The sequence below is a fragment of the Melopsittacus undulatus genome, chromosome 14, assembly GCF_012275295.1.
Source record: "Melopsittacus undulatus isolate bMelUnd1 chromosome 14, bMelUnd1.mat.Z, whole genome shotgun sequence".
NCBI lineage: Eukaryota > Metazoa > Chordata > Aves > Psittaciformes > Psittaculidae > Melopsittacus > Melopsittacus undulatus.
In genome coordinates, this window is record NC_047540.1 from 1977976 (window position 1) to 2256323 (window position 278348).

The 278348-nt window shown below is 51.0% G+C and overlaps 14 protein-coding genes and 1 long non-coding RNA gene across 35 annotated transcripts in view; 4 read left to right on the top strand and 11 right to left on the bottom strand.

Annotated features, from left to right (window-relative positions):
- Nucleotides 1–41182: 41182 nt before the first annotated feature.
- LOC117436991 (oxysterol-binding protein 2-like) lies at nucleotides 41183–43400 on the bottom strand. Its single transcript, XM_034069307.1, has 2 exons — nucleotides 43093–43400; nucleotides 41183–42673 (listed from the first exon to the last, which is right to left on the bottom strand). The coding sequence occupies exons 1-2, from the start codon at nucleotides 43191–43193 to the stop codon at nucleotides 42478–42480; spliced, it is 297 nt and encodes a 98-aa protein (XP_033925198.1). The 5' UTR covers nucleotides 43194–43400; the 3' UTR covers nucleotides 41183–42477.
- A 10584-nt stretch (nucleotides 43401–53984) lies between these two features.
- On the bottom strand, nucleotides 53985–54915 carry TRNP1 (TMF1 regulated nuclear protein 1). The gene is made up of 2 exons (XM_034069404.1): nucleotides 54818–54915; nucleotides 53985–54372 (listed from the first exon to the last, which is right to left on the bottom strand). The coding sequence occupies exons 1-2, from the start codon at nucleotides 54913–54915 to the stop codon at nucleotides 53985–53987; spliced, it is 486 nt and encodes a 161-aa protein (XP_033925295.1).
- Nucleotides 54916–60458: 5543 nt separating this feature from the next.
- Nucleotides 60459–67988, top strand: KDF1 (keratinocyte differentiation factor 1). Its single transcript, XM_034069170.1, has 4 exons — nucleotides 60459–60729; nucleotides 62709–63822; nucleotides 65076–65150; nucleotides 65805–67988. Exons 2-4 carry the CDS (start codon nucleotides 62727–62729, stop codon nucleotides 65885–65887), a joined length of 1254 nt encoding a protein of 417 aa, XP_033925061.1. The 5' UTR covers nucleotides 60459–60729; nucleotides 62709–62726; the 3' UTR covers nucleotides 65888–67988.
- Nucleotides 67989–71921: 3933 nt separating this feature from the next.
- Nucleotides 71922–80703, bottom strand: NUDC (nuclear distribution C, dynein complex regulator). 2 transcript variants are annotated; one of them, XM_005142705.4, is made up of 9 exons: nucleotides 80553–80703; nucleotides 79024–79101; nucleotides 76999–77199; nucleotides 76539–76622; nucleotides 76272–76385; nucleotides 75631–75825; nucleotides 74989–75072; nucleotides 74460–74578; nucleotides 71922–72759 (listed from the first exon to the last, which is right to left on the bottom strand). In XM_005142705.4, the coding sequence occupies exons 1-9, from the start codon at nucleotides 80646–80648 to the stop codon at nucleotides 72708–72710; spliced, it is 1023 nt and encodes a 340-aa protein (XP_005142762.1). In that variant the 5' UTR covers nucleotides 80649–80703; the 3' UTR covers nucleotides 71922–72707. The 2 variants fall into 2 exon arrangements, with proteins under 2 accessions (XP_005142762.1, XP_030899216.1); XM_031043356.2 differs by having other exon boundaries at nucleotides 76539–76625.
- A 182-nt stretch (nucleotides 80704–80885) lies between these two features.
- Nucleotides 80886–84312, top strand: NR0B2 (nuclear receptor subfamily 0 group B member 2). Of its 6 annotated transcripts, none has more exons than XM_031043359.2 (3): nucleotides 80886–81141; nucleotides 82236–82804; nucleotides 83231–84312. In XM_031043359.2, the coding sequence occupies exons 2-3, from the start codon at nucleotides 82279–82281 to the stop codon at nucleotides 83500–83502; spliced, it is 798 nt and encodes a 265-aa protein (XP_030899219.2). In that variant the 5' UTR covers nucleotides 80886–81141; nucleotides 82236–82278; the 3' UTR covers nucleotides 83503–84312. The 6 variants fall into 6 exon arrangements, with proteins under 6 accessions (XP_030899219.2, XP_030899220.2, XP_030899224.2 ...); XM_031043360.2 differs by having other exon boundaries at nucleotides 82239–82804; XM_031043364.2 differs by having other exon boundaries at nucleotides 80886–80962.
- Nucleotides 84313–85237: 925 nt separating this feature from the next.
- GPATCH3 (G-patch domain containing 3) lies at nucleotides 85238–89778 on the top strand. Its single transcript, XM_005142704.3, has 7 exons — nucleotides 85238–85588; nucleotides 85858–86273; nucleotides 87569–87743; nucleotides 88114–88173; nucleotides 88455–88576; nucleotides 88749–88876; nucleotides 89433–89778. Exons 1-7 carry the CDS (start codon nucleotides 85249–85251, stop codon nucleotides 89650–89652), a joined length of 1461 nt encoding a protein of 486 aa, XP_005142761.3. The 5' UTR covers nucleotides 85238–85248; the 3' UTR covers nucleotides 89653–89778.
- A 781-nt stretch (nucleotides 89779–90559) lies between these two features.
- On the top strand, nucleotides 90560–95772 carry GPN2 (GPN-loop GTPase 2). Of its 2 annotated transcripts, none has more exons than XM_031043357.2 (6): nucleotides 90560–90641; nucleotides 91254–91686; nucleotides 93466–93622; nucleotides 93785–93945; nucleotides 94538–94668; nucleotides 95129–95772. In XM_031043357.2, the coding sequence occupies exons 2-6, from the start codon at nucleotides 91270–91272 to the stop codon at nucleotides 95199–95201; spliced, it is 939 nt and encodes a 312-aa protein (XP_030899217.1). In that variant the 5' UTR covers nucleotides 90560–90641; nucleotides 91254–91269; the 3' UTR covers nucleotides 95202–95772. The 2 variants fall into 2 exon arrangements, with proteins under 2 accessions (XP_030899217.1, XP_005142760.1); XM_005142703.3 differs by having other exon boundaries at nucleotides 90569–90641; nucleotides 91247–91686.
- Nucleotides 95773–100446: 4674 nt separating this feature from the next.
- SFN (stratifin) lies at nucleotides 100447–101364 on the bottom strand. Its single transcript, XM_034069174.1, has one exon. It carries the CDS (start codon nucleotides 101244–101246, stop codon nucleotides 100506–100508), a length of 741 nt encoding a protein of 246 aa, XP_033925065.1. The 5' UTR covers nucleotides 101247–101364; the 3' UTR covers nucleotides 100447–100505.
- A 2586-nt stretch (nucleotides 101365–103950) lies between these two features.
- ZDHHC18 (zinc finger DHHC-type palmitoyltransferase 18) lies at nucleotides 103951–117307 on the bottom strand. 2 transcript variants are annotated; one of them, XM_034069171.1, is made up of 10 exons: nucleotides 117054–117307; nucleotides 114477–114637; nucleotides 112669–112818; nucleotides 111247–111384; nucleotides 110712–110760; nucleotides 110156–110258; nucleotides 108641–108750; nucleotides 107331–107430; nucleotides 105396–105485; nucleotides 103951–104634 (listed from the first exon to the last, which is right to left on the bottom strand). In XM_034069171.1, exons 1-9 carry the CDS (start codon nucleotides 117299–117301, stop codon nucleotides 105444–105446), a joined length of 1101 nt encoding a protein of 366 aa, XP_033925062.1. In that variant the 5' UTR covers nucleotides 117302–117307; the 3' UTR covers nucleotides 103951–104634; nucleotides 105396–105443. The 2 variants fall into 2 exon arrangements, with proteins under 2 accessions (XP_033925062.1, XP_033925063.1); XM_034069172.1 differs by lacking the exons at nucleotides 103951–104634; nucleotides 105396–105485 and having other exon boundaries at nucleotides 106398–107430.
- Nucleotides 117308–117697: 390 nt separating this feature from the next.
- On the bottom strand, nucleotides 117698–124763 carry PIGV (phosphatidylinositol glycan anchor biosynthesis class V). Of its 4 annotated transcripts, none has more exons than XM_034069168.1 (4): nucleotides 123647–123969; nucleotides 121771–121928; nucleotides 119005–120156; nucleotides 117698–118280 (listed from the first exon to the last, which is right to left on the bottom strand). In XM_034069168.1, exons 2-4 carry the CDS (start codon nucleotides 121855–121857, stop codon nucleotides 117990–117992), a joined length of 1530 nt encoding a protein of 509 aa, XP_033925059.1. In that variant the 5' UTR covers nucleotides 121858–121928; nucleotides 123647–123969; the 3' UTR covers nucleotides 117698–117989. The 4 variants fall into 4 exon arrangements, with proteins under 4 accessions (XP_033925059.1, XP_033925060.1, XP_033925058.1 ...); XM_034069169.1 differs by lacking the exon at nucleotides 123647–123969 and adding an exon at nucleotides 123519–123619; XM_034069167.1 differs by lacking the exon at nucleotides 123647–123969 and adding an exon at nucleotides 122974–123500.
- Nucleotides 124764–126938: 2175 nt separating this feature from the next.
- Nucleotides 126939–186248, bottom strand: ARID1A (AT-rich interaction domain 1A). 4 transcript variants are annotated; one of them, XM_034069164.1, is made up of 23 exons: nucleotides 186151–186248; nucleotides 185605–185745; nucleotides 183677–183914; nucleotides 162182–162394; nucleotides 161034–161495; nucleotides 159992–160105; nucleotides 154485–154619; nucleotides 144965–145205; nucleotides 144527–144616; nucleotides 143685–143852; nucleotides 142774–143089; nucleotides 141357–141502; nucleotides 141160–141269; nucleotides 138925–139134; nucleotides 138228–138435; nucleotides 134860–134992; nucleotides 134330–134502; nucleotides 134011–134161; nucleotides 133722–133853; nucleotides 133515–133611; nucleotides 130858–131731; nucleotides 130443–130573; nucleotides 126939–129942 (listed from the first exon to the last, which is right to left on the bottom strand). In XM_034069164.1, the coding sequence occupies exons 3-23, from the start codon at nucleotides 183818–183820 to the stop codon at nucleotides 128218–128220; spliced, it is 5973 nt and encodes a 1990-aa protein (XP_033925055.1). In that variant the 5' UTR covers nucleotides 183821–183914; nucleotides 185605–185745; nucleotides 186151–186248; the 3' UTR covers nucleotides 126939–128217. The 4 variants fall into 4 exon arrangements, with proteins under 4 accessions (XP_033925055.1, XP_033925053.1, XP_033925052.1 ...); XM_034069162.1 differs by lacking the exons at nucleotides 185605–185745; nucleotides 186151–186248 and having other exon boundaries at nucleotides 138925–139131; nucleotides 183677–184828; XM_034069161.1 differs by lacking the exons at nucleotides 185605–185745; nucleotides 186151–186248 and having other exon boundaries at nucleotides 183677–184828.
- Nucleotides 186249–204901: 18653 nt separating this feature from the next.
- LOC115945438 (uncharacterized) lies at nucleotides 204902–211548 on the bottom strand. Of its 6 annotated transcripts, none has more exons than XR_004550255.1 (4): nucleotides 209221–211548; nucleotides 209038–209128; nucleotides 208359–208482; nucleotides 204902–207547 (listed from the first exon to the last, which is right to left on the bottom strand). It is a non-coding gene; the product is annotated as an uncharacterized lncRNA (long non-coding RNA). The 6 variants fall into 6 exon arrangements; XR_004550252.1 differs by having other exon boundaries at nucleotides 209038–211116; nucleotides 211478–211545; XR_004550256.1 differs by having other exon boundaries at nucleotides 209038–210458; nucleotides 210582–211545.
- Nucleotides 211549–217893: 6345 nt separating this feature from the next.
- Nucleotides 217894–228590, bottom strand: RPS6KA1 (ribosomal protein S6 kinase A1). Its single transcript, XM_031043367.2, has 20 exons — nucleotides 228479–228590; nucleotides 227397–227478; nucleotides 227062–227142; nucleotides 226213–226292; nucleotides 225544–225650; nucleotides 224959–224996; nucleotides 224688–224830; nucleotides 224129–224199; nucleotides 223791–223879; nucleotides 223514–223578; nucleotides 222453–222555; nucleotides 222062–222189; nucleotides 221486–221611; nucleotides 220957–221046; nucleotides 220560–220718; nucleotides 220187–220348; nucleotides 219526–219602; nucleotides 219291–219408; nucleotides 218745–218882; nucleotides 217894–218304 (listed from the first exon to the last, which is right to left on the bottom strand). Exons 2-20 carry the CDS (start codon nucleotides 227425–227427, stop codon nucleotides 218182–218184), a joined length of 1929 nt encoding a protein of 642 aa, XP_030899227.2. The 5' UTR covers nucleotides 227428–227478; nucleotides 228479–228590; the 3' UTR covers nucleotides 217894–218181.
- Nucleotides 228591–268816: 40226 nt separating this feature from the next.
- On the bottom strand, nucleotides 268817–272141 carry HMGN2 (high mobility group nucleosomal binding domain 2). Its single transcript, XM_034069176.1, has 6 exons — nucleotides 271980–272141; nucleotides 271285–271329; nucleotides 270901–270930; nucleotides 270534–270584; nucleotides 270099–270194; nucleotides 268817–269702 (listed from the first exon to the last, which is right to left on the bottom strand). Exons 1-6 carry the CDS (start codon nucleotides 271992–271994, stop codon nucleotides 269667–269669), a joined length of 273 nt encoding a protein of 90 aa, XP_033925067.1. The 5' UTR covers nucleotides 271995–272141; the 3' UTR covers nucleotides 268817–269666.
- A 1968-nt stretch (nucleotides 272142–274109) lies between these two features.
- The window catches only part of DHDDS (dehydrodolichyl diphosphate synthase subunit), an 11881-nt gene continuing 7642 nt past the window's right edge, over nucleotides 274110–278348 (bottom strand). For both annotated transcript variants that reach the window (XM_031043372.2, XM_031043373.2), the window contains exon 9: nucleotides 274110–275562. In XM_031043372.2, coding sequence (XP_030899232.1) covers nucleotides 275326–275562 — 237 coding nt within the window. In that variant the 3' untranslated portion in view covers nucleotides 274110–275325. The remainder of the gene's footprint in view (nucleotides 275563–278348) is intronic.

Here is a 278348-nt window from a genome sequence, read left to right on the forward strand (position 1 = left end):
GGGGCATCCAAAACCTTGGAGCAGCTCTTCAGAGATGTATGTTTCCCAAGTTCTGGATGTCCCAGCTTGACCTCTCAACCATGCAGTTTAGATGGAGCAGAGTTCTCCTCCTGCCATGGCAGCAAAGCAAGAGGCTGACTTCAACCCTTCCAAAGAACATCAGTGGCCCCAAGAGAGCCCAATCCTGCCCTCAGTGAGCAGAGAAGGTGGGAAAGGCAGAGCAGCCACCCTGTCCTCATCGTGGGAGAGGACTTCTTGCCTTGATGCTGCTCTTCAGTGGAATCATCAGTTCCATTGGTTCTTTGATTCCTGCAGTTGGGAAATTTGGATCAGCTCCAATGAGAAATAAGTGGATTTTTCACACTGATAAGAACTGGGAATCACCATTTCCTCATGGAAATATAACTAAGCAAAGATGGTAGAATTAAACTCACTGAGCACTACTGAAGCACAGAGGCTGTCATACAGCAGAGCCCTGCTATGGCCTTAAAGGACTGAGTTAGAAGGGTTATTTTAATGCCCAGGAAGAACAGAACACATTTCTGAGCAAGTGCCACAAACTCCTTGGAGTTAGTTATGATTTTAAAAAGAAAAAGTGAATTAAAGGGTATATAATCTCATTTGAACAGTAGTGTTATTAATAAACCAGAGGGAGATACAGCAGGAGCCTGCGCTATCGTTGTGTTCTCACCTTTCACAAACATGCTTGAGGCAGAGATGATAATCTCACAGGAACACTTCTGCTTCCTGCACCAATCTGACACTTCAAGGCAGATGTGGAGAGATGTTGTTTGTGCTGTGCTGAAAGCATCAACGGAGGTTTTGTCATTTCACTATAGAAAAGTGGAAGCATCTCATGATGGGCTGGTGTGTAGGAGCAGTGACATTTCTGTGCTGATATTCATCATGAGCTTCTCGGGCACACGACGCATCTCTCTTTGTCCCAGTGCCCTATTTCAGAGCAGACTCCACACATCTCTTCTGGTTATTTATAACAGAGCAAACCAGCTGCTTTTCAACTGCAGTTTCATAGGGATGTGAATCCTGCTTTGTATTGATACATTTCAGAAACCTAACCAGGACACCCTGGGGTCCGGCAGCTCCAGAGGAATAAAACACACCCAAAACTGGGAGGGGAAAAGCAAAAAAAAACATGAATTCCAACATTTTTCAGGCTGAAATTCAAAGAAAATCTTGATTCAGAGCAAAACAAAATAGTGTTTATCTGCTGGGGAAAATTCCCAGTGTTTTCCACCAACTCAAGTAACATTACTAACAGAGAGGGCCTCTTCTCACAGTGACTGTGGCATTCGTGGAAATGCCAGTGATGCTCATAGGAAACTGGACATGACTTTTTGGTTTGAATAGGATGTTTGGGGCTGGACTCCTACAGCTGCTGAGCTGTGGAGTGCCTTTGTCCTGCTGTGGGTGTGCAGAGCCAGGGGGTGGAAGACTGTCTCAGTCCTCTCTGCTTTGTGAGGAATAATGGAATAGTTCTAGGTCCATGGAGAGTGAGAGCATCTTTGTCAGGCTGGGGGTTATGGTCCTTTCCATAGGGGCAGGGGTCTTGCTCCTGTGTGTGGCTGTTGGTCCATAGTGGTTCTCCAAGAGAAAGGTGCCCAGAGAGATCTCCTGATCCTCCTGTGGGAGACATCCATGTCCTAGATGAGCCTCAGCCCCAGGGTCTCAGTGGGAAGTGAACCAACCCTCCCAATGCCCAAGGACCTGACTTTGTTACAAAGGCCCATAACAAAAGCAGGAATTTTGTGTCAGCTAAAACAAAGTGTTCCTGGTAATCCCAAACATAATAATTTGATGGGGAGAAAGGGAGGAAATAAAAGTGGCTCGATCTGAACTGATTATAAAATCATTTTCTGGTTCAATGATTTCATTGAAAAATTCAGTTGTTCTTGCAGCAAAAATCATTATCTAGGTTTCTCAGAGCCACAAACGGATAAAAACATGGGATGGACCCATCCTGACCAAGTGCTGGCACAAGCTGAAAGGGAGACCAGAGCTGCCCTGGGGTCCTCTTCAGCTCCCGATGTGGTCACCCTCAGGGCTCAGCCCATTCCTAAGGCCTTTGACACTGCAGGGATTTAATGCAGGACTCCCATAGGTATGTCTGCCCATGTCCTGCTCCAGGACCATGCTTGCTGCCTGTGCTGGAATCTGGACATGCAGCTACAACAGAGCAAAGAGGAGGCAGCGAGGATGCTCTCAGGGTGTGTTAAGTGCAGATGTGACACCCATAACACACTCTTACACCAGTGCATGCCTGGTTGCTAGCACAGAACCAGCCTCCTTCAGCAGCAGTTTTGTTTTCTCTCAGGGTTTGGCTTTCTCACCGTGCAGCATCCCAACCACCATGAGTCAGTTGGGTTGGACCTCCACAGCCCTGTGCATGCAATGAGGAAGCACTTGTAGAGCCACAGTCCAACACAGGCAGCACCACAGAGCTAACCCCGTCTGTCACAGCCCTGGGGACTGTGTAGGGCAATGAGGAGCCATGGCCTGCTCTGCTCCACTGCTGATGGACTTGCCACTGCTCTCAAGAGCTCAGGCTGTGCCTGCCTCACTCCAATAGGCATGAGAGCAGTTACACCAGAAACCTGGGAAATGAAGGCTGGTGGGTCCCTGGATGGATCTGATCCAACCTCCTCATGTCAAAGCTGGGGCAGGTTGCTCCAGTCACTTTGAACATCTCCATGGATGGAGGCGGCAGCACCTATGGGCACCTACACTAGTGCTTGACCAATCTTAAAACAATCTGTAACCATGGGGCAGGTAAACAGAGGGCCAGGGAGGACGGACCTGCTCTCCTCATGCACAAGTGATGCACCTCCCCATGGGACCCCAACTCATTTCTGCTTCCCCACCAGGACCCTCAGCCTCCAGACCACCATCACCTACGGCATGGCCAAAACCTGGGCAGCACTGGCTGCTGTCCCCAGTGCAAAGGCTGAACAGAGGGAGTTTAAGGACAAAAGGATCACCTCCCTGTGGGGGTCTGATGAGGCCAGCTGGTGCATCTGTCTTCCTCCTGAGCTGGAATTAGAGCTGGGTGGAAAGTGCACAGCCTTTCCCATGAAAGCTTCAGAGGACTTGCACACCTTTCACTTCATCACCATTCCATGTGCCCTCACAGGAAAGAGCTTGGCAGGTAAATAACAAGAATGAGATGAATACCAAATGTCACACTTCTCTGGCCATCCCCTCTTCCAGACCCAGACAGAAGGAGAAGCCCTCCCAGCAGCACTGGGGCTGAGACGTGAGCTTTGCTTTTTTGGGGTCAGTTTGGTTTTCAAGAAGCCGTTTTGTGTCAAAACAAAGTTTTAGGTGAAAACGTTTTGCTGAGCGCAGGGGACAGCCAAGCACAGAGCCTGCGGGTTCCCTTCTGCACCTCTGAGTCATTGCAAGAGCAGAGGGTCTCTATTTTTAGCCTCTGCACACACTCGCTGATACCAGAGCCAGAGCCAGGCTGCTCTTCAGCACCACGTTACCATTGTCTACAGGCAGCAGCAGACTTGGTCCTTGGCCTTGGGCTCACAAAGTGGCACCTTTGTGGAGAGGAGCAGCAGGAGGAGGGGATGGAGATGTGACCCTCCTGTCCAGCCTGGGAGCACACACAGCAGTATGGCTGTGCAAAGGAGCCATCCATCCCTGTGCTGGAGCAGGAGGGTGGATGGGCCTGGAGGACCAGCTCTGCATGGGGATTAGCTGTGATGTTCACTCCATCATTTTTCCCTGGAAATGTAAGAGTTTGGGGTTATCCTGTTCTTTATGTAGAGAAAGTTTAGGGTTTGATTCAGCAAGTGTAACACCCAAACCTGACAGCTTGAGAGCCATCTGGACCTGAGCTTGGTGCTGCTATGCTTCCTGGGAGCAAAATGCCTCATAAGCCTCTCCTGCATGGGCTGGGCTCACTGGTGGGGCTGCATGGGCTGAGCTCACTGGTGGGGCTGCAGTTGGGCTCAGTTTTTGCTTGCCTTAGTTTTGAAGAATCAGCTTTGAAATGTAGAATAAACTCTCCCCAGTTTTGTTCCAGGAGCTGAACAGAAGCAGGTGATGGTGTTGAAGTGACTCCATTGGGACAGACAATGGAGTGTCCTGCCTTGGGCCAGACGTGGATTTGCAAGACCAAAAGAGTGGCCTTTTTTGAGCATATGAGTTATTTCTGGGTGGAAAAAAAAGGCTTTCTCGGTAAAGCTGTTGGGCATGCCCACAGATGTCAAACAAGCAAGAGAGAGACTTCCACAACCCACAAGGGTACTTCTCTATGGGGAAACATGACGCCACGTAGCTGCATGCCTGTGGGCTGCATGATGTGTGGGTTAGCACAGGGAGGAAGGCGGCAGGTATGTGGTCAACCCAAATGGTTAGAGGAGAGATGTTGAAATAGCTTACTGATGAAGAGGCCTGAGGTGAGACATACAGCTCCTGCTGCAGGATGAGCTCAGCTGCAGTCTGCCTGAGAGATGCATGTCTCAGTTATTATATGAAAGACACTGCACACATATCAGCTCCGCAGTGGCCAGGTTGGACACAAGGGCTTGGAGCAGCTGCTCCAGTGGAAGGGGTCCCTGCCCATGGCAGGGGTTGGAACTGGATGAGCTTTAAGGTCCCTTCCAACCCAAACCATTCCATGATTCTATGATTCTAAACTTGTCCTGTAGATTGATGAGTACTGCACACCTGTATATGTCTATGTCCCATGCTCACACACCTTTGCCTTCTCTTTCTCCTGTGTCAGGTCTGTGGTGTCTCACACAGAAACCATTGGAAACTGACTTTTCCTTTTGGGCAGCAAGCAGTGCTTTACTGCCTTCTGAAGGCTGGGGAGAGAGCAGGCGGATAAATCCTGTTTGTAAGCTCTGTGTACACACGGGTGTCCTTTGTTCACTCCATCCTTGTTGGAAGAGCATGCCTGCCGTTCACAGCACTCAGCGGTCGTTACACCACTTGGATCCTGCTTCATTTGTGAATGTATGAACAAAACTCTTTAACAATAATAAGCTTTAAATAACGAGTGGCAACTGGTGAATGGAGCCTCCATCTGTTCTCACCCGCAATGTGCAAAGTCTACCAAAGTCAATGGACTTCTCTCTGCTGAATTCAATGGGCCCTTTGCCAAAAGCTGTGTGAATAAAATAGCACTTGTGCATGTATTTATGAATGGTGAGGAGGGGGATATGTGCAGATCCAGCATTCACTAAGTGCCCACAGAACAGCTCCTAACACAGTTTCTTAGCAAATCACAGCAATTGCCTGCCTGGAAACTTCTTGTTGCAGGAAGAGAAGCTCCATAGCCCTGGGACGACACCTCTACTGCGGCAGAAGAGGGTCACGTATAGCAATGGCATTGCAAAGGACACAGCTTCCCTGGTGTAGAAGTGGATTTTGAAGACTTCAGCACTGTACCTATGACTAATCTCATTTGCCCTGGGATTTCTTTACTGCAGACAATTGCTGCTGCCACAGTGCTCATCTAGTTATAAAATATCCAGTGGTGGTGTGGCTCCTACAGAGGAAAATGAGGTCTGGGGAAGAATTCAGGGTAAGTGTGTGTAATGCACATCATAGCTCTGAAGTCATCAGTTTCTCATAAGGGGCCCTAGAGCTGGTGTAAAGACATGCAGGGATTCAGCACATAGTGAGCCCAATTAGGGATGACTTTAACGTCCCTCTAGAAGGGCATGCGTCCTCCCTGATACCCACCTGGACATGCTGAGTTGCTACAGCCAATTGGAGAGAAATAGCAAGGGAGTTAATCTGGATTTGTTCTGATATAACCGTCTAGTATTTGTCCTCAGGTTATGTTCTGGCACTTTGGATAAAAGATAACCCCACTGCAGTACTTCCCACCTGAGCACGAGCAACCCTCCTTTTTGCTCCAGGAACTGGAGAAAGCAAAACAGGAGACAGAGAAGGAGGAAGGTCAAGTGTCCTGGAGCAAGTGCACAGATGTCCTGATGGCAACACAGGAGCTGGTTGGGGACAAGGGCCCTTGTAACACATTGTCCGAAGGTGTCTGACTCCCGTCCTCTTCACAGAAGCCATCAGTGTGAAACAGCTTTTCCATTTGCTTGCAGTCCTGCTCCCTTCTGCCCTTTGCACTTGTCCCAGAGGCTGAATGACAAAGAGAAAATTCTCCTTTACATCTGCTGCTCTTCAGGTATTTGTGATCGTCTCAGCATCCCATTCCAAGGCATTCGTGGTGAGAATGGACATACCCAAAAGGAGCCTAAGGGCTCATGGGTTTGCATGCTGTGCCTTCAACCTGACCCCTCACAGTGGTCAGCACTTGGTCCCCCTGTGATGGGCCTCCCCATTCTTTGGTCAGTTGGCTACCCAGTTCCTCCTGGAAAGAAGGGTGTAATCCATACAGCAAGAAAGGGAGGGGAAAAAGGTTCCTTTAAGTTACAAAATCTGGTTGAAAGCCACAAGAATGGAGCAGGATATGAAGAGGTTTTTTAACATCACCTTAGCATTTCAGTTGATTCCTGTGGCAAGCACCAGTGAGGTACACTCACTGTCTCAGCTCTTCTCCCCACAGCTTCTCGGAGCGATGCAGATGTGGTTACTATGGGATTTGATTTCTTATTCATTTGCTGCCTTGTGCCTTGTGGTTTTCCAACACCTTGGGAAGAAAGCCCTCGAGTTGGTGCCCTGGAAATGGAGCCTAACCATGTGCTGCTGACATGTGCTGGAGCAGGGATGGATGCAGGATGGCTGTGGGATGCCCCATGGCACCTTGAGCCTCATTTCTTTTTCTCTGGCCCTTGGTTGTCTCATCAAATGCAAACATCTTAATGAGCTGAGCTATTCAGTGGATTTCCCCTATTATCCTGGCTAAGCTATTTGCTCTCCTGGCAAGCTGGCGAGCATTCCAGGTCATCTGAGAATGCTTTGTAAACTTTTGCACATCATTAGATCTAAGTAGGACGGTTATAAAGCAATGGCAGGGAGTTAAAAGGCAATTTACCTTTTATGAGAAGCGCAGGTACCCTGGTGATAAGCTCATCTCCAATGGAGGATGGGTGAAGCAGTGAGCCAAGAAGTCTCACATCAGGAGAAATCACAGGGGTTTTTTCCTCCCCGGGGGAATTTTGCTGTTTTCCTGCTTTCGGGTGATATCATATACCTTAATAACACCCCACAGTGTCATTGGAGCTGACACACTGCAAACCCTCACCTAAAGGTCAATTGCTCTGTGTTGCAGAGCAGAGCTTTGCTACTGACACCAGAGTCCCTGTTTCGAGGCAGTGTGGTTCAGGGTCAGCTCTCTGGCAGATGGCATCTGTTTGCTGCTGCCTTTTCTCCCTTTCACTCAGGTTACCCCTTTGTGTGCAGCACCAATGCAGCAGTAATGGTGGGGAGCACGGAGTGGGGAAGGCAAGCTGCCCACTGTCCTGGGGCTCCATGCAGGCTCAGTGCCATGGGGTTAGCTGTGTAAATCAGACCTCCCTTCAGAGTGAGGAATGAAGGTTTTCATGGTGTTAGAGCTAAGGAGCCTGCTCATCGCAGTTCATCCATCGCAGAGAGCAACACAGCTCTTCTCCCTTCCCATGTTTGGATGTGCTGAATCTGTGCCCTCACCAGAGCATCTTATGGTGCATTAAGCTTGTCCACAGGACAAGTGATTTTTCTAGTGCTGACAATGATTTTGTACCTAGCTGACATGTTCAGTGCTGTGTTAATCCCAAACAGAGGAAACTAACCACTGAAAAGGGGGAAGAAGACAGCCACAGCTTTTATGTTCAGCCACCTTTTGCAGTGCCTGAAGGAATATGGTCTGAGGGTTTTCTGGCTCCATTTGCATAGAAGCAGCCTTCTTCCTTGTGCTACAGGCTTAAAATTGTTCGGATTGAGGTTTGCCTTTTTCCTTCTATTGAGCTGTATGAGATCACTAATGATATATAAGTACTGGAGATCCCTGTGCCTGCAGCAAGCACTCCAGAAGGCTTCCGAAGGCAGCAGGCTCTAGTATTCCTGGCTGCTGCTACAGACTTAATGTGGATTAAAACCAGAGTGAACAATGAGCTGCTGTTGATCATCAAAAACCTCTTCACTATTACAGTGCTTGAGTAAACACTGCCAAGGAGCAGCCCATGACACTGCAAGCTTGCCCAGGCCAATTGATGCTCATGGGCATGGTGCAGGACTCCTTGCAGGGCAGATACCAGTCCCATCAGACAGGCTGGATCTATCCTGTTGTTCTGGAGGCCCAGTTTAACAACAAGGTTGTGGAAAGGTCTGGGCCACTTGATCTCATGCCAGTGGTTTGGGAATAATTCATTCATACAGGCCTGAAAAGGTTGTGGATGTGGGTATCTTTGGCACTGGCAGATGTCAAGGGTAGCATTGCTGTTGATGGAAAGCTGGAGATGAGCTGCTTGAAAAGAACAAGCAGAGCTGAAAACCTCCACCAGCAAAGGTACGAATGTGGCTTATTAAGAAGCTGGAGCAGAGCAGATGGTTCAACTGGCAGGACAGTGTTTTACTAAAGCTTGGCTTTTGGGGCAGGTTTTGGCAGGGAGGCTGAGCCAGGATCCTGTTCACAGCCTGCGTCCTGGTTAGTTTTTAATGTCCTTGTGGCAGAGCAGGAGAATGTGCTGGGCATAGACTTGGCAAGGGGCCTGTGCCTCCAGTTTTGGCAGCGTGGCTGAGTCCAGATAGCATCAATAAAGGCTGCAGATGTCCAGGAGGCAGCAGGGTCCAGCTGGCTGCGTTCGTTCATCCTTAATTTGGGCTATTCACAAAATCTGCTCCTTAAATGCTCATTCTGGGGTGCTGCTGTGCGAGGCTGGGAGGCAATGCTGGCTGTCCAATGATCCCAGTCCTCTCCTTGATAGATCCTATGCACTTTCTTCCCATGCCTTGCAGATTACACTCCAGCTCTGATTCCCACCTCTCTCTCAGCCCAGCTGCACATCATCACCCATTCACCCACCATCCAGACCCTTACAGAAGGTAAGTCCTGCATGAGCAGGAGCCTGGCTGGTCATGGCCTTATGCTTCGTCCTCAACCCGCACCTACTGCCTGATGGGGAAGTCAGAATGAGGTGGATCACTTTTACCTTTCTCTCCAGTGCTTATAAAAGGAGTTGGGGATGACAAGCTCCTATAGGATTTCTTGCCTTTTAGCCTTCAGTTTTGAACTCTGGTGTAGTATTTCCCCTTCATATTCCAGTTTGCTTTGGGGTGAGCTGGTCACGTTGCCTGGGGCAGGCAGATCTCTTTCACATCAGCAAAATGCCTTGGAAAACAGCAAGGTCTAGAAGAGCCCTTTATTTCTATGAACCCCTAAGAGTAACAACACTCATGGGTGGGAAATGCCTAGAGATGCTCTCTGTTCTCTTTGGGACATTTATGGAAGAAGCAAACAGGTTAAGCTCTGCTGATCCATGGAGTTAGAGAAGCAAAGCCCTCCTGCTTGTCTATAATACATTGCTGGTGTCCCAGTTCCATAAACATCCTTTCACCAGGGCCTAAATCGGTCTGTCACATGTCACTGCTCCATCTCCTCTTATAGCCCCATGGAAAATAGGAGTGATACAGACCACAGAAACTGGGTCTAGTCACCCTGCCAAGGGGAATCTTGGACAAGGCTGTTGCTGGCAGCCAGTGAGTGGGGAAGAAGCACCATGGCACAGAGTGGATGAAAAAGGGATGTATCACCTTGAGTCTGAGCCTTCTTCCACCTATTAATCCCAGCTAGTCACTATCTGTGGAAGTGTTTAAATGTCTTCTAAGCGAGGAAAACAGAACAAAACCCATCCTTCCTGCTGGGTTTTGCTTCCAAAGGAATAAACCTCACATTCAGCCTAGGCTGATTTTAAGGTCCTTTCCAAACTAAACATCCCATGATCCACAGTTTCTGCAGCCTGTGCCTAGGGCACGCACTGGGAGTGAGAGAAGAGCCAAGCTTCCAACTCCACTCAAAGACAATGCTTGAACCTCTGCTCCCCATACCCACCTCTGACAAGGCTCTGTCAAGCCAGGCACTTGCCCTGACACCAGCTGCTTCTTGGGAACACGCTTGGCCAATGTGTGGCTTGCACTTGATTTCCCTGGGTAGCAAACAATCCAGCTCCTGACAGCATGTTTGCTGGAAGAGAGTCCAGCAGTTCTGCAGAAAGAGCTTTGGCACCTTCCCAGCGAAGGAGCAGGAGTGTATTGGGTAGCTCATCCGAGCAGTCAGCCTGAGGAACACGGCACCAGCACAAAACACTTGTGTTTGGTGCATCGGGGCAATAGATGCACATGGGAAACATTAGGGAGAAGGGGGAAAAGAGCTGCTCAGTTCACTCCGGGGAAAAGGGGATCCTATTGTGAATGCTCCTGGCCAGGATGCTCAGGCTGAAAGAGGGACTTAGTGTAGGTTAACCCCTAGTTAGCCTCCCAGGGAGAAGCAGGGGGATGCACTAAGGGTCCTGCTCCAAACTTCCTAAAGCTCCTGGTTTGCAAGAGGCCCTGCGGAGCTCAGCCCAGCCTGGACACAGCATCAGGAAAGGTTTCCTTGGGAAGAGAGACACTTTTGCCTTAGGAAGGGGCATGTTCCCAAGGGCAGAGCTCACCCTGGGGCTGTTCTGTGCAGGGGGGAGGTGGGAATGTCCCATTTGTGCAGCTCAGTCCTCTTGGCAGCCCAAGAGGCCTCAGCTCTGCAGTGGGATGGGAAATAACCTTCAGATGACCTTGTTGGAGACTGTAGTGTCATTGCCATCAGCAATAAGGAAGAACAGTGAAACCAGAGCTCCTTCCTGGGTCCCACTGCCCTGTACTTGCCCCATGGGTACAAAAACTCTCTTTCCACCTTCTTAGCAGTGAAAACATGGTGGGGATTTTAGGAAACAAAGCAGGAAAATCCCACTGACACTGAGGAGAGCTTCAAACAATAGCAGGGATTTCCAGGGACATGTGCAGCCTTGCCAGTGACTTTTCATGCTGCAGATGTCCTGACCTCATCCCTTCCCCATGTGAAACGTGCTGCAGCAGAGCCAAGGGATGCTGTTTGCCCCCACCAGTCTGAGGTGAGGAGCAGTGATGGGAAGCAGTTTGCTACCCCAAGCCTGGTTTAGGGGACAGCCTGTGCTCCTGCTCTCTGCTCTGCACAAGTCCCAGGCTGCCTCCCCTGGCACACACTGCCCCAGCCATGGAGAATGAGGGGATGCCAGAGGGCTGGGAGGCCTCTGTGCCCATCAATAGTATCCCCAGGTCTCAGCATGGTTGCAGGTGCCTGGCATGATTTTGGGTCAAGCCAAGAGCTTTCCAAAACAATTCCTGAAGTAAGCTTAAGGTTAGCGTGGATTGGATATTATTGCCCTGTGCACTTGGCTGCATCCATCCTGGTTTGGAGGAGAAGAGCATTGAATAGATTGCTCTGTGTCAGCGGCCTCAGGGCCAGGAAACAGTGCCAGGCATGTTTAAACTGCTAGCACAGATACAAGCACTCCGGCTGCTGCTACATCTCTGAGCATCTCCTCCCGGGCAGAGAAGCATCCTCTGGGTTATGAGTGGGGTGAGGGAGGGTCAGGGCTCGCAGCGAGGCCCTTCTCTGTGGAGCTGGGCACTTCTAAGGCTGTTTTGTGCCCGGTTCCTCATCACCTGCCAGCAGGAGCCCTGCAGCGTGCCAGGGTTACACAATCCTGTGCTCAAGGAGCAGGCAGGGACCTTTCCCACCCGCTCCGCGGACAAAGGGCTCAGCCAGTTCTTCGAATACCTGAATGCACAATTCCTTTCGTAACCGTCTCAGAAGTGCATCCCGGGTGCAAGGAGCAAACGTCCCCGGGGGCAGCGCAGGGAGCCAAGAGGGGCCGAAGGGAACAGGCTGGAACTGGAGCCTGGGATCAGTTTTCATCGCGTTGGGCTGTTTCTTTTCCCTCCCTGTTCCCTTTCATCCGATCCCAATGTGACCTTGAGGGTGTTGTGGGGGAGGGGGACGCAGCAAAATCAGTGCAGGGGGAAAAACACTGGATTTGGGTGTTTCAGCCGCTGTCCCAAGGGCAACCTGAGCCCGCAGTGATGCAGGGGAGAGCTTGGGGTGAGCCGATGCCCCCTGCCCGGGCTGCATTATACTGCAGACTCAGCAGAAACCCCACTGCCTGGGGAGTCCCATAGGGCTGCAGGCGAATTAACTCAGTGTTACCCTGAAACAGAATCGCTTGAGCATGACTCTGCAGGGCGAGAGGCAGGCAGGGGAGCCGGGGGGATTGTGTTGCATTAAGGCAAGATTGATCCTAGATAGCGCTGCGGGAAGGAGAAGGGCCCTGCCTTTGTCCTTGTTCCCATAGGAGCTCTGCACATGGCGTTTGTCCTCTTCTATAGGGAATGGCACATGAGTCACAGCTGGCAGGCACAGTCTGTCTCATCCTGTCATTCTGGGGGTAAATGGGGAAGGATCCCACTGAAACCAAGGCTGCTGGTGCTGGAGGGATGCTGGTGGTCCCACCCTACCACCATCCCGTCCTTGGGCAGTGATGGGTTCTATCAGCCCTGACCCAGCTGGTTTATGGCTACCTCTCCACAGCCCATCAGCTGGTGGGGGATCTAAACCCTATTCCCTGCCCCATCTCCTGCCTGCCTGTGCCTTGCCATAGAAATAACAGCAGAACAGAGGAAGAAAGTTGTTGACCTTGGCGCAGGGGCTGGGAATGCATTACGGGCACGCTGAGGATCATATCCAAGCGAGGAGAACCAGTTCCACTGCAGCAGTGTGAAGGGTGTGGATCAGAGGCTGGAAAACCCCAGACACAGGAAAATGAAGACACAAGGCTCCAAATATACTTCTAAACCCTGGTTGTGACTCAGAGGCATGGGAAGAATGAGCCTGGCAGAGGAGCAGCCCAGGGGAAAAGGAGCAACATGCAGGTGATCTTGAGCATCACCTCAGTTAGGGGCACCAAGTAGCAAACAGATGCTGGGCCCCATCAGCCAGGCTGGGACTGTGCCCTTCTCGGGTCACTCAACACTTCTTGGCTTGAAGCTGCATTGTCAGAGCAAGCCTTAACCCTGTCCTGACAGCAGCTGTGCTGTGCTCACAGAGGGTTCCTGGTCTGCTTGGCCTGGTTCCTCAATGGCTGGGCTGGGAAAGGGAACCCCGTTAGGATGGATTTCTCCATCCCACAACTCACAATTTCTTGGGTTTTGTTTTGCACTGAAATGCTCTTCTGAAACATTTCAGCTCCAAGAAATCAGGGTTTTCAGAACACGAAATGTCACAGAGGGATTGATGACACAGCAAAGGGCTTGGCAGGGCACCAACCTTTGCCACCAAACCAAACAGCCATCCTCAGCCTGTGTCCCTTCTTCCAGGACTGGATCAAAAGGGCACCAGGATAACCAAGCATTCAGCCTTCATCTTCCCCAGCAGCTGCATCAGGCTGTGCAGTGATTTGGAGGCTGAGGAGGCACCGGATCCCTTTTGGTCAAGCACGTCCCTGCAATCAAAGTTTATAGGGGCTTCTCAGTGTGATGGGTAGGAGAAATACAGAGACCAGGAAGCAACTGCCGAAACTGCCAGTGATTAAAATGCAATAAAATGTTTGCCTTGTGCTGCCGAGCAAGAAGTGTGGCATGTGTTTTGCTGAGGTAGCAAAGTGGTTGTGTTCACTGAATGAGCAGCTAATGAAAAGCATTTCAAGCAGGAAGCAACGCTGATGAAGATTATGAGCCTGCTTAGATCTGGGAGAGTTAAATGGCCTGGGCTGGATACTCCTGTTTTACACCTGATTTTGCATTGATCGGAGAGGGTTTACTCTGCTCTACACCAGTGTAGAAACAGTGGGAGCACACCCCTGTGCCAGAAGCTGCTGGGGAACATCCCACTCCCAGCAACAAACCCTTCCTGCAGCCCTGGAGATTACAGCTCCAGCAGGGAAACTAATCTGGCAGCATCCCCATGTGCTCAAGCCAGTACCATGGGAGCAGCCACAAAGAGGCAAGAGCTTCCCATCATGGATCATGCTAATTCCTCCTGGGCACCAGACTTGTGGGGAGCTGCAAATAGTGCTGGATGTGTGTTCAAGGCCAGAGATGGGCTCTCATTAATGGACATGTGTTTAGCACTTTGCTACTTTTCCCCCAGGACTATTCAGAAGCCAGCAGCGTAACAGAGAGCAGCATCTGCCCAGAGCCTGACCATGAGCATCATTCATAGCTTTATTCTTGGTGCTGGTAAAATTCACTGTCTTTCTCTTGGGAAAAGAGCACAGGCTGCTCTTCAAACATGGAACCAGACAACATCTTCATTGTGAAATCACCGCCTGCATTGCTGGATGCATGCACCACATCCTCCATGTGCAGCCAATGACATCTGACAGCTTCATTGTCACCTCATTAAGGAATTTCCTGCAGGGAAAATGAAGGAGACAGCAACTCCCTGCGTTTGGGCTGTTCTGTGTCCTCACAGCACAGTGTGGCTGTGCTGCTCCCACAGCCACCGCCTGGGGTTGGGTTGGGGTAGCCAGATGCTAGCAGAGCACATTGTGGATGCCTGTCCCATCCTCCTTGGAGGGACAGGGCTATAATACTTAAAGTACTCCCCAAACTCTTCCGTACTATGGCTGCAAGTCTCTTCTAGGCAGCATATTACCAAATCATATGTGTGTACAAACTTGTTTGGATAGATATTCCCTGCCTCATCTCTTCCCGCTCCCTTCAGGGCAGGAGATGCAACTCATCCTTGACAGCTGGTTCACACAGCAAACCCTAGTGTGCTGTTCAGCTTTGCTGAAGGTGGGCAAAGAGCCTTCTCAGGCTAAAAGCTGGCCAGGATCCACACATTGTAAAACCTCAGCTCAGCCAAAGCCCCTGAAGGGTTCCTGGTGAAACAAGAGCAGGCACGTCTGCTTAGCCTGACGCTAGGAGATCCTAACATCAAGAGCAGAGGAGCAAAGCACAGGTAATGGGTAGAACAGCGCATTGGTAGGTTACTGGCATTCAAAACTTGCAAAAGACACAGAAACTCAGTCCAAAACAACAGTTTGATTTCTTCAACAGCATTGCGCTAATGGTATGTTTAGGCTTATACCAGGCTGCCAACTAAAAACCATGTGTGCTTTCTGATCCATGCTTACATGCTAAGAAGGTCGCTACTAAGAATATTGCTCACCCAAGAGCCCCCTCCAACACTGCCAGGCCTGGAGAGCTGCAGCACTGCCCGTGCCAGATTCCACAGCTTGGCTGGGATCTGTTGCGGTCTGGTTGCACCCAGCATCCCATTAATGTTCATTGCCTGCCTAATGGCAATGGTTCTGGTTATCAGCCTGGATGCACCTGCATGTTCCAACACTGATGTGCTGGGTGGTTCTGTCAAACGGGTTAAACCAACCTCTGCTGCAGTTGGAAACCCAACTCGCCTGGCTCTAGCTGTGGAAACAGCTGGTCTGAGATGGTTGTCTCACATCCCTGCAGTCCTGAGGACAGCACCCTACTGGTGGCAATTGCCAGCTTATCCCAGATAACTTTTGGTGCAATCCTGGTGAGGCAGATGGGCACAGGAAATCCATTGGCTGCTTTGGGAGAGAAGTAACACATTCACACATTTGATGGAGTCATGGGGACCAGGCTGAGATGATGCCTTGTCTCAGGAAACACAGGAATTGCCTGAATTCTGGGAAGCAGTGACTGTCCCAGCAGTGGTGGTTGCAAGGGACCTCTGGAGATCTCTAGCCCGGCCTCTTGCTATCATTCTTGATAACTCCTGCTCTTCTTGGTCCCCGTTGTTCACCCATTTACCATTGCTTTCACATCATTTCCACAGGGGCCACTGGCACACAGACCTGCTCTATGAGTGCTCAAAGCTGGGAAATGCTTGGAGTCTGAGGACCCTTCCCATGCCAGCGGAGAGGGCAACTGCTCAGGTGGGGCAGGGTGGCCTCAGTACCTTGCTAGCTCCAGAGTCCAAGCTCTTGGCTGCCAGACAACCAGCAATGAATGCTGTCACCTACAGTGAAGTCCAAGATGTGGATAACTCGTCCTGTTCTCCATCACAATCTGTTTCCAATTTACTCTCTGGAGAACAGGTCTGGTAAATGATACCTGTAAACCACCCATTGGAGACCAAAGCTGTTCTTTGCATCCCTGACATTGCAGAGCAAAGGCTTGCAAAGCAAATCTGTTTTGAAGCCGATTTGCTGTTATCCCTGCACACTTCAACCATCACAACCTCTCCCCCCAGGGGCATGGGGCAGGTGGTCTTCATCACCTTGTGCTGATGATTATCTTAGGAGCACCAGCTGGTGAGAAGCAATTGTCTCTTCCACTATAAATAGGATCTGCTGCAAATCCAGGGGAAATGAAAAGAACAGAATTCCTCTGTTCTTCAGGCTGGTCAGAAGCAGGAATTCCTTGCTCCAGGAATAAGGAAACTGGTGAGGTTGGTGGCCCAGGTCAAAAAGGACAAGGGAGAACAGCTTTAACCTGCCAGAGGGGAAACTGAGGTAAGCTCTTAGGCAGACTTTCTTCCCTGTGAGGTTGGTGGTTGGAACTGGATGATTTTAAGGTCTTTCCAATCCAAACCATTCTGTGATTTTCCTACCCCTGGCTGGTTGTTCCTTCTGTCACTCGGTCCCACTCTGCTCTGTGGGCTCCCTTCTGATCCCACCATCACCCAGGGGGATAAAAATACCCCTTCCTAAGTGTTCTTCTCTATGTGACCATGTCAGCCACCCAAATTGCCACAGAGCTCCCCAGACAGCTCTATTGACACAACCGAAGGCGTGGGGGGCAGGAATTGCTTAAACTGGCTTTGCCACTAGAAAAATGCTGGTGGCACCACACCCGGGAGCTGCCTGGGAAAGAGGAGTTGGGAAGGTGGCAACTCCATCAGGTGCCTGGCAGGAGGCAGAGCCTGGGGTGAGAAATCACTGCCTTGTGGATCTCAGCACCAGGCAAGCTCCAACAGCGCTTCATTTGCATCCTCACAGCCAGGAGGTGGGAGCCAGGCTGGGAATACCATCAGTTTCCTCCATTGATTAGTTAGGAGGTGGGGAAAGGAAGGGATGAGGGGTATTTGAGGATACCTCCACACTCAGGGCTGCCTGATGGTCTGGTTTGTGCCTGGAGTGACAAGGACCAGAAGAGGGTCCATGCTAGGGGCCAGCATTGGATGGGATGTGCCCATCTCACAGAAGGATTGTCCCTGATACATTTCCTCATGTATTTATTCAGGAATCTTCTACCAAAGTGCTCTGGAGTGAGGCTCAGGTGCATAAACCCAACATTGCTCTATGCAAAATACACAATTGCCCCAAGTTTTGCCAAACTTTTGTTTTCCCTTGGGGAAATGCAGATCAATGCATCCTACCCGGGTTGCAGGGAATGTGCTGTGGCTGTAGGGTGCCTCATTATCTAGATCAGTGCCCTTCTCCTAAGGAAATCTATGTATCCCACCATCCTCCCCAGCCAGGACATTCCCACTTTGCACAGCAGTGGCATGCTTTCTTTCCAGTGGTTGGAGCTGTGTCCATCAGATTGTCCCTTGCAGATGCTTTTGGAGCTCTGTATATATCCTTCCAGTTAATTTACAAGGCATAGAACCAGCTTATTCCCTTCTTTAAACCAAAGGGACCAGGATAAGCAGTAAAAGTTTTATGCTGGCAGTGGGACTTACTGCAGGGCATTAAGCTTATCTTTCTGCTGACAGTGTTTCAGGCTTGAATATCCTGCTAAAACTTCTCACTTGCTTACACCTGACTTGTTTTGACTGTGATAGTTAACGATTTCAAAAGCTTCACTATCACCTCCTGTTCCCACCCATTTACCTTGCTCTAATAGCCCCAGGCACACCCAGCATCTGAAGCTCCAAAGCTTGGGAGCTGCCCAGTTTTGCCTACAATCCTTCATGAAAGGCTCCTCTGGTCCCATCCAACATAGACTTATCTTATGATCCATGTTCACATGTCCTGAAAGAGTTTAAGCGTTGGCCATGCCCATCTCTGATGCTACTGTATGCTGGGAAAGGCAAGAGATGTGTTCAAAGTTCTGCAGCCAAGGATGGGTTCAGGAGCGTACATAAAGCAAGCATGATTTTGGATCACACCGTGGGTCTTCATAGCTCCTCTTTCAGGATGCACAAACTACTTTCAGATGGTTATGGTCTAGAAGAAAGCTGAGACTTCAGCCCAGGACCCTGCAGGACCAGCACTATCCTGCTCAGCACTAGGGCTGGCATAAGCATGGATATAAAAGATGCTCCATTGCTTCCTGGGGTGAGGGGAATGATGTGATAAGGGTATCACAGATGTTCTGAAACGATTATCAGCTGGTCTCATTGGTATGAGGATACTGAAGGACATGACCTGCCCACCATGCTCAAAATGGGCTGAATACACAAGAGGAGTGCAGCAGAACCAGGGGGTACCAGGAATCAAAGTCATATATAATAAATGAGCAAAGTTCAGCAATGGAAAGTGGGACTCAGACACTGAGACCAAAAGTGAGGCACATTCTGTGTCATTATTATTATTTAATAATAAAGACCTTGGAAGACATTCACAAAGGCTGTGATAGACTCTGTTAACAGAGCTGTTAAAGCAAGAGCACGTGGTTAGTTGAGACATCAGGGAGATAAGGTGGAAAGATAATTACAAGGAAAAATGCTGTGCTGTCTGGGTGCTGGAGCAAGGCTGGATGCAAAGGAGCGTGTGTGGGCTCGCAGCCCCATGCTAACAGCGTACACAACCTTAGCTGTGCCCTCTTGTGCTGCCATGGTGCAGTACAGCTGGTGCAGGGAGCTACCCTGTCCCAGGGGTGCTTTGGGTGCTTGTCACCTCTGCTAGCACCTTTCATCGCTTCCTGCTCCCTTTTGGTGTCTTCTGTGTCCTGACCAGGGACCTCTGCATGGTTTTGCTTCCTGCTTCTGTGGTCTTTCTTATCCCTGTCTTTTCCACGTGCTCAGGACTAAATACAGTGTGCATGGTCATACTGTGTGAGAGCAGAAAGATCTGCAGGGTCCAGAGTCAGCCTCAGACATCCTTCAGCCCTGATCTTTGGGGACTCCTTGTCCTTTCCCTGCACCTTACTTGGATGCCCCCTGCCCCAGGGAGCATCTTTCCCCCTTCATCCCCAGTGCTGGTGTGTCCTTGTTCTATGGCAGGCAGAGCTGGTCCATGTGCAATGGTTGCAGACTCCCTAGATGTGGCCAAGCTCCAGGAGCTCTGCCAAGGTCTCTGTTGCAGATGATGTACTGATGGCAGAGATGTACCAATGCCTTCTCTTCTCACCCACAGTGCCCCTGGGTATGCATGAACAGAGCAGATTTGTGAGCATCCTGCTGTCCTAAGCAGAGGAGCATTGCAGCAGATGGGCCTGTTTGCCAGCTCCCCTGCTCATTCCCTGCAGGAATGGCAGTAAATGCATCTCATTTGTATTTTGTTGGCATCCTACAAGGCTGGCAGGGAACACGCTGTGCAGCAGCTGGAGCAAAGCGTTGTTTGATTTCCTATTGTTTCTCTTACGCTTTGTTTCTCACACTTTTGGGACAGGGACAACTGAGAAACAGGCAAACAGGGTCTTCAGGAGGTGAAGCATCATTTTAATGCCTTTGTAGAGAAGTGATACAGGGACATTTCCAGCTTCTTAGAAAGTGGAAGTTCATGTCACACACTGACAGCTGAACTGAAACAAGGGTTTCTGCATGCTCTGCCACGTCTCCTGTAGCTCTTGTGGTTGCTTTTTCCCCCCCTTCTATCGCTGACATCATTTTGCACATCTGAAAGGGCTAATTTGGAGCTGTTACCCCTGACGTATCACCCAGCTGCAGGACTGGGGAAGGGGGACAAGAAAGGAGGGGAGAACATTGAAAAGCCATCTGGAAACCATCAGATAAGCCTGCTCCTGACAGACCAAGTGTGGGCAGGAGAAGAAGAGCTAACTCCTAAGAGGTTCTGAGGTTCACAACTGAGTGATCTCCACTGCTCTGAGGCCTGGTGCAGTAACTAATGAAATAACATCTAAACAGTGAAAATGGATTTAACCTGAGTTCTTCTCTGGTTATGTGTTTGCCAGGTGATCTTGAAAATAGTTTTAGCCTGGAGCTTTAATGGCATCAGAAGGGAGTCAGGGTGGTTGCTGAATGCCTCATGATTTTGCAATATGTTTTGGCATAGAGCAGGTCATTAATAGGATTTAGATTCCCTTTTTAAGGTTTCCTGTTTTAAGAAGATCAACAGCTCTGGCCTCATGGTGGAGAAATGCAGCAAAGATACAAGGAACAGCAGAAATAGATAAATAAATATGTATATATGTATGCATATATATAAAACCTTTGCGTCTTTTCTCAGAGCCTCAAGGGCTTAGCTGTACCGATGCTCCTATCAGTGCTGTCACAAGCATTCAGAGTCTTGAGCACTCCTGGGCCATTTCTGTAGGCATTTTGATTGTTATGGAAATAGGGCAGTGATTCACCATTCTGGGCAGTAATAACACAGGTGCAGGGGAAGTGGATTTCATGCAAATACCTTGTTTCTTGTTTGTAGGAGCCTGAGTTTCATTCAGCTATGGGGAGAATTGTGTTTGCTGACCACCCAATGCCACTGCTTTAGGCACCTCCTAAAAAGAGGAACCAAATCTTGGTTGGAAAGTGTGATTTCCAAGGAAATTACTCTGTGGGGGAGCTGAAATGTGGTTTCAGTCTGAACAGGGCTGAAACTGAAACTTTTCCACATGACCATTGAATACTCCAGGTATTTCCATGGCTGCAAGTTGATGGGTGTCAGCATCACTAAGAGCAACACCTGCCTAAGCTCAGTTTCGCAGTACAGGAGGAATCCCAGTGTCCCCACTCAGAGGTGACCCAGCTGGCTGGTTGCAATGGGGCCAGGAGATGGGGCTTTGCACCGGAGCCAGTTTCTGCCCAGCAGACCTGCAGCCCCAGGTCTAGCTGTGAATGAAGCAGTTTTCCCCCCAAACGGAGCCATTTCCAAGGAGAAATGTGGAGCTTTGTGAAGCAGTATTTTACAGCTCGACCTAAACCAGAGCAAACAGCAGTTTCCTTTGCTGAGAGGCCATAAAACACAACATGGAGCAATGAGGAGCCAAGACCATCCATTGCCCCTGCCTGCATGTGGTTCATCAGCCACCGCTGCAGCCTGGCCAGTTAGTGCCACCATGGGCTCTACAACCAAACTGATGAAATATGCTCTGAAAAAGCATTACTATTTCTGCAGGATTCATTTGTGGTTTTGTACTTAGTGTTTTCTGCCTCATTTAGGAATAATCTCCTGTTTCTTGGCAGCTTTAACTGTTTTCCTCTGAAATATATTGTGTAATCAGCTTGGGTTGGTCAGTCGATTTTCTCTGCATTCTGTAAGGTTTAAAGATAAGAAGTCTTCTAAGAACTGTAGTTCCTTGGGAAAGACTGAATGATGTCTTTTAATAGGTAGTGCTATATTAAGACACGGACAACAAACACGTCTCACATCTTGCAGTGAATCTGTTGGGAATCTGTCTCATTGAGGTCATTTCTGACAGATCTCCATAGATATCCAGACCAGAAGACAGGACTCCAGTTGCTTGTGTGACTGCCTGAATACCAGCTCATGGATTCCCCCTTTTCCTGAGCCAAAGGCAATCCTTGCACACAGATATTCCCTGCTGGGAAATCTATCATATGTCAAAACCAAGTACTCCTGAGGTTGTTTATTTGTACTTTTAATTGCAATTTATTTCCACTTTGACCTTTCCCAGCCTTGGCTCCCAGGCAGGCCTCAGTCTCCCTCACTTTGCAGCACCCTCCATTCATCCTTCATAGATACATCATTAAACACACTGAGCATCTCCTTTGTCACCATGAGGTGGGTTTTCAACAACTTACTGCATTCTTTTGAAAGCCCTGTTACTGACTGGTGTTAATGCTGGTGTGTGACCTCCTCCACAGGCATCTCTGGGTATGTGACAGCCGGGCCTTGAGTTTCCCTGGTGTTTATAGCAGGGTAACACCTCTCTAATTGCCTCATGCCTCCCTGCTGAGCTCATGTGAAAGCTACAGCAGCGTTTGTTTCTCTCCCAGCCTTGAGAATCTTCCATAGCATCCCTAGGTTTATTAATAATAGCATCATCCTAGGAGAGCAGCCCCTTGGCTGAGGGTTATTGGACCTGTTTCACTTTGAAGTTTGGAAGCAATCAGTTCAACTTTGTTTTTCTCCATTGCAGTTTAACACCCTCCTGCTCTCAGGGCTGGTGCAGACACTTGGGTGTTATCACAGCTTGGTGGGAAAGGGTCTCCCACTATCTCTTCAGACATTAACCAAAGAGTTACTGAATTCCTTGGAGCTGTGTTAAGTCCAGCAGTCTGATAGTGACAACCTGATTGTTTCCATCCATAAAGGACCTGGCTTCAAATACACTTGCAATTCAGTGGCTTTGTCCTTATAACTGGTGTATCTTTACTTGTTCTGTAGCTCGCTGAATGCATTCTTAGAATGGATTTTATTCTCTGACCACACTATGCTTTCCCACACCCATAAGGTGTTACCAGTACCCAGACTGGAAGCCAGCAGTCAGCTGAGATTGTTTCTGATAAGTCAGGCATCCAAGGACTTTCCTTTCACACATGATTTTGTAGCCAGTGTTCCTGGGCTTGCACAAACCCTACTTGGCCATAATAAGGACTTAAACATTGGATTTTAGAATAGGCTTTGGTCACTCAAACTTTGCTGAAATTTAGTCAGATGTGATCCTGACTGGAGCCAGCTTTAATCTGGGGTAATGGCTGGATACGATGATCTTAAAGGTCTTTTCCAGCCTTGTTGATGCTATGCTTTTGTGGATCTCACTGACTTGCTTCTCAAGGCTAAAGGGAGAAGCAGAAGCGTGTGGGGTCACGAACAAGGTGTGTGCCATGCTCTTTGTCTCCAACCTGTGCTCTGTCAGGGGATGCAAAGACCAGGGAAGAGATTTACAGCTGAGTGGTAACAGGAAAGGGATTTGTAGGGAGCAGGGGACAGAGCAAGCCTTGTTGCAATGGTTAGGGTTGGAAGGCACCTCAAAGATCAAGTCCCTGCATTGAAGCCAGCCTATAGGGAGTTGGTTGCTGGGCCAGGTCATAGCAGGAGCATCCCTACAAGTCCCAGGCATTCTGCAGCCCACCAGCTATCTAACCCCCACCCTGGATTCCCATTCATCAGACAAACAGAGAGGCTTAACATAAATAACATCCTACCTCAGCAGCTACCCTGGCCAAAGGTGTGCCCAAGCCCAGACAAGAGGCAGCAGCACTCCTGGAGCCGTGCATCTCCCAGCAGCTCCTCTGTAGGCTGCTGAGGCACAAAAGCCCTGCACAAAGCTTTGACCTGAGCTGCCTCTGCCAAGGTGCAAAGTCCAACATCCTGTGTCCCTCTTTTCCTTTTGGAGCAATCTCCTACCAGGATGTGTCTGCTTTCTGCCCAGCCCCAGCACAGCACCCAAAGGCTCAGTTGCTGTTTCTCTCCAGATGACATGCTTTTGGGTGCAGGGAAGGTGCAATGTGCATGAACAGATGCGTTTGTGAACAAGGAAGAGAAAGGAGGGCAGGACATTAAACAGATCTGGTGCTCACTGTAGATACGCACGCTGGCTGGTGAGGCAACACCTCTCCACAAACACAGATAAGCTGCACTCACTATAGCCCAGGACACATTTTGTTACTGTTTGCCCTGGGATTAGTGGCTTGCCTGACCTTTCCCACTGAGCAGCACTGGGAAGGGGCTCTGGCACTAAAGCTGTTACTGGTGCCATCCACCTGCATGGGGCAGCGAATCGGGACTTGGGCATCCTGTGTCAGGCTGCAAATGTTGCTTTGCTTCCATGAGAAGACGTGACAGAGGCACTTAAGGTGCCTCATCCATGGTGCTGCAGGCTAGCAAACCCACAGACAGCTCATCAGACAGCCTATAAAATGCACATTATTGAGGTGATGGCTGTGATGTGCAGTTGGCAGTGGTCCTGCCCATTTGGTTGGGATAGGTATGCACAGCACATGGGCAGCAGCCTTCTGCAGGAATACGAGCTCATTCACAAAGTATTAATATGACCATTTTGAACTGAAATACCAGGCAGGTTTAGGATCCCTGATGTAACTCAAAGCACTGGAAATACCATCTTTAGACTAAAATATCTCGTAAACAGCATGTTCTGTTGTAGCTTAAGTTTGGCTGCTGAAGACAGCAGTAGGTTTTGCATCTGATCACATCCATTTGGACTCAGTTGTTACTCAGAACAACTGCCCCTGAACCTCTCTGCTCCTTAGCTGTACATCAAGTGTGGACAGCTCTTTAGATTATCACAAATAAATCTAGACCAGTACTGTGAACTTGTGCCAACTGGAGGTCAGACAGGCTGGCCAACACCGTCTCGTTTGGCCTTGCAAGCTGTGACTACATAGAGATTAAGAGAAAGCCGTGCCCATCCTGCAGACATCCCTGCTGACGTCAAGAACAAAAGGAGGTATGGATGCTCTGGCACAGCCTTTCCCTGTGCCACCAGCAGTGACTCTAACAGAAGTGGTCATGCTGCCACCGATGCCCGGTGCTCTGCCTACAGCGTGACATATGAAGTCATTTTGGTCCCTTGAGTCTTCTGACTCAGCCTGAGGGTGCAGGAGCACGCGCTAGAATTGATGATTCTGTGTTTCTCCCCATGATTTCATCACTTCAGGCATTTTGTGTCTATTTAAAGTTCTGGTTCCTGATTATTCAAGTAGTTTATTTTGAAAAGCAGAGTGTAATTTTACAAGGAACTCTGAACCAGCATCCTTCCAATGCAGAGGCACTTCCAAGTGAAGCAATATCCTTCCCAGTGTGACACTACCATCCTGGCTGTGTCACTGTGCTGTAGGTGTAGGCATTTCCTCCATGTAGTCAAAGCCTTGTGGTGCTTTCCGTGCTCACAGATGTTGGTAGGGGCTGGCATGGGAAAATACAGGGGGAATTTACAATCTGTGTCATGATCTCTGATTTTGACCCACTGAAGCTGCAACAGTCATTGCTGGTCTTGAAGACCCCATGGCCTAGCATAGCCATTTGGTATCACGGCTGGCTTTGCATCTCCAATGGAGCAGGCTCCTGTCTGTCTTGGTTTCCTCCACAAGGACATCTGTGTTTCCCAATGTTTGGGTTGGGCAATGATGTGAAGATTCTTTCTCCCTTGAGGGGGTCACAGTGAACAAGGCCCATTTCACAGGACCTGTCTTGTGAGGAGATCACCAGCTCCTTGTGCATTCATCAGCTCAAGGTCACTCCTCTGGATCACAGCCTTGTTGTGAGATGAAAATAATTAGAGCTTTATGAATTCGTTTGCTTGGCTGAGCTACAGAACTTGGGAAAATAATTCTGCCTTGAGTGAATATGAAAGAGAGCCAAAAATAAAGCAAAGGCAAAAAAAAAACCAAAAAACAAACAAAAACCCCAAAAAAGTAACAATTTAATTAAAAATAAGGCAAATCTTTATATTCTCTTGAGTTTTCCTATGGTTTTTTCAACCTAAACAGACTGATGAATCCACAGATATGTCCAGGCATGTGCTTAGTGTCCTCCATCCCTTCCATCAGCTGAAAGCCTGGCCTGGAGTTAGCAAGCCATGGAGACCTTAAGACAGGTTGCAGCATGGAGAGGAGGATGTGCTGAGCTGGTGGGGCTCTGTTGGGTGGGCAGGGACTGGATGTGAGCAGTGCCACATGCAGCAGGGAGCTGCAGAAGGGAGTGGAGCCCAGAGCTTGTGTTGTTGCAGGGGTTAAAAACCCTGAGTATGTTATTTCGAGACAAGTATTTCTCAATTTGGAATCACTGTCAAGTGCTTGACACAAAACTGAGGCTCTCGGGGGCAAAGGGAAAGAAATGGTTTATTTGACCCCAAAAAATATCATTAACTTTTTCTCTTTTTTTGTTGCTGTTTAGCTTTGAAAGGAAAAAAACCCAAACCCTCAAATGAGAAAGTGCTTTTGACAGGAGAGCTAAGGCAGATTCCTCTTCATTTTCCTCTTTGGATTTCATTCTTAAAAGCCTTTTTCCAGGCCTTTCTTCTCCAGGAATAAAGAATGGGACAAACTTGTATTATTGTTTTCCCATCACAAAGGAAGGACCTGCAGGACTCTTCAGTGCAGGAAGTGTGAGCCTGGGAAACCCTGGCGGTTGGTGGGATGATGCCATCACAATTTGTCTTGTCTAGGATTTAGTTACTTCCCAGGGGCCTGAAGTTGTGCTGAACTGAAGGCACCAAACTCATCAGCTCTGTTAGAAAGGGCACAATAGAAACGCTACTTGAACCTTTTATTAAGCTACTGAATTGATTTGCTGGGGAGGCTGAGGTAGACCCAGTCCTCCTCCAAGGCCATGAGCTCATACAGGGCTGCTCCTGCCTTGTTTCATGGCTCTGCCAAGTGTGCAGACATGAAGCATCTGCTTCTTTCAGTGGTTTGGTTTTTTTAATCAGGACCATTAATCTCTCTTTGACCAGAAACTTTCGAATCCCATTGCCAAATGATAGAGCCATTAATTCAAAGCTCTCTTTCTAGTTCACTGCTTTATTCTTAGAGGAAATGCTGTTATCCCATTGAACTGAGTTGTAGATGGTATGGGTGAAGTGCTACATCTGATCTTCATTACAGTGTGAGGGCAGAGACTTTATCAAGCACATCTTCTGCGCAGGACATCCATGCTCCCGCACTGGATAGAGGCCTAAGGTTCAGGAGCTGTGCCTTTGAACTGAGGGCTTTCACATTGTCCTCAGTGCTTGCTCCCAGTTTGCAGTGGCAACATCTGGATTTTCCTATAGCCAAACCCTGCCTGGTCCTTAGTGTGTGGCTGCAGATGTTTTACTGGGGGGGAACCGAGGACTTTGTGACTCATCCTCTGGCTCTTCAGGCTCCCTGCCTTGCCCTGAGGTTGGAGAGGAGATGCTCTCTTGTCCATGCGAGGCTGGCTCCAGATGGCAGAACAAAAGCTGCTTTTGGGTGGCATGGGATGCCATTGGCCATGCGATTAAGAAGGGCTGTGAATGGGAGTGTTTTGGCTTCTTAAGTCCCAGACATGTGAGGAGAGATGCTGGAACAGTACAGGCTGTCCCGCACACCAGAGGTAAAGCTTCACCAATGTCCTCTGTTGATATCAACGTCAGAGCCATGTGTGTGCAAATAAACATGTGGGATGACTGTGGGACAAGGCTGGCTGAGATAAACCAGTTCAAGTTGACCAAGCGTGGGAAAGGGCAGCCTGCTAGGAAGGAACTGTCAGTTCAAGAGATAAAAAAGCCCAGGTGACATGTCTGAGAGCATTTACTACCTGCTATGTGTGATGGTTTCCTTATTTCATGGCTCTTCTTGATCAGATAGTTCTTACAACTCCTGCTTGTGTGTGTACATTACTGGTGGAGACTGTCCCCATCACACAGAGCCCTATCCTGAAGAAACAGGCTCAGGCACAGGTTTTAGAGGCAAGAGAAGAAATATTATCCATGCTGGGGGAAAAACTCAACAGAATTCCAAGGACTTGCAGCGAGTTTTGCAGTTGATAAGCTGGTTCATCTCAAAGGCAAATCCCATGCTCCTGGGTCTGCCGGTTGCAATGGCATGCCTGTTTGGAGGCTGAAAACTGCAGCCTTTTGAGGACACAGTTTGTCTTTCAGAAAAGAATGAATCAGAAGGCATGAAATTTGTCAGGTTGTTTGTTTTCAGTGTGAGAGGAGCCACTTGTGGAGGTAGAAAGTACACCCAGGCTGGGAGCAGAGACACTGCAACTGCCTCTCCCCCACCCAGATGCACAACTTTCAACACATGAGGTGAATTGGCAATAAAGGAGAAAAGAGCACTCTTGGAAATAGAGTGAATCCCTTTAATGAATAAAAACCTTGTGCACGCGAAAGTGAAATGTCATTTAATGAGCCTGAGGCCCATTAAAGGAAGAAATCTGCTATTTACCTCTCTCTGTACTGTGAAATCTCTCTTAAACAAACACCTGCTATAGGCATAAAGCTGCTAAGTATTAAATTGGCTGCACATTAGACCCAAACTATTATCAGTTATCTAAGGAAAACATTGCCTCCTTTTCAAAGCTTTTTGATGGAGCTGGCTGTAGACAAGTACGTTATTGTTGGTTCTGTATCACCAGTTTTGCCCTGGGTGACTCAGACACTAACATCCACCTTTCCTATCTGGAAAGCTGAGATTTCCCCAAAGCAGCACAAAAAGGACCATTGCTGTGATTACCCCGATAGTGAGACCACCCATGTCATTGCCATCCCAAGGGATGAAGCCTTCCTGAGAAACCTGCTCAGAGGTCAGAGCTGGACCAAAAGGGAGTAAGTACAATAGGACTCAACCCATCTGTCTGACCACTGGAGTGGAGTAAGAAGATCTAGCTTGGACAGGAGTAGGATATGAGATGCAGTTCTTATATCCACATGCTCAGTGGAAGTGTGAGTGTGTTGAAGGCCACACTGGGTTGTGGACATCCATAGCTCTGTCCCTGGCTCTGCCATGAGGTCCTGAATAAATCACTTGTCTATGACAGGATGCACTGGTCTGATGGGCAGAGAGAGGCTGCCACAAAGCCCAGACGGTTATGAAATCAAATTCACATGCATATGCAGGGATTATCAGATTACAGGCAGAAAGGGGCAAGTTCATTTCTATAATATCAATACGGTTGAAATATTCAGAGAAAAGCAGCAAAACCATTTGGGATTCAGAAACCAAGATGAAAAGTGTTAATATTTTTAGCACGGCAGCCTCTGCTCCAGCGAGGTCGTGACACCAGCCCATTATCATTTGAAAAGTGTCCTCATGAAAGAGGACGAAGAACTCGTTTGAAGCAAGGAGGTGGAATGGGCTGAAAAGCACAAAACTACATTTCAAGACCAGAGCAGCATCTTCCAGGCACTGAGAACTGTGACACCCGATTTCCTTCCTGTGGCTGCCTCTGATCAGCTTTTTCATCTGCAGTTTCTGTTATTCAAATGGATAGAGGTTATTGCAAGAGATAGTGATGGGCCAGTGTATGGGAATGACCGCACTGGGTATTGACAGGTGACTGTACAAGCACATGTGAACTGCATAGGAATTAGTGACTGGAAGCCTGACGTGCTGCAGAGCCAGTGCTGGAGCGGTTCTGGAGGTCTCCAGTCCATGCAGGGAAGGTGAAGCAATGGGAAAAGCCTCTGTGGCCTTCCCAGCTATGGCCGAGACAGCGCTGCTTGGACATGGATGCACAGCTGTGATTTTCCCAGTGGGAAACAAGCAAATGAGCACAAATCTGAGTTGCTCTGGATTCAGGTTGGCTCCTACAGGACTCGGTTTGCTGGGTGCTCTTGAACACCTTGCGTGGGGAGGCTGTGCCAGTGCAGGATCCAGCTTTGCATATTTAGAGGAGACAGGGATGAGGATTTCATATCACAGGTGACCCTGTGGCACACAGCAGGGACTTAACTGCTGAGAAGGGTGAAGGTCTCTGTCCCTGCCCCTGAAGAGTAACACTAAGAGCTGCTTGCAAATTCTGGCAGTCTCCAAAAAGCCTTTCAAATGAGATGTCCAGAAATAAGGACTCTTTAAGCACCTAAAGGTGCTCAGATGCTGATGAATCCTGATGATTTCTATGTTCTCATTATTCACCGGCACTGTATTAATCTTTCAAGCAGAAAAGGAACTTCGGAAAGTGTCGCTGCTTCTGCTACTTCAAGCCAAGTAATTGTGTTTAATTAAACGGAGACCAACAAGGCTCTATTGTGCGACACTTGCAAAGCAGCCTGTGAATGGGAAATGTCAGAGATTAAACAAACCTCTTTGAAAGGCAGCGAAGGGGAGAGGTGCCTCTGTTTATAACATCAGAGCCAGGACTAAAATACAATCATTAGAGATAAAAAAACCAACCCGGGTCATATGGAAAAACAATATCCAAGCTGACAATCTTCCATGCAGGTAGGATTTGGAGTTCGCTCCTCATTGTGTTCCTGCACAGAGGGCTTTTTGTTAGCCTTTGTGCCAAGTCATTTTTCATTTACATGGAGATGTTTTAAACAAATGAACACAGATGTGTTTTGTGTCATTTTTGATATAAAGGTTGAAGGAAGCTGCAGGGAAGGAAAACTGCATTTAATGCATTTATAATGTTTGTTCACAAATAGATCTGTTTCTGGCCACTTTCTCTCGTATTCATGTGTGGTTGGCAGGCAGAGAGCACATAAGGTGATTTCCTCATTTAAAGCCCAGTTTAATTACTTTTGAAAGAACATAACAGTTGAAGTTAAGCTCTAAAATGTAAATATGTGGATTAATGTGGAAGGAGATGATGGGAGATTTTTCACTGGCTGGATTTCATCACACGGACCCAAATGATATTGTAATCTGAGATGCTCATTCAGACATAAGACACATATCATTAAAATGCACTTTAATTCTCCTCTTTGGCGCTTAGAGCTATTTTCCACCCCAAAAGGCTACAGTGTAGAATATACAAACAGACAGTTCCCTCCTCCCTCCCAATGGCTGGGTACATCAGGATGAAGGCAGCAGCATCACTCCATGGTTCAGCATGGTCCAGCCTAGGAGTGGGGGCCCTTGGCCACCCTTCAAAGCCCCCAGCTCATCCCCTCTCTTGGGCATGTCTGAGTGCATAGATATCCATCCAAGCCTGCCCAGGTGCCAAACATCTCAGTACCCAGCTCAGCCCTGAGTCTCATGAGCATCTTCCTCACCATTTTTCTCCCTTATTTCCCAGTCTGGAAGGTGGCTTCAGTTGGGTCAGGATGGAAAGAAAACAGCCAGAAAATGATGTGCTCCTCACCACACCACGCTCTGGGACACTGCAGTGGGTCCCCTACCTCTTCCAGACTGCTCCAAGAATGCAGCTGGGACTGAAAAGACTCTTCTCTCCTCACCAGGGGCTGTTCTCCTTGCTGCCTCTTAAAGCAAAGGCATTCAGTCATGCCAGGGCTTTGCATTGCAGGGCTCTGTTAGGGCTTTACCCTGCTGGAGAGACGTTTTCCATCGAGCTTGTTTTGAGCCAGGACTGATCTTCATCAGCACAGGAAGCAGTGGATGTCTTGGGGGAAGCTCCAAAGGTCAGGGTCTCATTAAGAAAATCAGCCTGAACTAAAATAAACCCGAACCAAAACCAGTGAGAGGAATCTCAGTTTGGGTTTGATAAAACCCCGGGTGGATCTTGCAGAAAACCTCAGCAGAAACGTTTGTTGGGAGCCTGGATAAATTGCTGCTGTGCATGTGGGAGCTGGCCCAGCTCCACGGCAAAGCCTAATAGACATGTTTCCTTCATTTATTCGCTTGAAGCGCCTCGGGGCTGTCCTGGAGGCAGAGGATGCATTGAGATAACATACAGCTTCATTAGTGCCTCTGCTCATTAACCCAGACCTGCCAGTGCTGTGGAGCCTCTAATCTGTGCCAGTGGTGCAAGGGGGTGCAGCAGACCCCAGCCCTTGCAGACATCCTGAGGACAGCCCCTGCCCCCCTCACCTCCTCTTACAGAGGCTTAGGGCTCTTCTCTGGTCCCCAGTGCGCTCAGGCTGTGCTTATCAAGGGGGAGATAGGGATGCTCGTGCTCCAGGTCAGAGGCTAATGAAGGGGGTTTGGTACTGAGACTGAGGAGGAAAAGCAAGAAGGCTGAGAATTCAACTGGGGACAGAAGTCAGGGGCTCTCTGGGTTTAGGAAACACAGCACCAGATGTCACTCAATCTGCACCCCCTGCCAGAAGAAACCAATCCTCTCCTCAGAGGTGTCTGTTTGCAGGGATTAAGTGGAGATCAGGCCGTCTGAGGACCTTACTCTGCTTCCTGAAGAGGTCCTGGTTATTTAAAGCAGCCTAATTTGCTGTCCTCATTACCAGGGCCTGGGTGACATTGCACAGAGCCCATGCTAAGTCCTTGCTCAGTGTGTCTGTCCTCTCTTGGGCTGACACATCCAGAGCTGGGACCAGAGCTCCCTGTGCCGGTGGCCATGGGAGAGAGGGGGTCCCTCTGTGCTGGCTGTTGAATCCCTTTCCCAGTTTCCGGAATACCATTTGCCTGTATCAGCCAGCACAAAACCTGCTCTCTCTCTGGCAGTCTCCCCTCTCCAGGTGTGCTCTTGTATCTGAGAACAGCAAAACGTTCTGGAGATACCTGCAAAGTGCAAGTAACCCCCTTTTGAGAGCCCTCTGCATCAGTCCCTCATCTCACTTCCTCATGGCCCAGGGTTTGTGAGCAAAGTGACTCAGTACTGACACCTTCTGCACTTGGGTGCAGGGACGGGTTCGTTCTTCCCAGGGCCAAGAAATTCAGAGTCGGATCCTGTTTATCAGGAGACTCTGATTGGATTCCCTTTATCCACCTCTGTGTTGTCCAGGCACAGAGTACGGATGTCCATGGGGAAGAAGGGCTCTGTCTTTTCTAATAGAGGCTGATGGGGTCGGGTACCAATTCGATGTTCAGCATGAATTTATCTTACATTGGATACTCCAGGGAAAACCATAAAAGAGATTACTTTGTACCCAGTTTATCTGCACTCTTTAAATAACCTGCTTCAGCCTGAGAAGGAGCTGGGTAAAGTGATGAAGTGCAGTCCCCCACTTCTCTGGGCACCCTGTGCCACCGCCTCAGCATCCTCGCAGGGAAGAACTTCCTTGTATCCAACTCGAACTTCCCCTGTTTCAGTTGGAACCCATCACCCCTTGTCCTATCACTACAGTCCCTGCTAATGCAGGGATTTGGCTGCAAGTAAGGGGGTTGGAACTAGATGATCTTGAGGTCCTTTCCAATCCTAACTATTCTATGAAATAGCAGGTGAAAGGCTGGTTCAGGGCTGGTCCCACTCACCGGTGGGAAGCAGAAATAGCTCCTGTGCTATCATTCCTCCAAGACTTTCCTTCGTTCCCCCGGGTGTAAATGATTAATGAAGGATATTGTGCAAAGCAGATGTACTGTTGCCACAGTAACTGAGACAAGTGGCGGGCAAGGTTTGTGCACATGGTGAATACTGAAGCAATGATCTTGGTGTGTCTTGTAGTTATTTTAGCCTTCATAAAATTCTGGTTAATTATTAACACCATAAGGTCCTAACTTGGGGGATTATTTGTAAGTGAGGGTCAGTTCATAATGAATCCCTTTCACTTTTCTCTCCCTGCAGGCCATCATGGTTTTACCTCCCTTAAATCTCCATTACTTCACTTTTGACCACAGTAACCTGTTACCATCTTTAATGTTTAAAAAGGATAATAATGCAGAAGAAAACGTGAGCCTGGGGGTGATTTGTGGTCACTCACCTGCAGCATCATCTCCTTGCTCTATTACCTGCTGTTTCCCTTCGGTTTCTGGGTCTCTCTTTGGCTGGCAGTGAGGAAGGGATCCCACCCCTGCCACTCTGTGTCTCAGGTGCCCAGCCTCTTGCACAGAGCAGCAGTGCCTGGTGTGCTGGTGGCACTGCCACCCTGGAGACCTGTCACTGCTCAGGGCCAGCTGCCACCACCTGCACCCCAGCAAAGGCTCTGGACCTGTCAGGGGACGGTGTCCCAGGATTTTGCTGTTTGCTCCCTGAACTGACCATGGATAGTGCTGGGAGAGAAGCAGAGGGATGGGATCGATTCGTGGGAACTCTTCTTTCCCATGGGATCACCAGGGATGGACACATCTCAATGCCAAAGTCACATCCCTGGAAAGTCATCAGAAGTTTCCTTCCCTCCCACACCTCCACCCTCAGCACTGATCCCCAAAGCTGATACATCACAGACCCCACTGGCCTTTTCCTGCCCCATCCCCTTCACATCATCCCTCTGTGCCCCCTCTCTCAGTGACCTGCTCCTCGGTAAGACCCCCAGTAGACCAGGTTAGATAGATGGGAAGGCCCCTGTGCCTCCTCTTCCTCCAGCATGGACCCTGCCTCTAGCTTTGCCCCACACCATACCCACTGATGGTCCTGTCAGCTCCTGCTTGTGAAGTTTGGGCCCGGTCTGAGGGTGCCTTCTGTTCTTTATGTGCTTAGAAATCACCAGCTGATGATGCTGTTCTCTGGAGCTGATGCTGTTCTCCAGAGCAGATGCTTGTCTCTGGAAGCAGTGCTCACACTGCTCTCCCAAACACATTAAGTGAAGGTTGAGAGCTAAAACTGAAGGGCATGTTGACTGGTCACAAATGGAGGGATCTGGGAGTCCTGCCAGCAGCAGAGGGGCTAATAGGATGGCTGGGCTTCTGCTGTGCACGGTGCTCAGGGAGAGACAGATGGTTTGGGAGCTCCGGGCTCCTGATTTATTCTGCTTACAAACCTCAGCACTATCCACCTTCCTCCCCTGGACATTGATGCTGGCCTGCAGGAGAGCCAGCAATGGGAGGGCTGGACCATGTGAGGCTAAGGTTGGGATGGAGGAAGCTCTATGGGACTAAAGGCAGCAGTGGCTCACACTGCACAGTGCTTGCCCTGTTTAAAACACTAGGAAAGCCCCACTGCATGGTGAACCAGTGAGGCTGCTGCGCACCCCAAGCCTGCTGCCTGGCACATGGGGAGATGAGCATGGCCCATTCCCACCTGAGAACTCACCCCAGTGCTTGCTTACGCTCATGGACCCGCTGAGCTGAGGATTGATGGCAGTGTGGTGAGCAGGGAGCTGCCCATGGGGTTAGATCCTGCAGGAACAATTCCAGGGGCTGCAGCACAGGGGCCGTAAGGACACTGGATCTGCTCACAAAGAGCAAGAGCCATACACATGGCCCCAGCTCCTCCAGGTGACAGTGGTCAGAAGGTGCAAGAGCCCTGTGGTAGCAGATGCAAGGCATTTCCTTCTGTGTTAAGCCTCAATCCAATCTCTGAAGATCAGCTTAAATGAGATTGACTTAAACCCTGACCACCCCTTCTGTATTTCTCATTGCTGTCTCTTATGACAACAGGGTATTCCTCATGTGCACAAACATTTTCACTTCCTTTTAGGACTCTCCCTAAATTCTTGTCCTTAAAATTCAAAAGGAGATGGAATTTTTAATGGCTTCCAGAAAACAGCAGAAGATCAGAATGAAGAACAGAACTTCTCAGGATGGGATCTTTCTTATGCTCAGGCACAGAAAATGCCTCTTTTGGGAGTGGTGTTAGAAAATGTAGTGCAAAAGGTCACTCAGAAAGACACAGACAAAGAAAACAGCAGAGGATTTACTTTAAACCCTCCACCACTTGTTCCTTATTCCTCCATGAAGGCATTGCCAAGCTGGGCTCAGCCACCAGTACATGATGTACAAATTGCCTCTGGCAGGCAGGTGGATCAGGGACATGCAGCAAGAAGAGCTGGTAACCCCCAACTGGCCTTCGCTTCTCCATCTGTGCCTGTATTTCCAGGCTATGAGAAGGATGCATGGACCTCATGGATCCATGGCTACTTACAGCTCTCCAGGTGTCCCTGCCTGTGGCAGGGTTGGAACTGGATGAGCTTTAAGGTCCCTTCCAACCCAAACCACTCGGTGATTCTATGATTCTGTGCTTACAGGCACCACTCTGCCCTGGTTGCTAACAGCTCAGAGAGGCAGGGAGCAGCTCCCATCTCTGCACATCACCCCCTAACAACATTTACATGAATAACTGCAAGAGCCCCATCTCCAACCAGCAGGCAAAGCCAAGAGCAAGCTGTCAGGATGCCTTTGACAAAGACTTTTTTGTCATGGAAAATGGGATTTCAGCAGAACAGCCTTTTCAGAACAAGCCTCTTTCCTAGAGCTGTGCGAGAAGGACTCTGCACAGTGATTCTGTGCTTTCAACCTCCAAAACACGGCAATTTGATTGCCTTTTCTTGTCTCTCACAGGGTTTCGGATGTTTCAGAAACTGTCCTGGTTTTTCTCATAAGAAAATGTGTTTCCAGGGTGCATTGAAGGTAAGAAACAGGAGGGAAGGAAGGTGAAAAGAATAAAGGAGGATTGGCGAAAGCAACCTTTAAAACTGGGATGCTTCCTGGAAAGGTGACACATTCAATTCAACATAAACGTGTTCACTTCAAGCTACCTGTGCCTCTAAGCAAGTAAAAGTCAGACAAAGCCCTTACCCCGATTAAATCATTAAAATGTGATAGACAGCCTTGTCTCCTAAACCGCTCAGTGCGAGCGGCTGTTTCAGTGAGAAAAGGCCGTTTTAAAGCAAGGAAAACCAGGAGTTTCCATCAAAAGCCCAAAGCAAAGGAATGCACCATAGGAGTGGAGGTTAAATGAGCTCTGAGATGCTCAGAGAAGTCATGGGGAAGCCACAAAGCCTCTGGCTACCACGTGCAGAGGTGGGAAGGGACTCTACCCCCTCAACCCCACTGAGATGCTCTTCAATTTACACAGCCTTAAAGCACTTCTAGGAGGAGCACGGGCTCTGCCCTGGGCCTGGAGCCTGCTCTCCTGGGTTATCTCACCTTGTAGAGACACCTTAGAAGTGGCCCTTGGATGCCAGCTGATCCCAGGCTGGAATTCCAGACCCTGTGGGCTGGGCTGAGGACTGACAGCACGCTGGAGCCCCATCTAGCTACTGGTGGCCTTTCACTGCTGCTCCTTTGGCTTCCCACTTGAGCCACACAGAGATAATCCCCCCTCCCGATGTGCTCCTCACCATTCCAGGAGAGGGGACAGGCAGGGAGGAACAAAGGAATGGGAAGCAGCTAAATAGCATCACGGAGGTGTTTTCTTTTGGGCCACATCAGCTGCAAGCTCAAAGCCCAGGGCAGGGCTGGAGACAGCTCCAACTGGGGTAGAAATGTGCTGCTTTGCTTCTCCATTGCTTGCTCCTATATCCCTGTTGCCTTCCTCATTAAGAAAGTGCCTGCATGAGAGCACAGCTTCTGGAAGACATTCTTTGGGTGATGCCAGCAGTCCTTGCAGTCACAAGTGTGTGTCCTGCTCAACCAAGGGCTTAGCCACGATCCCCTGTGGAACCAACAATAGGTGGGATAAGAGCAGGTCTTGCCATCAGCACCTTCATACACAGGGCTGGGAATACTTCCCTGTGCTGTTGCACGTTGCGTGGGTCTCAGATTGGCCCCAGGTTGCTGTTTCTGTTGTCAACATCTGGCCCCAGGTAACCACCTGAGTGAAAAGGAGCAGAATTTGTCCCTTAAGTCACAAGTTGCCAGGTCTGCATGTTCCATATGTCTTGGGTACTGTGCATCAGTGCTGGCTGAGAGCTGAGGGAGACACGGGAGGGATGGAGCTGGCTGGCACTGCACTCAAAGCAGTGTTATTAAATATTTGCCAAGACAATCGTTCCACTAGCTTAAGGGTTTTGCTCCTGATTTATACCATTAGGAGGGAGGAATTAGGAAGTTATCACTGCAATGAGGAAATGGTGTTATATTGGCTATGCCACCTCTTTGCCAAAGCTCTTGGACCTCAGAGCAATCCTTTGTACACACGTTCTGGCTAGACTAACAGCACCAGTTCAGCAAGGGAGCAACTTCCAGCTGCTGCCCTTAGCAAAGCAGAGCAATCAGTGCCCTTCTCTGTCCGAATAATACTGCAGCATTAAAGTGCTGGAGGATAACACAGCAACTCCGGGAATTAGAAGCAAGAAAGGGAGAAAAAGGATGAAGGAAGGAGTTGGGGAGTTATCAGTATCCCAGGAAAGGGCACAAAAGGCTCCAAGACTCCCATGAATCTGCTCTTGGCCTCTTTTCCTGGTGTGTCAGGGCTGGAATTCAAGGCATGTGGTATGTTAGCACTGCAGATACTGGAATGAAAACAGGAAATGTGGAGAGGCTGCAGGCACCCAGCACACTGGAGATAGCCCCAGAGCTCTGGGAGAGAAGGGAGAGGCATTTGTGCTGCAAAACATGCTCTTCCGAAGGGGTTTCTGTCTGCAGTGCGTGTCAGTGCAATGGTCCCCATCCCTGCCAGCCCCTCGGTGTGCAGGGAGATGCAGGGTTGGGTTTCCTCTGGGCTGGTCAGATCAGGAATACAGCCCCAGCCATGGCTGGTTGGAAAGGGGCAGGAAGCTTCTCCATCTCATCCAAACCTGGGGCTAGGAGATATTCTCAGCTTGGCAAGCATGGAAATGGTTGTGGAGCTCACAGTACATGTCCAAGGGCAGAGCCTGCACAGGGCTGGGCTCTTCCTTTCCCTCTGTGGATGGTGTTTCAGTCACTGCTGCCGCCAGGTATGGTTATGGGCTGTCAAATGTGCTCATCTGGAAGAACAACATGGGAGGAAAGATGTACAGGACTTAACAGCAATAGCTCAGCTCCTCAGACACTGATAGAAAGTACTTCACAAACCTCCTAGGTGGAACTATAGCACCAGACACCTCCCCTCCTGTGTCTCCAGCAGGAGCAAGTCCCCTTTCCACAGCACCAGAGTTGTGTCAGACCCAGTACCACACAGAGCATGTCCCATCCTGCCCATGCACAGTGCTGGTGAGAGATGGATTGGGCCAGTATCATGCAGCCCTCCACCCATCCATGGTCTGATGCTGAGGCCATGGGTTAGAAAAGAGGAAACAAACATGAAGAGTCCTGAGGTTTCAGGTTAGGCTCTAAGGATTTCAAAACGTCCTTGCTGGAGCCATCACAAGGCCATAGCTCATCCTTTGTCCATTTCCCATTCAAAGGTGTGTCAGTGTGACTACCGCAGGGCTGGCACAGCAGCCTGGCAGGGTGGCAATGCCATGAATCACTGCAAACCACTGCCCTTCATTTCACTTGCAGGTATGTGGAGGTACCTGCAGCATCCAGAGCCAGCTCCCCACGGCAGGCTCGAGGTGGGAGCTGCTTACCTATGTGAGGTGATGGTTTCCACAGAGGTCATGGTTTTAAATGATGGGACACCTTATCACTTGGTTACTGTCATTTTGCAGATGCCAGAGCTCTGGGTGAGCTGAGCAAGCTGCTCATGAGTGAAATAAGGTATTGAGACAGCCGTGCACATGGTTCCTTGGGCTCAGGAGACATGAAAGGTGAGCTGTGCAGGTGGAAGGTTGGAATGATGCGAATGCTGACCCAAGACATGGTGTCATGCAGAGGGTGTTGTTCTGTTAGTCCTGACAGCTTCATGTTCCCTTTGCCATGTCCCTGCCCATGGAACAGGATGATTTCCAACCCTAATCATTCTATGATCCTATGATTCTATGTCATGGCTAGTCCTCTCCCTGCCTTTCTTCTGCTGTAGCAAGCGCTGATGATGTATTCATGTGCATTCCATGCTTGTTCCTCTGCCTCCATCCTGTGTACTCTGCTCCACAAACAGTGCTGGGCTTTTGGCAAGGAGAGGAGAACCCTGCCAAAAAACTGAGGCCAAGTGGCAGGAATTGAGAAGCTGAGACATCTACCCAAGAAAACACAGGGAAAAGGCAAAACATGAGGCTCCAGAGCCAAAACTCAAGTGGGCGTTCCAAACATTCCTTGGATTGCTTAACCTCTAACACAGCTTCCTATTGCACAGGGCAGCAGGCGCTGGAGCCCTTTATTGCTTTCTCAACAGGGAAATTGTATGGAGATAAACTCAGCAGCATGCAGAGATCTCCAAGAATGCCAAGCAGTTCTTGACATCTGATTCAGGGTTCATGCATCTGGGTGAAAAGAGATAATAGAGAGCTACCTGTCTGCATCACTTCATGGCATTGAAGGCATTCTGAGTCAGGAGCTGCCAGGTGGGATGGAGGGACCTGCTGCTGTGCAAGCACTATGCCATGAGACTGTGGACAAATGGGTAGGGTAAGGAAGCACTCATTATGGTTAATGAAACGAAGGTACTGAATAACTATGTCTGTGTTGATTGACCAAGGAGTGAAAACTACAGCCCAGGTTCCAGCCTGGTGTGTGCTTCACCTGAGAGCAGTGCAGCTGATCCTGGAAGAAACTGGCTGTGTGCTTCAAATCGTTTTGACTCATAAATGTGAGTCCATAAAGGCTCTGCTGTCACTTCTGATGGACGTTTCTTGGGCTCCTGCAGGACACCCTCACCCCCAACATGCACATTTTGTCTCCAATCTGCTTTTTCTTTTCTCTGATCAAGTTTTTTGCTGTCAGCTTTTGGGCTCAGCTCCTCTCACCTGCCTGTTCCATCTGGGGTTTAGTCCTCCCATGCATCAACCTCCCAGAGCTCACCGGTGCCATCATTGGCATCAGCAGAGCAGGGATCACTGAAGGACTTGTCCTGGGATTTCTGCCTGCCCAGGGTCACTGTCCTCCTCCTCTGATGCTATGCGGAAGGCCAAGGATGCAGAAATCATTCCACGTTTGAAGCGTGTGGACCTCAGGAAGCAGCAGAACCACCACAAGAGGGAGGCAGTTCACCAAGCGGCTGCTGTGCACCCGTCCCTGCCCTGGCCCTGTAGGGATAACGGCTTCTCAGCATGGAGATGACGGATGTGTCTGGTTGTTGCACATGGGACTGTGCCACAGATCATCAGCATCAGGGACTACACAGTGATGGGGGAAGGTGGCTCATCCCAGTTAACTCTCATCACCTCCTGTATGGAGCCAGGCTGAGAACACTGGGGCTGTTCAGCCTGGAGAAGAGAAGCTGCGTGGAGACCTCAGAGCAGCTTCCAGTGTCTGAAGGGGGCTACAAGGATGCTGGAGAGGGGCTCTGCATCAGGGACTGTAGGGATAGGACAAGGGGTGATGGGTTCAAAGTGAAACAGGGGAAGTTCAGGTTAGATATAAGGAAGAAGCTCTTCCCTGTGAGTTCATGCTGAGCCTCACCCACTTTATGCGTGACTTCGTTGCGATCACATATTTATCACTGGCTGCTCCGGCTTCATGTCCTCCTGTGACGGGTTCTTGCTGATAGATCACAACGGTGTTTCTGAGCTCTGCCGACCAGCAGTACCTGCAGCACCGTGCTTAGATGCCCCTTGCAACCTAAACATGGTTAGATTCAGCCTACAGTAGGTTCTATAGAGAACCTATAGGTTGCCAGAGAAGAACCATGAGGACAAGAGGTGGGGCTGGACATTGAGGATGGCAGGCTTGAATCCCATTAGTGTCTGTGCTGCTTTTCCTTGGTGCTTTAAGATACTTTGCCCTGTCTGGACACTTCCTTCTTCTCCTGATGTTCACACTCCAGCACTATTTCTGTTCATCTGATGGGTGGAATTCAGGCCTCTTACGACAGGACAGTGCATGTTGCAATCTGCATTTCCAAAACCACCTGGAGACTGATGTTTGCCTGGAAATGGAAGCCCAGGAGTCTGAAGTGGAACATACACAAAGAAGTGTATATTGCTCCCCCCAGAAAACCCCTCCATCAACCAAAACACCTCAAAAAGACCACACACTAGCTGTATAACATGCACAGTTTATTAAACAGGTACACTAAAGCAAATGAGCTCACTGTCACAAATCAGGTATATATCTCAATGTGTATAGTAAATAAGTACAATAAAGCAAGTCAGAGATACATACATATAAGTAGAGGAAAACTAGCAATGTATCACATCATTACTGCATAGATAGAATAGAGATTAAGAAGAAATACATCACCAGTCACCACCGAATCATCATCCAGGCCCACACTTGAGCTGGGAAGCCCCATTGCAGCCAATGGCAGGAGTTTCAGTCTTGGATTTAGCTACAAGAGGCACTTGCATTTATACCCTTAGAAACACAACAGGCTTTGTGCCAGCTCTGTCCTTGTTTGCTCATGTGGACGTGCAGCTTCTCATGATCTCAGTGTTGCCCATGCCAAGAGCACTGGCCAGGTGCCCTGGTGCAGCCAAGTAGGAAGGTCATTAAATAGCTGCACCCCTGTTTTCCTGCCTCATTCCCGTAAACAGGCACCATGACCATACACATGCATACTCCACCACTGCAACAAAACCATACTGTGTTATGTGTCTCAGTCATGAGAGGAAATCAGCTCTCAGTCAGGTTCCCATCCATTACACATCCTCATCTTTGTTATCCTTTAAAAAAGCAAAGCAAGGACTGGGCAAGCCTCAATGAATATAAAGCAATGCTGTTATAATAGGAAAGCTGGTTAAGAGCCTTTCAACATCAGAGTCTATCTTCTCTGGACATTTCCATGTGTTAAAGGTTGAAAAATTCGGGAATTAAATAGAATTAAATCTGTAAATATGTAAATCTGTAAAATTAAGTCATGAAAAGCTTGGTCAGTTAAGAAAAGCAGGTGGAAAATGACATTACAAAACATTCAAAATCCAATAGTAACTAGTTTGCATTTTGCCATGCCTATGCATTGTGTGAGCTAAAGCCAATATTCATTCCCATTTATCAGTAATTACTAAATGCAGCTTCTCCAAAGGTAATGCTCACATCTGCAGTTGTAAAGAATGTTGTATTTTCTAAGCTGAAGACTTTTACTCCTTTTCCTGCATTTCACATCCTACATTTCCCAGCACACCTGATGTCCTCCCATTTCTATCTTGCAAGTAAGCAGTAGGAGATGGGTGAATTTCGTGTTTTGGCTATGCAATAAGAGACCATTTCAAACATTTGGATATCTCCATGATTTAAGGAATCAGTGGTTATGAGTGAAAACAGCCTTTGGAACAGAATCTTCACTTTGTCAATGAACAAATCACTTCATACATTGCTCAGCACAAGGATCTGCTCCTCTACGTGTCAGTCACAGTGACCTTTAACTCCATAAGTCTACTGATGAAGTCCTCCATGTCCTTTGCACTGTCTGACTTGAGGTAGTAAGTCACCTTTTCATTAGACAAATACAGGGTCTTCAAGTCGATTCTCTGTGCTGTGGCACTGCTGAGATTGATGCTGCCACGGATAATCTTGCCAATGTCATCTTTGTCCCTGCAGAGCAAAGGGGAGAGTGAAGAAGCTGCAGAAGCGAAGCCATTGCTGTCTGAAGGAGTGCAGGCTGTTTGTTGGGTGGGATTTTGAACACGTTCTTTGCTCTCCTGATGGCCACAGGGAGATGGGGAGGGTACATGGGGACATGAGTGTCCCATGGCCCCCAGCTTTCCACACCACATCCCTCCCTGCTCAGCTCCAACCCCACATCCATGCAAACAATGGGATCTGTGGGAAGCTTTGTCAGAGCTTCCCCATCTCCATCTCCCTCCTGGTGCCAAAAGCTATGGACAAAAACAAGCTGCAGATTCCTGTTAAAACCCCTCTTATCATCTGGCTGCTCCAGAACCTTTGCAACCACAAGACCCAAGTAACAAATAACGTTCCCTTTGGTGGGACCTGCCTGGCTGGTCACTTACCAGTAATAGTTAAGCCACGTGTCCTGAAATTCAAAACAGCGATTCTGGTACCAAAATATCCAATTTGTCCATTTCTTGAAGTGGAATATTTGCATGTCCATTGCAGCACAGGGGGAAATGAAAGCGAACTAAAGGGACAGCTCGAACCAAAAGTGAAAGCAGTATTTTCTTAAAGGGCCCTCCCTGGAGGGTGTGAGGTCTTGCATGTGTGAGGTGCTGAGTGATGGGTCTGAGTGCGATGCAGCCAGGACATGAGCATCACCGGGTACTCATGGAGCAGTGCTGAGCACGGCCATGGAGCCACAGGCTCTCCAGGGGATCCCTGGTGCTTGGGTTTGCTCACATCCCGATGCTCCCGAACCGAGTCCTTCGGGTTGGCGGACGGCGGCTACTGCAGCGCCCTCTTGTGGCGACGGCCAGGAAAGGCAGTCACCGCGGGGGAGCTGCCTTGGGACCTTCGGGAGGTAGCGCTGTCCTTGCCTTCCCCACTGCTCTGGCACCAGCCCTTCCTGACCCTCTCCTTCACCCCATCCCTTCCTCCCATTGCCCCATCCTCTCACCCTGTCCCTGTCCTCCTTCCATCGCCCTCACCCCAAAATTCTCCCCTGTGAGGGTGCTGAGGCACTGGCACAGGGTGCCCAGGGAAGCTGTGGCTGCCTCATCCCTGGCAGTGCTCAAGGACAGGTTGGACACAGGGGCTTGGAGCAGCTGCTCCAGTGGACGGCATCAGAGTGGAAGAGATGGTCCCACAAAGCATCTCTTGAGCTCACTTATTAAACAGTTTGACTTTCACTGTTCAGCACTGAATATCCCCAGTCCACGAGCTGGCCACACAGCCTCCCAGCACAGGTAGGGCCCGTGTGACAAACCAGCATTTCCTCAAGTCATCTTTATATTCTAATGATTATACTCCCCATAACCTTCCTCCAAGCCATGAAAGTTGCTGCTTGCTTGCTGCTTATTTCCATCAGCTGAAGGGTGTTGGGTCTGGCTGGTCCTCACTCCCTAGCCAGTATCCATAGGGATGCTCACTTTGCCAGGCTGGGTAATGCTGGTGAGCACCTGGCCAAGGCCCCCTTCACCTAATCACATCCCCCTGATGAAGGGGAGAGAAACAATTACCCTTATTTGTCTTGTCAGCACTTGGATGTGCTGTGGCTGATGGTAACCAGCAGCCGCTTTGCCTCAGGGCTGCCCCGAGTAATAATTTACATAGTGCAGCTAAATCTGAAAATCCCACTAACATCCTCGTCTAATGAAGCTCCAGGTACCTTCCTCAAAGCCGGGGGAAGGCTGTATCTAGGCAACACAGACGGCTGTCCCTCCTGGAGGAAGCACTTAGATGAACACCTCCAAATGCAAAGGATGCTGCTAATTAACCCTTGGGGCAGCGCTGAGCTCTCTGCTCCATAACAAGGTCTTTGCATCCTTTGCAGCCCATTGGAAGGATGTCGGAGCTCTGCCTCGTGCCTCCAGTTCCCCTCGCAGCCCCGGAGCAGGGCTGGCCAGCAGTGCAGCTTTACTCTTTGAATTGGTATTTGCTAACATGTGAAGGAGCTCAGCTCAGCCCTTGTCATTCCTCTCTGTACTGGCAGCTCCTGAAGAGTTCCAGCGTCTGCAGAGATTTCATGTCAAGTTGTTAAAGTGGCAACGGGAGCCGAATGGAAACATACAGGGTTTGGGTTTAGGGTTGAAGCCTGGAGAGGATCTGGAGATTGAAACCTGGAGGGTGCAGGAAGGACTCAGGATGGGGATCTCCAGGTTTCCAGAGGTCACAGAGTTAGTGTCTCCACAGTGGAAAAGCCGCCTCGATGCAGACATAAGGCACGTATGTCCCAAGGAAAGATTCAGTGTGTGAAGGTGAGATCTGCTCCTAGGAGCAATCTGCCATGGGAGACATTCCACTTCCCATGTCTCCAGCTTCTCTTGGCAAGTGCCCCTCGGAAACCTGACCACTGAAGTTCATTTGCAAGGTGATTTACAAAGGGCATCAGCAAACTCCTTGCGCAGCCCTGGGGGAAGGCACAAGCAGCGATTCACTTCCTTGCACCTGCAAATCATGTCCAGCATAGAGCAAACCTGCAGCCTGGCAGACCTGGATGCGATGCTGGCTTGGGGAGGGGCAGCCGGGGGCACCTGGACGTGATGGGAGCTGTTTGTAGCTCTCTCTTTAACTGGAGGTGAATTTCATCTCAGTAATGAGCCTGGCACATTCCAGCTCCTGATTAGATTTGCACAGTGATTAACCCAGCACACACTCACTTGGCAGCCTGCCCAGCCCATTCCAGTTGCAGTGGACTGAAACCGCTTCTGCTGCTACCCTCACACTGGGAAGCAAGGTTACCTGAAGGTCATCATAGCAGGGCTCCAACCTGCGCTGGGTCTCTGGTTCTGCTTGGGAAACGCCTGTCCAGCTCCTCCTGGTGGATCCCAACCAGCCCGAGAGGACTCTGTGGTTCAGATTGTGCCATTTCTGGTGCTCCATGGGACAGAAGCATCTTCCCGGAGACGTTTCCCAAAGCGATGGCTGGGTTTCATAGAATCATAGAATGGATTGGGCTGGAAGAGACCTTCAGAGGTCACATAGGACAAGCCCCTGCAGTGAGCAGAGACATCTCCAGCTAGATCAGATTGCTCAGAACCACATCCAGCCTGGCCCTGGGGCATCACCTCTCTGGGCAGCCTGTGCCAGTGTTTTACCACCCTCATTGTACTAAATTTCTTCCCCCTGAGAAACTAAGATGTAAATCCAGCCTTTAGTTGGTCTGAGCTATCCAGTGGTCTCCATGTGTCTCCTAAGGAGTTCCCATGTGCTCCCCATAGCCAGACAAGCCACTGATCAGTGCCCTCTCTGCAGTCCTACCACTGTCCCTCCTGGCTGGCAGGTCTGGCTCTGACACACCTCATCTGGGGACGTGGAACCATGCACAACATCAAGGGATTTCCTCTGTCACAATTCTATTTACCAGGAACTGGATATATCCATTATGGTTATTACCAGGACAGAGAGTGAAAAAGGCCATAAACATGCTCTCAGATCAATTGCAATAATCCATAGTTGGCTCAGGAGAGACACAGGGTGATGCCTACTCACTCCACCTCCCCCATGCATGGTTTATCATTTTCTTATGCTCACAAAAGACATTCTTTCCCTTCCTTCAGGGCCTGTCCAAAAGGGAAAAAAGACAGGATCAGGAGAACAGCACGTGTGGTTCACGTTTGCGATTTGCCACTGATGGGATATTATAATATGGCCCAGATGCCTGGAAAGATGTTTAATGTAAGCCAGAATGATTGGCAGCTCTCCATACAGGATCTGAAGGCTGTCCGATCTCAGGTTATTGAGTGTCCCACTTACTGACAAATATATACAGCAGCTAAGTAGGGCACAGATCTCCAATTCACCCTGCCTGAGCCCACATCATTCTCCTGGAGCTGCTTTTGGATGTGCTATGAATTACTGATGGCGTCAGCAGAGGATATTAGGGAGGCTCTGGCACAGGGTGCCCAGAGAATCTGTGGCTGCCCCATCCCTGGCAGTGCTCAAGGCCAGGTTGGACACAGGGGCTTGGAGCAGCTGCTCCAGTGGAAGGGGTCCCTGCCCATGGTAGGGGTTTGGAACTGGATGAACTTTAAGGTCCCTTCCAACACAAACCAGGCTGGATTCTATGATTCAAATACTGGTGCTTGAGGTTTGACCCCTTAAGACTGCTCAAGCAGTCTGAGAGTGTGTAATGCCATTACCACCCTGGAACCAGCCTCACCACCTCGAGCACACGGCTCCATCAGCACAGGACTGTAGTGGTCGAGTCCTACTCCTACATGAAGTGGGAGAAGCACTTCAAGAGCTCTGGAATCAAGGCATGTTCTTCAGTGGAAGAGAAGCCTGAGGCAGCATCTTTGCAGTAAGTCTCCTGGGTTTACAAGAAACACAATAGTGTCCTGTCCTTCGGATTCAATTTAATGGGCTCAGGCAGCATTAACTGGCATCTTGAGGATAAAGAACAGTTGTCAGCCCAGACTCAGGCTCTCACGTTGAGCAAGGATTATTTTATTATGATTAATATTCTTATTTCTTATTATTGCTAATTACTGGCTGAAGCCCAGTGCTGGGGAACCTACAGTAATGCCTCCATCAGTGCTCCAGATGATCCCACATACTGGGAAAGGCCTTGTCAGAGCTCATCAGGTTTTGCAGATGACTGGTTCCACAGCAGCCAGAGGTGAGTGGCAATAGGACAGACAGGCAGGGAAATCTTCTTGCAGACTAATCCCCCTCCATCATTCTGTTTGCATTCGTGACCTCTTTTATTCATGACTCTTGGATAGTAAAACACTTCCTCCCAAATAAACACTTGTGAAAAACAAACATGTCCTAATCACTCGTGCAAATATTCTCCTCTGAATATGTATGCAAACGTATTTACCCACACGAGCTTGTATCCCAAACGCTAGGAATATGTTCATGAGACAACACAGAAAGTGGAAAAACCTGAGAGTGTTTCATTGACTTAGTAAGGGAGCAGAAAGGGAGCTGTGCGTTTCCTCTGGCTGTGGCTAAGGCTGGGTTAACAAGTACCTGTTGAAAACACTCAATCCAATTCCAAATATTGCATCCTACAAATCTTAACTTCAATCTGACAAAGTGATCGTGCACCTCTGGAGTGAAATCTGTGCAGATTTTTACTTGGGAAAATAGGAGGATGATATGAATTATTCACAGTGAAATCATCTCAAATCCATTTTCAGGGCTAGAGGGAATAGTGCACCCATCCAAGCCATGAGCAGGCAGTTTCTCCAGGAGAATGATGTGGCAAATGGTGCCAAAGTCCTTACCAAAGTCCAGGTGGAAACCATCCACAGCCCTTCCCTCAGCCAGGGCTTCACTTTTGTGCAAGTCACCTTTGAAAACCTATTTGAGTGTCTTTCATTTTTCATTTGGAGATCATGGATGTGTTTGTCCAAACATCTGTGGGAGCTGGTTAACAGGATCAGGCTGGCATTAGACCAGTCCAGACGAGGGGAAGATAATCTTTTCCAGCCAAACAATAGCAATAAGATTAATGCATAAAGGCATAAATCCTCCTGTTCAACTCCATTAATCACCCAGATGTGCTACCTCCCCAAAGCCAGGCAGTTGCACTGTCAATACTGGCTTTTTCTCTGCTGAAAACACAGCCCCATAGGGTTAGCTGCAGAAAGCTGATCATCTCATGGAAGGGAATGGTTAAAGTTATTCAATTCCTGTCTCACTGAGGAAATGCAGGAGTTAGACACATCCAGATTCATTTGCAGTTACTGTTTGGGGCACAGTAACACATGAGATCCTAGGTGTGCCATCAAGCTAAGATAGAACAGAGAAGAGTTGAGCTCTGTGACTCTCTGGTTAAACAGTACTTGCCTGCTTCGTAAGTAAAGGTATTCTCCATAAGCTCCTGTCAGGTACTGAGTTAACATCTCTAACTTGAAATGTACAAGAATTGCATATGTTTTGGACCTTCATTTCTCTATGTAAAAAGCCAAAAGCTTCCAATGTTACTCTATGAAGAAAGACAAGAGACAGACGCAATGGAATCTTCTCTTTGGGACATCAGGGTTATCATTTTTCCAATGTGAACTTGGCAAAAAGAAGATAAACCCACAATTTGTGTTGCTGAGTCTGTATTTCATCTCATAGTGTCAGCCTATCACTTTCCCAGCTCAAGAACCAGGACGTGTTGACATTGCAGCCCCGACCACATGTGCAGCATCACAGGGAGAATTGCCTCTGAGTTCCTGGGGATCACTGAAGTGCTATACCCACACTGCAGCTTGCTCAGACCTTCCTGCCCACTTGAAATCGCGGGTTTGGGCTTTAAAAAGGAGGAAAGAGGCTGGAATGCTTTGATTTTTCTCCTCTAGACTACAAATCACATTGCGCACTAAGTAATTTTCGCAATAGATCAGACTGGGGGGTATTTTCCAAACCCTCTGACAAGACCGGCTTTAAAAAGCAAGCAAATGACGTCCCCACAGATTGACTGAGGATAAAGCATGCATGAGAATTCATTCACCACCCCCCGACGATAACACAGCGGTGATCAGAGCTCTCAGAGGCAGCCTTGGGCAAACGGTGACTCTTTAATGACGAGCATACATTTAATTTGATAGCTGGGAATAATTGAGTGTTCTGGGCTGCGCTCATTGCAGGGGTTTGAGCAAACATAATTGAAAGGGACATGTGTTCTTTCCTTCGTACTCTGCAGTTCCTGATCAACCTCCCGGCTGCAGCATCTGAACCTGGTGAAGGCTCTTGGGGAGGACAAACCCCGACCCAGCGGTGATGGGCTCAGCCTCAGCGGGAGCCCAAGGGGATGCGGAGCACAGCGCTCGGCAGCGGATGTGAAGGGGCACAGCGACATCCCGCGTCCTTTAGAGGGAAGAAAGGCTCCGAGTTCACGCTGAGCCTCACCCGCCTGCGGGAGGAGGTGTGGATTGATCCATCCCGGGTTATGCGTGACTTCGTTGCGATCACATATTTATCACTGTCTGCTCTGGCTTCATGTCCTGCTGTGACAGGTTCTTGCTGATAGATCACAACGGTGTTTCTGAGCTCTGCTGCCGACCAGCAGTACCTGCAGCACCGTGCTTAGATGCCCCTTGCAACCTAGACATGGTTAGATTCAGCCTGCAGTAGGTTCTATAGAGAACCTATAGCTCGCCAGAGAAGAACCATGAGGACAAGAGATGAGGCTGGACATTGAGGAAGGCAGGCTTGAATCCCATTAGTGTCTGTGCTGCTTTTCCTTAGTGCTTTAAGATACTTTGCCCTGTCTGGACACTTCCTTCTCCTCCTGATGTTCACACTCCAGCACTATTTCTGTTCATCTGAAGGGTGGAATTCAGGCCTTTTATGACAGGACAGTGCATGTTGCAATCTGCATTTCCAAAATTTGCTCACATCCCGATGCTCCCGAACCGAGTCCTTCAGGTTGGCGGACGGCGGCTCCTGCAGCGCCCTCTTGTGGCGCCGGCCGGGAAAGGCGGTCACCGCCGGGAGCTGCCTTAGGACCTTCGGGAGGTAGCGCTGTCCTTGCCATCCCCACTGCTCTGGCACCAGCTCTTTCTGACCCTCTCCTTCACCCCATCCCTTCCTCCCGTTGCCCCATCCTCTCACCCTGTCCCTGTCCTCCTTCCATCGCCCTCACCCCAAAATTCTTCCCTGTGAGGGTGCTGAGGCGCTGGCACAGGGTGCCCAGAGAAGCTGTGGCTGCCCCATCCCTGGCAGTGCTCAAGGCCAGGTTGGACACAGGGGCTTGGAGCAGCTGCTCCAGTTGAAGGGGTCCCTGCCCGTGGCTGGATGAGCTGGATCATTCTATGACCCCTGTCACCTCCCTCCATCACTCAGAGCATTTCAGCTCTTGGGAGTTTCTGCCCCTGCCTATCACTGCCTGTGCCCATGGCACACACCTCACACCAATAGGATTCATCTGGAATAGCCTGGAGGTATTAATGGTGGAAAGGAGAGAAGCTGGGCTTAGGTATTAACGTGCAACATCATTTTTCCCAGAAAGTCTGTAACAAAATAATCCCATAAACCCAACAAGTGTTAGTGCTATTTATGTAATGTCATTGCTGGCAGGAGGGCACAAATGCAAGTGGGTTTACGTAAAGCCCTGTGCTCCTGGGGCAGGGGATGCTCCCGAAGGCACCAAGGGATGAGGCTTCTGCTCTGCAACTTCCCTCTGAGTTTGTGCTGGAGATTGGGGGGGGGGGGGTTCTCCCCCAAATCCATGCTTGAAACAGGCCAAGGACCCTCCAGCAGGACTTTACTGCTGTCCCCATAGTGTGTGAGCAGCCTGGTGACAGCATTCACTGAAGCTTTCTGGGGGTGACAGGGCTCCTGTGCTGTGTGGGGCACAGGGGGGCCCACAGAACTAAAGCAGGATGCACAGCTGGTGTTGCAAAGGGCCCTGGCTGGTGACTGGACCAGCCTTATCCATCTGGTTTGAATCTGGAAGTGTGGGTACCAGAACTGCCACATCTGCATCCTGGGACACGGGGATGGGCTCACTGCATGTGGCAGAGCAGCTTTGGGAAGTGGGAGCATCTGGTAGGAGCTGCCACAGGAGTCACCAGGTGACAGGTTCCCTGCAGGGACATTGCCTAAAGCCACAGCGCGGGGGTTTGTGAGGATGCAGGAGGGGATGGATGGATGCTCACACCCAGCAGAGGCAGCCCCACAAGTGTGTTACCCTGGCCATGAGCAGTCACCGTGGCACAGGGCTCAGGGACCAGCTAAAGATCCTGTAGGAACACAAAGCGTGATGAGACTGAGATCAAAGTGTGGGGAGGAACCGTTGCATTGGATTATTCTGAATCATTTTGGTCTTACTGGTTTAATGGAGTTGATTATTACTTGTTTTAAGGTCTTTCTCTGCAGTTTCTGCTCTAATCAGGTCAAAAGCTGATTTGCAAATAATCACCAGGAAAGGAGGAGGGGGGAAATCGAGGGATTTAAACCCAAGCTGTGCATTTTATACTATTAATTGAAAGCCTGTGAGAGATAATGTGTCCCTTCTCCTGGCTGAGACCTGTAAGCTGCTATTAGCAGCAAACTCCCTTCCCGGCTTGGGAATCACTTCCTGGTTGGTATTATGGCTGTGCACACACGGGAAAAGCCCCAGCAGCCAGCAACTTAGTGAAAGTTAGGAGCATCAAGGAGATACAGGCTGTCCGAGGATCCATGAACTCCACGTCGGGTAGCACAAACCCAAAAGTAACTGTTTGAAAGCAGGGATTAATAAGTAAAGTCATGTTGGTAACTGAAATATTTCTCTGCCAGAGAGAGAAATGTGCAAGTTGGACTTTATTGTGAGCTCTGTGTGTGTCTGGCACACTGCTGCAGGCAGCTCCCAACACACTTACACATCCCTGGAAGAGGGAAGAGGTTGATAATCAGAGAAATCCACTCCGATATTAATTACATGATAATAGCAGGGCTTATTGGCTAAGCCCCATTCTAATCACCCTCTCTGTTGTATTTCAGGCAGCACCTAAGGACACTGCATGTAGTGAATAAAACGGATCTCAAAGCTGACTTCGGCACGGGCAGCACGGTGCAGGCACAGCAGCATCAGTGGGCACAAGAGGCGAGAAGCAAGGATTAACACAACAGACCTGCTGTCTCCCACCAAGGTAGTGGCAGAACATTCACGAGTCAGTGAAATCCCCCCAACCCCAGCCCGAATCCAGTGGGGTTTTCCATTATAAATAAATGGGGGGGGGGGGGGGGGGGGGGGGTGAGTTATGGTTTTCCAGCAGGAGGGAGGGATTCATGCAGCCCCCATGGAAAAGTCACTGCAGAAGCTCAGCGCAGCAAAGCGAGATCCCATTCTGGCGGCTCGGCTGAGGGATGCTGCTTGCCCTGGGATGGTGAACGCTGCAGCTGCGCCCGGTGAGGAGCAGGCTCATAGAGGCCTTTGCCAGCTGAATCACTGCAGTTCCCAGTCAGGAAGATGCTGTCAGGTCCGAGCCCTCCATCCTGAGGCCAGCTCAGGGCTGGTGGGACAGTGATGGCAACAGCAATGCCAGGACCCCACACAAGCCTTCTGACCGGAGGGGGATGCTTCATCCTGAGTCCACCTCGTTGTGCCTTCACACCCCTCTGGAGCCGACAGTGACAAGCTCCGCTGCAGACTGACATTGAGGGTGCCCAAGGACTCTTGCTGGAAGCATGGGGAGGGTTCAAGCATCACCGGCTGGATCAGTTGTCAAGGCAGTCCCAAAAGTCCAGCTTGATGGGAGGCAAACGGTGCCGGTGCCATCGTGAGGACCAGTCCCCTTCTGCTGTCTGCCTCCAGAAGGGTGCAGTCTGGAGCCAGAATCAGTGTCCAGGGACAGTGAAATTGGGGTGACTCCAAGCCTGCTTGATTCCCCCATGGAAGTCTGCACTGGGGCACATGAAAGCTGCACCCAAGTCCCAGCGTGAGGCACAGTCCCACCAGTGTCCTGCTTTCACAGCATCTTGAGGACCCCTCCGGGCAGCGGGGCTTGGACAGGGAAGGGGCCCTGCCCCATGGAGGCTGCCCTGAACCTGCTGCCTTCGGAAGGGAGGTGAGCCCAGGCTGGGCTGGGGGTGCTGACAGCAGATTCCCCTACAAACACCCCCAGACCTGGCAAGATCCTCCAGGGACCCCAGACCCTGCTGGGTCCCCCAACCTCAGTGTCCCCCACGATCTCCCAGTTCATTGCACACCCCTGGACCCCTGACCCTGCAGGACCCTTCAAGCACACCAAACCCCCAGGAACAACACCCTGCAGGTTCCTCAGGGCATCCCAAGGTCCCCAGATCCTGCTGGGTCCCCTGGAATGCCCCAGTCACATGGGGTCCCTTAAGGAACCCCACACCCCGCAGGGCCTCCCCCCATCAGACACCTCAGGACATTGCTGAGGTACTCAGACCCTGCTGAGACCCCCAAACCCATTGGATCCCAGCCCGTCAGATTTCCCAGACCCTGCTGGGTCCCCCCACCCCACAGGGTCCCCCAGGCCCCCCAAAACCCAGAGGTCCCCAACTCATCAGATTCCCCAAAACCCCCTAAAGGACCCCAGACCCTGCTGGGTCCCCCATACCCCTCCATCCTGCAGGATCCGCCTGGGACCCCCAAACCCGGTGGGTCCCAGCCCATCAGATTCCCCAGACCCCGCTGGGTTCCCACACCCCACGGGGTCCCCCACATCCTGTAGGGTCCCCCTGAGATCCCCCAAACCCAGAGGTCCCTGTGTCATCACACTCCCCAGAACCCTCTAAAGGAGCCCAGACCCCGCTGGGCTCCCCGTGGGACGCCCCAAACCCATCGCACTCCCTACACCCCTCTAAAGGACCCCCCCCTCCCCAGCATCCCTGTCCGTCAGGCGGGGCTGCGGGGCGCTGCGGGCAGGCGGCGGGCGGCAGCGGGCGGAGCGGCGGCCCCGCGGGAGCGCGCGGGGGCCCAGGGCACGCAGCTGCGGAGGGCACGGGCGGCCGCCAGGAGCGCACCGGGCCGGGGCCGGGGCCGGCGCCGGAGCCCCTTCTGCAGGCGCTGCGTGTGCGCAGCCAGCGCCAGCTGAGCCTGGGCCACACCGGCCCCGAGCCGGCCCAGAGCCTCGGCACGGGCGGCCAAGCGCAGCTCCGCGTGCCGCAGGGCGCAGTGCACCTGCAGCACCCGGCCCTCCAGCTCCGCCGCCGCCCGCCGCCGCCCCTCCGCCGCCACCAGCCGCCGCCGCGCCGCCGCCAGCTCCACCGACCCGGGGCTGCTGCTGCCGCCGCCGCCGCTGCTGCTGCCGGGGGTGGTGGTGGTGGTGATGCTGCTGCCGCCGGTACCGCCGCGGTCGGGGCGCTGCTCCCTGCCCGCAGTCGGACTCGCACCCGGACCCGGGCTCGGGCTCGGATCCGCCGCTGCCGCCGCCGCCATGGGAACGGGAACGGGAGCGGGGCAGCGCCGCGGTGATGATATATACCCGGGGGCGGCGCCGGCTACGGGCGGCTCAGCCCCAACGGGGCGGCTCCGGCACCGGCACGGGAAGGGGGGGACGACGGGGACACGACCCCGACCCGGTGCGGTTCGGTACAGGGGATGCTAGGGATCGGTATGGCCCGGCACGGCACCGGGCTGGGTATGGCTCCATACGGTACTGGCACCGTCCTCGGTACAGCTCGATACAACGGCAAGGTACTGGCACCATCACGGCCCGGGCTCTATACGGCTTAGTACAGAACTGGACCGCTCTCGGTACAGACTGGCACTGGCACGGCTCCGAGCTTCGTACGACCCAGTACAGCACCAGAACCAGCACCGTCATGGATTCGGGCTCGTTATGACTCAGTACAGCACCGGCCCTGAGCTCGGTATAGTCTGGTATGGCACAGCTCAGGTATTGACACCATCACAGCCCTAGGCTCAGTATAGCCTTGTATAGGACCATCCCGGTGGCACCGGGAAACTGCCCTCCCTTAGGGGCGTCACTGGGAAAGGTTGAGAGGGTTATTGGGGGGTCACTGGGAAAGGCAGGGCTGGGAAGGCTTAACCTGGAGAGGCTTAGTGGGAAAGGCTGGGAGAGGAAGGGATACTGGAGAGATTTACTAGGAAATGTTGGGAGAGAGGCTGAACTGGGGTTACTGGTTTCAAGTCTGCAGCCCCTGGGAGAAGCAGCTGAAGAAGCTCCTTGTGCTGGCTGGGGGACACTGGTGGCCCAGCAACCAGCATGGGGTAGGGAAAAGGGCAAGGGCAGCCCCTGTCCCATCCCCAGCTGTGGCTGGGATGTCCCAGTCCTTGGGGCTCAGGGGATGTGGCACCAGGACGTCCTTGGTTGCATGACTGTCACAGCAACACCGTCGCCGATGTCATTATCATTTAAGACAGTGTTAATAGAGCTGGGAGTGGGAGGGAGGTGGAGCAGGAGGGTGCTGCTGCCACCTTGCTCCCCCCAGGAGCCTGGTTTTCAGAGTTCCTCCTGTGGAGATGTCACGCTCAGTGGCTGCATATTCACATAGGTGCGTGGGGTAACGTCTGCTTGTACCCGCATCAGAGCAGCAGAGAGGATAAAAGAGATGATGGGAACCAGGTGCCGAAGTCTCATCCCACCCCCAGACAGAAGGAAAAGCAAAAACCCACCCCAGCCTAAAGCTGTTCCCGGCAGAGCCATGTCCAGGCCTGCGATGGATGAACACCCCCGTCCCACCGGGGCTGATGGCAGCTTTGTTTTCCTTACCTTATGAGGGAAAAAAAACCCATCCCTTGTGCTTTGTGTTGCATTCGTGCTCTTGCCAGCGCTGCCACACGTCTGCCAGACACCGGAGCAGCGTCAGAGGCTGCTGCGTCACCGCTCCGGCCCCCGCTGCCAGCTTGTCCTTTCCCTGCCTGTCCACCACCTCCCACCGCATCTCCCCTGCTCCACGGCCACCACTGTGCTCTCCAGGCTGCACTTCAGGCTGTAAGAAAGCTGAAGCCCAGGATGAACCGTCTTCATGTATCCAATGCAAATGCTGCTATAAAGTGAGGTTTGATGCTGCATCATCACAGGTTCAGGGTCAAAGCTCTGCTCTTGCTCCCCCTGCCTCCAACCCAACGAAGCTGTAGGGACAGACAGGTACTAAAGAGAACATTCTCCTCTCTGATTTTTTCCTCTGTTTCAGTGGAACCTGGACCCTCAAGAGTACCCCAAGGGAGGAAAGGGCTGGGGTCTGTATTGCAGTGAACTTCTCCCACTCCCCCAGAGCAAAATCTCAGACTCTCTGAGCTTGGAGGGACCTCGTCACCTTTCCAGCTCCTGTCGCTGGTTCAGAGTCAGAAAAGGAAATGGTGATAGGGAGCAGTTATGCCAGGGAATGAATCTCAGAGATCAGATGAGGCCAGATGGGCTGGGGATGCTGGGCAGGAAGGCTGGGGTGTTGCTAAGGCCCCCACAATGTCGCTGTCTCCAGGCTGTCAATAGCACATCCTGGTCCACAAACAGATAGAGGCCAGTAAAGGCAAATCATAGAGAAATGCAAGAAATGCCCGTGCCCTTCAGGGTAAGTCACAACCCAAGTCCCTGACACCCTCCCGTGCTGCTGGGGCCCTGCCTGAGCTGACGAGCTATTAATGATTTAGCAACGGAGTCTGAAATTAGCAGTGCTCAGAATAAACCTCTTTGATGCAAAAGCTCAGTTGAGAGCATTGTTCTCTCTCCCCTGGCAGCGACCCTGCGCACCCTGCAGCTGCATGTGGAGGCATCAACAACAGGGATGGGGCACCAAGCTGCACCCCACAGCCAGCACAGCACCAGTCCTCTGGGGTCCCTGATGAGGACTTGAAGCCCTGAGGAGACACAAATGAGTCCAGAGGAGGGGCTGCTGTGAGGGCTGGAGCAGCTCTGCTCTGGATCTGGGCTGAGAGAGCTGAGCTGGGGCAGCCTGGACAAGAGAAGGCTCCTGAAGGGGAGACCTGAGAGCAGCTCCAGTGCCTGAAGGGGCTGCAGGAAACCTGGAGAGGAGCTTGGGACAAGGGATGTAGGGACAGGCCAAGGGGAATGGCTTGAACCTGCCCGAGGGGAGACTGAGCTGAGCTCTTAGGCAGAAGCTCTTCCCTGTGAGGGTGCTGAGGCACTGGCACAGGGTGCCCAGAGAAGCTGTGGCTGCCCCATCCCTGGCAGTGTTCAAGGCCAGGTTGGACACAGGGGCTTGGAGCAGCTGCTCCAGTGGAAGGGGTCCCTGCCTGTGGCAGGGGTTGGAGCTGGAGGAGCTTCCAGGTCTCTTCCAACCTGAACCATTCTACAATTCCCACAGGGATGTGGAGCCAGCCCCTTGTCTGTGCTCTGCCCCACTAGGGCAGCCCTGCAGGAGGATGTAGTCGAGGGCCCTGCAATAGCCTCTGATCTTGAGCCTCTTTAAAACCCTGCATTGGGATCTGCTCCAGAAAAGCAAAACCTTATTATAGGAAGTAAATAATTAATGTTAGTGCCATCACTCCCAGTGTCTCTGCAAGCTTTCCCGCAGGTGTCCCAGTTCCCAGGCAGGGGGGATCCAGGCACTGCTCTCTTATCCTGGCCCAGTTTAAGGGAAGGAATCCTGCATCAGGTTTTCAGGTTTAAGCCCCAGGACTACTGAGTTGACCCAGCTCCATCCTGGTCCCAGCAATGCGCTCTGGACCACAGCGGCACCTCAGCTGGGAGGTGACACAGGAGCTGAAGGGCATTAAGCAGCATGGTGCTGGGCTCAGGGGGACACATTGTGCTGCCCAGCTCATCCTGGATATGCCAAGCTCCATGGGGCAGCACTGGGAAAGGTTTCATGGCCAGGATCTGTGCTCAAGGCACCTGGCAGAGGAGATGATGGATTTCCAAGCAGTGCTTTGAGTTGTACACAGATGAAAGCCTGGCTGGGGAAACGACACCGGCTGCATGTAAGTACAGTGTTCCTGTGCCAGAGGCTTAAGTACATAAATGTGATCTTCCTGCCCTTCAGAGAAGGAATGAGCTGCTTGGCACTGGCACCATCCTCAAACAGATTTCTCTCTCTCCTATTTCCTCTTGGAAACCAGCTGATGCTTCTGAGCCGAGTGCCTCTGCTCCGGCTGCATCCCCCGTGCTGAGCTGTGTTCTTCCAGGCTCCTTCCCTTCCTGCTTCCCCCCCTGGTTTCCTCCCTTTCCTCCAACCCTTCAGGGAAGGATCCGACCCCCCAAGAGTGAATCATCAGCTCTGTATTGAGAACCACTGAGTCACCAAGCGGCAGCAAACAGGATGGGCTGAGCTCCTGTGGAGCACTGGGCATCACTGCAGCTTGTGCTTCCCTTCTGCCACTGCTGTCCCCAGGGGAACTTCTCCCAGCAGGAAAAGGGATGGATGACGTTGCTTTGTGGGGTGCTGAGCATGGAGGATGAAATCATCCCAGATGAGGGATGCAGACCCCTCCCTGGCTATGGCCAGGCTGGAGAGCAGAGCCTGGGGGGGGGGGGGGAAGGAGGGGTGGCCAGAGGCTTTAGGGGTGTCAATGCACTTGAGCATGGCCTGGATGGAGGTTCATCTGGGATAGACATGCTCCAGAGAGAGGCACCCAGACCTGCAGGCAGCACCCACGGAGGCCCAGGTGAGATGCTCTCCATGGGGCAGAGGTCCCATGGGTACTAAGGGAGGGATGTGGCCACCCTATGCCTGTCACTGCATGTCCCTTGGCAGGGATGTGCTGCCTGGTGCAGGCAACACAGGGAGGGAGTTAAAATGACAAGGAACAATGCAGGGGATCCTGGGGATTGGGACCCTTGGGGACAGGGATTCTTTGGGACAAGACCCGTGGGGACAGGTGTTCTCTGGGACAGGATCCTTGGTGATGGTGACCCATTGGGACAGGAATCATTCACAGGGATCCTTGGGAATGAAGACCTTGGGGACAGGAAACCTTGGGGAAGGCGGTTCAAGGGATCCTGGGGGATGAGGACCCTTGGACATAGGGACCGTTTGGGACACGGACAATTGAGGATGAGGATCCTCGGGCAACAGAATGCTTTGAGACAGAGTCCATGGTGACAGGGCTCTGTGGGGACAGGGCTCTATGGGGACATGACCCCATGGGGACAGGGCTCTATGGGGACAGGGCTCCATGGGGACAGGCCTCCATGGGGACAGGGCTCCATGGGGACAGGGCTCTATGGGGGACAGGGCTCTGTGGGGACAGGGCTCTGTGGGGACAGGGCTCTATGGGAACAGGGCTCCATGGGAACAGGCCTCCATGGGGACAGGGCTCCATGGGGACAGGGCTCTATGGGGACAGGGCTCCATGGGGACAGGGCTCTGTGGGGACAGGGCTCTATGGGGACTGGGCTCTATGGGGACTGGACCCCGTGGGGACCTCGGTCCCGCCGGTTGAGCCCCGTGCAGCGCGGACCGGGGCAGCTTCGCCGTCCGCACTCTCCTGTCCCTCGCGGCGGCCCGTCGGGCCGGATCACGTGGCTCACCTGGCCCAGGTGAGGCGGGGCCGGTGCCGTTCGCTCGCTCGTAGGTAACGCCGGGACGGGGGGAGCCAGGCCCCGGCCCCGACCTCAACCCCGGCCCCGACCCCAACCCCGGCTCCGCCGCCGCTCCCCCTGCGGGGCTGCCCTCCCGGGGCCCGGGGGCAGCAGGACCGGCGGCCGGGAGGGACGGGCACCCCCGCGGCCTCCCCCCCCCCCTCGCCAGTACCGGCTTCGCCGTCTCCGTGCGCCCCGGGCCGGCGGAGGCCGGCGGCGGAGGGACAGCCCCCCCAGCGCTCCGCTGCTGTCCTTGTGCCCCCCGGCCCTCGCCGTGCGAGGCTGGTGTCGGTCGGAGCTCTGCCGGGGGGTGCTGGGTCTCTCTGGTCCCTCCTGGGCTCGGCTTGGCTTTGGAGAGCTGGTACCGGGATGGGAGGCACCCGCAGGCACCCGCTGTGCTCTGCTGCCAGCTTCTGCTCTCCCAGAACCCACCGTGTGCTCTGGGGTCCAGAGAGGGCAGAGCAGCCTCTGCTTGGGGCCCAGGCGGGGCTACCCCCCCTCCCGCAGCGCTCCGTTAGCGAGGAGGAAAGGGCAGCACCGAAGCGGAGCCCTCGTCAGCTGGAGCAGGGGTGCTTTGGGCTGGGGGTTTGGCGAGAGGCAGTTCCTTGTCTGCCCTGTTTGTATCCCGGACAGGCTCAGCTGAGAGGGTGCAGCAGCACAGGGAAGAAGCCAGATCCGTGTTCCTCTAGGCCAGGGTCTCTGTTGCTGCCTGGTGCCAGCAGCCAGGGGTCTGAGGGCTTTATGGGGTGGCTTTTAGCATCTGGCAGGGCTGTTCAGAAACCAGCTCTTGATGCTTCCTTCTATTTATGATAAGCTGTGTCTTGTATCCTGAATTCAGGTATCTCAGTTACTGCTCTTACTTCCCTGGTACCTAACAACAATGGCAGTGTGGTTATTGGCAAACCAATGTGACTTTGTTAAGTAGATTCACTGCTTAATTTAGCTTTTCCCAAACTCTCAAAGGAAACCCTGTGCTCTGAACAATGAAGATCTTAGACCCTGGCTAACTCATAGATGCACAAACTCTTCATGAGTCCCTCCTCGTTCTGAAGCAGATGCTCAAGTTCTTTAAGGGGATCTTCACTCTTCACACCCGGTACCTGCGTGAGACCAGAGAAAGCTCCCACCCATCTTGTGAGTATCAACTTGGCCGTGGATTTCAGTCAGAGCTTTTCTTTGGGGCTATGTTAAGCAGCTGGTCCAGGTTTCAGACCAGTCCCTTGCTGCTGGATCAAGGTCTTTTGTCTTGTCTGTGCTCCTGGGGAACTCCTCCAAGGTGTGAGCTGGTGGTCACAGCACCCTGAGCTGAGAAGGGAAGGGAATGGGGCCAGCTCAGTGCTCGGGGCCGGAGGCATCTCTGATGCCTGATGCCACCGGCAGTTTGTGCAATGTCAGGCAAGAGGTTTCATCTCTGTGCCTGCAGGTGTCTTTCTGCAGAGCTGAGATAATGCTCCTCCCTGTGTCAGAGATGCTCTGAAATGGCAGAATGTTATATATTGTTATATAAATGGTTGTTACTGTGCAGTGCATGCATTAAAATCTGATGAGGCCATGGTATTCAGAGCATTTTAAACTGCATTACAGCACTGATGAAGCTGAGGTAAAAGCCCTGTTCTTAAGTGAAAGCAATCAAAACTCTCCACTGAAGCTGAGTCAAGGGAGCTCTGCCTGCTCAGCACTGAAACTGGAGTGTCTGGGGCTTTTATATTTAACATATTGTCCAGGAACGTGCAGAAGGAGCTCCTGGGAAATGCACTGCTTATGGATTTTTGTAAGCTAATGGAGCCAAAGCATTCCTGGAAAGCAGTGGTGTGCTGTAACTGCCTGGCTTTCACTCCCTGCCTGCTTCTTTGTGTGGAAAACATGACTATTTGATGTTAAAAAGGGAAAAGCAGGCAGTGCTCTAACAGGATAGGATAGAGGTGTATATTTGTGCTTAAGGTGCCCTGTAGAAAGTGCGTAGCAGAACAGCAGGGAAAGTCCAAAACTGCTTAAGCTATGGCTGGGCTTTCACTGCTTATTAATGAGCCTAATTAGGATTTAAAAGGATCTCTTGGGGGTGAAAGCAGTGTTAGCCAAGAGGCTTAGAAACTGTGGGCAATTTAGGGCCCCACCACAGTCTGGGCTAAAAGCAGCAGCAGTAGGAGTTGTGGAGGGTGACAGCCTTGATGCAGCTTTCTTCTATCACCCAGTGCTGAGCTTCCTTCATAACAGGGAGATAAAAGGTGCCAAGCTCTGCTTGATGGATGTGTGGAGCTCAAGTGTGACAGTGTGTAAACACAGTTTACTCCTGTGTGCAGAGCTGGGGCTGTTGTGTTAGTCAGTGAGAACGGCTGAGCACATAGGCTGCTGGTAGGGTTTCTGTAGTAGGGCTTCATGAAGGTTTTGCTCCCGTGAGGCTTGATTTGAGAGTGACTTGATGACAAGATCTCTTTAATCCAGATGAAGACATCAGTTTTCATAGGAAAGCCTTTGGCATAACTTGGCCTTAGCATGACTAGCAAAAATCATTAGTGTTAGTAACGCTGCTGTTGCTAAACCCTCTAAAAAGCATTGAATAATCTGGAGTCTGAATTGGCAGCTTGCATAACAATTGATTGCTTGTCATCTCCTCCTGGGCACGGTCTGTTTTGAAATGGATAGGCACTGTCAGGGCCCAGCTTAATCCTAAAGAATGGGAGACAAAGGGAAGTTGTTTGAAAGAAGATACTTTCCCTTTGGAGCCTGTCAACTGGCTCCACCTATGGCTGTGATGCTCATTTATTGCTCTGGAGCTTGAGTCTTCCAGCTGCATGTAACCTCTTCTGAAGGATACAGGGATTTTGATGTCCTAAAAATAGTGCTTTTAAAACAGCTCTTTTGATTGAAGCATTTCCTGAAAGGAAGCAGCAAAGTTGAGTGGTTGGAGAGCCCTGAAACACAGGCTGGATCCCCTGCCCTATGCAACAAGTGGGAGCAGTGTGAATCCCAGTGCAAAATACTTCTGTGAATAATGGGAATATCAAATTGGGGAATCACTGAATTGAATATCGGGTTCTTCTCTGTTGATCAGCAGCTTGCTAAGGTGAAACTGGTAATGAATCCTTTGTTTGACTTGAGACCTTGTTGTGCAGGTGCCTGAGCAGTGAGCCATGCTGGGCCGGAAAACAGGACTCCCCCACGAGCTGAACAGCCACCGCCAGCTGAACCAGTCCTACCAGGAGGCTGTGCCCCTGCGGACCAGGGCATCCAAGGAGACAGATGTCAGTTTGGAGGTGTTCAGTGGCTCTACACCTGAAATCAAACAGGGCCGCAGCAGAGCCCAGCAGATGCGGGATAGGAAAGGTCGCAAAGCTGATCTCAAAGACTCCAATGGGAGAGAGGCAGAAACAATTACCTTTATTTCTGGTACAGCAGAGGCTCCCCCAAACCAGAGCTTTTGCTGTTCCTCTCTGTCTCAGGCCTGGAACACATACAAGGCTGTTTTCTGTTGTATAGTGACCTGTGGGGGGTGCTTTCAGGACTGCAGTGTCTGTGTCCCCTATCCAGGGCCCACTGAGACCTCCACTGATGATGGAAAGAATGGAGATTATAATGGGCGACTGCCAAACAGCCCTGCCAATGTCTCTCCCACTGAGAAAAATGGGAACCAGATCAAAAAGTCCAGCATGGGCAGCAGTTTCAGTTACCCAGATGTGAAACTGAAGGGCATTCCTGTCTATCAAAACAGGAGCCCCAGCCACCACCTGGAATCCGATTCATGCTGCAAAGAGCTGCTGCCAGAGAAGCCCTTCAGAAACAGCATAGAAAAGCCACCACTCCCCAGCAGCCACCGGAGTTCAGAGGAGTATTATTCCTTCCATGAGTCTGACCTGGACATCAGTGAGCTGAATGGCTCCATGTCCAGCAGGGAGATTGATGTCCTGATCTTCAAGAAGCTAACAGAGCTCTTCAGCGTCCACCAGATCGATGAGCTGGCCAAGTGCACATCAGACACTGTCTTCCTGGAGAAGACTAACAAGATCTCGGACCTCATCAATAGCATAACTCAGGACTACAACCTGGATGAGCAGGATGCTGAATGCAGGCTGGTCCGAGGCATCATTCGCATCAGCACCCGGAAAAGCAGAGTCCGGCCCCATATCTCTGTCCCAGCCAGCCAGAGCCATGAGGAGAAGTCCAGCAGAGGCAATGCACCAGACAGCGGGAATGAAACCATGCTAGAGTCCATGGTCACCAGCCAGGATGGTACGTGTGACTTCCCTGGTGCTACCACTTCAGAACAAGAGGGTTATTTTCATGGAATCACAGAGTAGTTTGGGCTGGAAGGGACCTTAAAGCTCCTCCAGCTCCAACCCCTGCCATGGGCAGGGACCCCTTCCACTGCAGCAGCTGCTCCAAGCCCCTGTGTCCAACCTGGCCTTGAACACTGCCAGGGATGGGGCAGCCACAGCTTCTCTGGGCACCCTGTGCCAGCGCCTCAGCACCCTCACAGGGAACAGCTTCTGCCTAAGAGCTCAGCTCAATCTTCCCTCGGGCAGGTTAAAGCCATTCCCCCTTCTCCTATCCTCACATTCCCTTGTAAGAAGTTCCTCTCCAGCTTTCTTGTTGGCCCCTTTAGATACTGGAAGGCTTTTCATTTTATCAAAGCCATGGAGATGTAACAATGGAGCAGAAATGAAAGCTGGTGTCTGTCTTCAGGCTGGGCTTTTTTTCCTGGGATGTGTGGATGGAGGTCATTATGTATTACTGGAGACCTCCTTTTCTCACCAGTCATTGTGTTGGGGCTTTCTAGATAGTATCTTTCACTGTCAAGGAAGTTTGTGCTGAGCAATAGAAGTTCTGCTGCTACTGCAATGATTCTGCTTTCCTCCTCACCTCTAAGCTGGGCAGAAAGACTGAGTCAAACTTAACTGGTATGACCAGATGAGCTGGCTTGTGCCTGAGGATGTCCAGTTACTCAGCTGCCTCTCTCCTGTGAGCTACCAGTGCTCTTTGCTAATGCCACCCTTAGACTATACTGTGACTGGGAGCCTCCTTGAAGCTGGGACTTCCTCCACACAGTGGGTGAGGAGCTGACAGTAAATGTCCCTGCAAAGAGGAGGGAAGGGCTGCTGCCACAGCCTAAGTGCTTCCTGGCTGTTTGAGGGATGCTTTCCTCCTGGTCTGGAGCACTGACCTCCAAACCAGCTTGTAAGAGTCTGTTGTAGAAAGACCTTGGGAAGCTCAGTGTGGGGGGTAAGGAGAGGTCCAGAAGCAACAGAGGAGGAAGCTGGGTGGTTTAGCACTAAGGCTGCTGTTGCTTCCTGGTATTTAAGAACTACAAAACTCAGATTACCAAGACAATGGTGGAAGCAATCTGAAGAATGGGACTCTACCTCTCCTATTACCTGAGGGTGGTGCCTTCCAGGCTGAGCCTTGTGTATTCCCTGACTGGGATCAGTCTTGAGTCACAGCTGCCCATCCTTTACTGTCTCAGCCCCTCTTGGTTTTCATTGCAGACCTGGACGTGCAGATATCAGAAGAAACATCGGCAGATGTGATAGCCAGGAATATGAGGCGACACAGCAGTGCAGGTAATGTACCTGGCCAGTGTCTTCACTGCAGAGGCATGACAGGAGTGAGGGGAATGCCCTGGACTTCCTGAGTTACACCATCCTTGCAGTTTTCACCCTCAGAGGCTGGGCTGACACCTGCCTCTTTAGGTTACCATAAGGGGAGTAGTTCTCTTGAGCTTTGGGCATGAAGGGAGCTCAGAAGACTGCCTGGGTCAGTGGGTGCCGGAAAAGGATGGAACCCAAGTATGGAGTGATCTCTGTCTAAGCACAATGCTTGGCCTGAGAGCTTTCTGTCCTGGAGTGTCTGTGGGGCTGTATTTGGGGTGTGACTGGCTAAGGTCACAGCTGGGTTACACTGGGAACAAAAGGAACTGTGCAAAAGGGAAGCAGGGCAGGGTGATGGGCTGTCCACTGAGCTCTGATCCTCCCAGCATAGATGCTCCACTCCAAAGAGCAGCCCAGGGCTAAAAGACAAGTTTTCTCCTGCATAATAACAGATTTGTCCTAGGAGATGGCTACAATACAGGCAGGGTTGCTCCCTGCCTGTGGGCTTTGTGTGGCTTTCTCCTCCCTCATGATACACAAAGCCTTTGTGGCAGATGCTTGCCTAACTGCCAGGCTGCTACAGTTCACACTGTCTAATGTCACCATCTCTTCTCTTTCCTCTCCAAGGCTCTCCAACAAGCAGAGATTCCTCTTTCCAAGACACAGAGACTGACTCATCCGGGGCACCTCTGCTTCAGGTGTATTGTTAAGGAAAAGGACCTGAGCAGCAGGCAGGCATTCCGAGGCTCTGCTGCTGTCAGTTTTCTCCTCTTTCAATATGGAGTGTGCTATGCCACTTACTTTTTTCCCCCAGTCCACCCTGATCCTTTGTTGAAGCCAAATTTCTCCTGCGCTCTAGATTTCACTGGATTTTAATGTTTTCATGGACAATATCAAGGAAGTGAACTGTGGAGCTAATGAACCTGGGAGGTGAAATGTGTGCCCAGGGAAGAGATGATGGACAAGGAAGTATCAAATAACTTGTGCCTTTGTGATTTCCATACTACATGTTTAGGTTCAACAACCTCTGTGACCCAGCCCTTTTCCTCTGCTTTTGAGGATCTGTTGCACAGTTCTTGCTTTCTGGCATTGCAGAACTCAGTTCGGGTAGGGAAGAACTGAATGGTGTCTCTGTGTTTGTGCTGATCCTGAGTTGAGGACCAAGCACTTCCTCTCCAGGGACCCAAATCTCTTTTTAAAGTAGCTGGGTGGGTCCCAAAACCATTTAAGTCCTTTATCCATGGTGCTTGCAGAAGCCAGATCTGCCTTTTTCTCCACTGACCCTTAGTGGTGTCATCTTCTGCTGCACTGTATGAGAAGGTTCAGGTAACGTGGTTCATTTAATCTTTGGCCTCTTGGCATGTCTCCTGAGATAGTGCTAGTCACATAGGGGTGGGATGCCTGCACAGGCATCTCCTTTCCCAAGGAGAGCACGGGGATCAGCTGTGCAGTCACTGCCAGGTGTGGGTTGACCTGTCAGCTCTTCCTCACTCATCTGCCCAGCCCCTTGCCTGGCATCACCCCGGCTGCTGGGCCAGCCTTGCACTTGGGATATGGCAGCAGAGGGAAAGCTGGTTCATTCTGAATGGGTTTTGTAAGTAAGAACTGGGCTGTTTGCCTACTCTTGATTTGAGAGGAAAGCATCCCCTCGGGGTCCCCAGGGGTCCTGAGGAACTGCCCTTCTGTGCCTTCTCCTTCCCTTTGCTCCGCTCCAGCTGGTCAGAAGCAGGAATTGGGGCATTGCCACCCCGAGGGCACAGTGCCAGCTGGCCTTAAGGGCTGCAGCATTGCAGCAGGAGGAAGCTCTATCTTGCTGCTGTTACCACTTGGATGTTTATCAGAAAGCAAACAAGGTGAAGCCATGGGACTTGTTTATGCGTTCAGGTGCCCTTGGATGTGAGCACTTCAGTTGCATTTACCAGCCATGGCATAAATGCACTCACTGGTTTCTGGGGGAGAGGGAAACCAAAATAGCCCCCGTGCTTTGGTGGGGACCATGGTTTTGTGCCTGAATTGAACTGAACTGTGCCTTTATTTCCTAGCCTGTGATTACTTTTCAAATGGTTGGCTAGGGAGGGAAAGGATTTAATTCCTCACATGAGCAGCCAGGCTTATTTAACCAGCCAAAGCCCTTTGAAATGGTTCAAGTGCCTGTCGGAGCCTGGTTTTGTGACCTGCTCGTTCCTGAGCATGCCTTCGTAAATCATGGACATGACCAAGCCCACACCTGGGGATGCTGACGGAGAGAGCTTTTGAAAATAAAGGGGAGAGACTGAGACTTGGATTTGCCTTCCCCTCCCTGTGAAGAACCCCACTGATGCAAGAAAGAGACTTGAAGCCAGGCCAGGACTCCCAGAGGAGCTGTGATTGGTCACCTCCTCCTTCCAAATGCTACTGATGGACCCCTTTGGCTTCCTGCTTCTGAATGGATTGGTACGTCTGTATTTTGGACCAGTTTACTTCAACCTGTGTGCTGAGGCATCAGCATGGGTCACGCTGACATGCAGCTCTGTGGTCTGCACTGAGCTTTGGAGGTGAGGGCTGAGGATGGACTTGCAAAGAGCTGCCAATCGCCATTACAGATGCAATAGCATGGTTTTAATGTTTAGTCTTTGTATGAAGAGTGAATGTGGATGGATTAAGCTTGCAAAAAAAAACCCCAAACTCCCAAAAAACCTCACTAAGAGGAAGACTCAACTGAATGGTCCCTGAAGCTGGTGCCCCTGTGGTGTCTTATGGGATTCTTTTGCACTCCTTGGCCTTAAATGTCTGATTTGGTCGTTTTTATAAAGCAGAATGATGTGCTCTTTACCTGTGCTGTGTCTCTTACATTCCTGCTGGCAGCAGGTTGCTGGGAGCCTGGGCCAGGCCAGGAGCATTGCACAGGGCATTGCTGATCCCTGCTCGCCCAGCAGCACATGGACAAAGGTATCTTTGTCCATTGGGCAGTGTGTGCCCAGGGGGTTGTTCAGAGGCTGAACATCATGGGCTGGTGCATGCAGGGAAGCTGGGGGCAAATAAAGGAGCCGCTGTTTGCACACAGGGAAACCTGGACGTTCCCTGAGTGGTGATGCTGGACCTGAGCTCAGTCATTCATAGAGGCTCTGGAGTGGCTGCTGGCCTGGATGGATTTGCTTGCAGGGGGGATGTTGGCTCCCTCTCTGCCTCTATGACCTGAAGGATCAGTTTTGCACTAATTTCACTGCAGGATCTCAGCAGAGCCCCATTCCCTGCCACTGACCTTCCTTCCCCCTCCCTGGGCAGAGGACACAGGGAGATGGTTGTGGTGGGTTTTTTTCCCCTTGGTGCATAGGACATCTCCAGGCAGAAGACTGTGGATAGGTTGAAGGATTGGCATTAACCCCTTCTTGTTTTCCTTAAATGTAGTTTGTTAAGGACTTCTTTGGTCCATGCAGTCAGGCAGAAGACTTGACCCCAAACTTGAGTCCTTCTGCACATGGTCCCCTGCCTGTTCTATCCCACTTCTCTTAAGCCTACCCACCCTTCAGCACCAGGCACAGCCCACTGCAGTTGTGTGAGATGTGTTTCCTGGAAGGATTTCAAAGCCACAACCAGGTAAATGCTGCTTTCTGTCTGGGAAGGGTCTCCAGAGGAGATGTGCCTGGAGCCCTTGCGCCAGCTGCTTGGGGGCCCTGGGACATGGAGCAAAGGCTGGCAGCAGCAGCTTGCTGGTCCACCTCCAGCAGCCTCTGTGGGGATGTGGCTGTGCCACGGCTGCCTCTGCTGTCCCCACCTGCTCCTAAACTTCCATGCTAGATCCCTGGACAAGCCTGGGCCCCACTTCCCTGCCCTTCCTCTCTAAACCCCTCCAGTGCTTTTCCTGGAAGCAGGATGTCTGCCCTCAGCAGTCACTGCAGTGACCAAAGTGACTGAGGAGCTGGAGCACACAGCATTGCTTCTGCTTCTCTTGAGCCCATCAAATCCTTGGGAAAAGGCTGTTTCTGAGGCATTTGAATCTCTGCTCTCAGCTCATCCCCTGCCCCAGACCACTGTTGTGGGATCACTGCAGTTCCTGGTAAGATCTGAAAGCTTTGTGTTTCAAACTATAATGCTGTGGCCAGCTCTCCTGCTTCTGAGTTCACTGTGTGGATCATGCTCACAGCCACACATGGAATGAACCCACAGCGGGTTGTGTTTGTGGTGACCAAGCTGCTGGGGCTGCTGCTGTGGTGGGGTTTGCTCTGTTGAGTGTTCTGCAGTGCCCTGGCAGGGGTTGGTTGCCCAGGTGGGGATCTTACAAACACAATCAGGCTATACCCAGTGTGTGCATGTAAACGTGTGCTTTCCACTCAGTACTTCCTTCTGGGAACCTGACTCAGCACCTCTCTTTTCCTGAAGACATTGCTTGAGTTTTATTGGGCTTGGTTTTGCCAGCAGACTCTCCAGAGCCTCAGTGTCCTCACCATGCCATGGGTGTGCTGCTCTTTAGTGCCTTCAGTAGGATCCAGTGTACTGCACAGCCCAAGGCACCCCCCTGCCAGGGTCAGTAACTGCTGGGAATGGTTCTTTGAGTGCTAAAGAAGCCAATCTGCCTCCCCTTTCACACCCTGAACTATTGATTTTAGTGTGTTTAGGAGTTAGAAAGTGGATGGATTGACACTGATTCTTCACAGCCGTGGCAGTAACAGAGGAGCTGTGGTTCCTCCTCAAAGTTAAGTAGTGATGTTCAATACCCACTGCCTCTGTTTCCCTCGTTGGGGTTTTGCTGTTTCATTGTTCCTTCCAAAGCAGTCTGATCTGCAGTGGGCATGAAGAGAAGCTAAGCCAAGAGCTGCTGGAGAGGAGAGCGAAAGGAAAGACTGGGGGAACCCTTTACCCTACAGCACATCCTCTGCAGAGCCTGCAGCCCTTCAAGGGACTGATTGCTCTTACGGGAGGTGCGAAGGAGCCAGGCGAGTGGAGGAGCTCTGGGATGTGCTCTGCTGCGTCTCCGGCGGGTGGCAGCACCCAAACGGCTTCTCCAGGTGACTTAACTTAGGTGTAGGAAGGCAAAGGGACCTTCCCTGCTGTGCTGGGCCTTGGGCAGGGGAGACGCGAGCAGAGATGAGGATGGATTTGCAGGGCTGGGTTTCCAGTGGGGCTCAGTGTTTCCCTGCTGTGGTCTCCAGTAACTCAGACCGAGATGGGGCTTGCTGTGCTTTAAGCCACTTCTGCAGCTTCTCAGACCAGAGCTGTCCTGCCTGGCATGATTATTCCAGGGAGTATTGTCCTTTGGAAGCAAAAGGGTGCTTTTGATTCCCCTTGGCCTGGGGAAGGTCAGTGGCAGCTGGATGTTTGCAGACCACAAGGCCATCAGGAGAAACACCTTCTGTTCCGCTGGCTGGAAGGGTTGAAGTCCAGGGATAGTGCTGGGATCAACCTGGGATCACAAACACAGCCCCGGGCATTCACCTGCAGCGGGTCCGGAGCCGCAGTGACAGCCCCGTCCTCCCAGGACTGTTTGCCTTTTCCCTTGGCTTGCCTGGAAGGCCAAATGGCATTCCTGTATCCCCAAAACCTCCCTCTCTGCTTCCTCTGGGGCTCCTGCCACTGCCTTCACTCTTGTCTGCTCTCAGGTGCTTCCCAGCCTGCCCCCTGCAAGTGCCACCAGCCTGAACAGGCAGACGTGGATTGTCACAGATGCCATTACCCTGACCACTGCTGAGCACACCATGAGCCATGACCCTGCAGGGGCTGAGGACCCGAGATTCTGGGGTTGATGACACGGAAGGAGATCCACAAGCAGCACAGGCACCACAAAGCCGTGGACCTGCCACCCACTGATTCATGTCAGTGAGCAGATCAGGTCAGGCTCTAGGTTTCTGGTGCTGGTTACAGGGCTGAGGTGGTGAAGAGGAAATAGCAAAGCTCAGGCTGGGCTCAGGGTGCTGCCATGAACTGTGCCAGTGTAGAACTGGCCCCGTTTGCAGTCCTGGATCCTGCTGCAGCAACAGAGCCCAGCCAGCTCCCCTTGATCTCCAGCTGTGCCAGGGAGCAGCAGCAGTGCTTTGACATAGCTGAGAACAGGGTGGAACTCCTCACACCCCTGCCAGCCCACCCATGCCCCAGTGCAGCCCAGACACTGCCAGGTACCCTCACCCCAGGCCAAAGCACATCCAAGGCACTGTTGTTTTATCATGGCCAAAGCAGATACAGCTTTAAGATGACCAGGCACAAGGATCCCAACACAGCCACTCCAACCTGGGTCCTTCCTAACCCCCAAGGTCACTGCTCCACTGGGTGGGTGCTGGCTTTTGATCTGAAGAGGCTATAAAACTGGGAGATTAAATGCAGACAATGTCCTATTGTGTAGAATAAAGCTCTAAACCTGAGCAGGCAGGTGCAGTGCCAGGCTGGACTTTGCCCAAGCCAGTTTTCCAGCTGTTCATGCCCACTTCCCCTGGCTAGAGGTGGAAAAGTTTCAGGGAGGCAGAGACCACAGGAGCAGGGATCTGGGGTAGCCTGCAAAGGACTTTCCTTGTTAGCTCATCATAAAGGAGACCTGGGGCAAGGGTGGCTTCCTCAGCAGTCATGTGCTGCTACGTGGAGAGTAGGGCTTGGAGCAATGGGCCTTGGTCAGCCTCGGGTTTAAGTGGAGCCTGGAGTTCATCAGCACTCAGGAATGAGACACGAGGCTCCAACTGTCTCTCCTTGGCCAGGCAGGCACCACAGTCGAGAGCAAGGAGCCTGGGGACATTGCCCCCTCCCTGCTCACACCCCTGCAGAAGAAACCACACGCTCTACTTGGAAATAAGCCATTTTTTTCCTTTATGTTGTACTGCAGTTGAACACAATATGAACATGCAGAGAAATGCCACTTGGCAGCAGGAGCTCAGGAAACAGCAGTGCCTGTCAGCAGTCAGCAGAGGAAGAGGCTGGAGACACAGTCTCAGCAAGAACAGCCCCCCATCCTCTCCCCTGCCCACAACCACAGGCTCTCCAGCCTTCCCTTACCATAAGGCAGCAGATCAACCCCTCCAGACTAGAAGCAGCAGCAAAGGGGGAGCAGTGTGTCCACTGCAATCACTGGTGGTTTTAGACTGGTGATTTCCCTCCCCAAGGAGGCAGAAGAATTATTTTACAAACTAAACTGACCTTTGTTTTCACAGAAGAGCAGGAAGCTGATGAGAAGGGAGTTAAGAACTCAGGAGTATCTACTGCCAAACTGCAATGGCAAAGAGTGCATGAGCAGCTCGGAAGAGCCAGGAGACAAAGCTAAGTGATACATCGAGGCTATTCCTAGAACCTCTCAAGTCTGGCTCCTGTTGCTCTAACTCCCTTTTTTCTCTATCCCTTTCTTCTCTCTTAACTGCCCTTTGGGAAGTGTCTCAGATGGTTTCGACTGGAGCTGCTGCAGCCTTGTGTTCTGCTCGACACAGGACAACTGAGGATGACTTTGTGAAGCTGCCTCCACTGCAAGCTCGGGTGGGGATGCTCAGGTGTCTACTCGCCCAAGGTAAGGGATGTCCAGCAATACATATCCTGCCCCATTCAATGGGCTGACTGAAAGAGGAGGGAGAAGGGGAGGGCTCAGTTGAATTTAGCTTTTGAAAAGTCCATTTCTGGATGCTGTTCCATGAACCTGCAAGGAAAACAAAGACAAGAGCATGAGTATGAGTCAGCAGGAGCCACAGAACAGCTTGGCTGCGGGGAGGGGAAAAGGCATCTCTGCTTCCTGCACTGTCAAGTTTGCTTTGTCCCCACACCCTGCAGGGCAGGGACTGTTCTGCTGAGCTCCTTGGGGGACAGTCCTACACTACAACCTTTTTCCTCGGGTCAGTGGTATCAGAAATCCTACCAGCCACGGAGGTCAGCAAGTCCAGACACAAGGAAACTATTAATTATCAAACACACCCTTTAGCTGTTACCTCTCAGACAGACACGTAGCAGGAATGAGAGATTGAAGGGCAGAGGGGAGATTGTGAGAGCAGATTATGATTTAAGATCAAACTTGTTAACTTAAGCATTCCTGGGGACACAGGGAACATCTCCAGTGCTGTGACAGTGAAAACTCATAAAGGACGTGACCAGAGAAACCTGGTTTCCAGCTAGTTGCAACCAGATTTCACATGTACTGCAATGCCAGCAGAGAGGAGTATTTGGACTGAGGTTGCCACATCAGAAGGTTCTGAGAACAATACACTGTGCCTCTGAGTGATCGAGAGTAACCAGTGCACGGAGAAGCTCCTGGCTTCCTCCTCTGCCCTGCAGTTCACCAAGGGACACAACACAGGACCAGATGGAGGATCCATGCACAAAGTAAGGGCAGGCCTCTGTTTTTCTCTGTGCTGTCATCTCATGGTTTCCCCTGAAACACCACCACAGCATTTCCACTTTCCACTTCCATGGAAACAGGTGCTGTGAGTACAGCATCCGTTTTTAGCAGCCAGATGGGCTTCACAGGCAGAGATTAGGACCCACCTGGGTGTCACTGAGTCTGCTTTGGCCTGAACAAAGTCTAAACGTCCTCTCTGTTCTTTGCCACCCAACCAGCCCAGCTCCAGAACACTGAACAAGTGACCTTGCCAGCGAGGCATCCTGCATGCGGACTTCCCAGCAGGACAGGGCTACCTCCCATTCCGCTAACTCAACACACAGGCACTAAGGAAGTGTGGCCTCTGCTCCAAAGCAGCTTCAGCCTATGCTGTACTCAGTGCACTGATCAGAGCGAAGCTTCTGCCACTACAGATAAGCTAAGGAAGAAGAGTCAGGCCTGTGACACTGAATCCTCCTTCCAACCCTAACATAAGGTGTGGGTTCGCACTTGCTGAAGAAGTTGCTTGACCCAGAATGGCCTCCACACCTCCCCACATGGCCTTGGGAGCTCCTTGAGGATCCTTCCTGCCAAGGTGCATTTATGCCAAACAGAGCAATAAAGACATAAAAGTGCTATTGGCTTGGAGACAGCATTCTGGTGGCAAGTCTGCAGGGAGGAGAGATTATCTGGGCTATGGAGAAGAGGGAGATTAGAAAACAATCAAGATCATGTTAAAGTTCAGTAGAGATGGGACCTCCAGTGCCAAACATGCTTTCTGGACTTGAAATCAGATCAGGATAATTCCAGAGCTACGCTATTCTCAGAATTTCCCGTTATGCTTTCTACCCCCATGGGCTTTTATACACCCTGGTGGCTGGCCAACAATTCAATGCCTACATAACTGCAGATGTGAACACAGGTAGGACTGAAGGCCAACCTGCTTTCTGCTCACATATTTGTGTCAAAGAGGAAGAGGAGAAGAGCTTGGGGAAGGGAAACCCCACAAATTAATGAGGTCTACTCACTTTTTCAAGATGTCTTGCTTCTTCTGTTCATCAGATGTGGGGAGGCCCATGGATTTCTGTCGCTGATCATACATCATTTTCTCCACCATACTGCGAGTTTCACTGTCCAGGTCTGATAACTACAAGCAAGGGCTTTGATTAAAAGTGGAATAACTTTTCTCAACCTAAACATACACCCTGCTTGCAGGGAACATGAATACACTGAGGTTACCAATACAGGTTGCCCAGAGAAGCTGTGGCTGCCCCATCCCTGGCAATGTTCAAAGCCCAACTGGACAGGGCTTGGAGCAACTTGCTTCAGTGGAAGGTGTCCCTGCCTGTGGCAGGGGGTTGGAACTCGATGATCTTAAGGTCCTTTCAAATCCTAATGATTCTACATACTAATGTTATGCTTTGATGTGTGCACAGGCTGCACAAATACTTATACAGACACTAATTTATAAACTCAGCTTCATTCACTTGGAGTTTTGGAAGCACTTAAGTTCATGTAAGAGAAGGCTCCATTCAGTAGAACAAAGGGAGTTCTTACCTTTGAGTTCTCTGGATTAATTTTCTTGGTGTTGATTTCTGGGTCTGTGGAGACGAGTTTGTTCCACCATTCCATCTTGTTGATCTGAAGGATGGAGTAGCAAAAGTATTTTATTTCTCCTGGGCTTGCTCTAGGAATTTTATGCCTCAGTCACAGGGAAAGTCTGAACATGGATAAAGGGTACAGCTTTCATTCTGAACCACTTTAGGCAGCCTGAATTTCCACAACTGGGAAACTTGAGAGCATGTCAGATGTCACCTTTGGCATGACATAAATGGGATTACAATCAAATTGCCTGGAGAGGCCCAGAAGGGACACAATAATAATAATGTCTGTTCTTGGGTTTTCATGTCACTAACAGATATCAAAACGTGGCATTATTCCATTAAGGCACAACTTTAAAATGACTGATCTCCTGCCAGCTGAGCAATGTGATATCCTGGACTAGCATGAAGTTAGGCTGAAGACAGGGGGAACCTGCAAAACCCCACTTCCAGCAGGAGCCCTGACCATGTAACCAAGATAAGCATGGTTCTTGTTTCAGCTGACAAAGCCCAGGGCTTTCACAGGTTTTGTCAGACTCTAATTTCACCATGGGAGAGGCAGACAAGTCTGAATCCTCCCCAGTTCACTCTGCTTTACCTTCTCCAGATGCACAGTGACTGTTTTGCCATCTTCAATGAGCCAGGAGCTCTCCTCCACCTTCACTTCATTGAAAAGCTCTCCATCAATGACAGGCGAATGGCCCTTCAGGCCAACTTTGAGGCGCCGTCTCTGGATATCCACCACCATGTCCTTCCCCTTCAGCCTGAAGTTCACCTTGAAAGGGATGGCCAGCTGGAATAGACAAAGAGCAAATTTCAGGAGCTCAGCAGTGAAGTCTCTCCTCACCCTCTCAGGCTCCTGTTCTAAGACTTTCTGCCTTGGTTTCACCCGAATAAGACACAACATGGAGTATTTTCCTTGGTGTACTGAGTGAGTGGGAGGTAAAAGAATGCAAGAGTAAGTTTGGCAGCAAAATGGCCAATAATTCAAAAGGACCATAAAAGTGAAGCAGATTTTAATGTCATGTTAAAACAAGACCATGGTTTGGTAAAGTTAACTACAGCTTCTGGGGAATCTGATCTCATTACCAAGCTCTCTCTATTGAAATGCTGCTAAGTACAACTAAGAGCATCCCACAGACAGCTGAGATCCAGGGTATTGACTCAACTGTTCTTATAGCACCTGCTCTTAGTCCCTGTCTCAGATTCCTCAGATCCTGGTCCTAAGGCAACACTTACATCGAGTTCTGAGAGAGTCTGTGTCCATCTGTAATTTGGAAGGTCAGCACCATTGCCAGAATTGGGTTTAAGTTTTCCTTTGTCCTTCTCATCTTCCTCTTCATCATCTGTTTCCTAAGCAACAATTTAAGGTGTAAAATGTGGAATTAAGTGTGTGATTCTTAAAGAATGCCAGACTGGGTACTCCCTCCCATGCAAAGAAGTTTCCAGGGTTGTCCAGAAACTCATTTCTCTCAGCCTAAAATAAAGCCCCTAAATGAGCTTTACCTGTTTGTTAGAATCTGGAGATTCACCTTTTTCCTCCGAGGGTTTCACTGGGACACTGTTAACCTGTCCTTGTGCCTCTTTCTTCTGCTTAAAAAGAGAACAAACACCCTCAGCCAGATGTTGGCACTTTGTGTTACTTGCTGATCTGACACTAGGTGGCCTCAACCTCTTCAGCTGAAACCACAGAGCAAGACTCAAGACCTGCACTGAAGAGATTTTAGCCCTTAGAACAGTGTTACAGGAAAGCAGTCCTGCCAAGGGTAAATTCCCTTGGTTCTCACAGCTTTGGATGACTGTAGCAGAGGTTGTTGCTACAATGCAACAGTTGAGCCCAGGCTGACAGCTGACACTGAAAAGGAACAAGCCTGAGCCATTTTAAGCCCTCACTGCTACCAGAACTACATGCAGGCCAGTGAAAATGACCCAGATGGTACCTGCAGGCATCAGACCTCGCTTTTACCTGGTTGATTTCCAGCTCCAGCCTTTCTGCTTCCTCATCTGTAAGTTCCTTAATTCTTGGCTCATTTGCTTCTTGCTTTTCCTTAGCAAGCTTTGCAGCTCGCTCTGCCTTTTCGCGCCGCTCTGCCTCCTGACGAGCCTTCTTCTCCTTCCGCTCCTTCTGAGCCAGTTTGTTGTGATGGTTGAAGGTGTCTGTGATCAGCTGAAAGACAGGAACAGCACCAAAGGGGGTTAAACCACTACTTTTTCAAACCCAAATGAAGCCAACTCGCTGTTTACTGAGAACATCTGTAAATGTTGTGGCTTTTCCCTTCCTTTTCACTCCAGTCTTTTGATTGAAAATCTAAAGTAGCAGAAAACTCAAGAGTATTTCAGTGTAGCCCTTCCTAGCTCTTCCTTACACAGGGATTCTTGTGGAGATAACAGATAAATAACAGTTCTCTATTCGTCCTGCCCTTTGTACAGTTCCAGGATGAGCAGATGCCTAACCCAGCCATTTGACAGCTACTCTATCTAGGACAGCACAGCTGGAAGAACAGAGACAGCAGATCCAAGGTTTTTTACCTACTTCTCACCTTTCCCATGACTGGGCTTTTCCAGATGGAGACTTGGTGCAATGTTTTAGAGGAGAAACATTTGAAAAGCTCAATAGTTTACACTCAGGGGCAAGTTCCTACATAAATCCAGTCCCAATTCTCATGTTGTTGTGACTATGAAAAGCTAGTCAATCATGTCAAGGTCTCTGATGCAAAGGGCTCTACTGTTCAGCAGGGAAGCAGAGTACATAGGCTGGAAGCCAGAGCAACTGCCCCATGGTTGATAACACCAGGGGCACTGTGCAAAGTAGCACGTATGAGAACTGAAGTTTGTTCCGGAAAACAATTTAGACAGAACCCAAGAAAAGAAACTAGAGAGATTTCTCAGCCCGGGGGGTCAGGTGCTGGTTTATATATACCCTAGAAACTCTCAGGAGGGTTCACTACTTTCCCAAATCAACTCAAAGCATTCACACCTTGGAGTTTTGTAACTAACATAAAGTATTTCTGCTTCAGAGGAGCAGTTTGTTCCACTCTTGGTGCAGTTACGGTGGTGTCAGATACTGCTTTGAGCACCTTTGCAGAAGACCATAGAGCATTTTAACAGACACCACCCAAGGACACGCTGTCCTTTTGCAGGCACAGACACAGATTTCTATGGAGCTGCCAACAACAGTAGCCAGGACCTCCAGAATCACCAGCCAGTGTCATCTCTGAAATGCTACTCTGGTTTCACTCCCTGGGAGCATGCCCAGGAATTCAGGGAAATTTGTTCTTTAGGCAAATTAAAATGACAGCAGGTTTCATCTTTCTTATTTTGAAACCATCCTCTTTTCCTTCCTTTTCCTGCTTTCATTTGTCCCTTTAGACACAGTAAGTTACACACTGTCTTAGCAACTAACATCTATCCTAACACCTTAAACACAGCAGCAGCACCCCATCTGCTGGAGTTCCAGCAGTCCAGGAAGAGGAACAACTGCTATATTGCTAAGTATAAGCAAGAAAGTTTGGCCAGTTCATGTTTGAATGCTCTGAATCTTATTTCCCTGCAGGGAAACAACTGAGTTTTTCAACTGTGGAGCTGGGTGAGGAGTTCAGGCTGCCAGTGCAGACCCCCCGGCTTGCTCTCCAGCTCCATACAAAGGTGCAGGTGCCTGTGCAGAGATGTGGACTTTGTGCTTTTTCTGAGATGAACAAACAAGGTAATGTGGGGTTATCAACACCACGGTGTGTGTCACCGTTAAGTCAGTGTGTCTGGCAGATATGCTTTCCAAACAAGCCTTTGGCCAGAGTGTGGCAAAAGAACCTGCCACACCACTGGTACCATTTGAGGGAGCAATCAGATAGAGGCAACTGGTTTTACCTTGCTTCAGCAATATGTTTCATCAGCATCCCAGTGTCCCCAGGCACACCAGAATGCTTTGGGCTGTTCAGGCAGGGAAACCTCAGTATGGCACAGAGGTGGCATAAAGGATTTGGGGTTTTTTTACCTTCTCTGCTACTCCATCTTCTCCCCCGGTGAAGAAATCCGTTTTACGCCTCAGGAAACTAAAGAACGTGTTCACAAGCTGGGAGAGGAAACAGGGACGGGGGGTGGGAAAAGGGGAGGAGACAAAGAAAGAGCAATGAGACCAGATCACACCAAGCCACCTCCTGTCCCTTGAGCAGCCTCTGCTCTTCATCCTCCCTATCCATGTACCAGGATCATACTTCAATCAGCCCCGTGGCCGTTTCCCAATCCAATAGCTTTTGTGGAAATCCAGCTCCGGGATTCCCAGTGTCCAGAAGATGAAATTGTGTGGTTGACATGAGGAAAGGGCAAGCAATCAGGTCACCTTGGAGACACAACTACTCCAACACCCCAAGCTATTATATGAGGCAGGAATTCAGGTGGGTATGTGTACGTATGTGCATCTGTACGTATATGTAGCCTGAAATACTCTCAGTTTTCTGCTACTTCAGATTTTCAGTCAAAAGACTGGACTGAAAAGGAAGGCACTGGAATGGGTTGCCCAGGAAGGTTGTGAATGCTCCATCCCTGGTGGTGTTCAAGGCCAGGTTGGACAGAGCCTTAGGTGCCATGGTTTAGTGTGAGGTGTCCCTGCCCATGGCAGGGGGGTTGGAACTGGATGAACTTAAGGTCTTTTCCAACCCTAAGTATTCTATGACTCTATATACACATGTACTGTACTTTGCTTCTTTGCACACTTATATCCTTAAATTGTGCAAACAATTTGTGCCCAAGACCTCTTTATTTTTATTTTGTGCCCAAGACCTCTTTATTTTTACAACTGTCTGGCTGCCAGATACCTCATGGACTTGGCAGTTTTGAACTGGCACCCCCAGACACCCCTATAGACATCCATACTCTTGATGGACTTGGCTTCTCTTTACTTCCCAAGAATTCCGTCCTCTCCATATTTCAACCAGAGGTTTCCCTGCAGCACAAGGATCTCTTCTAAGGAGCTGTGTCCCTAAACGATTCCCATGCATCCCAGACCTCCAGCAAAGCAGGCTCTGAGCACTGCAGGGGCACACTGGGAAGCGTGAGGTGCTTCCCCAGAGCCCTGGCCCCGAGGAGGGCACCACATTCCCGTTCAAGTGCGCTTCATGGTCGAGTCCAACCCCCCCCCAGCAGTTCTCGGGGGGGGGCTCTGGGCAAGGGGGGGGCGGCAGGAACCGAGCCTCCTCTGGGGTGTTTTGTTGCCCCCCTGCTTACACTGTAGCTCCGTTGGGGTGCGAGGGCTCAGGCTGAAGCTCCTCACCCCCACTTATTGATCCCGTTAATTAACGGCCGGTTTCTCCGCGCTCCCCGGGGCTGGCGCAGGCCTGGAGCCGCTCTCGTAGGAGGGAGAGAGAAGCACACGTGCCTCCTGTGCACCGCTTGCACCTGGGAAAACCGGGCCCTCCACCCTCCCTCCCGTTACCACTCCCCCCGGTCCTTCCCCCTCCCGGCCCCGTTCCCGTTGGGGACCACGGGGAAGCTCCCTCCGCTGCCCCCCGGTGCCGGCGGCGCTACCTCGCGCACGCCGCCGTGGTGCTGCTGTGCCATGGCGAGCAGCATGCCGTCAAAGCGGTCCTCCTGCTCCGCCGCATCCTCCGCGCTCAGCCCCATGCTGCCCGCCTCGGCCCCCTCACACCGGCAACCGGAACCGGAACCGGCGCCGACGGAAGAGCGAACGCAACAGCGCGGTTCCAACGGCCACCAATCACAGAGCGGCTTTCTGCTGATTGACAACAGCATCAGCCAATCAGAGGGAGGAAGGGTGGGACGAGAGGAGCAGGGTTGGTTGCTATAGCAACCGCCGGTCCAGGCCTTTCCAGAAAGCTCGGCGGAGGCCTCTGGGCCTGCATGGGGTCCCGTGAACCGGTTGGGCCTTGCAGAGCCCCCCCGGGGACACCGGCTCCATACCGTGGCCTCCATCACCGGTGAGCCTGGATCCGGCCTCGGTACCAGCGGGGGGGGCTGGAGAATAATCCTGGCACATGGATGGGGGGAAGAGCAGAGGTTGCTCAAGAGACAGGAGGTGGCTTGGAGTGGTCTGGCCCCATTGTTCTGTTTTCTTTCCTCCCCTTCTCCCCAGGAGAGAAGATGGAGTAGCAGGAAGGTAAAAACCCCAAATCCTCACGCTTTTATGTCCCCTAACTTATATGTCACCCATGTGTTGGTGTGCCCCCATTGTCATGGTTTAGTGGTGGTCCTGGGGTAGTGGCTGGACTTGAACGTCTTAAAGGTCTTTTCCAACCTCATTGGTTCTATGTCTGTGCCATACTGAGCCTTCCCTGCCCAAACCCAAAGCATTCTGGTGTGCACGGGGACTGGCAGCCCATAGTGCTGATGAAACACATGCTGAAGGTAAAATGAGTTGCCCCTATCAGATTGCTCCTTCAAACGGGGTATTTTTTGCCGTCCCTATGTGTGTGTGTGTGTGTTAGGATTGGGGGGGTGGCTTCCCCTGTGCCACAGGTATCCCTCCTCCTCTTCACCCCACCCCTGGAAACCCACAGTTAGAAGCTGCCACTTCCCCACAGCAATTCCTGCTGCTCAATGAATAAAACCACTTGGTAATTCCCAGTGAAAATCCGAGAATTTGCCCTTCTCCTGCCCTGTGCTTCCCCTGAGAGACCCGAGTGGATCCCTGTGCCTCACCTGGGGCTGCCCGCCACAGCCCATGGCTCTCTCTTCCTCCTAACACCAGAGTCTCCTCAGCAAGGTCAGGCAAACAGGCGCTGATAAAACAACTTCCAGGTTGCTCATTCCAAGGCCAGCGCACGCGGGTCATGGAAGGGAGGCCACAGATGAGTGTGTGTGACCCTGCCGGCAGCGCCACCGCCAACAGCGTGGGGCCTTGGTGCCATGGTACAGGCTGGGTTAATGACTTTGTTGATACTGTTTGGGGAATGGTGATAAGGTCGCCCAACCCTCTGGCCCCTTCCCTTGCTGCTTCATTGAGAAAACGGTCGTTGACACAGTGCAGAGAACTCCTTTGCCCCGGCCAATCGCCGGCGGGTGGTTGGGCTTTTATAATGACTGCTTAATCACAGCGCGGTCAAGGCTGTGGAGGGGTGTTTCACTCCTGGCCTGGCTTTATAAGAGCTGGTTTGAGCTGCTATGGGCTGGCAGAGCTGGGAGGACGGGGAGAGTCCAGCCTGCGGCGGAGGGTTCAGGAAGGATTTTATGTCTCTCTCCCATCTGCTGTAGCAGGAGCTGAGTTTTGCTGAGGATCCAGCCCCTTGGCTCGGCTATGACCAGCAGCATGGACACAGGCTGTGAGAGGTGCCAGTGCCACAGTGAGGACAAGCACACTGCCATCCTCTACACCCTCCTCAGCCAGAACCTCAGCCACAGCCCAGTGCAGCAGCGCTGCCTCTGCCACCAGCGCCGCACCGTCTGCCTCCGCACGCCCCACATCACCTGCCAGGCAGCCTCCAATGTGCTGGTAAAGACCATCAGCTTCATGAAAAACCTCCCTTCCTTCAACCTGCTGCCCCGAGAGGACCAGCTCCTGCTGCTGGACAGCTGCTGGGTCCCCCTTTTCCTCCTGGGGCTGGTCCAGGAGATGGTGACCTTTGAGGTGATGGAGACCCCAGCCCCCAGCATGCTCAAGAAGATCCTCCTCAATGGGCAAAGCAAGCGGCAGGAGCCTGAGTGGACGCAGCCCACGCTGGCGGCTGTGCAGCGGCTGCAGTGCTGCCTCAACACCTTCTGGAGCCTGGACCTGAGTCCCAAGGAGTATGCCTACCTGAAGGGAGCCATTCTCTTCAATCCTGGTGAGTGCTCAGTGCTCATGGCTCTGCCTGCTGGTGGGAGAGCTCACCTTGTTCCCATTGGCATCTCCACATGCGCCCTTGGCTTGGGGACCCTCAGAGCATCCTATTACCTCATTCTTAACACTGATTGCTACCAAAAATGCCAGGAAGCGGGGAAGAGGGATGCCAAGAGAGTTTTGCTAGCCCTGCATGCACCAAAGCACCTCTGGATTGATGTAGAGCAGTAGATTACCCAGTTAATTACTTTTACCTCCTTCAAATGGCAGCCCTAGAATAGCTACAACTCCATAGTGCTGCATACACCTCATTCGTATGGCCTTGGAAATCCCTTCTGAGAAATAGGCAAGGGGAAGAGTGGGATGTGGGCAAAAGCTGCGGTGCTTTTCCAGCCTCCTTCATCACCATCTTTTCCCCCTCCCTCGGCAGACGTCCCTGGGCTGAGGGCCTCCCTGTACATCGAGAGCCTCCAGCAGGAAGCCCAGCGAGCACTTCAGGAGGTGCTGCAGCCCCTGCACCCTGAGGACCAGGGCCGCTTCACCCACATTTTGCTGATCGCCTCCACCTTGAAATCCATCCCTCCTGCCCTCATCACGGATCTCTTCTTCCGACCCATCATCGGCAACGCAGACATCGTGGAGCTCCTTGCTGAAATGCTCTATGAGATAACAGGCAGGCAGCTGGCTCCTGCAGCGTGCTGAGGAGCCGCACAGCCCCCAGCCCCATGGCTGCTCCCCACACCTCGCCAGGCAAGGAAAGTGAATCTGGGAGCAGGGATTTAGCCTTGGACTCTGCAGGGATTGCATTAGGGATGAGGCAGGAGGATTCTGCCAGGCTGCAATAGAGCAGGCAGAGAAACTGCTTCAGTTCAGCTGATGTTTACAGCAGCTCCTGGTCTCCATTTCAGGCTCAGGCACCTGTGAACAGAGCATGGAGCCGGGCGGGTTAGAGCCCAGCCTGGTTTTTACTCAATGAATCCATGATCCCATTGAAATCAATGTGCATTTTGCTGTTAACTCTAGGCGATGAGGTTTGTCCTCAGCTAACAGCTTGATTCTGTGGTGTTGAGGCATGTCCTCAGCATCACTTCCTGATCACAAACGTGGTGGGATTGGGTCTGGGTGAAGTCTTGGTCTGTTTATTGTGCTTGAAATCTTAGAACTATTCATGAAAGATCTTCCTAAGGCACTAAAAGGTGAAAAACCAGTATTAGATCTTGCAGAGTGTGCAGATTTCCCTGTCTTATACTCTGTCCTTTCTCTTTAACACCATGAAATGCCACAGTGGGTTACTAAGAGCATTTGGGCCAGTGAGTAAACCCTGAGCTACAAACACCGTGGAGCTGAACTGAGCTGGTTTAGCAGTTGAACCAAAGATCCCTCGTTGGAGATAGAGCCTGGAAACCTCATTCCTCCTGCCTGCAGCTTCCACCACAAGTTCGGTGTCAGTATTTTATAAGAGTATGGAGTTTGTATATAAGTTGTAATAAATTATTTTTTTTATAAAATGTTTTATGTTTTGGAATGTGGTGGTGACTTGTTAGAGTTGGGGTTCCATTTCTGAGGGGGGCTAGAACGGCTGGTGTGGAAAGGATGCTCCAATGGAAAGGGATTTCCCATAGAAATCCATCTGCCTTGCCATGGGGAGGGAGCGCTGTGATGGGACACAAGGAGTTCACCGTTCTCCAGGTGCTGAGCCTCACCCACGGCTCCCGGCCCACTGGTGGTGTCAGAAGTGGATGCTCTGACTCACCTGGATGCACACGCAGCCGCCAGCAGGCTCCAACGCCAGCCCCGTGGCTGTGCCTGGCCTGGATGAGGGTTGGGTGAAGCCCCACGAAGCCTCCCCACGCCCCGGCCCCCTCCTGCCCATGGAAACACCTCGAGCCCTCTGGCCGGTGCCGCTCAGCAGTGACAGAGGCTTCCAAGGTGATCTCAGCCCCATGACAGCCGTTTTCCATGGGGCAGGGAGCGCGTGAGTCACCGGATGAGGCCCACGCCAGCCACGGGCAGCCCCACACCTGGTGACACGTGTGTGAGTCACGGCACGTGGGTACCAGAGCTACCCCGAACCAGGCCCCTGGTGCCTCCATCCTGCCCCCGGGGCAGGGATCGCTGTGCACTGTGCACTGCCCTGTGCTGTGACACCCACCCGTGTGTATGGGACACCCCTCCGTGGGGGGACACATGGCACTGGGGCTTCAGCAAGAGATCAAACCCCTTGTATGGGGCTACACCGCATGGCATGGGGGGCTTGGAGACCCCGGACCCTCACACCCCCATGGCTTGGGACCCCACTACGGCTTGGGACCCCCACTACGGCTCGGCCCCCCCATAGCTTGCGATCCCCCAGACCCCCCCTAACCCCTCCCGGCCACCAGGCGGCGCCCGCTCCCCTCCGCCCTTCATCAATGACGCCATCAGAGCGCGCCGTGCCGGCCGGGCAAGATGGCTGCGCTCGGCGGTGATGGCGGCGCCGCTCGGTACTGCCTGGTGAGCGGTGTCCCGGCCGCGCTCCGCTCCGCGCAGCTCCGCGCTTACTTCAGCCAGTTCATAGAGACCGAAGGCTTCCTCTGCTTCCACTACCGGCACCGGCCCGAGCGCCCCCCGGCTGGGGGCCGGGACGAGGCCGCGGCGCCGCGCACTTGCTGCTGCCTGGTGGCCGTGCAGCCCGGCCGCGTCCGCCGCTTCATCCGCATGTACTCGGGCAAGCGGTGGGTCGGGCCCGGCGGGGCCTCGCTGCCCGGCCGCTGCCTCGTCCGCAGGGTCCGCTTCAGCCCCGGCACAGGTACGAGCACCGGGGCGGAGGTCGGGTCGGGTCGGGTCGGGTCGGGTCGGGCCTCCCCTGTTGGAGCGGTCCGGAGGGGCCGTTGGGCTCCCTGCGTGGCCAGCCTGAGTGTTCAAACCCTTCACGGGGCTTCTCTAAGGCATTAAATCCTCTCTGAGGCAGAAAGAGGCGGTTCGGAGCCTGCTCACCCTCTCCTGCCTGGGAGGGACGCGATTCCCCCTCTGTGCTGCAGTGTGTGCCCTCACAAAGCCATTCCTCCCCTCCTGCAGGCACAGAGCCGTCTCCCTGCGGCGGGGACAGACCGGCTGCAGGTGACTCTATTGCAGAAGCAGACTTGAAGCGGCTGCCTGAGTTCAACCCTCCTTCCTTCATGCCTTACGGGAACGTGGGCACCCCCCTGAAGGTTTTCCTGGAGCTGATCCGGGCCTGCAGGCTGCCTCCCTGGACTATCAGGAAACTGCAGCTGAATTTCCCAAAGACTGGCTCATCCCATCGGTATGGGAATGTGCCTTTTGAATACCGGAACACTGAGACAGTTATAGAAGAAAGAGTTTACACTGCTACGGGGGATGAGATCACAGAGGATGAGGGGCCTGGGGCAACATCTGAGGTGATTCACCCAGCCCATGCTGAGGAAGATGAGGAGGGGCAGGAGAAGGAGGAAGAGGAATCGCACTCCGATGATGTAAGTGGATGTTTCTAGCCCCAGCCAGAGTTGTCCACTGCAGCTGCACAGCTGGGAGGGCCAGGACAGCTCTCAGAGCTCGCTTTTTATCTTTCAAGTGTATAAATTGCTTGTCTAAAAGCAGTGTTAATACAAGGTTGTTCACGTCTTGGTGCACTAAGCCCCTCAGCGCATGGACAGTATGGGCATTAACACCTCCAAAACTGCTTGTCCAAATCAAGCTGGTTGTAAGGGTTGAGCCCAAAGGGTTTGGTCAGTGCTGAACCCAAAGGGTTCAGTCCAGAGGAGGAGGCACAGGAGGAGGCTGGTGCTGTAGGAGTAGATCCCTGCCCTGCTGCATGGCAGATTGGCCCAGCTCTGCTGTTGCTTGTAAATGAGATTTGGGAAGCACATTTATGTGCTGGAAATGATGCATGGAGCTGTACAAATGGCTGACCTTGATTGCTCCTGCATTGAAGTTAGTCATCCTGAGGAAAATGGCTTTCAATGACAAAGACTCTTAGAAAACTGGGCTGGACAGGCTCTCCGGAGACTTTCTCCCTTCTCTCCACCTGACAGACGCCTGTCTAGCCTGTTCTCACAGCCCTCTGTCATTACAGAGCTAGCACAATCCTGAGGCAAGCCATTCCCGTTCTTTGCTACACCAGAATTAACTTAGATGCCGAATCTTTGCTGCAGTTTTATGCCATTAGGTTCTCGTAGCAACAGCAGACACAGAGAACGCTTTGTCCCTTCCTTTACAAACTCTGTATTCAGTGTTTGCCTCTCCGGACTAAACAGACTCCTGTAGCTGTTTGTGGATCACCAGCCATTCTTTTGGCTGTTCCTCAGCTGCTTAATGTCTTCATTAGAGGACTCTACCCAGAAGTGGGCAGGCAGCAGTAAAGCTGTCAGTCTGCTCTGTGTCCGTGCCAGTGAGCTGCTTCCCTGGAACCAACACAATCTCTTTAGGGATCAACATGAGTGGAATTAATTTGTTGCTAGTGCTGACTTTATGTCCAACACACCTGCTCCTTACATGGGCATCTTTGTGTTCCAGAGTGAGTACGCTGCTGAAAGCATGCTCTGAAGTGGGTGTGATGTGGTATTTTTCACCACTTCTCTCTGCTGACTCTGAAGATGGCATTAGTCAGGGGAATGAAGTCATCAGTGCTGGTCGTGTTAGTGCCTGAAAGCAGCAGGCTGAGACCAGCTCTGTCGACAAAGCTGTTTCATAGGGAAGGTGCTGTGAGGGTGAGGGAAACGGGGGAGGCCGAGCGCTGTCTGGCACTCACCTTTCTCCACCTCATTTGCAGGACAATGATACCTGTGAGGAATGGGAGCGCCACGAGGCTCTGTATGAGGATGTGACCAAGCAGGACCGTGTGGAGGAGAGGCTCTTTGAAGAGGAGATTGAGCTGAAGTGGGAGAAAGGTGGCTCTGGCCTTGTATTCTACACAGATGCTCAGTACTGGCAGGAGCAGAATGGAGGTAATGTTGGTGCTTGTGTCACTGAGCCACAAACTACCCACCACGAGCTGGGGGGGGCCAGGCCTGCAGGTAAATCAGGTGTGACCCCATAGGAACACTCCACATCAGCTGCAGATGTGGGCATCATGCCATTGCTTTTTAAACCTTCCCTCAATCACAAAACCTGCAGTGGTTCAATCCTTCAATCCAGTCACCAGAGACACCAGTGGTCGTGCTGACAGCCCCTTGTGTAAGCACTGTGGTGTGCAGAGTTTCTAATACCATTTCCTTCCCATTTTGTTAGAATAGGGATCTGGGCCACCATCAAACAGCTCTTCTGTGTCAGGCTTCCAGAGCTTCCCCCAAAACTGGTGTTTCCTTTCTCTTGCAGACTTTGATGAGCAGACTGCAGATGACTGGGATGTGGACATGAGCATCTACTATGACAAAGGTATTTTGAGCTGAACCCCCCCCTCCCCCTCAGGAAACCAGGGAGGTTGGGAAACTCTGACCCTGCAGAATTTCTGCAGTGAGGAATTCTTTGGCTTTGTCATCCTTTGGAAGCGTCCAAGCTGTCAGTGTACATCAAACAGCATTTCTTCTTGTCTGGCAGTGAGAGCTGCCAAAAAGAACAGGTTCTGCCTCCTTGTTGCGTGGTGCTCTGGGGGAAATGATGGTAGTGAACAGCTTTCCTAAGCTGTGCTGCTCTGACTCTTGCTTCTTTCTCCCTAGATGGAGGTGATAAGGATGCTCGGGACTCGGTCCAGATGCGTCTGGAACAGCGACTCCGGGACGGTTTGGAGGATGGGTCTGTTTCAAGGCAGCAGATTGGTGCCTTTGAGAGATACACCAAGGTGAGCCCTGGATACATGCTCAGGAGCTGATGGGGCAAGGCAGGAAGTGGCAGTGCTTGTGGGTTAGGGGGAGGAGAGGTCTTAGATGTGAGGAAAGGGCAGAGCGTTCTGCAGAAGATGGGGGGGGGGCTTTGTCCAGCAACTCTGTGATGGACTTTTTCCTTTCTCCCAGGGCTTTGGCAGGAAGGTGCTGGAGCAGCAGGGCTGGACGGAGGGGCTGGGACTGGGGAGCAGCAACTCTGGAATGACTGAAGCTCTGGACAATGAGGGTCAGAACCCCAGATGTAAGAGGGGGCTGGGGTAAGTACCCAACCATGCCCTGCTGGGTGGTGTTCAGAGCTTCTGCCTGAGCAGTCTGGGCTGACACAGCAGCTAACTGACTGCAGAAGGAACAGGGATCTGCCTTTGTGCAGCTGGTGGCAGGGGTCTGCCACAGCACCCCAGAGCCAAATATGCTGCTGTTCCTGATGGGTCCAGTGCTCCTTAGAGGAGCATGTGGTGTTAGAGTAGAACTGGAATCACTTGCAGGTTCATACAACACACAAACACAAAGGGAGAGCTGTGCTTGAGCACCGAGGGTTACCTCTGCTATGGTATTGTAGTAGGGAGAGCCCCAGCTACCTGGGCTGTAACCATGCACCTCAGCCCTGCCTTCTCAGGGGAAGGGGTTGGAGGCTTTGTGTGGTGCTGTGCTTCACTGTGAGAGCTGGCTCTTGTTCTACAGTAACCTCGCAGCCAGGAATAGGAAAAGAATCCTTATTACAAGGCTGCAGCAGGTGAAGGAAAGGAGCTGCAATCCACAGGGTGCCTGTCTGCCTCCGCAGTGTGGGACCAAACGTTTCCTGCTTCCTTCTAGGTACCATGGGGAGAAACTGTCAACTTTCATCAGGCTGAAAAAGCCCCGGCAGGACGCTCCCATCCTCATCTCAACCATCTACGATGACCCTGACCCACAGGACAGTGGTGACCAACTGCTCAGGCGCCAGCCACCCAGTGCCATGAAGTACAGGCAGAACATGGCATTTGTCCGGGCGTCCCATGGCGCTCTGCAGAGCTTCAGTGCCCAGTCACACTGAGCAGAGACTGTCACAGAGCCTTTGGGATGGTTCCACTCCTGCTGAGCACAGGCTGGCTCCTGGTCTCAGGTTTGGAGCAGGGCGTTTTTCTATTTATTTTTGGAATAAAAATATACTTGTAACAAATTGTGTTGGTGGGATCTTTTCCCGTAATATAACCATCCAGTGAGGGAAAATAGCACTGGTCCTGTCCAGTGGGACCTGGGAAGGATATTGCACTTCTGAATGATGGTTTAAAGTTGATACTAATGCCTGGATCAACCAAGCCTGTGTGCTAGGTGAGCCTTAACAACCCAGAACTCATAGTTCATGGCTGCCTGAGACCCAGGGAAGGACAAGTACAGACAGGGCCAGCCGTGGCACGGTAACTGTCCTGCTGAAAGCTTGCTGCTGGCTCGCAGCTTCGCGTTGCTTGGGTGTGGTGATCCCACACTCCCGGGAGAAACTCATGGGGATGAAAGACTTGTCCTGGCAGCCTCCAGAGGAATTCTGCAGGAGGCGTTTCCCTGCGGTCGGGCGTAGCGGGTGCTTCCTTCCACAGCTCCCTGAACGTGCTCTGCCCCGTTTGCCTGACGCAGGCACTCTTGGAGGCAGGAGGGGGATGGGAAGCCTTCATCCTAGTGACCCAGTACTGGAGGGTTGAATGGGGATTGGTGGGCACTCCCCTGGCAGGCTTCCCTTGACCTTCCTCAAGGCTCTCGCTGTGTCGGGTGGGATTCAGGGAGTGATTCCCCCTTCTCTTGGGGGCAGACGTGGGGGTTGGGTTGTGCTGGAGGTACCAGGGCCGGTGCCGGGACTCGAACCCGTGGCTGCCCCTCCTGATGCGGGTCCGGGGGTCGAGTCCCGGCGCTGGAGGAGCTACGCGTTCCTCCGGCCGCCAGGGGGCGCTGTGCCGGCCGCGGCCTTTCCTACCCCGGAACGCGGCGCTCGGGGCCCGCGGACACCCGGACCCAGTGTCCGGAGCACCGGCGGCCGGGAGCGGCCTACGGGTACTGGGGGGTACCGGGGGGTACCGAGGCCGTGGGCCCTGAATGGAGCTGGGCAGGGACTGGGGATGTGGAGGAGAACGGGGTTGTTGGGGAGAAGGGGGAGCCTGGGGGGGGGTTAAAGGGACACGGGGAGAAGAGGATGCGGAGCATGGGGCGAGGGGGAATGGCTTTAACCTGCACAGGGGAGACTGGGACGAGCTCTGGGGCGGAGGCTGTTCCCTGGGAAGGAGCATGCAGGAGAGGGGACGTGGTCTGCTATGGGGAGAGGGGGGTGTGGAGCCATGGAGGGGGGGACATGGGGACGTGGTGGGGTGAGGAGGGGAACCCGTGCCCCTGCCGCATCAGGAAGGACCCCATTGGGGTAAACCTCACCCCACAGGCACAGCCCCGTGGGTCTGGCTGGGGGGGTTGTGCTTGATTCCAGCCACAGCATCACCAGCTGGGGGGGACAGAGTAACGTCCACCTCAGTGTGGGGCTCAGCAGTGCAAGCAGGGGCACGATGGCACTTCCCCTTCCTTCCCACGTGCTCCCTGGGTGCGAATTCCAGCAGATCCCATTCCTATAAATGCAAATAAAATGGTAAACGTGGATTTTCCTTCTTCAGTCGACAGAAGGAGATGAGCCAACATGTCTGAGGGCAGCAAGGGGAGCTCGCTGGCCTTTGGCCAGGTGGTAATCGGGCCCCCAGGCTCTGGCAAGACAACGTACTGCCATGGCATGCAGGAGTTCATGGGCAGGCTTGGGCGCAAGGTGACCGTGGTGAACCTGGACCCTGCCAACGAGACGATGCCCTACCAGTGCTCCGTGGACATTGCCGAGCTCATCACCCTGCCCGACGTGATGGACAGCCTGAAGCTGGGGCCCAACGGGGGCTTGATCTACTGCATGGAGTACCTGGAGGCCAACTTCGATTGGCTGCAGGAGAAGCTGGCTGCATTCAAGGGTCACTACTACTTGTTTGACTGCCCGGGGCAGGTGGAGCTCTACACGCACCATGATGCCCTGAAGAACATCTTCGCACACTTGGTCAAGTGGAATTTCAGAGTAAGTTTGGGCTCCACAGGGCCCCTGAGCTTGTGCAAAGGGCTCAGAAGCTGAACACTTCATAGGAAGAGCTTTTGATTGTGGGGACAACTGTTTTCTTTACTGACCTGTTTGGCATCTCGAGTGAAATGGCTTTATCAGGGCAGGAGGGGGATTTCACCTCATTTTATGCTCAGAGGATTTGCAAAAGAGTGGCTTGTTCAGAGCATTTAATGATACAATCCCAGCCTGGTTTGTGTTGGAAGAGACCTTAAAGCTCCTCCAGCCCCAACCCCTGCCACAGGCAGGGACCCCTTCCACTGGAGCAGCTGCTCCAAGCCCCTGTGTCCAACCTGGCCTTGAGCACTGCCAGGGATGGGGCAGCCACAGCTTCTCTGGGCACCCTGTGCCAGCGCCTCAGCACCCTCACAGGGAAGAGCTTGTGCCTAAGAGCTCAGCTCAGTCTCCCCTCAGGCAGGTTCAAGCCATTCCCCTTGGCCTGTCCCTACAGACCCTTGTCCCAAGCCCCTCTATAGTAGGCTCCCTTTAGGTATTTGGAAGACTGTTACAAGGCCTCCCTGGAGCCTTCACTGCAAGACTGCAGTGGGATTATCATGAACAAAGGTGTGGGTTCCTTCCTCACACACTCACACTGTGCTCCAGGGTCCTCTCCGCAGACCTTGTGTGTTCTATCAGAGCGGGTGCTGTATTTCAGAGGTCCATGTGTGCACTGGGTGAGCAGGGATCCTTTTGCCTGCACTGTGAGCAGTGCAGGTGTCCTGTGCAGCCAAGCCCCAGTGCTCTGCACGTTGTCCTACGTGCTCTGGGCTTTCTTGCACAATGGAAGATGCAAATGAGGAAGCGCAGGTGAGAAGAGTCCCACAACCAAGTGAGCTTGCTTACGTTGCATTTGCTTTGCATTTGGGCCAGAGTGTGAATGTGCAAACCATGTGTGGTGTGAGCAAGAAAGGCAGGTTCATTTGCTTGAGAATGTCACTGGGAATCTGCCCATTAGAGATGATTTTTATTTAAATAAATGTACATGCAATTGGAGTTGCTAAAAAAAGAGAGTTGCAGGGCTGTGGTGATGCTGGCCCGGGTGCCTGTCAGCTTGAAACTGGCTCTTTTCTGCTGCAGAAGCATAGCTGTGACTCAGCCACACTCAACTACAGAGCCCTGGCTTTGAGTAACATTGTGTAACAGGCAGTAACTTAACAGAGATCTCAGACCACATTGTTACAGCTACACAAAACGCCAGGAATCAACCTGCTCATTAATGTAATTATTAATTATTATTACAAACCACAGGACAATTGGTTCTCCCAGCAGAACGTGGTGTGCTGCAGTCACTGCTCCTGAGCATTCCTGGGGGGAAGGTGGAAATCTGGAAGCACTCGTGGTGTTCAGGAGAGTTCAACCCAGCTCCCAGTACCCAAAACCCTGCCGAGTTCACAGGCTTGGAGACTTCAGCTGCAAAGGCAGAAAAGGGCAGCAGTTGCAGATTTTAAGTGTTTTCCAGTAGTGCTGGTGGGGCTCAGCACCCCTCTAACCATCCCTACACCCGTTCTGTGCAGTAGCACTCTGGGTTCTGAATCCCCAAGGTGGGATGGGAGTGTGGTGAGATAGACTCCTCTATATGAGTGCACTCGTATGTGAGGATGTTTTCTATTCAGGAGGTAGGTGGTAGCTTTCCCTGTATGGGTGTCTGTGTGGTTATAGTCAGGTCTTGAACAGGTTGTCCTATAGCCACTCCATCACGTATCTGATCTGGTGCTGTCCCTCTGTGCCTTTGCTGTCCAGTTGGCTGCAGTGCACTTGGTGGATTCTCACTACTGCACAGACCCTGGCAAGTTCATCTCTGTTCTCTGCACCTCACTGTCCACCATGCTGCACGTGGAACTGCCTCATGTCAACGTCCTCTCCAAGATGGACCTGATTGAGCAATATGGCAAACTGGGTAAGAGCCTGGGAGAGAGACACACATGGAATTAGGCTGTGACAGGTACAAATGAGGTGTTCAGGGATGTATCGCTGGGAGGCAGATGGGGAACTCCTGTAAATCTCACTGGGTTCTTCAATTTACAAGTTGCCTTCAGAGCTTCTTGGTGTTTCCCTGCAGCTTTCAACCTGGATTATTACACAGAGGTCCTGGACCTCTCTTACTTGGTTGACCATTTAGCTTCTGACCCCTTCTTCAGAAACTACCGCCGCCTCAATGAGAAGCTGGTGGAGGTGATTGAGGACTACAGCCTGGTGTCCTTCGTTCCACTCAACGTCCAGGTGAGGAGGCAGGAGTGGGGCAGAGAGAACAGGGAGCACTGGCTATTTGGCCAGCAGTTTGGTAGCAGCCAGGTTGTGTCTGCTTAGAGCCATGAGAGCTGAAAGAGACTTGGGGATGAAGGAGGAGCTGTGGAAAGACTTGGGGATGGAGGAGAGGAGTGAAACATTTGTGGGTGATCTGTGGCAGCCAAAGGAAAAGGCTGATGAGCTCAGGGCTCTGTGGACCTTGTGTGTGTCCTGGGGTCCGGCTGCATTCAGCTCTTCTGTGCCTGTAGTTCAAATCTGGACAAAGTATTAAAACATTAAATTAGGGAGCCTAAAATAATTAGAAGACTGGGAGGAATACATTTGGGAGGAAGGGCTGAAAATGTTCATCTGGTAGTTGCAGTGCTGTCAACAAGGGCAGATGGGCCGAGACAAGAGGTGATGAAAGGGAGGGAGAAAGTGGAGGGTGTCAGCCCATCATGTATTCGGGCTCCACAGTGGGTGTCCCTGTTTGTCCTGTGTCCCTTTGTTTGCACCCCTGGGGAAGGACTTGTCTTGCCTCAGGGGAAGGACCAGGTTCCCTGTGTGTCATCTCCCTCCCTTCCAGGACAAGCAAAGCATGCGGCAGGTGATGCAGGCTGTGGACAAAGCCAATGGCTATTCCTTTGGAGAGCAGGAGCACAGGAGCCTTGAAGCTCTCATGTCAGCAGCAGTGGGAGCTGATTTCCACTTCACTTCGTATCCTTCACCACTGACCCTGTTGAGTGGAGGTGGGACTGGCAGTTTGCAGGCCCTGGTCGTTCCCAGCATCTTCTGATGCTGTCTGGTGGTACACATGCAGCGAGTTGGTAGGGCTCAGCCCTGACCTTACAGTTGTCCAGGCCAAAGCCACCACAGTTGTTGCTAATTGATACTGTGAATGTGGGAAGACTTTTGACAACTTTCCTGTCTCACACCAACTTGGAGTGGTTCATTCCATCTCATCCAAACCATACAATTGATTCTCCTGTACTTGTCAGGTCTGGGATCAACCAGAGCCAGAAATAACTCAGTTGCTGTGTGTTGCTGCCAGTACTGCCGTCTTCCTGCCAGCCTTGAGGCTAATGTGGGGCTGTCCTCACTGAGAACATTAAGAGCTCCTTGCAGAAGGGAGTGTTTGAACCCAGCCCCTTGTTTTCCTTAATTACTGCCTTATCAGCACACTTGCAGTACAGGAGAGGTATGTGCAATCTCAGGACAAAGCTGTGGAAGAAGAAGTGATGGATCTGTAACACACCCACCCCTTCCACGGCTGCTCCCTGTTTTGACACCTCTCCTTTTCCTACCAGGAGCTTAAGTTATCTCCGGGCTGTGTGACTCAGATGAAGTGAAAGCTTTTCCAGGCAGAGGTCTGGCTGCTGGACTCCCTCTCTGTAAGGGTTTGACCTCTTGTGCTTCAGCACCACTGCACAGAGCAGTGTTTTTGCAGGAAGGTGATAGCCAAGTACATGGAAAGCCAAGTCTTTCCTTAGGAACATCGGAGATTTAGCCAGGTGGAGGCATGGGTAGCAGGAGAAGAGAAACAAGGTAAGGAGACTGACCTCTGCTGTGTCTTCTCCTACCCATTGTGACCAAGAGAGATCAAGAGGAAGAAAACTCAATTGGAGGTGTCACGTCTGCAATGAGACTTGAGGCAAAAGTCTGGGGTTTAGTGCACAGGAGGAGCATGTCCAGGCCTCATGCTCGGAGTAACCAGCCTGAGAAGCCTCCAACCTGTCCCAGGGAGGACAGAGAAATGGTTGTTACTCTTTTTTTTAAAGTAATGATGGACTCTTTCTTAATAAAACACTCATCTCGCTTTCATCTCTGCAGTTTGCTGAACCTGAATAAATAAAACCAAGAGTGCTCCAAAGCCCGAGGCTCAGAAGTGTCCCAGCAGCTGGGGTGTTGCATTCTTTGCAGCACAGCTCCCTGCTTGCCGTGGTGTGTTCCTCTCTCTGTTCTGGGATAGATCCTCAAGTGTTTGCTGGAGGGAGGGAGGGTGACTGTGGGCTGTGAAAGGAGGTCACTCATGTGCTCAGCCAAGGCGCTGATGGTGACACACAAACTGCAAGCTCGGCTCTTGGAGGCTTTCGATTAAGACAGACCCTGTGTGATTCAGCAGGAGCTTGGAGCACGTGCTTTGCATATAGGGCCTTTACCAGCAGCTGCCTTGCCAGCCCTCGGCCACCTTCTGTGCTTCCTTCCTCTGGTGCCTTCACATCCCAAATCCTGGCGCTTCATCTCCTTCCTATGTCATTCCTTCTTGCTGGGCTGCTGCAGCTCAGCCTCCTGTGCCACCCACTGCATCGACAGCAGCTCGGCTCCATCAGGGCAGTGAATTGCAAAGGTTGGGTGATGAAAAGTGAAGCGTCCACACTGGGCAATGCTCCCGGTGCCTCCCAGATGGGAGCGAGCGAGACTCCCGGCTCCCAGCTCATGTGCACACTCAGCATCACCTCTTGCCCAAGACCTTGCATAAAATAAGCCAGCTCTTCCTCGCAGGACAATTTGGTCCTTAGCAGGGTGGTTGCAGACTCAATCTGAATGTGAGCAGCGTCTGGCTTAGGGACTGCAGCCAGGCAGGGAATTAAACCCAGGTTTTGCTGCAGCCCACAGCTTTGGGGTCAGGATTTGGAGACAAGGAGGAGCTGAGGGAGGAGAAGGAGGGCAAAGACATTTGCTTGCATGTGCACACACAGAGTTCATAATGAAAGACTCCACTGACATTTCAAATATAGAAGTCTAATTCCTCTTGGCTGTCAGCACCTGAACTCTTTTCCCAAGAGCCCAGGGGCTTCCCTCGGTATTCCTGGTTGAAATCCAGCAGCTGCATTTCAGTGCTCTCTGGGGCTGAAGTCCTGGAAGCCAATCCAACCATAACCAGAGCTCAGATTCCACCCTTGCCTCAGCTTTGAGCCCTGTAAAGGGGTGAGAGATGCGATCACAAAAATGTGAGGTTTTACGGCTGCTTTTTCAGGGCTTTGTGGAGATTTGGTGGCTTCAAAGGGGATTCTCAGGTCAAGCTGGAGCTAAGCCAGAGCCATCAGAGCCTGTGTGGCTGTTTGGCTGCTTTATGTTAACAGCCAGGCAGCATCTGCAGCCCCAGCCTTGGAGAACATGGGAATCAGAGGTGGCAGAAACCTCTCAGCTCAGGGAACCTTTGCCGGGTCCAAGCCAAGAAATGCTGATGTCTTCAAGAGCCTGAGAAGTGCTGGGGCTCAGCACCAAGGGGCTCTGTGCAGCCTGGGGTTGGAAAGCAGGGGCTGAAGCAGGGCTGGGTCTCCATGGTCAGGGTGAAGCAGAAAAGGGATCTGCAGTGGGCAGGGATGGACGGAGATCCCGGGTGTAGGATCCTGCACCCACATCCCCACGCTGGGAAGGGAAGGGCCTCACTGAGGCTCCCAGGGCTGAGGGAGGTGACACTTTGGCTCCTGTCATTCCCGTTGAGCAATGAGCTGGGGCGAAGGGCCAGGATTAGTCACACTGAGGCACATCCCTGGGGGGGGAAGGCTTTCTGCAGAGCTGGTCCTACCTGTGCCAGCCCCTCCAAGCCCAGCACCAGGAGAGGCTGAGCCCACCCTGGCCACTTGTAGGACCTCCTGGGTGAGCCTGAAGCCCGAGGTCCCATTTGATCAGGATGGAGGGGTTTGGGCTTTGGTTGCAGCCATGGATATAGGGTTTTCCATGCCCCCATCACCTTCCAGCCCCAGTTCCTGCCTCGTGGCCAGGCCACCACGCTGGAGCCCTAGTTGTACATCCCAGAGCTGCGTCCTCCCATGGCAGCCACGAGATTCCTCTCCACAGCCCAAAGCACAACGTGTGGCTCAGGACAAGTGCAGGTGTAACTGTGGGTACCAGGATGGGTGCTTTCAGCAGCCTCCCAGTGTGGGTCAGGGCTCAGCCCCTTGCTGGGGGCTGTGGGATGGAGGAGATAGGCTCAAATCCAGAGGCTGAGCCCAGTGTGACCCCACACCCCAGCCCCAGGGAAGGTTGGGGCACTGCTGGCTCCATTACAGCTCTCAGGAGGCCAGCGCTGTCAGCACCCAGCACCGGCTCCCTTGGGTGCTGCCACACCAGGGCGGTGCTGGTGGTGCCTCAGCCTCAGCCAGGAGCCGGCCAGCCCTGGCCCTGGGGCACGAAGCCCTGTGGGGAGCTTGTGAGAGCCAGGGACAAGGGACAATCCCAGCCATGGTCCTGCAGCCCTGGATGTGCTCCCAGTGCCTGGCTGGGTGGGTGGCACAGTCCCATGTCCCTTGTCCCTTTGCTCCACTTGTGTTCAAGTCAATAAAACACACATAAGAGTTCTGCTGTGCACCCTTCCAGGGATGCTGGAAGCATCCTCCAATGATCCTCAGCCATGGGACAAGGATGGGGATCAGGGTCCCAACACCTGGCAGTGCTCAAGGCCAGGTTGGACACAGGGGCTTGGAGCAGCTGCTCCAGTGGAAGGGGTCCCTGCCCATGGAGCTGGAGGAGCTTTAAAGTCCCTTCCAACCCAAACCACGCTGTGGTTCTAGGATCCTACATGAGGACCCCGGGGAGCTCCCCGTGCTCTGCAGCAGCACAACCCCCTCACGGGACCTGCCTCGGGGCCCCGGGGCCTCCCTCCAGCCCCACAGAGCTGCAGGACCGGCTGCGGCCGGAGAGCATCGTCCCACAGCAACCGGGGCGCTGTTGAAATCGGCTCTGTCCGGGAGGCCGGGCGGGAGCTGCGCTGTCCCCCTGCCCCCGGGAGCCGCAGGGGGAGCGGGGCCAAGCGGCCCCCCCGTTCCCCGCTCCCTGGCTCCGTGTGTGTCCCCCTGCAGCTCCCCCCCTCCGGTTCAACCAGCCCGGGCTGCCCGTGTCCCCGGGCCGGGGGGTCAGGGGCAGCGGAGCCCTGGGCTCGTTCTTCACGTTGGTTTGGGTAATTACAGACTGGGGCTGGTTCCCAGGCTGGGAGCGCTCGGGGCCGGGCGGAGGCCAAGCGTCCCCCCCGACACCGCCGGGGGGCCCCCCAGACCCATCGGAACCTGCCAGGGCCAAAGCAATGCAGGGATGGAGATGATGGGGATGAGGACAGGACCAGGGCAGGGGGATGGAGGGGGAGGTTAATCCCTTTGGCTGGGCTCTGCTCCAGCTGATGACGAGTTCCCATCCAGGGCAAACAGGTTCTGGTTTGTGCAGCTCAACCTCCCACAGCAGCCAGTGCTTTCCCACGGCAGAGCCCTGGCGAAGCTCATCACACACCAGGCAGGGCCCTGCACCCGATGGGGCTTTGAGCTGGGTCCCTCCCTGCAACCCCTGCACCCATCAAGGTGTGTTGGGGGTGTCACTGGTTGTGCCTCAGCTTCCCCAAGGCCCAGCAGCTCCAGCACCCCAAGAGCTGGGGTTTGGCCTTGCTGCCATGTCCCTGCCATGTCCCCCACTGGGGACCCCGTTGAACCGGGGCGGCTCATCCTGAGTCACGGCACGTTTCCTCCCGGCATCCCGGCGTTTCCCATCAAAGGCCTGCTCCTGCCCAGCCCTGCTGCGCTTGATCTGATGAGCTCATAGCCCAGGGTGCTGAGCCTCTGTTGCACTGTAATTACTGCTCATGCCGGGACTCGCACCGGCGGCGGGGAGGGGGCAGGATTGCGCCCCATGAGCTGCACCCAGCGCCGTGGCCGGGCGCCAGCCCCACAAGTGCTGAGCTTTTCGCTCATCCCAGCGCGTCTGGGCCTTGGTGGGGACGTCCCCACCCCGGTGACACCCCAGGGCTGTCCCCACTGTGCTGCTTTTGGGGGTCCCTCCTCGGACAGAGCAAGGGGGGGGGGCTGGTGATGAGGTTTTTGGGGCACTGCGGGTGTCCAAGGGGTGGGACACCTCGTTGTGGGATGCACCCCATGGGGCTGCTGAAACCCTCACCCAGCCCCACCATGGAGCCCTTCCATGGGCTGTGGTAGTGCAGTCACCAAGGGATGGGGCTCACTGGGTACCCTGAGACCCCATCATGGGGCTGGGGGGGAACCGGGAGCAGCCGAACGGGACCTGACTGCTCCCTGGTGCTGGTGGGGCAGGAGGTGAAGCAGGAGCCGCCCGCACGCGTGCGCAGGGGAGAGACGAGGCAGACCAGAGGCAGGGGTGCAGGAGATGGTTTATTGGAGGCTTTGGCAATTCACATCACCCCCCCTCCGGGATGGGGGGGGCTGCCCGGACCCCCCCTCGGCCCCTCACCTCCTCCCATCACAGCTCCAGCCCTCCCAAAGAGGGGTTTGGAGCCAGCATAGACCAGGCTGCCCCCCCGCAGTGTTAAATAGTGGGAGGCTGGCAGGGGCTGGGATGGAGGAACCCCCTCTCCCTCCCTTCCCCCACCCCAGAGCAGAGGATGGGGGAGAGGGAAGAGGCGGGGGGCCCATGCCAAAGCCACCCCCCCCCCCCGGCATCCAAGCTGGGGGGAGCCGAGATCCTTCCCCCCCCCCAGAATAACCACAAAAATAACCAAAAACAAAGAAAACCACGAGGCGATGCCCAAGGGACTGGGGGGGGGGGAGGGGGGGGGCAGGTGGGGGCCAGTCCCCGGCTCCATGGGGGCTGGTTCAGTTCTTGGGCTCTTCACCAGCCTCGCCGCCGTCTTCTCCGGCGCACTCGGCTGTCCATAGCGTGAGGTTGTCCCTGAGCAGCTGCATGATGAGGGTGCTGTCCTTGTAGGAGTCTTCGCTGAGCGTGTGCAGGTCCCCCATGGCCTCGTCGAAGGTGGTCTTGGCCAGGGAGATGGCCTGCTCGGGGGCATTGGCGATCTCGTAGTGGAAGACGGAGAAGTTGAGGGCCAGCCCCAGGCGGATGGGGTTCGTGGGCTGCATCTCCTTTTTGCTGATGTCCATGGCCTCTTGGTAGGCTTCCTGGGCGTTGTCTATCGTCTTCTTGCGGTCGTCCCCGGTGGCCACCTCGGCCAGGTATCGGAAGTAGTCGCCCTTCATCTTCAGGTAGAAGACCTTGCTCTCGGGGTCGCTCGCCTTCTTGATGAGATACTTGTCCAGCAGGGCCAGCACGTTCTTGCAGACCCCGTTCAGCTCCCGCTCCACCTTCTCCCGGTACTCATTCACCAGCTGCGCTTTGTCGTCCCCCTCTTCGGTTTTGTGCTCGATGCTGGAGATGACCCTCCACGCCGAGCGCTGGCAGCCCACCACGTTCTTGTAGGCCACGGACAGGAGGTTGCGCTCCTCGTTGGACAGCTCGTCCCCGTGCTCCACCACCGCCTTCATGAAGTCTGCCATGTCCTCGTAGCGCTCAGCCTGCTCGGCCAGCTTGGCCTTCTGCACCTGGTGGTTTCTTGCCATGGCTGGGACGGGTGCGCAGCGCGGACGCTTGGGCAAGGAGCGGGGCCGGGAACCGACGGAGCCTCTGCCGAGCCCCGGCGCCGGGATTCGCTTTTGGCTGAGCCCCGGAGCCTCGAGCGAGAACGGGAGGAGCCAGCGGGGGGGGAAGGAGGGGCCGGGATCACCTCCTCCTCCTCCTCCTCCTCCTCCTCCTCGGCTTCCTCCCCGCAGAGCTCAGCCTTAAAAGGCGAATGGTGGTGACTCACCCTGGGGAAGGGGCGAGGGGACCGGCAACACCCTGCGCGCCCCATGGGTGCAGCGCCCATGGGTGCCCTGGGGGTCTCCCCTGCACCCAACACCCACCCCCCCCCCCCCGGGGCTGGGGGAGCACCCAACCTAGTGCCAGCACCCAACCCAGTGCCAGCACCCAACCCAGTGCCAGCACCCAACCCAGTGCTAGCACCCAACCCAGTGCTGCAAGCGCTCGGGAGGGGGACAGCGGGTGCGTGATCACTGCGGGGGTACACAGGGACGGGGTGGATTCGGTTCCTCCATCCACACCCAAGGAGAAGTGGGCCATGAGGTGTGCCAGGTCATGGAGGCGGCTTCCTCCTCTCCCCCCGCTGCCATCACTGCCGGTGATTAACTCTCTGGTAATTGCGAGGGCTGCACAGACAGCTCCGTATTCCCACAGGTGGGGAAACCGGGACACAAACCTCAGCAACGCACCCAAGGGACAGCCCCAAAGCAGTGGGGATCAGCCCGACCCCCCCAGAACACCCCATGGTGGGGTGAGCCCGGCTCCATCCTGCACCACGGAGCCCCTCAGCCCCACCGCCGCTCACCTGCACCCCAGGGCTGCATTCCCCACCCCAGCCTCTCCCCGAGGGCTGTTCCCGTGTCCCTGCTGTAAATGAGGGGTTTGGGTCGGGGGTTTTGGGTTCATTTGCCAGGGTTTTGGGCCCAGCTTGGCCTCGGGAAGCACCGCCCCGATTGGGATCCGCGCTGCGCTGCAGCTTCAGCCGCTCCTGTCCCGGCTTGTCGGCACTCGCCGGGCGCTGCCGGGGCTGTGGCCTTATCGCCGTGCGGGAGCCGTGCGGGAAGCGCGGGGTGGGGCGGGCGGCGGCAGCCCAAGGTTGGGGCCTTGGTTGGGTTTTGCCATCACCGTGACTCGGGGCTCTACAAACACCTCCCGGTGCCACCATGGACCGGCCTGCCCGGCCCCCGCAGGGGGGGTGATGGAGGATGCTGGTGATGGAGGATGCTGCGGGTGGAGGATGCTGCGGATGGAGGTGCGAGAAGAGCCAGAGATGTTTTCTAACCACACATGGCCCCTGGCCTCCTGTGAGCTCCCACTCCAAGGGGGATCTGCGGCTGCCCCCCCCCCCCCCCCGCAGCCAAGCCTTGGGGCACACGGTGGGGCTGGGGTGCCCCTGCCCATTGAGGGGCTCATGTGGAGCATCACGAGAGTGTCCAGCTCCTCCAGACCCCCACAGACCCTTTGTGAACCCCCCCCCGGCTCTGCACCATGTGCAGCACCTCACCGGCAATTACAGCTCCTTCCCCAGCTGAGCAGGATCCACCCTGGGAGCAGGTTACGCCCCAGAGCTGGGAAAAGGCGTTTGCCAAAGGAATGGGCACACAGGAGACCACTGCCCCTCTCCCCCCTGAGCAAACCCATCTGGTCCGGGTGGCAGAGGCACTGAGAGCTTCAACCAAGCACAACAGTGCCCACAAAGGGGCTGGGGGGCAGCTGGATGGACCCAGCCCTCTAAAACCCACCCTCTGCAGTAACACGAGGCAGGAGCCTCCATCTGAGCCCGCAGCTCCTTGAGCAGCGAAGCCAAACGTGGTCGGGGGCTGCAGTGCCCAGACCCGGCTCCAGAACCTGCCCCTGCCCCAGCCCGGCTGCCCTGGGGCTGTTGAATCCCGTGGTTGCTCTGCTCGAGAAGTCCCCATGGGGGAGACCCCCGGCGGGACCCCCCTGGATGGGGCATGCGATGGCTCAGGCTTGGCTCAGGCAGCCCCAGCCGAAGGGGCTGAGCCGCTGCCAGGTTTTGGCTGCAATGGGCTGAGAGGAGGCTGGAAGCTCAATTCTGCTCTACCGGTTTTGTGCAAGTCCCTGGGCGGGTGAAGGGAAGCGCCTGGGATCGCTGTGAGGCTGCAGCATCACCCCGTGGAGCAGCCGTGGTGAGCAGCAGCACCAGGAGATGCATCCCCATGCACTGAGGGGTACCCGGTGGAGCCCAGGCCAGCGCAGGCCCCTGATGATGCTGCCGCAGGCATGGGCTGGGTGCCTGAGGGGCTCCCCAATGGAGGCAGGAGGCAGAGGATGCTCAGAGCCCACCCGGGCACCTCCACCTCCAGTTGGCCGCGGGGTCACTGCCAGCTCCCAGTGCTTCATCGTGGGGTGCATTTTGCCAACGGGTGCTCCTTGCAGCCCCAGGCTCTGCTCCTTCCCCAGCCCAGCAGTGGGGCTCCTGCCCTCCCCCCTGCACAGCCCGAGACTTGCCCCCAGGCCATGCTTAGTGCCCCAGCTGAGCTCAGGGAGCTCCCAGCTCCCGGTGCTGGGGCTCAGGGGTGCCAGCACTTCGTGGCTCTGCTCAGCTCCCCACCCCATGCAGCAAGTCCAGGCAGGAGCTGCAGCCTCCGTTCCCTCTGCCCGCAGAGCAGCAGCGACACCAGCGTACAGGAAATAGGAGAAACCTTTATTTTGGTACAAAAATCAAAGGCAGAGATCGAGGGTGAATCCGACCGGGCTCTACACTGGGCTGGGGCAGCAGCTCCCAGCCTGGCCTGGGCTGCAGCCACCCAGCAAGGTGCTGCGGAGCCTGGATCCCTCCTCCTAGAGCCAGAGCCGTGCTCAGATGAGATGGGAAGGGGGAAGCAGCTGCCTGGGTAACCCTGGAGAGGGGAATCCTCCAGCCCAGGGACAGGGCTCGGAATGGGGCTGCTGGGGGGGAGGTGATGCCACTGGCTCGGCTGTAAACGCTCTGGCACGAAGCCTGCTCCGTTCAGGAGCCGCTGGGATGGTAACCGCTGCCTTCCAGCATCTACAGGAGGGGAGACACCGTCACTGGGGGTAAGCCGGTGGCCACAGGGAGCCGCTGGCCTCGGCTCTGAGGCAGAGTCCATCCGGCAGCAGGAGACAGCAGGAACCCGTTATTGCACTCGGCTGCTATGGCTTTGAGCTGCGGGCCCGCGGCACGGCCCTGGGGAAGCTTCATCCCCGTGGGCACGGCCCCGATCCCCCCTCGCTTGCGGCCGGAGGGGGGAAGGCGCAGCCCGGGCGAGCAGAGGCACTCGTGGTGGTCATGGCTGTAGGGTCGGGTGCTGCCCGCAGTGTCCTGGCTCCCCATGGGGCGCCCCACGGGAGGCGGGGGGGTCTGGGCTGCCAGGGCTCCTGATACTGGGTCGATGTGAGGAAGAGGAGAAGGGAGGAAGAGAAAGAGGGGGTTAGTGCCAGAGGTACCCGGGTGAGGAGCAGCAGGGAGCAGAGCGGAGAGGCTCAGTGGCAGAAAGGGGGGCAGTCAGGATGGAGAACGATGGTGGCCACAGGCAGGGGGAAGAGGGCTGCAGGAGCTCATGGGGTGCTGTAGGGAGGGAGAGGAGCAGTGCTGCAGCCCACAGGAGAAGCAGAGCTTCACTACAATGTGCTTTGAAGGAACCTCCCATGGTATGGTAAAGAAACCTGGTGCTACAGCCAGGAAAACAGAGGGGAAGTGGGGATTGCCTGACCCCCAGCACAGCTCAGAGCTGGGACTAGAAACACTAAATCTGCATCAAGGGGGGGCTTCCTCCAACCCATCACTGCTCCACCGAGCACACACCACCTCCATGTGCCTCCCAGCAAGCCCTGGGCCTCATCAACCCTCAGCCACAGCATTTCCCATGCACACACCTCATCCCAACCCAAGGCTGGCTGGAACCATCCCTCTCCTCTCACCGAGGCTGAGGGCAGCCCCTCTGCCATACAGCCTGCACCAAGACTGCAGTGCCCAGGGCTCAGGGTCCCTCCCGCAGGTGGGATGCCCATGGGGTGGTGGTGGGATGGACACAGCGCATGGATGTCTACACAACGGGAGGGTGATGGGCTCCTGGACAGAGCTGCTCATGCAGTGATGATGGGTGGCTCGAGTGGATGACAGGGAGATGGAAGCATTTCCTTACCAGCCAACCCTCACAGCAGGGCTAACGTCCGAGGAGGGGCAAGTCCCGTCAGGCTGTGCAGGAGATGGCAAAGTCCTGGCAGGCGTCCTCCTGGGGAAGACACCAGAGATTATGAACCTCAGCATCCCCTGGTACAGCCTGGGTGAGACACAGGGATCCTGGAGCACAGATCCCGAGTGAGGAGGGGTGGGAACAGGACATGGCTCCTGCAGGAATGGGAGCAGGAGTGGGTGAGACCCTGCCCGGAGACACGGGACAGAAAAACCCCCTCACTCCAGCAAGAGGCAAGGCAGCACCATTGCTGCTGAGCATCACTGAGCATCACTGAGCATCCCTCACAGCCCCATCCTGCAGGATGGGCCTGGGCCTAATAGAGTCCAACTGCCACCTGATGGCTGTTCAAGGCTCAGACATCTGCCCTCTTCTGTCTTAAAGGAAGAAAACACCCATGCAAGCAATTAACTCTTTAAAAATATACTTTTATTGAGTAACAAAGGAAACTGGTTTAAATAAAACCAGGAAGGAGCCTGGCCCCGGGCACCACCCGCACTGTCCTCACTCCCCAGCACCAGACCAGCCTGGCCCCTCTGCCCCTCAAAGAGGCTCTTCCATCCCTTGGGAAGGAAGGGCCTCTCTGGATACACCACAGGCAAGGTGCCCATGAGATGGCAGAGCAGCACTGGGAGCCTCCCTGGCCACGCACTGGGATCCAGCAGGAATTCAGCAGCCACCACCTCAGGGGAGGGGAAGGGAGAGCTGGTGGCCACAACACAGCAGCACCAAGATCTCTTTGCCGTGCCCCAAAGCTGCAACACACGACACTGGTGAAACTGGGGGGGTCCAGAAATGGGCTGCCTCTGCCTGAGGTTGAAACACCCACATGTGGGCCATGGAAAGCCAAGCAGGCAGCTGGATGCTGCGGCCTCTGCCCTGGTGCTAACATGCACAATGCTACCTGCACCCAGTACAAAATGTTCTACATAGAAAAAACCCTACAAAATGTGCAAAAATATCCAGCAGCTTTTAATCCCACGATTCAAGTATTGCTCACAAGGCCTGGGATGCCCCCTGCAAGCTCAGGGCCCCACACCTCCCAGCCTTGGCAAGCAGCATCTCATGAGGAGAGCCACAGAACACTGCGTGTTTCTTCCTCCCCACTGAAAGGGGACTCATCTGAGCTTGGGTCCTGGCTGCAAAACGTTGTCTCCCTGAGTGGCAGGGTCAAAACACAAGAGTTCTTCAGCACTGCCCCAGGGACCAGCCAGGAAACACGGCCAAGAGCAGGTGGGACACCCAGCTGGCTTCCATGGGTGCTGGGAGCCAGAGTCCTCCCAGCTCCACAGCCCCAGCTTACCAAGGCACAGCAGCTTCTGGGAATGAAAAGCTGCTCCAGCAGTGGCCGAGGGGAGAACCTGGTCACTGAGAGGCACAAGAGCCCTTCCACATGGGCACAGGGGAGCAGGATATGGATGTAACAGGGATATGAGGGAACTTACGCCTCCACCATTCCAAAAGATGAGGTGTGACAGCCCAGTGGGAACCATTTCCCTGCCCCACCTCATTCCTTAGGGCAGGAAACACAGTGACCCTCTGGAGCAGACAGTCCAGGCTCAGAGGTCTGGGGGCTCTCCAGACCTATCTGCTTCCCAGGGGCAGCAGGGACCCCTGCTTGCTGCACGGGTCCTGCATGCTGCTGGGCAGCGTCAGTCCAAGGTCCAGAGAGGCCACATCACAGTGAAACAAATACACCAAAAATAATAAATAACGCTTCAAAAAAGGCAACTTTTGGCTCGAGTGAGTCTCTGGCAGATCTGTGGCACAGGGCTCCCTGCCTGAGGCCGGGGAGTTGGGAAGGGGGAAGGTACTGGTTGGAGCAAGGTGCAGGTGCAGCAGGCACTGGGCTACACCACAGCACGGTTAGGGGATGCCTCCTACCATGCTGGTGTCAAGTTTGGCTCCAAAGGATGGGATCTCACTCTTAGGACTGGACGGGGTTCCGATATCTGGCTGGATAAATCCTCTTCTGTCTATCAAACTGGAAAACAGGAAGGGAAAGGGTACAAGGAAAGCAAAGGAGTTAAGGAAATTCAGGCTCCACAAAGACTCGGAAGCCACAGGGAGGGCTGTCCTTGTGGGAACTGCTCAGCAAAGTGTCGCTGGATAACACAGCTTCCTGCCCATTACACAGACCACAGACTTATCACACAAGCCACCAAAGAGCCACGAGGCAGTTTTGGGTCACCACAAACCCAAGTGGAAAATGGCAAAAGGAAAACAACGTGAATGAGGAAAGAACTGGAGTAAAACACTGTTCTCCTCACAACCTCCCAGCAAAGAGCCTGGCTCCCTGAATCCACAGACTTCCCATCTCCGAATGGCAGCACTGGCATTGAGACACCTCTGAATCCAACAAAAAGGCTGGGGGCATTTCAGGTGTAAGGATAAAGCACTTTGACTGCAGCTGCACACCCTCAGACACCCTCCCCTGCTGCTGTGTTACACTGAGCCGGCACCTCCAAGATGCTCCATGTAAATCCAGATTGGATCCACTCACTAAACTGGTCCCAAGGATCCCTACATGCCCCAGGAGGCTGAGGGCTCAGTGTGCAGGCCCTCAACTGCAGCACAGCACAAGGGATGTGGGTTTGACTCTGCCCAATTGCACCCCCTTGTGACAACGCAGCGATAATCCTGTGCTGCAGGTATCCCTGTGTCAGGCCCAAACCTCTGTGACATCTGCCCACCTTTGCTGTGGTTTAACCTCAGTTCTGGTTAAATCCAGGTAAGAATTTGGTAGGATGCTGCTCAGCATTTCAGGTACTCAAAGTGCTGGTAAAGGCCAGGGTCTCTGCTCAGCCTGCTGTGGATCTCTGCTGCCTGCTTGGCATGATGCTCCTCAGAGGACAGGAGGAAAACCATGTGCTAAGAAGTGCTGCCACTCCTGATATTTATCATCTGCTGATGTTACTTTCCCCTTTCTGAATCACAGGATGTGTCTTATCTGTGAGCTCCATAAAACAATGACAGTGACCTGAACTCACCAAGCTCAAATACAGAAGCAACAGGATCTCCCACTTATACCTGTCTCCAGCCTTCCTCTGCAGAGGCTGAGGAACTGTCTTCTCAAAGTAGATGTGTCTGTGTTGTCACAGTCTCCCCTGAATCCTGATGGATCTCTCCTTTCCAAGACCCCTCTCACAGAGCAGGATGCAATTCCCAACGCCATGAAGGGCAAAGGCTCTTACCTGGGATGGAAGGGTCCACACAGCACCGCACAGCAGTTTGTGAGGATACTTTTATGGCTGTAGGGATTGGCAAACTCTGAGCCCCTCTTATTTGACCAGGACCCTTTGATCTGAAAGGGAAGGGATAGACACAGATTAAGGTAGGAAAGAGGTGACAGCAGATGATGAGAGGATAATGGACTTGCTCAAGAGGTGGAAGAGGTTTGTCTTACTGCGAGCAGGACAGCTGCAGAAAGGCAGGCAGAGGAGACAGCAGCACTATGCTGTTCCTGCCTCTGCCAAGGCTCAACCTTGCAGCTAGAAAGCTCCAAAGCTGTGCCCTCCCCGTGCTGCAGGGCACCTTGTCAGTGTCACCATCTGCAGCACCAGCCTCCTCCTCTTCCTCCCCCCACCCTGTTCTCTCCTAGGCTGAAAGCTCCTCAGAGCAGGGCTCTGCTGGGCTCCTCAGGCTCAACAAACAGCAAGGGGCTCCCCAGGCCACACTGCAATGGGAAGAGACAATCTCCTCTGTCCCCAGCCTGAGCATCTGCCACTGGGACTCTCGGGTTCACATCAAGCACAGGCAGACACGGGTGGGCAGATGCTGTACCCAGCCCCAGGCCCCTGCCTGCACTGAACCATTTACCACCACGTTTCCTCCTTTTGTTTTTACTTCCTCTCCCCAGCTGCAGCATCAGGCTGGCAACGTGGGCAGCGAGAGGACATGGGCCATGTGCTTCAGAGCCGGTGCTCTCTGCACTAGGGTGCAGCCTCCATTAGCTTCACCCTCAAGGACTTGGGCAGCCCTGCCAACACCTCTGAATGTGGCAGAGGAAAGAGGGAAAAGAAGTAAAAAAGGGATGCAAAGATGCCTTCTGCAGTGCTGGGAGCCTGCAGCTGGTGCTGCTGGTACAGGTACTCATGGCCAGAAGGATGAATTTTGAATCAAGGACCAGACAGATCCTGCTTTTCTGTACAATCTGCCCTGCTCAGGGTGCTCATTTGGCCCTTGGAGTCTGCAGGCTTTAAGGTAAATCTCATGTCTGGAGATGCCTGTACATTATTTGCCTATTAGACATGAGGAACTGATAGAGACAAAGGGACTTGCCCAGGCTCTCAGAGGAAACCTGTGGTTATGCAGGATGCTGAATTAAGCTCACCCATGTCCCAGGCTAACACCCAGATGAATCTCTGGGGCCAGCCCCCCTTCTTTCATCTCAGAACTCCTCATTTTAAGCCAGGCCACACAGACTGGAAAAAGCACACATGTGACCTTTCAAACAGCGTGACCCCCACAGCCTGACACTGCCAAGCAACACATGTGGCACAGACCCCTGCTGCTGTGTGCTGCTTTGCCCTTAACGCTTTGGGCACAGGCTGTTTGCTCTGCAGTGGATTATCACAGGCAAGGCAGGCAGCGTGCCCTACCGAGATACTGCACTGAGGCAGGCAGCCAAGGATCCCCTGGAAACCTCACCTCTGCTTCAGGAAGGACCAGGGCTGGCCCTGCAGAAGGACAAGCATCCAGGTACTTACATCTTCGTTCGTCGTCAGGTTGGAGGCAACTAAATAAGTGTGAAAACCTGAGAGGCCCAAAATAGACCAGACTGAGAAAAAGCAAATCACCAGCTCCAGAACAGTGCAACAAGAGTCAAGGAAGTCTCAGGAACAAATCCATCCTGCAAGGAGAGGCAGAGGACTCCTCTGGGAGGTGTGGGCTGCGATCAGACACTGGGACAAGAGAACATCCCAGCAAGGTTCCCATTCCCCATGTCATTCTACAGGCACACACTAAGGCACAGCCTGCTCCAGCTGCTTTCCTTTCCATGTAAAACTGCAAACTGGGAAACAACTTTGCCACCCATCCCAAGGCCCTGGTGATGAATGAAAGGTCTTCCCATCTGGTACAGCTATCAGCATGCAGATGAAGGGGTGTCTGCCTGCCCCAACCACGTAGCAAGGGGACTAAATTAAGTTGTGGGAAGTACACCAGGGTGACCCCACAAAGAGCTCACTGCATCCCCTGTTACATGATCAGTGCTGCTGCACCAGTGCTCAACAGCCTGAGCAGCTGATGGCATCAGAAGGATATCTTGCAGGTGTTGTCTTCAGAGTGGTGAGGAATCCATCTCTCTGAGAGCCTGCAAAGCAAAATGGGACAAGGAACAACATCCCATCAGGTAGCCTTGCACCTCCATCCAACAAGTCACTCCTGAGCATGCAGCCACCTCGCTGGGGCTGTATGGATCTGCCTGAGAAACCTCTGCAGTCTGGAACTGCAGAAATGGCAACACACAAACACAGCTCCAGGGAACTCGGGGCTGTCACCTTCCTGGTTCACCCAACTTCCCAGGTTAAGAGCAGATGCAACCTGCAATTCCTTTGTTCTGGAGGGGATAACCCAGTCACAAGCTCTCAAGGACCCTCTGCAGTGAAGTGCAGGGTGGGTTTGAGGCTCTCTGCAGCCTGAGGCCCCATTATTCAGACCACCTGCACCAAAAAGCCTCATCTAAACCAACCAGACCCTTCCCACACTCTGCCCAAGAGGAACAGGGACCCAGTGCTGCCTCAAGCCACTCGTGGCCAGGAGCGTGGCACATGGTGCTGCTGGTACCCGTGGTACTTACGCAGGGTGAGGTGGGTGACGACACAAGCGAAGATGAAGGCTGTCAGGAAGGAGAGGGAGAGGATGAAGGCATAGAAGTAGCGATAGTTGCGCTTCCCCACGCAGTTGCCCACCCAGGGGCAGTGGTGATCAAACCTCTCTGAAACAAAGGGACATGGTGAGAAACTCCTGCCACCCTGCAGGGACACAGCAGACTCTGCTGAGCCTCTGAAATGCCCCATCCATGGCAGTGTTTGGGGTCAGACTGGACAGAGCTTTGGGTACCATGGTCTAGTGTGAGGTGTCCCTCGATGACATTAAGGTCCTTTCCAACTCAAACCATTCTATGATTCTATGAAAACCAGAGGCTTCCACCCACCACCCTGAGACCAGAACCTCCCTGCTCAGCAGGAAGTTCCAGAGAACACTGCTGCCTCCTCACACACCCTTTTCATCATCAAAGGCCAAACCTTTCCTCTCACCAAACCCTACAGAAACACAAGCCTTGTGACTGGTAGCACCTACTGAAACCGAAAAGGAACAGGAAAAGGGCAGCAGTTTTTCCAGTACCTACAGCACCGGGTGCTGCTCCCTCTCTGCCCATCCCCTGCCTTCTGCAGGGCACAAAACCATTTTCACGGTTATGAAGATGTGCCTCTAAACCCACAGGAACCACCTGGGAAGGCAGGGCAGGTGCAGTGTAGCTGGAAACACTCCCCATGAGACTGCCTTCTAATGAAAGGGCTGCATTTCAGACTAACTGCTCTGCATGGGACATGAGCGCAAGCAAAGCCTATGGCACATAAAGCAGGCACATGCCTGCTCCCCTCCTCTCCAAAGAGTGCCTCAGCCATGGCTGCTCTCTAGTGCAAGGAAGAGTCACAGCCACCACAGGACACTTGGAAACTCCCAAACTATGCCCAAACCAGAACCTTGGGGTCCTGCAACTGTTCCTCAGGCTGCCCTGGAAGACCTGCCCCTGCCTCCACATGATACATGTCCAGAGCAACTGCACAAAGAGTCAACTCTCTGGGCATGCCCCTAAATCACACAGCACCCTGCTGCCAATTCAAGCTGCTCCGGTGCAGTCAGACAGCGCTGGGAGCCCCCCCACAGCTGCTGCATGCCTGCATGGAGCCATCAGAGGCTTTCTTCAAGTCTTTGTCCATTCTCTCCTGCCCCACCACTCGGAGAGGATCCAGAAGAGCTCAACCAGCATCCATGGTGGTGCCTCTACCAGCCTGGTGACAGCAAGGCTGCAGACAACAAGAAGCCAGCAGCAAACCTCGTGTTTGGTGGAAACCTTAGCTGCACTGGTGCTGCTTCCATTTGAAACAGGAAGAAAGAGCACTCAGTAACTAACCCTTTATAAGAAGCAAAAGCAAACTGTCCAAGCACACAGAACAGGCTCCCCCAGAAGATACCAGCACTTTTCTGGGCTTACCAACACAGTTGTCACAGACGCTGCAGTGAGAGGTGCGCGGAGGGCGGAACATTTTGCAGGTGTAGCAGTACTTGAGCTTCACCACGTACTTGTTTATGACCACTTCCATGGTGCGGGCGGGCGGGCGGTACGTGGAGGTGCCCATGCTGTCTGCAGGGGCAGGGAGGGACAGTCAGAGCAGTGCGGGTGAAACCCAAGCCCCCAACCACCCACCAGGCAGGGTAAGGGGTTGGTGTCTCTTGATTTGAAGCAGAAGCTAAGAGGCAGCTCAGCCTACAGGGTTTGTTGCAGGGCAGGCAGCCAGGAACTCCAGTCAGCTCCTCACAGCATTATTTATGTCCTTTCCTGGCCTGTTCAATAGCAGGGATGCCAAGAGGAAGGAACATCTGCCCACTGCTTTGAGAACATAATAAATAGCCAGTATCAAAGCAGCAGTGCCCAGTAACACCAACTCATCTCTGCGTGTCTAACGGATCACAACACAAGGAGGCAACAGAATCTGTTGACACACACGTGGCTCCTCCTCTGCTGCAAGCACCCAGGTTACAGGAATCAGGGTAACCTCAGCAGAAGCCTCCCCTGCCACCACCAGCACCCAACTTGCCAACCCATAGCTGGAGCCAGCAGCTCAAGAGACTCATTTCCATCACCACGAGGGAGGACAGTGAGCAGGTCTTGAGTGCTCCAGGCAGACTGCACTGCAAATTGACGTGTGTGTTAGCAGCACAAGAGGATTCCACCTCTGAAGTTCCAACTTGAGGATTTTCAGGGACACAGCATATGTGTGTGCTGGCACTTCATTATTCACAAGGGACTGGTGGTTGGAGACTGTTTCTCTGCTCAGCTGAAGAGTGATGTGGGAAACCTCTGCATCCCACTTGCAATGTGTGTGGTTATTCCTTTATTTCACTCTAAGAGCCCTTTTCCAGCTCAGGGGAAGTCTTTGCAAATAGAGATGTAACAGTGAGTGTTAAAAGGATAAGGAGTGGATTATACGAACAGTAACAGCTGGCACATCAGGCAGCATCTGCAGCCAGATTACTGCTTGAGGCACTTATAAATAGAAACATGGATCACCACTCTGAGATTTTAAACCCATTCTTTTAGTCAGCTGTAGGATTACTGCCTTGCAACTGTCTTCAATGGGGCACATCCAGCCTGTCTCACATTAGCTTTGCTAACGCATTTGATACTCCAGGTCACACCACCAAGATCCACAGATGCTGGAGGCAAACACCTTCCTGGCCACCACCAAAGCAGCGTGACGCTGCGGTTTGCAGATGGGGACAAGCATTAGCATACTGTTAGACACCGTTACAGTAAGATGACCTTGCAGCACAGCAGGCTCAATGCCAAAGCATAATCTTAAGAAGCATTCATGCCTAAATTAATTACCCCACGTCCTCAGCACTGGTGTTGTGCAGGGGGTGGTACAGGAGCAGATGCCTCTCAGGTTGGACAACATTGAAAGGAAGTGCTGCCCACTCTGGTGTTGTCCTGAGGGCAGGAACGGGCACAGCCATGAGCTGCTGTCCAGGGATTTGCCTGGGAAAGTGATGGAGCTGAACAGAAACAAACCCCACTTCTGCTCCTCTGCAGATCCTCTCTCTGAAGCACTGCCTGCTGTGCTACAAGAGCTTGGTGCACCTCTCTTACCAGGACTCCTATGACACTGCCAAGCCTTACAATGTGATACTGTGGCCTCTTCTCCCCCCCGGACAACTGGTCAGGAGTCAAGGGACAAGAAAGGAGCCCAAAACACCCAGGCACGCACTGAGCAGACAGAAGAGAGGGAACAGGAGTCTCACCAATCCGCTTTTCCAGGTCTGCAGCCTCACTTGGGGTGGCTCTGGGCAGGATACCTGGGTCTCTGAAGCTGGTCTGCAGCAGGCAGCTGATGACAAAGAAGAAGAGCACGGCTGCAATGATGGGGATGGCCAGGGTCAGGTGAGTGGCAAGGAAGGGGCAGCTGTGGAGAAAACAGAAAACAAACGGAAGTTGCATTGTTATGAACCATCAGTACACATCTGGCCTCAGCTATCATGGGCTGAAGCACTGCTGCTTTTGGGGAGGCCTCTGGAACAGCAAGAGCCAGCCCAGAAAGCCCGAGTGGCACTGGGAAGACAGGGTCTTCACAGTACAAGACCCTGTATGTGACCTCTTTGCCCTTCACGAGTCCCAGGATCAAACGCCTGACCCAAAGCCTGGCCACCTTCTACACCAGCAGCATCAAGAACACCCGGAGAACCCCCCCCCAGCTACACCCGGATCAAAATCAGCACAAACACGACCCCATTTGGTCCAACACATGAAGCCGAGAGGGAACTTGGCTTCGATGCAGCACAGCTCTGCTGGCTCTGGATGACTCGTGTGCCCTTCGTGCTGTGCCAGATGTTTGGGTGAGGACACCTTCCAGCACTGACCCTGCTGTAACAAGCCCTCAGGCAGATAATGCCTGCTCCTGGGCTTGCTTCACCAGGAGCTGGGGCTGGTTTCCCACAGATGGGGACCAACAGGATCACACTGCATCAAGGCAGCTCTGTCACTCACAGCACGACAGGGGAAGGCAGCAGAGGAACACAGTTCTTCCCATGGCAAGTGCTGGAGACCCATCCTTGCTCTGCAGAGGGATTTGCTATTCTAAGCACTGATAAGGACCCAGAGTGGGCACAGGCAGGGAAGATGCTGGAGCCCTGATGCCTGCAGGCAGTGCTGAGGCTCAGTAAAGCAGTTTCAGAGGATTAAGCAACTTTTGTTTCAACTCCCAGGCTCTGCTGTCCAGAACAAAGCAGCCACCAAGCAACAAAACCCCTTCAGCCCGAGCTCAGTGCTGCTGCTGAGGCCCTTGCTCATCCCCTGATGGAGGAACAGAAAGGTCTCTGGGATGAGGGATGGGAGCTCCTTGCCACCTCTTTCCTGGGAGACTCTCCAGAGCCCATTTCCCCTGTCAGGCACCAGGAATCCACATAAACCTCAGGAACTATAGGTGCAGGCAGGATACATTTGCTATACATGCAGCAAACTGGGACCCATGCCACAAGCAAACTGCTAAAATAACAACTCGGAAAGCCCCAAGGCATCTTCAACCAAGCCAGAGTGACTAGGCACAAAGGGAGGGCAGAGCAGATGTCCTCTGCCTGGCCCCACACAAAGCAGTCACTGTGCTAGTGCTGCCCATTAGTTTCAGATGCAGCAGAGACCTGTCAAAGGGGCACAGATGACACCGAGAGAGGAGCTTTCGCACTGGGATGCCATTACTGCCTCCCACAGCTGCCTGCCTCCTGCAGCCCATCTGACTTCTCAGAGCCTCTAATCCGATCAAACACCCTCATCTCCTCACCAGCAGGCTCGGGCAGCTTTACTCTGCGACTCACAGGGATAACGCTGTGATCCGAAGGCATGGATGAGCCCCCCGCTTCATTCGGTGGCAGGAAAACCAAGCTCCCTTTCCTCCCGAGACAGGGCAGGGGCAGGGTAGCAGCCTTCAGAGGTGTCAATAACCAACTGCGCTCCTTCCCTTTCTCCTCCAGGCACCATAGGACTTAACTGGATGCTTCTGGCTCTCCCCTCCCTTAGGGTGCAGGAGCAGGGAGCTTCCCCAGGCCAGCTTTCCAAAGGGAAAAGGGACTGGGGGGAGATGCTCCCTCTTCCCCAGACACCCCTGCACAACAGTGCTCCACTGCTCCAGTGGTTGTCGCGGTGGGATCCCAAAGGATTCCACCATTCATTGAGTGCCTTTAACAGAAGAACCATTCCTGCTGCCTCTATGGACAAAGTCAACCAGTCCAGGGGTGCAGTTCTGGACCAGTCCTCTCCTCGCTAGCAGGAGGGGCCATTGGAGGTGCATTTAGATACTGGGGGGGTGATCCTGGGAGGATGTTAAATCTCTTCCCAGGGACAGGCTGAGGGGCCACAAATAAACACAGCTGGGGACAAGCAGAGGCAATGACTGCCTGAAACTGGGTCCGGCGCTGCACAGAGGGGAATGGCTCAGGAGGGTAAGGGATGGATAAGGGATGGACGAGGGATGGACAAGGGATGGACAAAGGATGGACGAGGGATGGACAAGGGACAGATAAGGGACGGACAAGGGACGGACAAGGGATGGACAAGGGACGGATAAAGGATGGATAAGGGATGGATAAGGGATGGATAGAGATGGATAGCAGGGCTCGCAGGGGGAAGCCCTCCCCGTCCACCTCCCTCCGCCCCATGTAACGGGTGTGACGGCACCGAACCCCCGGCTCCCCAATGAGGACCGGGCTCCAAGGAGCTGCTCGGGGACCGATCCGAGGGCAGCGCCCTGCGGCCGTGGGCAGCGGGTGGGGAGGGCACAGAGCCCCAGGGCGGTGCCCGGAGCCCCGGGCCCGGCAGCGCAGACTCACTCGAAGGCGAAGAAGAGACCACTGGTGGCGAGGATGAGGCCGAGGGTGAGGGCGAAGACTCCGCTGTGCCGCGCCAGCATCAAGCGGCCGCCGCAGTAGAAGCGGTTGCGGCCCGGGAACACCTCCCACTTCCGCCGTGGCCGCCGGGCCGAGCCGGGCCGCTCCGTGCCGGGGGGGGGCGGCGGGGACGCGGCCGTGGCCGGGGCCGTGGCCCCGGGCGGGATCTGCCGGTACTCGCAGTCCTTCATGGCGCCGGCCCGGCCCCGCCGCCCGCCCGGGACGAGCCCGCCCTGCGCCGCTCTGCGGCGCCCCCTGCCGGCCGCGCCCTCAACCGGAGCGGTCTCGTCCCGGGAGCACCGGGAATACCGGAGGGGGGGGGGGAGCCGGGAGGCTCCACACGTGAGACCGACTGCACGGGCTCAGCCGGACCGCAGCGTGTCCGGACACCGGCCTGCGGGAGCTGCCTGCTCCGTGCCCCAGCACCGCGGGGCCCGGTTGGAGCGGGGGAATGTGCCTTGGAAGGCACCGGAATGGCCCGAGCAGCTCCTGCAGGGCAGCAGGACCCTCACTGCCATGAAGGGCGCATCCCAGAGGTTTCCCGATGGATGGGGATCTGATAGACACAGATCCTCGCCATAAATAGCTGCTCAGCAGCAGTATTTCCCCTAGAAGACAGGAACCAAGATGCTCTGTCCCAGGAATGCTGGCTATCAGTACTGACAGCAGAGACGGGGGTGGGATGCTGCAGCATCACAGCAAAGAGAACATGCCTGGTTTGGACACAGCAACGGCTCAGCACGCTCCTACTGAGGAGTAACTCCTTTGTAACTGACACCACAGCATCACTACACGTACATCAGGCTTTCTTCAACAAGTGGGTTTCAGTTGCGACCAGTGCTGCTGCCCCACAACCAGCCTGCACCAACGCGCCCCACGCTATGTCCATGGCAAGAAGTTGCAGTGCAGAACCAGCCCCAGCAGCCAGTAGGACAGGAAGAATCCGAGGATGCATCTGCTGAGCAGGGTGATGGATCTGAAGTTCAGCAGCAGCCTCACCACGGGGTTCACACAGGAACCAGATTTACCCTGAAGAGATCCCTCATAGCGAGGTGCAGAGGTTTGATTATCAGTCCCTTCACTCCAGAGCAAAGGTTCGTTTTCCTGAAGGAGGTGGGCAGAGAACCAGTACAGGATGGGAGAGGAGGAGTGGAGCAATCGGGTCAGCACCTGAGAACAAGCACAGCACAAATCACATCGCTGCAGGTCTCTGCCTGTGACCAGCCCTGGCCCTGAGGCATGGCAGGAGTCACCAACCTGCCTCACACTGCTGACAACAGGGGCTGAAATACTCATGGTGTGGAGGTTTAGTACACTGAAATCCAACACCTCTCAGCTCAACCTGCTTTATCTATAACAAGGTTTGTGTAAGCCATCAAGTGGTCCCCAGGGTTTAGACTTTTGGTCACTCCTTGCTGAGCAGCTGGGAACAGGGGCTGCAGCTTCAGGGGAGACCTGAACTTCACTCTGCTACTGCTTTTTCACTGGAACCCCCAGCCTTTAGTGCCACTAGCAGTGTCCTAAAGACTGCCAAACACTTCACAGGGACTACTGACAGGTTCTGGCTCCTTTCATTGCCATCCATTAAGCTCAGCCCAATACAACGAGCCTTGTCCTCCAGCAGTGGCAAATACCACCCAACACCAGCTGGACCCTTTGATCCCCATCCCAGTGTCCTCATGACACTGAAGACCTGGCAAGCTTCCCTTGGGAACTCTTGCTTTGGAAACTCCCTATGCAGGCAGCTCCTAAAGAGGAAAGGCAAAGCTTTTGGTTTGCATTGCCCTGTGCTGTCCTGCGGCTGGGACAACCTGGGGCTGTGACTGTCACTGCTGCAGCCCCCATGGTACATCCCCCTTGAGAAATCACCCGTGTGTTGCTACCAATGTCCTACCTGCACATGCATGCAGAAGAACCCAAATGCCAGCAGGACCGTGGCATGGACCACATAGACGAAGACAGCAGGGCAGCAAAAGCCAGTTCTTGGTTTATCCTCTTCGCTCTTTCTTCTCTCTAAACCAAGAGTCAGGCTGTGCCGTGGGTTTGCACTGATGTAGGTGCAGGCAGCCCATGAGCCCAGAAGCGTGACAGGCAAAGCAAGCAAGAAATTTGGTATCTGCCTGAGCTCAAAATACCTTAGAAAGCCAACATTCCAGTAAGTGTCTTGAATATAAGAATAGGCTACAGGGACCTGCTGGGAGCACCAAGGGGGTTTAACCCCATTTGGGGCTGCCAGAGAATAGCCCTTGTCCAGAGCCAGCTGGACCAGTGCCTTAGGAACTGGCTCCAGGCTGGTACCAGGATGACAGAACCTCACATAGGCATAATACTGAAATATAGCAAAAGGTAGAAAAATGCCAGCACACGTCAGAACCATGGAAGACACCACACTCAGGAGCTGCTTCCACAACAGAGGGAGCTTTCTTACTGACTCTGAACCCACCTGGAGCTGGAGGGCAAAGCATTTACTGCAGGAGTAGAGAAAGAAGCCAGCATTAACAAGCCCATTGGCACGCACCCCAGCCGCAAGGGAGAAGAGCAGTCCACTGAGCCAGCTCTGCCCCTTCTCCAGTTGCCACATGGCACTGAACGCCAGGAAGGCAAACATGCTCTCTGAGTAAGCAGCTGCCATAAATACATTGGCAGGGCTGACTGAAAAGAGGATGGCAGCGAGGAAAGCCACCCTGCGACACTGCAGCACGAGGCAGCCCAGCTGATACAGGGCAGCGGCTGCCAGGACAGAGAAGAGGGAGTTGAGCAGCACAGCTGAGAGCAGCAGGCGGCTCCGCACACACAGCAGCCACTGCAGGGGCCACAGAGCCCCCTCGGCCACGGCTCGCAGGCTCAGGGGGTACAGGGGGAAGAAGGCACAGTTGTGCTCGTACAGGTAACCGCGCTCGGCGATGAAGAGGAAGTGCTCTGCATCCCAGCGAGACAGCCCTCCCAGCAGCTGCTCCACCAGCACATCCCACAGGCCAGGCTGGGACAGGCGAGGAGGGGAGAAAGCATCTGCAGCGTGATCGGGGATCAGGAGGTTGAAAAGAGCCTGGAAAAGAAGAGAGGATTGAAGTCCAGCACGGACCCTACCAAAAAGCTCTGAGCAGGAAGGACTCCTGGGTTTCAAGGGGACAGGAGCAGCACAGAAGCCAGGCTGAGGGGCTCTGTGGTGAGGATACCTGTGAAAAAGTGCAAACAGTCTTTTGGGGCACTTACATCTGACCAGAATAAAGCTCTGGAATGCACCCAGCATGAATCCCCACGGAAATGGACAGGGAAAGCTGCTCAACCCCATGTTCAGGCACATCTAACTGCATACCAGCACTCCAGGTACCTCTGCAGCACTGGGGAGTCTCCTGTTCTACTGCATGTGGCATTATTGTCCCAGCTGACACCAAAGGGAGAGGAGACAAAAGATTTTCCCAGAGCAAACTGATGCAGAAGACAATTCCCAGTCCCCTTCTCTAGTCTCTAGATGCCCATCACCTCTGCAGCTTGGTGTTTGCTTTCTGGAGCTGAGGAAGCAGAATGCACACCTCTGCCTCCAGGAGCCTGTGGTGCTGGCCATGTTTTAAAAGGTGAGAAAAAAACCCAGAAAGTCCACGAGATAGGAAGCATCCAACTTAATGCATTGTAATGTAGTGCCAAAGGAAAACATGCTTCAAAACCCCCAAATCCCCAAAAACCTCAGATGGTAAGTTTTGTAGCTTAACTACATGTAGATTGGGATGAGTCCCCTGCAATGAGTCCAGCCTTGGCAGAGAAAAAAGGCCACACTGAACAAATTGGGACTAAAAGACATACAAAGGCACTGGTTTACCGTGAAGCACACATCTGGTCTAACCAGGGCTCTGGCATTGTAACCCAGAGTCTTTCCTCTCAGCTGATGGTTCCACTCCATCCTACCCTGTGGTGAGCGGGGCTGCCACAACCTCCCAGCTGGCTGGGAGCCCTGCTGCTGCTGACCAGCTTTTGTAGGATCAGCAAACAGTTTGGGTTGGAAGAGACCTTAAAGCTCCTCCAGCTCCAACCCCTGCCATGGGCAGGGACCCCTTGCACTGGAGCAGCTACTCCAAGCCCCTGTGTCCAACCTGGCCTTGAGCACTGCCAGGGATGGGGCAGCCACAGCTTCTCTGGGCACCCTGTGCCAGCGCCTCAGCACCCTCACAGGGAACAGCTTCTGCCTAAGAGCTCAGCTCAGTCTCCTCTCTGGCAGGCTCAAGCCATCTTTCTCAGGCTGATGTTGCTTCAGGAGGACCATGGCTGCAGCCTGACTCTGCTGCCTGTCTTGGTACACACAGGTAGGATGGATGAACAGCCAAGCTCTCCCATGCTCGGAGAAGGATGTATCCGGAAAGGAGACTTAGAAGGAACACACAGGAGGAGATTATTGTTCCTTTCCTATGGATAAACAGAGACTTCAGCCTCTTGTGCTGCCAAACCAGCCACTTGCAACAGCAGCACGAAAACAAGTTACATGGACGTAATTTTACTTAACAGCAACTTGCCCCTGTGGATGTAGCTGGTCTGTGGGTTCTCCACAGGAGGAGATGGTTTCCCAACCAGGCAGAACCAGCCAGCTCAAAGCACACTGAAAAGAGAAGCCTGGGAGCAGCCAACAAGGGATGTCACAGCAGCTTTGCCTTGGGAACAGGAGACTTGCCTGCAGTAGAAGGGTCAGGGCTCTGCAGTGCACCGCAAACCACACCACCTCTCGGACGTGGGGGTCTGTCCTGCTCACCACCTCCATCCTGGGCTCTGAAGTTGCCTCAGTGGGTCACAGGTGACATGGGAATGACTCCTCTGGTTTGGAAACCTGAACTGATAAACAGAGGACAGACACAGAAAGGTATTTCAGCCATGTTAGTAAGTGATGTGCCTTTACTTACTGTTAGGGACTTCAAAGAGCTGCAGATCTGTATGAACAAGTCACTTCTGAAGGAAATCACAGATCTGGGAGATGATGCAGAAGACCTCTTTGATATTGTTCCTATTAATAAAACCCAACCCTAACTTCTTACCCTTGGCCAGGATGCAGAGGGGAGAGGTGACTCCTGACTCTCAGCCCATTTCTTACAGGCCAATGTAAATCCCAGACACAGACAGGCCTCCTCAGCAGCTGCCTCAGCAGAAACACCAGCACCTCACGCCAGGCCCTTGCCAAGTGCCTACACACACATTCAGGCTCCAGTGTGCTGAATGGGATTTAAACCTGGGCTTGTGTCAGGGCTTTTCTTTGGAATAGAGACAGAATTCAAATGTGGCCTCTGAGCACAACATCTGTGTGAGCAGCTGCTGAGTGGGTGATGCCAGACACGCTCTCACCTCCTCCTGCTCCCTGCCCTGTGTTTGCCCTGGGAAGCCAAGTACAGCTTTATCCAGCTGCTTCCATGGCATCAACACCACAAGCTCCATCAGAGTAAGGCTGAGGTGCTTCCCCCCAGCCCTTCCAACCAGCAGCAGCAGCAGCATCTCCAGGATGTGACACTCACACCACTCCTCTCTCAGTATTCCAGGACTTTGGCAGGGGTCCTGGACTCTGGGGTGAGGGCATCTGCCTGTTAAGCAAATCACATGTACACAGGCAGCTCTTGTCCACCTCTTCCCTACAAACCTCACTTGCAAGATTTAAAGTGCTTTATGGAGTCTCCCTGCTTTCATTGATGTATATTCTGGATTGATGTCATGGGACCAGCTCTGAAAGTGCCTGGCCCAGCGCCATGGAAGGCAGTATCTGTTTGCAGCTCTCTAAGATAACACATTTCTTCCGTTAGTTCCCCAGCCACCAACTGCTTTTCAGTTTGAGAAACAGAAGACCCACATCTCGCTGGGTTCCAATGACACCACATCCTGCACTATTTCCCACCTGACATCCTTTTGATCCAGGGCTTTACAACACATGAAAATCCCCAAACAAATCACTTGATCCAAAACCACTCCAAGGTTTTCCTATTACCATTTCACCAGTGAAGGAAAACCACCCTAGAAGGTTAAAAACTGCATGAGAGAGCAGAAAGCAAATCATCAGCAGTGCTAAAACCAAGATCTAAACACGCTTGTTGATAGTTGCAGACCCAAACCACAGGATTATGCTTCCTATTTAGCCACACACAAGACTTTGAGTTTTGCTCGTGTTCTCTTGCTCCAGAGCATCCACAGCTACAGACAAAGCAGCTGGTGGGAGGCACAAGCTGCAGTGTTATTTTAAGAGAGGGGATACCTCAGCCCAGCTGTAAATGCTATTAAAGCACATTCACAGCTGCAAAGCCTATTGAAGCACAGCAGCACAAATCGTCCCAGCGCCTGAAACGCTTGTTAGGGAGCAGAGAGAGAAGCCTCCTCGCAGGAGTGTGCCAAGGAGGCTCAAAACAACCAGCTTAGAAAGCCTGTTCCTACCACGACGCAGCGCACCTTGTAACAGCACGTGGGGAAGGCTACAGAGAGCTGCAGCTGGAGAGCGGTGTCAGGGCTGGAATGGCTCTGTCCCAGCAAGGAGCAAGGCCAGAGAAAGGCCAAAGTGGGTTAAAAAGGTGCAAAACCTTTAATGAAGGTGTCTGTGCGTTCCCCTTCGCTCTCGGGTGGGAACCGCGCTGAAAGGAAGGACGCGGATCCCAACGAACAGCCGCTGTGTAAGGGATGGGAGCAGGGATCCGGCGGGCCCGTGGAGCGCACTGCAGCCGCTGGCCAGCCGGGGGCAGCAGGCACTCGCTTCCTGCCTCCGCACGGGCTGGGGCTCGGGATTCCTGCCGGGAAACGTGCAGGAGGGTTCGGGCACGGCCGGTACTTCCCAGCGCGGTGCAGGGTCAAGAGCCGCTCCGGTTACCGCTGTGAACCCGTTGTGGCACAGGAACAGCCGAACCGCGCTCACCCAGGGCTTGTTCGGGGGGTCTGGGCCTGGAGGCTGCAGCCGCAGCGCTGCCTCACCCGCATCCAAAGGCAATGGGGGCAGTTCCACCCCTTCCTCCTTTGACAACAGCTCGTGGGTCAAAGCCAGGCCCCGACCCCTCGGTGCGGGGCCGCTGTGGGAGCCGGGTCAGGCCTGTGCATGACAACGCATGGCGGCCACTTCCCTGTGCGCTCCCGCCTCCTGCCTCCGCCATCGCACCCGGCAACGGCTCCGGGACTCCCGCTCCGTCCTTCCAACGGGACGAGGCCGCTGCAGCCGGTGGCCAGCATTTAACCGGACGGAACGGAACCGCAGGGTCCCTTCCCTCGCTGAGGGATGAGCCAGGCCCGCACCGTGCGGCCTCCGGCTGGAGGGCTCGAGTGGGGCTGAGGGGGGTAGGGGTGTGTACGTGTGCGCTGCCCTCAGCACGGGGGGCCCCCCCGGTCCCCGGTTCATAGCATCACAGCTTGGACTAGAAGGGTCCTCACAGCTCCTCCGGCTCCACCGCGGCCGGGGACCCTTCCCCAGCGCAGGCGGCTCCGGCAGCGGAGCCCCGACGGCAGCGCTGGGCCGGGCCCGGCCCTCGGGGGGGGGGCTCCAAAGGGGGCGGGGCCTTTGTGAGGGGAAAGGGGATGAGGCCCCGCCCCTTTCCTCCCCCCTCCCCTCGGCGCGCGCGCGGCCCCGCCCCCTTCCCCCCCCCCCTCCAACCTGAGCGCCCGGCGCGCGGCTCCCGCGCCGGCTCCATCCCACCGCCCGCTTCCGGCCCCGCCCCTTCCGGGGCTGCGCGCGCCGCGTCACGTGGCGGCAGGTAACACGTGTGTGTGTGTGTCGGGACGGGGAACGGACGGGGCGGGCGGCGCCATCTTTGTTAAGGGCCGGTGAGGGTGCTGAGGCGCTGGCACAGGGTGCCCAGAGAAGCTGTGGCTGCCCCATCCCTGGCAGTGTTCAAGGCCAGGTTGGACACAGGGGCTTGGAGCAGCTGCTCCAGTGGAAGGGGTCCCTGCCTGTGGCAGGGGTTGGAGCTGGAGGAGCTTTAAGGTCCCTCCCAACCCAACCAGTGGGTGATGGCACAGTCCCGCTGCAGCAGGCACTGCCCGCCGGCAGGAAGAGGTGCTGGAGAGGCACCAACACAAACCGCGGCGCCTGCACCACTGGCACAAGTGCCAAGACACATTAAGCAACACATCCCATAACAATAGGCTGGGAATAAATGTGTGTTATTACATTAATTACTTACTCGTACACGGGGGTGGGCAGGTTTCCCTTGGGATCTCCTCCACGTGGTGATGCAGGCAGTGTTGCTCTCACCCCAACCACCTGCCTTGTGCTGAGCCATGGCAGCAGCACATGACAGTGCTGGGCAAAGAGCAGCAGGTCTTTGTGCTTAAAACACACCTTAGTGTCAGCCTGACCATCCCTGCTGCAGCAATGAAAGAGGAATCATTGAGGCTTCAAGGGAGACTCCTCGAGTGCTATTGATCGGGGCTGTGGCTTGGGAAGAACTCAAGGTTTCCCTTTGGAAAAGGGGGTGGGGCCAAGGAGAGGCCTGGTTTTAAGGAATGCCTGCACAAAGGGAAAGCTCTAGGTATAAATGAGGTCAAAGCATCAAGGATTTGATGCATTTGAGGCAGCTGAGCTGGAGATCAGGGGTGGCTCAAAGTGCTCCCCAGTTACAGTGAGCACGGCTCCTTCTCACTTCACTAAGTCTTCACTGATGCTGGTTTAACCATTTGAGAAGCACACGAGGTCTGTGTGTGGTGCCTGCAAGCACTGGGAGAGCAGAATTACTCCCTTTGCATCAACCAGTTGTGCTGTTATCCACTGGTAAAGTGGGTGGTTGGCACCATGTGTGACTCTTTCCCCCTCACCCCCAGTGCAGCATTCACTTATGACTGAATTCCCAGTAAGATGAGCACAGAAGCTGGACAGAAGCTGCTCACGTTACCTTCATCACCTGTGCTGCTGCGGTCCCTTCTGCTCAGGAAGAGAGTGGAATGATGACGTTAATTCAGATGCAACAGAGCTCCTGGAACACAGAACCGGATTATCAGAGATGATGGCTTTAAATCAACACCACTGTCACAGTCCAGCACAATTCTTATCTCACAACTTGGTTTCCATCCAGTCTGTTTGAAAGCCAAGGAAGCACCAGCACCGTTCCTGTCTCTTAAGAAATGCATTTTAAGGACTCTACCAGGGGAAGAACTCCTGCAATTCCTGCTGATAAACAGACCTTACAGAGAAGACTTCAGTTACTGCCACTATTACTCCAGAAGTCTACGGCACACAGCCAAGGGAGGGCTCCGGGATCAGAGAGCTTCCTAAGAACAGACTACAGCAGGATAAACCAAGATCTTCTGAACAAAAACCGTGTTTGCCTTTAAACCAACTTCTCTTTAACTGGCTCTTTTGCTTAAAAGAGCTCCATGCAGTTGGAGCCAGCCTGCTTCTAGGATCCTCTGAGCGTAAAGCTCCAGGCTAAGTAAAAATACCCATTGAGAAGGGGCAGATTTTCACCTGAAGAGCCTGAACTTTGGCTGTTTGCTGAAGGGCAGCCAAGCTCTGGCCGCTGGAAAACCCCGACTCTTGCCATGCTTCCAAGAGAATGTTAAAAATGGGCAGGGATGGGAGTTTTCCATTCTACAGAGCAGGATGGGAACCGCTTCCCTTTGGAGCAGCAGCCTTTCCAACCCTGTGCACTGTGAGCCTCCCTGCCATAGCTTCACCTCACGCTGCAAATCCTCAACCTAGGCAGCACTAAGCAAAACCTCCACTAGTGAAACAAGCCAGAGCATCAGGGTCTCCAGGCACCACTCACCACGCTGGACCTTTGAGGCCTCTCTGCTGCGTGGTAAGGAGCTGACCTGCAACATCGCCTCTACCAGACCTGACAGCACTGAAGTTACCTCCTCGTTCTGCTAATAAAGAAAACCCTTACAAACATCTTACCAAGATTTAATGTACATTTATTCTTAACACGTGGAACATATAGTATAAAGATTTCATACTGAATAAATGATATTCATTAAGCCAAAAAAGGAAAAAAGGGAGGAATTTACATCAAGTTTTTAGCTACATCGTCTGAAATACAAATATGCAGAATTCATCACTGAAAAATCTCAATTGTGTTTCTTCATCAGGAACTTCAACTGAACCTAGAACTTTTTCACACCTCGATTAGAAAGAAAACAAAACCAGGAAAAAATAAACTATAAGTTGATTGGCTGCTGAGACAGCAATGACTTTATACACAGAGACCTGTACAGCATCCTCCAGGGAGGGATGTCTGGCAAGAGATTAAATAATTGTGTCTCGCTTTTGCAGGTCATCAACTCGTTTAACTCGTCATACTATAAAGGGGAAGGGAGAGGGGGACAAAACTGCAAGGGATCTTAGGGTATGTGCAATGTACAACGTCATATATATATACACACGTGGCAGCGTTCGGGCTGCGGCTAAAGGTTAAAACCAGTTCTAAGAGGTGATCTCAGGGTTATTCATACAATCAAGGAGGAAGAGAGAAAGAGGTCAGGGTGTTGTAGGTTCACACATGATACTTTGGGGGAAAAGCCTTTTTTTTTTTTTTTTCTCCTCAACATTAACTAAAAACATTTTTAAAAACTACAGCTTGCTGCTGAGCCAGCTTTTTTCTTCTTTTTTTTCTCTTTTTCTCTTTTTTTTTCCAGGTGAGACATTATTACAGTATGTTTTACAGTTTAAGGTGTACAGTACATGAAGTTCTACACGCTACTGCACAGGCCTCCCTTGGACAAGGTCTGTTCACCACTCGTTAACTTCTTGGTTCCTGCAAGATTGTGAATGTACAACGATAAAACCACACAGAGTTCAGCAGTCACTTGGGGTTTGTTTTTGTCCTTCAAGAGTTTTACCATTAAAAACAGTTAGGAAAGTGGTGCCTGTCAATGTGATAACGCGGCAAAGTCGTTTCCCCAAACTCACTGTAAACGACAGTAACTTTGGTTAAAATAAAAAAAAAGTCTCCTATGTAGACAGAACTTTGTCTCCTTTAATAAGGGATTCAGGACAAATTGGAAGGGCAGGGGGAAGGGAGGGGGAATGGGGACATCATTCCCCAAGGGAGAAGCAGGACAGCGCAGGGTAGACAGTGGATTCTGAGGTGGTTTTGCATAAATAAAGGGCAACAGTCAGTTTCTAAGTTCTCCACTCACGCACACGCACACAGGGGCTCGGATCCCACAGCTGTCATGACTGGCCAATTAAAAACAGTACATCACAAATAACTTGTGAAACCAAAGAGTTCATCAAAGGCGACACGGAGATGTCCAACAGCCGCGACTCGTATAACGTGAACTCCGAGTGGTTCTCGTCCACCTTGGCCAGGGCGAGCAGCGCCCGAGCAGCCCGGCGCATCATGTCCACGCTCGTCGACTCAAAGGGTGGGTTCTGCATGTGCATCAAGCTGGCCTGGCTCTGCTGGAACTGTGTGGCTGCCAGGCTGTCCTCCAGAAAGCCCAGCAAGTTGCCAATGCTGCCCTTCTGCACAGCAATCGCTCTTGCTGCCAGGCTGTCCCCCTGTGCCAAGTTGGCCAGTAGTACCACAGCCATCTCTCGACACACCGGGTTCTTTCTGTCACTAAGGAACCGCACCATGGTGCTGTACAGCTTCTCCAAGCGACTGAAGGGGGGAGTTGCAAGAATCAAATCCACATTGTTGTCCTGGATGCTGAGTTTGCTGAGTGTTTCCAAAACCAGTCTCTGAGGGGAGAGGACCGCATTGGGCCCCAGTGTTGGGAAGGGATCCTGGGCCTCTGCTGATGGACATACTGCCCAGTGGAGGAGTCCATCCAGGATAGGCAAACAGATGCTTTCTGGGTAAGGGGAGAGGTCCAGCTGACCAGAAATGTTGGCCAACGTGACCAGTGTATTTTCACGCAGCATCTCCAAGCAGTCCCACCACCACTCCACCTTGTTGCAGCTCACCCCCTGGTCCTGCTCCTCCTCTTTCTCATAGGTCAGGGGTGCCTGTTTGCGTTCTGGATGCTTGTGGTGTAAGAGAATCAATTTCCCTAGAATCAGCAGCAGCCCGGGATGTTTGGACATTTCAAAGTCATTGCCCGGCACGAACGATAAACTCCTGATGATGTTAGAGACACAAATGCAGCGCTTCGCCAGAGAGTCCTGCCAGTCCAGGAGGGTGCACAGGGGCGTCTCGTCTTTACTGTGAGGTTCATCCTCCAGGATTTTGATGTTTCTGTGGCTCTGAGCTGGACTAATGCCAAAGGGAAACTTGCTGCTTTCCTTTGCCGTTTCCAGAGCTTTAACCTCTTCCTCCTCCCCTGCCAAGGCGCCCGGACGTGCCGACAGCATGTCATCCATGGTGGCAGTTATCCTCTTCTCCGAGGAGCTGTCGGATGGAGGGGTCTCTCCTTCCCTGGTGCTCGGATTGCTCTCAGCTGCTGAACGTTTCCTCAAGACAGACGTGCAGGAAGCTCGTTTGTGAGACAAAGGTAGCTCCGTCTTGCTCTCAAAGTGGGTCTGGATGTGCTCGGTGGTGTCGCCGCCGCCGATCCGCCAGTGCAGGAGCCCGCTCTCGAACTCCTGCACCCGCCCCAGCTTGTCTGAATAATCTACCACAAAGGGGTCGTTTTTCTGCACCACCTTGACTGGAAGCTTGTCAAATTTACTAACTAGTTTTTCCTCGCTGCTCTCTAGAGGTACTTTGTCCTTGCTTGAAAACGCAGCCTCCTCCTCTTCCTCATCCTCATCTTCCTCCTCACAGTTCAGGCTCCGTGGTTCATCATCCTCCTCCCCTTCTTCAGGAGAGGAAGCTGAAGACTTGCAGAACCTTTCGGGATCTAATAGTGTTCTTTGCCCTGGGTCTCCCACCTCGTATTCCTTCAGGATTCCAAAGATCTCGATCAGGCAGCGCCGGAAATACTCCACCAAGAGTTCCAGCAAGCCTGGCAGCTAAGAGGGAGAGGAAAAACAGGAGGGGAAGGAAGAGAACAGTGATCAGAAAACAACTTAGGCCAACGCGAGCAATTAGGGAAGTGGGGCATAAAGGGCTAAGAATTTAAGCTGTGCTCATTATTACTGGGTTCTTTTCATGCTGGCAATAACTGTTTGCAAAGCAGAGTTTTCTGTCCTCTGAGAAAGGGAAAAAGACAAACCCAAGGTACTGACTGTCAGCACCCAAGCCACCCCCCAAACACATACATGCACTTGTGCAAACATAAGTGCACTTGGTTGTATATCCAACAAAGGTATAAATGACATGGGCCAGTGAGTAAGCAGTGCACAGCTCCCCAGACCTCATACTCTCTTCCAACCTGGCACACTCCACGGGTCCAGGGACATCCCGGGGTCTGGCCCTACAAGGGCAGGAGCTGCTTGTTGCTATCTCGCTGACAGAAAACCCTACACAATTAGCACTTCAAAGAGCTGCATGGGAGAGCATCTGCACGCACCTGGCTGAGGTTGAAGGTCATTATGCTGTTGTCATCATAGAGCAGGATGTTTATGGTATCTAAGGCCCACGTACTTTCAGCTAGCAGCCCAGACTTCAGAGACATCATCACTCTCCAGGCTTCAGGAGTTCCTGTAACATAAACACATGATACTTCCAGCTCCTGGAGTTTAGAAACAAAAAAGGAGATACTTGATACTGCTTTCTGGATCCATGAAGAGCAAAGCTTGTTTAAGGTGATGTACAGATTGTATGCACCCGCAATCTCCACGTGGACAATGCCAAAACGATGGTTGAAACCCCAACTAGACCTCTTTCAAGGTCAGCAGAGCCCTTCCACTTGGCAGTACCAAAGGGTAATGGCAGCACCCATCCCCTGGGCAGGCACAAGCAGAAAAGCAGGGGTTTCCTCTTACCGATATCTTTTGCTGTCAGCCGTCTTCTCTGCTTCAACACAGGTTGCGTTGCTTCTACTGATCCCGGAGGGAAGGTGATGTCTCGTCGGATCATGGGAGGCTGTACAGCTGCTGGTGTTATATGTGAGGCAGGGACTGGTGGTCCTGCCTTCTGCATTTTCATCCCCGAGTGCAGGAACGGAGATTTACTGGGAGAAGTGCGATTCTCCAGAGGTCTGGGCAGAGGTGCTGGGCTGGATACCTGAGGAATGTGATTCTGCATGCTAGGGGCAGTCTGGTAGTTAGACTGGGGGGGCCTGGTCATTGGGGGCACGGGGGCAGAGGGACCATAAGGAGGTTGCCGGTTCCCATGGGAAGGCCATGGTCCCTCATGGTTGACCCTCTGGTCTGAATGCAGGATGTCATCTGTTCGAGTCACTCCATGGTAAGCAGGCCCCTGGGGTGCAGAGCCCGTGCTCTGCCGGTTCGGATAGCTGTACCCTATTTCGTTGCGCCCCTGCCACATGGCACCTTGCTGTGGGCCCTCTGGAGTAGACTGTATGGGACCACCCATCATCTGAGGAGGCATGTTTTGCTGAGCACTGGAGCCTGGGGGAGCCGAGACCCTGTCTCTGCCAAATTGGAATGGGAACTGGTTCTGTGGCCCTCCGGCAGCGCGGCGGTCAGCAGCAGGGTAGGTACTCCCATACTGGTTATACAGGTCCTGCTGGGGAGACGGCTGTGCAGTTTGCTGCTGGCTGGGTTGCTGGCTCTGTGCTGGAGGCAGCTGCTGCTGGGTCTGCCCCTGCCCGGCGCTGTATGGTACGTTGTACATCTCCCCTTCGTGTCGCTTCGCAGGGGGGCCGTAGCTGCCGTCCATCGGCCGCTTGTAATTCTACAGGGAAAGGAAAGGCATCCATATGAGATTGCTTAGGAACACAGAATGGTTTGGGTTGGAAAGGACCTTCAGATCATCCAGTTCCAATCCCCTGCCATGGGCAGGGACACTTCACACAAGGCCGTGTCACCCAAGGCTCTGTTCACCCTGGCCTTGAACACTGCCAGGGACAGAGCATTTACCACTTCTTCAGGCACCCTGTGCCACTGCCTCACCACCCTCACAGTAGAAAACTTCCTTATATCTAACCTGAACTTTCTCTGTTTCAGTTTGAACCCATCACCCCTTGTCCCATCCCTGATGAAGAGCCCCTCTCCAGCATCCTTGTAGCCCCCTTCAGACACTGGAAGCTGCTCTGAGGTCTCCACGCAGCTTCTGTTCTCCAGACCGAACAGTCCCAATGTTCTCAGCCTGTCTTCATATTGGAGGTGCTTAGAAACAAGCAACCCAACTCTCACTGGGTATTGCTGCTTCATGGCATGGCCTGTAAGAGGGCAAGAGCTGTCTTCTTGTTAGCCATATCCAGCATGAGGCTGGATCAGTCTTTCAAATCCACAAGCCAGGACCAATTCCTTGTGGCTGGCTGGGTACTTTCCTTGTGGATTCTACAAGGATGCCTTGGGGGCAGAAGTCTGCCCACAGAAAGGACTTCCCTGCAGGAAAGACTCAGGGCTGCTGTTCACCACAAACCAAACTGTGCACCCGCACTTGTTTCCTCTTGCATCCAGGAATTTTATCAGGCCCTATTTCTCTTCTATTTCCCAGAAAACAGGTTTCTGCTGAAGCAAACAAGATGCATTAAAACCTGCTGTACTTCCTGCTTCTTCCCTTCCTGTAGATTTCAAAGCACATCACTGGAAGGAGTGAGAACTATTCTCCCCGCGTTTAAGTGCAAATGGAGAAAAGAGTAAATTGCCGAGACAAAACTGAACTCCAAGATCTCTCTTGCCTCCAAGGGTCTATGCTCTACAGCCTGTTCAGAAGCTCCATGGTCATGACTGGCATCAGACAGAGCTCTAGGGCTTTGAAGATGACAAGTACCAGAGTAACTCAAACTCTTGGCTCTGAGCCCCGTGGCTCTGGTTGCAGAGCCAAACTGCAGAGCAGTTGGAATTATTCTTAGCACAGCTCAGCGAGTGCCCTCTCTATACTCCCCTAAACCAGAGGGTTTGGAATTATCAGGGTCCTGGCACCGATACAAAGAGCAAGTCATATGTAAGGATTATGGAAACAGAAATATGTTCATTCAAACTGTCCTGAAACAAACCCGGTGTTTTGTGAACAGTGAGTAGGAGGCAGTGGGGCAATGGAGTGGAGGCAGGTCTGAAGCCTTTGTCTGCAGGCTCAGTAAGGCAGAGACAACAGGAAGAAGCCTGGGTTGTGCAGAAGGATCCACCTGGAACAGCTCCCCAGAAGATCAAAGACTCAACACCCAACTCAACAGATCCCTTGGAACTCACAGAAACACGATGGGACTCAGAAAGTTCCAGAGGGGCAGACAAACCCAGTGAAGTTTCCTGACCTCACACATCTGCAAACACCACAACCTCCCTTCTCCAAAGGTTGTTTCACTGACCCAGCACTGGAAACACTAATGAAAACTTCAGCTATTTGGAAACTGGAAAAAAATCCCACCTGCCATTTAAGTTACCTAATTCTACACATTCCATAAAGCAAACACACAGCACAAAGAGTTTTCATCCTCCCCCTTTTCATAACTGCACAGATAAAACTCTTCTATGTCTCAGCCAAACACATCAGAGGCTTTCTGATGATTTACCTGCTGTTGCTGTTGGTACATGGTAGCTTGCTGGCTAGGGAAGGGGCTGCCCGAGGATGTGCCTTGAGTGGAGAATTGATTGCCATAGGAATCATGTCTGGAGAAGAAACAGATGCATTACTTGTCTGATCAGATGCACGCTTCACTTTCACAGCCTCAGAGCTCTCTAAGTGGGAAGAGCTGTTTGTGGCAAGACCCCACACAGACCTTTGCTGCTGCTGCTGCTGCTGTGGGTAGCGGCTGGGAGAGTACATCCCCGATTCCGGGGTGGAAGGCATGATGTTTGGCTGCGGAGTTCCCGTGGCTAAGTTGCCCTCAGGTCCCATGCCGGGTTCCGTCCTACATGGAAACAAAGGGAAACCCCCCCCACAACCATTTAAATCCGCTCTTGATCCTCTAATGGAAAAGGAGGATCAGCAAAGTCACAGCAGTGAAGAGAAAGTCATCATTTCACGTGAGTCAAGCAAACAGGATCTCAGCAGGCTGAAGTACCCACCTCACCCTGTCGTAAGGACCTCCGTAGGAGTAGTGTTGCCGCTGTCCCATGGCCATGTTACCCATCCCTGGACCTGCAGCACGATTGTAAGGGTCACCCATACCACTGTTGGGGCCCTGCCCTGAGGACATGAAGGGATCGCTTCCTGGAGCTGGAACATTAAAAGAAGAACCAATAAATGTGTCTACCTCTGCCTTAGAAAGATACATCCCATCTTCTGGGGAAGAAGGGCAAGCAGGTCTCCTACAGCATGCTCCAGCATACAGCCAGATACAGGAATCAGTGCTTAAGAGAGAAAAGCAGGCAAGAACTTCCTCACCTTTCCTCATACTGCTGTAAGGATCTTTATTTGGCTCATAAGACATGCGACCCATCATGTCAGAGGTATTCATGCTGGGCTGGTACCCTGGATTTGGAGTCATGGAGTTCCGTTTCTGGAACGTAGGATCACTACCATCTGCAAAGGCATCCTGAAGGCCCACTGAGTTACTCCTGATTCAAAAACAACCCACAAAACAGGATTAGAGAGGTCCACAGTGATCCTCAGGATACTTTTCCCCACATGTTCCCCCTCAGATGTTGCTATGCCATAGAAGGGCCAGTGATGCTTCTCCAACAGAGGCACAAAGAACTATCCTTCTACAACACTGTCCCCAGACCCAAAATGATTATTTATACACAAATGCAGAGTCAATAATGTTGCTGTAAGTCATTAACATTGGTGCAAAGCCATGGAGCCCCACAAAATAGGGTCTCAAGTCTCCAACATTCTTTAGGAATGACCCAGGAGCAACCTCATGTTCACGGTCTGCATCCAGCATAATGGAATAGGGTGCAATGGTTTCATACCTGATGCCTGGCAAAGGAGGCATCTGACTGTGTGGCGTAGATGCTGGAGTTGGTGGCTTCAAGTCTCCTCCCTCTGCCATGGAGCTGCTGGTGGACTGAGGTGTCTGAGGACCCTGCATTGAGCCTGAACCCGCTGCAAGAACAGAAATGTGGTGTGAGCACCTCTGCACCCTACAGATGCAGCCCAGAACCTCCTAGAAAATCAGCCTCAAGAACACAGAGCAAGGAGTCCTTCAAGAGACAGATGAAATATGGCCAAAAAGAGTACAAGGAGCTCAACGTTTCAAAGACACACTGGGCCTGACTTTCCAGAACCACAGACAATGATCTAGAGCCAAGAGGACACATTAATTTTCATCATCTCTTCATTCTTAACCACATTCCATTTACACACTGTTGCCACCACTGTGGCACAATGTTGTGGTGCCCAACCTATCCGGCTCCAAAGGCTGATGCTCTACAGTGCACCATGTGCCAGGGAACACAATGCTTCTTACCAAGTGACAACTACTGACCCATCACCTTCACTCTTTCTACCCAGCAAGGTGGCTTTCAGCTCTCTCATGAAACATCTCATGATCTTTCTAGTGCTGGAAACTCCACAACATCAGTTGAAGCCACCAAGTAACTCTGAACAGGGCTTCTCAGTCTGCTCTGCCCTTCCAAAGGGGTGAATTCATGCAGGTTAATTCAAGCACCACTCCCAAGGATTCCTGGAACAGGGAATGCTGGAGATGCTGGATCTTTCAGTGAATGACAAAACCCGTCCAGCAAGTTCCCAAGGAGGCTTTCATCAAAACTCCCAGGCCATCCTGTGTAATCCAGCTGTGCTGGGAGCTCCAGGGATTGCTGTGACAGCGTCAGGCCAGGTTCATCTGCTCCTCGCAGCTGGCAAGAGCTGAACTCTTCATTCATGTTTCCATGAGTTCCCATCCAGCACCCGATATCCTCACCCCAGCCCCGCTGGTTGATGACTCAGTTCAGCTATTCATTAAAACCCTCCGAGGTCACATCCAGGGCATGTTTGTTTACACCCCACCTTCCTGGCACCCTGTCCTCTTCCCTGCGACTCCCTCCCAGCCCGGGGAGCTCTCTGGAGAGGGAAGGGCAGAGGCAAGCTCAGAGGGGAGCTTCATTCACGGGCACCCTCCTTCCCTCTGCAGTGGGTTCAGCTCCACGCGCTTCCCGCAGGAACTGGCTGCTCTCTGTGTGTGTGCGATGTTGGCACCAGCAGGAAGAGGCCTAGAGACATTCCCTGTGTCGCTGCCATTTGGTGTTTGTCCCCACCCCCGTCGGCGTCCCTCCCACTCACCAATTTACACACGGTTGGAGCCAGGCCAGTTCCATGCTCTGGGAATTAAAACCCAACACAGGCTGATTACGCCTCCCTGGGGAGACGCTGCAGTTTGTGAGCAGGAACCCAAGAAGTGTGTTTGGAACCTGTGCCGAGTGCCCACAAGGCAATACCCAGGTCACTCCAGCCCTTCTGGAAACACTTCTGGGTTTTGTGGGTTATGAATGCACGGAAACAGCTCCAGCACCAAGAGTTGAACCTAGCTGATTGTCTTGCAAGAGGCCTTTAGATGCTCTGCTCTGGGTTGTGAGAGTGCTTTGTGTCATGCTTACAGCCCTGGTTCCTGCCCATCCAGAGGAGCAAGAGAAAGGAGGAAAAGGAAAGTGAAACAGAAGCATGTACATGTTGAATGATATGGCTTAAAGGATCAGAGCAACCAACCATGCTTCAGTGCTGCCTCTGCATATTCCTAGTGGCAGGAATCTGGAGTAGGACAAGTGGAGAGAACAGTTTACATAGAAAATGCCATAGAGCACAGGAATCAAACCTGTAGACTAAGTGGGGACAGCAGCCCTGCAAATTCCTCCTGCTGATGTGCTGAAGCAGATCACCTGTAGCACAGCCCTGAAGGCAGACTCACCACCTCCATACAGCTCCGTGTTAGCTGAAGCGACATAAAAACTGATGCCCCTTCAAACCCATTCTGACAGGCAGCAAGTGCTACAGGAGGGTTTAAGTGGCTCCTGAAAAGTCTCAGCCCTCTCCAAATAAACTCCACATGCTCTTAACATCTTTGGTCCACTGCCTAGTATCTCTGGGGGGCAAGAAAGTGGGTTTGGAAAGAAAGCAGGGATGGATTTGTGGTCTCGGTTAAGCGGAACTGAGACACCACTTTAGGCAGAAGTTCAGTCTAGTGACACAGAAGTTGCTTTGTCTTACAGAATACACCAAGGTTGAAGCGACACTGGGACAGGTTTCCTGACTAGTGAAGATATGAATTAGGACCTAAAGAAACCAACACTCTGTAACAGAGAGGACAGACAAATGTAGCTGCCAATAGAGTATTCTGACAAGCACACTGCCGACTGAGGGCTTAGCAGGGCTGAGACAGCTACAATACAATCCAAACAGGGTTCATTATTCCACTCCTCAGGACACAATGCCAGGTTTCAGAACCAGAAAGGCATTTTTTGCTAACATTATAAGGAGCTGCAAAGCCGACAGTTTTATCTCACCTACATGAACAGGCTCCTAGGCAGAAAAAACATTGGAAGGTTTTACTTATAAGACAAACTGGAAAACTGAAGCTCAAAGTGTTGGCAATTCAAGCAATGAAGACTAAATATGACAGCCTGGACCTTTCCTCCTGTTTTGGTTGGGTTTTGGGGGGACTTTGTCCAACACATCTGAATTGTTCAGCTTACATATTCAGAAACCAAAGCAATCCATCACATTTGCAACAACAGAAGAGCATTTTAAGGGTCTTCATTCCTGGAGTATTCAACCTGTAACAGGCTTTCAAAGTGTCTGTGTACAGAGCCTCAGAAAGTCCTCACCATCTCCAGCTGAAGATGGAAAGAAGTAATGGGTGAGGAAGATGAGTTCACATCCACATGAAGCATTTACTCCCAGAAGGTAGCACTTGGCATAACCAAAACAAGCACAGCTTTTCTAGCAAGTTCCCAAAGCTGAGCAGTAAAAAGGGCTGCTGTTAGAGTATGCAGAAATCAGCTTGTAGGGGTAACACCAGACTTCCCTTTCCACCTGATTCCCACAAGGCGGTGATGCACTAGGACGTGTAGAGGTGTGTGTATGTAGCTATGTATAGATTTTCAAGTTTCCTTAGTATAGAGGTGGGACACACAAAACCTGCACTATCCCAAGAGGCTTGACTTATTCCTGCTATCATTCACTCCCAGATTACTGAAGTATTTACCCAACTAGACAACATCTAATTAGAGACAGACACGGGCGCTTTGTGGAAGTTTGGCCCACAGCATGGAGAGTCTCCACAACAAGGAGATCCTATGGTGCAAACACCCACTTCACAACTCAAACCAGTGCCTCAACTCACCTGGAGATGGAGGCTGTATTTTAGTCTGAGACTTCTTTGAATCCGCAGCTGCAAAGATATCTGGAGGGGGGTCTTCACCTCGCTCAATCTTGCACTCGAAGGCATAGAGACACTGGATGTACTGCTTCTTCAAAGAGCTCGCTGCACTGCTGGACGTGCCCACGTTGAGATTTGTGGCCAATTCACGCCATTTCTTGTTTTTGTTGACCTGCACAACCAAAGAAGAGGCTCTGACCTCAAAATCCAGCTCCTCTTCCAAGAGGTTTTCTGAGGGGAAAACAACACTTCCCAGCTAACACAAAGGATGCAGTAAGTGCCAAGCAGCACAGACACAGTCGTGTTCAGAATCCCAAAACGAGTTAGCTCTCTTCCTCACCTACAGAAAGCTTACTAAACAGAGACAGATGAAATCAGATGCAAAGACAGTGTCACCAACCTTTGCACTGGACAAAGCAGGGGAAAAAAGCACTTGAAGAGAATGTCACCACAGACTGTTCTCAACAAGCGACTGGGAGAGCAGACATCTGGCTCACTTCAAGGATGCTGGGTTTAGTAAGTGTTATTTAAACACTGCTGAATGGGAAGTCAGGGCTTCCATCCAGCTCCAAAGCTAACTTCAAACTCTGCTGCCCATTAAGCCTGTGACTGGCAGATGGTGGGCATCACCCAGTCACCACACTGGCTGCTGGACACTCACCTGAGTCAATCCTCCAATCTCCTTCACTGAGATGTAGAGCCGGTAAAGATCCAAGGGTTTCCTGCCTACTGCTGGCAGATTGGTCATGCCCATGGCCTTCTCCTCAGTAAAGGCCAGGTAACGATCTACCCAGATCTTCCTCTCGGGCTCCCCACCCAGCTCATAGAGTTTGGTGATCTTCTCATTGGTTGTAGTAGAAGAACTGGACTTCTAGGAGAAGGAGATAGATATCAGGACTGAGCAGCACAAAAGCAGCTGGTTCACATCCGAGATGGTTTCAAAACAGCAGCCAGGTAAGAGCTCAGAGTTCTGCTGTTACACTGAGAATGGCTTTAGAGCAGCCCTATGCTTGTCTCAGATCAACATCAGGCAAGTGTTACTCAACGAAGGTATCAAAACCAGCTGCTACTCAGGGAATTCACACAGTATGTGTTTCTAAAAAGTGAAAGGTTTCAGGAACGCTATAGAAACCAACCAAACCTCAAGGAGACTTCACAGGAGCTTGCTAAACCTATGAGAAAACACCCAATTCAGCTGCAAATTCCCCATGGCTAATGCACTGTGCCAGGGTGAACTGCCCTCTGGTTAGCCATTTCTCTTGCCCAAGTGGTATGCCAGTTTAAACTGAAGCTAAACACCACAAAGGAATCAAACATGCCTCAGAAGAAGAATAAAGATGAGGAGGTTTGATGAGTGTGTTAAGGGGCTCCCCACACAGACCTTCTCTCTTCCCCCACCTATTCACTGACACAAGTGCAGAAATCTCCTGCTACCTGGATATACAGACACAGCCAAGTGCAAGGATCTCCCCTGGGTCAGGGCAATCCCAGGCACAGCTGCAGGCTGGGCTGAGAAGGGATTCAGAGCAGCCTGAGGAGAATGACTTGGGGGTGTTGGTTGATGAGAAGTGAACATGAGCTGGCTTCAGTGTGCGCTCACAGCCCAGAAACCACCCATGTCCTGGGCTGCATCAGAAGGAGCATGAGCAGCGGGTGAAGAGATGATCCTGCCCCTCTGCTCTCCTCCCAAGACCCCACTCACAGCACTGTGTGCAGTGCTGGTGTTCCCAACATAACAAGGACATGGAGCTGCTGGAGCAAGTCCAGAGGAGGCCACGAGGATGAGCAGGGGCTGGAGCAGCTCCTGTATGGAGACAGGCTGGGAGCATTGGGGCTGTACAGCCTGGAGAAGAGAAACTTGAGTGGAGACCTCAGAGCAGCTTCCAGTGTCTGAAAGGGGCTACAAGGATGTTGGAGAGGGGCTCTGCATCAGGGACTGTGGGCATAGGACAAGGGGGAATGGCTTGAAACTGAGAGACTATGGGCTCACAAACTGCTTTTTTGGTGGTTCTTTTGAAACTGGGAGCAGTAATGCAAAGAAAAACACTCCCTAAAGAACTTGTTTGCCTCCCTCTTCTGGCTTTAATACAGGATTAGTAAGAGGTTTGTTTGTGAAACAACTGTAACACTTTGGTGTACCACCTCCCAGCTGAGAGGTGATAACTGCCTAGCTCCAAGCCTACACCAGAAACAAACTCAGGTTTATTTACACTTCTTCTGGCAGTTTCACTGTGGCAGGTGATAATTCCTAATAGTAAATTGTTTTGCAAGTGAAATGGATTCCTCCCAAAGGACTGGGCAATGCTCCCCTTCAAGATTAGCTCACAACTGAAAGGAGAACACATAAATAAGGTGTGCCAAGCATCTGTTAGAAATCCTAGACAGAGGCTTGAAATTGTGAGTCAAACAGGGGGGAACATGTGAATTCTCACAGGAAGTCCCTTTCCTGGCCTTACTGAGGGCTAGTGGGTCTCTGGGATGGCAAAGTTCAGGCTCCTCAAGGATACTGTTATTAACACACGTATTTAGTGTTTATTGCATATATAGCCAGGACTACTCTAAAACAGTCTAAAAGCCTGCTCTAAAAGTGCTGAGACACTTGAATTATGCTCCAAATCACAACACATTCCAAAAGAGAACATCCCACTGACTAGCCACTCTCCTCCATTAGAACCATGGTCACAAGTAGCAGACACATCACCTACGACAAGGACAACCAAGCTACCAAGAAGTCTGGTTCAGGGTAAGGAGAATGAATCAGATTAGGTTACCCTGGGGAACCACACTCACTCCTAGACAGAGGCACTGTTTGATCCAAGTTAACATGCAATGGTTCCATTTTCCTGGATGCTGAAAAGGACACGAGTCATTAAAAACAAAACCCAAAACATTTTACCTTTGACTTGGATTCTGCTTTTGGTGTCCCATCTGCCTTATTGTTCATTTTAGTTGCAGGTGTTAATTTGACGTCCCCAAGACCCATCATTTCGGGGCTTGCTGCCATCCCTAGGGAGTTAAAAGAAGCTTTAACACTCATTTTCAATTCAGCACAATGAAATCGATGAGGTGCCTTAATGGTCAGCATTGGCTTACCTGCAGAGTTGTTGGCCATGTTCCCTGCCATTGGATAGGGTGGGCCCTGGGGGTTTATCATGCCAGCCATACTGTTAATTCCCTGTCCATAAGGAGGTCCAGTGCCCATCATTCCCCCTTGATTCATGTTGGGATAACCAGGAGGCCTGGAGAAGGCAAGGAAGAAACAGATGCTTACTCCCAGTACTAAGCATTAAGATCTTGTCTTCTAAGGAAGCAGCTTTGCTAAAAGAAACCTACAAAGGAAGTGGAGAAGTGACTTTCTCCAGCTCACTCTTCCAAGCAAGAGACCAAAGATCAGATGCTCTTTTAGAGCTTAGCAACCCTAGAGCCTAAGTCTCATTCTCAAAAGAGGATGCAAACTGTTCTGAAAGAGGCACTTCAGTTCTGACCATTCTCACCCTGACTCTTGTTCTATTACATCCCCAAATTGAACTTCATTTCATTGTTAAGTCGCCTTTACAGGGAAGAACAGGCTGCAAATCCTGCAGCCCTGTGCATTTAGCTGAGAATACATGATGTGTATAGATCAACAGTGTAGTGCTCCAGCCACATTTAATGATTTTTCTTTCTTTCCCTTGTGCCACCCATACAATCTACATCATTTTAGATTTATCAGAAAGCCTCATACACAACTGTCGCTCAAACTCACTACTCGAAGGGACAGACTTTGATGCCTTTATTGGCATTTGGGAACTCGACCTCTTGGCAGTCACGGATAACATCAGACAGTAGATTGCAGAAGCAGCCCTTAAAGTCAGGATAAAGAGGACAATGCCCAGTCAGATAACAAATACACCCAGCAGCTTTACTGGGGGGACCCAATTTATAAGCAAGGTCATGGCTCTGGTGGCATTCTGATAAGCCACACACACCACCTCTGAAATGTGCAATTAAAACATAATGAAACAAAAAACCCCACAGAAAACAGTTGCAAAGTTCAGTGCTGAATTCCAGCCCCCCTTTTCCCCCAGCTTCTCATCAAGGTTGTAGAAGGAAGGAGTTCATTACACTGGTCGAGGAATGCCCTGGTTCAAACAGAGCTGCATGGCTGGCTGCTAGATTTATAGGCTCTACCATACAAGCAGTGTCTTTTAAGTCACCCATCTAACAAAGATGACCAGAAAGCAAAAACAACTGAAGGGATCTCTGAGTTAGACTGCACCCATGAATAGTAAAAATTCCCTGAAAATGTCATTAATGATGCACTCCAACACTCTGCTTGTCCAAGCTTTAAGCTCTTCCCTTTCTTAGCACTGAACATTAATGAAGAAGTCTCCAAGAAGGGAAACCTTTGAGGAAGTGTATGTTCAGTGTTACCCAAAGTTCAGGTTATTCCATCTACAGCTTTGAAACCAAGATCTGCTGTAGGGAAAGGAACTTTTTAACAGAGACCAGGGGGAATGTCATCCCCTACCTGTTCTGGATGGAGTTGGCAGCAGCGTGCATGGCGGCAGCAGCCGCTTCTTGTGCTTTGCGATTCATGCCTCCTGGTGGGGGGCACATCCCTGTCCCCACCTGAGGTGGCATATTGGCCATGTTGGGTCCATAAGGTCTGTTCCCCATGGTTGCATGGCTCATCCTCCCTGGAGGAAGCCCACTGTACGGTGGCACACCAGTCTGCCCATGCATCTGGCTCCCTGCTCCCATAGGGTTCATGCTTGCTCCCATTCCTGGACTGGGGTAGTTGGCATTGGACATAGCGTTGTAGTTTGGCTGCCTGGGATAACCTCCTAAGGAGATAAAAAAAGAGGGGAAGACAACATCATTCAACCAGTTAATGAATCACCATAAAAATCTTCTATCAGCAAATATTTAAAGATCACTAACAGAAATGAGGGGGAGTGTTAACACCTCAACAAAAAGTCAAAGTACTTGGATATAAGCCACATAAAATGTGTTTTGACATAGCCAAGTAACAACATCGATTCAAAAGCTGCCTGAAACTCTCCCAAACCTCAACCGAGCCAAGTGAGCCAAATAATCCAGGACAGGATGTCAAAAAACCTCACTTATCCCTTTCCAAAACACAACACTCAATCTTCTTCCTCTCCAAAGCAAACTGGCTCTTCTGTGTTACACTGGCTGCAGAGCCTACATCTTTTTCAGTGAGGAGGAAGGAGCCTACATTTAGAAGTACAACTAGCAACATGTTTCATCAATCTCAATATGAACAAAGCACAGTTCCTCCCATTTCATAAGGAGCACACTGGTTTGTATGACCCACACATTAGAAGGGGACAAATAAAAACAGTTTCTCAAAGACAAGATGTTACAAGAGGGATTGCTGAGCTCAGTTCCCACCTTGAGGAGCTGACAGTGCCTCACCTTGAGGTCCGTACTGCCCACCCTGGGGTCCATAGCTTCCCATGGAGTTCTGCTGGTATGGCCCCATTCCAGCATGCATCTGTCCTCCAGAGGACTGACGGGGAGATAAGGCTGAGCCAGGCTGGGGTGAGCTGTACTGGGGCATCTGAGGATTCCTCTGCATGTAACCTGGGCAGCAGTGAGGGTAGGAGACAATCATTAGTGTGAAGTATCCAGGGGTGCCACTGGACACACATGTCCTGAGGTAACAGAGACCCACTAACAAAATCCTTTGAGCAACAGCCTGGACACATTTTACACTGGTTGCTATTAGGGAGCCAGTGTAATCTGTGAAGATAACAGATCCAATTTCCTGCTTTAACCAGAAAAAAAACCCTTAGTGTCACAGGAGCAGACAGGACAACTGCAAATCCTAAGGGCTTGCTGTTGGGTTTTGTCTGCTTGTTTTCTCAGGGTGACAACTATATACCTTCAGCCATACGAGGTGGAATTTTACATGCATTTCCCCCCATACTAACCCTATTCTCTTAGGGCAAAAGGCACAAAATGTTTTTGTGAGCACCCTTCATTTTGAAGCTTAGGGTCATTGACATTGACCAAGCAACATCCACAGAAAAGAGTGTGAAGAGCCAGAAAAAACATCTCACAAGCCAGAGTATGAGCTTGGAGAGGCCAAACAACCAGCAACAGCTGAATTTACAGCAAAAAATGCTTAAACACTTGCAGCTTATAAACCCAGGGCATCTTCTAAATGCTGCCTCACCACAGAATCCATGTCATCAGGCCAGGTAATTCTTAGTTACACATCTAATTTGATTACAGTTAGATCTCTTAACTCGTACCTCGGTCTTGGGCTATGCTTGACTGGTTCATGGAAGGATGCATGATACTGTCCGACTGGCCACTGGGCGGTCGGGGTGGCATCTGATTGCCTACACCACAAAAAGGAGAGTGGTTCATCACAAACCCTGCACACCACAAAAGCCAGGATGCAAGAGCAAACACCAGAACTACAAACAACTTCAGGAGGAGGCTGTGCTGGCCACAGTGAAGGGAAAGCAGAGCAAAACCAGGCCCATTAACCCAGCAAAAGGACACTGCTGGTTTACCATCCATCCCACCCGCTTTATTATATCCTTTCAAACTTACAGACATTTAAAGCAAACAAAGGAGCTCACAGGACCTCAATAACCACACAGTACTGACACTGGCCAATTCCTCCTCACTGACCACTTGAATTCACTCTCACCAGAAGATCAACACGTGCCAAGCAGTGTTACCTGGTACTGCAGCAGGTGAAAGTGGACCAGAGCGGGACTGAGCAACACTAGCTGGAGAGCCAACTGGGGATGGGGAGGGTCCTCTGATGCCTGGCAGGTGAGGAGAGGTATGTGGAGAGAAAGGAGACTGAGCTGGGTTACTCTGCTCTCCTTGACTGCTGGAAATCCCTGATGTGCTTACTCCAGGACTCAGGGCTCCTTCTGTACCCATGGGTAGATCATCTATTGAACCAGACAGGTCCTGCAATACACAGAGAAACACATCAGGCAAAAATAAAGAGACATGGGACTGTTCTCTCACCTACCACTAAGAAAGAGTGTATTTCTCCCTTAGGCATACTACAAATAGAAATCAATGAACTCTGTTCATGTTATTGTCAGTAAGGAAAGCTGCTGCAGACTGTGGTAACTGCCAAATGTGTCTTATCCTGCTGCCTAGCTCTGAATCCAAGAGTTCCCTTGCTGGTGTGCTGAGTGTTTGTTGATGGGCTAAACGACTTGCTAATTCTCCTTCTTGCTTCTTTTAATTCAGTTTAGAGGCAAGAAATGAAAGAATGGCATCAGCAATCCACGTGAAACTGCAAATGCAGGGAACAGTCCATGTGATCACAGCTTGGAAGAGAAACATGGCTCAGCCCCTGAACGACAGAAAACTCCTGCCTTGCCATAATTAATTCATAAACCTCTTATGAGCTGGGAAACTACTCACTGGAGATGGATAAAACCAAACTAAACAGAGATTTAAAAGAAAACCATAAAATACTCTTCAGGGTTCCCACTTCCCTTTCTTCTGAGATAGCAGAAATTAGCAGTTACGTTATCAGCTGCTAAAGTTCAGCTTTTCTTGAAGGCAAGGCTAGAAAACACCCTTCCTACTGCATGTATCCACCCTGGAGAAGAAAAGCACAGAAAGCCTAAGGAAGTTGAAACTCCAGTTGCCACAGTAGCGACTGCAAAGCGATGGCACCAGAAGTCAGCTGGCTAGTGTGGAAAATGGGGATGCATCCAAGAAGGTGATGTGCAGATCCAACACACACAGTTGTACAAGCTGTTTGATAATACAGTGCATCCAGCTTGGCCTGGAGGAAAGGAGTAACAGTCCAAGACAGAGTAAGTGGTGGCGCATCTGAACAAAAAGCTGGGAATTACAACTATTCCAGTGATTAGAGAAAATCCCTGCTAGGGATTCAAAGGATCACAGCAAGTGAAGACCAAAGCTTACCAGGACTTCACCGATCCTTTGCAAGTCTTTCAGAGCAATCAGAAGCATTCAGGACTGAGCCCTCAGGGCATTTCAGCTCAACTCCCTCAGCACAGAACTCAGCTGACCAGCCTGAACAAAGCCAACCTCATCTAAAACACCATGTAGAAAGGCCAACTGATACATAACCTGGACATCCTGGTCTCATTTGTGCTGACTAGATGAGGTCTGGTTTAACAGCAGTTTGGGTAACATGTTCCCAACCCTGTGCAGTGTGGAAGGACCACAGACACAAGATACTGCAAACTTCTCAGCCTTGAGAAGCAAGAGGCTTATCCTTCCATGGTGACGTGGGAAGAGGCTCTGACAGCACATCCCATCAGCTAAGCTGGAGAACAGCACGTTACCATGTCCTAGGAAGTGGAAAACTGAGGTTACAGAGGAATAAAGAACCTTCCATCGGGGAGATATCCAACAACCTCATCACACTTGTTGGACAGACAGTGATGTTCAGGCCAAAGGGGAGAGCAGGGCATCAGCTGCACTGCATTCAGCTGCCTGCTGCACAGGGCAATCTTGCCTGTTTTAACAGTGGAATTTGATCAAAACGCTTCAACCAAATGCTGGCAAATGGTGCATTTGAGCTGCAAACACCAGTCACTTGGTGGGATGCTTAGTGCATAGCATGTCCTCCCTCCCCTTGCATTACTGCTCCTCTTTGAGATCGCTTCCTGCACAAGTCTCAGAGGTCTATTTGCTTACTGCTGAAGTATTTTCTTCCTGAGGAAAGAAAAGCTTTGTTTTATTTCCAATGAAAGCCAAAAAAACTGCAGAAAAAGCCTAAAAATAGTGTCGAAGACCTCTTGCAATTTTCACTACCTTCCTCCTGTAACATCAACAGCACTGCTCCTTTATGCAGCTACTTAGATTTTTCCCATGGGCAACTGTGACAAACCCCACATTCCAACTGCAGAAACCATCTGAAGTGGGAGCTGAAGAGAGACCATTGCCAACATCTTCCATTAAAAAGCATCAACCAGCACCATCAACGAAAAACCACTCCTCTCCCTGACACTCACAGCATCTACCCTCAGCCACTGGTGTAAGACACACACCTAGGTCCCTATCTAAGGCAATGAAGGGTCCAGAATGTCCAGGAGCCAAACTGAGTCCAACCTAACCTTGGATGGATTTCCCTTCAATAGTTACTATGAAGAAAATTAACCCTATCCCAGGACAACACATTAAGGTACTTTCAGTCTTAATCATCAAATGCATCCAAATACTGTTTTCATCACCACCAAAATGAAGGTGGAGGCCAAACCTCTTTGCAGCAGCTTTAAAATCCCTACCACCATGAACTTACATGGATACAGCATTTCAGAGCAGTTAAACCTTCACACAGAGGGGCAGAGGCTGTAGCTGCTTAAATGAGACTTTTAGGCTCAGAGGAAAAACCACATTAGAAATGTACACCTGAGACAAACGACTGGTGTGAGAGGACAGACACAGAGCAAGTGTGCAAGGTGCAATGTGGAAGTTTCCCTCTATCAGGAATGTCAGGGACAAGCATCTCCTAAAGGCAAAGGGTTTGCCTCCAGGATCTGAGCAGGTCACTGCCTGCTGCATGGTGTGAGCAATATTCCTACAGGAACTGGCCAGACCAAGAGGATATGACTTGGCAATGCCAGGCAGGAAAGTATCTGCAAGACGTAAAATGAGGCAATGTTAAAACCTGCTTGAAATTTACCCCCTGAGTAACTAGGTAACAACCTTCCAAGTTGATGTCTTCAACCTTGCATCAAAGCTTAACCCAAGTACTGCAAGTCATTTAAAACCAAAATCAAAGCAGGTTAATACAGGGTTGCTGCAGACATGGGAGTGGAGGCCCCCCTGCATTGCTAGCATACCACCACGGACCTCACATAGAGGAAAAGCAGGCCTTTAGCTACAAGGCTATGGGTCAGCCTCTCAGATCATCGGTTTAAGTAAGTTCCCAGTGAATTACACATCAACCTCTCTTGGCTGTTAGGCCACGAATTGAAACAGGGCCATAAAAATCAACTCACTCATAAAGCAACTTTCACCTCTAAAGATGTGAGAGCTTCAGGAGCTCCAGCAATGAAGTGATTCCCCACTGCCAGCACAGCAGCATCTGATGAGGGTGTGATTCAGAGGACCAGGTTTCTCAGAAGAGACACTTGTGCAAGGGGAAGCTGAGGAGCAGGGCCCGGAATGCCCAAGCACGAGCAGCTCATCAGGAAGGAGCAGTTTCCCACCTCGCAGGTTATTTCCTCAGGATGCCAGCCAAAGGCAAGAGAGCTGCGTTGGGGTTTTCAACTGCACCTAAAGGACACCCTTCAGCTGAGATCCCATTTACTCAAGTGCACCACAAACAAGGGGGGAAAGAAACCATTCCCCAGGCTGTTTTAAGGAGAGCTGCAGCAGAGAAGCCTTCAAACCTCCTCCTGAAGGAATAATAGAGACCTGCTGCTGTCAGGGGGGTCTGGATCAAGCCCAAGAGGAGAGGGCCAGCGAGGTTTTATTTGCCTCCCACAGCGCATCAGGAGGAGACAGCAGCAGCAGGAGAAGGGCTTCTCCTCTTCCCTCCTCCCCGAGCACAGCCAATCGAGCCGAGCCAGGAGGTGAAGCTCCCCAGCAGTAACTGTGCCAACTTGAAGGAAACGTCAGGGTCTGGAGAATTTCCTCACGTGTTTCCAATGTGTTTTTTATGCGTTTTATTGCTCATCTGCCATGCAGATCAAAAACGCTGGAGGGGTTCCAACTATTTCACACAGAATCTCACACTCCAGGCTGGCTGCAGCCCCAAAGCCTGAGTTTCTTCACTTGAAATACTGCCCAGTGTTATTTTGGGATGTGACCTGATAGCGGAAGCCCACGGGGACCCTGGAACGATAACTGTTCCAGCTGCGATTGGTTGCCCAACCCTCACGGATGCCAGCATGGGTTTGTCAGTACTGCTGACAAACAAGGACTCAGCAGCTAACACCTTCTTTTCACACCACAACAAAACCATGCCTGAAATCACACAATCTGGTACCCAAAGGAGGGGGCAAGGGAGCTCATCTATCTCAGGGAAAGGGTTGCAAGCCCTGGCATGACCAACACAAGGGAGCTGGTTAGTGCGCGCTGGAAACAGCAAGGCTTCTTCTCGATGAAAAGAGGAACCACCATTTCACTATCTGATACAAGCTCATTTGTTAAACAAACACAGAGATGAAACAACAAGAAAATACTTAAGATCAAGGCAACAAAACCCCAGAGGAGGAGAGATTGAAGGCTCCATTCCGGCCCATCCCACTGATGTGGAAGAGCAGGAAGACTGACCAGAAAGCAAATTGATCTCCTCACTGGGGACTGAAGCCTCCCTCTACTGCTCCCCTGCCCATCCCCACCCTGAGTGCATATGGAAAGTGTGGGGGAAGAGGGAAGGAGTGCAGACAGGCTGGGATGGTTGTAGGCACTATCAGATCACTAGATAGCACTCAAGGAAATTATGATCTGGAGACGAGCATGTGGTGCAGCTTGCAAATTCTCTAAGGCCAGTTGCTTCCATAAAGATGCTTACAAGCAAGACAAGAGAACAATGACTAAATTTATTCCCCAATTCTTTCTGAAAGGGAAAAGCCTCTTCACTGCTTCTGACCAATTGAAATCCCCACTTTCTCTTACAAATTCTTTTCCCCTCAGTTCTTTTCCACTCATTCAAGAACCATCAACACTTAAAAATCACAAGCTTGTCCTTTCTTTCCCCTTTATTTCCACACCCAAAATACTTCATCCCTCTCTATCACAAGAATTACACAGCTGACTGGCAAGCCAGGATCTCCCTGCTATTTCGGGAAGATGGATAGACTCCTCCTTCTACCCTGCAGACAACTCAATCTTGCATCCTGTGCTTCACAAAGCACACTATCTCACAACACAAAGCAGCCTGGAGACCCCACCATGCTCCAGTTACACCAGACTCACAGGAAACACCTTGCAAAGCTGACTTGAGATTTCCACAGATGCGATGGAAGGGTCTGGAGGGGGCTCTGCAGCCATTCTTCCTACCCACTGCATGTCTCATCCACATTGCTGCCCCAGCAGAAACCAGAAGCTGGAGCTGGGGACCACAAGTTCAGCTGCAGTAGAAATCCAGTTAATGCTCTTCATCTAGAGACAGGTATAAGCTGCTGTCTCCAAAGTTCTTCTTGCTGACAAACCAAAGAGAATGGAGGCATGCTGGAAAAGGCCCACACTCCTGCAAGCCCTCCAGCATCACCAGCTCAGTGTCAGCTGCCATGCTCTAGAATCCTGACTACATCCATCAGCACAGATCACCACAAACAGGAAACCCATTGAGCACCAGCTCTCGGCTCCCTGAACCCCCTGGGTGGGAATGCAACCACTTACCCTCACCATGAAAGTGAACTGTTCCAAAGGCAAAGAACACCTCCAAGCCCTGTCCTATCCCAAAAATACACAACCTGTTAAAGGGAAGACCACCACTCGCCTCGCTCTGCTGCTCTACCATCAAGGATTGTCCATCTTTAGATCACCAAAAGCACCTTCTAGATGATCATCATTCTTGGTGTGCAGATGGGCTGCATAAGAGACAAAGGGGATGAAGAAGGAATCTTGCAAGATGTCTCTCCAATAAAACCTCTCACTGCTCCTAGAAGAACACTGCTGGAATTGACAGTGAAGTGGAAGATGCTGTTTGTTAATGTCCTGTTCCCTGTTAGACTTTGGGAAGAGTGGGGTAGAAACCAAAATGACACCTTCTGAAGCTGCTTTTTTACCTGTTAATGATTTTGTGTGTTCACACGTGTGGGAAGCATGTTCATACACATGCTCCAGCTACCTGAGATGACGGAAGACTAATCCAACATAACCAAAGCCTAGCAATACAAGCTATGCAATGAAATCACTGGGTTTGGCCCCTCAGATACATCACTGGAAGCTCAACCTCTGCTCTTAGCAAGGATCACATGGAAGCAATCAAAAACTGTAGACAGTTGTCAGGTTCTGTGGCAAACTCGGTTGGAACCAAAGATCCCGGTTACAAAAGTAAGCATGCAATGGGATCTTTGAGCTCTTTTAAATGCCACTTCTCACCCAAGCAGTCCTTAGGTAAAGGAAGTAAGTGCTAGACTTCTACTACTTCAAGGAAGAAACCACCTGCCCACTAAAACAAACACCAAGAAGGCAACACGATCAAGGCTTCAGCATCTGCTACATTGAGCCCATATCCCCTTCCCTTAGGAGAGGCTTAAGCTCTTCTCAGGCATCAGTGCTGACAATTACAAACCTAAGATGGGGACCAGAACACGCAGGAGAGATTCGTTCAGTTTCCTTGCTAAAGAAGAAGCTGAAAAGCTCATTCTTCCAGGCTGGCTTTAGATGAACTGGTAGAAGCTGCTGGCTGTAGCTGCACTGCAGGGAAAAGAGCATTCGGCAGGGAGGCTGTCAGGAGGAGGGGCTCAGAGGCACACCACAAACTGTACTCTCATTGCACAAAACCAGCTGCTGTTCTAACCCGGCTCAGGAAAGCCAGGTGAGCCTGGTTGTCTGGCAGAAAGCAGGGACAAAACCAGAAGGGGAGGATGTCAGACACAGGAAGTGCTGCTGCCTTTACTACATTCCTGCAACGGGAGCCCTTGCAGAACAGCCAGTGCTGCTACTGCAGCAGCCATTGATTTCGCAGAGGTCGATACTCCACTCCCACAGATCTACTCGGCAGGAGCTTTAATCACATCTACTGCTCCTACCCTGTGCCCCCCTCCTTTGCTTCCCCTCCAAACAGCATTAAATGAAACGAGGGACACACACATGTCAAAGGGGCTTTCCTCCCCCTCCAAACACCCAGCACACTAACAACAGCCTTATTCTCAGTCTTTGGAGAGCTTCAAAAGCTGTAGTTGCAGCACAAAGTATAGAAGAAGCAACGTGATTCATCCACAAAACAAGATGTCGCTGAAGGGAAAACTTACCCTGTGGAAGGCCAGCATTCCCATTCCGGTGCTGAGCCCTTACCCTGGGAAATGCAGCAGCAAAACTCTCCAGAAGTGTTTCCAATTTAACCCTTTGAAAACTGCTCAGCTTCTATAAAGCACTGCCAGGTCTATCTAGACACTGATGCACCAGGAACTGTTCAAAGCAGCAGTGGTAAATGCTCGAGTTCTGATTGACACAGCAGTGTCACTTCAGCTAACACAGAAGTTGCCACAGCAACTTTGCCGCACAAAGGATAAAACCTCGAGCTTCAACATTGAACAACAACCCTAGAACAAGCTGCAGGAAAGAATCCCAGCCTGGTTTGGGCTGAAGGGACCTTAAAGCTCATCCAGCTTCAGCCAGGGACCCCTTCCACTGGAGCAGCTGCTCCAAGCCCCTGTGTCCAACCTGGCCTTGGGCACTGCCAGGGATAGGGCAGCCCCAGCTTCTCTGGGCACCCTGTGCCAGCGCCTCAGCACCCTCATAAGCATGGAAAGAAGCACAGAGGGCCCCAAGCACAATGAGCAGCAGCAGATGCTCTCAGCAACACTGACAGTGTTGGGGATGCAGGGGGAGTGAGACCTACAAGTCAATCCTATGAACAAAAAAGGCTGAGAAAGCTGTGTGGGTCTCAGATGACAAACTCCAACCCTTTTATTTAAAGAGCTTTTGCTTTTCTCGCAGAGGTTTTTAAGTATTCTCCTTCAGTGTGAAGACAAACCCCAGATCACATAAAACGCTAAATCACATCAGATGCAGGAAGCTACCCTCCTATTGCCAGCCATAAGGATATTCCAATTCTCCAGCAGTGCTTCCTCTGGAAGGCGCTTTCCAGTCTCCGATGTGTTCAATTTAGACTCCAAAGCATTTAGTCATCTCAGCATGTGATTATGCCACCATGCCAACCACACGAGTTAGGGTGGGCAAAGAAATGCAGCAAAGGCAGGAGTCTGAAATTATTCAAATATTAAAAAGGCTCCTTCTTCAGGTCGATATTTTGCATTTTATGACCACTCAGCTTTTATTATTCGGAACAATTGCAAGTGTCAGAATCAATTGCTAAAAAAGCAGAAGGAAGGAAGATTTTAGGAGAGATTTCTAAGGTATCAGGTATTTGCAAGCCTGATGCATCCGGCTTGTCCTCTCACCGCAAGAAGCTGCTCAAGAGACAGCTCCCAGAGTTCATTGTTACTCTGAGGAGGCAGTGATGGAGGGACACAAGGGGCTACATGAGCCCCTGGACGCAGCCACTTCCAGCCCCATGCCTGCCTGCAATAGCAGACCTGAGCCCAGGTACCACTGGCCTGGATGGGACAGAGAGACTGGAGACACATTTGGAAAGAATCACAGGAATTCTGCTCTTGGCCTGGCTCAGAGCAGCGAGCGTGCATGGAAGAGGTAACATAACCATGGAAACCTGGCCCAGGCCAGACGCTGACGTACGCCCGGTGCTACCCTGGGGTCAGGGTGCCAGAGCTCTCCATTCCTAGAGATGTCGCTTCTTGGCACTTCAGGAAATTCATTTTCTCTTCCTTAACAGAGGATTCCATTTCCCTGGGTAAGGCCTAATTCAAAACTAAAACCCAAATGCACAACTCCGCCTCCATGTTCCAGACCTCATTTTAAATCACAGCGCAGCGCCAACCCTGCCCCCAGGAGGGGTGGGCACAAGCCCATCTGAGCAGTATGGCTGCAGAAAGGGAGCAGGGCAGACCAAGCCCTTGGCCCCTGCCATGCCCCACATTCAAGCACCATGTGGAAACAGTTCTCTCCATGGCATTTATGATGCGCACGTCTCCAAGACGAGTCAATCCAGCATGCCAGAAGGACATGAACAGGAGAATGATTCCTGTAAACTGAAAGCTCAGGTGTGGCAGGGTTTGAAACACGTGCAGAGCTATCAGGTAGACTTAAACACCTTCATTTATCCCATGCAGCAGAGGAAGGTCACACCAACAGGGACCCTCCCTCTGCTGCATGGTGCAAGATCTCCGGCAGGGTTAAGTTCTGGTGCAAAGGGATGAGGATGTCCAAGGTCAGACTCACAAGAGGCTTCCGCACATTTTAAAGGGTCTGCAGTAACACCAAATCAGCAGCACAAAGGAAGTGAAAACCTCCTTTCCCTGACCTACAACAAGAAGCTCATGGAGGGGTCACCCCGCACAACGCACACCTCAGCAGTCACGGTGCAAGGAGCAGCCCTGTATGCTGAGGCTGCAGCAGCGCAGGGGATGCCTGCGACAGAGCCCAGGCTATTGTTCAGGCCCCAAGACCAGAACTGGTCATCCTACAGCAATTTCCTATTTAAACACTGACCCGCCTAGTCACTCCTGCTGGGTTTAGAAGAACAAGACACCGTCCTCTGCCGAGCGAGCTGCGAGCTGTCCCTGCCGCCTGCCTCCGCACCGAGCTCGTCTCCTCTCTCAGTTGGGTCCGTAACTGAAATCGCTCCTGAGGAAACGAAAGGCTGGGGGTTAGGGGGAATCTGTGCGAGGCGTGCAGGCAGGAAGCAGAGCTGAGCTGCTCTCGACCAGAATAGAAACAGGAAACGAGCCCGGCATCGAGCATAGCACAACCCACTGCCAGCGCAGGCGAAGCTGCATCAGCAGCTCTGGGAAGCAGCAGCTCTAAAGGGACGTTTGTTGGCTGTGAAGGTGGAGGGCTCCACGCAGCCCAGAGCCTGGGTGATGCAGCACGGGATGGGGAGGTTCCTCCTGAGCACTGGGGTCAGATTAGCTCAGTTCCAAGCTGGAGGAAGACGGGTGGGAGGAGAGAGAATTGCCACATGGACAAATAGCTTGGCAACACTGAGAAGCAGGTCAGAGGAGTGAAACATGTCCCTTGGGTGCCTGGAAGATGAGGGTAGCTCTGGAGGCAGCGCTCCACGCTCTCCACTGTTAGCAAAATAAAAGGGTTTCTTAATAATGGCATCACCTTCTTACAACACCCCACAGAAACGGTGCCACACTCACACACCGAGAAGCATTGGTCAGGAAAAAGACCCCTTTCAACTCCCTGAATCATCATAACTCAGGACAGAAACCTTCCTATCAGCATAAACTGGAATGCACAGAGCTCTCTCGTACCAGTGTTTCAGGTATTGTGCTCCTCGGGGCAAGCCTCCAGGTCCTCCTGTGTTTATCTGCACATCCAACTGTAATGCCCAAGCACCACAGCATGCAACTATCCTGCTTTGAAATGCACACACCACTAATCCCTCTCTTAAGGCAGGCAATAAGACAAGCTCAAAAGGCTAAATACAAACCGAAGCAGGAAGTCCAGTACGTAAAAAGAGCATGAAGTGACCAGCAGATCCATCTAGAAAAGGTTCTTTTCCCCTCAAAAAATGGACAAAATGATTAATTTTAAGCCCAAAGAGTTCATTTCTTGGGCTGCACCTTCCTTCCCATCCACAGCAGCTCTGAGACAGTTTTGTGCTGCATTTCAGCCTGTTGCAGTGATCATTTCCAGGTCAGGGGACGCAGCTGACACAGCTCAACTTTATTCCACTTGAAGCACCTCCAGAGTACAAGCTGAAAGGAACCACTCGGTAAGAACGAAACATCGGAATGGTGCCTCTGTAACAACATCCAGCACCCGTGTTCAGAAACCACTTAAAGGCAAAAAAAGTCCCCTGCAACTGCTGGGGATATTCACTGCAGGGTCTTTCTGCACCAGCCTCAACTCTGCAGCCTCATCCCTCTTCCCTCCCCATGAAACCCAATCCATACTGCAAAGACCCAGGACCAGGATGCACATTCCAGAGTTGAACAGGATCAAGGATTGGTTTCCAGTTGGTTATATTCCTTTCCACCACTGACAAGGCACTGTTCACATCTAAAGTCAGAGATGAACCTAAGTGAGACGCAGCTGAACAAACAAACAGGTCTCCAATAATGCAAAATACAGAGATTAAAACTACTCCCGCTCCACACCAAGATGAAAAGAAGCTGCCCACAATAGGGAAGGGGTTTCTCCCTCAGGCTGTGCAGTACACTGACCCAAACAAAGCAAGGACATTGTGAGGTGGGAGCTCTGAAACCTGCCCCAGGTTGCTTCGTGACATATTCACTGCAACTCAATTGGAGCTCAAACACAACTTTGCTGTTTGAGCTCCAAAACCTTGCCAGTACCTGTCTCCCTCCTGGTTTGGCCACACTTCCCACCCCATGCAGAACCTCTCCTATGGAAACACTGCTGGAAACAATGCCTCTCACAAATGGTTTGGTTTCCACTGATAGGAAAGCTTCATTGAAGAAATCTCAGAAGGTCCAGTGAAAAGCAAATACAAACCAGATACATAACGGTTATCAGATCAGTTTTGCTCTATAAATGGCTTTTAGGGCCAAGCTGGAAGTCCCAACACCACAGATACCAACTTCTGTGGTTGGGAAGGTATAAACAGCCCTGTGTGAAAACCACTGTCTTGATGCTCTACTCCTCCTCCATCTCAAAGCCATCAGAAACTTGCATTCAACTCCTTCAAGGCAGCCCATCAGACAGAGTTCGAGGCAAGACAACAATCTGTTGCATATTCCATAACGAGTCCCAAAATTCCTCACAATGAGCCTAAAACTCCAGAGAACTTTGCAAAAGAACTCATTTGCAATCCAAACCCAAATGGATGTGCCAGCATCCTATGTGCTTCCCCTGTACTTGCTACCAGCACCTTCCATGTCTAAGCAGAAGGCAATTAGTAGCTGGAAATACGTGACTCCTACAGACTCAGAATCCAAGCCTCCAAAGGTAAAAAGACACTGGATAAGCTGGATAGGACTTGCCAGGGAAAATCCTTTGCTAAGAAGAAGGGACCAGGGACTCTCCTGGGAGAAACAGATTTATACTAAGGATTACTATTCCTCTATTCCACCTAGAGACAAAAGGCTACATTTCTCCCATATCCAGTTGCAAGCTAAGTTTACTCTAGCTGCAATCCTGACAGAGATTCCCTAGGGAAGCAGCAAACTCTTCAGAGTTCTTCACCTAGCCTGCTACAGGAAAAGAGTAACAGACAGGACACTCGTGTGGATGCATTCCTCTTCAAACCACATCCATGAGTTCAAGTTAGCAGGAGCATTCACCCTCGAAATACAGCAAGTATCATCTTCAGAAAGAATAACAAATCAGGAAACACTTAAACCAGAACAGCATATACCCCAAGCAGAAATGGGATACCAGACATTCTGCTACTTACAAAGCATTAGAGAAATCAGTAATTTCACTCTTCTGCTGTCAGAAGTCTGAACACAGGGACACCACCAGGAAAAAGTCTGGTTAGTGACACAAAAACCATTGTCAGGAAGGTATCTGAAAGATAATCAATGTGATGGACCTTAACAAAGCCACAGGAGTTGAAGAACGTGACAATGTCACCATCCAGGAGATGATCACACACCGCAATGCTGATAGGATCAGCCAAAGAAATATTCCCCCCTTTATTGCTTACAACCAACATTAATGATGATGTCCAATATTAATGTATAAAGGCACTGGGTACATAAATTCAACACTTCACAAGAGCCTAAAAAGCTGCAACCTCTTTTTCCTGCTGGAGCTGATCCCTGTTTAATTTGAGATGATGCATGGTAGGATTTACCCTCATTCCAAGATGCCCTGTGAGCTATTCCACAGCCCCCACTGAGGCTTGGGAAAGGGCTCTGAACTCCACAAAAAATTAAAAGCCCACAAACTAACTATGCTTCTCTAAGTCATCCATAATGGCAAAACAGGGATCTAGGAATCCTCCTGAGCAGGATAAAACTTTCTAAACCAGACAGACTGAGCAATATAAGGAAGATAAAAAGAAATTGATTGCACCCTTCCAGGTAGCTCTTTTCTTTCTAAGCCTCCCCAGGCCAAACTTCATGCAAGAGATTGATCACTGAAACAAAAGAATTGGCTTCCATACACCTGGGAGGACCTCCCTTTAAAACAGTCCACAGCATCACTGCCTGATGCATTGCCCAGTTGACAGACAGGGATGCTGCTCTTGTCCTACAAGATCCTAACAAGGAGACACATTAGGAAGCACATACAAGAACAAGGGTGAGTTTCTGCAAGGGGTCTCCCTTGTTTAACTTTTGCCTACCAAAAAAAGAGAAGGCCCAAAACCACCCTGGGGCTGGGTAAGCTGAAGGCTGCTTCATTTCTTAAACATGAATTATTTGGCAATACAGCCAGGAGAACAAGCTGACTATTAAAGTCTGTTCAAAACAGAAGCGAGCTTTAGAGCTGGCCAATTCTAAAAGCCAGCCCCATTCTTTGCACCCTTCAGCAGATCTCTGAAGGACCTGATGAGGAATTGGTGGACATTTAATACTTCAAACCTGGACGCAATTCCTTCATGCTTACAGCAGAGATGGCTATCTTTTCTTCAACTGCTTGGGAAAAGGGAACGTTTGAAAGGGGCCAAATACATTTTAACCACAAGGTATAAAACAAACTCCCACTTGGTGCTGAGAAGGAGCCACTTCTGCTAAGCAGAGCAACTAATTCCTATAATCTGAGTCAGAGGGCGCTGATTGGTAGGATTCAGGAAGGCCCCATCAACAATGCCACTGAACAGGACTTCCCACCGTTCCCAGCTACAGCAATTTCTTCAATTACTTCAGTGGCTTCACTTTTCCTACATTCTTTGCCAGGAGATGGGTCACATGGAAGAACTTGTGGAGAGGCAGAGTGGAAAGAAACATGCTATTTAAAAGGATTTTTTTCCCCCAGGCCTCAGAACAAATTAAATCTTTGTAATCAGGGTCCAAAAGGATAAAAAGAAAAGGGGAAAAAAATACAAGGGAAAAGAAAGGAAAAAGAAACAACCCACAACTATTCCCATTAGGTGGTCAGAACTAGAATCACTTTATATTTTGGGTGACAATTTGTACCCACAATCCAAAGAAATTATTTCAAGGGGCTCCCAACAAAGCTGTTCTCATGGCTGAGAGCAAAAATAACTTTGCTGTATACACAGCTCACTCTCCTCACACCGACCAGCTGCAGCTTAGAAACCTGATTTAGCCAGTGGCTAAATAACAAGAAATAAAGCTCACTCACTTCCTACTGCTTCCAAGGAAAGCAACCAGGTAAATCAGAATCAGCAGCTCCAAACTTCACCTCCAAGTCAGAGGCAGAGACCAACGTGTGCAAACTGATCTAAACTTTTAACCCTTTACTTTTCTTGATGAAGTTTGAACCCAAAGTTAAATCTGGTCCAAAAAGCTACAGGAACACTAGGCACCCATCTCATACCCAAGCTCACTCTACATACAGCAAGCAGATTCAGAACGCAAAAGAAGACATAATTTCCCATTTGTGAAGGAAGGAGCTATCTGTGACTGATCTTCCTCACTCCAGGTACTAATAAACTTGCTTTTTCCCCCAGCTGTTCAGTCAGATTGGAGCAAAGAAGCTTAAATCAACAGTATAAGGATCCAATGCCACAGAAAGGGAACCAGGCTTATAACCACCAGCACAACAGTGGGCTGAAGGAAAAAGAACATAACATACAAGTGAGACACTTTTCCCCCGAAGGTCAAGGTTTGCTCTAACAGGTACTTCAGACACTGCAAACAGAAAGCTCCAAAATACAATCTTTTAGCTGGAACACTCAGACCAGAGGATTCAGGGTTAAACTTCACTATCAAATCCATTACTTTTGTAAATTACATTTAATCTCCAGTGGGAAGCCAGAAGCTAATGACTTAGTAAAAAGCACAGGCAGCCTCCATCATTCCCATTTCCATGTGGAATACTACCAGTGCTAATTTATCCTGCCGTGCTTCTGATTGCCCTCACCCCAGTCGCTTCTAGATCAGCTCACCACTCACCGGCAGGCTAGAAGGTCTGGACTGAAGATTCAAGTTCATATCTTCTTGCCCTTTACTGGAAGCCATTGAGGGAGCAGACGATGCCTGGGACCCAAATGAGTCTTGAGATAACTCCTGAAACATCAAGAAACACCAAAACCCCACAAAGGGGAATAAAATAAAGCCTCTGCCAGAATCACTCTGGTAAATTCTCATATAGTGGAAGAATTCTGCACTCTTGGTGACATTTGCCCAAACCAAGAAATCAGACAGCAGAGTTCAAGCAATCATACGCAGGGCTCTGCAGGAGGACAAACACTGCAGCAGACACCTAAAACATGACAACACACCAATTCTCTGGCTTTCCCTTATTACAGATCCTGAAGAACAGGGACTGTCCCAGGTGACTGCTCACTTAGTTTCCTTGCCTTCCAACATCTCACCACAGCTCCAAGTACTTCATTACACAAACAAGGTAAGACAGTGACAATCTTCAACTTCTCTAAAGCTACCTTTGATTCACTGCAATGTTTGCTGAAAGGTCACTGCCAGCTTCTCACACAACTACTACCAGAGTAAGCCTTGCTGAAAGAAATACAATTTACATCAAGAAACAGCTTCATGATTTAATCTGCAATTCCATACACTTGAGGCTTTAAATCTCCCTCCCTAAAGCCAAGTTTTACGTGTAAGAGCTAACTCTTCCCTCACGATCCACGTGTCACACTGCTTTTTGTGCTACACCAAGTAACTCTGGAGAACACCTGGAGAACTTCCACAGGCCACAAGGTGAAAACTATTACATTATGAAATCCTTTGGACTTGGGTGGCTGATCAGCAGCGTTTACTCAACACTAGTCTTCAAAACTGCAGTATTACCACTGAAACATCTCTCTGTGAGAGATACAGATCTAGACACGACCAAAAAGGCAGCACACCTCTTACTGTAATCATTCCAGCCAGCCTGCTGATGTGTTGTTCAACCCACTTTTAATGCACAAAGGAAAGGATCTGCCCAAGTTAAAAACACTCAGAGAAGGAACCAAAGCAGAGGATGTCCTACCTGAGGAGGAGGGAAGCGTTGCTGGGAGTACGCAGACTGCTGCTGCTGTGGCTGTGACTGAGGGTATGAAGATGACTGCTGAGAAAGAGCTGAGGAAGCCGTCTGCTGAGTTTGTTGCTGCTGCTGGTAGGGCGACTGGGACTGCTGCTGTGAGTAGGGAGGCTGACTCTGTTGATGCTGCTGGGCTGAGGACTGCTGCTGAGGATACGGAGTTGGGGACTGCTGATGGGGCGGCTGGGACTGCTGCTGGGAATACGCAGGCTGCGATGTCTGAAGCTGTGGAGGTTGAGACTGAGGCTGTTGCTGCTGCTGATAAGAAGGCTGAGAGTGAGGGGTCTGGGATGGAGGCTGCTGAGAGTATGGAGGCTGCTGCTGCTGAGGATGAGGGCTTTGCTGGTTGTAATATGGAGTCTGGGTTTGCTGCCCATACGCACTGGGGCCCTGCTGTCCGTAAGGAGGAATCTACAGACAAAAAAGGATAGAGTTATACCAGTTAGGAAGGTATTGTACATACACACACAAAATAAGATTATGCTCAAGAACTAAAACTTCAGAGACCTGTGCAGAACAGCTAACTGGGAGCATACTGGAAATGCCACTGCCTAGTTACTTTCCAGACAACAGCAGAAGCCACTCATGTGACATCATATGTGGCAGTGACAGCATTTTAACAGGCACCCTAACCAACTTTTCAGGGATCCTTATTTGACCACCCTTCAACATTAGTGACATTGAAAGGAAAGACTGCTTGCTCCAGAAAAAGGCAGCCTTTTCAGCAGTCCTGCACACAGTTGAGCAGGAGCCACGACATGAGCCAAAACTGACCTGAAGTCATTTCTTCTGTAAAGAACAGCCATGTCTTTAAGAGAACACAGCAGAAAGAGTATCTTACTCCCCTTGCTATTTCTTTTTCCTTTGTTTCAGTGCCCTGGCATTGCCGCTCCTGGAAGCAAGGATTCCACAGGTCCTTGTACATCAGTCACACCTGGATCCAGGTGTGGTGCAACACATAGCCTGAAGAAACGTCATTTTCCCAAAGCAACTGATTCCAACCTGGCTGAAGTGATCCCTTCAGAAGACGCAGTACTCTGCTGCTCTTCTGCCTGCCCCTGCTGTGAACAGAGCCTACAGAAGCTTGGGTGCTCTACCTGCTGTGCATATGAGATGCTGCCCATTGTACTTTGCGTCCTGCTTTGCATTCCCATAGGATATCTCTGGGGAGTTTGCGGTCCATAGGGCTGTCCTGGATAGCCATGTCCTTGCTGTGGCCCAGCCTGAGGTCCCTGTTGTTGTGTGTACGGGTTGTTTCCTCCATATGGCTGAGGCCTCATCTTCCCCATCTGATCCATTGGGCTCGAAGGCTGCAAAGCAAATCACAACACATGATGCACATCCAGCTACAGGCAGGGATCGTGCACAACTTCCCCAGAAGAAAACTTCACCAGGTTGCTGCAGGGAAGCAGCAGCTCACCTGCCTCTTCCCAGGTGCTAAACCCACAGTCACATTCTGAACTACAGCAGGATTCCTGCTGCCCTTTCAAACCTACAGACACAAAGAACAAGCCCGAGGAGAAGAGGTCATTTTATGCTGATGTATCTCCTGTGGCCAGAGGACAGGAGATAAAGGGGGAAGGATCGTTAAGAAAGATGAATTATCAATGGCAGTGGCTTTTCCCATAGCAGGCAGTAGTTTAATATCCAGATATTCCACAACAAGGCACATTTAGGCTGAAAATGTAAACCTTCACAATAAACGTTGCTTCTTTCACAGGTAACAATGTCTCCCAAAACACTACAGGCTGTTACCTTACACTTACACACTTCAATTCATCCATACTGATGTATTAATATCAGGCAGTACTACTGACATTCACAGCATTGAAGACTGCAGTTCCAGTTCTGCAGATTTCATCTGTACACGTGCTTCATGTTAGCTGCCTTTGCAGAAGAAGGGGTCCTAAATCAGACTTCTTTGGAGGCATGAGAACAGAATTTGTCAGCTTTGAAAGACGGGGCCCTGAGCTTGAGCCCAGACGTGATGAGACAAGTGAATAAATGCAACTTCCCTGGGACTTCCTCGGACTACCCCTGCCTGGAGCCAAGCCATAAGAACAGTCAGTCAAACACCCTCAAAATGCTATCAAACAGTCTTGCTACCTAAGCAGTGCTACTTCCACACTAAAGTTCTGCTGTAGGGACCTCCTAAACGAATCCCAGGCGCAGTCTTTAACCTCCATCACTCAGACTGAATACGAATTGTTCACTGATCTCCCGATGACCTAACTAATACCAATTAGATGTTTTCCACCAGATCACCATGACAATGGGCTCTCTATTACACCATTCCTTCCTGCAACTAGCCCTAGGGTGGTATTTGTACAGATCCACCCTCTCTTGCAGAGATCAGGTGCTTGAGGAGTGGCACAACAGGCCTGCACAAGCACAGAGCCAGCTCCTGCTGGAAACCAGAAAGAATCCTGGAGACCAGCACAGGGTTTCAGCTATGTCTGCAGAATCCACCCTTCCTAGGGGAAAATGCACTTTGTGCAGCATGCTCCACTGGAGAAAACCCTGCCCCACCAGCCAGCACAGCTTGAAGTCCCAACACACAGACCCTGAAAACATTTGTTTGACCAGCTGTCTGCTTTGGCTTCCCTGCCAAAGCAAAGCCACACAGCACCGAGCCCATGCCAAGCCCAAGGAAGCAGGGACACGACGGGGAGTTAATGGCACTCTTGTGGGGCAACAGATCTGGGCCATAGGAGGGAGTTTAGTGGTGATGGCAGGAAAAGCACCCCAGGTTTGGTAAAAGGGGGGAACCCACTCAAGTGAATTCGGGCTCCCTGAGACAAATTTGCATCAATATGGCATAAATCAATTGAGAACCAGGTCCAAGTCCCCTTCTCCATCCCAGTTCAGCATCAGACACCTCAGACTGGTGCCTGCAAAACCAGTGTGTGCCATCCTATGGAAGCTGCCAATGACCACATGCACAGCACCAGTGGGATTCCCTCCCTGAAGGCAGGTTTTAGATGCCGTACCCCGCTCAGCTGTGCTGAATGTTTCCACTTTTGTCCATACTGATACTAAAACAGTTCTGAAAGTCACATTTTGTGGTTTATGTTCAAGATATCAGCAATGCTACTGCTGAGGAGCAACAGGACTGAGAGGCTGCTGGACCTCAGAGCAGGAAGCCTGGAGAAGCCCTGGATCCCTGTACTCCCAAATGGCCACACAGCACAGACCATGCCATGCACCCACAGAGGGTTTTGTACCATGCCCTAAAAAGGAGCTTCCATTCAAGGGGTCAGGAAAAAAAAGGGGCCTTTGATGGCTGTTGTCTGAATCCTCAGAGCTACAGGGATACCTCTTGAATGGAAGCACCCATGTGGAGCTTCCATACATGCTAATGGATGCAAATTGTGTTTATATCTTTCAAGTAATTGTCCCTAATGCAAGTCTTGCCTTGTGGGGATCACCTTAGATTACTGACATCCTTCTCCCTCCCCACATTATCTTCTTTGGTATGTAAAAACAGTGCCACCAGGAGCTGCTTCCCAGCCCCTGGCTTTTGACAAGTCAAAGCTCTCCCTCACAGCCCCCTGGAACACAAAGCTCCTTCCTTCTACCTGATCAAATGCAACTTTGGAGACAGCCCTAAACATTTCAGCATCTTTTCTGTTTGTTACTCGCTTCCTCCTAGTTGTTACCTCACCTTCACAGCCCTGCTACCAAGGGCAGCTTCTCAAATACATTCCTGTTCAGGGATGTTCTGTTTGCCTTTTAATAACACACACACACACACACACACCACATGCTGCCTCTTCTGCACAGATTTTCTTGTCTGTGGTCACCCACAAAGCCAACCCTATCTTCAGGAAGGACAGGAACAAGGTGAAGATTCACTTTTCCATGACTCCTACAGGAAGCATGACGCCTGTTAAAAAACTTCAAGCAACATTTGGAACTGTTTATGCAGCCATTGAAAAGAAAAACCCCAAAACACAAAACCCAAACGTATTTCCAGGATGTGACCAAGTCGTCACCCTGATTGCTCAGCGTAGGAGTGCACAACGTGCTTCCAAACTGCACTGCTCTGAGCTGCTCTTCCACAAGGCCCCAGCGCACAGAGGATGCTAAAAACAAACATGAAGAGCATCACTCTAAATTACAGCCTTATAGATACAATTCTATAAACAGAAGATATGCAAACGCCAATTAATCTCTAATCATGGAACTATTTCATACACACAGTCCCGACTTGTTGCAAACCAACAGGGTAATTTGTGCTCCTCTGGGGCTGCTGGGTACATCTCAAATGCTGTGACACGTTTCTTCCTTCAAAATCTCCTGTTAAAGACACCCCTTTTGCTAACGGGGGCTTTAAGTCTGCTCATTTTAGCAGCGTTGCTTTGGCTTTAAGAGCCTACCATCAGGAAGTCTACCTGAATCTGCTACCTTAAGCCTTTTAGGTATTTCACAGCCCAAGCTGAAGCGCAGTGCAGTGCAGATCGATCCCAGAGCTCGTGCGAAGGCTGCAGGGGGAGCGGAGGTGCTGCCCAGCTCCTTTGTACACCCACGTTACACAAGGTGGGTAAGGCAAGAGGAAGCCTGCTCGCCTGCAAGAACACTTCAGGATAAATAAGGAAATACCAAACCCCGACTGCAAAAGGCTGGAGATTCTTCTCTGGACTGATACATGGGAAATCCTTTCAATAGGAAACCACAGGAGTAGATTACTGTGATTACACTTCAAAAGCAAAGGCCCTGCCACAGAGAGACATAATTGAGAGAAAGTGTTGCTCCTTGATCACTGAAGTCCAGACCCCCTGCTTACACCTCCTTGCATTCATAGAAATTGCTTCTATTCTCCCTTCAATCTCGTTATCTCTGCTGTTTTATAACACTCTGAAGTACCCAAACTTGGCAAAACACAGCCCTGTCACCAGTGGAACTTTCCAAAGCAGAGCTGTCTGGGGCAGTGTGTAGTGAAAGCAGCTGGTGCTCCAGAGAAATGCTGAGCTCTCAAGAAAATGTAAGGTATTTCCAGACCAAGAGCTGGTAACAGCAAGCCCAAAGCGAGCTTAAATTGCCGAGTTCAAAAGCTTTCAAAAGGGATGTGTAGCGTTAAGGGATGTCAGACCCCCTACAATGGAACAGCACTGTGAAAACCGGCTCTCCTTCACCAACAAGGCAGAGTTTTCCTTAAAAAACAAGAATCAAAGGAGCTCTGAAGGAAACAAGAGGATTCCACAAACAATTCCCTTCCGATTTTGTCCAGCAGCAGAGAAGTTTGGCCTCTTGAAAGAACAGTTTGGTTCAATTGGAGGGGACTCACTTAATGGTCCCAACAGGAAAACAAGTGAAGGAGAGAGGCAAATCCCACTTTGGAAGCAAGAGCCAAACCCTCCACAGCTGTATGGAAAAATGTAATCCTGATTTTCCCCATTACCTTCTTCCATTTGTGTTTTATTACGGCAGAGGACGAAGAGGAAGCAGAGTCATTTACTGAACTCTCCAGTTTCAAATCGGCGTCATTCCGTTACTGGCAAACGTGGGGACCGGCCACAACTGCCCCCAAGAACTAAAGCCACAAGAAGAGTACTAAAAGCCCTAAGCTCTCACCTTGGATTCGCCGTCTTTTCCTGCCTAGATTTGGGGTTTGTGATCAAACCTCAGCAGCAGCATTCCCGGCTGTTTAACCCGGAGAAGCCCTAATTGATTCCCACAGTCATTAACCTGCATTTTACCTCGGAGAGTGGTAGTTAAGGAAGTCGGCACTGCTATTTATAACTCATCTCAAATTGAGGGCAGACTGCCTAAAATCTAACACATCCCAGCTGTACTCCTGTTTGAACTGGGGCCAAGGGAATTTTTTAAAGCAATCTTGGCACTGAATGAATGACACCAACAGTATGAGCGCGCGTGTGGTTGTGTTGTGGTGACGTAGCGCTGGAGGTGGAAGGGGAAGGGGGGGCAGCACACTGTAATCCCTCTCTCCCAAGCCTGCTCGCTGTGTACAAGGCTCGGCCCCGGGCCGGTCCGAGGCTCCGGAGCCGCCCACCGAGAAGCAAACACAGGAAACGGCTTTTCCTGTGGAACGCCTTGAAGTGAGGAGCACATGGCTAATCTGCATAAAAGCAAAGCCACACCACTCCTGCCAGGAAGGTTGGTGCTCATAATCTCTGGCCATGGAGCTGGCTGCCTGCGAGGACTTGGACCCGAGCCTGATAACCCAGAAAGAGCTGAGAACAGATGGGCAAAGACCCCGGCAGAAGCAGCCGCACGCACGTGATGAGCCACATGGCCCTGCCAGCACCATTGTTTGGCTGCTGAGAGCCGGTACAAAGACAGGCCTGAGAGGGCCCTGGAGTTCAGGGAGAGGGGGCAGCTGCTCCCCTGCCATGGCCGGAGCATGGGGACCACCGAGTGCTGCAGGCCTGGAAGTCACCGAGCTGAGGAGATGGTGAACGCCGTGAACAGCCTGCTTGCCTTCCCAAGGCTCAATCCAGGTGGGATCTTACTGAAGTGGAGAAACTAGGTCTCAGGAGAAGAACACACTCTCTCTTTAGGTCACCAGCCCCAAAGGCAAGGGCAAATAGTCTCTGCACCAGTGAAGTTACAAAGCATGCTGCCATGGTGGCTATAGAAACTGTATTATCGATGGACACTGCTGGGAAAGGGGAGTTGTCTTCCCTAAGAATTAGTCAACTAATGGTCATATTGGATTTAATCATTGAAACCAGACAAGAGAACAAAACCACCAGGGTTCCCTCAACCTTTCTGTGCCACTGCCATCAAAATCAACAAGCTGTATGAAGATCAGCAAAAGCCTCATCTTAACAGACTGGTAACACCTTCAGTAGCTCGTGGAAAAGAGCTAGGCTCAAAATAAGCAGCTTTCCCTGCCCGTTCTCCAGTGCCAGAGAAACACCAGCCAGGCCAAGCCAGGCAGGGGAACATCCACCTCAGGGTCATGGCAAATGGAGCATCACTCAGGGAAAACACTTTGTCTCGATCACAAGGCTGCCAAGAGGCTTCATCAACTCAACATGAACGTTTCTAAACAGCATCTCTAATCACAGTGGAGAGGCTGTGCTGACCTTTGCCAGTTCTAGTACATTCCACGTCCTGTGGAGCTACCAAGAGCTCAGGCTGCCACAAGACACTGAGTCAGGTCTTAGAGGTCCCACCCTCCAACACCATTAACACCCTGCATTCGCACTGCCTCCACCTCTAAGCCCACCCATGCCTTGATCAAGATAAATCCAATTTTCAACATACTCACCAGCATTAAGCAATATTAGGTGTGATGCTACCTGAACCTAAGGCCCAAGTACCCGTGAATGAGTGTGAAATGCATAGGAGGGGTTGCTCCAAGCTGGCTCAAAAGCCTCACAGAGCCACCAAAACCAGCCAGGTCCAACAACTTCCACCTATGGACTGACCAACCCAAGCAGAATGTTGCTCCCTTCAGTATCACCCATGGCAACGCCACGGCATCACGAGAAGATGGAACTAACAGGAAAGGGCTGGAACACCCAGCATCACCATGACATCCAAGAGGCAGCCAAGGTGCTTCAGCAAACCCTACTTTCAGCTGGTAGTTCTCATGCCTCTGGTTTGCACTTTGGACACTTTGATACCCATCTGGGGTTTCTGAGACTCCACACATGCACGACTCCAATTCCTCCATAACCAGCCTAGAGGGCTCAAGCTGAGACATGAGCACAAACCAACAACCACCCTCATTCATGAGCAAACAGTGCTCATCTTCAGTGAGGAACATTTTCATTTGATCTATTTAAGGTGCAACTGGCTGTGCTAAGGTCAATATCCCAGCCTGAACTCACTGCCTTTTATAGCTTCTGGAGGGCCAGTGCACTGGGTCATACTTCCTTGCCTCTCTTCCTATGGTGCTCTGCTTTTAAAGAGAGATGAAGAAGCTAAGGAGAAATTAAGGATAAAAGGAAAACTCTCCTGTAGCAGATGAAGATGCCCCCAGAAACGGAACACATAGAAAAGCCCGTGGTAAACACCACACTGAAATGTACCAAGTGTCTCCCCAGGACAGTTTAAATGACAAGCATGTTTTACCGAGCACATCATCACAAACATGGACACTTCCTTTTTTCCTTCTCCCCTCCCTTATTTAAGCTTGAGAAATCCACCAACTTCCTTCAGCCTTCACCATGCACAGGACAACACTGCGAGCCTGAGCCAGCACTGCCCAGCACCCAGCAGTGACGTTCCCTGCCTGTCCCCATCGCTTTGGGAACAAGCACCCCAGTAATGGAACTGGCTGGGTTACTTCCACTCATGCTCTGGGTACCAAAACCTGACTGATGGAATATAGTTCAGGATTGGTTTCAGGATTAAACTTGCAGGATGTAAGCTACAGAGAAATAAAACTCTCCACTTGCTCCCACACATCCTAGAATCGAACTTAGATTTGAATACATAACCAAGAGGTGATGGATCATCATCATCTCATTGTCAATGGCCAATACAGATTAAGTTATTGGTTGCCAACATGTTCCAAGTAACTGAGCTCTGCTCAATAGTTTCAGTTCTCCAACTAGAGGGAGCCTGGTTTTATTTCTGACTTATTCCTATAGGTCAGTTGACCCAAGCCACTTTCTATTCCTCTCATCTCCTGCTAACACTCAGCCCTCAGGACAAGCTCATGACACCAACACCACACACAAAGGAAAACAAGGGCATCTTCCGAATGACTTCAGTCACCTGCTTCCAACTACATGGAGCTGCTGTAAACTTAAGATCAGCCCCATTCAGTATGGCTCCTTCCCTTGATCCTACATTTATTACTCCAGTTCCTTTGGGGAGATCTTCTGTAAATCCAGAACATGATGTTTTACCCCTGGAAAGAAGATGAAGTTTTCTCCTGTGAGCTCTATCTCCCTGGCTAGACACAGTTCAGTAATTACCCTATTAACATTGCTCAGCAAGAGGCCAGTCCACACATCTCAAAGGACTTTCCTAAGCACCACTCTTACTAATACTCTTCAGATTGATTAAAACCAACCAGAGTTTTGCTTACAGGTTGTTTCATCATAGAACACTTTATTCCTGAAAGAAGTCAATCAGAAGGTGATCTGGTAGGAAGTGAAGTGAGAGTCCCACCTCAAACCTCCACTGAAGTAACCCGGCAGCAGTACAGCTTTCAGGCCCAAGAACAAGCAGGGTTCTGATGGGTTTCTGTACCTTGAAAAGGTGGAGTGCAGGAAGGTGCCAAACCAGCCGGCTTTTAAACCAAATGCCTTTCTTGATCTCATCTTTCCTTCCCAGCCTGACTTTAAGCCCCCCTTAACAAATTCAACAAATCCAGCTTATCGAGGCTCTGGATTGCAGCTCCTTTCTTCAGTCAGTTGCTCCCTCTGACACATGGCACGCTGCTTATCACACCACATTGTTTAGGTGTCCCTCAGGACCCTCCATGTAGTATTTTGACCAATGTCACATCTAGAGACAACATACAGCTGGTTTTCTGCACTCTTCAGGATACACTCAAAGGCAGATGCACGCTCACATTAACAGGACATTATCCTGGGCTTGGGAAAAGCTGTTGTATGAAAGGACCTGAAGCAAGATTTACACTGGGAACACTGACATGGACCTGCGAGAGGGGGAAACAGCTTTGCTTATATGCCAAGTTAGCACCAAACTGAAGCTTGTCCACAGCCAGGCTCACACAGTGCCCTTGTCCAAGCAACACGACATGAGATGTTCATGGACACCTTTCCCATCTGCAGGCTTGACACACATCCTCATGGAAACAGCACTGGGGATCCCCTACACCAGAGAATTAGGCAACAACCAGAGGATTCATTTCCATTTTCCTCCACCTCTCTTCTGCCAGCAAGACACTGATGATCCAACTGAACATCCACGCTGTTCCTGAACACCATAATGTAATAACACCTTGGGAGGAAAGGGAAGAGCCCAAGCCCAGGCTGGGTACTGCTCTCTGCAGCAGGCTGGAGAACAAGTGCTGTCCCCATGTCCCTATCTGACAGCCCAGCCCAGCCTGGATCACTTGCCTGGGCAATCAGTTTCCTTCTGTATCAAACGGACACTGATGTGGAAGCAGGAGCTGACAACTACTTCCACAGTTGTTTTAATGTGGCAGGAGATCCTGACAAACACCACTGCCTGCATCCAATGCAGTCAAAATTAAGGGTTATGATTCTTTGACAGTGGCTGGAGACTAGTGAAGCTTTCAGACATTCAGAGTCAGATCAGCAGTTTGCTGTTTCATGGGGTGAGCTCTAACCCCCCAGTATCTCAACTTACCTGTAAGGACAAAGCCCTCATTTCCTTCTACCCACATAAGCAGGTAACCAGCTCTCTCCTCACTCCCAGACTTCACTCACTTTAGAAACACATCACTCAAACAACTGAACCCCACGTTTCTGAAATGCCACTCTTGACTCTTCCCAACATCTAAACAAGAGGAAAACTGTGTCTGAGCTCCATGGGAGATGATCCCAAGGAACACGTGACACTTGGAGTGAGGTGCTGTTCTTTTTAGGATTGAAGGAAACTTCCTTCCTGAATATTAAATCAGGCTTAAAGTTTAGCCAACCTCCTACGTCTGGCTCTAATGAACTGGAGGCAAGTCAACAAAAAGATGGTTAAGTGTCTCATTACAGCATTTTCGTTCCAGGCCTACTTACACACTACAAGGAGCAAGCAAGCTCATGTACCACAGAAATGGGCCTGGGCCAAGAGCAAGCCATAAAAACAAGCAAGAGGAGGAAGGGCTAGGATGGATGAGCAAAATTATACCAAGTGTCACCACTATTTAAGTGATCTAACTTCCATCAGCCAGAGAAGCTGCTTCAGATCCCCACAGGATGCAAAGTATCTGTGCTAAGCACCACTGAGAACCTGAAAGGGTTCCAGAAGTCCCGTGACCTGTGGCCAACTCCAGCCATCCAGCTAATTCCCTGTAACCCCCTTTTCCTTTCAAACAAGCAACGCTGATCCCACAGGCAGATGGCTACTGCTGCTGAGCACAGTGGATGTGTTCCAAACCTAGAAGATCCAATGGAAGAGGCTCACTGGAGTTCACCTTCCAGAAAAAAGTTAGTTTTAGCAATCCATGAAAAGCCCCTTCCTGCACAGAAACCTGCTGGGTCCTGCTGCACACTCAAGAGCTGAGAAGGCACCTCTAGAACAGCCTCCTAAAACCAATTTCTTCTTAGCTCTTCATCCATAAAATGCAGCACTGCAGGTTTCTGCCCACCTGTGTGTGGTTGAAAGCTCAACCTCTATTTGGTTATCTCATCACTTTGCAAATCTGTCTCATTTTACACCAGAATAAACAGTGGCTGAACAGACTCAACTGGACAAGCAAACCCTCATGACCTCTTACCATGCCAGGCTGGGTATGGAGAGACCCAAGAAGCATCTCCAGATGCTTCTCCATGGGCCTACCTCTCCTACCACACACAGCACCAAGATGGAGTAGGACACAGCCACGTACATCATAAGGGAGGTACAGCTCAGGGTACCTGGTCTCAGCGTGCACAGCTCCATCTTGTCCACAGCAGCTGCCTGCTTTAGTAAGAGCTGCATGTCGGGGCCTGTAGTTTCTTCAAGCCACGTTTCAGCATTACACAGACTCTCCCTTGCTTCTACAGAATAACTGAGGTTATTTAAAAGCATGTAAAGGAAGACCAGAATAATCCAAGAAATCTGAGGTTTGGAATGAACCTGTGGAAGAGGCAGGCAGTCCTGGTTTGAGTGAGTACAGAACTTCGTGCTCCATCACCTCACCTCCAGACTCTGATTCAGGCTCATCATGGAGGACATCACCACTGCTTTGCAATGGGGTGATGGGGACCAGCCAACTGCAGCTGCCCAAAGGCATATCCTCATCCCAGTCAGGAGCTGCTGGGGTAATGATGTGCTCATTACTTCAAGGGTATCTCAACCATACCTCAGGTACAGGGCAGGAGCTGACCTTCACAGCAGTTTGCATAGTACTGGCATTAGCCCCAGTGTCACCTCATTAGGAAGAAACTTAGTACACCTTAAATGCCATCCATCCCTCCTGACCCCGCTGCAGTGTTTTATATCCAGCACAAAACAAGGTAACAAAGCTTTGTTTTGCTTAATAGAAAAGTTATTTCCCTTCTCATTACAGCAGCTGATAAATCTGGGTGCTATTTTTGTGGATTTTATTGAGCCTTCACTTATTTTAGCCTTAAAATTCAGCCTTCAAGACTCCACTTCGGTTCCATGGAACCAAAAGTACTTAAAATTGCAGTAATGACAAGTTACCATCTGCATTTACCAAGGACACACTCGGTAACTTTAGAGCAGGCAACAACCAATCTCCAGTATTTATACCCAAATGATCTATTTGCATCCAGAAAGCAGAGCTGCAGTCGTGCCTGTGTTGGTAAGAGGAGGTTGTGGGAGATGAGAAGAATATGTAGGCAAGAAACTGGGAGCTGCAGCCAAGCCAGCTCCCAGACAGCACTGAAGACACTACTAGAGCCTTCATCAAGCCAAGGCTGTCGTGATTCAGGTTTGTTACACTTGGCAAGCCCAACATGAATCCCAGCCCCACAGCAATGCAAGGTCATTGCTATTTAAAAATAGTAATAATGAGAACATAAAGCCCACCAGCCTTTGGCTGCAGTGAGTTTAGAAACCTGGGTCCACTGCCCCATGCTCGCTTCTGTCCTTGGGCTTTTATTTCATGTCCATCCAGGAAAGCCCAGCTCTTTCAAAGCAAAATGAACAATGTGGGGAGTTGCTTAGCAAGTTAAAAGGAGTGTGTGTTGGCAGCTGGTGAGAAGATACAAGAACTCCTAACTGTGCCAATGCCATGGGGGGAGGAGGAACAGCCAACGCTGCAAAGTCTTCACTGGTTTCAGGAACAGGTATAACAAGAAGCTGTAAGACAACTCATCTGAGAAAAGGAAGATGAGACATGACTGTACCTTGACAGCAGTGACAACGCTGAACAGTTTATTGTCATTTACAGAGTGATCAGATTTAAAGCTCACCTTAACACATGTTCACCATTCAGGACGAGTAGCACTGTTGCCTTGACATAGTACACTTTCAACACACTCTGCATTCATCACTAAAGCCAGTAAATCCACACTCTGAAGCTCAGCAGCAAATTATCTCCTGGTATAATATACCTAATGAGTTATTCTCTGAGCATGTGGACAACAGATTTAGCACCTTGCTCCGGAGAAGAAGGGAGGCAAAGGTTAAGGGCCAGAACACAGTTGAAAGCCGAGGAGCACTCAACTGCTCTGGGATATTTCATCCAACACTAATCACTTCATCTGATTTTAATTCCTGACACCAAATCAGCATATAGCTTTTCAAAGGGAATCTTGTCCTAGATTGCAAGGTAATCAATCACAATTAACATGGAAACAAGCTTTTGCAACGCTGCCATGCCTTGTGAACCGAAGAGAAGGCCAGAGAAGGTGCTCTAGAAAGGGCTTTGAAGTACAGGCAGGCAGGATAATTTGGGAAAGGTCTCTCAGTCCCTTCCACACCTCCAAGAGCAGGGAGCAAACAGCCAAGTGTTCTGCTTCTCCAGTGCATGAGCTGAGTAAAAGTGCTTTTGATGCCACTTCTATTACGACCCCTCACCCAGGATTAGCACACTCCTCTCCCGAGAGGCCCTTCTGCACTGACATGCCCTGCTCCAGGGGAGCCGTGCTCTGCCCCAGGCAGACAGAGATGACACTTCACTGAGATGATCTTTTGTAAAACCAAAGAAAACTGCTCCACGTGTAACTCCACATCCAGAGACAACGTATGATGCAGCAGCTACAGCATTAACCTCAATGCAGAGAGATGGGGCTTTGAGCACCTGCTCAAAGAGTCCCCATACACCCAAGGCTTCCAAGACGTGGGTAAGTGCTCATATCAGCCCTGCTGGTGTCTCACAAGAAACTAGGAGATGCTTTGATTTTCCAGGGGATCCAAACCACTACAATAGCCACAATCCCCCCCAACAGTACACAAAGGAGTTAGTTTGGTCTGTTTTAATAGAAGTTAACCCCCACGTGCACAGAGCAGCCCCAGCAAAGGGCAGGATGCTGGGACTGCCGACACCACAGACACAACACGTGCAGCCACAGCACAACAGAAAGGCACTCCTAGGGACCATGTGCTCTCACCCAGTAAACTGGCCTCGAATGGGAAGCCTTTTCCTTGACCGCCTGTGCCAGCTCTGAAGTCAGAGATGGCTCACTACAAACCCCCTATCAACTCTGAGCTAACTCCAGCACTTCCACCGTGTCCCTGGACCTTCTGCACAGAGGCAAGAGCTGCTCTTCAGACCATTTCACAAAGTATGTCTAAAGGAAAGACCACCTCTAGTCTGGCACTGGCTTAATTATTTACATACAGTTAATGAATACCAGATTTTCCTCCTAAACCTGTACAGGGTGCATAGTCCTACAGTCATCTGGACTTTAAATCCATCATCAGACTGTTAGGAAGTACGCCAAACAAGCCTACAGGAAGGATTCCATACAGAGGAGCCCAGTCAGCTCCAGGCCCCTGGAAGAAGCTCAGGTGGCAAAGCAGGACAACCCAATGCCTTCAACACGATCCCTGGCAAGCACAGGCATCTGGAAGTAAAGGGACACATTTTGCCATCAAGTTTATCTCAAAGGAATCGGGGACAAGCAGAAAGCCACATGTTCAAAAGCAAGTTACCATTCACTTTTGCCTCTGTTCTCTGCACCTAGAGACACTAGGACAACAAGAGATACTCAACTAAGGTGACTGGAGCTGGAATGTTTTTCCTGATGTCCAATGCTAAGGATAGCAAAGCAGTGAAACACACTGAGGCAGCTCCATGGCGTTCATCTGCTCTGTTCTCAGGTCTGGCTGCAGCAGGCCTGCAGGTTAAATGACCTCTGAATTCAGATCCAAACCTCTGTTCAACAAGAAAAATACAGTCACCTCCAAATTCAGTGCAGGCAACAAACCAACAGCAAGATTCTGCAGGAAGCAGAGATCACATTGCACGTTCTCCTCACGCAAAAGAACAAATTCAGTGCCATAAACCTAAACCAGAATGGCCACCTTCAGAGCAGGCTTCCCTCTAATCTGTGCCTCGTGCTTCTCAGATCATACTCTGCTGCTCTGGACACCAATGGTGGCAAGGAAGTACAAACCCACTGATGCCAACTGGGGCTGGCTGTGCCTGTGCACTGGTCTGAGTGTATTCCACAGGGCAGAGCAGGTCTCCCACCACGGTGTCTGGAAGTGAAGCTGCAGCTGTAGCGGTGGCCTCAGCCAGCTCTGAAGCATTCCTGTTCAGTTACTCACAGGCAGGGTGCCAGAGCGGTGCTGACATCAGAAGGGAAACGGTGATTTTCAGGGCTTCTCTTAGTCAAACCTGAATGAGATCTCACAAGTGAGTGGATGGGGGGGAAATCCTTGTTTGACACAGTCATTCTGCCCACAGGGACATTGCAGAGGCCTCTGAACATCAAGAGCTTCTCTTTGAGAAGAGTCACAGACCCTCTCTGGATGGGAAGCCTACCACAGGCCAGGGTCTGACATAGATGACCACCAAACACTCCTCCCAGCCACATCTGAGATGCCACCATCACATCCCACCAAAACCATCAAAGTGCTCTTTGGTCCTCTCTGTTCGCCAGACAGGGGTGTCCTGCACACACAGGGGCTTCTCTGAGAACTATACCCCAGGTCCAACCTGCAGCTTCTTAGGATGGTCTGGGCATAATGTAAATCATCCATGAGCAAGAAGATCTTACTGCGCAAGTTTAATAAGGAAATAAAGAGGGAAGAGGAAGGAAAAGTTCATAGCAATTGAATCTGTCCTTGAGTTTCAATGACTATTGCTAACTTCAGGAAATACGGACATGCTGGTTATCACATGAAAGGCCAATAACTGCAAAAGCTGCTGCTCCATTGCAGGTATTTCCACAAGCTGATTTTTCAAGAGAGTTTCATCGGAATTAATACATGTGCTCTCTCACCCTCCCATAAAGAAATGTCTTTACAGAATGACCCGATCCCCTTATTCGCTCCTGCCTGCTTGTCCCTTTTTGCTCCCCCCAAACCTAAAAAGAGCACGCTTAGAAATGCCTAGCTGCAGTTATTGTACTCTGAACACATAAAAACCCTATGTTCTGAGAGTCTCAAGTAGCTTTTATTCAGTTGCTCTATCATTACGTGGCCTCCTTTACCTCTCACTACATGAAGTTCATGCCCACGTTGTGTAAATACTCACTGAGCTGTCACTGAACCTCGGAAACACTCCACAATGAACACCACTGGCAACCCTGGAAATGCTTTTCCTGATGTAGTCCAACAAAACTCCAAAATGCTCAAGTTGCACAACTGAACTGTGGAGTTGTAACACTGGGAGCGTAGGTGCACCAAGAGTAAGAAATGGAAACCCCTCCCTCATCCATATGTTAATACATATTCTAATCTGATTAAGACACTACAGGAATGGGTAAAATATGTACATGAGCTCAGTCCTGAGAGAAGCAGCTCCTCCTGTTCCAGCCCTGCTTCTTTCATGCTATGCACCTCTGAGAGCAGGCTTGGGTGCTGCTTCCTTAAGCACAGAAGTCCATTAAAAAGGGTCTTAAATACACTGACTTAAACCCATGTAGTAGGGAGGAAAGACGGGCTCACATTCACAGCATAGGCTGAGCTCAGAAGGTGGATAACCCACTCTCTGCCCTGTCCCAGCCCTGGTACCTCACCTTGGCAAGTTCTCTCATCAGCATCCGCATACAACAACCACTGCAAGAAGAGAAAACCCTGCACTCCACCTCTGCACCAGTGAAACAAGAGTGTGCCTGAAGCTTCCTTTCTACAGAGCCTGACGAACGAGAAGCACACACTCCACACAGCAGAGATGACATGAGATTTATGATTGGAATTTTACTGGAATCACTTTATAAACGCAGCGCGGCCTTCCCCGAGCCCACAGAAAGCACACACGCTCTCTTCAGGTGACCAACTCCACTGCTTTCCCAGCCACCAAACTGAGGAACAGAAAGGCATCAACTCCTCTCATGGCATCCAGGTACAGGCAGGGACCCAGATACAGCAGCTTCGGTCCAGCGTGCCAAAGAAAACTGCCTTTTCCCTCCAATCCCACCTGTCAGTCACTTCTAGCAGATTTATGGCTCTGGCAAACACATCCAGTAGAGTTTTACCACTGCACATGCATAACCTCTGAAGGGTTTAAAGGTTGGACTTCTTGAGATCAGCACACGATAGAAAAACTTCTGCAGGACTTCTCCTCAAAACCACTTTTTCCCCCCTGGAAAAAAACACATTTCCCTTCTATTCCCCCATCAGAACAAAGGGTGAGAGATTATTCTGCATCTTGCTGATGGCTTAAGGACCCTTCCACAAGAAAAAGCAACGCTAAATACTGACAAGCTTTTCATAACTCACCCCCCTCCTTTCCAATTACACTTCCCTGCCTTCGGTATCCGCTTTGCTACTGCTGCTACTTGAGAGTTTCCAACATTCTTGGCAGGAATTGGGCAATGGCATGCTGATGAGCTTCTCCCCAGAGCAATCCATCACACAGGAGTTGCAATTCAAAAAAGAAGAAATCAAACTGACTAGACAAAGAATTTCGAATCCACGGAGTGAAAACTGCAAAGGGCATCCTTCTCCTCTCATATTTTCATTACCGAGATCACACAATTCCCATTCAGAGGGCAAAAACTGCATTTCCGAGTTGGCAGCGTGCCTTTGGAAAGGGGAGGAAGAAAAAATGGTGGAAAAGTCACATCTGAGGTAACAGATAAAAAATGAAGGGTTGCACTATTTAGCTTCATTTTAGCCATTAGTTTCTCTCTGAAGGAAAGCTGCTGGGCTTTTTAATGGGATTGCCATGGAAGACTCTTAACAGGGTCTCGTGTAGTACTTGTGACATGGTATTCATTGACCAGGCCTCTCAAAGCTAGAAGAAAAACCCCAAACTATGATGAACATACCAAGCTTATGAGAACAGGACAATGCAGCCAGAGCAGAACATTTGATTCTCATGCTTCCCCCGACCCTGGTTTCTAGTGTTATTTAGGAACAGGGAAGAGGTTCTGCCTCTTGCGCAGTCACTTCAGGACACGTTTGCTGCAGGCACATAAAAGGGATTCAACTGGACAGTTTAAGAACCCAGTAAGCATTCTAAAGCAAAACGCCCAGGCCCAAAATGAAATGTAAAAACCTCTCAGAAATCACATTTCTGCCCTGTAACCTACAACATGATTACAAGATACACCACAGGTAGAACTCCCCCTCCCTCCCAAGCCCAGACAATAAGTAAGGATTGATGCAGCATTCCATACTGTCCTGCATCCTGCACATATCCTGCCTGGAAACACTGGTCACCTCAAACTGAGTACCAAGGAGATGGTATGTCAGAAAGCAAGAGATGTGCAGAGAATCAGGCAACCCCTCCCTGACTTCAGGCTGGCACAGACTATTCAAACAGGTATGCAAAACCTCCAGTGTCCCCACCACAATTAACTAGATCTTAACAACAAAATTACCCCAGCACCACCTTCCTACAAACCAGACAAGGCCTAAATTCACTCACTCAGACCCAAACCCTACCCCTGAAAAAGATGATGCCCTCCTTGTTGCAAAGACCTAGTGCATACTACACCTGGCGAGCAATTCCAGTGCTCCAGACATTACAATGCTAAGCAAGGAAAAGCCCTGCGACACAAGCCAACAGGAGCCAGGTCTCACTTTCCGATTCCAAGCTATCGCAGCTCATTGGCAGCACAGAGCCATTTGGTGCCAATTTAGTTCCAAAAACATATTTGCAACAACATTTTTCATGCCTCACTTGCTGCTAAAGTTGAGCTCGAAGTCAACAAAAAATAGCTATTACATGGCAACAGGCCCAAAAGCAGTTTGTCTTTATTAACATATGATTTTTAAACTGCCTTCACTGAACTTCATAATAGAGACCTGGAGACATCAGCGCACTTCTGGGGATGCTATCCAGGATGTCAATGATTCATGTGATCCAAAGACAAGCTCCCGTTACAGGAGATGCTGTGTGTCACCAGGAGAAATGCCCAGCTAGTAAAGGGAGGGAAGTCCTCCCTCTTCAACAGTTCCCTTTAATTCCCCAGACTCTGGGAAAGCCAGTTGTATTATTAACAACTAATACACTAAGGGAAAGGGGGTGGAAACAAATGCATGGTAGAGCTGGAAAAACTGAAAACTAAGATCCCTGGCCTGGTTTCTTCCAAGCCATTCCCACAGAAAACCACAGATTCCTCCTCATCCCACACACTGTAAAAGAGCCATTCTGATCTCTTGATCCTACTCCACATTTCCCAGCTATAAAGGTCATCAGAAACAGTGCCAAGCCCTCTGCTGCAGCCCCTTCCAACATGGAGCACATCTGCCTTCACTGGGGCTCAGCACCAGCTTCCTGGACCCTGCTGGTGTGCACAGGGGTCCATGAGGGTTACAAACTGCTCTCCTTTTATTACAGGAAACATTGCACCCAAACAACTTTCACGCCAGGAATTACTTGGCCTTTCTTGATGAGCAACACGATAAAACCCTCCTTGTGGCACCATTCATAAATCCTAAGAAGAATCAAGAATTAGAAGCACTTCCGTTTTCCACATCATCCTGCTTCCCATCCCCAAACCCTCAGGCTTACTACTATCCCAAGGATTCCCAAGCAGAGGAACCCCACGCTCTTCCCACATCATCATCATCTCCAAGCCTGCACCAAGGAATGCTTCTCTTCCTGGTGCTTGCTCAGAATTACATTCTCCTCTCATCCTCCCAGAGTTTCCCAGAACTTAGGTGGCAAGTACCCACTCTGCTTATCACTGTCCAAGACAAGGAGAAGATGCAATGCTTTCTTTAATCCCACTGCTGGGAATTTCACAGAGCACACAGCAAAAAAGAGGCTGTAATTTGGGACTGGAGTATTTATTAATCAAGCATTCCTTGTGGGCAGCACCGATGACATGTGGAAGCTTTTTTTATTATGCTAGATAAGTCTGTTCTTTTTCCAGCAGAAAAATAAAGGTAATTGTCAGTTTGAGTCCAATAATCCTTGGCACAAAGTGGATTTGGGAGGGTGGTTTGGTTTTCAGGATGGGGGAGTTGCTGGTTTGCTTTTTATATACACTATTTCTACTATCTGAAGTTCAACTCCTCCTGAGAACAACTCTCCATTGATAACCCCAGTTTACGGGACGGGTTACTCCGATCTTACTGACAGGCTGTCCCAGCAGCTCGTGGCACCACGTTCAATTCATGAGACAAAATAAGCTCCTCTGACAACCACCCATCAGAACACTGACACAAGTCGACTTCTGTCAGATACAGGCTGAAGTACCTGCCTGGGAAGTTCAACCTGACACCACGTTTGATCTAAACGTGCATGTTTCAGGGTAGAGGAAGTGCCTTCAAGTGAAACCATCAGTGACAATTGTCCGCATGGATCACAGGTCTGCACAAACAGATTCCTGAGGAGCTGAACCCTTCACTGAGGATAACTGAACACTCACTCCCCGTTAACACTGGACAGTTCGATGACCAGGGCAGAGATAAGAGCCTCTCTTAGAGAGCACTATTTCAATCTGACAGAAGAGACAAGTAATTCAGGACACTGAAGGGGACATTGCCCTTGGTAAGCAAGGAACAAAAAGGAAGCAGTTTTCAGAGCAACACAAGAGAAGCACTGAGCAAGAAGGGAAACTCTGGAGGCTGCCTGTCAGCTTACATGGTCTCGGATGTCTCCAACCCAGGGCCTGAAGTTAGAGCAAAGTACACAGACTGAAAAGGGAAGTCTCAGTCCTGCACGAGGCCACGACAGGCCTCGGAGATGCACATGTGAGCACAGAAAGTAACCCGGTTTAAACCAAGGTTTCCAGCTATCAGATACCAGCTCCTCTTTTCCCTGGATCTAAAATGTCTGATACATACGCGGTGCTGTTTCCTCCTCTGAACGTTTTCTGGCCATCTATGCTTCCAGCAAAGAGGTAAATTCGACACATACAAGGATAAGCCTAATTCTGAGGCTCAAATTGCCACCTCCTCCAAAGAGCGAAGAGTTGGGACCCTGTTGAGCCTGACCACAATGAGCACCTCAAAGCCTGTAACAAGTCCCTTTATTTTTGGGGGAAAGAGACTCAGCAACACTCAAAGCAAGTCAAAATGTGCCCCGAGACACACAGGTAGAGGCTCAGGCCTGTCCTCTATTAAAGCTCTATTGAATGTGAAATTGGTAATTCACCATTTTCGATGCTTCAGCCACAAGTTTGGTTTTGACTGCTCTGTTGTTTGGGTTTTTTCCCTTCTTAAGGCTGTAACACACCCAAGAACCCCCCATTCTCCCATCTAATAAAGAATCCAAACAGCCTCACTTTTGAAATTAGCCAGAAACAAACGCACCCTCAGATCCATCAAAGAAATCATTTATACCAAAGGGAAAGTCACATAAACCAAAATAAACAGCCAGCCCATTGTGCAGAGCGGCCCTGCCACCGTTCCAACAACACACACTCTATTCCAGGCCGCATTAAAACATCGCAAGCAAAATAAACCCAAGGTACAAACAAAATGCCATCGCCTCCTCTTTTGTTCCGAGGCACAATGCAGCAGGGGCAGGCGGCCGGGGCTCGGCTCCCCGGTGCGGGGCTGCACCCGAGCGCCTCAAGGTCACGGCCGGTTCCGGTGAGGGGGCCGCGGGAGGCGGCGAGCGGAGCTGCGGGGCTGCCGTGGGTCCGGGGCTGGCGGAAAAGCCGAGTGTAAAAGTTTATGAGCTCATCAGGATGGTTGTACCATTACATCAGAGGCAATTATAAATGGCCAAGAGCAGGAGATGGGGAGCCAATCAGATCACAGATAGGATGTCAACCTAAGACCAACTGTCTCCTGGCTTTGACAGAAGGATTTTACCTCCATAATTCAAATCCCAAACCAAACCGATCTGCACTCGCTGCTCCCATCGCCCAGCTCTGTACCGGCGCTCCCAGCCGCAGGCCGCGGCCACCGGCCGGCCGGGGAGCACGGCCCCGCACAGCCGGGCCGAACCGCGGCCACCCCGATGGACCCCGCCGGGCCCCGCCGAAGGGTGCGGGCACCCCGGGGCCGGGGGGCTCCGAGGGGAGCGGAGCGGAGGGGCCGGGGGGCGATGGGGCCGATGGCGGCGGCGCTGCCGGGGCCACGCGATGGCCCGGCCGGGCCCGCCCGCACCCCCGGCCCCCGCGCCCGGCCCCGCCGGCCCCTCACCGCCCTCCGCCGGGGGCGGCCGGGCCCGCTCGCCCAGCGGAGCCCCCCGGAGCGGGCCGGGGCGGCGGGGAGGACAGCGGCCGCTGGCCCAGAGCCTCGCACAAAGACTGGGGAGGGAGGAAGGGAAGGCGGCGAGGCAGCCATTTTAGAGCGAGCGAGCAAGCACAGACAATGGCAGCTCCCCGGCAGCGCCGGCCCGGCGGGGGGAACCCGCGGGAGAGGCACCGCCACCCCCCCCCCTCCCGGACCCCTCGTCCCCCGCCACCCCCGGTGCCTCCCGGCCCCGGCCCGGCCCGCTCCCGGTGTGTGTCCCCCCCCTCCCCGCCCGCCCCACGCGGCCCTGCCGTTACCTGCTGGCTCCTGCCGAGGCTCTGTCCCCCGCCGGCTCCGCCGCTGCTCCCGGGGCTCATGGGCGCGTGGTGGCTCCTCGGCGGGGCCCCGCCGGCCGCTGCGGCCCAGCCCTGGCTGCTGCCCGCGCCGTACTGCGAGACCATGTCCGCGGCGGCCGGGCCCTTGGCGGCGGCTCCCCCGTCCTGCGGCCCGCCGCTATAGTCGCCCCCGGGGTACCCCTGGTAGCCGCGGGCGGAGCTGGGGGAGGTGAGGAGCTGGTTGAGGGTGGGGGTGGCCGTGGGCTGCGGGGTGGCTCCCCCTCCTCCTCCTCCTGCACCGCCGGCGGCCGAGGGCCCCATGACCCCGAAGCGCTGCTGCTGGAAGGCGGCGGCCGCGGGGGACTTGGCGCCGGCGGCCGCCGGAGCGGAGCTCTGCGCGCTGCCCCGGGGGGAGCTCAGGGCGTAGGCCTGGGGGGGAGGCGGGTAGGAGCCGGCGCTGCGCCCGGCCCCGGCCGCATAGTAGGAGTTGTACTGGTGGTTGGGGAAGCCGTGCTCGGCGCCGCCGTGCGAGTTCTGGGGAGGGGGCGGCCCCGCGGGGGCTCCCGCCGGCCCCGGGTAGGACTGCTCCAGGCCCCCGCTCTGCAGCGCTGCCATGCCAGGGCTTTGTTGTCCGCCATGTTGGTGGAAGGCAGCGGCGGCGGCCGCAGCGGCGGCGGCAGCAGCCTGGGCACCGCGGCCGTAGGGCTGCCCGAAGCCGTAGGCTGGCGGGGGCAAGGCGGCCGGGTGGGAAGGGGGAGGCTGCTGCGGCGGCGGCTGCTGCTGCGGCGCCCCCACCCCGTCGCTGCTGCCGCCGCCACCGGGCGGCTCCGGGAGGTTATTGTTCAGGGTGGCGGCGGCAGCGGCGGGCCTGGGGCCCGGGTTCCCGTTCGAGCTCTTCAGGTCGGACTCGGCCCCTGCGCCCCCTCCGTTGCTCTCGGCCCCGTCCTGCAGCTCCTTCCCCGTGGGGCCCTCGCTCTCCGCCTGCTTCTCGCCGCCGCCGCCGCGCTCTGCCGCCGCCTCACCCCCCGCCTCCTCCGGGGGACAATCCCGCTGCTGCGCCTCCGCTTTCTTCAGCTCGGCTGGAGCCGGGGCGCCCAGGCTGCTGGCGGCGGCGGGGGCGACCTGAGCAGCCATGATCCCCCCCCTCCCCACCCAGCCACCCCCCCCCGGACCGGTCCCCCCCGAGCTGCTCCCTGCCTGGCCGGCCGGCGTGAGGCCTCGCTGCTCTGCTGCTCCCCGCTCAGGCGGCGGCGGGCTCTTCAGGGCAGCGGGGGCTCATTCCCCCCCGGCCTGGTTGGCGAGGCGGGGAGGGCTCCGCTGGGCTGGGCTTCCCGGGGCCTGGCCCCGCTGTACCTCCTCGGTTGCAGCCGGCGGAGAAAGGGGAGGAGGAGGGAGTGGGGGGGAAGGAGGAGGAGGTATGGGGGGGGTGGGGGGGACCCGGGACGGGGCTCCCGGTGCGGGAGAGGCGGGAGGGAGGGAGGGGGGACACGGCGGGCGGGCGGGCGCCGTCCCCGGAGCCGGGCCGGGCGGCGGCGGGGCCGGGCTGGGCGAGCCGCGCGGCAGCTCCCGACTCTGGTCCGCCGAGCGGGGCTCACTCCGACACGAGGCTCAGCACTGCCATTTTACCCAGCGCCGCGGCCGCCTGCCAAACCCGGAGCGGAGCGCGGCGCGGCCCGGACGGGAGCCTCCCCCCCGTCACAAAGGAGGAGCGGGCCGGCCCCGGCCGCTGCCGGCTCGGCGCGGCGGAGGCTGCCGCACGCAAAACCCGCAGCGGATCCGCGGAGCCGAGCGCGGCCGCGGGGCCGAGCCGGGCCGGGCAGAGCCGGGCCAAGAGCGGGGAGGGGGGGGCACTTCCCTTCCTTTGCTTTCCCTTCTTTTCCCTCCCGTCCCCTCGGGGGGTTCGCCCGTACCTGTCCGGGGCACTCCCCGGGGCAGCGAGGCGATGTCCTCCAGCCGGGAACCGTCCAGGAGAGCGGCGGGGCCGCGCTGCCGGCCCGCGGGTACCGGCAGGGAGCTGGCCCGTGGGTTAACGAAGCGCCTCGTCTTTGTCCCTAGAAATTCCATTTAGAATTAGCCTTTGCAAACTGTTAGCGGTTGTCATTTCCTCTCCTCGCCAGCTGTGTCCCTCTGGATGCGGCCTTGGAAGCGCTCCAGAACTGTAACTGCACGCAGGGACAGCCAAGAAAGTACGGTCCCGCTCCTGCCAAGGCGAGGGCAGTGGGCACGGAACCAGGGACTCCCTCAGGGTGGCTGCATGGGGAGAACCAAAACCACCTGGACGTGTCTAGACACAACAGGTTGAGCAATGGGACAGGATGCGCTGGCAATCGCAAAGGGCAATGTCAAGAAGTGAACCAAAAATTAGGCCATGCTGTGCTGCAGCCACTTCAGACCCCAATTCCCACCTCCTCCATTCCCACAGCCTTTCCCAAAGTGGGAAGAGGGAGGAGACACACCTGGATTGCTGCCCCAAACATGGCCTGTCCTGTGCCATCAGGTTCTGTCGTGGTGTATTCTACTTCAAATGGCGTGGGTCTGGCGCGGAGCATGGAAGATACAGAAAAATGAGTTAGTTGGGTTATAACAACCAAGCTCACAGAAATGGGGATCCAGTGGCCTGGTCAGAATGGTGGGGCTCATGAACTGGGCAGGTGTCTCCTCTGGAATGTGGAAAAGTGACCTTTAAGGAGAGAGAAAACAATGGGTAGAGTCAAAAGATGCTTCTGAGCCCTAAGACTGCCGTTGTAGAACATCACCCCAAAACAAACCATGGGGCAGAAGTTACCCCCATTACCAGCTCTGTGGTGAGGGAAGCAAAGGGCTTTGCCCAAGCCTAACAATGGGACACAGCAAGAGAAATCCCAGTCCCACAGCCCAGATCACAGTGCTGAAACACGAGTCCAGCACAAGCGGTGGTGCCCAGGGCTGGATGCCCGTGAGGGATGAATTGAGGATTTCAGTGTCTGCTGCTGTCAACTGAACCCTCACAGTCATCGCAAAACTTGCAATATAAAATATTTATCACCTAGGATGCAGGTGGTGGAACAAAGAGGGTTATTCCAAAGCTGGGAAGTAGGAGGGCAATAAACAGCCACATTTTAAATGTATCTGAGAGCAATAAACTGCCCTTGCAGCTCCTGTTTTGTTCCAATGGACTATGCAATGGGGAGCAGGTTCCATCCCACCAAACAGGCCAGTCTTTCCTAACTACAGAAAGGAAAGGGTAAGAAATGGTGACACTGGTATTGTGATCACACTCAGCCACAGCCTCTGTGAAGGCTGGAGCTCTGGTACGGTGCTGGGATCTCATATGGGTGGCTCTGTGTGTGAACCACGGGACAACAAAGCCACCAAGATACTCCAGAAGAGTATGGAACATGCTAGAACACAAAGTTGATCTGCACTCTGTATTCAGAGAGCTTCTGTTACTTGATCTACCCCCAGGTTCTAGAAAGACAAGAAAGCAGAGGGAAAAACTCCTTCCCAGCACCAGGCTGGACCCCCACGAGTGAGGCCCAAAGGCTTTACTTACATTGATTTATGCTCTGGTGGGCTATAGTGCCTAAAGAGACCAAAAGATTCTTTTTCAGACGTTTCATTTATGCTAAACTTAAGGGAAACAAAGATCAAACTGGAGAGATTTCTGCCCTTTAATCCCAGAAGCATCTCCCTGACTCCAAAACTGGAGTCTACTTCAGGAAGCAAAGCCCCAGTGTCTAACCAAGCCCTGCCAAAAGTTTAACGACCACAGGTTGTGGCTTGGGTGCATCCCGAGAAAGACCTTGCTCCCCACTTCTCCGTGTGTGCCAGCCCTTTGGAATCCTGCTCTAAGAGCGCGATGGCAGGCTCGGAAACCTGGTGCTGCGTGTGCTGTGAAGAGCAGCCCGGATTCCCCAGCCTCCCACACAATGAGAAGACACTCACTTTACCAAATGTTTGTGAAAGCTGAAGCAAATTTTGGAATCTGCCTCATCAATGAGGGCCTGGCACTTTACCGAGGCATCCGGTGAGTTTCCAACTGCAAGCTTTGGGAAGCAGATGACAGCTCTTAAGAGCATTTCCACCTGAGAGCTGCCACCACCACCTTCCCATCGCCGCAACTTTCCATCACCAGGCTCTTTCTGCCTGCCTGAGCGCTCCCTGGGAAGCAGCGTGAGCAGCCCTCTGCTCCCCACCTCCCCGAGTGCTGAGCACGCTTTCCTCCACAACAGGCTCAGCCCCTGGCTCTCAGATAGGCTGGGGACCAGCCCAGCGCTCTCACATGGCACCGCAGCCAGCACCACTAGGCTGGCTCCTCCTGAGTGGAAGTCTCCTTCATGAAGGTGGCCGTGCCATTTAACCCAGCGCGGAGGCACTTTGGGAAACCTGGTCTAGATTAGAGTACTCGAAACAGGAGCAGAGTCTTTCCCCCCTCCTCAAAAAAAATAAAAGCAGGCTCTGCCAACTGTGTGATGGCAAATATGGACTGAATCGTTGACATGGAAACCGGACTGAAGTCAGGCGCGCTCCCTCCCGCTCACACACACACAAGTTATCATTATCCCCGGCCTTCCCACTTGCTACAAACACGGACTGGATTAGCACGGCAGGAACTGGGCAGAGTTTCCAGGATAAAGTATTAACTAGCGCAACTGAGCTAGAATGAACGGAGCTGGGATGGAACGAACACAGTTGGGTGAAGAAGGATGCTCTTCCATTTTAGTGAAAGGCACGGGGCTGCTGAGATATGCAGACTGGACCCAAGAACAAGAGACCCGTCTATTATAATTCATGGAGCATGCTGCAAAATATGGAATGGAGTAAGAAGAAGGTTGGCTCCTGTCCCTCAGCTTCTGCCAGAGTAGTTTGGCTAAAGAAAATTCAGTTTCCTCTAAATATATGTGCCCAGCTTGCTCCTTCCAGGATTTTAGCTGCTATCACATCCCTGTTAAGCGCTCCCATTGCAGCTTTGGGAGTGCTGAGATTAATATTCCTGGAATTATTTGTTGGCTGGGAGCAGCTGATGTGCTGGGCTTTGTGTTAGGCAATGCTCATTTACCCTCCTTTTAAAACGAAAAGCTTGGATATTGTATAACCCCCTCTCTGGCAAGGCCACAATGGCAGAAGGGCAGGGGGGAGCACAACTCTTGGGGTTCAAAGGCAAGGAGTAGGCTTTACACGGGGTTTTAGTGCTTCCCACCCAGCGAGCCCCGCAGGTTACGAGGGGAAGCAAGCCCTGCTCCAGGCTGGTGTTAGCGTTTGACAGGGAGCTGCGAAACTTTGGATGCGTGTGGAAGGGAAGGAGGACTCGGCCCGACTCGAGGAAATAAATGGATTATTTTAGCAGCCCTCGCTAGGAGGAGTAAAAGGCGAAGCGGAGTTTGCACAGAGGAAGGGACAACCCGGGGCTGGTGCCACGCGAGTTCACTGCCCCATTCCCAGCTGCCCCCCACACCACTCCTGGCTGGTGGAAGGGGACAGGAGGAAGTTTGGGGGCACATGTGTGCGGATTCGGGGCTAAGGGACGCGAGCAGCGCTCACCCCAGCAATGAGAACAAGGCTGGAGCTGGGATTTCATCCTCCCACAGACAAGAGACAGATGCTGGGGACACCGGAGAGCAGGGGAGAGCGAACCGCGCTCAAGTGACACGGGTGTTGCACTGCGGTTACGCTGCCGTTACACACCACCAGCCCTCTGGTGCTGCACGCTAGGGGAGGGGGGAGTAAATCTACTTAGGGAAAGAAAAACAAGGGTTAAAAAAGGCAACAAAACGCGGCGCGGAGTTCCTAAAGCAACCCTGCACTGGATCGGGAGCCAACCGTCGAATTTCCCACCGAATCCCACCGGATTTGGGACCTGTCGGGTGGGCTTGAAGAGCAACCGCCTCCCTCTGCAACCCCCGCTCGGGAGAGTTAAAAACACACCGAAAAGGCTTTTAAAGCTGCAGGAACAACTCGGCTCCAGGCCTGGCTTTTCCCACTGGTCGCAACTCTAATTCAGTTTGGAGAGCAGGAGTGGAAGCAAGAGCGGGCAGCAGAGCCCAGGCTTCCCCCCCTTCACTGTTCCCTGCAGTGGAGGGTACCTAAAACCCCCGTTTCCCGTGAAATCCTGCCCTGCTCAAGTGTATTTTAAGGGAAGTTGGAGTTCGGGCATCACGGCTGGGGTGGGGAAGGTGCTGCGGGAGAGGAGGGCGCCCCAAGGGGGGGGGTTTGCCCCCTTTTTCTCCTGCTCTCGCACTGCCATTTTCCCGAGGCGGGGAGGGAGCGACAGGCAGCGCCTGCGAGGAAGTTTCTCACGGCAACTGCGGGCTGGATCGGGAACGGAGCCTTTTGTTCCCGGCAAGTTGAGCAGGAACGAGAGTTGGAGCCTGCTGGGGAGAAAAACCAGGGGAGAAATAAAATGGAGGGAAGTAGGCAGAGAGGAGGGAGAGCTGGTGCCGAGCTGGGAGCCGCAGCAGCGCCGGGCTGCTCTCTACAGCGCGGCGTGATGGAGAAAGTTGCTGTGGTTGCCCGAGGCAGAAATCCCTCGTTCGGTGCATGGGAATGAGAGAGAGACCCAAGGACAAGCAGGGCTGTGCAGGAAGTGGAATTTTCCGAGGGGGTTCACATCCTTCGGAGCTCTTTTAGCCAAGATTGGATCTCGTGGCTCGATGAAGGCTGCCTCCTAGAGACACCAGGAATAAGGCCTCAAAGATGAGGCGTGCACTAGGCCTGATTCAACTAAATAATGAAGGATAGGGGGCACCTTCCCTTATAATTAGAGCAAGGTCTGAAGACGAGGCGTGACTTTGGGTCCTCCCTTCTGTTTCCCTTTCTCCCCAGTGAGTGTCGAAACACCACCATAATGTCCGAATGGGGTGAAAAGCCAACTTAAAACCAGCCCCCCCCCAGATGTAATGCTTGAATACATACCCAACATATCCATAATCACAAAAACAATTGGGTTTGTCTCCTGCTACGCACTAATTCTGCACTCCAAACCCACACATGGAGACCCAGAATGCCAAACACTATAAACTTATCAGAATAAACCCTCAACTCGCTGACAAACATCCATCACTTAAAGTCACCCAGGGAAAGGTGGAGCAGAACTTTAATCCCCTCATTATTTGTACACTTGGTGGTGGGTTCAAAAAGCCAGAGCCTGCTGCTGCCATGAGTGAGCTTTTCACACACAAGTTTGGGGTTTAGTGGCCTGTCCTGGAAATAGCACTTGATTAAAAATGTTAATCACCTTCTGGTCGGCATGGCCCTGACAGCGGCTCCGGGGAGGTGCCACGTGGGAAAGCAGAGTTTGGGATTTAAATGTGCTTTTCCCACTCCAGCCTGAGGGACTGAGAGCGCCCGAATGGGGGACAGGAAGAAATAAATACATAAAAATTAATAGATTAAACAATCCAAGCCCTTTTCGTGGTGCTCAGGAGCGACCTCTGTGGCTGCTCGGGAGTGAAGCTCACCAGCGCGGAGCGGGGCGCAGGGCAGATGCAGCGCGGTCCCGCCGGCTTCGGGGGAAATTAAACAGGAAAAGAAAGAAATAAATGGGAAGGAGTGGGGAACGGAGGGGGGGGGGGGGGGCAGGACACCCCCGCTTGCGAAGCGCAGTGGGCCGCAAAGCATTGTTTGGAGGAGGAGCGACACCGCGGTGATGGGCTCAGCAGCGGCTGCTGGAACGCGTGGCTACGGACAATGCCGCCCCGCAGCCACCGAGCGCCGCAGCGCCCCAGTGCCCCCCAAAACCCCCGGGCCGGGCTTGAGGAGCCCCCGGAGGGAGCTCTGTGGCACCGGGACCCGGCCACCCCCTCATGGGCTGCCCTGGGGTGATGGGGGGGCTGCACTCCCGGCCGGGGCACCGGGGCTGGAGCAGGGGTTGACAGAGGCTCGGCCGCGGGGGGCTCTGCCAGGGCTGTGGAAGTTCAACAGGGAGACGGCAGAAGGCGTCACACGGGGATTTCGGTTCTTCACACGCTTATGGTGGCTTTAACTTTTGCATCTTTGCGAGTAATTAACAGCGTGGCTGTTAAAAGAGGACTTGAAAGACACACACACAACAGAGGTGAGGGAACAGCAAACACCCCACCTCATCCGTGGAGGCAAGAAAACACATGAAAACCTCCCCATTAATGAAGAGGTCCATTAAAATAAAGCTTGGTTTTGCTATGGTTATTTTTGGTTGTTCTTCCTCCCCCCACCCCCCCCCCCCCCCCCCCCAACTTTGTTTTACTAAAGCAGGGAAACATATACAGAAACCTTGCCTGCAGTAAATGCTGCTTTTTTTTTAAACGGAGCCCAGATGCTGGTCAGGATTAAGGTTACACCAAACACATTCTACATTGCCATTTTCCAAACAGAATGAAGCAGATGGAAAAGATGGAAGAGGATACAGGAGGAACGGAGCACCACTGAAAACTGCAAGCCCTGCACTGAGAGCTGGAGAGGAAGGACGCCGGGCGTGTGGAGTGTGCCTATTGCATTCCTCACATCTAAAATAAGTAGTTTTAACTAAACAGCTGTCGGAATTTGGGCTTTAAACCTTCTGTTTAAAATGGGAAGTTCAGCTGCAGGCTCTCACTGCAGTCTCCTCAGGGCTCAGTCCTGGGAGATGCAAAAGCCACTGGCCTCAGGCCACCGGAGTACTTAAGTCTATGGGTAATTTTAAACATCAGCAGTACCGGTGATTCTAAGCATATACTCCCTTAAACTTAAATCATGTGCTCAGCACTTTGCAGGATCCACCCAGGCTACTCATCCCAGCTCCTAGCTCAAGAAAAGGAGGATGTGCACATTGGAGAAAACAAAGGGGAAAAAAACCTGCTTCTGAAATAGGATAAAGAGGTTTTGGTTTGTAGAAGATGCCAGTTCATCAGTACAGGGAGCTCAGCTCAAACCAGGATCAGTCTCTAGGGAAGTCAACTGAATCCATGCTTCTATGTAAAATACCCCCATTTGGCAAATTCATTCTAGTATTGAAGGTGAAATTCTGCAATAGCTGAAGTTTCCTGGGACTCAGATCTTCTGATGGGCTTTGAAAATCCCTCACAAAACTGGATCTTCAGAGATTTTGTTTTGATGCTATATAGGCACACGCACAATACAGAGAGAAAGAACATACAAACTACGAACTATTCATGCTATGGGAAGAACCCTTAGTAATGTCCCTTCATTTCAGATGTACAAAGGTAGGCACGAAGAACTGGTTGAATATTTAATACAATAATTGCAACAATCAAACCTATGCAATATTACTTCTTTATAAAGGCTGATAGTATCATGTGTGCCTTCAGCAAAACAAAGGCATTGGTCAGAACTGTTCATTTTCTGTGTAAATCAGAATCCTGAGCTCCAGACATGCTGAGGAATCATAAAAGAGAGATAGTTTTCAAATATTTATAAAAATATTGACTGTATCTGGCAAAAAAACCCCACCCAAAACAACAAAATCCCCACCAAAACTGAGGTGCTCACATTCCTGTCTTCATAATCAGGTACCTGAGCCCAACACACTCATAAAGATTCATAGAATCATAGTTAGTGTTGGAAAGGACCTTAGAGCTCCTCCAGCTCCAACCCCTGTCACGGGCAGGGACCCCTTCCACTGGAGCAGCTGCTCCAAGCCCCTGTGTCCAACCTGGCCTTGAGCACTGCCAGGGACGAGGTAGCCACAGCTTCTCTGGGCACCCTGTGCCAGCGCCTCAGCACCCTCACAGGGGAGAGCTACTGCCTTGTATCTAACTTGAACTTCCCCTGTTTTAGTTTAAACCAATCACCCCTTGTCCTGTCATTGGTTAAAAAGCTTTTCATTACTAATTTTTTTTTGGAAAAGACTTTGTATTGCTTCAAAATTCGTTAGTTGTTCGTGTATCCACAAAAACCCCCAACAACAAACAACAGCCAAACTGAACAGCACTTAAGTTGTGATACAACAGACTGATTTTTTTCTCCTACTACCTCCAGGGATACAAAATAATCTAAAATTGACATCCTGTCATTGGGAGAAAGGGAAAAAACCTCCAAAAACAAGCCAGAGATTTGGAAAGTGATGTCCAGACAACCAGAGACTAACAAGCCTGACCTCAGTGAGATGTAAAACTGGAGTTATTTTTTCCCTGGAAGGGGAAAAGATGTGGAGGAAAATAGAGAGATAAAATTCAACATAGGTTTAACAAAATCAATCATGCCAGACAAATCTGATGTCTTGCTTTGATAAGGAAGCTGAGTTTTCTTGGTAAAGGAAAACACAGTTGATCTCACCCATCTAAAATTCAGCAAAGCATCTGATCTGGTGCCACATGGGAAAAGTTAAACTGGAAAATATGAAGATTAGCACAAGAAAAGTTTTGTGGGTAAAGGAACGGCTGAACCCCCCCCCCCCATGCTGAGCTGGGTTGGAATGGGTACTTTGGTCTGGAAAGTGAGAGCTTTCAAGGTCCTCCAGCATCAGTCTCAGAACTGATGCTGTTTATTGCTTTTAAGTGACATAAGCATGAGGAACTGAAAGAAGAGTTCATACAGCTCATAACTGACAACATCAGGAAGCATCAGTACAGAAGACTGGAATATCCTAAATGAAGAATTGGATGAGGTTCTGGAACAGCACAGGAATCCTGAGGAATAGACTGGTGGAATGCAGTAATAAGATTAATGCAAATCACAAGGCTGTTCACACAGGGACTAACAGCCAAAATTCTTGTAAACTGGGAACTCATCAGAGTTAACAGAGAAGGATGAAACTCAGAAGCATGATTTAGTCATGGAAATGACTAAACATGGCAAAAATGAAGATGACAAATGTGATCTAAAGACCAGGTGAGGCACATCCAGATGTTCCGGCAGCGGCTCTCTTGCAGAATCTTCGGTACAGTTTATATTCAAGAATGAAAACTAGAACAGGTATAGAAGAGGCTTCCTAAAATGGTTTTAAGAGCAAAGAATCTGTCATGAGGAAAGACTAAAGTTTTATTTCAGCTAACTGCATGCTTAAGCCATACCACTCCAACAAAAGAAAGGCTGAGATAGGACAGGGTTAGTTTGTACACACAAATTATGGCTTGAACACAGGTATTTAAACTAAAGGGTTATGTCTGCACCAAAGAAAGGCCTGAGGACATTGAAGATGATAGAACAGAATGTCTTATTATCAGAAAAATTAGATTTTTAAAGATCCTTCTGGTGGGGCTACCAGGCTGAAAGGGGCTGGTTTTATGCTGGAGCCTCATGTCCTTGTGGCCAAAAAGAGGTATGATTGAGAGTCTGATGTGAGGCAGACAGTGGAGGCTCCTCAAGCCCAGTGTTAGGGGGACAACCAGCACCAGCAGCTGCCTCCAAAATCTCACCTGTAACCACATGCACAATGAATGAAGTTTACTGGGGCAAGTTGGGAATCTCTTTGTTGTCACTGTGGAACAGACAGATACAGTGGAGAACTTTGACAGCTTTGCATCAGAGAAATGAGAGGAAAATCTCTTTGTAATGTTGTGAAGATACATTTATGGTGGTTAAAAAGTATTCAGATGCTATAATGAAAAGCATAATGAAAATCCATTACCATTAGTAATTCTGTATTTACTGCAGCACTTGAGTTATATGCAATAAAATATGTAAGCAAACATCAAATAACAAGGATAAAAGAAGAATCTGAAAACCATTCATGGAATGAGACAAGAGTTTGAGGAGGCAGTTTGTATGGTTTCAATTCTAATTAGAGACTGCATCATGGTGCAAAGAACTGGGCTCAGATAGGCAGAAGTATGAGAAACAAACACAAGAAAACTGAACACACTTCTCAGATCCCTCTTAAATTCATCTGGGTCACAAGAACATAAAGAGAATGAAATAATGAGAGTGAATAACACACAGCCTGACCTGGCCCTGGAGTACACACAAGCTTAGCAAATCCTCCCATCACAGAATGCTTGGAGGGAGAACTAAACAGCGATCCTTGTAGTCAACCTCAGCAGTGAGATGCTCCTCTGGTTCTGCAGGGAACTGATGAAAGAATAAGCTTCTCTAAGGATAAAGCTTTCCAAAAAGCCAAAGTATTGCACTACCCCAGGAGGCATTTCTGGTTTTCACTAAGGACTTTTTGTTTCCATCATAAATAACATCAATAGGAGTATGTATCACCTATCTCTTTCCATCTCCAGTCTCTTAATTTCTCCAGATAACACATAGCTGCTCCAGCAATACTCTTCAGCAAATCACCCAAGGCTGCCCTTCTTGGGATCTCCTAGTCTTAACTGTATGGCCACTGGAGATGGTTTTTTGGTGATTTCAAATACACGGCATTCCATGCTGTCAAACACTCCTGCCTTGTATCTGTTACCTCCTCATGTTTCTATACACAACAACAGGCAGGGGCATGGAGCTGAAAATTCAGCATCTTCCATTTGGGGATTTTTCCTTCCTTTTCTTTCTTTTCCCTTTTCCCCTTTCTTTTCTCTCTTGTCAGTGCTCTGATAACTGCATGAAAGACCAAGAGGACACCTTGCATACATAATAGCATTTTCATGTCATTAATGTTTTGGACAAAACCTGAATCCTGTAACATTTCTGTTGCTGTTTTCTTCTTTCTTCAAATGCTTTTCAGCTTTAACTTTGGTTCAGTTCACCTCTAGCAACTGTGCCTATTACACAGACATATTTATTAAGGCTACTTTACTTACACCCATGCCAATTATCTTGCTCAGCTCAGTGTGGGTGAAGCCTCAGCTGGAATATCATATCCATTTTCAGGTGCCACATAGGAAAATAAAACCAGATCCAAACCAATGGCAAAGAGCACAGAATGAGCAACAAAGATGCTGGGAGGAAATCTGCCCCCCAAGAACAAAGTGAAATACTGGATTTGCTTCATGCAAAGAAGAAAAAGGAGAATGCTCATGTGATAGCTGAGAAGGGCCAAAATACCAAGAGTCTATTTTGTTACAGTAAAGGTCAGCAATCAAATGTTCATGCCCACTGAAAGTAGAGTAGGAATAGACTTAATTCAAGATCCGGTAAGGTAACAAAAACAATGTTTAAACAATTAAAACACCAGTATGGGAAGTTATGGAATGCCCTGCACTTCAGATTTTGTTAAGGAGAGGATACACAAACATCCCTATGGGATACAAGGAAGCACCTCCCTCCTGTCTTACAGTCAAGCATAGGATCTACAGATCTTCTGATGTCTCTTTGACAGCTACATGTATCATTATAGCAAATACAGGAAGAATAGTGTTGAGAAGGGAATATTTCAATTACAGATTTTTAAATGGGCTTTTAAATGAAGACAATGCCACTCAGGGCCACTGTCCATTCTGGGACACCATTTCAGGCCACCACTTCAGTAAGTGACTTGAGAACTTCCCTGCAACTGCCAGCTCCAGAGGAGACAAGGGGCTGCATTAAGTGCATCACGTATGCAAATAATCCCTATGCACTCCGAGTTTAAAGTTTACAAGGCATTTCAGAGTCAATGTTTCTTGGTTTATTAATTTTATCTCTCTAACTGAAAATCTTTAGGTACACTTTGGTTGAAAAGCTTCACCTCAGCCCACTGCAGCACGACATCACCTGCGGTAATTGTTAATACAGACCCTGTTCCTTTGATTAATTCATTCCATTACCTCTTGTTCATCAAACTGCACTTTCCTTATAAAATGGCTATTTTTACACTGGACATCCATAACACTGAAAGTGTGTCTCCGCTCCTTGCTCCCAGCCACCTTTCAGTGGCTTTCCCTGCCTCTTACAAATGTTGTACAAATCAGGGCAAGCTCAGGTTTCTAATGAGTTTGTTCTGAAGAAGTTTTGTAATACCATTCTACACCCATGCAATGGTAAATCACCTTCTCTGATGAGCAAGGCTGTGTACAACCATTAAGAAGTTGTTCTCTGTGTTCACAAATTCTTTCTTGGGGCTCAACAGACCATGTTTAGTCCTCAAAACACACCCCCCCCCCCCCATTATTTGATCACAGACAGTGCCTGGGAAAAACTCTAGGTAATTTCTTATGCATTGCCAAGCTTTATGACACAGAAGATCAGCACCTTCTCCAGATACATACATAAAAAATAACATAAAATCCCATGACAGCATGCCTGACATAAAACTGGCTCGTTTTCAGAAACGCTGATCCCCCACAGAGGGCAATGGGCTCCTGTCTGTTAAGAAGAGACTTTGTCTCGTATTCTGCCTCTGCACAGGTTTCTAGGAACACAATGTTGTCCCCCCGATATTTGGCTGCCACTTGTGGCCATCCCAGTGCTGCACCAGTACCCAGAGCTATCAGTCCCTGCTAGCTGACTACACCCAGAAACAGTACACCAGTGAGTAAACCGCTCAGAGAAATCCTGTACAGAGGTAGCAGGTTGATTACATCTTCCTGTTTCCCTTTATGTGTTTCTTCTGCTATCAAAGCAGCAAAAGCCCTACGAGGCACACAACTAAACCTTTCCACCTGTGCAGCCTCACAGGAATGTGCACTGTAATGGATTTACCAGTTTCTTCTTCACGCAACCTTGCTGCATTTTGAAAAGAAGTTGCATAAGCAAAAAAATCCACAGATGCCAGGAGAAAAGGAACAGTCATTTGTTAGGGTGACCTACAGAATCCCCCAATTCCTGAGAACTCGCTGTCAACACGCTGTGAAACCCCCTCATAGAGCTGAGTAGCAGAACAGCACTCCATGGTATAACTGCCCAGAATATGTTGAGAGGTAAATTGATACAAGAAAGCACTGTGCACCCGATTAACATTGAAAATACCTTAAATCAGCATAACAAAGTGGGGTTAGCTGCTTGTGCTCAATATAGTTAAAGAGCTGTAATTAGATCAAACAAACCAGATTGATGTATCTTCCCTTTGTAGACATGGCCTCAGAAGGTAGGTCAGGAGCTAAGTTCAGTGAAACAGTGCTGCAGCTTTTATCTAACAAGGCACAGCCACACACTCAAAAGTAAATACTACTGAGTGGAACTGCTGAAATCCAAAGAAAAGGAGTTTCTAGAGAAGACATCATTCTTTAATAATAACCTTTGTCAGTAATAAAACTCTCCTCATTGATTTGATAAGACACCTTTTGGATAAACAACATACAAAATGCTGGTTACAAATTCATTTGTGTCACGGCGTTTGAAGGTCCTTATTCACCTTAACATCAGTGGAAGTGTCTACACAGGGTGAATTCTAATTTGTTTTGTTCTTTCAGAAGCTTTTAATTAAATAATAAGAAAAATAATGTAGAACAGCATCACATGAAATATGGTCACTCAATTTCAGAGATGAGCAAGACATAAGGTAGCAGATGGTACGAGGAGGATATATGTGAGGAAATGTAAATAGTAGGGAACCTCACAAAATCAAAACGTAAGGCAGAACCGAAAGCGTGTGCAAGACCCCTGGGAGAGCTGAAGAGACAAAGCAACAACTGAGCTGCAAGATACCAGACCTTCCTTACTCAGAAATGACAGAACACCAACAGGAAGCTCTCATCTAGTTGAAGGGAAGACCCATCATAATGAGAGGAGTTGAGATTGTTGTGAAGGGTCCTTAAAGTAAAGATGAAAAGAATGGAGGAAATAAGGACAGGGTTTGCAGGTGCCAACAAATGTATTCATCAAAACACTTTTTGAATCAAAAAAGAACCCCCTGAGCCCCCAACTATTTCAGAATTGTAATCAATAAGTAATTAAGACATTATAAAAAAGCTAAAAGTAGAAAATAACCTAGTATCAAATAAAGACAAGATGAATTGTTCAAATTAGGTAGAAGACCAAACAAAGCTTAGAAGAGTTCCCATCATCAGGAACAGTCACAATGTTGTGATGGGATCAGGAAGAGATGAAGCCTGTACATGAGCACCATTTGGTCCAGGACCTGCCCTCCAAAGCCACACGAGCTGTTGTGGTTGCACAGACAGTGCAATTCAGTTGAATGTGTGGAAATTGGTAACTATTCTGAACATTTATGTTTCAAGTACTTGTTAGAAATTAGGAAAAAAAAGCAGTTGCTTCCTCTTCTCCTGCAAGATTTGTTCCAGCCGGTGACAGGCCCTTAGTGAAGTCCATTAGATACCCTCAGGCTGAGGGGCTGCTAAATCAGAATCAATGTGACTGCATAACCCCCAACAGGCACTGCTTTTGTGGCTGTGGAGTTCAGAAATTGTCTCAAGGTTCTCTGTCATGAAAGACATCGTATGCAACTACAGAAGAAAAGGCAACTGCAACTTACATGCCTGGTCCTGTGGAAGACGTGCAATCTTTGATGACTCAGCAGTTCCTGAGGGGCTCATGAGCTCTTTGCAGATGGGAGCCCAGAGCTAGGAGATAATTTGCAAGAAATAAATCTCTGCATTGTAACTTATCACTTTGGAAAAGACCATGTGCAGAAGTCTTAAAACTCAATGAAATCACAGAATTAAGAATTTCAAGCGTAAAACCCATTACTAAGTCATCCAAGTCCATTTACAATTATTGATGGTAAATCCATCTACTCCAGATGGGAAGAGGTCACTCTCTTCTTTTTCCAGGGCAAGTCTATGAATAATTTGAGTGATTAAAGCTCAAAGCAGGTGTGAAAATGAAAAGGACCAGGGAAACACATAGAAAAGAAACTCATTCACATGAAGATACTTGGCTTTTACTCTCAACCAAAAAAGGCACCTTCCATCCCCCTCTCAGTCTATCAGCCACAAGATACAATGAGTTTGTACCTTTCTTTTACAAAACAGTTGTCACTTTTAAAGTCACGTTGAAATCTTATTTTTACTTTTTAGGTCTTCCTTCTTCCACCGGAGATGACCTAAATTTGGAGCTGAAGCATTCACAAGGATCCTTGCTTGGAATATAAAACAACAGCAAAAGCATCAGCCTGCAAAAAAAGGCAAAAAACTAGGAAGGAAAATTACAGTGAAGAGCTCCCCAAATAACAGGAGGTCACAAACACTGCAGAAAGAGATGCTGAAGTAGTACTATCCAGAGAGAGTGGACACAAAGTGATTGCATTTACAGAAACCCAGCAGAGGACAGGTGGGCAGGATGTGAATCTAAGCAAACGGCCCCAGTTCTGGGAATACCCAACAGTTCTCAAGATTTCCCCTCAAATACATCGTATTCTTTGTGCAAAAATGGTCAGAGACATCAAAATCCAAGAGTCTCCTGTTAGGAAAAAATAAAACTTAAAAGCTTGCTAAGGAAGTATTCAAAGGGAATTAAAGAGCTCCAGAAAGGAGGCTGTATTTTGTATGGCAAACACATCTAATCAGCAGCGCAGAGCACTGAACATTCATGCAGCTCATTCTTTCAAAACCAAACCAAAAGACCCCAAATATACTTGCACATTTCTTTTGTTTTATCATCCTTAACAGTCAACAGAAACTAAGATTATAATCTGTGCCTTTTTAAAATTCCATTCAACAGATGTTCAGAACCAGACTGGAGCCAAATTTCAGTTCCCCAAAAGGATATTCAGGCAGAGAACTTGCACAAATGGATGCTAAAGTCCCGCTTTCCCCCTTGTAATGATTGCTTTTCTGAGACATCAAATCCTCTTTTAGCCTCATTTCAGGTTCCCACCCGCAGAAAATGTATTTTTCATTTCCATTTCCTATAGTATTGTTTTCCAAAAATGGCACTGATGTTCCCAGCACAAGACAACTCTCCTTCACTCCTTTTTTATGTCATCTCCTCTATGTGAAGTGATTGTCTCAGTGACAAAACTCTCTTCTTTGAAAAAGATTAAAACAAAACCCCAACTGGTACTAATAAATATTGACTTAATGTAAGGAAAAAAGGAATGAAACAAATATGAAAATTACAGGGAATAGGTGTTTGGAAAGGCAAGGCTGTGAGCAGCTCAGCCCTTTGACAAGACCGACTGCTCAACAGCTCCTTCTGGGATGCTGTGAGATGACTTCTTTAAAAGTACTGTCTAGAAATACCCCCAAATCACAGAAATTGTAAGTCACTTGAGGGTTTCAGATGCAATACAAAATGAAGAAATACCAGGACACATCATGAAAATGGTGGCATGAAAACAGCATTGCACTTACTTGCCTGTGCTAACGGGGGAAGGGGGGCTGAAGGGAAAGGTTTTATTTTTACTTAATTACTCTCAGTGTTCACTGGGGACTCCTTCCAAAGTGTGTTTTATATTTGGACCTAAATGCAAGCAGGATTCAGCCTTGATCTTATTCCTTATGACAATATGTTTCTTAAATTAGAAGTCCCACAACTAGAATGTTGTCACCACTGTGAACGTTCCTCCAGTACCTGAGAGCCTCTTATGTGTTACCAGTCTATTAACCCAGGAAGCAGTTGGCACTGGGGAGGGGAGCAAGAAATTGTTTATAATTAAATTTAAAAAAGCACTCAGAAAATAACACTTTTTAGGCTTGCAGCATCTTTCATCCAAGGATTTCAACCTACTTTGAAGTATAAAGCCTTCAAACACCTAAAAAACCACCCCCAAGCCCACCCAACTTTAAGGTATTTTGGAAATGATAATACACCGAGCAAGCATCCACCTGTGATGCAACGACAAGAGTCTCCTACTGCAGCATTTCACACATATTCAATCCACCTTCTGGTTACAGCTCCCAAGTTTGTGGTATGTAGATGGAACAGCAGAGCTGGTTAAAGATTTTCTCTTGCTTCACATACTCTGCAAGCTTCTCATTAACTCATACATGACTTTCATCAGTGCTGAAGCACACGCTTCTTTTAGCATGCATCAGAGCTGGTCTGGAAAAACCCCTCTAAATATTATTAAAACCATTAATCAGTGAAGAAAAAGGCAACCTTTTTCTAAAGTGACCGCCGATTTTTCTATGTAAAGGGTTAAACCGACCTTCCCTGATCCAGAAGAGCTAATAAAATACAACTTTAAGGGCAAAAATGGAGCACAAGAACATCATTATGAAGAGCTACATTCAAGACGATAGAAGACAAAACCTTAAAGCACAGATGCTTCTAAAACAAGAGATCACACGTTTTAAAAAGCACGCTACCAACCGCTTGTAATGAATAAGCAAAACGAGAGGGGGTTTTCTTTCTCCCCCCTTGCAGGGCTGTGGAGCTGCGGGTAAAGGGGGCATTCAGGCGCTGCGCTAGCAGAGCCAGCTGCATGCCTTGCACTTATGCAGGGCTGTGGAGCTGGTATTGGTTGGTAGCGGGGAGGGAGAACAGAGTAAGCCTGAGAAAAACCCATCAGAGCTCCTGTCCTCCCCTTTCAGCGTTAATGGGAGGGATGGAAGTCTATGGGAGCTGCAGTGGGGGATGGGGCTGGCAGAGGGGGTGGGGAGAAGCAGAGCTCAGGCCTTACAATCATCAGCAGCTCTTGTTCTCCTCTCCTTTTCAGCGTTAACAGGAGGATGTGAAGCTCATGTAGCTGGGAACGGGATGGGGGAAGCGGAGCAGGATCATAGTTTAGCTTTTGTCCTCTCTCCACAGGGTTAATAGGAGGACACGAAGCCTCTGTAACTGGGATAGGGGGAGGGGATCAGGCCTTAGATCACAGCCCCTTGCCCCGCTCTCCCCGCAGGGTTAACGGGAGGATGTGAAGCTCTCATCTAGGGACAGCTTTAGGGTTTTGGGGGGGTCCTGTGCGAGTCAAACACCCCCGGGGTGGGGGTGGGAGGCGAGGGGAAGCCCTGGGGCAAACTTCCCTTAAACGTGGCGCTGCGCTTGTGCAGCCCGGAGCTCTGCTTATCCCTTTGGAGCCTCGGACCTGCCCCTGGGGTGCCCGTGGCCGCCGGTGGGGCGGGGTGAGCCCGGCTCCTTATCTGCAGGGCGCAGAAAGAGCGGCGAGGGCGGGCGGCAGGGCTCAGGTGCGCTGACAGGAACGCGGGGCCCGCGCGGAGCGGGTGGAAAACCCGTGTGGGGAAACCAACCAGGCGGGTGTTGGGGAGGCCGCTCCGGGGGCTCTCGGCGCCGTGCGGGGCTCGGACACGGCCACGGCTCCGGTCCCGGTGCCCATCGCAGGCCAAAGTTTGCCCGAACTCGGCGGCTCCGGCCGGGCCCTCAGCGGCGCCCCCGCCGGTAGCGGGGGGAGGGGGCGCAGTTCCCGGCTCCGCGCCGCGTTTTCCCGCTCACCTCCCCCCCCCCTCCGCGCAGCGTTCCCCGGACCTCCTCACTCCTCCGCGCCTCCGGATCCCTCCGCCATAGCCGGCGCTTGGGTTTTTTCACCTCGTCCCCTCCCCCACTCCCAACATCGCTTCCTCCTTGTTTATCCCAGTCAAAGCTCCGGGGCGGGGGAGGGAAACGCTTCTCTTCCCGTTTCTGTAACGGTGTCCCGTTGAGGGAGAGCGGGGCTGAGCGTTTTGCTCGGGGAGAGAGAAGAGGCTGTTGGGACTATTTGGCGTTCCTGCCACGGCCTCGGCGGAAGGAGCGTGCTGTGTGAGAGGCTGCGCGGTGCTGCGGCTCCTCTCAGCGCTTCCTGGAAACTCCCGCTTAGGAGCGGGGAGGGGGGGGACAGGAACAGGAGAGAAAGATGCAAAGATCGCAGTCCGGTTATGGGGTACGGGCACCCCCATTCCCCTCCACAGCCCCTCAGTACCCCAAAGAGAGGGGTGAGGAGCAGGAAGACGTGACGGGGTGGATAAGGGCGAAAAGTCCTTCGTCCCGGCCTTGGCAGTGAGGGGTCAGCCTGGCCGGTTGTGGGGCGAGGGCAGGGGGCAGCTGCCCCAGAAACAGTGCCTTTCATCTCGTGTTTCCTGGAGCTGGGGAGGACACGGTTCCCCCGGCGCCGGCTGGGGGGTGGTGGCTGAGGGCTGTCGAGCCTGGTCCGTAAGCATTGGGCACGATCGGGGCTGGGAAGCTCCGGCTGCAAAGGGCTGAGAACAAAAAAAATTAAAAGAAGGGGGGGAAAAAAAGGGCAAGGGAAAAGTAAAGCGCTCGCTTTGCTGCCCTCTGCCTGCCGCGGGGCCGGCCGGCGGAAACGGCTGCTGGGGGAAGGAACGGGGCCGGCCTGTGGCGTACCGTGCTCTGGAGGCAATGGGTTATCCTCTGCCCGCGGTGGGGATGAGCCTTGCTACCCTCACCCCAACCAGGCTTTCTCAAGGGGCCAAGACACGTTCTCGTTTGGCTCGACTCGAGGGTGAGAAAGCTTTCGGGGCTCTGCGTTTAAGTACTTGGGTCATTTAATGCGATGGGAGGAAGAACGCAGAGGGTACGCAAAATGGGGTGTCCAAAGCAGGAGGGGTAAGTGAGTCGCTGATGAATGCCCGTGATACGCAAACAAGGACACGCAGCATCGGTAAATAACCGTGTGGTTCATTAGATACAGGCGTTAGTGATCCAGCCTCACACTTTCAGACCTGGCTTCCTCTGCCTCCCTTCACCTGGTGCCTGGCACATGCTCATCTCCCCCAGTTCCCAAGGTTTAACACCATTCGAACACGGAGTTGAGGATCCTTTCTGCTGTTGCAAAGCAACTCTGACACAAAAACTCCCTTCTTCCACTAAATCCATGAATTTTGGATGCTGGAACAACTCAGGAAAAGCAGGCAGTGTGTAATGAAATTATGTGGAAGGATTCATTATAGCGAGTAGATACTCATAAATCCTGTTAGCAACCAAATGCATCCGTAGATATTCCCTGATTTTAGATGCCCAGCACCTTGCATATGCCTCCATTTCCTTAACACCATTCCTAAATCTGTACATGGCTCCATTTACAAACCTAATATCCAAATGTAAAGTAAGGGTGAAGGCTGTCCTCACCTCCTGATCTTTGTTTTAGCTCTAAATTCTATAGTTCGGTCTATGGAAAGAGCAGCCTCTGGCTCTTGAGGACTAAAAAACATCTCCTGGCTTCAGACCCCTCCAGCTCCACTCAGTTAAAGATGATCTGTGCTCTGGTTTAGGCCTCGGCTCCCTTTGAATACCTTTTAGTTCATTGCTGTCTTTGTTGCAGTTTTACTTTGTACTCCAATCAGTGACTTGTAAATACACATATACTGTCAATACAATACAATACTGTCAATCCTGCACTGCATCCCTTCTGCCATCGAAATACTAAACCACTAGAGCTCCCCTATTACTCATCAGCAGATCCATGGATTTATGCAGGATTTCCTTGGAGCAGGTCAGCAAATTTGAAACAACGACTTCAAAACCCTTGGCCTGAGAATGGATTGTTTCCAGATCCTTTTCTTTCCTCCTCAATTAGAAAAGGCAGGTCCTGGGAAAGCTAATAAACAGCCACCATTGCAAAGCCCATAGCACACCGCATCCTGATGCCAGTTGTGTTGGAGTAATTGCAATCTTGTGTTTAGATAGCACAAGATAGGAAAATGTCACTTTGTCTGCATGTCCCGTTAGAGTAAATCATCCTGGATACTTCAAGGGGATAAAGCGTCATCCAACAAAGAGCTGATTCAGTCGTCTGTGCTGAAAAGCTTTATGTTTCCTAGTTGATAGTTTAAATTATCATGGGAGGATTATCAAAAGCCTAAAAACCCCACCCCAGCACATTAAACTGAACTCGGATGCTTCTCCAACTGCAGGAAATGCAAGTGTTGGAGATGAATAGATAAAAAAGCCCCGATTTTGTGAACTCTTAATTGAGGGAAGTTGCTTCATTCCTAAATGTGCTTTTTGTGTGCTCTTTTGTGAGCAAGTTGTTGTTTGTCCTCTTGTTTTTATGGCAGACACTCCAGTATTGACCACTTTAATATCAACCGCTTGAAGGGCTTTAGTGAGTCCTGGGAACTGGGATGTGCTCCCGCTGCCCAGCACAGGGATCTGTGTCGGAGGTACACAGACACCTTAGAAGTTCCAGGTTCTGTGATTAGGTACAAATGAACCATTCTGGCTTCTGAATTGTGTTCAGTTTGTGATGTGAAGTGCGTGGCCAGCAGATAGTTCAGAATTTGAAATCCTTTCATAACTGATAGGGAAACATTTTGCAGTTGGAAGTGATTTAACAGCATTGTTGATAATAGATCCAGTCCAAATCCCTCTCCTGCTGTTTTGTCAGCTCCCCAGCGCTGGGTAGAAGGGCAGTCCTGCTTGGTTAGGAGAAAAAAAGATAATCTGGTTGAGACTTGTGCTGTATTTTAAATAACTACCACATCCTGGAGAGTAGTTACACTGTATTTTTAGTGTTCCAGCTGAAAATGGGGTTTATTTTTCAACTGGCTCAAGTGAGCAGAGATCACTGAATCTAGACAAACAGAATCCAGTAAAAAACATGTTAGTTTTATATAGCTGCTGGTGTAGTACTGAGCACATCTTAAACAGGGAGACCTGTGGGTATCAGACCGGAGTACTTGATACTCTGTACTCCCACATGGCGTGTCTGAAGTGATGTTACTGAAACACACTGCAAGAGGCTCCACTCTTCATCTCTGGAGCCTTCTGCTTGGCCGCTGAGGAGGATGAGGGAAGTTTACAGGAGCTTCCTGAATGGGAAGTTAAATGCTGGATTTGTGACACAGCAGCTGAGGAAACATTGCATGAAGGGAATCCCGCTGTTAATGAAACTTTTCCATGCTTGCATGCTTAAGTGAAAGCCCATGTGATGCTCCAGCTCTGTGCAAACCTGCCCCATTTCCCTGCTCCAAGAGCAGGCAGCAGAAACACGGGGGAGCAAGGAGAGGATGGCATTGTTTGTCCAAAGAAGCCACTGTCGAGGGTGCTGATCCTCACCTTCCCCACCTCACCAGAGACTATGCTGCAGGTCACAGGAACTACAAGCCACGAGGATGAGCGGAGGTGGAGGTGACTGAGCCGAAGCAAACATGTTAGAGAAGTCAGGCAGGTCCTTTTGGAGCAGATTTCAAGCACACTTTTGAACCCGTCGCACGACCTGTTTGGGTCCTGGCAAGGCTGCATTAGTCCTAAGGCCAAAGAAGTCAAATGCAGGGAGAAGATACAGGTGTCTCCTCTCTGTGGCTGCTGAAGAGAGGTAGTGAGAAGACAAGCACAAGACAGAACAGAAATTGCCAAGACAGCACAAACTCATTTTTCAGAAAACAACCATTAGTGGAATTGTTTTATCTGCTCAAATTTGACAGATCAGTTCAAGCCCACACGCACCCTGCAGGATACATCACACGTGAGTATCTGGACTCTCATTTACCAGACAGCTCTGTCACCCTAGTAGTGATCATCCATTGAAGCCACCTCACTGCAATCTGTAGTCCCTCAAGACAAAATAACTCAAAATATTTATACCCTTTTTATTAATGAAAGGAGGAGCTCTTGTGTGTGAGCTGAAGACAATAAACATCAGCAGAAGTGGCTAAACTTGTTTTACATACTCTGGTGTTGTCGAGTTGCCCTCCTACAAATCTTTTTGTTGTTCTTCTGACCTCAAGAGATTTAGAACGAGATTTCAAAGACCACTGATGATACCATTCAGTAGCGGGAAAGAGAAAGAAGCTGTGGTTGAAGTTAAGAAGAGAGATAAAAGCAGTCTGTGTCCCAACCCCCAAATTTCCCCAATGCATGTGGGTTGGTTGTGTGAACAAGATGCAGAGAGCTACAGGGATGTTACACTGCAACCCGACAACTCTCAGTCTTGCACATTTCAGGCTGTATGTGATGATGCATTTCTGTTATATGGCACAGTACGTGCGGGTGATGGAGTAAACCCAGTTGGGAGCGGAATGCTGGGGATGGGGGAAGAGGTGTGCATGGGGGCAGGGAGCTTTGTGTTGCTGATTGTAACAAGCAGTGAGCACAGTGGTGAGAGAAACCTTACCTGGGAAGAAACATAAAATCCTGGCTTCGTGCTGCGAGTGGTTATTGTCTTCCTATAGACTATGAGGATCCTGTGCAACTCCTCAGGTACGATCCCAAGCAGGTTACGGTAGATCTTGTTCAGCCTGAAGAAGAGAAGGCTCTGGGGAGACCTCAGAGCAGCTCCAGTGCCTAAAGGGGCTACAAGAAACCTGGAGAGGGGCTTTGGACAAGGGCTTGCAGGGACAGGACAAGGGGGAATGGCTTTAACCTGCCAGAGGGGAGATTGAGCTGAGCTCTTAGGCAGAAGCTCTTCCCTGTGAGGGTGCTGAGGCGCTGGCACAGGGTGCCCAGAGAAGCTGTGGCTGCCCCATCCCTGGCAGTGTTCAAGGCCAGGTTGGACACAGGGGCTTGGAGCAGCTGCTCCAGTGGAAGGGGTCCCTGCCCATAGCAGTGGGTTGGAACTGGAGGAGCTTTAAGGTCCCTTCCAACCAACTCTATGATTCTGTGAAATAAAAGTTTCAGGCTTCTCAGAGTTGAGGAGTTAAAGAAATCCAAGTGTCCTTGCTCGTAAATGCAAGGTAAATTATTCATTCTCTCTCTCTCCCCCTTTTCCTCCCTCCAGTTCAGCTTTTCTTTTCATGCTTTAATCGTTTTGACACCAAGCTGTACAAAAGTAATTTAAAATTAACATGACTGACACTTGGTAGATAGCAGGACCCAGCGCAGGGCTCCACCTTCTACTCGGGACTGCAGAGAGGGGCTCTGGATTGGCTGCAAGTCCTGAGGCAGCTGATGGGGCCCAAGGAAAAACATGGCAAACAATTAATTTGCTAATTTAGTTTTCTGTTTCATTTGAGACCAGAAAATTGTCAGGCACTCACCAGTCCATGAGCAAGGCTGAGTGGACTTCGGGCAGTGCTGCACTCTTGACAGCAAAGAGGGGACACATTTCAGGAGCCAGCCAAGCAATTTCTCCTGCTGGTACCAGTGGCACTTAATAGACTTGATAAAGGCTTTTAGTATTGAAGTTCTGCAGCGTTGGGGTTTGTATCACCTCTCTTCAAGCACTTTGTACACGTGACAACAGGGAAGGAGGCAAGGTGCACCGGTGTGTTGCAAAAAAACAGCTGTGGATGGTTGCCACCTTCACAAAATCATCAAAATACAGAGTAAGAAAATGGCTTTCTTAGTAGAAAACTTGTATTTGGGTTTTTTTCCTTACATGCAGAACATGTTGTAGCTCCAGTCAAGTTGAATTCTTACAGGGATAACTCCTGCACACGATAAATGATGGTGAGGCGTAACAAGCCCGTATGAGGACTAATGTCCTTTGATGGAAAAAGAAATGCTCTAATTTGATTTCCTCCCTTCAGCTGTGAAGGAGAGTGTGTCATGTCAGAGCTGTGTGGAACGGGCCATTTACGTTCAGTTTTGGGCCTAATTTTGACTTAGTAAATTGAATTGTATCTGGTTTATTTTCTGCATCTGATTCAGGATTTCACTGGTAGGAAGGGAGAACTCACCACAGCCCTGGATCTCATCTCAGGCATTCAGAGCTGCTGCTGTGCGTGCAAGTGGGTGTGTGAGAAGCTGTGAACACATTAAATCAATTAGTACGTTACCAGCAGAGGGAGCGTGGGTCAGGGCTGGGTTCAGTGGGGAGGCAGGAGCCTAAAAATGGGACTGTGAACCCCGGGAAAGAAGGACGGTTGCAGCATCAGCATCATTTGTTTCCTAAATCCAAATGAACCAAGAGATAGGATCTCATTTGCAAATCTGGGACCTTGCTTGGCCTCTCTAATTCACAGGTTTCCTCTTCCCCTTCCAAGTGATGCTCTCTGTAAGCCCAAGTCACTAGATGGTACTGTTGCTGTTTAACATTGACGCCTCTGTGGGCCAGCTTTTTGGGAAACTCGCTTTTCTGCTGCGAGCTGCTGAAGGGCTGTGTCATTTGTCAGGGAGCTGCGAGCGAGGAGCCAGGGAAAAGAAGTAGGTCAGATCTGCTTCCCAGGATCCGGCTCTTGGAGGGGGAGCGGAGGCATGGCAGAGATTTCATCTGCTTTGCTTCCAGGTTTGCTGCCCAAAGCAGGGGACAGGGTCAGAGACCCTTGTGTAAACCCTGTGAAATCAAGGCCTTGGTCAGCTTTGCTCATGGTTAAGCAGCACTGGGGGTGGCTCAGGCTCAAGAGGAAGGACGAGCCCTCTAGGGCTGTGGTTGATGGAAGTTGTGTTGCTTACTGACCTTGTGGAAGGAGGAAACGTGGCAAAGCTTGACCACTGCAGCACACTAAAAGCCAACCCGAGGTGGGCACCTGGTTGCACAGATTCCCGAACCACTGAGAAATACCCCCAAGCTTTTGGATCACGTCTTGCCTGCAGCTCATCCCTGTTAGGAGGTCACCAACCTCCCCATCATGGATGATAACAAACAGGTTATTGTGCTCTACTTTGCAAACAAGCCCCAGCCCTCCCAACAGCGAGGGAGAGACTCCTTCCCCGGGCAGGCAGCCCATGGAGAGCTGCCTGCCTGCTTGCCCTGCCTTTGCTTGGGCTTCTATTAGAAAGGAAAGTCAGGCCAATTAAATCAGGCAGCATTGAATCTCTAATTGACATAAATGAGACAGACAGACAGCTGGGAAGACTGAGGAGGGGAGGGAAAGGGGAGCAGGTGCCCTGGATGAGAAAGAGATGGAAATCCAACCTAATAGTCCTGCAGCTTTTCTTATTCTCTATGTTTATATGAGCTAGCAACATCTTGAGAAGTGTCCGTGCTCCTGCTGCAGAGAAATTAGTGAAAGAAATACAAGTTACAACCATTGCGTGGTTGATTGGGGTGTTCCTAAAACCCTCTAAACAAACCCAAAGAAACAAAAATCATCTATTTATGTAGTTAAAGTACCTGGTTTTCCCCACGCAGTTAGAACATAAGGCCTCACAGCTGAACAATTACAAACTTTAAATCCTATTTGTTTAATTTTCCATATCTGCACATCACTTGACTAGGTATTTCCCCCTCGCTTTTCACCAAGGGAGTGCTCTTTTTCCTTGAGCAGACCCTTCAAATATTAATTTAGCCAGAACTAAGTTATTTAAATTCATACATTGCAGAAGAATGAAGCATAAAGGGAAGTCACTCACCCAAGTCCTGCACAGCAGCCCCAGCACTGCGGATGGAACCAGAATTACCAGCCCTTCGCCTGGAGCTGCCTGCCTCACCCAGGGAGTTGCCTTTATAGAAACACAAATTGTTGGCCGGTTTCTCAACACACACTTGTGGGGCTGTGCAGGTGAGCAGGGGGAGGCTTGAGGGGTACAAAAGCAAGGGTGAAAATCCCGAGTGGATGCGGATAACAAGAAGGGGGCAAATTCAGTTTTGCTGTGCTGATAAAGCAGCAACTCTGGATTAGCTCCTGCAACCCGGAATGAAAACAACCTGTATCTTTGTTTTAAACCAAGACAGATTTACACATTGGTGTACAAGAACACCAGAAATGTTTTCCACTTACATTCCCACAAACTTCTGAAGTCTCTTTCCTGAATATTTCAACACATTTTTTCCCTTCCCTATTTTCCCAGCTGGGATCATTTTTGCCAGTACAGACAATTCTTCTTGGTATCCATGGGAATTGCCTCCATAATTAACGTGCACCCAGTGCACAGATCAGAGCGTTCAAACCCAGCAGCTGGAACTAGGAGGCGGGTCTGATCAAATCTGCTCTGCCACAAGGAGAAAAGCCAGCTTTAATGACACATCACAAGGGCTCCCTACCCCTTCTTTAAGCAGAGCAGGAAAAGGGACTCCTGGTTTACTTCCTAAGTGGCTGCTCATCATGTGCTTGCAACTCACTGAACAGAGAGTGAACACAGAGCAAGTGAGCTGGTGGCTTGAAATTGGGGATCTGTCCTGTTAAAAAGGGTCTGTTTGCCAGCAATGGCACACATGATGTGCCTTCAGAATTACAGTACAGACTGGAAACATGAGTGGTTGCAGACCTCAGTTTTCTCCTCCATACATCAGGGTCAGCTCATACGTGTCTCACAGAGGAACAAATTCTCCTCTGGGTTTGCTGCCATGACCAGAAGTGATCTGTTGCGTGCATCCCTGAGAACACATGTGCAGCCAGCCAACAACTCGGGGTTCTCATGGAAAGTAAATGCACACCCAGTATGCGTTTCAGAATCTGCTGTACATAAAAGAGCTGGTGGAAGAGGCAGATGGTTGGATGGAAATTATTAATCCAATACAAGATTTTTTACTTCAAGTTGCTGCTTCTCAGTGTCACAAACCCAACAGCTTCTGCGGGCTTCCCTGTGGTTGACCCCCGGGCTGTGGGTGTGCCAATGGCATGGCAGTAAAACCACTCCATAGACCTGCATTTCTCTTAAGTTTCTTAAGAACCAGAGCTGGAAGTTGGGGTGGAGAACACACGTTAAAATTACAAATAGATTGGTGGGTGGGGAAAAAAGTGACTTTGAACAAACCATGATTTTCCTGCTGCTTGCAGCAGCTGAGGACGCGGTGGGGAGCGGGGATCAAACACGGCTCCAGTCTAGACATAGCTGCAACCCCCGCCTGCCTTAGAGGTTCGTACAGCGCAGGCTGAGGGGAATTTAGCATATCTTTCCCTTAATATGATTAAAATGCAGCTCCCTGTCCTAGGCTACTGACAAATCCTCAAATCCACAGGTGTTCAAACCCACGTTACCATTTCCATGGCTGAAGAAGTAACTCACTTTGCAAACGTGGCAGCGCAGACAAGAAATGTCCCGGATCCCCGCTAACGGAGGCTCCTGGAAGTGAAGTTTGAACTCAACCCTTCTTGTGATGCTGTGATTTGAATATCATTTTCACAAACCTTGCAAGAAGCAGATGAATGAGAGATTCCTGGCATGGAGTCAAATGCTGCAGTAATTAAATGTTTATAAAACACTTTAAGCATGCAAAGTGCCATTATCATAGACAAGAAACCAATAGACTGTGGCAGATTGGAGCCGGGTTTTGAGGCACACCAGCGAACGCAGCTCATTTCTCCCTCCACATCTCTTTCAGAGTTGCTAAACAGAGGATTATGGAAAGCATTACCAGGTTCCTTTCATTATAACCAGAATAAGTCAAATCCGAATTGCTTTCTCTCACAGGAACACATGTGATTCAGAAGTTTTCCCTCCTATAATAAATACCCGAGCAGAGGGCTGGCTGCTGGTTATTTTGTGAAGAAACCACCCCATGGGAAACGAAATTGCTGCTACTTCTGAGCTCACACATAAAACTGAAGAGGTTCCACCTGTTACAGGTTTCTAACACCATCTGCTGTTTAAAAACAAGACAGCATTTGAGCTGAGCAGCACAGCAGCTGAACCAGAAGTGACACCAGCTGATCTAGGTTTGTGTAATGGGCACATTCCACTTTTCTCCTTTCAAGTCCGGAACATATTTCAACTTGATCTTCATTATGAAGTGAATTATTTCTTCACTCAAAGACTCAGAAGCCCAACGAGCAGCAGTGATGCTGTCCACACCTCAAAACTTGAACCTTCATCCACATTCACAGGACCCAAACTTGTCAGCACTGAAGCAGATTTCCAAGCAATGTCCTTCCCCTCCAAAGTCTGGCCCAAAGAATCTCCTTCAGTTTTCCCTCCACAGGGTATGAGGAACTCAAAGTAAATAGTTTTTTCTATTACAAATAACTATACTTACCTCTTGCTGTCTCACACTGCTTCTGTACAACAGCATAAACACTTGAACCACGGATTCTTTTACTGTTTCCTAACGAAAAGGGACACAAATTTTTGTCCCAGACAAAACAAGAGTCCTGAAGTTCATTACACATCTACACCGAACATCTCACCAATGCTCTTCGGTCTTGTTGCATGTGATAAAAAGCAAAGAGATATTCTTAATAACCCCAGTTTTCCTAAAAGTAATTGTCTAAATGGGTCCTTAGGAGTGCAGCCACGCACCCGAGGCAGTGCAGTGGCTTTATCAGTACAGGTTTAGCCAAAAATCACCCCAAATCTTCAAGCCTAACACCAAACAGAGGTTGCAGCCAGGCAAATCCTTCGCCAGCCAGCTCATTTACAGCATCACCCTCTATATGGAACATTTATAACCCCCTCCCCACACATCATTTAAAGAGTCAGTGGCTCCTTTTGTAAGTGATCAGCTTCTTACCCCAGCACTTTACACGCGCTGCCCAACAAAAGAGACCTTTTACATGTCAATTTATTTTCAGACAAGCATATCTGAAAGGGAGTTTCTCTCCGGAGTAGAATTAGTATTAATGGCAGGTGTTCAGTGTGACACAAAGGGAGGAAGGCTGAAGTTAGCTGAGCTTAAGCAGGAAGACAGCTTGATGTTTTAATAACCAGAGGCAAGAAAATGGAATGGCAGCGGCCCTCCAGCTTTCATAGCATGAATGAAGGTTTTATTCAGAGCCTCCGATGTACTTGCAAAAGAAGACCCTGAAATATTTAAAACGTTTTCTCTGCATTCAAAGGGGGATTAAATTGTTGAATATTAGATGAAAGCGCAGCAGCCGCCCCACATACCCTCACACACACTCAGAGCCACTGAGTGTTTCTGAAGCCTCCCACGTTCTTGGGAAGGCTGCAGTGGCTACCACGAGGAGCTGGTGGTACCCAGGATGTCATCAGCTGCATAGTCACTGGCCACAAATGCCTAAGGACACAGGAAAAAAGAAAGACATGAACTAAGCGGAAGGTGGGGACTTGAAGAGGGCATTGGAATTAGTTGGGTGGAAGTTGAAAAGCAAAGCGGTTGCTCAGTGAAGTTTCGCTAAGGGAAAGGAAGGATGATTGCTGAGAAAGTTCCTGACCTGCAGTTTTAAAGAGAGCCTAAAATAACCATGATGGGAATATCTATCAGGCCAAAATACATTTATTTATGCTCTGGTTAATTTGACAGAGGTCAGAACCGCATCATTAAGAGGAAGGCATGACTACTTCACACAGTGGGAAGCAGGAAAACAGCCTCTCAGCCAGGTCAACCTCTTTACAACAGAAAAGTTGCTGCTTTACCCCCCAGAAGGGGAAAGTTTAACCTTTCTTATACAGAAGCTGTATTATGTAGAGCTGTTCAATACTGTTTGCAGGCTCCTTGTCTATAGATTAACGCATTATTTCCGCACAGGTTAATTCCGGGTTGACTCTGCTATTCGAGGCTGGATTCCAGGATTTCTGCTCCCTTGAGCTTCCCTATAGATGTACAGGACAAAATCCTAAAGGTCAAGTCAACTATTAAACACCTGAAATAACACAAGCAGTTTTCCTTGTAAAGATTTCCTCATGTATGGAAGTTAAATAGGGTTTTGTCCCTTTTCAAACCAAGACAAAGGTAACTCTATATTCTCTTTGTCCCAAATTAAAGCTGAAGGACTCAAACCCTTGTGAGAGCAGATTGTTGGGTCTTCTCTAAGACACAGGCTCCCCCCCAGTAGGCATTAGAGACCCAGCCTGACATGGGTCCAGTTTTCACCTCAAATGATACAATTCCAGTTAAGATGACAGCAGTTGGTCACAACTGTATCTTAGCCAAGGTTTAATACTGTTCAGGCTAAAAGCAGGAAGAGGAGAGGGTCCACCCGACCTGTTACAAACACCTCCAGTTCTCGTAGGCAGAAAGAGCAACAGGTCAATTTTTATTGAGGGCTGGAATTAAAAAAGTAACAGCACTTGGTTGATTCAGAACTAAAGATCAAGACTGATTTTTACTTACAGACCACTCAAAACAACTTGGTTGGAAGCACCCCAGGAAGCAAAGAGCCCTCCTTGTTCACTCTGCTCTCCAAAGTGATGGACGTTCCAAAGCTGCAGCTGCATCAAATGCAAAGTTCCTCTGCTTGAAGACCCCAGTGAGGCAGAGGGGTTTGACACTCCAGGTATTGTCTTATGGCCAGGCTCCTGTGCCCACAGAGCTCTGCACCCAGTTGTGTCCTACGCACCTTTGAGTTGTCACTCATTGACCAGAACCGTTACAAGGGAGGGTTCAGTAAAGGTTGTAATGTTTTTCCTGGCTGCTAATTGCAACCATTGACCATTTTGTACAAACAAGCCACCAGCCAAGCAGGGAGAACATTTGGTTTAAGACCCATCCTGACAGTCCATACAGTTAAGAGAGGTTCACAGTGAGTGGTGATCACCACCAGCACAACCAACCCCATCCACTGTTTCAGACCCTTAAAGCACAGTGTAGGAAACAGTCTGAAAATGGGCTTGAGTGTACCAGTGGGAAGATCCAGTGGGACTGGCTCCTCCTCTCAGCACTGGACACCAGGGCAGTACTTGGAATAAATAACAGAAAACCAAATTGTGACTATTTCAGCTTCTTCCTGGCTGCTCCAGGGATGAAGGCAGGACCTGCCTGGATGAGGGTATTGAGAGAGAGCTGTACACCTCAGAGAAGAAAATCTTAATGGAATTCTCCATTTTAGAGTAACTGGGACTAATAAAAAGGGAAAAAGGAAAGAGAAAGTTTCCCCTTTAGTTATACAATCAGCCAAAAGTAGTAGAAATTCATGTGAGAACCTTTGCTGGCTTCAGTCATAGCCTGAAGCACAGGAGCATTTGTCTGCAGTTCTTGTAGCTCTCCAGCCACCATGGAACCAGGGAGCATCAGCACTTCCCTGCAAGTCAGAGTGGGCCAGGGACTAGTTTCTAGCACAGTTTGCCTCCAAGTGTTGGCTTCTATTTTCACTAAAGTGTCCTGAGAGTAAAATTCCCCACATTCTGCCACCTTTCCCATTGATTCCTGCCTTATTCCACAACTGGATCTAATTACTTCCTAAAGCAAAGGGACCTATTGCACCTGAGAGAAGGTGGTGTAATGTGCAGCCCTACCAAAGTCCTGCTGATTTTCCCATCACAGGGGCAGATGAGAAAGCTTCACAGCTCTCCCAAAAGGCAGCAAGAATCATTACACCAGTACAACATGGGGAAACGACCCGGGTCACTTATTCTGCAGCTAAAAGTCAGTAAAATACCATCAACTGAATGACATGTTTATTGTAGGATTCAGAAAGAAACCCTGAGCTGTAGAACCAAGTTAAAAAGGGTGATTTGTTTCAGAGGTTCCTGCTAAGGAAAAAAACCCCAAAGACAGCAAAAGCAGCAGCCAGAGCAGCCCAAAGCCTAGGCTTTGCTTAGGAGAAGGTTCCTCTGTCATCCCCACCTGCACGGGTGACAAGCTCCCTGGGGGTGACGAGGAGAACATGAAGATGAGAGGGCAGAGGGGAGGAATGAACCAAACCCAGCAGGTTCTGGGCAGGGGGAGCACAAGAAATGGAGTCTGAAAAATCGACCTTAAACACACACAAGGGAAGGGGAAGGGGAGGGAAATCCCTTACAAACATGAGTGCAGATGGCAAGGGATCTGCAGGGTTAACTTTGGGAAGAGCATCCAAAGGTTCAAGGGGGGAAAAAGACCATAGCCTAAACCCCAAACTTGATGCAGTCTTCCAGCCACAATGGTGTTGGAAAGGATCAGTTCCAAGAAATGATGTAGCTACAAACAAATAACTGGCCCAACACAGGGAGGGGTGAATCAGAGCTGCTTTTTAGTGCCACTTGACATCAGTTATACATTCTAGTTCTCATATACACAGATGGATGTCTTCAAAAATTGACAATTTACACATTTCCAGAAAGATTTACAGAGAAGTTTTCTCAGTTCACACAAGGAGGACCCCAGCCTCAGAAACATGAAGGCACTTGCCCTTTGGAGAACAAGTCCTCAAGGGAGCTCCAGTATAGGCATTGAGCATCCGACTGCCTGCCCCTAGTGCTGGGTGAGTGTGCACAGCCTGGCTGCAGCCCCCCCAGCCTCACAGTGTGGTGGAAGGAAGTTTCTTTGCCCGCCTCTGTGCCAGAATGGAGACTTCAATGGGCTTCAGCTGGGGGGTTGGGTTGGAGTTGTTCAGTGCAGCATATGTGGCAGCCATCGCCCCCTTGGAGAGAAGGCACAAGAGGAGTTGTTTAGGTCTGGAAGAGCTATTTCAGGCTTTACAAGAGGAGGGACCAGAGTAGCCAGACCCACAAAGAAAGCCAAAGGCATCTTTCTTGTTTTGAGCAACTTGATCTAGTGGAAGGTGTCCCTCCTCATTGCAGGGGGGTTGGATTAGGTGACCCCTGAAGGTCCCATCCAACCCAAACCATTCTGTGATTCTCTGATGCTTTTTTCTTTAAATCTCCCTCCCATACTGACATACCATTAAAGAACCTCCCTAGGTTTTCCTGTCCAAATCCCCACCTTCTCATGTATTGCCTCCCCTGGCCCACAACCGCTCCAACCTCCCATTCTGCATTGCCCACACCACCGGCACCACTGCTCTCCAAAGCACCCAAGATACATGAGGAGCCAGCTGAAGATCCAGCCCAAACTTTGTACCTTTACAAGCTGAAGGTCCTGGTGATTCAGATGGCTCTGGGGCAAGCTGTTTTTCTGTGTTATCCACGGGTGCTGCAGTACCTGCTCGACTGTTAGACGCTGGTGAGGATCTACGTGAAGCATCTTTGATACCAGATCCTAGGGGCACCGTTTGGGAAGTTAGACTTTAGAAGATTTCATAACTTTAAATGCAGCAATACCACTTGTCCACCCCCAAATTAGGATTTAAACTCAAGAAGCCAAGTTTAAAGTCTCCAGACATCAATCTCTTGTATAAAATATGGGTTTGGTTGGCCTGGGAGGTATAACACAGCAGCAAACCCTGCACGGGTTAAGCATGAGGTTGGTGTTCCAGGCAAATAGTCACAGCCACAGCTAAAAGAAAGCAAGGAGAGACACACTGCTATTCTTGGGATAGCAGCCACACTGCTGGTTTTCTCCTCCCTTGTGTCCTCCCTCCCCAGCCTGCTTTAAACTTGCCTCTCAGTCCCTGGCTGTGCTTGACCACAGCCCTTTAATGTAACACAGATGAATATCAAACCGTACCTTGGCCATGTCAGAAACAGTGTCCCAGTTGCCTCCGCTGATGCGGAGCTCCCCGCTGCCTATCCGGCTCAGGATCTCTTCTGGAGTGTCACTGGGATCATTTACAAATGGAGTGCAGCTGGGGAGAGAAGAGAGAGCATTTGATTTACTGTCCTGTGACCCAGGCAGAGAGCAGAGGGAGCAGAGACCAAGGAGAGACCCAACTGTTCCCTTCCAGCGAGACAGAGGCACTTACCCTGCGAGCAAAGTATAGAGGAGCACTCCCAGGCTCCAGATGTCACAGCTCTTGTCGTAGCCCTGGCGTTTTAGTACCTGAACAGAACAAGCAAAGGAAAACAAAGAGAATTTGGTTCTTGTTGAGCTCCCTTCAGCTTGTGCAGAGTAATTTGAGCTCTGCCTGAAGTCCATCTGCAAAGCTGCTGGAGTCCAGGACAGCAGCATCTTGGATTAAAGATCAGGATTCAGATCGGGTTTTGGTTTCATGGAACAGAGGAACCCCTCAGGACAACAAAACAAGTGAGAAAGAAGCCCTGGTCCAGTGTGGTGACACTGCATGCACGCTCCATGGCATGCTGGATCTTTTTCTTTCTTCCCCACCAAGATAACTGAGTGGAAAATCATCCCACCTCTTCTAACAGGTCAGGTAATCAGGATGGGAAGCAGCCTAGAAAATCACTGGGATTTTGAAGCATCAGTACCCTAAGGAAACCCCCTCATAAGGACAGTACGAGCTGGAGGACTGCACTCTAACTGCGCTTGAGATCCCCTATTTGTTCATTAGTACAAGTGGTATTTCTGTGATTACCTCTTCCAGGACAGAGCATGTCAGAGCAGAGGGGCAGAGCCAGGGGAGAGCCATGGGAGCTGAAGACCCAGCAGGTCAGGAAGGTGCTCACCTCTGGTGCCACGAAGTTTGCTGTGTAACAAGGAGTCATGAGGAGGCCATTCTCAGCCCTCAGCTGCTTGGCAAAGCCAAAGTCACAAATGCGGATGCTTTCAGGGTTCCCTGACTGATCCACGTAGAGAATATTACTGGGTTTCAAGTCCCTGTGAACCACCTGTGAAGCAAAGAAAGTGCCATTCCCAGGTAGGTCTCAGAGAAAGCTCTGGAGCTGCATCAGGACACTCAACCCCTGCTCTGCCCCAACATCTGGCTTGCCAGGACAGCAACACCAGCAAGACATAACAGTCCTGAGAGGCAGAGTCACTCTGCAGAAGAGAGGGATCCCAGTGCAATGCCAGACAGGTTCCATGTGTAACCATACTCACCCCTTGGGAATGCAGGTACTCCACTGTTTTACACAGGGTGTGCAGGATGGAGCTGGCTTCTCTCTCGGAGAAGAACATCTGTCTGAGGAGTCTATCCAGCAGCTCCCCTCCTCTCATCAGCTCGGTCACCAGGAACACACGCTTCCCATCGTCATACACCTACCAAAGCCAGGATGAAGGATGGGCCAAAAAGCATTTCAAGAGTTTCCCTTTTGTTCTTTACCCCCAGACAGAAATCATCAATGCAGAGGTGGGGCTGGGAATGCTTCCCCACCCCAAAGTGACACAGTGAGCAGGGCTGCAGGGTTGCCCATGCTGGAGCTGCATTCTGCCCCCCAAGAGACCAGCCTGCACTTCCTAAACCCAAATAGAGGGAAGTCATTCAAGTCACACTCACATCTTTCAAGGTGATGATGTTTGGATGCTGCCCATATCGCAGGAGGATTTCTATTTCCTCAGAAGGGTCTCGCCTCCTCCTGTCAATAACCTGCAGGAGTATGGACAAGCGTTAGCCACAGGGGGGTGAGAAGGGGACCTGGACAAAGCAAAACAGCTGTTTGGAGCCCTGCAGAGATCCTGTCCCCTGCTCTCTTTAGCAATAAGCTCTAGACATCCCCTAATTGCTTCATCAGGTCTGTGTCTCCAAACCCCAAAGTTTTATGTCTGGCTTATTTGTTAAGATCTGACATAGCCAGAGCAAGCTTTGCAAAGAAAGGTGAGATACTGTCCTTCCTCTGAGAGAACACTGCTTCCCTACTATTCCCAGTTAAGAGAGCTTGTGCAGTTAGATGTGCAGCAACACATAAAGTCTATTTATGCCCTACCCAAGCAGGGAAAGCAATTTAATTCCTGGATGCTGTTTTGGTCATTATGGAGATGAACAGAAATCTAACAGGGGGGTTCAGTTCAGATGATAAATCTCAGACCTTGACTGCGTATTCCCTGTTGGTTGCTTTATGAATGCAGCGTTTACACACTGAGAAGGAGCCGATGCCGATCACTTCCTTCACCACGTAACCATCACTGAACTGGACGTTCTTGCCATGCAGTTGCTGCAAGAGGAAAGGGGAGAGCAGATGAGCTGGGAGGGTTCAGGGAAGGGTTTGTGCAACGTGATGAGCTAACTGCAACACGGAGCAAGCTGACAGACTGCTGTCTGCTACATCCCACAGCTTCTCCTGCCTGGGGAGAGGGAGGAGGAGAGAACAAGGCAGATATAGGTCAGTGGGCTAACGCTCTCTGCATCTAGCATGGTGCATTTCAGTGGCACCTTTTAAACCACACATCTCCCACCAGCAGGGGTCTACCTGGGGAGAGGAAAGCAGAGATTCACATTGCCCTGACAACCTCTGCATGTGACAGCCAACCCAAATGAAAGAACAGGATGGCAAGAACTCAGAACAGACCCACAGTGCCTCAGGCTTCCTGTTAGTTCAGCTCCCACAGACCCACACTGGGGTATTACTGCAGCTTCCAACAGTTCTTCCTCTGTCCCCATGTACCTGTACAACCGACTGTAGAGGTGACGGGGCTGGTTTCACCTTGACATCCTCCATCAACCCGGTCGCCACGAAACTGAAGTCTTGGAAGAGCTGATGGGCTCCTGCACTCAGGGGGATGCCTGGGGAATCTGCAACAGGATTTGAGGGACAGCATGAAGATCGCAAGCCCTGTGGAAGCAGGGAGCTATGGCTTCTCTTTAGTCTATTCCAGACAAGAGCCACACCACACAGCACTGAGCTCCCCTTTAACACCCATGTACACATCTGGGTCATCTCCTCAGTGCTGCGACCATTGGCAGCATGAGCAGGAGGCAGACCTTGCTCTCCTGGCACCAGCAAACTGGTATCATTTCACACAGGAAACTTTGGCTTTGTGTGGATTCCTACAAACCTTTTGGTGTACGTGATGTAAAGTCTGTGTCAAAATAGAAGGTGTCATCTGGCTGCCCCACTGCAGGCTTGAAGGGGGGCTTGATTTCCCTGCGGTACAGCTTCTGCAAAACAAAGACAGCTCCAAAGTGCTCCCATAGGTCAGTGTGCCCTCAGAAGGGTGCAAAGGCTCAGGAGGAATGAGGTTTTGCCAAAGCAGAAACAGCTCTGTGGCTTAGCATTTACAGCTCAGCATGCCGAGGGAAGACTTCATGGCTGGTGAGGCACTTGGGGATTAGCTTGTGGAGAACTCTTACAAGTTCTATTAAATCAAGAAAGAAAAGTGTTCTATCTGTAACTCAGCCCCACTCCAAAAGCAGTATCCATAGAGTGTTTATCTCACCAGGTTCTGCCTCCTCCTAACTCCTATTAGGGCTCTGCTGACATATCTCAGCAGGGACAGCCAGAGGAGATGCTCCAGGAGGACGTTTGTATCCCAGCACTCTCCCAGGTAGCCTTTTAAAAGTGCTTCTTGAAGCCAGACATTGAAAGAAGCATCACTGGCATTGCTGGGTTCAGTCGAGGAGCTGCTGGGTGCCTCGAAAGCATTACAAAACTGATCTTCAAAATCCCTTACCAAGTAAGGGAAAACAGGGAAGAAACACAGTGATGTGGTAGGGCAGGGAGTTGGCCATAAGCAGTTGGGAAATGGTGGTTCAGTGATCACCCTGCTCCTCTGTACAAAACAAGGTATGGCCTTGCCAGAAATGCTTCCCTAATTCCTTCCCACTTTGTGCAAGACAATCCTTGTTGTGCCAAACCCCAATGAAAACTTGCACCTTACTCCTGAGACAGGAGTACATTCAAACGCAGGTGAGATCATGGGCAGCTCAGGTATGGGACAGTTATTCACATGACAAACAGGATTTTAGTTTTGGGAAGGATTATCGCAACAGATGGAAATGGGGATTAGAGGCTCTCCCATAAGTGGGTAAGCAACATGACCATGTTATTATTGCAGCCAGAACTGCACTGCTGGTGTGGAGTAGTGAGGAAGTTTGCTCTTATGTTTCTGATACTCACATTCCAGTCAATGATGGAGTAGAAAGGATGGCGCTTGATCTCTTCTGCTCCATCTGGTCCAGCACCTGGAAGATGCACCCATGGAGTGTGTTGCATTAAACCACAAAGCGAAGGCTGACACCATGTATGCAACACAGCCAGGTATTATAGGGAGCCTGGCTGCAATTAAACAAGCCCATTAACCAAGCACAAGCACAAACATGCGGCTGACCCAGGAGGACGTGAGAGGCCCCGGGAGGGCATCAGGTGCATTCAGAAACCCCCACAACTGCCTTACCTAATCTGTGGGCTGGGTTCCTCTTCAACAGGGCTCGCATGAGGCTCTGTGCTTCAGCGCTTAGGAACTGTGGAATGCCCAGCTTTGTTCTGGGGAGGAAGTTATGCAATTGGTTGCAGGTTGGAAGAAGTCAACCCACAAGCTGAATGCAGCACGTCCACCCCCCAAAGTACAATCATCTCTTTGGCATCTACACTGCACCCTTCAAACTGACTGCTGAGACAAATCCACTTGCCAAATAACGCCATGAAGTTGCGAGAGCCCCCAGATTGCAACACACTCAGGGAAGGAGCAGCAGCTCACCTCCTGTTCATATGTGAAAGAGAAACCCCTCTTACGTGAGGATGCTGTTCATCGTCTCCCTGCGATCCTTCCCCTGGAAGGGCACTGAGCCCGTGAGCATTTCAAACTGGCAGGGAAAGAGAAGGGGAGGTCACGATGGAGCAAGACTGAGGATTGCACAGATCCCACTGCACCTTCATCTGGGAGCCCACCAAAGCTTGTAAAGAGCTTGCAAGGGGCCAAAAGCCTAAGCTCTTAAAAGATAGCTGATGTGTTTTCTCAGGAGGAGCTTGGTTCACAAGGTTTGCAGGAGAAACACGTTCAAGCCCTCAGCTTCAGGACCTACCAGATGGTGGCACTAGATCTGCGCGGACATGGACATCCCAATGCTGGGATGGACATGGCCATCCCCACGCTGTGCACCCCAGCACTCACTGGGACAGCAGCAGCTCTGCCTACCCCCAGGAACATGCGCTGCTGGCTGGGGGCCTGGACAGGCTGATACAGAGCCCTTTTGGGGAGCCTGGAGAACATCCCCAGGCCAGGACGTCCACCAGACATGTGGAATCATGCTGGGGTGTTGCAGAGCTCCCACACACGCTATTGGGTACCCACCATTAACACCCCATACGACCACCAGTCAGCACTGTGCGAGTGGCCCTGCCGAGTCAAAACTTCTGGTGCCATATATGCCACTGTCCCACAGAAGGAAAAGGCTTTCTTCCCGTGGTCTATAGCCTTCTTACTCAAGCCAAAATCTACATAACAGGAAAACAGTCAGTGTTCATCCGTGTGCTCTGAGCAATCACACAGAGAGGCCTAAGAGGAGTTCTGTGTTTCAAGAGCCAGCCTTGCTGGGGCACAAGGCTTTTGTGGAGTCCCTTACCTGTGAGTTTGATGTGTCCTTCCTCATCCAAGAGGATGCTACAGCATGAATGGAAAAAGCAAGTTGTTACTGTCTGCAATAAGGGCTGAGAGGAAGCACACAGAGCAGAGGCTGGTCTGAGATGCTCTCAGAATAGAGGAGAAAGTTATCTGTCTCTTGCCCCAGTGCTTTAAGCTCCATCACCAAGACATGAGTGGGAACAAGAGCAGCTCCCTTCTCTCTACACCCTCAACTTCACACTGAACAAATGCCCCACCTTGGATCTTCTTATAAGAATAAGCAAGCCATGCAGCTGGTGTGCACCTCTACAGAGGCCCAGCCTGGTCCCTTTTCCCTCTGAAGGCTCTCAGTAGCTTAAAGCTGGAGCCCAGAGAGTGCCAAGGATTCCTGCTCAGACATGTGGCACACACATGCTGCCTCCACCATGCTCCTGGCCCTCACTGCTGCTATGAGGAGCAGGAGCCTTGTCAACTGGCACTGCCACCTTCCATCTGCCTGGCCTGGGGCATCGCTCAGCTCTGCTGGCTCCAGGCCTGGGGCTGAGCTGAAGCATGGGCTTCCCTGCCTCTGCTTTGCCACACGTACTTCTCCGGTTTGAGATCCCTGTAGATGATTCCCAGGCTGTGCAAGTGGTCGAGCCCCAGCACCAGCTCCGCAAGGTAGAACTTGATGTCCTCCTCGGTGAACATGAGCTGCAGGAAGGGAGAGGGAGCAGACAGGCGCTGGGGTTACAATGCTGCCAGTGGGACCACCTCTGCTGCCCCTTTCACATCCGAGTTGCTCTCTCCTGCCCTTTCAGTCCCAAGTTTCCCAGCCATCCTGAAGCAGGAATTAAGCAGCAGCACCGAACGAACAAAGCAGATTGCTGAGCAGCAGGCATGCTTCCCAAGAGCTCTTTGCTTAGGTTTGCCAGGTTATGTTCCCAGTTGTCTTCACCTGGCACAACTTCTCCTTCCCCCTCCCATTCCCTGCCCTGGCTTCATCCCAGGGAGGTGACACAACCGCCCAACACTGCAGCACAACACGGTTCTGCCTGGGTTCACTCTTAATGTGATGCTCAGCAGAGGTGAGACCTGCCTCCTGTGCTGCTGCTTTGCTGCAGAGGGCAGGGCTTCTGAGACATCCCCTCCTGTTGCCAGCTCTGGGCTAGCACCAGCTTGGAAGTCGTTTCCAACCCTCTCCAAGACTTTGTGTAAGGATCAATTGCTTCTCCCAGAGCCTCAGCAACCCACCAAGATACCAGAGCATACCCACCTCTTGGGAAAGCAGAGTGAAAAGGTCACCTCCTCTGAGGAAATCCAAGATGAGGTACAGCTTCCCCTCTGTCTGGAATGCTGAAACACAAGCCGGAGCAGGGATCAGCCCCCTCTGCTGAGGGGTGTAACGTTAATCACTTAAATCCCAGTGGCTCCAGTTGTGCAGATGCCCTGCATGGTTACTGGTTAAACACAGGTAGGGCTGATTATCTGGGGTAAATGAGACAGCCTGTCCATGACATTGAAACTGGAGCTCACCAGCAGCATCCTGGCATTGCAGATAATCCTCATTTTATGTGGAGCTGGTTCCCTTTCAGCCAGTGATGCCCTGCTGAAAGGGCTGTTTCCTAAGAGAAGCACTGGTCACTTTACAGGGAAGAAGCTATTCTTGCCTTCCTGAGTCACAGCATTAATCCTGTCAAGCTCTGCTTTGGCCAGTTAGCTCTGCTGTCTCAATTTCTCCTCGTTTCATGTTCTATCCTCCAAGATTTGGTGTTTAAACCCCTCCTCCTGGTCTATGCTCTCTTTCCCATTCAATAGCTAGAGCAAGCATTGGACCAAAGACCTTTCTAGGAAAGGATCTGTGTTCAGGGGGTTGTGAAGGCTCCAGAGCAGCAACAGCCTTTGAGGGATACAGACTGATCTGGGCCTCTTCTCCATTTCAGGTATCTCCAGAAGCCTATTGGGGACCATGAGAGGTTCTCAGCATCCTCCAGGCAGATGCTGCTGCTGGATGCCTCATGCTTATCTACCTGCTCACGGCCAGCGTGCCTGGAGCAGCATCTTTCCTTATTGCCACTGCGTGTCTGAGCCCCTCTTCTAGTGCCCCAACTAGCTCCACACTCACCGTAGTGGAGTTTCACCACAAAGGGATGGTTTATATCAACCAGGATGTCCCTTTCTGTCCTTGTCCTATGTCGATCGCGCACTATGGGAAGAGAGAGGAATAGCTCAGAGAAAAAGGCTCATAGCATCCTGGTATCAGCCTTGTCCCCAGCCTTAAGCTCTTTAGTACCAGGCAGCTTGAGCCAGATCTTTTCCCACCTCCAACACTGCAACAAGGGTCTCTTACAGATGGAGACTGGGATAAAGATACCGCCTTTCCATCCAGCTCATGCAGGGCCAGCAATGACTGCTGTGACATCTCCCCAGCACTCCTTAAGACACTGCAGAGCCTCCTACCTCTCAGTGTTGCCTTCTTGAGCACTTTCATGGCATAGAGGTGATTGCTGTCTGGTGGCGTGATTTTTCTCACCAAGAAAACCTGAGGCAGAAGAACACCACATTTGCCAAGCACTAAACATCAACAGGAGGAACTGGATGCCTCCCAGAGCGGCAACCTCCCAGTAAACCTAAGCAGCAGCCAGGCACAGGCCTGGTAAGATGCACCTCAAGGTTTCCATGTGAAACCCCATGAGGTTTCTGGTGAAGAGCTGTGTGCAGACTCCTCTCACCCCCACCTCCAGCCGTTACAGCACTCGTGCTTTTATACTGCACTTTCCTCCTCTGTAGCCTTCCACACCTCTTGCTCGCTCCTGCAGTTCCTGCCTGGGAGCTGTGATCTGAAGCACTGATGCTTCACTGTACCACCAAGCCTCCTGGTGACTTGTTTGACAGCCAGATCAACTCCTTGTCATTCAGGTCCTGCATCCTCTGTGGATGTGACCTCCTTCCCTTCCCTGATGTGCCACATTCCATATTCAGGCAGCTTCAAAAAGACACCACCTTCCTTCTGCACAAAGCCCCCGCTGCGTTTGCCCATGGGGACAGCAGAGTCCTGTCCAAGCCCCCGCTGTCAGTGCTGGGAACTGCCTGACACGAAGCTGATTTAACAGGTGAGCAGATGGTCAGTGAGAGACTTGGATTATTTACACATTGACATAGATAAGAGTTACAGGTTAGTTCCTTCTCCCTTCACAGAAAGGAAACTGGACCAGAAACAGAGGCCAAAACCAGTCCCTGGCACACAGCCTTTAGAGGGCTGCAGGAGGTCCTTCTGCCCTGTATGACACCTGCATTCACAAGCAGGACACTCCTTGCCTCCTGATCACCTAAAGGAGAATTACAGGGAAGCTTTGGGCATACAGGCTGGTCTCAGAAGGCATCACTGATACAGTTGCCTTTCAGGTTACAAGCAATCGTTTGCTCATCAGTCAGATTCTCATGATCTGGTGGGAATCAGTAAAGTGGTTTTGTTGGGGACAGTCCCCTTCTGTCATCAGAATCATTGATGTGGTGTGACACAAAGGAAGAAGGGAACTCACCTTGCCGAAAGCGCCCTGACCCAGCACCTTCAGGAGCTCAAACTGGGAAGGATCTGCTTTCTCAGAGCCTTCCTTCACATGGTGGGTGATGCTGATTTTCTTCACAACACCTTCGCCCTGCAAAAGAGGGGACAAGCTGCCTGGGAATATACTCCTGAACACGGGAAAGCAAGTGTTATCAGAGTGAGGAGCAAGGGTTGTAGCTACAGCCTCACAGGAACCACATCTGTGAGAACCACGAAAGCTGGTGCTTGTCACAGGTATCTCCTGGCTTCAACATCTGGCCTTACTGACTCATTGGTAGGCTCACACCTTGTTCCATACCCTGCGCTCTCCCTGAAGGCTCTGCTCCTCGCACCACGGGCGCTGCACTGCTTTGAGCTGCGTTTCAGAAGGGTGCTTGAAAAGCACCTTCCTTTTTAAGGCACTGGTAGCAAAAACAGGAGTGTTTATGCCACAAAAAAATCCCACAACACAAAAATAAGGCACTGTTGTCAAAACACGGCCAGGGCTGGCAAAAACCAGACATGTTGGAGCCCATCTGCTCGGCAATCTGAGCAACTCCGCAACATAAGTCTTAGTGCATCTTCAGCACATACAGATGATGCTTTAACAGACTCAAGCCTTCAAGAAGATTGAGGGGAAGCCAAGGTCCCTGGCACATGTTTTGTTGAAAACACATTCTTTTATTGGAAAAAAATAAAGAAGAAAAAGAGATTTAATCCACAGGATCCAGAATGAACTCCCCAGGGCCAGCACACAAGAACAGCCACAGACCCCAGGGTGATGCTCCAACACCTCTTTTCCACAGCAAACCCTGTCCATACCATGGTGCACAAAGCCCAGGGTTCAGCTCATGAGGAACACCTTGTGCTGCTTTCTGTTTGCAGCCCAGGGTTATATCTCTCTATATAAAGAGACTTCTTATGCTACTTGCAGCTGCGCCTTTCCCTCTACTTCTCCTGATCACCCTGAGCCAGTACATCCTGACTTAGCTTGCCTCAGCCCCTCTCCCAACTGACCACAGGGAGAGCCCATTGGGCAGCCTGGACTCAACTCCCCACTTCTATAGACATGAATCTTACTCAGGCCAGAAATCCCATTGTAGCTGTATCTCCTGTAAGGGCAAGTCCAGGCTTCTTAGCACTTCAGTCCCATATTACCCAGTTATATGTGGTCTGGTCACTATTAGGACCTAAAGTGCAACAATTACATTCCAAAGGGCATTAAACTGTTGCTCTCTGCCCCTAGGGCAGACGTGGCCACCAGAGGTTGTCAGAAACTGGAACTCCTGTTTATTTTTTCCCCTTGCAATGCTGGTGGAAGGAAAGCTTTGCTCTGTTTCCTCTGGAACCCAGCAAATCAAAGCAGCTTTAAAAACAACAGGAACCAAGGTTCAGGCCCTGCCTCTCCCCCGCAGCCCAGCCCTGCAGAGCCCCCACGGATGTGGTTGCCTACTTGCACTGAGCACCCTTCCCATCGCTTACCGCTCCCACGCTTGGCTCTTCTCTAGCTTCAGCAGTGCCTTTGTTTCCCTGTTGGTAGCTTTGCTCTCTTCAGATCCTGCATTATTCAGGCACTAAGACCTGGCAGAGAAGCCCTCGCTCTCAGCAGTGAGAGCAGCACAGCCTGAGCATGGGGAGAGGGCAGGGGGCAGGAGCTCCCCTCTCTTATCCTGCCTTTTGCTGCCCTCAGTGATCACAGGCAAGCAAGATCTTATAATCCCTGTAACAACAAGTTTTCATGTTCCATGTGATTCCCCAGCTGAAATCAGCCACCTCACCCTTCTGGTTTCCTTTGGAGGTGTAGTCCATGGCAGACAGTTGCTGATGAGGAAAAGCTTCCCAATTCTAGCAAAGAGCCTGAGCCGGAGTCAGCCAAGAGGTCTCCTCCTGCTGGTCCTTGAGTGATTCCTCAGTAGGGAGAGACCCAGGGATGGGACTAGTGGAAGCTGTGGGCTCTTTCCCCCACCCCTTCTCCATGAAAACACTGGAGAAAAACCAGCTCTCCACAGCATCAGCACTTGTACAACCACAGGTTTCACCTTGTAGCATCGCACACCTATGCCGAGAGGAGCCTTTAAGATATATTCTTTCATCCACTCTGGCACATCTGGACCCATCCTCCTATCACAGCTCTTCAGGAGCTGGGGGAATTCTTCCCCTTGGCCAATGGCAAGAGCCAGTGTGTTTAACTGCAAGTATCATCAGCCCAAGCTGTACCTGAAGGTGGGCAGAGATGTGCACACACAGCCTGCCAGCCACATCAGCAAACACACACATGTACCAATGAGACCATGAGTGGCATCAGCCAAGACATTGCTGAGAAAAGCTTTGAGATGCCATTTGGCATCTTGCTGACACAAGGGGGGTTTCCTCCCATGGACTCATCCAGTACTTGCAATTCAACAGCAAGCTGGGGACCAGCTCCTACAGCCTGTTGAGCAGCACACCAGAACAGGTCTCCAACACAAAAGCACCCGTGTGCCACAAAGCTGCAGCACAAACAGGCTTCACTTGCATCAAGATACATTCGTTCCAATGGTACCATTAAGCAAACTACCCCAGACTGCTCCAAAATCCACCTGAAGCATCAGCCCAACTGCATGAGCAACCAGGGACACCAAGTGAAGCCAAGCAAGCAGGCAGCAGTACTGACCTGGCTGGGGGCAGGCAGCTGCAGGCTGCAGCGCTTGGCTCGGTGCTTCCTCTGCAGCCAGAGCATGAGGAAGGCGCAGATGCGAGGCAGTTTAGGGTCCCTCTCCATCCTCCCATCCCATCAGCATAGCCCAGCACCGCTCACCACCACCCCCGGGAGCTGGATGGAGCTGATGCAGGTGGGTAAAGACCAACCAGCAGATGCGCAGTGGAGATGAGCGAGGGCTCGTGCTCCCACTCCCAGCAGCAGTGCTTGTGGTCACGGCTTTTGATTGACTTTGCTTTTGCTTTTAAACACAAATAACCTCCGAGCTCCTGGTTCACATTTGGGTGACAATTTGCTGACAGAAAGCGCATGTGGTTTAGTTCAAGTGACTTCATGTAGAGCTACACCAACCACACGGCACCAGTGAGCTCTTGGGGGTATTTCCATACCAGGGGAACATTCTGAGAAGCTGCTTGCTCTTTAAAAAGGAAGAGCAAAAAACTCCTGAGACCTCTCACTGAAGCCTAAGGCACAACTCTGCTCTCACACTGTCACAGGGATGGTGGATCGAGCCCTTGGGCAAAGCCTCTGGCATCACATCCTTCATTTGCTCTATGCTGCACAAGAGTCTTCACTGTGGATGCTGGAGGTGCCTAAGAGCCACCCTGGGAAGTTCCATGCAAGGTGTTTTTAAGGGCATTTCTGATGCAGACAGCTTCTGCCCCCACTGCTGCTCAGATGTATTAGCAGGAAAGAGGGGGTATTTAGATCTCTTGTTTTGCCTCCTTCCTCCTCCAAGCCTGTCCCTCTTTGACATTGAGTCAGGACAAAGAGATGTTTTCTGCAGCAAGACCCCAGAGGGTGCAGGTAAGAAAGAAACCCCTTGAGATGAGTGAAGAGACACCCACACACCTTTGCAATTAGAAATAACCCGATGTCAGCGGTGATTTCTGAGTACCTCCAGAGTGCAGAGTTTTGGACTGAAGAGGCTATTTATGACTGTCTTGCCTCCTCCGCCCCCATATCATGCTCTTTGAGAGCCAATAATGAAAGAAACAAATGACTTAACACCAGCAAGGCAGCTGGCCCCAGCTCCACAGAGGGAACCTCAAGAGCTGATGAGGTCCAAAGCAAGGGAGCTGGGAGCAGGAGCAAGAGAGCAGCATGGGACCATTCATACTGACACCTCCTTCATGCTGCCACAGGCCCAGTGAAGCAGAAACTGTGTCCATAATGTACCATCCAGAGGTGAGCATCACTGCTTCTGAGGAGATGCAGCTCTCTGCACATGGGTCCAGCAACACCTGATAACTCTTGTCCTGACCAGGAGAACGCTGCATGCTGTGTTCTCAGGTGCTCAGCGTGGGGACAGGAGCTCCGAAAGGCAATCAAAGAACCCCGCTGTACCTCCAGGCAGTGCAAAAGCTGGAGCACCCACTCTGGCAAGCTGACAAGATCAGAAAGCTACAGGAGACATAAATGACAGCATGGAAAGGAGTCTGCTGTGGGGAGGAAGGAGGAGGAGGAGGATGAAGTCAAGTCCAGCATCTCATCTGAGCAAGTGAGTAATAGCTGCTTTCTGTCTTAGCTGTCCCTCCTAGCTGAGATGTGATTTTCAGGGAGGTCCCTGGGAGCTCTGCTCATGCCCTCACATACATGGGGCAACATCATGGGGCAAAGTGCAGATTAAATGCATGGGTCTCCTCGAGGTGCACATCTACAGCAGGCTCTTACTTTGTCTGCCAAGTCCACAAGGTCTTTCTCTATCCAAGTGATGTCTGATTTCCCTGCAGGACAATAAATGAGCATCAGCACACAGGGGCCATGATACTCGGCTAAAGTTTTCCCCACACTCTTGTTTAGCAAGACCAATGGAGCTGTTTACAGTCATTGGTGGCATCATCCCACCAGAGAGTGCTCCTTGGGATGCAGTTCTGAGCCGTGTTATTAAAGGCTTTAGCAAACCCTGACAGGCAGTGGGGAAGGACAGGGTGATGGGATCTGATGACACGAGTTCCCCAAGAATCAGCATCAGCCAAGGAGAGAGAATTCATTTCTGGCAGGTTAATTAATCATCAAATCCCAGCCTGGTTTGGGTTAGAAGGGACCTTAAAGCTCCTCCAGCTCCAACCCCTGCCACGGGCAGGGACCCCTTCCACTGGAGCAGCTGCTCCAAGCCCCTGTGTCCAACCTGGCCTTGAGCACTGCCAGGGATGGGGCAGCCACAGCTTCTCTGGGCACCCTGTGCCAGTGCCTCAGCACCCTCACAGGGAACAGCTTCTGCCTAAGAGCTCAGCTCAGTCTCCCCTCGGGCAGGTTCAAGCCATTCCCCTTGGCCTGTCCCTACAGGCCCTTGTCCCAAGCCCCTCTCCAGGTTTCTTGTAGCCCCTTTAGGCACTGGCTTCTCTCCAGGGTCACACTCAGTGTTTCTAAAGCAAGCAGAAGGAACATGCTCAAATACCCAAAGTCACCACAGCCCTTGAGGGCAGGGCAGGGCCAGCCTCACTGCTCCAACAGGTCCCTTAACAGCATCAGAAATGTCAGTTCATGGCTCCTCCAGGGCCAGATGCAATTCTGTGAACCCTCAGAGGGAGAGATGCAGAAGCATTTAAGGGGAGCTCAGTAAAGAACTGCTTCTTAGCTAGGATATGGCTCCTCCTTCCCAAAAACCCTCCAACTTAAGGAAGAAGTAAGTTTTTGCAAGGCCAAGTCCCCACCCCTGCTGTGTTTTAATGAAGGTACACAGGTTTGCTATCACATCTAGGTACTTGATACTTGTGGTTTAGATAACAGCTAAGTCTGAATAGAAAAATCACACCCACCCCCCCCAAATCAAATCGGATTTGAAACATTTCCTCTGTGAGGCTCAAGTCTTTGGCTGCAGATGAGATAAACCTCATGTGACTGCAGACAGAGGGGATCTAAGAAGGACTCGAGCTCTGACTTCCCACAGCACCAGCAACGTCAACCGGTGGGCACAGAGTGACCTGAAAGCAGGACAGGAGCAGCAGCAAGGCTGGAGGGAAGGGAAACAGCAAGGTCAGAGTTAAGAATCAACTGATTTTCAGCTCTGGAAGGACTGAATCAGATCAGAGGGGCCCCTGCACCTCTTCTCCTTCCTCCCCTCCATCGCTCTGCTCTAGCTGTGGAGGAGCAGCCAAGATCTCTTTGGGTCTAGTAGACGGTGGCTGCCCCGTGGGAAGCAGATGCCCCCATCTACCAAAACCACAACTGAGCCCCTTCCTGAGCACCAAAAGCAATGGCAAAACCCTCAGGGGTCTCCCTCCACCCCTCGGGGATCACATCCAGCCATGGGGGCACCAGCTCCTGCCAGCAGGCACCAACCCCTGCCTCAGATGGGGATGGATCAGGCACCTCTGCACATCCACCCTTCCCAGGACACTGTGGCCATCACTCCTGTGAGCCACCAGCTGCCTTCTGGACCCACACCCTTGGGAAAGGCCGTTTTCCACCAATCCTGCACCACTGGGTACTGCCATTTGCTCCTCCTGGGCAATAAGAACAATAAGAGCCCACCCCAAGCACCAGCAGCAGTCACCAGAGTCAGAGGAGGAGACAACTTCTGAACCTCCCAAAGCCACCTCTGAACTGCACAGATGGCTCAGTCCTGGATGGGAGGCTGGCGAGCAGGAGCGCCTGATGGGGTTCCTTCCAACACCCAGTTCAAACTCCGAGTCCTTTCCTCCTTTCCCCCTCTTGCAGGAAGGATTTTACAAGCCAGAAGCCAAGAGACAGGTTTGTTTTTGCTCGCGTTTTGTCACTTTGCTGCTTGAGACAGTCACATGGAAATGCAAGGGGGAGAAAAACAACCTGCGCGAGCTAGGAACAGATTATGCTCTTGGCATTTCGCTTCCTATTCATCAACAACTAACCAGAAGCTGTTTTAATTCCTGTTGCCTCAACACATGCTCTGGTCCCCAAACAATCCCAAATTCTGGCAGCACCTAAGACAGACACTTCTCAGAAAGCAACGTTACCATCAGAAAAGCCCTCTCCAGACAGAGAAGTCATTCATTAAACCTGGGTAAGGTTTCATTAAACCTGGGTAAGGTTTCATTAAACCTGGGTCCCTCTGAGGTCAGGAGATTCACCAGCTTCTTGTGTCCTGCAGAAGACACAGAGCCCCTGCTGTAGCAGAGCACATAGACACTTGCCTCCTGGATCCTTGGCTTGCTGCGGAAGAGGAGCCTCAGCATCTCCAAAGCTGCTATTCTCCCATACTTTGCAAGCTGGTTTCTGGACTTAGAGCACTGTGCAGCACCCGGAGCAGCATGAGAACCCTGTGTGTAGTAGTTACACCACTGGGATGTAGTTTGGGAGGTTTTTGCTGAAAGGAGACTGTGGTTTCGTATGGGGAAATTGCATTGTGTGGCGATGGCTGCACAATACCAGCAGGCACATGAAAACACTGGATGGCTTTACGGGTGCTTAGGCATGGCTCTTTCCATCAGCAAATCTCAGCAGGCTTTTCAAGAGGATCAGTATAGTCCCCTGTGTCACAGACAGGAAAGCAGGCACAGAAAGAACAACTTCAGTCACTACATGAGGCAGCAACAACCGAGAATCCCTGTAGCTTTCCTGCCCCAAACTTACCCTGTCCCTGCTCTGAGCAGCACGGATGCTGAGTCCACCACAAATGCTCTCCCTGGAGGATCAGCCAAATTGCACATCCTCAGGGAAAAGAGCAGGGAGAGGCAACTTCTGCATCCTGCCCCAGTGTGTCCCTGCCCCATGTCTCAGCTGCTGTACAGCATCTGCTGGACCAGCTCTTCAGGACACTGCTGCAATGCCCCGTGTGAGGTTTGCACACTGACAGCTTATGGAAGGGTTGCACAATCCTGCCTGCTGGTTCTGGGGTCCTGCACTGCAACACAGCTCTGCACCCTGCTCTTCCACATCCAGGGATGACTTACTAGGGCTGGAGACGGGAGGCGGCTGAGTCAGGCAGTGGAGGAGGAAGGAAGGCTTCATCCCCATGGTTCTGAACCAGTCCTCTCCCAGTTTCTGTTTGCAAGGAAAAGGGAGCCACACACTTACTGCCAGTTCCTGTCAAGAGAACATCTGCATTTCATCAATGCAAAACAGATGCCCTGGATGGTTTCAGAAGTTACCCAATGTTTCACCAGTGCCCCTGCAAGCTCCTTTGCTGCTTTACAGAATCCCATTACCTGTCCCTGCTCTGCACCTGAAAGAAGTCACAGCCCCTCTGCTAAACCTGGAGACCACAGACCAGCCTTGGTGAGAAGCAGAAGCCATCAGCTCTTTGATTCAGATACAGGTAACATGCATGGAGGGGAAGGCTGCTGCAGAAGTGCAAACCTCCCTTGCCTCGTTGCCTCTGCTCCCAGGAGAAGGGACCAGAACCAACCAAGCACATAACAGTCCCAATCTTAGATGATAAATCTAAAGCAAGAAGCACAAAGCAAAGGAAGCTGTGATGCACCAGTAGGCAGGCTGTGGGGCTAAGGGGCTAAGAGCCTTGCTTCATCACACTTGCAATGACCTTACACACCCTGCCTGAGTTTGCTGCCTTCAGGGCAGAATTAAGTCATTTCTAAGCCTTAATCTGTCCTTTTGAGAAGCAAAAGTTGGTGACAGAAGTGGTTTTGCCAATTCTCTTCTTTCTGTTCGCATACCCGTGGGCCCTGCATGCAGTGAGATGATGCTGTCTGGGCTGCACTGAGCCAGACACCGGCACTGAAGTGCCAAGACTCAGCTGTAAACTCTGCATGAACCTGCTGTCATTGGCACATGGAAAGACAATCCCGAATCCAGTGGTGCCAGACACAGAAGGTTTCAAGATGCTGTAATCCAATTCTGTGGCCGCAGACAAGACTGCAGGACTAAGCTCCAGCAAGCCCCAACATCAGCTATATAAAAAGCAACACTTTCTAGCCCTATAGATTTAAATCAGAGCAACCAGGAGGACTTTGCCTCCTGCCAGGATCCAGTTACACCGTGCTGAGCACTGGGAACAGCATCGGGGAGGGAAGGAGCAGGGTTTCATAAACAGGAACGTGATGGTGTGAAGGGAGGCAGCTTCTGTCACATCAATTCGCTCCCGCAGCAATGCCCCCAGCCTGGACCAAAGGGATGTCTCAGCAGGGGTTGAGCTGCTGAGGAAGCACTGGATGAAGGAGACCTTGCAGACCCCTCCAGCACAGGCTGCTCCTGGTGCCAGGCTCGGGGAGCTTCATGCTCCCGATTTCTGCATCAAGTTATTTTATGCAACCTACTCCAGAGCAACAACTCCCTGCAGGGCAACTCCTGCTCTGGAAGGAGCTGGAAACAGCCGGGAAGCAAGAGACGCTGCTGCTTTGCAGAAGAAGGGAGACTGATGTTTGCTGTGTCCAAGAGCAGAGGCAAAGGCTCTGTCTGGAACTTCCTTTTTAGAGTGGTGGTTCCCAAAAGGGGAACAAAGCAAAGAAACCTCCCGAGCCACTGCCTCCCTCCTGCAGAGGCCTTATGTGGGTAACGCTGATGGTTGGTCTCATTTGCAACCAAAGAATTGGCCAGAGCTTTTCCCTGCACTTTGATGGATCACATTCAGTGCTCCATCCCAAGAAATCCCTGAGCAGCACCACTCATCCCTGAGCACAGGCACTGCACAGCCTGGCAGAGCAAAGGGCTTCAGCTTCTGGTACCTGCCAGTGAACAGACCCCACCAGAGGACAGGCTGGACCCTTTTAGAGAGCCAGGCTGGGGAGGAGGGAGCTGGGGCTGAGGCATTTTGCCATGAGAGGAAGCAGTACCCACAGCAACGTCACATCAGCAGCTGCAGACCTGAACTCGCTCTGTTCCAGGAAGGTGAAGCAGCGATGCCCCCAGGAGCTCAGAAATGTCACCCATGCTATGGGCACATCCTGCACCACGTCAGCCCAGCACCACTCCTGGGGCTCTGCTGGGAGGGGGGAGCAAGAGCTGGATCAGAATAAGCAGAGCTGCTCCTCTGTGTGCAGGAAAGGAGATGTTTCCTGGCCTGCCCTCGCTCCAGCTTAGACAAGTTGAACACAGCAGCCCAGGCAAGCAGAACATTTTGTGACATTGCACCAATTCCATCCAATTGCTGAAGTTAAAGCCCCAGGCACCTGGGAGAGTCCAGTCGCTCTCATCCAGTGGACATCACAGTCTCAAGGCAGCGTTCAAAGATGAAAGAGCAAAGCCATCTCTCATGCTCACCCATAGCACATGCAGTTAAAGAAAACAGTAATCATTTGAAACCTTAGGCAGGTTTACAAAGCTCTTTGCCCAAAAGAAGACTCTGTCCTGTTCTGTACATGTCCCAACAGGTTCCAGCCCACGCTCCCTGGGCCATGCAGCTCCTGTTGCCCCACTGCTGCCCTCCCTTCTAGATACAAAGCCTTGTGGGCTCTGGTTTTTCAAGCCCAGCATCATCCCAAAGGGCACTGATCCAGCATCACTGCAGAGCTGCCTGCTCAAAGTGAAGGGCTCACCCCCATTTATGGCATCCTCTCAGACAGTTACTTTTGCCTAGTACCTGCATGCCTACATCTGCAAAAGGTCGAGGAGAAAACACCCAAGACCTCTCACTTGAGCCACTTCCAACCACACTCAGAGCTGGAAAAGCTACAGAAGAACTCAGTCCTGGGGGGGTTATAATATCAGCCTGGGCCCCTATGAGACACCAGAGAATCAGCAACAGCTTTTGCAGGAGGGAAAAGCAGAACAGCACAAATGTGTGGGGTCACAGACAGAGCTTAAAAGAAGAGGGAGATCCTCAGAGCAACCCAAGAGGATGCGCAGGGAAAGAGGCAGCTCCCTTAGTCCTTTAAACTGAGCTCAATACAGGCATCTGCTGTTTGACAGACAAAAGCCTGGGGGGGCAGTCAGGGCCCTCCGCGGGGCGGCTTTGAAGATGGAAGTCTTTGATAAAGTCATTTCTGCAACCACAGTGAAGGACACTCCAGCAACTGAAGCTTCCCAATAAGGGGATAAGGATGGAGGTGGATTCCTGGCAGGAGCTTTGCTGCTGGCGGATCCAGGAAGGGATTGGTGGGAGGGAGCAGAGCTGCGGTGGGAAGAGGCAGGGTTCACCCTGCACCTGCTCCAAGGACTCCTTTATGGGTGTCCTGAAAACCAAAACAAACCCAAACCCAGGGTATAGTCAGAGCTCTGCACAAGGAGGGCGTTCGTTGGGACACTGGTGCCTACAAACCCTGTTCATCACTACCTCCATGCAGGGCAAGGCAGCCTGGAGAAGGGAATGAGCAGCTCCATCCTGGCATGGAAAACACCAGAAGCCTCCCCCATATGGCTTAAACCAAAAGCCTTCAACTCGGAGCACCCCAGAGGCCCCCTTGCCATCTCCCTGCTCAGTGCCATATTAAAGCGGTGACCCTTGGGAATGACTTTGCTGCCAGCCCCAGCAGTGATCTCGGCTCTCTGCAATGGGGGTTACAAGCAAATCCCAAAAAAGGGAAGACTCAGCCCAGGCCGGTGCAGTTTTACCCTGTTTGGTGCTCACATGGAGCAGTTCCACCTTTTTTGCTGTTGGGCCCCTTTTCTCACCAGCAAATTCACGTCTCTTGTATGTCAGAGGGTGACACACATCATCTGCAGAGGAGAGCACAGGCAGGGAACACTGCAAAATCCTGGAAGCCTCAAACACTGGGACTCCAGTAATGGAGCACAGGACTTCCCGGCACATGGGTGATGGCACACGGGGGTGATGGTGTGTGCAGCCACGGGATGGGCTGGATCACCCCAAAGGGGACAAGCCCAGGGCACCCTGTCCGGCTCCCCCCCCCCCCCCCCCCCCCCCCCCGAGCACACTCCATCAGGTGGCACTCGGAGCATCTTTAATGTCCAAGCGTTGTTCCTGTTCTGAAACCGGAGGGTGGGAGCCCAAAGGACTCAGTTCAGAAACAGCCCCTGTTTCACAAACACCTCCAGGGGAAGATTCAGCAGCTCTAGAGCAGGGGGATGCAGGGATGCAGGGATGAAATGTTTCCCAAAGCAAAGCCGGAGGATGAAGAATGCAGAAGGAGGGTCACACAGCACAGTTCTCATGGCAAGGCAAGTCCTGCTTCCCTACACCCTTCTTGAGCTGCTCAGTAACTGACTCATTTCCCCAGGAGCACCCAAATACCTGCTTTATGCCAGAGGGCTCAGGTCTCTTTTGGGATGGAGAGAGCTGGGGGGCTCAGGCCCCTGGTCTCTCCCCTGCTCCTGGCTCTCTCTGGGCACAATTTAGCACCAGATCCTGACTGTTTCTTTTAAACAATCCCATTAAATTGAATCTCTCCACCCTTTTCAGGCCACGGATCAGCTGCCAATGAGCAGTCTGGGCTCAAAATACAAGCACAGGCAAAAGATGCTCCCAAACCCCACCACTAGCTCTCAGGTGCCACTGCAGCCTGCCATGGACTTTGCACACAGTGAAACGAGATGCCAGAGAGGAAAACTCCTTTAACTACCAGGACATAAGGAACTAATGAGTTATGCAGCTTGTACACTTCTCCACACACACACTTCCCAGCAAGGAGGAAAGGTTCATGCTCAACAAATGCCAATCACCTCATGCTTTGATGGTGGTAAAACCAGGAGACCCCATCCCAGGCTCCTCTGATGAAGGTTACTGCTAGGACCCAGCCTTAAGGCACTGTCCTTCCTCTGGGCACGCTGCAGTTTTGCTCCTTCCAGTACAGAAAAGCCCTTAACTGAATCACAAAACACAGCGCTGGTTTCCCAACAAGAACCTGTTGTGGCCCCTGGAGTTATTGTGGGATGTGGAAACTATTCCCTATTGCAGGAATGCAGGAATTCCATCCTCCTCCCATGGCAGCCGTGCTGCTGGTGGTGTTCTGGTTGCAAGACACAGGAAAAGCAGTCTCAGGACTTTGGAAAAGCCTCTGCTTGGTACCTACCAGGCTCTGGTATGTGCACGCTGGGAGATCCCAGCCCTCCCAATCCTCTGGGATGGACACAAGTGTGAGATCCATGGAAATAAAAGCGATCATCACATTTTTATGGTGGTTCTGAACTGTAGCAGTGATAAGAGGGAAAAACCCCATCTCCAACCCAAACCCCAAGCTGTGTGCTACCAGCACCTCAGTGACAGTGCACAGGATGAGTGCCTGCATCAATGCTTGGAAAAAGCCCCTCTATAGCTCAGCTCTGCCATAGGCACATCCCCTGTGTGCCAGGGATGGGACTGTAACGGGAAGATCACTATCCATCCCTTTCCCAAACATCACAGTACAGGAATCACAATCACCTTGAGCCCTGGGAATGCCACGTTTTGTCCTATCCCTCTAAGATACAATAAATGCTGTTTTAAGGAGCTCTTCCCCCCTGCTCTGTTCTGAAGACCCCAGTGCTGCTACACAAAAGGAGTGACCGCAAAGGCAACCACAGCCCCCAGCCCTGGTGACGGTGCAGAGCCATCATCTCCCCCCTCTGGAAGCAGACACAGCACATTCCCGATCCATACCCACCCCAGCTCGAGCCATCAGTTAAATACACCCCTCTGATGGCAAGGAAATCAATGCACACAGCTCGGAGTGCTTCCAGGAGCATGGACATTGTGTTCGCAGCCCACTCGCTATTCCCAAAGCCACACCAGCAGCGGTGCCAAGCCTGAGGTTTCAAGTACAAATGAGGGATAAATTCCCTCATTTTCCATAACCAAAGGGGTGACGTTTCCCAGCTGCGCACTCCAGGACTGGCAAGGGAACGACCTGGATTTCGTGCTGCAGTTGGGAAACCCTTTCTGCTTCAGAGCACATTGCAATGAGCTCAGCTGCTGGGAGGCAATGCCTCTGCTCCCAGGCACACAGCCAGCGGCTTTCCCGAAGGGCAAAGAAGTGCTCCAGGCAAGGCAGGGGGATTTCATAGCTGGGACTGTCCTGGGACAGACCCCACCCGGTGGAAGCTCTGGAAGGGATTTATTGCTCCTGTTAAAACCAGGCATCAGCTTCCAGCTACGGCCGAGACTTGTAAGGACACAGGAGCTGAGGCTGTGTGAGTGTGCAGGGAGTCGAGCTCAGCATCTCAGCCAGGCACGGAGCCAGGGACCCTGCAGTGAACCCAGCCAAGGGGACAAACAGCTCCAGACACTGAAACACACTCTGACCCCTTCAAAAGCCAAGTTTGAGCTCCTCATGGTCCTCTTTGGTCCCCGCTCTCTGCTGCTGTCCCGGGCACAGAGGGAGCTGACTCCAGCCCAGCCCCAGCAGCCAGTCTCCATCCACCTTTCAGTCAGGAAGAAGCCTCAGTTCCTCCGGGCTCCACAAAGAACTTGATCCCAGCAATCCCATGCCCTCTGCCTCCCCAGCACAGGCAGCCTGGGAAGCCAAGGCTGGCAGGAGGATCCCTTCCTTTCCTGCGGGCTCAGGAGCTCCTTTAGCTCTGATGGGGAGAGGGATAACTCAGGTTTCCTCCAGTGCAGCACACAGTAAAAGGTTTATTTTTCTTCTCTTCAATAGCAGAGGCTTTCTGGAGCCAGAGCTCGAGGCAATTTCTATTAAGCCACGAGGGAGATGGAAATGGAAGGGGAGAAACCAGAGCGTTTTTGATGGGTGAGGGCTGCTGGAGCACCAGCTCTGCGGAGGGCTGCATTCCTCACGTGTAGTCCTGTAAACTGACCCCTCTTCCATTATTCATTCGAGTCTGCAGCTCATCAGAGCCCCTGTTCCTCAAACAGGCATTTATCTGTTATTGTTTGAAGAGCTCAGCAGCTCGCTGTTAACCAGAGGCCGGCTGACACCATGGAGCAGCCAGCTCAACCCAAGCGCTTCAGCACTGCCAGGCTGGCAAAGCTGAGCACTAAGAGGGGCAAAAGCTGCAGCTCAGACCCTGCGGTGCGGAGGGGAAGGTGCATTTCCAGGCAGCACCAAGCCATGCTTGAGGTGTTCTGCTCCCACCAGGTTAGCCCAGGTTATCCAGGGCCAGGCTGGCTGGAGCACTCTTGGTTGGAAGCCACTGAAGAAGGGCAGTGGGCCAAGGGGGATCTGTGGAGGTACCTGCTTCTTCTCACATTCTCCAGCTTTCCAGCTCCTGGAGAAGGGAGCAGCAGCTGCACAAACATGGTTCAAAGCAGAGAACTTCACTTGTTTGGTTTAAATCCCTTCATGTTAAGAGGCTGTGATTGGTGGTGGCCAGCACTGATGAGGATCACTCCACTGGAGGAGTCCTGTGTCTTGCATGCTTGGCAGTGCAGCTCCAGAGAAGACAGGGCAAACGTCAATGGATGCTCTGCAGCACAAGGTCTGTGTGAAGGAGAGGGATGTGCTGCTGGAGCAGAGCTATGAGCAAGCACTAATGCCCTATGCCACGATGGAGCCTTGTCTCTTACATCCTGAAGAATTCCCGGTTCCTGACTAGGGATGAGAGCAGAATTCCTCACCAGCAGTGAAGTCCAGCCTGCAGGAAAGCTGCTCCAGCTACATCCAGTTTGCAATGGGAGTGAAGAGCTGGGCTCTTCACAAAGCCAAGAATCAGCCTTATATCTAACAGCAGCCGACTGCTGTTGAACCACCCAGGACTGGCATGGAGCTGTCACATGTGTCCTCCAACTCATCCTTAAGGATTACAATCCAGAGCTGTGACTGCAACTGTGCTTTGTCATCACTAGGGCATTACAGAGGGGTGCTTCCCCCAGACCAACACATGCTGATGTTAACAGTACTTCTCTAGCCAGAAATATCCATGTCCAGGGTTCCTGCCTATGCCTTTTCTTGCTGAAGATACTGCAGGGGAGGGCCTTTCTGCAAGCATTACCTGGTCAGGACACAAGGATAAATCAGCAGAGCCACATCTTCCCCTTTACTGCATTCCCACCATGGCTTCCTGCCTCGAGCAGGTGGGGCACCTCATGCCTGGTACGTGCAGCAGAGCAAAGCCTTGCTCCAGTCTCAAAGGTCTCTTTATGGTGCAAGGCAGAGCTGGAAGAGGTTATTTATTCACCTCCCCAGTCTTCATTGCACACTATTGTCACCCAAGAACAAGCTGATCAGCACTCCCAGCCTCAGCTACCTCCAGAGAGAGAGTGGGCACACTCAGCACTGCAAATCCCCTCCTCTGCTCTTCATTATGAAGTGATTTCACTAACTGGGTGTTGTACTTGTATGCATAATTCCTCACACTTGGCACCTTCAGGGAGCACCAGCTCACTCCTCAGCCAAGCTGGCTGCAGAGCAGGCTATAAAACCCCAATGATGAGAGGTTCCATTCTTTCCACTGAATTCAAGCCTTCTGTTGCTGAACAATGACCAACCTTCAGCCTACCTGACAATTAAAATCTAAAGAATATGGAGCAGAACAAGGTTCAGTACCTAGGGACAGATGCACAGCGCTGCTGATTAACCCCTGGGGCAGAGCAGCTTTGGAGAGCACAGCAAGAGACCTCCTGTTTTGTTCCTGACCTGCTCAGAGAGGCAGCTGAGAGCATCACAGAGATGCTTCTCTCAGTGGCAGCCCTATGCCAAAGGAAACAGAGCAGGAAGAAAGCAGACCCTGAGCTCTCTGCAATGCAGAGGATGCCATGGCAGTGGTCCTGCTCCTCTGCCACCAGTACAAATATGAAAGAGCAGCTCTTCTGTTCACAGCCCATGGATGTTGCACTGAAACCTTGCACCACCTCTGCTGCTGCTATCCTAAAGCCAACATCCAATTTTAACAGGTAAAACACCACCACCAAAGAGATAAGAACCCCCAAACCCCATCCTTGTACCAATCTTTGCCAAAGGTCCTGCTCAGTGCAGCACTGGAATAGCTGTCGGGTTTCAGGGATGTGGCCAGGATTGCCTGACAGATTGAAAGCTTTGACAGTAGGGACACACTGAGAACATCCAGGTAAGCAAGGATTTGGGCATGAGCAATCTAGGGTTGTGCTTGCTGACAGAAGAGGGCTTTGTTTGGAATTCCTTATGGTCACAGAGCTGGAATGCTGTTGGGGTGGCCCTGACTGCAGACCCAGTCCTGTGACCGTGCAAAGGGATGCATCCCAATCTGTAGGATCTTGCAGGCATTGCCAAGATCCCCAGATAAACACACCGAGGTACGATGCTTGCAGGGACTTGTGTTCCACAATTGCTCTTGAAAGGTGGGAATCCACAAGAGGTTGTGAAATGCACCCACTCTCCTGGGCACGAAGCTCAGCTGGAGCTACAAAAGCAGCCAGAAAGTACCAGATCAGAGCCAGCCTGGCCCAAAACATCCCCTCCTGCCTCTGCAGTGCCCGTTTCATGCCCAAAGACCCTCATGGGCAATGAGAGCAGGTACGATGACGATGGAGGCATCAGACTGCAGCAGTCCCACGCTACCAGCTGTGAAGTTCCCAGCTCTTTTGAGGAACTCTTGGATTTCCACCTTTGCAAAGTGCCTTTGGTTATTGCCCAGGCAAATAATGATTGTATCTGTGGCAGTATCCTCCTTACAGGGACAGGAACAGCACTTCTGTGTGTGTGTTGAGTAATCGCCACTGTTGTTGCTTCAGGCTATTATTAGAAGGAATCACAGAATTAGCTGCAAAGGGATAGCAAGTACAGACCTAGGATAACGGTGCCTCTTCCCCATCCAGCTCTCCACACACAGAAGGTATGAGAGGGATCCTGAGCAACCTTCAACTTGAGAAGAGCCAAGCTCGGATGTTTACTGCCTCTTTCTTGTCCTTCCTTAGTTCTTGTAGGCAGAGCCAGTGTCAGAAGCTGCTGCTGGCGTCTGCCCACCAAGTGAACAGAAAGACACAGCTCCACTCGCTTCCCCCATCTGCAGCATCACGGCTGCTTCAGAGCAGCAGAGTTTGCCCTGGAGTTGAAGGTATGCGCTTATAGGAAGGATTTCATTTGTCTGTGCTGGCAGCCAATGTACCTTGTACAAACTTGGAAACACAACCGAGGTCATTCCAGGAGCCTGTAGAGGGATCTCTGTGTTCAAACCATACCGAAAATGGGATTGTCAGGCAGTGCTCGCAGGCATTTTGGCCATGGTGCCTCGGAGAAGTGCAGAGCCGGACACCTGCATGCTGGGGGATGCTGGACAGCTTCCTGCTGCTCTGCTCCAGCTCTCCCCAGCTGCACTGGGGACCTCACATCCATGCCCCACAGAGGGACAGATACAGAGCAACCAGAAGAACCCCAAGTGCTTTTTGGCCTCTGTTGTATGATCTTTCCGTGGGGCTGCATCTCCGGATGGGATCAGACAGGCGTTTCCCAGTGGTGTCTTCCAAAGAAAAACTCTTCAAGTACTTTTAAAGCAACATCCTTCAGTGGCTTTATGGGGAGCAGCTTAGCCAAGTGTTTGAGGATGAAAGAGCCCAAGGCTCAAGTCTTAGAAACCCAGCTGGAATCCAACCAGAACAGATGCATTCATTTTCCCATGCCAGAGATGCAGGCAGAGCGAAGAGCCATAAACCCACCAATCTCATGGGAGGGACGTGCACAGTGTCATTGACCTCAGTGCATAGAACCCATGTCAGAGTGCTGTGCCAGCCCAGCAACCAGGACACACAGGCAGGACAGGCAGGTGAGGTGCAATGGGAAAAACCTGTCTCAAATGTAGACAATTGGGTTTTAGGTTTGAATTTTCCCTAAAAATATAACTGGAAAACCAACACAATCAGCCCCATGGCCTTTAGCATCGGTGGTGATTCAGAGAGAGAAAGTGGTACAGGGCATTCCCTTAGGGGAAGGCACAATCCATGCTTGGTCTCCCCAGCTGAACCAAGCCCATTGTGTCATTGGTGGTTACAGGAGGTACATAGCAGAAAAGGAGATCCTGAAAGGCTTCTGATTTCAAGGTACTGCAATGGCCCTTCTGCCCTGCACAGTATCTATGGGCACAATTAATGCCCAGTAACATCGTGCCTCTGCCTCCTACTCAGAGAGGGCTCACATCAGAGCAACTAAAGCCCTTCAGCATCTTCCTGCATGGAGCAGGAAGAGCTTCAGGTGTCTGAAGAAGGTAAACAGATGAAGACCCTTGCCCAAAATATGGAAGAGAGCAGCTCAGTTCCCTCTACCATTCCCAGATGATGTTAATGGAGATGCAGAGGGTAACCTGACAGAAGCAGAGCTTGTCCCAGCCCCACCAGAGCAAGAGAACAGCCACCAGGCACTCAGCAAGGGCAGCTGTGCCAAAGGCATCCAATACTCTTGCATTTCTCATCTCATTCGGGAAGACCACAAGGCAGAGAAAGGTGTAACCAGCACACTGAAACACTGCAGGGATTGTCACTTCTAACCCTCTGCTGCAGCCTCCAGTCCATCGCCTGGGTGCTGCACTGAGGGAGCCCAATGGGAAACTTTCCAGGTACTCGGATGATGAAAGGGAGAGAAAGGAAGAGGCTTTATCCTTTCTCTTCCCCTTCTCCAGTCCCTTCCTCTCCCACATGCACTCATCGGGTTACAAAGCAGCAGTTTACAGGATTTAAAAATAGCTGTAATTAACACAGCTCAGAGGGATGACTTGAAAACACAACCCCAGAGAGCTTTTACCTCGGATGGAATATTCCCACCTTCTGGAGCAGCATCATCATCCTGCAAAAGAAGAGAACCTGCCATTAGCACATGCCAGGCATAGAACTGTTCCTTACACACACACACACACACACACCCCTTGCAGAGGCTGCTGGCTCCAAGAGCCCTTCATGCAGGACAGGGAATGGGAGGACACCACTTTCAGACATGGGACAAGTTGGACACTCCCCATACACACAGGAGGAGCTGTCTGCCAAGGAAAACCACACATTTATTAAGGCCTAATTTCCCCCAGATGAAATCAGGGCTGCTTATATACCAACCATCACCTGTGGGGTGACGAGCACCCCTGCACTCCTCAGCTGTGGATCCATAGGGAGTGGATGTAGGAATCTCACCCTAGGCAGCACGTGCTGCAGACACTGCTCTGCAGACATAGCCCATCCCTTGTACCATCCCATCCCTCCTGCACCCACACTGGGGCTACCCCCTCTGCTGTTTCTCTGGAATTCCTGGAAGAAGCAAGAAGGGGAGACGAGGTGAGGATGGGAAAGCAGAGCTAGAGTGCAGTTAACAGCCACTGTGCCATGACATTGGCGATAGCATGAACGTTTGTCAGTTCTTTAGGACCTTTAGTACCCTGTCAGCAGGAAACCTGCACCTCCTGCTTGGCTTCAGGCCACCTCCGCTGCTGGAGCTGTGCACAAAGTGACCTGGACCGCTCAGAGCAGCATCAGCTGCTCACACCGAGCACTGAAGGCATGAAGACACATCAGGTTGAGCACAGCCATGTGCCTGGAGGAGCAGAAATGGGTGGGATTTAATGAGACGGATGCTCAGAGCAGGGTAAGCATGTACAGACTCTGAAGGAAAACAAGGCAAGAAGATTTTGCTTTGACACCTGTGCCACAGTCTCAGGCTCCAAAACTCATGGAATTCCTCTCTTTCTTTGAAAGAACAAAGCAGATTTATTCACCCCTCTTCAGATGTTATAGACCAGGAGATGAGCTGCAATGCAATCGTATGGCAGCCTCAGATTCCTTCAATGAGTGGGTTTGAGGCCTTTCAGGAGTCTAACAGAAACAAAGCCAGCTCTTTCCCTGGAGAAGCAAGGGGACATCAACCTGACCTCTGCCTTAACACTACCTTCCTCCCACTCCTAATACCAAAGAAACCTGGCAATTGTTGATCTAGAGAGAGCTTTGGGCCTGCTGAGGACACCTCCCTCTAAAGCTGCACCTGCTTTCTCCAGCATTCCCTGGGTGCTTCCAGGGTCACCCTCCTCTCCTTCCCATAGGAAGCCATCCCTGCTTGGCTGCCTGCTCACAACCAGAAAAGGTGCAATGCCAACGAGTGAAGCGGAAGCACAAGTTTAGTTCTCAGCTAAATGCACAGACAATAGTCCAGAGCCTCCATGTGTCTTCCTATTCAGGTCTCTCCACTCCCATCTCAGCCACCTCCCAGGGCTACCACAATGCAGAGCACCACCACACCTGATGGGGAGAACACAACCTGCCTCTTGCTGGTCCTCTGATGCTACAGCCTCTAATGCTGGCCCTGCAAAAGTCACCTCTCTACGGGTACACCCTGAGCTCCATAACTCCCCTCAGTGCCAACTTCAATGCAGCTCAAGCTCCCAAGTGTTTTCAGGCAGTGACTGCAGAACCACACAAGCCAAGTCCTTCCTTGCCCTCATGCTTACGGGGAGCTCTTGGTGCTGTTAGGACAAAGAATAGCAAAGAAGTGAAGTAAGATTCTGTGTTTATGCATGCTTGCCTCTGTGCCAGATGCCCTCTTACAGCACATTGTTCTTGGGTTGGAAAGGAGCCTCCTGAACTCTGAGAGCAACCCTGAAGCTCTCCCATCAGCAGCATCAAGCGATGGCTGCTACAAGAGGAAGGCCCAGCCCCTTCCCTCCTGCCCAGGGCAGTGAGGAGCTGATGCAGATGGTGGTAGAGCAGGGCTTGGGCTACCAAGAGGGCAGCGACAGAAACCTTCGTGGGGGCCAGCAGCCTGTCCCTGCAGGTAGCCCGGCCCTGGTGCAAGCAGAAACAGGGATTACAGAGCTAATCTGATGGGCACATGGAGCAGCAGCCTGGCAGCCAGGGCACCCACCTCTGGGCCAGTGACAGCTAGAACTGCCCGAGAGGGAATGCAAAAGCCCCTGTGCACACATGCTGCTCTAATAAGTTGTCTTAATAGCAGGCAGAGAAGCATCCTGGAAAACAAGTGCACTTGGTTACGTAACTGCCAGCATGGCTGAACTTGGGAGATATTTATCTTAGGACATTGTGCATTTTAAATCCGTTTAAATCCACATAATCCGCAGCACAGGGAGCAATCTACAGGACAGGCGAGTGCTGCTCTGATGTGAAACAGGGACAAGTGGCACCCCGGCAGGACCCTGTGAGGCTGTGCCTGCTCCTGCTGCTGTCGAGGGCTGTGCTCTATAGTTAGCACCACCAGCACAAGTCATCCTGGGTTATTGACAGCTCTCTTTAGAAGAGCAGCCTGCTGCTATTTCTAGACCTCTAGGTTTTGACTAGTCACTTCGGAGATGCCCATATACAACACAACAAGGGTACCAAGTACTCAGGGATGCTCTTTCACCCAACTTTGATGAACTATGAAGCATTCCAGCAGGAAGGAACAGGGATGACACCCTTCACCCCAGAGTATCAGGCAGTTTGACACAAGAACAAGGCATTTTACTACCATTATTAAGTGGAATTTGTGGATCTTGCTGCAGGGCAGGGATCCTGCACAAATAAAGATCTCCAAAAGAACTCACATAGCCCAAACTGACCAAGGAGTCTACGCACAAGGCGTATCAGAGACAACAGTTTCTCAGCTTCCTCCCCTATCTTTTGATCATTGTTTTCTGTGTTGTTCAGCTGAGATGCCTGAAACAGATAAGTTATTCACGAACAGCTCCTGCTCAATAAAGCATGAGACACTTACACTGGCAAAAATAATTAGCTTGAAGTGGTTGGGTTTGGTGTAATCCCACATCAGTTGTGTTGCTGGATGCTTGTGTAATAAGACAAGAGTTTCAAAGTAAAGCAAGGTCCTCATGAGAGCATCCATCACTATGGTGATGGAATCATTCAGCTCCAGCCTCCATCGCCTGTACTCTGCCCCAGCCAGGTTTTTCTACTACATGAGCAATATTCTGAGTAATACAAGCAGCAGAGAACAGGAGGAGAACAGGAGGAGAACAAGGAGCAGTATCCTGATGTTAGCTCAGTCCCCAGCACTGAGGGACTTGTCTCCTGCAAGGGATCCATTCAGGCTCCCACTGCCACCCACTCCCATCTGCTTCCCCAGCCCAGCTCCAGGCTGAGCCCCAGTGGGCTGGGACATGGGGAACCAGTCCTGATCCATCTCCATCACAGTCCTGATCCATCTCCATCACAGTCATGACCCATCTCCATCAGCAAACAGCCAATGCTGCTGGAATGCAGTGGAAAAACACCGAAGCCCATAACAATAGGGCTGATGCCTCCATCCACCAGCATGGTGACAGCACCTCTGCTCCATGATTCAGAAAGCAAAGGATGGAGGGAGCCAGTTTCTAGCCTGGATGGCAGCATTCCCAGGGCAATTTACGTAACCAACGTTCCCAAAACGTCTCCTGGGTTTCTCAGTGGTGCCACCTTGCCCAGGAGTGGGCAAAACTTAATCCTTAAGCCCCTTCCTTGGGCCTCGAGGTGTAAAACTCCCCCCAAGCCTTAGTCCCTCTCTGCTGTTTGCAGATATTCTGCTGGATCTCAGGCATCCCCCTAACTCCTGGCCCAGGCAATGGCAGCAGGGTTAGAGGTGAAGAACATCTCTATTAGTTTTCCTCACTGGAATCAGGCACATGTGCTTCCACACCTTAGGACTGGTAAATGCCAGTGTCCCACTCACAATCCTGAGGTGTGAGAAGACCCATCTGCAGAAACACCACCTACAAGCAGCTCCTGACCCTGCCCTAGAGCCATGGCCAAGGTGAGACGGGGGCAGCTCAGAAGCCAGAGGCAGGCCCCCCACCTTCCATTTACAACCAATGCACCAGTTACCAATGCAATGGGGAAACCAGTCCCGATCTTCGCAGCTGACTTGGGCTGTGAAGGCACCAGACCCCCCCAGGCCTCTTCCGCTTGGGACAGATCCCGTGATGCTGACACAGCACCTGCCTGGCACCTGGGAGACCTGGGATTAAGGAGTAACTGGAATCTCACCCGCGGCATTCACAGCCCTGGGCACTGGCATCGGTTTCCTCCCGTTATGACTCGAGCTGCATTTTTTGGCTTTTCAGGCTATCTTCCCCCTCAGAAACCACAAAGAAAAGCCCTGGCCCCCAGCACCAACCTGCACCCTGCTCGAGGAGCACCAAGTGCAGTAATCACCGCAGGACCTCGCTCCTCTCCCACCTTCCAGCACAAACCCACTCTCAAGACTCGAGCAATGCTTCAGAGCAGATGCTCTGAGCCCATAGCACCACACACACAGGGGGGGTCTAGGAGAAGCTGTTGCACATCTGGCTGATGAACATTAGGCAATCTCCCCCCCCCCCCCCCATTGCCAGCAGACACACACACACCCCCCCCCCGCTGTCACAGCGGCAGTGGTGAAATGCTGCCTCCAGTCAAAGCACAGATCTCTCAAGAGGCAAATTTAAATGGGAACGAGCAAATCTGACAGATCAAGACATCCCAGGCAAGATAAAGGAGCGTGACAGCATCGAATCCAGACAAAACGATGGGAAGGCACCAAGATGTGTCCCCCCCTGCCCCGGTTTATCCAGGAGAGCTGCTCCAGTTCCCAGCTGGATGAGATGATATTTAACTACAGAGTACCAGAGCACAGAGCTTCAGCGGCTGCTCTGCGATGGCTGCAAACTGCTACGAGCTGTCCCTTTACTCTGAAATGGCTGTGATGCAAGCCCGCAGATGTGGACAGATGCAGTACGCTGTCCTGCACATCTGGCTGGGGGCGGGAGGGGGGGGGGGGGGTCTGCATTAGAAGGAAAAGAGCAAAGCAAGAAGGGCGCACATCCAGCAAAGTGACACAGGACCGTGACCGGAGTTTGAACGCAGGCCCGAGAGAGCAGCTGGGGCTGGGAAAGCGGTTACCGAGGAGCCCTGCAGGAGAAAGACCCCAAACCGGAGACATCCATTCCCTGGGCCTTCAGCGGGGACCGCTTCCCTCTCTGTCTGGTTGGGGATGCAGGAACACGCTGCTTGCGCTCCCCGAGCTATCGCACAGCGGGGCCAGGAAGCGCCCACCCCAGCCCCAAGCCGACCGGAGCAAGCCCGGCTCCGCACAGCCCCAGCCGCCCGCATCCCCCCCCGAACCCCGGGCCGCCCATCGGCTTCCATCGCGCCGGGAAGGGAACGGGGGGATCGGAGCGGTCGCTCCTTTGTTCGGCGGAGCCCCCGCGGCCGCTGCCCGCTCACCTCACTATCCAGAAGTACTACGCCCATGTCGGACCAGGGCTCGGCGAGCTCAGGGAGCGGCATGGGGCTGCCGGGGGGCTGCGCTCCGAGCCCCCCGCGATGTACACCGGCTGCCCGGGCCGGCAGCAGCGGGAGGGGAGAAGGGGACGGGAGGGGAGACGAGAGGACGGCAGGGAGAGGAGGGGACGGGAGGGGCGGAGCGGCTCCGCCCGCTGAGCCGTGGGGCGGACGGGGCTCGCAGCGGGGTAGGGGTGCTGAGGGGACCCTCGCACCCTTCACCCTGCCCCGACAGGCTCTGGAGGAGAACGGATCTCACCCCGCTGGCTCCTCGCAAGGAGAGAGGAGCAGCCGCAAGCAGGGAGCCCTCCAATCACCGAGAACCCCTGCTGACAACTACACCCAGGGTCCCGCTCTCCTGGGCCTTGGGAAGGGGTCTTCCCCCGCTCCAGGAGCATCACAGCATCCCCGACGGAAAGGTGGCGACGAGAAACTCGGTGACACAATTCAGCTGTGCTGCTTAAAGCAGGGAACTGCCCTGGGAAATCCGGATTCCAAGTTTGAGATGTGCGATGAATCACGGCTCATCTCTGCCTGCAGCGAGTCCCCCCTTCTCTGCCCTACACAACATGGCTACAAAACATCCCCACCTTCCTCTGGTGTTCAGGAGAGCCTCAGAGGAAAGGTGGCTTATACACAAGTGTTCTTGATGCATGAGTTCAACCCCTTCCACTGGAGCAGGTTGCTCCAAGCCCTTTCAACCTGGTTTAAGAGCTCATCTCAATCTCCCCTCTGGCAGGTTAAAGCCATTCCCCTTCATCACCTGCTGGCTCTCTCAAACAGGAGGAGTTTTGTTCCACTCACATTTAACCAAACCCCAAAGCACCATGTGTTCACGTTTCACTAGAAAATTGGTCAAATAAAGAAATGAAACCTATCTCTTCTAAGGGTGCATGGTTTAGGGTTGACTTCATCGAGGTGTGGCTGGAAATACTTAATGAGCCTAAGTGAAAGCACAGAGAGCTGGGGGTTTGGTCCCAGGAAGCTGGGGCTGAACAGCCCAAAGCCCTTCACCTGGTTCAGAGAGGGCCGAATTAGGCCAGTGCTTTGAGAGAATCCAGTTAATCTCCACAGCATTCAAAGCCAAGCTGTAAATCATCATCAGGACCTGCCTGCGATGGAGGCCAGAGCTGTCTCCTTTTTGCATGGGGAGGAATCGAGTGGAGAAGATGCCCATGGTGACTGCAGGTGTTTGAGCCAAGCCTGGGAGCTGCCATCCCTGAGTCCTGAGTGCTGCCAGATGAAGGCATTAAATGACACAAATCCACCTGTGTGAGGTTCTGTTATAGCCAATTTAACTCCTGTCACTGTTGGAGCAAGCTGAAGCAGATCTTGTGAAGAGTTACTCATTCAGTTCCAAAGCTATCCATAACGTCCCCTTCCTGCCTGGTACACGGTGTGCTGCCTGGTTACATCCAGCCTCCAGCTGCTGCAACCTGCTTTAAATGGCACCAGTAACACGATGATGTCAACACTGGTATCCCATTTACCTTCCTCATTTGTTTGCAAAATACATCTGCCTCTCCTGCTCTGCTGCACATGGGGAGGAATGCAGAGGGATGGGAGTGCAGGACAGTGCTGCTTCCTTTCTGGAAGGGGAATAAGCAGAGACTCTACTTGGCTACCTGCTATGCTTTAATGAATCCAACCTTTGGACATCGCGTCCCGATGTGCTTAGAGCTTGATGAGCCCACAGTGAATACTTAAAGCCATAATGCCAGGCACGAACTGCATTTCCCACTGAATGCCTCCCAGCTTCCAAACCAGGCAGGATAGGTGCTGAGCTGCACCTGCAGCAGCTGTGGGAGGGATCTCAGCCAGGCTGGTCATTAACTCCGGGGGAATTTCTGACTCCAGGGTCACAACGTATTATATATAGCACAAAGAATAATGCTAAACCCAAGATCAGTTACTTTGGAAGCATTGAAGAGTCCCAACGGGGTGCTGCAGTGACCAGCAGAAAAGTGAAACCTCCTTTGTAAGGTTACAGCTCATGGGCAATATGCAGAGGAACTGGTTGAAAGGCAGCACAAGGCCTATTGCAATGTGGTGAGGGAAGGGAGCCAGGAACCCCTGCTGCTCCCACACCCTGGCAGGGCTGCTGAGGTGCAGAAAGCCCTTTGTATTTCCCAACAGGACAGGCAGGCTGACCATGACCTTGATGGAAGACCGGACTTAGGAAGCTTTATGGGGCAATGACTTCTGTAGGCTGGAAGCAAAAGACAGCTCTAAACCCATGGAGGTCCCAGTGCACCTAAGTGAATCTACCAGAACATCCTGCCCACTTCTTTTAGTAAAACAACAAATGAAAGAGAGTGGAGAGGACCACAAGTGACTTGTGTGTGATTATTGCCTGCATCTCTGCAGCCCTTTTGATGAAAGGCTAGGAGAGCATTTGGCTGAGGTAGGTCTATGGTGTCCTCACCATTATACTAGCACCCACAGAAAAGAGCCTGGGTAATACCACAGCAGCTCAGCAGAACAGGTAGACATGCCCTGGTAGTGGTTTTGGATTGTACCTTAGTTACTGGGCTGCTCTTAACCCATGGGATTTACATTCTTTCCGTTCTCCTCCCCATCCCTCTGGGAGCAGGTGGGAAGAAGGGGGGGAGTGAGTGAACGGCTGCATGGTTCTGAGTTACTGGCTGTGCTTAAACCATGACAACCAGATAATGCCAAATCATAGGTGATTAACAGAAGGTGAAATGGGCCACACAGGATTGCTGCTAAGTCCAGGGCAGGATGTTTGCATAAGGGAAATGAAGTAGTGTTCTCTCTGAGGGTTTATTGCCCAGTCAAAGAACAGCTATAACCCCTATCCTGAAAGCAGGGTACAAAAAGGGTTATTTGGAGCTCAACAACAGAGGCTGCTGTTTGGGTGACTGTCATGGCTAAATACAATGATTAAGACACATGTAGTGGTGCTGTCCTGAGGCAGTTGCAGGCTGGGGAGAGGCTGCTCTGGTAAGCGCAGATCCCACATGGGCCGGTGGCCCTTTTGGCAGTGTTGCGTTTGCTGACAATTCAAAATGCTGCAGGTTTGGTTTGGTTTGGTTTGAAACCATCCAATCCTCCTCAAATACAGTTACAGGCACATCCACTTCTGCAGGTGGCATCTGGTGTGCAATGTTCTCCTTTGCAGAGAGGTTGACAACAATCGCTAAGCCACTTACCCCAAGGAAGCACTTCCAAAGCAGATGTATCCACATGACCACATCCAATTTCTCCTTATTATTCCACAAGCTGCCCGAGTGCTTCTCCACCTTCCCATAGAGTAACCCATGGCTCACCATCTCCTTTCTTTGTACCCAAGGCAAGGAGCATCTCTCATTTACTGCCTGCTCCGTGCTACACTGCTTTTACACATAGACGGAAGTTCAGGAAGCTCACAGGCTCGAGAACTCGCAGGGCTGAATCCCAAAAGCCTCCTACAATTTATAGACTCGTATCATCTGCTTTATGTTTGTGCTGAGATTGTCATTTAGTTAGAGCTTGCAGCAACCCTCATTGTATTTGCAAGATCAACTCATCAGTTCTGTAGCTCATTGTGATCCCTGGGCTACCAATAGGGAAACTGAGTCATGTTTGCAATAGGTTGAGGGCAGAACTTGAACTCCACATCCTGGCTTCTAATTCCCAGCTCTCAATTCACAATCTCATTTCCTCACCTCTTCTGCTTCGTTTTGCCGCTATAGAGATAACAAATGGCCTTGTTTTGATCCCAAGGACACATTTTCCCTTAGTGTGGTACAAACATAGCATTGAAGATACAAAGCAGGACCCTGGAAATGAGAAACTTTGGCTGTGGTGAACAGCAGAATTGCTTCCTGCTTTCCTGGCTGATTTCTTTAGCTCCATGGGCTACTGCAGCTGCCTCAAATGCCAGCGTTCTCCAAGGCAGGTCCAGGCAGTGGCTGGAATGCAGGCAGTGGGATGAAGAGCTCCTTTGGGAGCACAGCCCAGGCAGGTCTCATTCCCTTGGACAGTGTTTGTGCAGTCTGAAGGCTTATTCATAGAGCAAACACCTTTGACCTTTGCTGCTGCTTCCCACAGAGGTGAACATCATGCTACCTTGCTCACTCACTTGTCTTTCTAAAGGGGTCTAGTGTACGTGAATCCCTTTCTCTTGCAGGATGTATCACATTCTGCCTGCTGGTTCTGCAAACTGACTATCAGTCTGCTAAGCCCACCCTGCTTCTGCATGGTGTTACTGTAAACCATGAGGTTCCTCCATGGAGCAGAGCTGCTGAATACACCTCCCTGGCTGGAGCACACACAGCTCCAGCCAGGTGAGGGGTTTGCTAGCAACATGGATTCAGATTTTGGCTTCATTTGGGCAACATCTGTGAACGTTGCACTTACCTCTTAGGAACACTGAGCTGCAGCCAAGAGGTGGCCTTGAGGAGAGGGACCAGTTAGAGTGGGATGTGGCCTGGGGAGGTGATGGGGAATGAGCTGGGAGGCAGGAGGCCATATCTGCTGGCTGCCATGGCTACAATCAATGCCAGTCTCCTGTATCAGTTACCTTCCCTTTCCTGGTCACAAATGAACGAGCAATGGTCTGCTCCTGTTCCTATGTAGGACACAACCCATAACATCCAATCGAAAGGAGAAAATCACCTCTGTCAAACCTGTACATCTCTACTTAACATGAGGGAAGAGTAGGAGGTGACTTGGTTTTCGGTGTTTGAACTATGCAAGGCTGATACTGCTCTGTCCAGTTGCATTTGGTTCTGTCCTGACCTTTGGCTATTTCCTAGCACCTCAGAGGAGCTGTTTTCCCAGCCTTTTGCTCTCGCTCGGCCTCCTGGGTTCAAGACAAGCTCCTCCAGACTCAGACTCTGCTGGCTGTAGGCACCTGCTGTCATCTGAGCACACACACAGAGGCAGAACCCTGCAGGTTCCAGGGCCTTCAGCTCTCGTGTGGCTCAAACAACACCTGGAAAAGGCTTTTACAAACCCCCATATAAACTACAAGAGATTGCTGGGTTTTACTTTTTCTCTTCATCATTTCTAAGGCAGGTTGCAGCCCTGGTTGTAAGTTATTCAGAGCGAGTTATGTGACAAATTCCAGTGAGCACACAGATGTGTTTGTAGTTTACCTCAGTGCAGTGCTATGTGAGGGAGTGATAACATGAAAGAGAAAACTATTAAAGACTGGAAGCAGGAGTGAAACTCCAAGGCCTGTTTTCACTGTCCCCCGGCCAGGAGAAAGCTGAGTAAACAACAGCACTGAAGTACAGTCGGGTTTAGGATTCTTTTAGGTTTAAGAACTTGTAAACAAGTGATGAGGCTTTCAAGTGGATACAAATGGGTGCCCTGAGCTTTCTGTTACTCACAGAGTGCACAGCTCCCAGTTTCTCCAGACAGGGTAAGGAAAAACAAAAGCCCATGTCAAGAGAAACCCAGTTCCACCGGGAGGAGAATGTCATTCCCGTGTACTGTCTCAAGCCTACATCATGCAACTGAACAAGTCTGGTCCTGCGTAATCGAGGGCACACACAAACACCTGTCCCATACTTTGGGATGCCAGCATCCAAAGTAAAGAAAAAGAAACCATTTCAAATTGGAGGTGAATTTCAGCAGCCCTGAGGAGAAAGACCCCAGGAAATGATCTTCCTTAAGGAAAACCCCCAAAGTTTGTTTCTGAGTTAATACTGGCAGTATTTAACTTAGTCCTCTCTCAAACCAGACTGTCAGACACATCCAGACTTGTAAAGCCACATTCCCAAAATAACCAGAGATACAAACCTCCAAAATATGAGAAATGATCCTGACTAGGAATATTTTGGCCCAGTGACCCATTGTTTTACATAGGAAGACGTAACACAAACACAAGTGTTCAGGGAGGTGTGGGGAAGAGGTGCCTTCATCATTTAGAGAGGAAGAGGCAGGTCTTCAGTTTCTCTTCTGACAACATTTGTTCACCCTGGGGAAGAGAAGGCAGAGAGGACACTGAGCTGAGCTCTTAGGCAGAAGCTGTTCCCTGTGAAGGTGCTGAGGCTGGCACAGGGTGCCCAGAGAAGCTGTGGCTGCCCCATCCCTGGCAATGCTCAAGGCCAGGTTGGACACAGGGGCTTGGAGCAGCTGCTCCAGTGGAAGGGGTCCCTGCCTGTGGCAGGGGTTGGAGCTGGAGGAGCTTTAAGGTCCCTTCCAAACCAAACTATGCTGTGACTCAATGATGAAGGCAGTGCAGCAGCTCAGATAAGACTCAGGTGGTTTACATGGTCAGGTAGCAGATACACAGTGTTCAATGGTTTCCTTGTTGGAGAGCGAACAAAAGGCACAACAGGTTCAGGGATGTCAGAAACCCGATTACCTGGCAAAGAAAAAAATCTCTGTCTCTTATCAGCATTACAAAACCCCCAGGTTCTGGCATTACTGAGGCTCTTGGGTATTTTGCCATGTTGCATGTCTGAAAGCACCCTATCAAATGGTGCAGAAACACAAGGCTGGTACTTGGCTGCTTGACTGTTTGAATTGCTCTTTTCCTCCTCTCACCTTCACGATGAATAAAAGAAGGGAGCTTGGAAACTGCTCTTTAGACGTTCTTCTTTCCAAAGAGGCACTTATGGTTTAGAACAGTAATGCAAGGACTGTCCAGCTGAGCTGTTTCTCGCTCTCTTTAGAGAGGCTTGGTGCACTTCTCTGGGGGTTTACCTGGAGGACTTACAGCTCTGCTGATGAGGGAAGAACCACTTGATTCTTAACTAGCAGAATCCTCTTTCAGAATGATTCTTTAGTGCCTCTATAGGCATTCAAAGTTCAGCCCAAAGGGTTTTCCATTAGCAGGCTAAAACTCCTCCTGCCCGAGTCTTGTGTGCTGCTCTCGTTTCATTGTCACACCCCAGAATTGCTCAGAAAGATCATTTCTAAGATCAAAAGCAAGAAGTTTACTTTTATCTTTCTTCCGCCAAACTTTGTGGGCACCCGTGTGATCAAAACCATCTCTTGGTTACGCTGTGTCTTTCCTCTGTCACTGCAAAGAGGGGAAGGCAACACTGCTCAGACAGGAAAGTTTCATCCCTGTGGATTAAATGTCTTTTACAGAGGAATTCATCAAGTAAGCACAGATACATAAATAACCAAAGGCTGCTCAATGCACAGAAAGCCTCCAGCACCCAGAGTGCCCCAGGGACACATCCTGGCAAGATCTCCTGTGCCACTCACCTCTGCTTTGCTCACACCGCATCTCCAGCCACTGAGTAACAGTGATTTACAAACGGAACCCTTGATGCAATGGGCATTTTGTCACCCAATGGATAAAAGCTTCCCTGCATGCTGCTTTCTGTCAACACAGGTTTTGCCAGAAGCAGTGAGTGCTTTAAAAGGTTCCAACCCTGGAAGCTGTTCTCAGTTTTTTGCTGCTGTGACAGCAAAAATGAGGCTTGTGTGTTAGGTAACGACTCCTTTCACCCTTTTCCTGCGGGAAATCAGGTATCTGCTCATAACCTGGTGTCAGAAAGTCCTGGCCAGACCTGCTGCCTTGGTTTTCTATTGGCAGTCTGCACAGAAATCATTTCCCTCCCTCAACCTAAGAAGCCACTAACATAATGATGGAGGAAAACATCCTATGGCAGCAGCCCAGCATAAGATATGGTGGAAATAGGCTCAGTGTGTTGGATAATAAACAACATCCAATGTCACGTTATTTAACTCCAGATACAAGGATGCTGGGGTATGCTATGGCCTTTAAATGGTATAAGAAACATAGTGTTATTAGCTGTTATGGCTCAGTAACACCATATACTTGTTGAAAGGTAATATTGATCAGGAGAGATGGAAAACAGGTTTTTGGCAGCTGTTTGCCAGCTCCTTGGAAGTTAATATGGGAGTCAATTACCAATGGGCAAATGTCCCTTCTACAAGATCACCACCTCACTCTTGGCACAAGCTCGCCTGCTGACAGAAGCGTTTCAGAAGAGGAAGACACAGGCAGAAATGAATGGGTTTAAATATCATCACTATAAACAGAAACAGATGGGTTTAAATATCACTATGGCCTTAGAAATTGATTGTTCAGTGAAGCGAAAGGGTGATGTCAGATCAAGAACAGGGCCAACCAGCCCTCTTGGAGTATTGGTTACTTTACCCCTTATGGTCCTGCAGTTCTTAGCATCAGTCATAGGCAAAAGTGAGTTATTTGTGTCCCAGTTTAAGATGGGGATTGTGCCTGAGATGCAGAAAGTCTGCAGAAGGTGAGTGTGGATGAGGTGTGGATGCTGGAGGAATCCCTCTTGCGAGGAAAGCCCGGTATTGCACAGGGACTTACGTAAGGCAGGCAGGCAGGCATGGGAGCTGCTGCTGGGTTAACTACACCCCGGTGCAAGGAGCCACAGCTCCGTCCTCACTACGTGTGGTTGTGTCATGAGCTACCTGCTCAGACACCGTTTCCTTCACACCAGGCAGGAACCCAGCACCTTTGAGCTCAGAAAATCCATCCCTGTGCTTCTCATCGCTCTGGTGCACAAAGGCAGCGAGTGCAGACGCCCAGTGCTGAACACAAAGCACACGAGAAGGACCTTGGCATGACACTGGGGTGTCTTATCTTACACACTCTGTTTACTCGCGTGTGCAAGCCAGGCACTGTACAGGGTATAACCTAGCTGGGGCCAGGACACTTCCATGTGCTCACTCAGGGGGGCTGTGGGGCTCCATGAATGACAGGAGGAAAGGGGCCATCAGTACCCCTACCCCCTATTGTTTTCCTCCCCACATACAAACCATAAGCTCAGCTTAAGGCTGGCTCATTCTTGCATTGCTGATAGAAATAGCTCATTTACTGAGTTAATCAGCAAACCAAACTCTCAAAGCATCCCCATGCAAACAGATAAGAGCCCTGGTCAGCTCATTTTGCTAATCACTGAATAATCACTGCAGGGTTGTTATCTAGGAACTAGTGGGGCATGGTGACAGGGGCTGTGTGATGGAGACCTGTGAATGAAATCTACCTCATGTTTGTCAGTACAGTGCACACTCAGATGTCCCCCAAACACTTGGTTTCAAGGCTTGCTACACCTCCGTGCCACAGCATTTCTACTCATGACTGGATATCTCTGCCTTTTCCCTGTGATTCTGGGTGATGTTTTGCCCTCTTCATGCAATAAACACATAAATCCCCACCCCAAGCAGGTACTGAGGACTGGAGAAAAAGGATAAGGCTGGCTTACCAGGAGCTCATCTTTCTGGTTTGCATCCACTTCAAGGAAGTATCACAAGGGTGCCAAATGCTTCACATGCAATCCTGTCAACTCTGGGAAGCAGCAACTTCCTTTCCAGCTTCACACACTGCTCCTTGCTAAAGGTAAATATGGAAAGCATGTGTTAGAAGGAGATAACCCAGTGACTAAGGTAATAATGTAAAAGGTGAAGGAAAAAGAGCTCTCTGCAGCGCTGGTATAGAAGTTGGTGGCTAGCAGACTGGGCACAGAAAGATGGCACTGGTTGGACTTTTAAGGAGTGTTGGGAATTACCACAAATATTCCAATCTGCTTGCCTAGATTTAGCTGGTAGAAGTGAAGCAGCCACTCAAAATCCTGGCATACAAAAGCACAAGGAGACGTGACAAAAAAGCAAGGGGAGCTTTGCAAGAAAGTATTACTGCTTGGAACAATACAATTGATTCTGTAAGCTCAGGTTGAATACTCAAGTCTGATACCAGCAGTTTGTACCAACCGGCCTAAAAGTGATCAGGCTTATACAATACCTATTTAAATCTGGGTTAGGATAAAGTATCCCTTTCCCAGTTGAGGACACATAAGATGGATAGCAGCAGCAATAGTTTACACTTAAACCTTCGGGACGTGCCACAGCAGCTGCAGTGAGTGCCTGAGGAAGACAAGGAATGGTCCACTGACTCTTAAAATAGACTTTGGGAAGCCTAAGTTCAAAGGCTTGCTATATCACACACAGGTTCCTGTGGGATGTCAGCAATGCCTGGAAACTGATGATGAATGGAGCGCTCTCAAGCAAAACCATAACAAAACTGGAAAGCATTCACATGCTGGGATTGAGTAGATACATGAGAGAGGCTCAGAGGGGCCTCGCACTGCTCAGGAGGTTGTTGTTCATGGAATGCTGATCCTCCGAGTGTGGCAGAACTGCGGGGAGATGGAAGCTGCTGGAGGAGCGCTTCTCCCGCTATCCAAAAGCAAAGAACGCACGTTAGACTGCGATAAACCAGGCTCCCGAGCTTGCTAACAGGCAGCTTGCGCTGCAGTTGAACGCTGCCTGCCGTTTGTCGGCTTCCAAGCACCGATTCCGTGTTTCCTGGTACCACCGTGTGGTGGAGAGAAGGAACAGGCTGCTGCTAATCAAAGCGGTGTTAATGAGATAAACGGAACTACACAAATCCCCGGGTCCACTGGGCTATGGCAAGGAGATGCCACGAGGTTGCCAAATCCGGCCTTCCCCTGCCAACGTGCCGCAGATGCAGCTGCCTTTGGAAACCGTGGAGGGTTTCCTGCAATTAATTCAGCATCAATGGAATTTTCCTGCCTCAATCCCTGCAGGGCTTGCCAAGAGCGTGGCATGGCAGGGAAACCTGGGCATCTCAAACCAGGCTGCAATCCAACCAAACCGATTCACCAAACACACACAGCATAGTAATAACCTCGGGTATTATCTCCAGGAAGAAGGAAATTAGGTGAAAAAGCAATTTAATTGCCTAAGTTTACCATCAGTCCTCAGGCTAGACTTAGAACTCCTCCTATACATGTACATTGAGCTCTTGTACTGAGATAACACATATTTTCAGCAACAATAAGCACCAAAATGCCACTTTATTAGAATAAATGCAAACACAGTCTCCCATCTGGGCAATGCTGAAATATTAATCTACTATAACTTGACTAATAGTAACCTAATAGTAACTCCTGACTTGTTCCACCATTGCCTTATACACTCACCTCTGCACAGCAACAGCAGCCAACAAGCTGGAAAGCAGAGGAAAGCTGTTGCCCAGAGGGAAATGTGTTAATAATCCCAAAGTAAACTCAGTGGGATAACTGAGTAAGATAAAATGAGATCTACTCTCAGCTCTGCTTAAAAGGGGAAACCTAGAAAGTTTGGGGGTTTAAGTATCTGGTAGTAAAATGCAAAGGGTCCTGGTACATGCAGGTGCTTTGGAAGGTGAGCAGGATTTTACACACCTGCAGCCACTGCAGGAACATCCTTCTACCTTCCCTTAGTACTTTCTCCACGCTGGTTTTATGCACTTAAGGCAATAAAATGTTCTTATTTGGGGACTTTAATGCATTATAACAGATCTCACATTTAGGATGTTTTCCTAACGCTCTTTTTTTTGCTGTTTCTTCTGCCACACTTTGGATTTTTTTGGCACCCTAAAAATTTCCTTTGCAAGGAGATGGTTAAACCCCCAAAAACTGTCAAAATAGGTGGGTTTTTAAAAAGGCTCAGCCTTTCACATCAGAAGCCTTCCTAATGCCAGCTTACTAAAGCTCTCTATTAGTCAGTATCTCCTCCTCATTAGCCTCAATCAAACTTTACTCGGAATCACCTCCCCCTGTGCCACCTCCTTCCCATCCCTTGCAAATGAGGATGGGCTCACACTGTAAACTGTGAGTTTAACTCTCGCTCCATTTCATCCCTCCAAACTGCAGGACAAGGACCCATTTCTCAGAAATTACAGTCAGCACGATTAGTCCCTGGGTATGGTATTAGCATATCCGGGATGATTTAGGAACAATGAAATCCCTGTGCCATCAAGCTAGGCAATTCTTCTGCCATACATGATCCTGCAGCTCAATATTCACTGGGTGCACTCCCTGAAATTCAGTCCCTTTTCTTTCCTTGCTCCTTCCCATACCACCCATGGCAGGGCTATGGGTGACAGCAGGAGCATACTGTCACCTTTTCCAACTATAACTGAGCTCAAGGAATGCAGGATGAAAACTGCTGCAGGAGGAATTTATCCTGAAACTCAAACCTGTTAATGCAAGGGCACTGCACAGGAAGGAGCAGGGACGGAGTGGGTCATTCCTGGGGAGTCCTCCCAACACGATCAAGTTCACTCGTTCTCATGGGGTTTTTTACCTCAATCCACTTCAACTTGAAAGCAAAAGCACGGTCAGGGGAAAGGTGGTTCTGGTTAAGGTAAGTAACCCACTGGAAAGCAACTAGCTCACATTAACTTCTTGGTTTTCATCATCATCACTTTGGGGGAATCCAGAGACTTTCCTTTATCATTTCTCCATCTTCTCAATGATCTTAAGACCCCAGCAAAAGTCTGAAGTGTTTGAAAACAAGAATCATCCACAGGCTCACTGGAAGCCTGCCAAAGGTTTCAGCACTGGTATGAAGTTGGCCACTCTTTGCAGTCCCACCTATTAAAAAGCAAATGCTAACAGCAGTTTGGGTCTATTTCCCAGGCAATTTGTGCTGAAATTAATAAACTGAGAACCAGTTTAGCAGCACAGCCATTCTGCATGGATTTAAACCATACTGGTACACCACTACTTCTTTTGAGGCCTGATAAGGAACACTGAAACTACACATTTGTGTTGCCAGTAGTGACACTGAATCCTGGATGGGGCTGTTTCCCTTTGCAGCTGCAACTCCGAGCAACAGATTCCCCTGACATATAGCACCAGATTCCTAGTTCTTTGTAGATCTCTTGTGGAAGTCAGGTTTTTCTGCAAGATGGATAAAATGAAGGTGGGGAAGGTATCAGACAGCAGAACAAGAAAAATTATCATGTCAGTTGACAGCAAGTGTTCAGAACTGGGGTAATTAGCAGAAAGACAAAAAGCTTTTGTGTCTTATTTAAGTACAGGACTCATCTGCTGTACCCAGCACTGCCTAACAGCCTGGCACAGCTTGCAAGGTGTACAGTAACCAGCAAAAATGAAGCAGCAGAGCTTTCTAAACGTTACCAGGATCCCAGCTTCCTGGCCCTTTCAGAACATCATTGCTGGTCCTCATCACAGCAACACTGGAGAAGCATTGAAGAACAGAGGACAAAAAATGGAGGATGTCTTCTACAACAGGTTCCCAGAGAGAATCCTTGAGAAAAGCTTCAGAACACCGTTGAGCTCTGACTGCTATTTGTCTGCACATCTGATGCTTGCATTTTTACCTGAAGTCAGTGCAATCCATGGTCTTTCCTAACCACCAGCTGCAAGCAGGAACTGGTCTTGTGCATTCCCAGGAGTTTTTCTAAATGCTCAAATCCTTGGCTTGATTGAAAATAGGATGCTCTCTGCCTTTTAAGCTGGAAAGTAATTGCACTGGTACCCTTCAACAGGAGGTCCTTGGGTAGTTTTTCAGGTTACCTTTGTTTCCATCAAACCCTGATGATCTCCAGTTTTTGTAAGCTTGAACAGACAGGACAAAACACATGCTAATATAAAGACCACCTGACAGGCTGGCTTTTCAAATGCACCCAGCAACATAAATCACATTCCCAGCAGATACACAGAGACAATTTTCCATGTAAAATGATTACAATTTAACAGAAAAGCTTATTTTTAGCTTCAGGCGTTCTGGCAGCTGGAGATGCAGATTTGTGGCTATTCTAACCACTAAACATTCACGGATTGCAGCACAGCCTTGTCTGCTCTTTAGCTTTTAATTTACAGAACTAATTAGTTGGATTTACTGTCTTTAGCATCCTTTACCCTCTATTTGCTTCAGGAGACATAGATGAGCCCTGCATGTCAAGTCAAGCCCAACAGGCCAAGAACTCCAGCGCAGGGGCACATCCAGCAGGAAACACCTTGGATGTGGAAGAGCTTCAGACCTTGCAGCACTCAATACAAATGTCACTTCAGGGCAGAGCAGAATACCCACCATGGATCATGCAGGTGGGTTAAAGCTGCTCTAGTGACTTTTACATATAGGGAGGGGAGGGGATGTTCTGATCAACAAAGGGATTCCAGACCAGGATAAAGGAAAAACACAGTTTTGTAGCAAAAGTGAACCCTAACCCAGAACTTTCCAAAGCATATTATGGTGTCAGTGTGAAGTAACACGCGTGGCAAAGACATTAAGGCAGTAGATTCGGTACAGCCAAGATGTAGCAAGGTTTGAAAGTTCCCTGTTAGCAGTAAAAGACACAGTGGAGTAACTACAGAGAGACTTACGTGGCAGCTACCACGTAAAACACTCATTTTCCTGCTGGGCTGGTGAAGACATCCTGTACAGGAGAGCACCACATGGTTTAGACTTCCAGGCACTGCAAAGATTAAGTAGGAGTTAAGTAGTTAGTTCTTCAGCAAAAAACAACCCTGCAATTACACTTCATTAGCAGCACTTGATTTAATGACTAGGGGATGAAGAGGCCTTCCAACCACAGAGATGTTCGCAGGGAACACCACAGCATTCCAGTTGGCAATGTGGCCAGTGGCAACCCCTTCCAAACCTCATCCACTGGTAACTCATCATGCTCTTTCTAGAAGCCCAACAACATGCAGCTCTGCAAACTTTCTGATTTAAAACATCTAAAGACCACAGCATCACCCAGGTTGCCCCCAAATCTTGGATCATTCCACAGCCTCAAGGCTCAGCTCCCTCTGGCACTTAAAAATTCACTCCCAGGAGATCCAGAGCTCAAACCCACCACCAGCCCTTCTCATTCTGGTGCCAGAACCAGCCAAACTCCCTACAAGGTGGCTCTTCCATGGGATGAGGTGGAACAACACAGAGCAACACCTCTGCTTCCTAACAGCCTTTCTCCCAACTCCTGGACACACTTTGCACCATCTCAGCCCCTGGGGCTTCTCACAAGCTGCATCCCTCAAAGACCCTGGACAGCAACAACATTGCCTGGTCCACACCTGGGGAGCTCAAGCAAGATGTTGGGATTTTTGGTGGCCATTTCTAAGCTGCCATTTCTGGGTGGGGTATACACAAAATGCATCATGGTTTTTCTTACACTTGCTAAGGTGAATACAAGCCATACCAGCTATGAGATGGAGAGCAGTTTGCATCAGAAGAGCTCAAACTGGCTGTTATCTAGGCTATTTCTAGAACCCTTGACACTTATTTTCTGGCTGTGACACTTCGCCCTGCTCCTTTTCATTGGATTCCCTCTGAAAACAGCACAGGTTCGAGCAGGTCACTGAACTTCCTCAATAAGACACTGAAATCTCAAAAAAGCCAAGATGGAAAAAAATGCATCTAAGAAGGGACTGCAGGAGACACTGACACATCAGAGCTTTTGGTTTTGCTCTGCTCTATCATACAAGTAGTAACAATAAAAATGGTGCACTTTTCTTCAACAGATCTTGTTTCCTCCTTAGTCACTACCACAGCAAAGTCTGTATTTCATTAGCAGAAGCAACAGTATTCAAGCCTAAGCGCAGAAATCTGACACATCATCACTGGTAGGAAACTAGCTCTGGTTCCACCAAGGGAAGCATACCCCAGTTTTTCTGGCTGCAGCAACTGCAAAGTTGCCATGTTCTTCCCCATTTTGTATAGTGCTCCTTTTAAGACATTAACGAAGATCATTTATCTTGGTAGATTCACTTACGTGCTCCGTTCTGGGTCTCCCAGCAAGTCTCAAAACATCCTGCAGCTATCCTGTGTTTCAGTAAGGAAAATGCTGCCTTTTACTTAAGCCCAAATTAATTATCTGAATTAAAGATGCTTAAAACAAATTATTGGCCATTAGCAAAACATTGCGTAAGTACAACCACGTACGCAGCAAGTACTCTCCTGATGTTAACCACATCAGAGATGAAATAAAAGCAAAGAGGAATTAGAAAGGCATTGAGAACAGTCCAAGCCAAACCGTATCCAGCTTTATTAAAGGTACTTTTCATAAACAATCATGGTAATTTAGGCAGGACATGGGCTACAATCTGCAACATTTTACAACAACTGTCAAATTCCCCTCCCTCCATGGACTACCAGAACGCAAAAGTTGCTATAAAACCGAAGAATCTTCATTTCATACTTGGTAGAGATAGAAGTTTAGAGGGTGGACACTTTCACATTTAGCATGTTGTTTAACAACTCTTCACAAACCTACCCTGACTTTGAGAGGAAAACAAATAAAATGCAGGTTTCTTAATCTGAGGATCCATAATGAAAAAGAGGAAGCACAGCTCCTGGCAGAGCTGCTGTACCCCGAACTGGACACCCTGACAACACACTGGATGGCAAGTCCCAAAATTCCGGTTCTGCCGTTGTTTCGGAGTGATGGATCTGCTCAAACAACGTGGACACCAAAGGGAACATAAAGGGATCTACAAACTGCTGTTCGGAAGTGAGCAACGGGCATCTTGGGAGCTTTGATGTTCACTCGGATGCACTTCACAGAGCTTAACACATGTGCAGCTTGAAGGGATCTCTTCTTCCTCTACTCAGGAAGAGCTCTTCTTCCAAAAAACTGGGAGATGGGGATAACTTTTCTTATTAAAATTTAGGTTCTGAGAAATAGACTAAGTGACATTTGTCCCCACTGCCCCCCCCCCCAACACAACAACGAAGCGGTCTGTGTGCTAACAACATAGCTTAAAAAAAAGTAAAACAAAATTCTGCATTGTTATAAAACTTGATAAAAAATAGTATTTCAAACTGTACAGTCACCAGAAGTACACAGTTATCAAAAATTCACACATTTTACTTGGCTTCACCAGCACCTTCGGCTTTCTGTGCCTGGAAGAGAAAGGGAACCAGTCAATACACACCGTGCACCCGCACCGACAGCTGGTGACTTGCTCTTCCTAAAGAGCAATCCTCTGGACAGAGGGAATTGTATCTGTCACCACTCTGGTTTTTAACAAGGTGAAATCCAACATTCCAGGTACCCGAAAAGGCAACGTGGAGTTGCTTTATTACACCAGTTCAGAACAAGGCAGAACAGTCATTTTCATGTGGCAAACAGACAACTTTAACTCTTTAAGCTCCAAGCAACACCCTCACCTGTAGATGTGGTGTTAAGTGTCAGAAGCAACAGGTCCAAATGATCAAGTGATAATTTGTTGGCGCAAGCCAAGACCTGCCTGTGTGTGACAGCTGATGTGAGACACTCTGCCAGACCCGCTGTTATACCTGGTCTGTTTTGGCATCTCCATTTTCTGCAGGGTTATTTCCCTCCTTGCCAGCATCACCCTTCCCCTTCTTTCCCTTGGGCAACTTCTCGCTCTTCTGTAAATGGAAGATGAGGAATGTTGTTACACTCACTGACAGGCACTGAGCCACAAGAGTCCAAGAACTACACTGATAAAACCCAACCCTGGATGTTGGCATGACAAAAGAACACAACACACAACTGTGAAGAGACTGACAACAACTGCAAAGAGTCTTCCCTTTGGTATTTTTAACGCCAATTCTGTAAACTTCCAAGGTTTTCAGTGCAAGTTTCTAGAAGCGATGACACAGCTCAATTCCATCACCACATACACTATTGTTTTGTTAGTTACGATTGGACTAATCTAACCCTCACAACGCATTTATGTCTCAACAATCACTGCCATAACAACTTACCTTTGGAGCTGCCTTTTTAGGTTTAGGCTCTGGCTTGGGAGGAGCGGGCTTCTGTAAGTGAGAAACACCTCTTAGGTTAGTCAAGTTACTTTAAGAGACACCCACTACCTGGCTTTAAAGCACTCAACCCCAATAGCTTAGCAATAGGAAAGCAAACCAAAACACTTGAACTTGAAGCACTTACTTGGTTTGTTAATTATTCTCCTGCTCCCACAGCATCACACAATGGGGCAATTTGTTAAGCCAGTAACTTTCTTTCAACTGAACAGAGCGTCTCTCCAGAATACCGCACACAGATGCAGTACCTAACACTGAGCTTAAACCTGCTCGGTGTCGGGGCATCTCTGCTCAACAAGAGAATACTCACAGCAGATAACCGCGCTGATCTCCGTTGTGGCTGTTTGAAAAGGAAAATGATTGCATTTAATGTGGTGGATATGAGCTCTCAGGAACTTACACAGGCACTTTCATCTCAAAGCAGTAAAATCACAGGTTCAAGTTTTTAGTCCCCTTTTTGTCCCCTGTTCTCCAGGAACAGGGAACCTGCTCCAGTTGAATCCCTGCTAACAGCTGACAATAATAAAGCAGATCTTTTCATGGTCAAGGATAAAAGAGAGTTAATCCTTTGAAGAATCAGCCTCCATCGAGACCAAGCCTCCCCCTGCTCCCCACTTCATTTCGACCACATCCAACTTCTCTCCAACGTAAACACTTCCCGATCCAACTTTCCTCCAACACTGGAACTCCTTACCTCATCCTTAACTTTGGCCTTATCGCCCTTGGTATCTCCTTCAGCCTAGGACGTGAACACAGGACCCACAAGTTGGGGGGACACACACACACACGCACCCAGCCCCGCACCGCCCGCGATGTGTAACCCCCCCCCCCATCCCAAAAGGAAACGGTTCCCCCCAACCCCCCCCCGCTCCCGGAAGGTGCCAGGCCCCGGGATCCGGGGGAGGGGCCGGAGGCCGCCCCTGCCCCCCCTGCCCCCCCCCTCGCTCCCGCCCACAGCGGCCCCCGCGGGGCCGCCGTTTTGGCGGCAAAGCCGCGCGGCCGCTTCCCGCCCTTTCCCTCCCCCCTCACGCCGACCTCCCGCCAAAACCAACCGGATCGGACCGGACCGGCGCCGCCCGGCGCGCGCCCCTCCCGTTCCCGTTCCCCCCACCCCCCCCCCGCCCGTTAACTCCTGTCCGTGTCCCCCCCCCCACGGGCGCGGCCGGTAACGGTCTCCTCGCCGCCCCGCCTCCATCCCCGGGCCCGTTGCGGCCTCACAACCGTTACCGCCCCGAACGGGAGGGGGGAAACGGGAACGGAGTGGGGGGGGTGTGTGTGTGAGCGCGTAGTCCCGCCCCCCCCACCCAGGCGCTAGCGGCGAAGGGGGGGGAGGGGGGCACCGGGAGTGTAGGCCCCTAGGGCGGAGAGGGGCCCGGCGGCGCCACGTACCTTTCTCTTCGGCATGGCTCCGTGCGGCCGCGCTGTGTGTGTGTGTGTGTGTGAGGGGAGAGCGGAGCGCGGCGTGAAGGGGGCGGAGGGAGAAGGCGGAGGAAGGGCGGAGAGGTGTGGAGCGGGGGGCCGGGCGCGCTGGGTGCGGGGGAAGGAGCGGGGCTGGGTGCGGGGCTGCGAGCGGCGCTGCTGCCGCCGGGGGCTCCGCTGCTCCCACCGACCCCGCGGATGGCGGGGCCGCTGTTTATAAAGTTTTATATAGAGCCGGACGCGGCCCAACCGGTTCCAGCCGGATCCCCACCGCCCCGCGCGCCCATTGGCCAGGCGGGGTCACGTGGGGTGGGGCCAGGCCGGGGAGGGAGGGGATGGGAGAAGATGGGGGGGGGGGGGGGGGAAGCGCTGAGGAGGCGGCGCGCGCGCGCCCCCTCCCCGCTTCCCGCGGGCGGGAAAACGCTGAGGGTGAGGGAGGAGGGGGTGGGGGGGGAGGCAAAAATAAGGAAGAAAAGGTAAAAAGCAGCAATGGGAGGGGGGGGGGAGGGGAGGACCCCACGCACACCTCACCCCCCCCCCCCCTCCTGCCCCGCGGGGAGCTCCTAACCGTCCGCGGCGCGGGGGGGGGAGCGGAGCGGAGCTGTTCGTTCAGCACCGCCGCGGGCACGGCCGGGCCGGGCCCCACCGCAGGGCTCCCCCTGCGGAACGGTGGGGGGATGGGATGGGCAGAAAGAGTGAAGATGAAGGGAAATGACATTAAAACAAACAGGGGCTGCACCCGCAGTCACTTGTAGAGCTGAGCTCCTTCCCGAGGGAAGGGACATGGGAACAGCCATTTGCTGCAAATCCGGATACAAGATGCACACTGCACCGGGCCCAAACTTCTCATCTCTTAATGGAGCCCAAGGAGCACTCACCCCTCCCTGTTACCCCTCAGGCTTTACCAGACCCCAAAGGCTGCGGCTGACTTCTCACATCTTCATACAGGTGAATTAGGGGAGTTAAATTCTCCCTGAGTAAGTCTGTAGCTCTATTGCATAGAACCAGCCTGGTTTGGGTTCGAAGGGACCTTAAAGCTCCTCCAGCTCCAACCCCTGCCACAGGCAGGGGCCCCTTCCACTGGAGCAGCTGCTCCAAGCCCCTGTGTCCAACCTGGCCTTGAGCACTGCCAGGGATGGGGCAGCCACAGCTCCTCTGGGCACCCTGTGCCAGCGTCTCAGCACCCTCACAGGGGAGAGCTTGTGCCTAAGAGCTCAGCTCAGTCTCCCCTCGGGCAGGTTCAAGCCATTCCCCTTGGCCTGTCCCTGCACCCCTTGTCCAAAGCCCCTCTCCAGGTCTCCCATCAGCTCCCTTTTGGTATTTCCACAACTGCCACCAAGGTTCACTGGAAAGATGTGTCCCTGAACGTCACAGTTTGCCTGTATAACTCATGGCCAACCCCAACTGGAAGGCTTAACGGAGACCTGACATTTTACTGGATTAACCAATGCAGGTCGGATAAACCATCAGGTAACTCAAGCCTTTTCCTTTGTGAAGGGCATTTTTCTCCTCCCCTACTCCAGCAAAGGCTATTTTATAAAGGGCCTCTTTCCCTACAAGGTTTTTGTAAACCAGATCCTTCAATTCCCACCCTTGCAACAGCAGTGCTACAGTGTGAAAAAACCACTGCTGTAGCTTTAGTCACCTACATCATCGCAACATAACCAAACCCCTTTTTAAGGTAAAAATACATCCTCGGGTAGAAAACAGCTCTGGCCAAGCAGACTGCAGAGTGCTTCATCTCATGCAGAGCAAACTATTTCCACAAACAGCTTCCTGGAAGGTGAAGACAGAGAAAAGGAAAACAACAGCAAGAGAAGTTTCCAATCGACAGCTCCCATTGTCTCACCATGCTTTTAGCCAAGCTACTGTTTGCTACTTACGCAAGAGGAGGTACGTGCAACGGAGCTTCACTCAGCCAAGCCTTGGGGTAGCAGCAAATTGCTCACATCAGACTGTAAAGAGAACACAGCCTTCAAATTGTTTCCAGTCTAACAGGAATCAGATGAGGAGTCTGTCACAGGTTAAACAATACCATACTAGACCCAGAGACCAACTTCATCACACCTTAGGATAAGAAGCTCTACATACTTTTAGGTGTTCAGCTTGGGGTTTAAGTGAGTTTGGTACGAACAGGCTTTATTCACAATTTGACAATAGTTATCCTCTTCACAATCACAAAGTGCTGGGTTTGCAGCACTGACAAGTCTTTTGACTCTGCATTTGCCTCGTTTTCACCTGGAGGTAGAAAGGAACACTTGAAATCCAGCACTAGCTGCTACTGCTGCACCTGGATGCACATCAGAAAACAAATCAAGACATTTTCTGGTATTTTGACCATGGGGACGGAAACCAGGAGAAATTAGTGGATATGGGCTTGGAAATAAGCTAGCCCATGTCCCTGCTGGTGGAACTCTGAAAACAAACCACACTCCACAGCTGCTCTGGCCACTCCAAGTGCAATCAGTTAAATAATCCTTCAAAACCATATTGGCTAGGGGCAGAGGTTGGTTTTGGTACTGTATTCTGAGCCATGAAGTTAATTCCCAGCCATTCTTCATTGCCTGCTCAGAGATTTTGCTAATCACTGATACTCAGCTTCAACATCAGCATCTTTGGCATTTGGGTTTTCCCAACACACAGGGCTCAGAAGGGATCACAAGACTTTGGAGTATCTTTTCTCCCTTACAGCAAGGCTAATACCACCTCAGTTTAGCTCTTTGGAAGACAAGAGCAGATCCAAACCAGCAGAGTAAGGTGGAGAAAAGCCAAGATGCTCTCATGAAGTAGGCAGCGGGGAGTATCTCTGCCACTGCTTGGCTTGAGGCTCCCTTCTACACCAGGAATTACCCTCTCCCTGCAGGAAGCAAGGCTCCCTTTATTGGACAGCAGAGGAAATCTCCACAGAGATTCACTATGGAAAGAATTCAAGTCTCACTGATTTAACAGGACTGAATCGGTTTGCCTGGGCCAATTCATGAGGAGTCAAAACACAACTAGAGGCTTGTTTCAGGTAACTTCTTGTCACCAAAGGGCCCAGACCTGTAAAGTATCAAGCAGCAGAGATACAGTGGGGTGTGCTTATTCTCCATCAGCAGGAGCAGGGAGGCAAGTCAGGACGGCACTACCTTCCTCAGCAGCATTCACAGCACTAGAAGGCTTCACAGTACACTCTGTCCCTGCCCTCGGTCAGGACCAGCAGGGACAAGTCCTACAGCAGCCCTGCATCCCCACAGCGAGTGAATTCCTCAGGGCAGCAGCTGTTCCCTCTAACACGGATTAAAATGGTCCTCCCATGAAGAACCCAGCACCTGTGTCATGCGGACACCGAACACAATCTCTCAAAGAAGTCCGCTCTCTTGTGCTCCAGTGCCTGCAGGAAGCTCTGGATTCTCTCCTCCCTCATGGCAGTGCATTTCTGCAACAGTGTCCATCGGCGCCGTGAGTCTCCGTGGGATGCAACCCCTTCCTGCTGCAGCTTCTTTGCCACATAAGCCTGATCACTTTCCATCTGCTGTCGCCTCCTTTCCTCCATGTAGGAGTCTCTGGCCTTCTAGAGTGAAAAGCAGTAAGAGTGTTAGCACTTTAGTGGACCTTTTAGCTTATCTGTGTTCAAGCAACATAGGTTATGGAAGAAACAGCCTCTGCTTGGGCCATCAGGCTGCAGGTTAAATAAAGGGTGGCCCTGCACGTGCCTCCTCCAGCTTGACTGGTTATAAAGAGATACAGAGATACGCTTCTGGACCTTCTCCCCAGGAGCAAGGTCTGCTCACAGCATCAGCTCCTAGGCAAAATAGTTAAAGGTCATACAGATTGTGTAGAAACCCTCAGATATTGAGGAGGGACAGCACACAGGAGGGCTTTTAAACCATAGATGTACACACAATCTATCCTCACCAGTGCCACTGCAGAATCTTTGATCCCATTCACATGGCATCTGAAAGGGGTTACAGGATTCAGAACAATCATTTATGGGGCAATTCTTTGAGCAGATGATCAGCTACTGAGCTAAATCAGCTACAGCATAAAGCATGAGTGGGCTCAGCATTATTAGTGATCTAATAATGTCCTGGCTCCAGACACACCAGGATGGGCAGGAGAAAGGTAGAGGCAGTAGCCACCCTTGCCTACCCTTCAAGGACTGGAATATTTTTACAGAGCATCACTTTGGGATTTCTTATTGCACATTTCATAACCTGCAACCTCCAACAGCAAACACACATCTGCAGCCTTCAGTTCTAGAAAAGCAAGAATAGAACTGGTCACTGTGACATAGCCTGACACATGCACACACTCACTGGGGAGTGCTGGCCTTTCAAACAAGCAAGAAAGAATTATTCTAATGAGAGCCTGACTCACTCTTCACCACACTTTCCCCATGCCTCAGTCTATGCTCCAGTACTGTAAATTAGCATTTGTTGTGCTGGCAACAAGAGTGGAAACATCCCCAGCTACAGAAAGCCCAGTGAATTGACAGCACTCCACTGCTGCAGCTCTGTTTAGTTGAAATGCAGAGATCATGAGCCTGTTCCACCCCTGAAAGAGTGAAACTCTGCCTGTTCACCAGGAAAGGCTTGGCATGACCCCTTCCACAGGGCAGCTTTGCCAACCAACATCTGCACCCTCTTCCTGGGTGCACCGCACACTGAGTTACAGCTAATCCTGGGGCTAAGTGGGGACCAACAACCAGCTAGGAGACTCCCTTGAGCAGCAGGCTAAGGGGGAAATGAAGACAGCCATTAAAAGTGATGCTTTGAGTTGATGGAAGGAGAATGGCTTTTGTCAACACCTCCAAATCAAGGTGGTTGGAGGTTTTTTTATGTACCTTGTTAAACCTTCCATCCAGCTGCCCATCCACACTGTAACTGTCTCCAGTGTCCTGAACACAGCAGCACTCTCCCAAAGCAGACACAGCTACTGCTATATACTGTGGTTTCTCAGCAAATCAACCCCGGAGCCCCAAGCCCTAAATCTGATCTGTTCCTTCGAGTGAGATGTCCTCCCTTCTGCACAACTGGACTGCATCCCTTGAGAAAAGGGCAGCCTTATATACTGCAAAGTGGATCTTACAGCAAGAAAACTGACGAAAGAACAAAGCTGGACAATAAGAAACCTTGACAATAACATAGCATGAACACACACAGCCACAAATGAGAACGAAGAAAAGACGAGACAAGCTGAGAACAGAAGCAGCATTTGTCACCCATCAGAAATGAGCACTAGGAGCAAAGGCAGAACAGTGACCTTACTGTTCAACACTGTTCAAGACAGAGGCCAAGCTGATGTCAACGACAAACACTACTGCCTTTTTTGCTTTTCTCTTCATGCAGAAGGTGAATTGTCATTAGTTGTACTAATACAATGAGTTGCTGGTAGCAAAAGGGCAGAAATAGGAATCAGTGAGGTTAAGGACGTGGGGCATTTGGACATTTCCAGACTGACTGGACCTGATTAAACTCACCCATAACCATGGCTGTCTATAGTCTCTGACAGCTCTCAGAGGTGAGAAAGGTCCCTGAAGGTAGAAAAGGGCAATATAATGCCTGTCTTTAAAAGTAGAGGACCCAAATAATTAAGGAACAGACACACTCAGCAACCAGATAGAGTGGAAGTAAGAGTCACCACAGTGAATTCCTACTCCTGCCAGTCACTTCTGTCACTGTGCTACAAGCTGGTGCCCCCCCACACACATACTTTTCCCCATCAAGAGCTCCAGCTCCCAGATTTGTTTTGCTTTAAAAATAACCAGATTACTAAATCACTACTAACTTGGCCAGACTTATCAGCACCAGGTCATGGAGAGCTCACAACAAAGGATCTAAGAGGAGAGGAACAATGACAGCAAGCAATAAGAACAACCTCAAGCAGGCACATCTGGACCCACCAGAAAGAGGACACTTGTCCAGTCTCATAATGCAGGCAGCCTCACTTCAGCTCCCAGAAAGGAAACTCTAAAGCTACTTGTAACAAGCCTAAAAGCAAGAGTTGGAGGAAGAGCATGCAGATTCTCCCTGCTCATTCCACAGTGAACTCAGCAGTCTTTGCATAAACCACGGATGAAGTGCTTTGAGTTGAACGGGCTGATTTTCTCCTGTAGCAAACCAGGAGTACTTCCTCACTCTGTCCTGTCAGCTGAGGAGTGGAGACAGATACTTCCAGCTGGTGGAATGAGCAATGAGTAATAAAGACAGTGGCGACTTCAGATTATTTTAGGTATTCCTCAAAAGAGAGGAGTCTGGCCACACGCTAAGATACAACAAACCACATAGGTACAGGAGAAGCCACACGTCCAGCATCACCTGCTACTGAAACAAGATTACCCACACTGGATGAAAAGTC

Coding starts and splice junctions, on each gene's coding strand:
- NUDC (XM_031043356.2), bottom strand. CDS start 80,648: ATGGGGCTGAGCGCGGAGGATGCGGCGGAGCAGGAGGACCGCTTTGAC. Junction 76,626..76,998: donor TGGAGCTGGAAATCAACCAG/GTAAAAGCGAGG, acceptor TCTCTTTTTAAG/CAGAAGAAAGAGGCACAAGG. Junction 75,073..75,630: donor TCACTGTGCATCTGGAGAAG/GTAAAGCAGAGT, acceptor TCCATCCTTCAG/ATCAACAAGATGGAATGGTG.
- SFN (XM_034069174.1), bottom strand. CDS start 101,246: ATGGCAAGAAACCACCAGGTGCAGAAGGCCAAGCTGGCCGAGCAGGCT.
- TRNP1 (XM_034069404.1), bottom strand. CDS start 54,915: ATGACGGTGCTGGTTCTGGTGCTGTACTGGGTCGTACGAAGCTCGGAG. Junction 54,373..54,817: donor GTCCAGTTCTGTACTAAGCC/GTATAGAGCCCG, acceptor CGGCGGCGGCAG/CAGCAGCCCCGGGTCGGTGG.
- LOC117436991 (XM_034069307.1), bottom strand. CDS start 43,193: ATGGACATGCAAATATTCCACTTCAAGAAATGGACAAATTGGATATTT. Junction 42,674..43,092: donor ACGTGGCTTAACTATTACTG/GTAAGTGACCAG, acceptor TTTGCTCTGCAG/GGACAAAGATGACATTGGCA.
- ZDHHC18 (XM_034069171.1), bottom strand. CDS start 117,301: ATGAAGGACTGCGAGTACCGGCAGATCCCGCCCGGGGCCACGGCCCCG. Junction 108,751..110,155: donor ACCTGACGACGAACGAAGAT/GTAAGTACCTGG, acceptor CTTCCCTTTCAG/ATCAAAGGGTCCTGGTCAAA. Junction 107,431..108,640: donor TGTGGACCCTTCCATCCCAG/GTAAGAGCCTTT, acceptor CCTGTTTTCCAG/TTTGATAGACAGAAGAGGAT.
- KDF1 (XM_034069170.1), top strand. CDS start 62,727: ATGCTGGGCCGGAAAACAGGACTCCCCCACGAGCTGAACAGCCACCGC. Junction 63,823..65,075: donor CATGGTCACCAGCCAGGATG/GTACGTGTGACT, acceptor TTTTCATTGCAG/ACCTGGACGTGCAGATATCA. Junction 65,151..65,804: donor GAGGCGACACAGCAGTGCAG/GTAATGTACCTG, acceptor TTCCTCTCCAAG/GCTCTCCAACAAGCAGAGAT.
- NR0B2 (XM_031043359.2), top strand. CDS start 82,279: ATGACCAGCAGCATGGACACAGGCTGTGAGAGGTGCCAGTGCCACAGT. Junction 82,805..83,230: donor AGCCATTCTCTTCAATCCTG/GTGAGTGCTCAG, acceptor CTCCCTCGGCAG/ACGTCCCTGGGCTGAGGGCC.
- HMGN2 (XM_034069176.1), bottom strand. Junction 270,931..271,284: donor AGGCCAAAGTTAAGGATGAG/GTAAGGAGTTCC, acceptor CTTTTCAAACAG/CCACAACGGAGATCAGCGCG. Junction 270,585..270,900: donor GATCAGCGCGGTTATCTGCT/GTGAGTATTCTC, acceptor TCTCACTTACAG/AAGCCCGCTCCTCCCAAGCC.
- PIGV (XM_034069168.1), bottom strand. CDS start 121,857: ATGGAGGTGGTGAGCAGGACAGACCCCCACGTCCGAGAGGTGGTGTGG. Junction 120,157..121,770: donor CCCTGACCCTTCTACTGCAG/GCAAGTCTCCTG, acceptor CTTCTTTTCCAG/GCTCTTTTCAACCTCCTGAT. Junction 118,281..119,004: donor TCTTCTGCATGCATGTGCAG/GTAGGACATTGG, acceptor GCTTGTTCTCAG/GTGCTGACCCGATTGCTCCA.
- GPN2 (XM_031043357.2), top strand. CDS start 91,270: ATGTCTGAGGGCAGCAAGGGGAGCTCGCTGGCCTTTGGCCAGGTGGTA. Junction 93,623..93,784: donor TGAGCAATATGGCAAACTGG/GTAAGAGCCTGG, acceptor GTTTCCCTGCAG/CTTTCAACCTGGATTATTAC. Junction 94,669..95,128: donor GCTGATTTCCACTTCACTTC/GTATCCTTCACC, acceptor CTGCCTTATCAG/CACACTTGCAGTACAGGAGA.
- RPS6KA1 (XM_031043367.2), bottom strand. CDS start 227,427: ATGAAAGTGCTCAAGAAGGCAACACTGAGAG. Junction 224,831..224,958: donor AGGACACATCAAACTCACAG/GTAAGGGACTCC, acceptor CCTGTTATGTAG/ATTTTGGCTTGAGTAAGAAG. Junction 222,556..223,513: donor ACTCCATCATTGACTGGAAT/GTGAGTATCAGA, acceptor TTTGTTTTGCAG/AAGCTGTACCGCAGGGAAAT.
- ARID1A (XM_034069161.1), bottom strand. CDS start 184,828: ATGGCTGCTCAGGTCGCCCCCGCCGCCGCCAGCAGCCTGGGCGCCCCG. Junction 145,206..154,484: donor CAGCAGGAGTGACTAGGCGG/GTCAGTGTTTAA, acceptor TGTGTATTGCAG/GACCTGTCTGGTTCAATAGA. Junction 134,993..138,227: donor AATACAGCCTCCATCTCCAG/GTGAGTTGAGGC, acceptor CTGTTCTTGCAG/CGGGTTCAGGCTCAATGCAG.
- GPATCH3 (XM_005142704.3), top strand. CDS start 85,249: ATGGCTGCGCTCGGCGGTGATGGCGGCGCCGCTCGGTACTGCCTGGTG. Junction 85,589..85,857: donor CCGCTTCAGCCCCGGCACAG/GTACGAGCACCG, acceptor CCCCTCCTGCAG/GCACAGAGCCGTCTCCCTGC. Junction 88,877..89,432: donor AGATGTAAGAGGGGGCTGGG/GTAAGTACCCAA, acceptor GCTTCCTTCTAG/GTACCATGGGGAGAAACTGT.